Source organism: Caenorhabditis elegans, chromosome V (genome assembly GCF_000002985.6).
Source record: "Caenorhabditis elegans chromosome V".
Lineage (NCBI taxonomy): Eukaryota > Metazoa > Nematoda > Chromadorea > Rhabditida > Rhabditidae > Caenorhabditis > Caenorhabditis elegans.
Genome location: NC_003283.11, coordinates 1858139 through 2075710, shown reverse-complemented (window position 1 = coordinate 2075710; position 217572 = coordinate 1858139). Strand labels below are relative to the sequence as shown.

The following is a 217572-nucleotide window of genomic DNA, read 5'->3' as shown; positions in this document are numbered from 1 at the left end:
AAATCAAGATATTTTTGATAAATCTACCGTCGTCTCGTCTTTTTTTTTTGTATTTTCTAATTTTTTCGTTTTTTTTGATTTTGAAAAAAAAAATCTAAAATTTTCGTTTTCGTTTTTTTTGGACATAAATCTTTTTTTCAATAACTCCATGTCCTTCCTCTATCAAAAAATTCCTATTTATTTTTTTTTCAACTTCTCAGAAGAAATCGATGTACCATGAAAATTCCAATTTCTAAAGAAAATATTGGTGGCCGAATTTTCTATTTTTCTCGGCCACGCGTATTTCTTCTTCATTTTTAGGCGCCCTGTCCAATTATGACACAAATGGAAATTTTTCTCTCATTAAAATTTATGAATAAAAATTGCCATTTTTTCCATTGCTCTTCTTTCAAACATTTTTTTTTTTGGAAACATTTTTTCTTCTTCAAATTTTGTAATTTTTGCCCCAATAATACGGTACCCGGTCTCGACACGACAATTTTCATTTTAAATGTTCCTAAAATACTATCGAATTTTTTCGTTGTTTTTTTTTTGAAAAAAAAAACCAAAAAAGGTGCGCGCCTTTAAAGAGTACTGTGGAATTTTCATCGATTTTTTCTAATTTTTAGATTAAAATATTTTTAACTATAAAAATTGATAAATAATTCCAAAAAGTGAAATTACAGTACTTTTTAAAGGCGCACGTCTTTTTTGCATTCAAAACAAAAATTGTCGTGTCGAGACTAGTTTGTCACAAAAATGGCAAAATTTTGCGTCTGGATAATAAAACCGAAAAATTGGCGCGTTCAATTAGATGACTAACAACCTAAAAAATCTTCATGGTCAGGTAAAAAGTTCGTAATTCGATTTAATGATAGCATCCCATTATTCCTCCTCGCCAGTTTCATTGATTTTCGATTTCCTGCAGAAAACGACAAAAATAGAAGTTCACCCTGCCAAAATTTTCCCGTTAATCCCCACAAACTCATCATTTTTCGCGTTCGAAAACCGCGGAAAAAAAACTAAAAAGCTACTTTTTCTGTGACATTTCAACAAAAAAATTTCCCTTGTTTCTCCGCTTTTTTCGGGTTTTCTCTCGGTTTTTGTTTCCCATCTATTAGTTGGATTGGTTTTTGTGAAGAGCAACAATCCTTGCTCAAGCTCCGCCCCTTTTTTATTTGGCTGGCTCCAACCAAATCAAGGAGAAAACGTTGCATTTGGAACAATTTTTCTTAAAATAATTACTTTGTCCAGGCCTTTTTGTTTTTTTTGGTGACCTGGGAAAGCAGCAAAGAAAAATTGAAAAATGAGTGTGCAATTTGTCAAAATTTTGCAATTTTTGGGCGTTTTTTTTTTGGAATTTGCTGTAGGTTGAGAATATGGGAAACCTAAAAAAAGGTTTTTTTTGTTCAAATTTAACATTAGATCCAGAAAGGATTCCAGATACCCCTTTTTTTCAAAATTAACATTTTTTGCAAAAAAAAAGTTTTTTTTTTCCAAAAATCCAGATTTATCAACACAAAAAAAACAAAAATCTGTAAAAACTAGACATTTTTCATATGAATAAAGTAATATGTAGAAGTAGAAAAAACCCATTTTGAAATCGGTATGAAAACGCGCTCCATTGACAATTTAAAGTTTCCGCCCCCGAGCCATTGGTCTCGTTAGGTGTTTGGCGGCAAAAAATTTTCAGTTGTTTTTTTATAATTTATATTCAAAAATTGATTTTTTTCAAACTTTTTCCGCTTTTCAAATTCCACGGATTTCTGGCTTCCCTCATAAATTGAAATGGAAGAATTTGTCGAACTAGGCCATTTTGGCTGGCCATATCTGGAGTAGATTTACGGCGCGTTGCGTGTCGCGTCGCGGCTTGATGTTAGTTGTAAAACTAAAGGCATTTGTCCGTGTGGAGTACACGTCGTTCCGACGCGTTGTCCGGCAGCCCATTGTCAATGGAGCGCGAAAAATTCAATGAGGAAAGCCAGAACACCGTGAAATTCAAATTAATTTTTTAACCTTTTTTTGGTATTAAAACTATTAAAAACAACTGAAAACGTAACAAATATGCTTAAAAATGCCTGGCGCCAAATACCTATTATAGAAAAAATACGATCGCACAAAAATAAACAACGACGCAACGACACTCCTCTATTTTTAAGCCCCTCCCACGATTTCATTTGCACTGCGGCCGCCTCATTTCAGTGCAAATGAAATCGTGGGCGGGGCTTAAAAATAGCGGAGTGTCGTTGCGTCGTTGTTTATTTTTGTGCGATCGTATTTTTTCTATAATAACGAGACCCATGGTTCGGGGGCGGAGCGTTGAAAATTAGCCTTGGAGCGAATTTGCACACCGTTTTCTTTGTTCTGCGTTCCCATAAAAAGAGCACCGAAGAGGTCAAATAGTGCTTTTTTCGCGGCGAGACCCATCCGAATATTCTCCATGCGCACATGGTGTCAGGCTGTCCCATAACGGTTTGATCTACAAAAAATGGCGGGAATTTTTTCCCCAAAAAAAAAGTGAAGTCAGCACGTTCTTAACTATGCGAAATCAGTTGAGATCTCTGCGTGTCTACTCCCGCGTTTTTTGTAGATCAAGCCGAAATGAGACAACCTGACGCCACGTGCATGCGCCTTTAAGTACGCCTTTCAGAATCTTGTGAATCGCAACAAAAAAAGTTTTGTTAATTTTTTTTGCCCCTAAAACTTCCCCTCTCCCCTTTTCCAATTTCCTTTTTTCTCAACTTTTCAAAGAAAACCACATGTCTTTTCCATTAGTCACCTAGTTTTTTCTCTTTTCAAAATTCCAAAAAAAAAATTTTTTTCAAATTTTCAGGTCAATCAAACCTTCTGACGATGAGATGATGGGTGTCCTGGATCCACGTAGCATTTTTCTTTTCCTAGTATTTGCCACGTCAGCCACGTGGTGCCAGCATATTCACAACGACGATTATTTGACGAGGATAGAGGAGAAGCTGACGACTGATCGAGATTTTTATGATCAATGGATGGAGTTGATAACTTTACAGGTTTGATGATTAATTTGGGAAAATTTGAGGTCCTACCACGATTGAAATTGTATACAATTCGGTCCTTTTTGGTGCCATTACAGACGCGAAAAAGTGTCAAAAATACGGTACCCGATCTCGACACGACAAATGTTGTCAAAATAAAAACGGGGTGCGCCTTTAAAGAGTACAGTAATCTTGAAAATTTTATTTTTCATAGTTTTTCGATTTCAAAAAGTTTATTAATTTATTAAAAAAGCAAGTTGTGGAAAAAAACTATGAAAAGTCGATAAAAATTTCGAAACAACGAGAGTTTAAAATTACAGTACCCTTTAAAGGCGCACATCCTTTCGTATTTAACGCTCGTGGTGCCAGGATGTCCCATCACGGTTTGATCTACAAAAATGCGGGAATTTTTTGCCCAAAAAATGTGACGTCAGCACGTTCTTAACCATAGGAAATCAGTTAAGAACTTGCGTCTCCATTCTCCCGCATTTTTTTGCAGATCAACGTAGATCAAGCCGAAATGAGACACTTTGACACCACGTGTTGAACAAAAAATTGTCGTGTCGAGACCGGGCCTGGCAAAAAAATCTAAAAATGTTAACGAAAAAACGAAAATTTTCGATTTTCTGGAAAGCTCAGAAAATTAACAAAAACAATATTTTTTATTTTCCAATCATGTTTTTTGGCGATTTTCAACACTTATATTACAGGAACACAAAAGTCTAAGAATGCACACTGCGCAACATATTTGACGCGCAAAATATCTCGTAGCGAAAACTACAGTAATCCTTTAAATGACTACTGTAGCTAAAATCGGGCCCGTAAATCGATACAAACGCTACAGTATAAAATTTAAAGAATTACTGTAGTTTTCGTTACGAGATATTTTTGCGCGTCAAATATCTTGCGCAATACGCATTCTCAGAATTTTGTGCTACCGTACTATCGTTTGATGGCGCAGGAGTCGCCTCGCAAGCTGAAAAAAATTTCGCGCGTTGCAAGACCCTGAAACTTTGTAATTAATTTTTCTTCCAGAATTCTCAACTAGAAGAACAAGAAGAAGATTATCCATTAGACTACATAATGACGGACCTCGAAAAGTGCGGACCACGCAAATTCGCGATTCCGGCGATCAACGATGTGCACCATTTGCAGGCAAATTCGATAAAATATTACGCAGAGCTGGGACAACTCTCGTCGTATTGTCCCAGTAATTTTACGCTTTTGCAGAAAGGTTTGTGATTTCTGGACAAAATTATTATTGGGACGCAGAAAATGTTTATTTTGAAATCGCGCTCCACGGTCAACAGTTGGGTCTCGTTAGGTATTACGGGAACACAAAATTCTGAGAATGCGTATTGCACAACATATTTGACGCGCAAAATATCTCGTAGCGAAAACTACACTAATTTTTTTAATGACTACTGTAGCACTTTTGTCGATTTACGAGCTTGAATTTTGAAACAGTAGTCCTTTAAAGAATTACTGTAGTTTTCGTCACGAGATATTTTGCGCGTCAGATATGTTGCGCAATACGCATTTTCAGATTTTCTGTTCCCGTAATACATAACGAGACCTATGGTTCGGTTATGGATAATATTTTGGAGGCGAAATGACAGACACCCTTTTTTTCGAAAACCTGTAAAACTAGAAATTTTTATTATGAATGAAGTATTATGTAGACGCAGAAAAACCTCATTTTCAAAATCGTCATGAAAACGCGCTCCACTGACAATTTAAAGGCTCCGCCCCCGAGCCATGGGTCTCGTTTGGTGTTTGGTGGCAAAACTGTAAATTAAAGATTTTTCAACAAATTTTGCCAATTTTCAGAGTTTTTTCGTCTTTTTTGTTATATTTTCTGTTGTTCTAGACAAAAAATTAATAAAAACAACTAAAAAGGCGAAAAACCTTTGAAAATGGTGCCAGGCTGTCCCATTACGGTTTGATCTACAAAAAATGCGGGAATTTTTTGCCCAGGAAAATGTGACGTGAGCACGTTTTGCTGAGAACTCTGCGTCTCTTCTCCCGCATTTCTTGTAGATCGACGTAGATCAAGCCTAAATGAGACATTCTGACACCACGTGTTTTTGGCGAAAAAATTTGAATTTACTATTTTGCCGCCGAAATATTTACCTAGCGAGACCCAACTGTTCGGGGCGGAGCCGCGTTTCCACGACGATTATAATATTTTTGAAACCATATAAACAAAGAGCCTATACTTAAACCAAATCCCCACACCTGTCTAATCCCAGAGGCTCCACTGAGAGCACACTGCAAAATAGCTCAATTTACCCCGCCGGCTTTTAATTACCGGCTCATCTTCGAGCCCCCGGGGGGATTTTCGAACATTTCTAATGAATTCGTAAATTTCACATTTGCAGGAATTCTGGGACCATGCAACATTCGATCCTCGGAAATGTCTCTTCCATCTCTGCCCTCAATGCTCCAACTCCGTGGAGCACAACTTGACCAGATTGAGTCCGGGCAGCTGGATGAGTCGCTCGCCGACCAGGCAAGAGATATCGGGGAGAGAATCCGGAAAATTGAGGGATTCGAGAACGATTGGAAGATGATCGTGATCCTGGCCACTATTCAGGACGGAAAAGCTTCTGAAACAGGACAGACTGCTGTGGAAGTATTATCTGCAATTGAGGAGCTGTTGAAGCTGGTTCCAGAGAAGACATTTGTAGTAGTCCTACGATCATCTGGAAGCGGAATCTGGAGAGATGCAAGCCATCAGTCATTGGCTTGTAAAAGTCAGTTGGCTCAGTGGAAAGTTCATAATAAATTCAACTACAACTCGGTTTGGAATCAGGTTAGCATTTTATTATAACTTTTTAATTCTGAAAATTAAATTAATTTTTAAAAATTACATTTTCCAGGTCGAAACTATTGTCGAGAAGAACTACAGAAAACCCCAGTTCCATGTAGAAGTTCTTCCTCTTCTCAAGGACCCAGCACTAACCAATTTGCCTGATGGGTAACGTTCTAAATAAATTACAACAAAATTATTCAATTTTAAAAGTTTTCAGAGTAGATCTCAGTGCTCTTGGCTATGATTGTGCTCATTTCTCGGAACGAGGGCTCTCTCTGCTTCATCTTGCTATTTGGAACTCGCTGTTCACTCGAAATAAAGCGAGAGAATCGCAATTCCGCCCGACAGCGTCACAAGTTTTTTGTCCAGATCCTTCTTGCCCATTCTTCAGAACACCATCCAACTCCGACATGTGCATTTGGACTGGAACAATGGTGAAACAAATATCCTAGATAAAAATATTATATTAAAGAAAACAATTTCAGCCTGACGACGAGTTCTATTGGGTGGATTATTTGATTTTTATAGGAATTTGGGTCCTTCTCATGGTGCTCTTCGTGATCATATTTTATTGCATTTGCGTGACGAGAAGAGTTGCTTCAGAGAAGACACCAACGAAAGCGTTCGGAGCTAGCTTTAGCTCTATCAAATTTATTGATGAGGACGTTGTCTAGAAGCCAGGAATCTAATCTCTATCTAATCTCAAAAACGCGGGTCCCCAATCATTATTATGTGTCTGTGATTAATAAAAGTTTCTGATTTTAAAATACATTTTATGGAGGAAGCTGATAAAATACAAAAAAATTACCGGAGTGGGATGCGATGGAATACAAAAATAATTAAACTTTTACATATTTCAGACGATTGCTTAGGCAGCCTTCTCGTAGACGCGAGTGCACTTGACTCCGTTGCAGGTGCAAACGATGACGAGCTTTCCGTTCTCAATGTATCTCTCGATGCGCGAGTCCTTGCCACCTCCCTTTCCGGTCTCGATTTGGACGAGATGATCGTTCTCGATGGAGAAGACGCTCGACACCTGGAAACAGAATATATATTTAAGAACATTTTATGGCGAATAAAATTAACTAACATCACGACCGTCAGCGGTTTTCTCGTCAGAAGCGGTTCCGAGCTTCCACTTGAGGGTGTAGTTCTTGAAGGTCGAGTTGGAGTTCATGGTCCATTCGTCTCCGTTGACGGCGAACTCAAGAGCTGGCTTGGTCTTGGTGGCGATGGTTCTGATGGCCCATCCGACTCCGACCTCCTTGAGGTACTCGTCGAAGTTTTCCGAGGAAACGAAGTTCCACTTTCCAACAAGATCGGTTTGAATTGGCATGTTTCTCTGAAAAAAAGATTATATTAAAATGATTAGATGTACATAAAGAGATTATGTTATGAGAAGAGAAGAAAGAAAGTACCAATGCACAGTGCGCAGTCTTGAAGAAAGCAGAAAGCATAGTTTGGGATGGAAAACTAAATTGAACAAAACTAAAGTAAAACTGATCGATTGACTTTGAAAGAAACCTCCACGTGTCTAGCGACTATACGTAAACACAACAATAAGATAATCAACAAGTCACGTTTTATATCGAACAAAAACCTTAATTCTCGAATATTCTCGTAGAAAATTACATGGGACACGTTGCGAAAGAAGGACAAACGAGGTGTGCCGGACTGTCATGGTGGCGTGTGAGCGTAAAATGACCTCGTGTCCCTCGCAGAAATAGCATAGGTCCAGAGAAAAAAAGAGGGACGAAAAACGCGAGATGAGGGGCGCAGCGGCGGCCAGTGTTCGCGGCTCCTCTCACTGTTCTCCTATCTCTCGTGGCACATCTCGCAACAGGCATCGGACGCCCACAGTAAAAATGGGAAAACAATAATACGATGCAGCGGTGATTCAACAGAAAAATACTGTCTAAAAGCATTTGCAGAAAAAGAAAAATGAGAAAAAACGGAGACAGGAACATCAAGCAAGCCAGCCGGGGGAAACAACTTTGAATCTCAACGCTTCGAGGTGGAAATAAGAACTTCTGAAGTGAATTCGACGATTTAGAATTATTTTAGGAACAAAATGAGGTATAACTCGGCAATTTCCACCGACAGAAACCAACAGGGAGCTAAAATTTACGCTAAAAATATTTAATCAATTATTGGAAACGAGATCCAGCGAAAAAATTGCATGAAAACTCATAAAAATTGGCCAGAAATGACGAAAACAACCGAAAACCAAATGAAAAACACCGAAAATGGGCGCCACGTGGCGTGAGGGTCCCACCACGAAAGGCTAAAGGCGCATGAGAACTGCAAGAAGGTTACTGTAATTTTTTTGTTTTTTTTTGTTTTTTTTTCGATTTCTTTTTGAATTTTGCGCAAAATTGTCGAAATTTTGCCAATTTTTTCAGGTTTTTGAGTGAAAATCGATTAAAAATTGATTATATTTCAATGTAAACTGAAAATTGATCTTTTAAAATGCAAAAATCTATAAATTTCGAAGCTTCTTGCAGCAAAGTTTCGTAAAGAACGTGCTAATGCTAGCTAATGTTCTTTTCAGTATTCCCCAGACACCAGCCATATTTTTACAATTTAAATTGCAATTTCCTGCTCCCATAAAAATATATTCCGCTGAGACTTCGCCACAAATACGAAAATTTCGTATTTTGTGTGCTGTCTGCGACGGCTACAAACTACAATTGCGACGTGTTTGCGCTTGCCTTCACATTACATTCTCACTATTTCCTTCTCGTTTTCTGACAAGCAAAAAAAATCTGAATTTTTCCATTAATAGTTTTTCCCATTTCCGAATTTTTAGGAAAACTAAATTTTTGGCAATGCCTTCGGCACCAGTGAAACAAATTTTCCTTCTAATCCTCTCATATTGCCCCCATTTTATCGACTTGGCAGGACACAAACTACACATTTTCTCTGCCACACACTATTTCCCTCGCCGCTGCCGCCAAAGCTAGCCTGCGACTACATTCACCACACTCCTCTTATCATCATACATTTCCTTTTCTTTCCATCGATTTTCGCTTATTTCCTCTGTAATATTCGTCATTTTCAGATGATTACTGCAAAAATCGAAGAAACCGTGCCTTGTTCGCCGCCTAACATGGAGCCTCTCGACAACACAAGTCTTGAAGAAAGCCAGTTTCGGCCGGAGAAGAAGGAAAAGTCGACTTGTTCGATTTGTCGGGAGGATGGCGATGGATATCATTTTGGAGCAGAAGCCTGCAGAGCTTGCGCGGCCTTCTTCCGTCGTAGTGTTTCCCTCGACAAAACCTATCTTTGCCGGGGAAATAATGATTGTGAGATTACTGCGAGTGAGTTAAAATAATTATTAAAGGCCCAGTGGGGAAATTGCTCACGATAAAATAATTCAAAAAAATTTTCTATATTTTATATGATTTTTTTTTTGAAAATTGAAAAAACTCAGTTTTCCTCCTATTCGAATTTCCGCGCACTTGCTTGATTTTTATTAATTAATTTTTTTTTCTCATTAATTCACTGAGTTTCTTCGTTAATTGTGTATTTTTATCCGAAAAAGAGAGAAAAATGCAAATTGTTCATGAAAAAATCACTAAAAATGTGTAAAACCGTCGGAACTCATAATTTCACTGTTTTAAGCATTTTCAGTAATTTTTTCATGAACAATTTGCATTTTTCTCTCTTTTTCCGATTAAAATACACAATTAATGAAGAAAATCAGTTAAATAATGAGAAAAAATAAAATAAATTTTCCAATAGGGGGAAACTGAGATTTTTCCAATTTTCAAAAAAAAAAATCATATAAAACTTAGAAAATTTTTTGAATTTTTAAATCATGATATTCGGTCATTGTGACCCCATATGCATGTTTTAAAGCAATTTCCTCACTTTAAAAGTGTATTTTTACCCAGAATTCCCCTCAAATTATGCAATTTTTCCAGATATTCGATGCATGTGCCGCTCCTGTCGGTTCGCCAAGTGTCTAGAGGTGGGCATGAATCCCGCAGGAGTCCAACAGCGGCGTGACACTATTGGGAAGCGAGAAATCAAGCCAGATTCCACCGACCTCATGCAACTTTTGGGTTCTGTCGGAGATGGCTATCCTCCGACGACAAGTGCACAATCGGCACTTGTAGAAGACCTTCATCCGTCCTTCAACGATCGAATGCCGATTCTCATGAAAATGCGAGTCAACTATCGAAAAATGGACAATGCGCGGCTGGTGATACATCGAAAGGATGGGCAGAGCCTTTTTAAAGTAGGGGGTTCGATTGATTAAAGGCTTTAAAACACGCCTATGGGGTCACAATGAACGAAAATCATGATTAAAAAATTCAAAAAATTTTTCTGGATTTTATTTTTCTGGATTTGCGCTTGCACGTTTTAAATTTATTTATTTTATTTCTTATTATTATTTTCCACCGATTTTCAATGTTTTCGGTGTATTTTTGCTTGAATTTCAGAGAAAAGTCAAAATAAATGCAAATATTCGATTAAAAAGCACGCTTACAGGCGTAAAAACGAAAAAAAAATAACGCTTTTAAACGATTTCGAACCTGAATTAATTGATTTCACAGATTTGCGCTTGTAAATTAGCTTTTTAATCAAAAATTAGCATTTATTTTGATTTTCTCTTCAAATTTCAGACAAAAATATACAGAAAACATGAAAAATCGGTTAAAAATAAGAAAAAAATGATAATAATAAAATTTAAAAACGTGCAAGCGCGCTCCATCGAACAAATCCAATTGGCGGAAATTCAAATAGGAATTAGGGGAAAACTGTGATTTTTCCAATTTTCAAAAAATCATATAAAATTTAGACATTTTTTTTGAATTTTTTAAATCATGATATTCGGTCATTCTGACCCCATAGGCCTGTTTTAAAGGAATTTCCCCACAGAGCGGAGTCCACCTTCAATAAAATTGAATTTTTATTTAATTTTAGGAAAAAACGCCGAAAGCTGTGAACTACAAAGAAGCGTGCGCACAGAGCATTCGAGAAGTTTCCCTAGTTGCTGATTGGGTCGCGTGGTGTTTCGATGATTTTGTCACATTACCAATGGATCAGAAAGTATGGATAGACTCAAAAAATGCACAGAAAAACGAAATTTCGATGAAAATTGGCTAATTTTAGCTGAAAACTCCAATTTTTAAAAATTGAATTATCATCTTTTATTGCATATTTTGGTCATTGTTTCGTTGATAAGTTGCATTTCGGCTTAAAATGCCGCCAGTCAACTAAAAAACGTGAAATAAACGACCAAAAGATGCAGCGAAAGATCAAAATGAAGGATAAATTAATTTCCGACTGCTTCGAGCAAATTTCGAAAAAAAAGAAAGTTTTTTAGCAATTTTAGAAGTTTAATTAAGAAAATCGTGCACATTTTGAATCCAAAACTGGTATAATTTGTATAAAAATGGTTGGTTTCATCAGAAAATTATATTTATTTCTAGTGAAAAGCTTAAAAGCGGCAACTTTCAGACACTATCTGTAATCTTTTCAAGCTTTTCAACAAAAATCAATAATATTTTCAGGTGGAACGTACCTTTTTCCACATTTTTATATCAATATTAGCTCAAAAAAAAATTGAATTATCATATTAAAGGTGGACTACACCCTGTGGGGAAATTACTTTAAAACACGCCTATGGGGTCACAATGACCGAATATCATGATTAAAAAAAATGCAAAAAAAAATTCTAGATTTTATATGATTTTTTGAAAATTGAAAAAATCTCAGTTTTCCCCTAATTATATTTGAATTTTCGCCAATTGAACTCGTTCGTTGGAGCGCGCTTGCATTATTTTCCATAATTAATTTATTTCTTATCATTATTTCACTGATTTTCTTCATTCTTTTGGGGGTTTTTAATCGGAAAATAAAAGAAATAAACAAGAAAAATGCAAAACGTTCATTAAAAAGTAACTGGAAATGCTTAAAACTCTGAAATTATGCGATCCGACGATGACAAGCCTGAAATTAGTATTATTCAGAGTTTTAGGCATTTCCAGTTACTTTTTAATAAACTTTTTGCATTTTTCTTGTTTATTTCTTTTATTTTCCGATTAAAAACCCCCAAAAAAATGAAGAAAATCAGTGAAATAATGATAAGAAATAAATTAATTATGGAAAATAATGCAAGCGCGCTCCAACGAACGAGTTCAATTGGCGGAAATTCAAATATAATTAGGGGAAAATTGAGATGTTTCCAATTTTCAAAAAATCATATAAAATCTAGAAAATTTTTTTGAAGTTTTTTAATCATGATTTTCGGTCATTTTGACCCCAGAGGCGTGTTTTAAAGCAATTTCCCCACAGGGTGTAGTCCACCTTTAAAATAAGCACAGTCCTGCTATTTACCAACTTAAATAAATAAATTAATTTATCAGTAATTTTTTTCAGAAAGTCCTGTTCCGCAACTTCTACACGCCGTTCAGTGTTCTCGAAGGCGCGTTTCTTTGTCACATAAACGACACGTCGAACGCGTTGATATTGCCTTCTGGAGACTACATTGATACCAATAATTTGAAGAGTTTCTTCAACATTCCAGACGAGGAACAACCAATGACAGACGATGAAATTGAAAAGTAGGCTTTTTTGGATTATTTTATAAGAAGCGTTTATTTGATGTCAAAATGTTGATTTTCCGTCGAGTTACGGTAATTTCGAGTCTGTGGCCGAACTTTTTCAGTTAGTGGCCTAGAAATCCAAGTTAGGCCAAATATTGACAAATTTTCGTATAAATACTTGTTATTTTTCTCTTTTCTCAAAAATATTGAATTTTCGCCGAGGTACTGTTTGGTGGCCGAACTTTTTTCCGTTGGTGGCCTAGAAATTCGGTGATCTTTTTTAATTTTGAATTTCTATAAAAAGTAGAGAAAAAAATTCGAAATATTAATTTTCAGCTGAGTTATCGTTTGGTGGCCGAACTTTTTCACCCGGTGGACTGAAAACGTAAAAGCTCGGCCATGCACTTCCTGGTAGATCACAAGATCACAAGGCTCTATGACAAATCCGTTTTATTTTGCTCGAAAATATTAACTTTGAGCCAAGTTATTTAGCCGTGTAAAGTCGATGGCCTAGAAACACCCTGAGAAAATTCTAGGCCATCTGCTGAAAATCAATATTTGCGAAATTTTTGATTTTCAGCAGAGTTTTGATTGTTTTAAGTTGGTGGCCTAGGATTTTCCTAGGGGGATTTCTAGGTCATCAACTTCACAAAACTTCACACGGCTAAATAACTTGGCTCAAAGTTAATATTTTCAAGCAAAATAAAACAGATTTGTCATAGAGCCTTGTGATCTTGTGATCTACCAGGAATTTCTCGGCCACCAACTGCAAAAAGTTCGGCCACCAAACGCTTTTTGTTGTCGAGACACACGTTTCTCAAAATTCTACAGATTTTGCAGAATGTTCAAGCCGTCGTTCGAGCTGAATCGCCGAGGCCTGGTCCTTCCAATGATGGCCGAAAAGATTGACGTTTTCGAGTTCTTCGCTCTCTGCACTTTTGTATTCTGGGATTTCGGGCTCGACGAGCAAACCGACGATTGCATGATGATCGGAAAGAGTGTGAAGGATCGAGTTATGAAGGAGCTCGCGTTCTATTTGAGATGTGCAAAACGACTAGAAGAGCCGTCACTTCGTGTCGCCAGTCTTTTGACATTGTTACCTGCGCTTCAGGTAAATTTTGAAAAATTGCTGTATTTTTATGAAAAAAAAAGAATAAAAAATTCGATTTCTCGCAAAAAATAATTTTGTTTTCGAAAAAAAAATCGATATTTTGTTGGTTTCTTGCGAAAAAAAAAGTTTTCCATAAAGGTTTTTTAAGACAAAAAAATGTGTTATTCAGGGTTTTGGCAACAAATCTTTTTTTTTAAGAAAAAAAAAAGGTTTTTTCCTAAAAAACGAAAAAACCGATAGTTGAGGGAATTTTTTTAATAAATACTTTTTAGGAGAAAAAAAAACGAAAAAAAAATCTAAATGTTAAAGGTTTTTGGCAAAAGATCGAAAAAATCGATTTTTCAGGGATTTTGGTAAAAAAGCTTCTTTTTTTCAGAAAAAAACGATATTTTGTTGTTTTCTTGCGAAAAAAAATTTTCTAAAAAGGGTTTTTAAGAAAAAAAAGTTTTTTTCCTTAAAAAAACGAAAAAAAAACTAAATTTTAAATGTTAAAAAAAATAAATTTCCGCTTTTTAATAAAAAATGGAGAAATTCGCTATTATTTTTGGTTTTTGCGAAAAATGTTTTTTTTATTTTCGTTTTCAAAAAAAATTCAGGAAAATTTTTTTTCGGTAGTTTTAGGGCAATTTTGGTCCAGAAACGGTTTTTTAAATCCATTTTTTAAAAGGTTTTTGGCAAAAAAAAAATTTTTTCCTAAAAGAAACGAGGTTTCAGCAAGAATTTTTTATTAAATACTTTTTTTTAGCAAAAAAAATTCCGCTTTTTTTAGAAAAAAAATGGAGAAAATCGCTCCAAAAAAATTTAGAAATTTTTTTCTGTAGTTTTTGGCCAGTTTTGATCCAAAGAAAGAAGATTTCCATGTTCAAATCAATTTAATTTAATTTTTTCCAGAGATGCGTTCGTCGATTCCAAGAAGACATCGAGATAACCAACGTGTTCAATGTGTATGCGCCTCCCAAGGATTTTTATGATCTCGTTAATGGAAAATTCTGCTGACTTTCCGAATTTTGCACACATATCACCTTGAAATTCTGTGAAATTAGAATCGTGTATTATCGGTTGTTGTTTTTGTCTACTTTGCCCCCAATGTAGTTTTTAATTTTTTAAAAGATAAAATTTATTAAATATAATTCAAAATTAAAAAAAAAGCCCCTAATTCACTTCTTAAAAGCGATATGAGTTCCATCGCCAAGGTTGATTAGAGCAGAATAGGTACGGTCATCCTTGAAGATTTTGTCATTTGCCTGGTGGATCGCGACGGTGCTCGGCTCGGTTCTTCTCGCTGGATCGCACACGGATCCGTTCCAAAGACTCTGAATAATTCAAGAAATTTTAGAAAAAAAAATTTTTTTTTAATTCAGGCTCCACTACTTACATTGTCTACAAAAATGACACCTCCCTTGCGGAGCAGGGTGACAGCTCTATCGTAATAGTTACTGTAGTTCACCTTGTCGGCATCGATGAAGGCAAAATCAAAGGTTCCAGATTGTCCGTCGGCGATGAGCTTGTCTAGAATATTACAAGTGAAAACGCGCTCCACGGCACTAAGTCATGGGTCTCGTTGGGAATTTGGCGGCAAAATCAGCCATTTTTAGTTTAAAAAAAATGTTTTTAGGAGAAATTGAATTTTAAAAAATCGAAAAATTCTTGAAAACCGGGGTTTTTCTGCGGATTTCTGAAAAAATAGCAAAAAAAATTTTTTTTGCCAGAAACGCTGAAAATATCGATTTTTTGGTTTTTTTCTGAAAAAATGCAAAAAAAAAGTTGTTGCCATATTACGGGAACACAAAATTCCGAGAATGCCTACGGTACAACACATTTGACGCGCAAAATATCTCGCAGCGAAAACTACAGTAATTCTTAATGACTACTGTAGCCCTTGTGTCGATTTACAGGGGCTCGATTTTGAAATGAAAATCGAGCCCGTAAATCGACACACAAGCGCTACAGTTGTCATTTGAAGGATTACTGTAGTTTTCGCAACGAGATATTTTGCGCGTAAAATATGTTGTGCAGTACGCAGAATTATCAAATCATTGTGTTCTCGTAGTAATTGGAAAGGGTGTCAGGCTGTCCCATTACGGTTTGATCTACAAAAAATGCGGGAATTTTTTCACAACAAAAAGTGACGTCAGCACGTTCATGCGAAATCGCGAATATCGTAGATCAACGTAGATCAAACCGTTATGGAGCACTATGTCACCACGTGTTTTGAATAATTTTTTACATGTTTTCTAGTTTTTTTCTTTTAAAAAAAGCGAAAAATTGTTTTTTCACAAGAAATTCTTGAAGTATGTATTGAATTTTTTAAGTTTTTCTGCCGAAAAAATTGAGCAACTTACCAAGTCCATCCAACGCGGATCCTTCGATAGCACGAATCTTTTTGAAAGTCTTCTCGCATTTCGAGATGATCGGAACTCCGAACTTTTTATAATTAGTGTGATCAATGTCAAAAGTGAACACTTCTCCATCATCCGGAACAGCGAGAGCCCATGCCAAGGCAGATGCTCCGGTGTAGGTACCGACATCAATGACACGCCTGCCACCGAACGATCTGATGAAATTCTGTCCGAACGTGAGAACTTCCGGCGCTCCGAGCATCATAGACATTGGAGCATTGTCGAGTGTCTCCTTGAGGAGCTCAGCCTGGAGTGGCGATTGGATTGTGGTGTGCTGGAAAAAAAGAAAATAAAAATATTTTCATAAGCTACGCACTACACGGGTTTCTGGCCTTCCTCATTGAATTTTTCGCGCTCCATTGACAATCGCCTGCCGGACATGGGAAAGTCGTGTACTCCACACGGACAAATACGTTTAGTTTCGCAACTAAAATTGAGCCGCGACGCGACACGCAACGCGCCGTAAATCTACACCAGATGGCCAAGCCAAAATGGCCTAGTTCGGCAAACTCTTCCATTTCAATTTATGAGGGAAGCCAGAAATATGTGGGGTCCTAATAATAAATTTTTCTATGCAAAAATGCTGTAATTTTTCGCTAATTTTTCGTGGAAAATATGAAAATTTCATTGTTTTTTCGTTGATTTTTTCCTGTTTAATCAAAGTTTTATGAATTAGTAGTCTATCATGAAAAACATTGTGTAGAAAAATCAATAAAAGTTACAGTACCCTTTGAAGTCACACGCCTTTTTGCATTAAATACATAATTTCGTTTGGAGACCGGTAATCGTATGTTCGGGCCAAAAAACGCTAAATTTCGCAACTGGGCGAATAATGTGGTAAAAATATTAATTTTTTATTTTTTTGTTGTGAAAATCGAAAAAAGGAATAAAATTTTAAAAAATCATTTTGTAGTGGCGATTGGATTGTTGTGTGCTGAAAAAAAATATTTTCATAAGCTACGCACTACACGGGTTTCTGGCCTTCCTCCTTGAATTTTTCGCGCTCCATTGACAATCGCCTGCCGGACAACGCGTGGGAAAGTCGTGTACTCCACACGGACAAATACATTTAGTTTCGCAACTAAAATTGAGCCGCGACGCGACACGCAACGCGAAATTGAAATTGATTTTTGTGAAAACTTTTTCCACTTTTCAAATTCACATAAATTTTTAAGCGTTATTTCGGCAAAAAAAATTAAAAAAAAAACAACTGGAATGGTGAAAAACCTTTGTAATCACAATTTTGCCGCCCAAATACCTAACGAGACCCATGGTTCGGGGGCGAAGCTTCGAAAATTGGCATTAGGGCGAGTTTGCTCTGCGTCCCTATAAAAAACGAGCACCGGAGGAGGTAAAAAAGGGCATTTTTCGCGGTGAGACCCATCCGAATAACTCCATGCGCCTTTAAGTACGAGTTTTAGAATTATGTGAATTTGCAATATTGAAAAATCGAAAAAAAAATGTTTATTTTATTTTTCTTCTGAAACTTCAAGAAAATGCTTGAAAATTGGTAAAAAAATTTGAATTTACAATTTTGCCGCCCAAATTTTTACCTAGTGAGACCCAACTGTTGGAGGCGGAGCGCGTTTCCACGACGATTCACGGGGGGTTCTGGCCCACGGTGGTTCAGTTGCTAGATGGGTTCAAACGCGCTCCATCGAACAAACGTGCATAACTTGGCCAGGAAGTACAAAATCGAAAATTCATCACAAATAAAGATAGATAATTTCATTGCGGTCATTTCTTATATGCATCGCAAAATCGATTTTGTGATGGTTTTGGAGATAGTAGCCAATATAGGTTTCCAGACTGAGTATCATAAACCAACCCATCTAGTTTCTGTGCTACCGTGGGCCTTCCTCATTGAATTTTTCGCGCTCCATTGACAATCGCCCGCCGGACAACGCGTGGGAAAGTCGTGTACTCCACACGGACAAATACATTTAGTTTAACAACTAAACTCGAACCGCGACGCGACACGCAACGCGCCGTAAATCTACAACAGATATGGCCGAGCCAAAATGGCCTAGTTCGGCAAACTCTTCCATTTCAATTTATGAAGGAAACCAGAAATCCGTGACATTACAAACTACAAACTACAAACTACAAACCTCCGAGCAATACGCAATCACTGGATCCGAGCTCTTGTAGCTTTTTGCGACGTTGGACATTTTTTTTTTCGGAAAAAAAAACTGAAAATTAATTGGATTGGGGAGGCAAAAGAGGGAAGAATTTATACTATCAGATAGTCCGAGAGAACAAGAAAAAAACGATGACAAACATTGTGATTTCTGCGTCTCTTAGTGGGCGGAGCCTAAATTTCGCAATTTGGAAACGTCGTTTTTCTAGTTTCAGAAGAACAAAAAAAACATTATTTTTTTGAACTTTAGATTATTTGCGGAATACGAACTTTCTAGTGAACATGGAAAATAATAAAAATTGCAAAAATAGGTTGACTTTTATTACGTGGCCGCGGAGAGGGAAAAAGTTCGGCCACTAAAAAAACTTTTTTTTTTGAAAATCGGGGTTTTTCAAAATTCCCTTTTCAATTATGACGGGATCACAAAATTTTGAAAATGCGTATTGCGCAACATATTTGACGCGCAAAATATCTCATAGCGAAAACTACAGTAATTCTTTAAATGACTACTGTAGCGCTTGTGTCTTACGGGGGCTCGATTTTTTTTGAATTTCATTTCGAAAAAACAAATCTAGCCCGTAAATCCACACAAGCTCTACAGTAGTTATTCAAAGAATTACTGTAGTTTTCGCGACGAGATATTTTGCGTGTCAAATATGTTGCTTATTGTGCTCCCGTAATAAATTTTTAATTAGTTTTCATTTTGAAGTCAAAGTGCAAGCGCGCTCCAACGCTAAACGTTTTCGAGTTTTCGAGAATTTTTCGTCGTTTAAATAAAAGCGTTTGAATTCGTGGTTTTCCCGCCAATACCTAACGAGGCCCAACTTTTAGTGGCACGTGGTGTCAAAGTGTGTCGTTTCGGTTTGATCTACAAAAAATGCTGGAGAAGAGACGCAGACTTTTCAACTGATTTTGCATGGTTATGAGCGTGCTGACGTCACAGTTTTTTTGAGGAAAAATTCACGCATTTTTTGTAGATCAAACCGAAATGAGACCACCCCATAATTATAACATTTGGAAAAAATTGGCAAAATAATTATTTTTTGGATATTTTCCATGTTTGCGCGTGAAATTTGATGCAATACAAAATTTCGAGCTCCCAAGTGAATGCACCATATTTTACGCGCAAACTTGAGAGAACATCAGTTGCACGTGTGGTGTCAGCGTGTCTCATTTTGGCTTGATCTACGTTGATCTACAAAAAAATGGGGGGACAAGAAACGCAGATTTCTCAACTGATTTCGCATAGTTAAGAACGTGCTGACGTCACATTTCTTGAGCAAAAAATTCCCGCTTTTTTTGTAGATCAAACCGTAAGACAGCCTGGCAACACGTTTAGTTGCGAAATTTATGCTTCATCGAAGATCATACTTTCATAAAACACGATGCAAAAGCAAAAGGTGATAAGAAAATTCTTAAAGAAACTGATAACTACATATTGTCATGTTATTACGATTATCATCGCCAAATGGGAGAAGTAGAAGCTTCAGGAGCTCCAGGAGCAAACTATATACTCTACAAAACGGGGTATTACAACGAAAAGTTCAAAAATCTGCAAACATGTTTTGTGTTTGCGCCCCTTTCATACAAAGTTCTACATCACATAAAAGAAACAGAGAAAGGACAGAGAGACGCAGATAGAAGGAGATGGAAAACATATTTTGGCAAGGAAGGAAAATAATTGGTGGTCTAGAAGGGAAAACAGCTTGCGCGTAAAATATGATGTATTGGTGTCCGTGTTTGCAGAATTCAATCGACGACACGTGGTGTCAGAGTGTCTCAATTTGGCTTGATCTACTTAGATCTACAAAAAATGCGGCAGAGTTCTCAACTGATTTTGCATGCTTAAGAACGTGCTGACGTCACATATTTTTGGGCGAAAAATTCCCGCAATTTTTGTAGATCAAACCGTGATGGGACAGCCTGCGACGTGGATTGAAGGCATCAGGTTTTTCGCGCAAAATTGTTTTTTTTTTAATTTGAAAACGCGTTAAAAATACGGTACCCGGTCTCGACACGACAATTTTTGTGAAATATGAAAAACGTGTGCGCCTTTAAAGAGTACTGTAATTTGACTTTTGGAATCACAGATGTCTGGCTTCGCTCATGAATTGAAATGGAAGAATTTGTCGAACTAGGCCATTTTGACTCGGCCATATCTGGAGTAGATTTACGGCGCGTTGCGTGTCGCGTCGCGGCTCGATTTTAGTTGTAAAACTAAATGTATTTGTCCGTGTGGAGTACATGACTTCCCCACGCGTTGTTCGGCAGGCGATTGTCAATGGAGCGCGAAAAATTCAATGAGAAAGGCCAGAACCCCATGTGGAATTTTAATCGAGCTTCGATTAAAAAAATATATATTTACTGTACTCAATAGCAAATGAAAATTCCAAAAAATGAAATTACAGTACTCTTTAAAGGTGCACACCTTTTTGCACCGAACACATTTTTTTCGTGTCGAGACCGGTTACCGTATTTTTGGCGCAAAAACAAATTTGCGCGTAAAATGTGGTGCATTACTTCGATGAACCGCGTAGACCCAAATGCACTATATTTCACGCAAAATGTTTTTTCTCCGGGAAATTATCTCTCTGGTTATTACTGGAAAACCCTTCTGAAACTTGCTTAAACTGGAAAAAAAAAGATTTTTTATAATTTGGCAGTACAGTGCATTTTTTTTTTCCACTTCTACGACTTTAAAGGCGCGCGCATTTATACAAAATGGTCCCGTCATTGGTCTCGCCACGCGCTCAACAAATCAATGGGATGCGCGTGGCGAGACCATTGCGCGAAAATGCGCGCGCCTTTAAAGTCGTAGAAGTTGGAAAAAAAATGCACTGTATTTCCAAGGCCACTCCAGCAGATTACAGAATTTCCTGTGGTGCCAGACTGTCTCATTTCACTGTGATCTACGTAGATCTACAAAAAATGCGGGAGAAGAGACGCAGAGTTCTCAACTGATTTCGCATGGTTAAGAACGTGCTGACGTCACACTTTTTGGGTAAAAAATTCCCGCATATTTTGTAGATCAAACCGTATAGTGGGACAACCTGACACCACGTGGAATTTCAGCAACGCCTGAAAAAAACTTGGCCACCACTGTTTTTCTTCCAAAAGATCAACACCTTCTTCAAAAAAAAACTACAACATACATCGGAATCAACTACATCATTGTCATATTCGGGGCGACTCTTCATTAAATTTGATCAGTTTCAAAGCACTTTCTCTATCTAGTGGCGCTGAACTCTGAGACATCAGGACGTGAGAAACGCAGACATGGCAACGGCGGCGGAGACGCAGCAAAAAAGATCAACAATTCACGTAGTTCATTGAACAGATTTCGTATAAAAGGGATGGGGAGTGTTTTGGAGGGAAATTTATTTATTTTTTTGATTTTTGTGAACTTAGGCTCTAGGCCGTAGTTGGGAAAATATATTCGGATTTTCTCTAGTGCCCACTAGTACAAGTGCACCAAAACTTTTTTGTCGCTGAACTGATCAGTTACATATAAGTTGTGACAAGAAGACTTCGCCTATTGAGACGCAGGATTTTTTAGGATAGTGGAAATAGAGTATAAAATGTTTTGAAAAACCTTACTTTTGAGTTTTATTCCATTAAAATTTTACCAAAGTGTGCTACTGTATTTTCATTAGAGCGCGTTTCCACCGTATCATTTATCAGTAGAGCGCGTTTCCACATGGTTTTTCATTAGAGCGTGTTTCCACACGTGGAGTCAGAAAGTCCCATTTCGCTTTGATCTTCGAAAAATGCGGGAGATGAGACGCAGACATCTCATCTAATTTCGCATAAATTAAGAGCGTGCTGACGTCATAATTTTGCTGGGAAAAAATTCCCGCATTTTTTGTAGACCAAACTGTATTGAGACAGCCTGACACCACGTGTTTCCATAGTAGTTGAAAGTTATAAAAATGATTGAAGTACGTTCATAGAACGGGCATTAGCATAAACTGAAGTTGTAGATAAAATTTTTGCACCTGTTTTTGCTAACTTATTAAAATAATTGCTCTGTAAAATTCCCTCCAAACAGCTATTGAAACGTTCGAATAATTTTAATTTTTTAAATTTAAATTTCAGAAAATGTCTGTTGTCGCTAAGAGTTATCATAAGGATGCCGATCCAGTGGTGGCTTATTGCTCGGAGGTTTGTAGTTTGTAGTTTGTAGTTTATAGCTTATGAAAATATTTTTTCCAGCACACCGTCGTCCAAGCTCCTCTCCAAGTTGAGCTTCAAAATGAGACGCTCGCCAACGCTCCCCACGCTGGAATGCTAGGAGCTCCTGAAGTTCTTACATTTGGTCAGAACTTTATCAAAATGTTTGGTGGAAAGAGAGCGCTTGATGTTGGGACATTCACCGGAGCATCTGCATTAGCCTGGGCTCTCGCTGTTCCAGATGATGGAGAAGTTTATACGTTTGACATTGATCACACCAATTATCACAAGTTCGGAGTTCCAATCCTCTCCAAATGCGAGAAAACTTTCAAGAAGATCAAGCCAGTGGAAGGGCCGGGAGTAGAGAGTTTAGGTGAGGAATTATGGAAGCTTCTGGGTTAAGTGAGGAATTTCAGACAAACTGATTGCCGACGGACAATCCGGAACGTTTGATTTCGCATTCATCGACGCCGAGAAGACCAGCTACCCTGCATACTACGAGAAATGTGTTACCCTACTCCGCCCGGGTGGGGTCATTTTTGTGGATAACGTTAGTTTTTCCGGGAACTTCACGTTGTGTGTCTTATTTCGGTTTGATCTACGTAGATCTACAAAAAATGCGGGAGAAGAGACGCAGAGTTCTCAACTGCTTTCTCATGGTTATGAACGTGCCACGTGGGTGCTGGCTGTCCTTTTGCATAATTTTGAAGCAAACGCGCCTCATTGAGAATTCACGTTGGCGCCAACTCTCGCTATCCATTGGGCGTGAGAGACGCAGATATTACTTTTTTCTCTGGACGTGAAAAACGCAAAGAATAACCGTTTTGCCGTCTGTGTCTCTTCTTTCAACACGCTATTTTGGCTGTGGACGAGGAATTCTCCTCTTCCAGGATTTTCTAGGCCATTTTTCTCAAGTTTTCTCGTCCGCGAGAAAACATGAATTTTGAGACAGCCAGCGAGCACGTGACGTGCTGACGTCACATTTTTTGGACAAAAAAATCCCGCATATTTTGTAGATCAAACCGTAATGGGGCAACCTGGCACCACGTGGAACTTTGAAGCCTAAACATCAATTTTCAATTTCCAGAGCCTTCGCGGTGGCTCCGTAGCTGACGAGAAAAGACGAGAAGATCCAAATTGTCGTGCGATTCACGAAATGAATGACAAGATCTATCAAGACGATCGTACCTACTCGGCGCTTCTCAATCTTGGCGATGGAACTCATGTGGCTTTCAAGAAATAATTGAATATATCTAAAGAGAACTTTTTGAAATAAATAAAGCATTTTTGATCTACTATAATTTGTCCATAATATGATCCAAAAGGTGAACAGCTTTATTTACCTGCAGTCAGTTCAGAGGTGCCGTTCGGCAAATCGGCAAATTGCCGGTTTGACGATTTGCCGGAAATTTCAATTCCGGCAATTTGCCGATTTGCCGGTTGCCGGAAGTGTCCTTTGTTAATTTTTTTACAAGACAGAAACACTTAAAGGTGATGCAGTCGAATTTTTTTATTGCTTGGTTAGACTCAAAATTGTCAGAAAACACCGAATTTCTTAATGAAACTTTTTGAAAACTTCTCAAAAAAATTATGACGGCTCAAAAAATGGCCTGAAATCAGTTCATATTCGAAATTTGACCGACTTGCCAATGTCGCAGCGGCTTACACGATTTAATGGATTTTAAGCTAACACTATTTTTGATACAACTATGATTATGCCCAAAGTAGTGTTCAATTATCGGGAAGTTCATAAAACAATAAGAAATGAGAATAGTGTCTTCTGACAAGAGATACGTGTAATTTTGATCGAGATCAGTAGTTGTTCCAATGCTGTGACTTTCCTTTTCAACTATTCTCTGAGGTACTATAAAACGGAGTGAAAATCTCCATTTTCCTTTTCCATTTCAATTTCTTTATAAAAATGCGGCTATTTTGTATTTTATTATTGCCTGTACTAGTATTGCTGGTGCAAGTGACAAGGTAAATTTGAAAATTTTAGGAACTCATAGCCAGTATCTTATATAATTAGGCAAACCATTAATGGTCTACGGGAACACGTGGTGTCCGGCTGGTCCATGACGGTTTGATCTACAAAAAAAGCGGGAAGATATGTGATGTCATTTTTAACCATTCAAAATCAGTTGAGAAATCTGCGTCTAGACGCGCTCGTAGATCAAACCGAAATGGGACACTCTAACACCACGTCCGGGAATCTTTGTAGCTACACTTATTTTATCGGTAGAGCACATGTGCATTTTTGTGGTTCACTTTGAAAACTCTGGGCTACTTTTTGCATAGCCACAAAGATAACTCGGTTATCCTCTTCAAATAAATGAAGTAAAAGATCAAATTTTGACTCGGCCATCTCGGCCATCGATTTTCTTTCTTGGCCGCAGAGCCATTTCTTTCAAATATTTATTTCAGCGCCCAATTTGACGATTATGATCCACCACCTCCACCGCCCCCAAGACCTCCACCACCATGGCGACGGCCGCCACCACCGCCTCCCGGTCCACCACCGCCGGGACCTCCTCCACCATGGGGACGCCCGCCACCACCTCCGCCGCCTCCAGGACCACCACCACCGGGACCACCACCACCATGGGACAATTAATAACATAATTGCATAACTTTGATATTTTTAGGCACAATACAAAAGTTATATTTGCCTCAACAATGCTGTATTTTTTTCAGATTTTTTTTGAAAAATCAGAAATCCCTAGGTTTCAGAAAAATAAAAGCTTCATAGGAAGATCTGGCTAAAAAAATGGTTTCCGAAAATATTTCAATCTGAATTTGTTTGCAAAAACTCTAAAAAATTTTATATTCATAACAAAGATTTTTTCATACTACGTATGTAGTAAGAAATTGAAAAAAAAAACATTGCGATAATTTTTTAAACTTTCAGAAATGTTATGTAGGCAATTTTTTGACTTTCAACGCTATATTTTTTTTCTGAATTACTCAGTAAATAATAATTATTAGTACATTTTTGTTACCTACCAATAAACAGTTGATGTCACTTTGTGATTGATATAATTTTTTTTCAAAATTTTCTTCGATTTTCTCATGTACCGTACATAATTTCTCGTTTAAAACATTCCAAAGTTCAGTTCGGAAGTTGAGAGACTATTAAGCAAAATCATATTTTATCGAATTTTCCATACATCATTTCTCTATTGGCGCTGAACTTCGAGTCTCCTGCCAAGATCGGTTGCATTTGGAGAGACGCAGACTTCGAAAAATAGAGATAAGATACAGAGAAGATCAAAATATCACGTAATTGTTCAAAGAACTGTGGGTATAAAATGGTTGAGTAGATTTTCAAGAGCATCGCTTTTTCCAAAACTCCAAAAATGTCTATTGTTGCCAAGAGTTACGAGGAGAGCGCAGATCCAGTGGTGGCTTATTGCGCGGAGGTTTGTAGTTTGTAGTTTATAGTATGTAGTTTGTAGCTTATAAAAATATTTTTTCCAGCACACCGCTGTCCAAACCCCTCTCCAGGCAGAGCTCCAAAAGGAGACGCTCACCAACGCTCCACACTCTGGAATGCTAGGAGCTCCTGAAGTTCTTACATTTGGAGAGAACTTTATAAAATTCTTAGGTGCAAAGCGTGTACTTGATGTTGGAACATTCACCGGAGCATCTGCTTTAGCCTGGGCTCTCGCTGTCCCGGATGATGGAGAAGTTTTCACTTTTGACATCGACCATGCCAATTATCGCAAGTTCGGAGTTCCAATCCTATCAAAATGCGAGAAAACTTTCAAGAAGATCAAGCCAGTGGAAGGCCCAGGGGTTGAGAGTCTAGGTGAGGAATTCTGGAAGCTTCTGGGTTAAGTAAGGAATTTCAGACAAACTAATCGCCGACGGACAATCCGGAACCTTTGATTTTGCATTCATCGATGCTGATAAGGCGAATTATAGTAACTACTATGAGAAATGTGTTTCCCTACTCCGCAAGGGAGGTGTCATTTTTGTGGATAATGTAAATTTTTAGTTGTAGGGGAAACTCTGCGAAACATATTTTTTTAATTTCAGAGTCTCTGGGACGGAGCAGTTTGCGATCCTGCCAAGAGAACCGATCCACGTACCGCTGCGATTCACGAGATGAACGACAAGATCTATCAAGACGATCGTACCTACTCGGCGCTTCTCAATCTTGGCGATGGAATCCACATGGCTTTTAAGAAGTGAATGGATATTTAAATGAGAATTTTATTTTATTGTCAATGATGGAAAAGTTGAGAAAATGTTAAATTGTGAACGAATTTGTTTTCAAAATATTAAAATATAAAATGTGCATTTTTCAATATTTGACTTTTTACACACAATTTTTTATAACCTAACAAAAGAGATTTTCTGGTCATTAAAATATATTTTATTCTGAAGAGCATTAAGAAAACCTGAAAAGTGAAGTATAAGCTCAAGACAAAATTGTTCTGCTTACATCAATATACCTATAAAATTGTGATTTTCGAAAGATACATGACGAATCTACTACTTGATTACATTTTATTTTTGGCATGCAAAAATAGTAACGCTCACATCAAAAGCCACAAGTTTCTGGCACACCAAACAATAATATAATGATACAATACTGACACCACACTGGAAATTGCTGAAGGAAAAAATAAATCTAAGAAAATAAATAAATTTTCTGATTGAATAATGTTGTTTATTATTTATAGCATTTACGCCACAGCGATTAGACATGTTTGTCAGTTAACCTGATTTTTGTTGTCCGTGGATCTCCTCGATAAAACTTCAATCAAGTCCGATTTCTGGTTGTGATACTTTTTTTCGACACGGAAGTGTATTAGTTTTTGGGTCTTGAAGCGATTATTTAAACTAAATGATTTTTTTGTGTAAGTGATTGTAAATCTAGATTGTGGTAATAATAACCAAATGCTTTTTTGTTGTTGCAAATATGCAAGAATAGGAGTTCTTGCAATAAAACCCCCAAAGAAATTTTCTCGTAATCCACCTACTTATTTTCTCATAATTCACTTTTTTCGAGTGCCTCGCACGTATCATCATCATGCAAAGCGTTGGCTTTTTGTCCTAAATGACAGAATACAGTCCCAATATACCGAATATAACTGTAAAAAAATTTATAAAATGTTTCTAAATTTTTTATAATTTTTTTTAATTTTGAAAAAAAGAATAGAAAGGCCCGAATTACTTGAATTCCTGCTCAAATGAGTGACGTCATTTTTGACATTTTTGCTTTTTAAAAATCAAATTTGAAAAACAGAAAAACCTATTAATGTAACCGGGAAACTCAAAAAGGTCGAAAATCACTCCACTCATTAAAAAAATCATAAAAATTAGAAGAAATTTATAATTTTTCTACAGTTATATTCGGTATACTTAGACTGTACTCTGCCAAAAAAAATATATAAACATATAAAATTACGCCCAAATTTTAAATAATTTTTGAAAACCAAGAAACATATGGTGGAGGAAGTTATGTTGTTTTTATGAACTCATATATTTAAAAGCGAAGTAGCGCCAGTGGGAAAAATGTTAAAAACTCTTCCAATGGTTCCAAAATGATCAAATATCATAATAAAAATTTTCAAAAATTTTTAGAAAATTTTTTATATACTGTCAAAAAGTGACAATTACTCAGTTTTTGCCACTCATAATTTTGGAAGTCGACCAAAAAAAACATTTTTTTGTTTAAATTATTTGTATTGTTTAAATTATTTGTATTGAAACATTGTAGGGGTCGGAACATGCGACATTTCTTTGGATTTCCTCAAAAGCTCATATTTGCCAAAACTTTGACCGGAAAATTTGAAAAGTCTGACATTTTTTGAAGTATTTTATTATGATATTCGGTCGTTTTGGATCATTATAAGTGTTTTTAGACAATATCCCCACTGGCGCTACACCACCTTTAATTACTCGCATATTATTAAAATGTGTTTAGAATTATTACAAGATCAGTATAATCAAGTACATTACCAAAACTCTACTACAAATTAGTTTGGGCTGAAAAATCTTTAAAGCACAATTTGATTTAACAATATTGAACACAAACTCAGTCTAGCAGAAAACACATCTGAATTTTAGCAATGGCATCATCGCACCAAAAATCATCGCTCGATCTATGTTTTTAAGTTCGTTAGGAAATATGTCAGCTTTTGTGATACTTTGAAACATTACTCCGAGAGCACATTTTTGTGTTTGACTGAACATTTTATGAAGAACATTATGTCGGTAATGCACATACGGTGTCGGCCAAAAGTATACGCGTTTTTGATTTTCTGTGTTTTTCCAAACAGGAATAAAAAGTTAAACTAACAAAATGTTGCTCTCAATGTCGCCTATACAATGACGTATTTATTAATGTTGCACAATAACCTTGTCAATAGATACAGCGCCCGACATCTCGCGAGTCAATTTTTGATGGCTTTTCGTAAAACGCTTGCAGTTCAAGAACGAGACGTTTTCATGGAAAAAGTTTTAGTAATAAAATAAATTGCATTAATAAGTCTACTGTCTGCATATAATTACTTTGTTCCTAACTAGTAAGTAGCCTGTTATTCAGAAATTAACGTTGAAACTAGATTTTTTTGCACCAACGTTCAAAAAGTGGGATCCGTCTTCCAAAAATCATTTTTTAAACATGTATCTTAAGAAACCAATGTAGCAATAAAATTTAATTTATAATACATTTGAACTGAAAAACAATGTGGGAAAAATTTTTCCGCTGCAAGCGTTTTACGAAAAGTCATCAAAAATTGACTCGCGAGATGTCGGGCGCGGTATCTATTGGAATGGTTGTTGTGTGACATTGGAATATATATTATTCGTATACGTAACATTATTAGCAACATTTTGTTAGTAAAACTTTTTGCCGAAATATCTAGTTTCAGAGTTATACTCGTTTGAAAATTTTGAAAAATCACTGAAAAACACAAAACGCATAAACTTTTGGCCTTTTAATGGTGAATTTAGCCGACTTCTATTAGTGTTACACCCACCTGATAATCCTCTTATCAAGCTTCAGAAACTGTGTTATGATGTAGCGGCCGACACCTCATGGGATCACTTGTTTAATACCCTTCCCCCAGTAGAGCACTCTTGAATCTTCGACATTTTCCAATTCTAACCAATTCTAACCAAATTTGCAAAAAAGTTGATTCTAGCAACCTTTGGACTTTTTGTGTCTGCACCAAATTAATTGCAATCGTGTGATTCACGTAGTAAGCACACCCACCTGTCCCAATCACTCAAAAGCTTCTCCTTCCAGAGGGAGCTGTAATCAAATTGTGAGGGGGTCCTCGTGGCGGTTAGTCACATTGATGTTTCCTTTTTCTCGTAAAAATTATTAGAAATCACATTTCTAGAGTTTTTATGAAAACCTAATTTACTCGCTATTCAGGTGCACTTCTACTTTTTTTCTTCTTTTTTAAAAATATCATTCAAGTTTTCATTTCATTCATTTTCCATATTTCTAGATCTTTTGAATAGGATGTCCGATTCCAACGAGATCAAATTCTCTAACCAATACACTAAAGATTATGATAAGGTACGGTAATTTGATTGTTTTATTTAAATTTAAAAATTCGAATATTTCAGACATTTATCATACTTTACCTAGTTGAAGGCCTATTTATCATTCTTGCAAACCTATTTTTAACTATCAGATTATTTACAAATCGTCAGTTGAGGGCACAGAAAGAGTAAGATTTTAAATTTTGAAATAAATTTTTTGAGTCTAGTAACTTTAGGTGTACTCCTCGTGGACAAGGTTTTAGCTAAAATTTGCAATTTTTTTTATTTTTAACAGGCAAAACATAAAAAAAAAATCCACAAAAAAATTCAGAAAACTCTTCGAATTTCAGACAAAAATATCTGAAATTTTAAAACAAAACTAGATGTTTTTTTTTCTCTGTTTTTTTATTTTTATACAAAAGCACGCGGTTCTGACTTCCCTCATAAATTAAAATGGAAGAATTTGTCGAACTAGGCCATTTTGGCTCGGCCATATCTGGGGTAGATTTACGGCGCGTTGCGTGTCGCGTCGTGGCTCGAATTTAGTTATAAAACTAAATGTATTTGTCCGGGTGGAGTACACAGCTTTCCCACGAGTTGTCCGGCAGGTTATTGTCGATGGAGCGCGAAAAATTCAATGAGGAAGGCTAGAACCCCTTGCAAAAGTCTAAATAAAATTGCCTTTGAAAATTTGCATTAGAAAATCCAAAAACTCTTCCAAAATCTCAAATTTTCATGCAAAATCATTTGAAAATGCCTGGTTTTAGATATAAATTTGCTGGAATTCCAAAAATTTCTCAATTTACAAAAAATTCTGAAATTTACCAAAATTTTCAGCAAATTTTTTCTTACAATTAAAAAAAATTAATAATTTGAATTTCAGATTTGTAATAATTGGTGCTTGCTTATTTTTCGATGTAATATTCGGCATCACTTATTTTAGCGCTGGTGTTTATCGTGCAATTCTAGTTATTATTTATGATAGTAAGTCGTTGCACCTTTTCCAAATATTCCCCATTTCCAATTCATTCCAGGATTCCCACTCGTCTCCATGTGGGATTGTTTCATGACTGTACACAATCAATTCTTCATATTAATTGTAGTTATGGCTGGAATTACATTAGTTTTCACCGCAATCGATCGATTTATATGTGTATTTTTTCCATTTCGATATTTGAAACTTCACATTGAGTACGCGTATATGCTTATGTTTTTGCCATATCTCATTGTTATCCCGTTGTGGATTCCTGCTGCAATTGGTGCATATGATAATTATTCCGTGAAAAACGTAAGTTAAGAGCAGCTGACATTGAACGAGGATCGCGGAAAATATAGGATCAACACGAGTTGGAGGGCGCTGGTGCAAACTCATATTTTGTCCGCCGCAACTTAAGCCGGCCACTTTTTTGACTCTCCAACTCGGAAAAACGTTTTGACTCTATTTTTGAAATCTATTGCTTTTAGGACAATTTTCGGAAAACTGACAGACTATGGAATGTCTCATTTTTCGTCGGAACAGGGTTGTTGAGTTTTTTATAAAAATTCTTGAATTTTCTGGAATTTCGTATTTCTTGCACAGTATAAGCCTTAGCCTAAGCCGAAGACTAAGCCTAAGCCTGAGCCAAAGCCTAAACCTGAGCATAAACCAAAGCCTACGCCTAATCCTAAACCTAAGCCTAGACTCACGCCTAAGCCTAAACCTAAGCCTACGCCTAAGCATGAGCCTAAATTTACGCCCAAGCCTAAGCATCAGCCTAAGCCTAAGCCTAATCACAAGCCTAAGCCTAACCCATAAGAGTCATTGACTGCTCGATCATTTTGATCAACGCCTCATTTGGACATTAAAAAAATTCAAATTTTGGATATTTAAAAAAATTTTGGCGGGAATTCAAAATTTTAAATTTTCACAATTTTGGTAGAGTTTCTGAAAAGCCAACCCATACTATTTTCAGTTCACCATGAACTGTCTCATGAATCAATCGCTACCCTTGGACCTTTATACTCTCTATCGTACCATCCGTATCCTTACAACAATTGCCTGTATTTTCATATACCTTCCAATTTTCATCAAAATGTGCATCGTAAGTTCCCATAATTTTCCTATCCGCTCTAGAAGTTAACCGTACAGCGAACTCAGAGTATCTACAATCATACCAAGTTTGCGCCGGGCTCCACCAAAAACGGAAAGCGGTTGTTGAGCATGACGAAGACAGTGGCGATGATAACTGGCAGTACTATTTGTTTATTTACGGTGCCGGATTTGATTACCTATTTTTCGCCAATGATCAGTTCGAATGTTTTGTATTTAATGAATTTAAATAAGGTACGGATTTGCCAACATTTGAATTTTTAACGTTTAGGCGGGAAATATTAACTTTTTTTGTCGATTTAGGTAATTTCGTCAATTACAAGTAACTATTTTTATTAATTTTTGATCGACCAGGATATTTAAAAAAAATTTTCAAACAGAAAAATATTATTACAGGGCGTCGTAAACCTCTTCATCTTCCTCACAACTCAAAAAGTACTCAGAGACTTGATGTTTCCAGGCTCGGCGAGAAAGGTATGGGTATTGTCGCCCCGTTTCTCAGTTGTTTTATAAAACTTACAGACGTCAGCTATGCTCCCATCACGAACCACACGAACCAACCACACAATAGTCGTACATTGAATTTGCCCGTTTTTCAAGAAAAATAGTTAATATTTATAATTTCGACAAACCGTTTTTTAAAAATTATTTTACAAAATTCGTTTTCTTGTTTAAATAAAATTGTTCTGCGAATTACCAATATACGGGGGGAGCCTATCATGGATTCATATTGTATCGGGTCACGTTTCGACTGGCAAAAAAATAATCAATAATAGACCCCGCCCATATCTTGGCTGAAGGTCATAATTTCAAAGTTCATCCATTTTCAATGTGTTATCAACTCTTGATCTTCTGACAAAATCAAAAATTATAATATCTCATCAAAAAAAATTGTGACTAATTATTTAATGTGTCGGGTTCATAAAGTTCCCGGATTTTTTTGAGGATCGCCAGTGACTTTCAGATTAGTCTAATAGATCAATAACTGGGCGATGAGCTCTGTCTATGATTAATTAATACTCTTGAGAATTCAAAATGAAACTGAATAACAATTTCTGCCAAGTCTGCCAATCAGCCTGCCTTCTGAGGTTTTGTTGGAGCAGTGGCTACCTCTGGTGTAACTTCAACAGAAAATAGGAGCTGTAATATGAAATTTCTCTAAAAAAGTTTTCCAAAAAGATTAAGCGCGTTGTCAAATAAAAAAACTAAAATTTTCAAGTTTTTTAAAAACTCTTATGCGACCGTGTGTTCACGTGGTGTCAGAGTGTCTCATTTCGGATTGATCTATGTTGATCTACAAGAAAAGCGGGAGAAGAGACGCAGAGTTCTTAACTGATTTCGCATGGTTTAGAACGTGCTGTCGTCACAATTTTTGAGCAAAAAAATTACCGCATTTTTGTAGATCAAACCGTAATGGGACAATCTGGCACCACGTGTGTGTTGTATACAAAATAAAATGAACTTTTATAAAAGCAAAAATAAATAAAAATCGCTGAAACGTGTGAACATCCGTGATTTGGCCAAACCACGTGGATTACACTCCCCGAAGTTTCACAAATCACTTCTCGATTTTCTTTTCTTGGAAGTTGCTCCCAGGCAGCTCATTTCAAATCATTTCATGTGAGTTTTCTTGAATTTTTCGTCCATTAAATTTTAAATTTCAGAACAACATTTGCGATTAAATGGGTAACGATTGTTGTAAAACAAAATCCCCAAAATCAACAGAATCCGTTACTCTGTTATCACTTGTTGAAGGTGACGGACAAAGAATTGAAGCATCCTCTATTCAAAACTCGGTAAGGGATATACGAAATTCAGAAAATTTTCAGGGAAACTAAAAATTATTGATTTTTATTGCGAAAAGCTTAAAACAAAAGAGAAAAGTTTGAAGAAAATTGATAAAAATTGCATAGAAATTTTAATTTTCAGAACCTATCACAAAGTCTCTCCGAATCTGATGGGTTTATATGGTTTCTGAGTTTGTTCAACTAGTAAGTTAAAACATTGAAGATTTGAAAAGACAGTGAAAAACGGCAAGTTGAATAGAAAATTTAATTCCACCCAGAAAAGATAATTACTTTTTTTTCTAAATTAGTTTTAAAAGTATCTAGAAAGTTCTAGAAAAGTCCATAAACACTCAGTTAGGCCTAAAAGAATTTAGAAAGTTACAGAAAAAAAAACAATTTTTTTAGAGTACTCTATTAAATTTGAGGAAGTTACATAGTTTTCGAAAAACCAAAAAGATGTTTTTATCTAAACTAAAAGCACAGCAATTTCATAATTAGTATAACGCGCCTTGCGGGTTATTGATAAAAACCAAAGCTTATGATTTCCCAATAACAACAAGACATATAATATATTTCAGTTCTGATCCAAATCCTTTCGACTGTCCACTCCATCCCACTCATCCACTCATTCTAAGATCTACAACAGCATACTGAACCGCGTGGATGTAATCGACACGTAAGTGATTTACTAAGAAAAAAATTCAAATAGACAATTTTCAGACTGGCTCTTATGAAAACTTCTCGAAAGTTGAGAGAAGCTGTTCTGAAAAACAAAGAAGTCCACTTGAAACATCTGGCAGTTGTTCACCATAAAAACTATGTGACTATTCAATTCAATCCTAATCAATTCATCGACTATCGACAGGAACCAAATGGAGTTTTGGTTTTGTACACCAATTGGGGTTCTTACGGTTCTCCCAAAATGGACGAACGTTTTCACGCCAAGAATAAGACTAAAAAACAACGATTTGTGCCAGGAGAGCAATGTTTGGAGTTGGTTAAGGAAGACTTGAAGTTGATAATGGAACATCACAACGTCGTAATAGAACAATTCAAGCATGAAATTGTTGACGATGATAATGATGAGGACTTTCAAAACAAATGCATCAACGATATGAATGATGTTTTGAAGTTTGCTGACTGCCTGACTGTTTCTGAAATGAATATCACCGGACACCGGACAATCTCGGAACTCGCCGAACTCCTATCCATTATCCATAGTGTTCGGAAAATCAATTATACTCAAAAGTTGGATCCAGCCGATAACGGATATGAGAAACTCACTGAAATGACGCAATGGAAGGAACTTTTGGAGTTTGAGCAAACGAATGTAACCACAATTCCAATAGATAATTTTCTGCACTTGAACAAGTTTCACGTTCGTCTTGAGAGATTCTCATTGGAAGGTTTGCGTAAGATCAAGAAGGTGAGTTTCTTGATTAAAAAAAAATTGGATTCAAGATGGCACAGCTAGAAAGACGCAGTATGCGAATTTTTTACGATTGGTCTGTCACATAAGAGCGGTTATTTGGAACAGAGTTGTGCTACGTGTCTGTTTTTTGTGATATACCGAGATACATTTCAGTTACAAGTGAATTACTACGTCCGTCCAAGTCACTTGTGCACTGATCTACCTGTCCGCCAAGATTTGTTAATAATAATAATCTAACTGAATTTCCAGATTGCTGACGAGAATCCGAACTTTGAATCAGCTGAGATCAATGCCGAAAGATGCAAGGATAGGATTGGACTTGGTCAAATGTTCGACCCGACCTTTGTCTCGTATGGACTTTATGAGGGGACCCGAGGTGCTAAGTTCAATTACCAGACACCGGACGGTAGAAAATTTGCGATTACCATCGAAATCAAGAGATCGATTCATGATTGTTCTGTATATATGCGTAGAGATGAATATGGTGAATTCCGCTTCTATTTGCGTTACATTAACTCTTTGATATTTTACAGAATCAGTACTTCAAAAGAATGATGTTTTCAAGCGCTACGACTACAAGGATTACAAGGAAAATGGAGACGATTTCAACAAGTTGCCCGAAAATCCACCAGTGAGAGACAGCCGAAAGCCGAGTAAGATCCTTTATATTCAATTTGGTGCAAACAAGGAAAACTGTATTAATTGTCGCTCGTTCCTCTCGACAAGCTTGCCGGCTGGTCTGAAACAACAGGGATTTGAAAAATTGTTTCTTTAATCAGAGGTGCGCGGCAATTGCCGACCGGCAATTCTACAAAATGAGACGGTTGGGCATGTTCCCCCAATATTGTATCATTAAAATTTAATGATACAACATAGAAAAGTATTTGCTCTATCTAAAAACTACTTTTATTTGACTTGGAACAACCGAGAAAGTGTTCAGAAATCTTCTGAAAGTTGAAAATTTCCAAAAATGTTACCGCAATTTTCACCGGCTATTTTCAATTTTCGGACAATTTTTGAACACTTTCTCGGTATTTAAAAGTCAAATAAAAATTAATTATCAGATAGAGTAAATATTTTTTCTATATCATATAATTAAATTATAATGAAAAATATCGGGGGAACATGCCCAACCGTCTCAATTTGTAGAATTGCAGGTCGATTCTCTGCGTCTCATGCTGACAAAAAACACTATCCCGCACCTTGCTCGTTATTGTTAAAAAAAACAAAAACCTTTGATTTCCCAATGACAACATGACATAATAATATATTTCAGGCCTGATGCAAACCCTTTCGACTTACTGGACTTGACCACTCATTCTAAGATCTACAACAAGATCTTGAACCGCGTGGATTTTATCGACACGTAAGTGATTTACTAATAAAACCTTCAAATAGACATTTTTCAGGCTGGCTCTCATGAAAACTTCTCGAAAATTGAGAGAAGCTGTTCTGAAAAAGAAAGAGGTTAGCTTGAAGTGTCTGACGGTGGTTCATCAGAAAAAGTATGTGACTCTTCAATTTGATCGAAATCATTTTATCGACTATCGCCCGGAACCAAATGGAGTTACAGTTTTGTACAGCGTAAGAGTAATTTATGGAATATTTCGTGTCGAAAAGGAAATTTTCGTGCCAGGCAAGCAATATTTGGATCTGGTCAAGAAAGACTTGATGTTGGTAATGGAACGTCGTGATATCGTAACCGAACGATTCATACATGAAATTGTTGACGACGATAAGGATGAGGATTTTCGCAAGAAATGTATCAACGACATGGATGACATTTTGGAGGCTGCCGAGTTCATGACGGTTACTGAACTGAATATCAAAAACAGGACAATTTCTGAACTTGCCGATTTGTTACCAATTTTCCATATAATTCGGGAACTCCGTTATAGTCAAAAATTGGACCCAGAAGACAACGATTATTGGAACCTCGTCAGAATGAAGCCATGGAAGAAGCTGTGGGCGTTTGAGCAAACGAATACAGTCACTATTCCGATTTACCACTTTCTGCATTCGAAGAAGTTTACTGTTTGGTTCGCATACTTCTCACTGTTCCACTTGCGCATGGTTAAAAAAGTAAGATTTTTGAAGATGTATTTGGTGAAAAGCTGAATAATTTTTTTTTTGAAAAGTGAAAAAGAAAGTGAGCTCGATTTTTTGAGCCCCAAATTTTTTCCTAAAATGGGTCTCAGCCAGACATGTAGCAAAGGGGGTTTCGCTTACCACTATCTCTGCAAAACTGCCCGCCGAATTTTGTTCAATACGGATAACTAACTGAATTTCCAGATGGCTGACGAGAATGCCAACTTCAAATGGGCCTTGATCAGAGCTTATAAATGTGAGGATCCGATTGGACTCGCTAAAATATTCGACCCGACATTCGTCTCGTACGAAAACAAGAAACACGCCACTTTTGGTTACAATCCTATTGGCGGAGGATTCTATCGGATTCAGATCTATTTGAAACATAACAATTCGATTGAGTTGAAGTTCAAACGCCTCAGAAGAAAATAATTTGATGGAACTCGGGAATTTCTCTATTAATGATACAATGCCGCTTTATTTTATTTATGTATTTTCCAGCTTTCCGTTCTTTCTAAAATAAAGTTTGATGTTTATGACAACGAAACTATTAAAACCGCTCGAGCTCTGTCTACTTTTGCCTACATTTCGTTTCTTTTTATGATGTATATAATTCCTAGGCAAATGAGTTCGATAGAGATTCTCATTCGATATTCCTCAAAAAGTTTGCTTCTTTCAATCTTCACCTTGAGCAAATTTTTTTTGAAAGTGCTGAAAATAAGTTTTTTAAAATTTTCTGATGATTTTCAATAGTTTTTTTGCCCGAAAATGAACCAAAATTGCTATAACAAGAGGATTTTTGAAAAAAAAAACATTTAAAAGAAAAATAATTAATTTATGGTACATTTTCCAATTTGCATATCTATATTTTCCGCTGAAAACTCCAATTGCGGCGTTCTCGTCGATTTTTCCTGCCACGAAAACCCCAGGGGTACTGTAGTTTTCGCGGCGAGACCCAAAAGTGGGCGGGGCCTTGTTACCACCTTCACAACATGAAGATAATCCCTTATGTGACTGTGACGTAGTTGTTTGTTTGTTTTCCACCCCCTTTTCCCCTTACTTTGTAAAAAAATTTGTAAAAAAATTTGACCGTGGTAGAGCTGAACTCTTCCCTCCCCTTCTTCTCCATTACAATCTTCACAAAAAATCAATAATAGACCTCGCCCATGTCTTGCTTGAAGGTCATTATTTCAAAGTTCACAAATTTTTAATGTGTTATCAACTTTTGATCTTCTGGCGGAAGGAAAATCATATTATTACTTTCCTGCAAAAATGTGACTAATTATTTGATGTTTCGGGTTCATAAAAATCACAGGATTTTTAGAAGAGTCCCTAGTGACTTCTAAATTAGTCTAATAGATCAAAACCTGGCCGATGTCTATGATTTAATTAATAGAAATCAAAATGAAACTGAATAACAATTTCTGAAAATGACGAAGAGTACGTCGCCTCAATTCTTCAAATTTGTGGTTTAAAATGTTTTTAACTGGCCTAATTATTTGCATTTGAAGCTGTTAAATCTTTGAAGCAAACACCTAATTTTGGCGGAAAAATTCCAATTTTTTGGAGAAATTTTTGGAGGGAAATCAAAATTTTTTGAGAAAATTCAAATTTCTGAGATTGGTAGAAAATTCAATTTTTTCTCGAGAAAAATTTTAACGGGAAATTTAAATTTTCTAGCAATTTTTTTGTTGCGAAACGTGGCGTTGCGATTTTGGAACTTGAGCATTGGGCAACACCTAAATGTATATCTTAGGCAGGTATGAGGCAGGCGTACGTCAACCTGAGACAATAATCTACAAACTGTTATATTTCGAATTTTCAAAAATAGTAAACCCCAAAGGAACTCGTTGTAAAGAAACCACTGAATGTGCTGGATAACAACTGACGCTCAAAAAATAATATGTTGATCAGAAAAAATTATTTTTTAATTATAATTTTTGTGTCTATCCTTACACTTTCTGGCTATAGACTTTTGACATATTTACTTGCGCCTTGAATTTTCTTGTAATTTATTTTTTGCGCAAACCAACAAATTTTTGTATTGAGTAATGAACATTAGATTTCTTGTGAAATTGTATAAATCTTAAACATTTCTTGAAATACAACATCACAATTTCTCACGCTAAATAATTTTTATTCTAAGTACCTAGACATAACCATGGAATGTATTCAGTGAAATTATGCGAGTTTTGAAAATTTTGAGTATTTGAAAACATACCAGGTTAACACATCGTATCTGCTTCCTCTCCATGTGCACATAAAAAGCATTGCCTACCTCCTGCCTGCCTATTGTCAAGGTACACGGGAATTGTTTTTTCTTCTGCTGTTGAACTTTTGATGAACTGATAAAAATGAGAAATAAATTGATCAAGACCTGACTTTACGCCTAAACGCCGAAAATAGCTTATAGGCAGGTAGGCACGAGATAGGCATTGAAGAGATATCACGTTGGGGCGGCAGTTTTATTTTCCCGAAAATTCGGCAAATCGGACACATTGTCGGTTTGCCGATTTGCCGGAATTTTTGATTTCCGGCATTTTGTCGATTTGCCGATTTGCCGAATATTTATTTTCTGGAATTGTGTTTAGGAGGATTTCTTATAAGATGGAAACACTTAAAACTGTGCCCATTTGAAATTTTTTAAAGATATTTTCATAGATGTTGCTTACTTTTTAAAATAGATGTAGGAACATTTATAGATTGCGTACAATTTTGTCAATTAAAATTGAAATTCTGAAATTTTCAAAAAAATGTGCAAAACTCCAATTTGCCGAAAATTTTCGACAATTGCCGTTTTTCAGGCAATCTCGGCAAATCGACAAGTTGTCGGTTTGCCGATTTACCATAAATTTTAATTCCTACAATTTCCCGTTTGCCGATTTGCCGGAAAAAAAATCATTTGGCGCCCACCCCTGGATTGAATATGATGGCGTTTTAAATTTTTTTATAAGTTCCACAATTTTTTGCTTATTTCAAAAATGTTTTCAGAGAAAATGATCTCATCAGATTGCTCCAAAATGGCAGAATTTGCCACATCCAGAGCTCTACAAGCATCTCTTGGGTTAAACTTGATAATCGTCATATTTGCCATACCAAACATTGTCTACAGTATGGTTTTTATTGCAACAAAGCATGTATTTCACTTAAACACTCAACTTCAAATACTTGTTCCTCTTTTTGGTCTTTTGCTACATTCAATTGGAAGGTACGTTTTGGATAGTCAGGTAGGCCTGCCTACCGCAGTTCGTGCCGATTTACGCTGCTTCTTACATCCGCTAGCAATTTTCAACTTACTTTTTTGTTAGTTTAGACTCGGCCTACATTCAACTGATCTTGTTGCGTATTTCGGAAATTGGCAGGACCCATGTGAAATTATACCGAATTTTTATAGGTAAATTATTGATTGAAAATGCTAATTTTTTGAAATAAATTTCACAGGTGCCTCATACTTCGTGGATTCTATAATGTCGGCCTGGCATTGTCCTCAATGTGCTCCGTGGCGCTGGTTATCGAGAGGATTGTTGCCTTAAAGTACTCGATAACTTATGAGTATTGTGGACAATTTTTTGGAGTGCTTCTAGTGTTTTTGCAGGTAGTTACTAATTTTTTTTTTTGCAAATGTACATATGAATTTAGAGTGTCCTTCCCAAATTACCAAGTACATTGCCACAAATTCCTATTTGCAGATTTTTCTAGCCACATGCTACTTATTCAGCATGTACTTCCACGCAGCTTTCACACCTGGGGACCAGAAGCTATATTACTGTCAGACAATTGCTTCGTCAACTGGATCCGTGTGGTTTGTCATTGCTCCGTTGTATGCAGTTATGATTGGCCAAATTGCCTCAAGAATAGTTTTTGAACTTTTATTGAGGAAGAACAAGGTTAGGACAGGGGCTGAGGAATTTTCGTGCTCAAGGGTGTGCAACAAATTTGCCGAGCTCGGCAATTATTAGAAAAAAATATAAGCCAAATTTGCTGAGTTCGGCAAATTTTGAGGTTTGCCGGACACCCCTGCGTCGTATTTTCCCAAGAAACAACTTTTTAATTTTTGTTTTAAAACATTGAATAAAATTGTATGAGACAGGGGTGGGCGGCAAACGATTATTTTCCGGCAAATCGGCAAATTGCCAGTTAGCCAATTTTTCGGAGATTTCAATTCCGGCAATTTGTCGATTTGCCGGAACTTTTTTACTTCAGAAGTTCAATTTTAATCGGCGAAATTGTCCGCATCTTATAAATGTTTCTTCATCTATTTTGAAAAGTAAAAAAATTCTATTAAAATATTTTTTCAAAAAAAGGTGAAAAAATCAAAAAGGTACAGTCTTATAAAAAATCCATCTAAACGATTTCGGTCAAATTGATATCCGGCAAATTGGCAAAACGGAAAATTGCCGGAATAAATATTGCCGGCAAATTGCCAAACCGGTTATTTGCCGATTTGCCGATTTACCGAATTTGTGGTCCGAAAATTGCTGTTTTTTAATCTTTACCCCCAGGCCTTACGAAACTCGGTGAGCCTTTCCCTGTCCACTCGCTTCAACTTGGACCAAAGTATTCGTTCCCTTCGGGCTCTGAAACTTCTGGTCAACTGCAACACCTTGGTTTTTGCCACTTTATCAGTGGTCACAACAACTCTTCACTTCAATTCTTCGTCTTTGTCCAAGCCAAATTATATTGCGTTGGTGGAAGGTAATGAAAATCATGTTTTCAGCTCAAACTTATCACGTTTTCCAGCTGTCCACATTCTTCCTCTCTACGGTATCGCAGTTTCTGTCGGAGTCTATCAGATAACTCGTACCTGCCGAGCATTGTGCCGACAGCTGTTTTGATGGAATTATGGGAAAACCATATATTAGATCCTATCTTTTATAGGAACATTTTTGATTTGATCTACGAAACACAGTTTGATCTACAAAAATGCGGGAATATTTTTCCAGAAAAATTGTGACGTCAGCACGCTCTTAACCATGGGAAATCAAATGAAATGTCTCCGTCTCTTCTCCCGCATTTTTCGTAGATCAGAGCGAAATGGGCCTTTCTGACTTCACGCGTTGGAACTTTTTATCTGGAGAAATACATTGTTTTTTAGAATATTAAAGAAGTCGCGCAAAAACATGATCACATTTCCAAAATACGCATGGAAATGTTCTGAATAGTTTGAATCGGAAAACGAAATCTATTTTTTTTGGTTAAAAACAATGACTCACAGTTGATTGTTATTCTAGCATGTACTTTGTATTTACCGAAACACAGGCTTAACCGGAACTTTTGAATGGTTTTTTGGGCCAAAATTATTGAAAATTGCTGGAATTAGTGTGGAAAACTGGCAAACTTGAAAACAATCTCGTATATCCCGAAAAAAAAACAAAAAAACAAAAAATAATGAAATTGTAGATGCAACTAGAGCTTCAGATTTTATAAAGTGTAATATGACAAATTTTATTTATTTTCCTTTTACTATACTGTTGAGTTTTCATGTATAATAATTGAACAATAATTTTGAAAATTACTATTATTTTCATTCTCTCCCGGCGGTAGAATTCCTCTCTTTGCGCCCGCACATCAAAAAATTGACCCGACAAATTTTCTTTCAGCACCTCGTTCTCGGCGATACCTGAACCAAATTTTGTGCATTAATATTTTTTCGAAAGAGAAATATCTGGGCTCTCTAATGATGTAAATTAAAGTGTATGTTGTAGCTGAAATATTTCTGAAATTAGAGGGCAAAGTTACAGGTCATATGCAAGTTCGACTTTACCAAGGTTTAAAAAATAGAAATTCGATAGAGGTCCACACAAAACGCATGTATTCAGAAACAGCAAATATTTTTCTATCAGAAAATGAACTTAAAAAGTCAAAATCTTCAGGTTCCACTCTTAACAGGTGATTTGAATGACAACCGTCAAATTGAAAAATGTTTATCAACTTTGAACTGTTTTAGTTAATTCAGTTTTAGGGTAAAATTTTTGAGTTTTGATTGGATCTGTAGCTGAACTAATCCTTTTTAAGATTCCAAAAAGAAAATAAAATCCGTTGAGAATCAAGCAAGTTACGTGCGATTTAGTAAACCAACATCAATTTTCGTGCCTTTTTGCATTCGGCGCCGGACAAGAGGCGGGAGATGTGTCCCTACAGAGTGGTAGAGGACGAGTATATACAGTGCTGGCCAAAAAGATATCCACTTTTAGTTTTTTGATGATTTCGTTATTTTTTACGATGAGTATAACTCAAAAACTAAAAATGCTATCAAAAAATTTTTAACTGGGAAAGTATAGCCCGTGATCAGGTGTATATGTTTTTACATGTTTGAAAAAATCAATAAAATCGTGATAGGTAATAAAGCGGCCGACATCTCGTGAGCCCATTTTTGATGATGGTTACTAAAACGACTGTAACTCAAGAGCTATATTTTTAAAAGATGGTTTGTGAAAGTAATACGATGTTTATATATATTTTCACTGTTTTCACATATTAACGTTATCCTGAAACCTCGATTTTAAAAAAATATGCGAGCTGAAACTAGTGCCTCACAAGACACTGTTTAGACGGCATATTCAAAAATCAGGATTCTTGGATTGAAAAAATTTTTTTAAATCATTTTTGTGAAGAACTAATGTAGTTATGATATTTAAACTATATACTAACCAAAAAATAAAATTCAGAACAAATCATCCACTGTTTATGAGAAATGTTTTCGAAATTCCCCTACACAGTTCCTCTTTAAACTCTCCTATCTTTTTTCCTTGCGGATTTCTAAAAAAGTAACAATGTGCAAACAGTGAAAAATTATATAAACATCGTATTACTTTCACAAACCTTTCATTAAAAATATAGCTCATGAGTTACAGTCGTTTTAGTAACCATCATCAAAAATGGACTCACGAGATGTCGGCCGCTTTATTACTTGTCACAATTTTTTTGATTTTTTCAAACATGTAAAAACATATACACCTGATCACGGACTATACTTTCCCAGTTAAAAATGTTTTGATAGCATTTTTAGTTTTTGAGTTATACTCATCGGAAAAAATAACAAAATCGTCAAAAAACTAAAAGTGGATATCTTTTTGGCCAGCACTGTAAGGTTGGCAGGCAGCCACCATTCACCATCACTTTCCAAGTGTCTGTCTACTCATCGTTCAACAATGTCTGACGTCGCCGTTGCCGAGACTCCAGCTGTGAAGACCCCAACCAAGGCTCCAAAAGCCAACGCTACCAAGGTGCCAAAGGTTAAGACCGCTGCTGCTCATCCTCCATTCATCAATATGGTCACTGCCGCTATCAGCAGCCTCAAGGAGCGCAAGGGATCCTCGAAGATTGCTATCCTGAAATACATCACCGCCAACTACAAGCTCGGAGATCAAGTTAAAAAGGTATGTTTTTTTTAAAATTAAATAAAGATATTTCGAATCGAAATTTAATTGATTTTTGGATTAAAATAATTGAAATGTCCACATGGATAAAAGTCAAAATTATCGATTTTTCCCTTTGCCGACGTGGCATTCACTTTTTTAAAAAATTTTCTCGGACGTCACAGGGACAAAAGTTATCGATTTTCTCGCTAATTTTTAAGCCAGCATTCACTAAATTTATTTTTAAAAATAAAAATTTTATTCGAGATTAACTCCAACCTCCGATCTGCCCTCAAAAAGGGAGTTGCCAGCAAGGCCCTCGTCCAAACCGTCGGAACTGGAGCCACCGGGCGATTCCGTGTCGCTGAGAAGACTGCCGCCACCGCCAAGAAGCCAACGGTGAAAAAGGCCGCCACCGGGGAGAAGGTTAAGAAGACAGTTGTCAAGAAAACAGTCGCCAAGAAGACCGGAGACAAGGTGAAGAAGGCCAAGTCACCAAAGAAGATCGCCAAGCCAGCTGCCAAGAAGGCCACCAAGTCCCCATCCAAGAAAGTTGCTCCAAAGAAGGCTGCTGCCAAGCCAGCCAAAAAGACCGCTGCTCTAAAAGCCTAATACCATTGTGTGATTTATCAAATTTAATTCGATCTCACCATTTTAGTATACCTCCCTCTCTTGTAGGTGCCCCTAATACTGGTTTTTCTGCATTTAATAATTTGTTCGATTTTCACCAAAATACCTTCCAATAAATCAGTTAATAACACAGTGTTTTCTCTTTTAGAAGCTCGTTAAAACATAACGTTTATTTTCATTTAGAAAATAAAAATCAACTATCGAATGAGTGAAAATGTGCAAGGATCAGCACTATCCACAACTCGTCGTCGAAGATGCTGAGGGCTGCATCTCCCATCCATCCTTCTCCCGATCCTCGCCTTCACCAAGTCTCCCGGCATTCTTCACCATCACCAGCGCAGCGGCTCTTGTGTGACGGATGGTCACCACCGTCGTAGATCCCGGCTCCGTGTGCAGAACGTAGGTGCGACCTTCACCTCCAATGAGCACGAGATGGCTGGTGTTGGCGCCTGGAGCTGACATTTTTTCGCAATTCTTTTCAGAAATCTGTAAAAATCATTTTTGAATAAACATAGATGTTTCAAATTTTTTAAAATGGAAATTTTCGAGTTCAAATTGGAAAAGAAATAATGATAATAAATTAATAAAAAGACCATCAGTTTATGAGAATGCCTAATTTCAGGCGCGAGAGAGCAATGAGAGATTTCGGTGCCTTTGCTACGAGATATTCGCGCGCCAGAACGGTAGGCATTCTCATGATCTGCTGGTTTTTAATATTTTGAAAATGTTTTACGTTAAAGAGGGCGAGCAGTGGTTATTTCGGAGTGTCGTTGTCAATGCTGTAATTTTTGGGGTTTTTTGGTTTTTCAGACTGAAAAAAAAACAAAAAAAAATTTTGCCACGTGAAGAAGGGCAAGCCGGATTTGCCGGAAATCGGAAATTGTCAAAATTTTTCAGCAAAATGTGGTTTTGCAAGTTTTTGGAAATTTTAGAATTTCAATTTTAATTGGCAAAATTGTATGCATCCTATGAATGTTCCTACGTTTATTTTGAAAAGTAAGCGAATTTTTTGAAAATATCTTTTCAAAAAACTGGAAAAAAGTTTCAAAAAGACACAGTTTTAAGTGTTTTCGCCTTATAAAAATTCCCTCTAAAAACTTCCGGCATATTGATATCCCGCAAGAGGCAAATTGGCAAACCGGCAAATTACCGGAATTGAAAATTTCCGGCAAATCGGCAAACCGCCAATTCGCCGATTCGCCTAATTTGCCGCCGACCCATTTTAGTTTAGAAGCGAGAATACGATTTTAAATGTTTTTTGGCTTTTTTTTGCGCGCCCGCGCCCCAAAGTCTTTTTTGCTCTACACTCCCGGCTGGAGGCGCTGTAAAAATGTGAAAACATAATTAATACCTTTGAAGTAGATATACAATGCGTCAGATGATAGACTAGACATATGTATAACTGAAAAAAAGTTCAATTTCCGTTGCTTGTTTGTTTTTGGGGGTCTGGTCATAAGACAACTGAATGTTTTTATTGGCTATCAGACATCTTGAAATATTTTTGTGCCAAACGGTATTGCTACACGCAAAAATCATTATAAATGACTAATTTTTGGTTTTTTTTGGGTCTTTAGATTTTATTAGATTTTTTTAGAAAAACATTTTGAACTTTGAATGATCAGTCTTTTTTATATTATCACATCATAATAGGATATTTGACTAATAAAACAATGTTCCCTTTTTCTGATCAAAAGTACAAAACCAGCCAACCGAAAAATTGTATGCCGTCTATCTCCTAATCCTATGACTTTTTTACTTTCAGACACATTTTGTAGTAATAGTGAATTTGTTGGTTTCAGTTAAAAATGTTATTCGTAATTTTTTTAATTTAAAGTTAACTATTGAATTATTTTGCTAAATAATTTTCGAAGCGAGTTTCAGAAAATCCTTCAGAGGCTTTTGAAATCAAAGTGCAAACGTGCTCCACGGCGAAATTTAAACTCGCCGCACCAGGAAGTAGGGTCTCGTTAGGTATTGGCGACAAACGTAAATTTTTGATTGAAGTTTTTTTCTAACTTCATCCAGTATCAAACATTTTAAAATATCAGAGCGGAGCGTTTTTATTTGGTCATTTGGAGCACAGTCGCATATCATTTTCAACACGTGGTGCCAGAGTGTCTCACTTCGGTTTCATCTACGTAGATCTTCAAAAAATGCGGGAGAAGAGACGCAGAGTTCTCAACTGATTTCGCATGGTTTAGAACGTGTTGACGTCACATTTTTTGAGCAAAAAATTCCCGCATTTTTTGTAGATCAAATCGCAATAGGACAGCCTGGCACCACGTGTTTCAACAGGAAATTTCTTCTGAGTCCTAATAATAAATTTTGAAAGAAATAATGTGTACCGTTATAGGGTACGGTAATTTCTCGCTTAGAAAAATATTGATTTTTGATTTTTTTTTGTTATGAATATCGAGAAATTAAATAAAATGAAGAATATTTAATTTATTCAAAAATCGAAAAATCGGAAACCATAGAAATTAGATTTTCGAAAAAACAACCTAGAACAATAATTTTTTGATTTTTTCACCTAAAAATCTAAAAGCATAATCACTGGGTTTGACTAACTATGACACATCAGTTTTGAAAATTTTTGCTTTTTTTCTGCTTTACCCTTTTTGCGGTCAGAATCATATGACTCTCGCCCGATTTTGAGTCTTTTGGCACAATTTTTTTGATCTTCTTTTTTTTTGCTACATCATCAAATAATATAATTTGTATTTAGATTTAAGACAAATATTGTTCAATTCAATGACGACTGTAAACTCAACAGTTTGCGAAACAATGTTGACCTACTCTAAATCAGTTGAACTACGGCTATCCCTACTTATCAACTGGTTCATAATGCTTCCATCATTCCCGATAATTGGATACTCATTTTTTTATTGTTGGACTCGAAGGTTATTCCATAAAAATACGCAGTTGCAAGTTATTATTCATCTAGGAGGGCTACTCATTCATTGTTTTGGGAGGTAAGACTATTGTCTATCCCTTTGAAAAATAAAATTATAAGCAAGTTTTGGGTTTAAAAGTTTGGTTTTTAAATAAATTGAATTTTGGAAAAAAAACACTTTTTAACAAAATTTTCAGTTAAAGTTTTTGAATTTTTGCAAAATTCACAAAAATGTGAATTATTTAATCATTCGAGCATTATTGCAGGTTCGAGCCTTCCAAATACCGTTGCAATCTAAATTAAATTTAATTATAATGTTTAACTAAAATTAATTGAAATCCTAGGATTTTCATGTAGGCGTTAAAATTCTTGCCTGCCTGATTTTAAGGCGACCTCCGCCTGCCTCTCGAATAAACTGATAAAAATAGAAAGTCCGTGTAGAAAGTTTGAAATTTGAAAATTCACGTTAAACTGCATAAAATATGCCAAGGAGCCGGTGTGATGCGGGCAGGGTTCAGGTAGGCATCAGGTCCCGAAACCGTGCCTGCAAATACTGAGTTTTTACATTTTGCCTTAAAAAAAATAATTTCAGAAATTAAACAAAAATTTTGAAATCAATAAAAAAACAACGTTTAGCACTCTAGAAACTTCAAATACATATTTCTACAGACGATACTTCAAAAAAGTAACAATGACCAATTCTAGGTTCTCCCTGCACACGCTGGACCTTTTCAATTATTTTCACCCTCACACTGATGGCTGTGACATTCTTCCAAATTTCTATAGGTCTGCACAAAAAACCTCAAGCTCCTCGAATTTTCCCTTTTCAGATGTCTCATCTTACGATTTTTCTACAATTCGGGGCAGGCGCTTATTTCGATGACCCCGCTTTCAATAATCCTTGAGAGACTGATCGCGGTTGGTTACAATCGGGCTTATGAGAATTGCTCGATAAATTACGGGGTTCTACTGGGAGCACTTCAGATTGCCTTAGCGATTGCTTATCTTACAACAAGATATATTCATGCAGCGTTTCGTCCAGCTAGTTTCACTTTTTTCTATTGCCAGGTGAGCTACAAACTACAAACTACAAACTATAAATCAGGGGCTTGGCGGCAAATCGGCAAATTGCCGGTTTGTCGATTAGCCGAAAATTTAGATTTTCGGCAAATTGCAGGTTTGCCCGAACACCAATTTGTCGAAAAAACTTTTGAAATTTCCAAAAAAATGTGCAAAACCACAATTTGCGGAACATTTTCGGCAGTTGGCATTTTTCTGGCAAATTTGGCAAAGCTGCAATATGCCGACTAAAGAAGCAAAGCGGCAATATGCCGATTTGCCGGTAATTTTCAAATCCGGCAACTTGCCAATTTTCCGGTAATTTTAGACACCGGCAACTTGTCGATATGCCAATTGGCCGGCAATTTTCATTTCCGGCAATTTGCCAATTTGCCGATTAGCCAAAAATTTAGATTTTAGGAAAATTGCCAATTTGCCCTTGGCCGAATAGCAATTTGCCGAAAGAAATTTGGAGATTTTCAAAAAAAAATGTGCAGAACCACAATTTTCCAAAAATATTCGGCAATTGCCGTATTTGCGGCGAATTCGGCAAATCGGCAATTCGCAGGTTGGCTGGTTAGTTGGAAATTTTCTATTCCTGTAATTTGCCGGTTTGCCGAAAATTTCTATTCCGGCAATTTACCGATTTGTCGTTTTGCCGAAAATTTCTATTCCGGCAATTTTCCAATTTGACGATTTGCCGGAAAAAATCGTTTAAAGCCCACCCCTGCTAAAAACTATAAACTACACATGTTGAGCAATGCTTGAATTTTCAGACACTCGTATCAAGTACTATTTCAACCAACGAGACGTATATTCCATTGCTGTTAATAATTGTATCACATATAGTTTCTATTCTGATATTCAGATGTCTTGAAATAAAAAATAAGGTGAGTTTGAAAGCGTGGCCGCAAAAAAAGTTGATGGCCGAGTTTTGAGTTTTACGCGGCTAATTACCTAATGGATTCGAAAAAGTTTTTTCCAGAAGCTTCGAGAAGTGGTGGATATCAATTTGAGCACAAGATACACACTGGATCAGGGAAGACGATCTTTCATCGCCTTGAAATGTTTCATTAGTTACAACTGTTTGATGGTATCACTGATAACAGCGGGTCTGATGTTCCTTCATTTGGTTTCTTCGCATTTTTCAAAGCCAAATTATATGGCAATTATTGAAAGTGAGTTTTCAACGCTTTCTGTGAAGCAATGATTTTTGCTGAAATTCTAATAATAGCTATTTGTTTTTCTGCTCCAAATGACAGAAATCATTACCAATTTACCGAATGTATGTATATCACAGTAAAAAAAATTTAAAAAGAATTGAACTATAACATTTTCAAATTCCCGCGCAAATGAGAGATCTAGTTTTATGATTTGAAATTTAACACTTTCAAACATTTTTCCGTAAAGAATGCTTGCCACCTAAAACAGTCACCTAAAAGAAATTAGCTGAATCTTCTTTTTTTGCAAAAAACACATGGTGGCAGAGTGTCCCATTTCGGTTTGATCTATGATTATGAGCGTGCTGACATCACTTTTTTTGGCAAAAACTCCCGCATTTTTTGTAATTCAAACAGTAATAGGACAGCCTGACACCATGTGCCGAAAATCAAAAATTTTCCATCAATATAATTTTTTTTGGGAAAAAATATTTCAGTAAAATTACTTTGCGCGGGAATCCAAAAATAATATTCTCCCTTCTGAGTTTTTTTTTTGCAAATTGGAGAAAAAGGATAATTTAGACAAATTTATAATTTTTCACATTATAAATATTTGGTGTTAACAATAATTTTAAAGTTTCAAAATGCCTATGTTTTCAGTGACCCACGCAATTCCACTATACGGTATGATTGTCTGTATCGCTGTCTACTGGAAGTTACGGACCATCGATGGTGAGCAGCGGAGGAACATCACAATGGCTCTACGAGGACAGGCCGTGCATACTGATTTGTATTTTCAAATGTTTGAGAAACAGTTGAATTGAAATTGAAGAAATTAAAAAAGTCTTATAAATATATATTAACATCAATTTTTCCAAGAACGCCAATTAGAATTAGAATCATTAAATTTATCTTCTTTTTCCGGATCCTTCTTCTCCGCCTCCTTCTCCTCATCATCATACATCACGAACTTTCGTCGAGTTGTCGTCTGGTGGCGATCGTCCGGGTAGCCTGGTTTCTGTTCCGTTACGGGTTGTAGAGGGGGACGCTGAAATTATGCAAAAATCAATACTTTCTGGGTGTGCCCGCAAAGCGACAGACATCTAGTTGTTCTCAAGACCCTACAGATGTCGGCCGCTTGTGCTAGGTAAATATACTAGTAGCGGAATTGGGAATGTTACTGAAAATTGTAGCCCTAATTTCAATACTTACCGTAGTGTTTACAGAAAAACGAGAAAATCCCATAAACAGTGAGAAAATCCAGCTTGAAAATGATTCAAAGTTTGAACTGTCGCGCAATTTCGTGTCGATTGAAATGCTCTTTTTGAGATATTTCTGAATTGTCTTTTTGAAAAATTGAAAATATCTCAAAATGTTCTCAAACTAAAGATTTAGGCTCTTTTCTCTCCCATTTAACCGAATTTTCCCGTTTTTTCTTTCTAATAAATGTTAGTTTTTTTTAGTTATTTCTCCACAGTTCCTTTATTAACCCTCTGAGTACATATTCGATACCTGGTCTGGAAATTGGCGATGTTTTGTCGTCGACCGAGTCGTTGTCGTTGCCAATTTTTTCGTTGTCAACTTCTTTTTTGTCGTTTTCTTTGGCTTCTTTGTCGTTACCTTCTTCTTTTTTGTGGTCACCTTCTTTTTTGTAGCCCCCTTTTTTTTTCGGTGGTGGTCTTCTTGGCCGTCTTTTTGGTCGTTTTCTTCTGAGCCGCTGCTGCTAGCTAATCAATGATTTAAGTCTCTTATTATACTAATTTGAAGGAAACCTCACCATTTTTATTGCTCCGCTTGACACGTGGCGCTTCTAGGACGGATGAGTTGTTGGCACCTGAAAATTAATTTTTAGAAAAATTTCAATATAGATTTTTTTTCATTTTAACACTCATTTTGCTTATCTCAAAAGTTTAGTTCAAAATTTAAATTTATGATAACTCTGCCCATTTAGTGGTAATGATTAACGTAGCTCCGCTCATTTTTCGCAAATTAAAGTTAGAATAAATTTAAAAAAGTTAATTTTGAATTCAAGAGGAACCTGTCTTATTTCTATTACGCAAAATGATAGTTTGACGAATTTCAATTCGAACACCTTCAGAGTCAGCCGCCGTCGAGTTGAACAGATCGGTCATGTTGTCCGGTAGGCCGAACTCGGAATGCGCCTGGAATTTCAGTCCATGTTCGAGTTTGACGACGGTTATGTTGGATTCTGAAATTCATATTTGAAGTGAATAAATTTAATTTAAACTTTGGTAAATGGAATAATTATTTTCAAGGAACAAAAATGCCTCCCTGCCAACTTTGGATTTTATAAAAATTGTTAACTAAAAAAATTTTATACATAATTTTTGAACATAAAGTTGCTTAGAGGAGGAGTGAAAAATTTTGTAATTGATACTTTTTGGCAACTTTTTGAGAAGTATTATTATTATATTCGGCCATGGGGGCCATGGCTTTCAACCAAGCTACCTCTAACGTATTTAAATTAAAACTACACAGACCATAAATAACCTACAAAAAGATTGCTCCTGATTTTCTAAAACTCACAGAATACAATTCTCAAAACTTCAAAATGATTTCCACTAATTTAAATATTAGTTAACAATCAGAATAAAAGTAGTTTTCAATTAATAGTCTGGTTTCAAATAATTTGCAAAAAACTGTTTCGACACTTCCAACAATTATAGAAAAACCCACCCAACTCCATCTCCAGCGTATCATTTTGTGCTCCAATCGAATGTTTGGTCAGAACGACCAAAAAAAGACAAATCGCCGTAGCAATTTGTCGCATAGTTTCCCAACGGAAGTATGGTAAATGTGACGATCTTTTGTCAGATGTTTTTTCAATTTTTTCAACCCGCAATCCGATCGGATTTTGTTGTTTTAGCCATGTTGGCCAACGGATTAACCGGTCGTGTCTTGTGATTTTGATCGGCATTTTTGAGGTTTTATACCTCATGGATGATAAATAATGCGAGAGAATGAGGCTGATGTGTATGCATGCCTGCCTGACCGTGTCTGCCTTTCCTGGCTTCTTCGTGAATGATACACCAAGGATTCAAGTATTATATTCAGTTTTTATATTCAAAATGAAACGGTATTTGATACCTGATTATGAGATACAGTTATTGGAGAACCCTACAAAAACTACAAAATGAAAAAAATTCAAATTTTGTGCCAATTCGCCAGAATCAAAATGATCGAGATGACAATGGTAAAGACGAATATGAATACAGCAAGCGTCGCCAATCTGGAAAAATTTGAATTTTGTAGGATGTGCCTTTAAATATATGTGTCCTGTAATTGAAATCCTTATCTAGAATTATATTTGAATTATATTTTCTACTTAAAAAATGAACCCGAGAGTTTCTGCACCTTTAAATAATGATAACGGGTTTTAATCTTAAAATTCAAAAATAGCATTTAATACAATTTCAACTATTTTGAGGCATCATTAACTAAAAACCTGGACCTGCCTATGCGCCTGGCCTGCCTACGTAGGCACACTTGTAGGCACGAGGCAGGCCTAGCAGCCTTTTAAAAATCGAGAAAACAAAAACATACCGAGTCTGCATTTTGACGTACCATGATTTGCGGATCGTCGGTGGCGGCGTCAATGGATCCCCAAAGGATGGTCTAAAATTTTTTTTAAAATTATGTATTATTTACCTATTTATAATTTTTTTCTAAATTATGAACCTTAATTAACTTATTTTCTAAAACCTAGACCGGATAATTTCAAACCTCTGATAAATAATACGATCCAGACTAGTTGTGCGAGCTGAACTCATTCAGAAGTGTGAGGAGAAAATGTGCTCGCCGAGCTCAAAAATAGCACAAAAAAGCTTACGCATTCCATATGCAATAACAAGATTCTATTACCCCTCCCCCCTCTTCACCTCTTTTACCTCCTTTTGAGTGTACTTTTTCTCCTTTTTTTGCATTTTTTTCAGAGAAGTATTATCTTAATTGAGGGTTTGTAATTTATGCTCATTGATCACTTGACATTTTGTTCTTAGAAACTTAATTCGAAAAACAACTGAATAAAAATGCAAATCGAATTATCGGTTTCCGAGGATCTAGAAATCAGAAAAACCCGCGTGGAATTCTATTCCATGAAAATTGACTTAATTGCTTCTGTTCATCTTCTTTAAAAAATACACTATAAGCCATACCCTTATACGAAAGTTGGTACATAGTGAGGCCTCCAAAAACAGCGCCTGATTTTATAGAGAAGTGGCGTCATACAAATAACTTGTTAGAAAAACAACATAACATCACAGTTTTGTCTGATAAACTTGACCGAGTTCGTAACAAAAAATAAAAAAAATTCCCGGCCACCAATTTTTCAAAAATTAAAAAAACTCGGCCACCGATTTTTTTTCGGCCACTGATATTTAAACAATATGTGCTGAGAGAATGTGAACAAAAAGGCCACCAAATTTTCAAAAAAAAAAAAAACAAACCCGGCCACCAAGTTTTTTACACCAACCTTTAAATAATATGTGAGGAAAATTCAAATAGATTAAAAACTAGGCCACCGATTTTTTTGCGGCCATCGACATTTAACCAATATGTGCGGCTCAGATAGAGTTAAAAACTAGGCCACCAATTTTTCAAAAAATTAAGATAAAATCTCGACCATCAATTTTTTGCAGTTTCACCAATTATCTAAACAATAATTGGTGAAACTTAAGGTAGATTAAAAACCTCGGTCACCAATTTTTCAAAAATTAAAAAACTTGGCCACCAATTTTTTTGCGGCCACCGACATTTAAACAATACGTGCTGCTCAGATAAACTAAAAATCTAGGCCACCAATTTTTCAAAAAATTAAAATAAAAACTAGGTCACCAATTTTTCAAAAATTAAAAAACTAGGCCACCGATTTTTTTTGCGGCCACCGACATTTAAACAATACGTGCTGCTCATATAGACTGAAAAAATAAGCCACCAATTAAAAAAAAATTAAAATACAAACTCGGCCACCAACTTTTCTCCGATCTTTAAACGATATATGGCGAATATTCAGCTAGCTTAAAAACACGGCCACAGGGTGGAGCCAACTCACACCGGAGTGTTGTAGTTTAAAAAAAAATCAATTCAAGAAAAAATTCAAACCTTGTGGAAAGAAACGAATTTCCTGGGTTATTAATTGAAGAGTACATAATACTTTTTTCCCTCCAAAAAATCTCACTCAAATGCCGTTTTTCGAAATCTCATTATTTCAAGTGGGGGCGTGGCCTGAGAGCAAAAGAGTTGCAGAGTACAGCGACTTAGAAATGTAGAAAAGGTAATATTGGATTAGCTGGTGTGCATGAAGCACGTGTTCAAGATTATAATGAGCAGAAAAAAAAAGAAAGAAAAAAGTTGGTGGGGGACGTGCTATACGAAATTGAAATGAATGTCTAGGGTGATGATGAACTTTGGTTTTTTCAGCAAATTAAATTTAAGTACGGCTCGTGGAGCAACAAAAAATTTGAACTTGTGAAAAAAGTCTGCGTCAAGGTTTTGGAAGATTGAATTGAGCTTAAGTGGAGTGGATCAGAGCTAACAAATAATTTTCCACATTAATCATTTCAAATTTTGTGTACTTTTCTAAACAATTTAAAATCGACAAAATAAAGTGAGCAATTAATAATTTTCAAGATGACTGATTTTTATTAAAATACCAAAGCACAAACCATAAATTTTTAGGAAATGTCAGTAGACCTTGAAAAAAACAAGCATAAAATTTGAAAATAATGCTGTCTGGGAGAATTCACTGAATTTTTAGTTTGAGAGCGAAAATTGGGATATAAAAATGGTATAAGAAATTTGGCAGCAAAAAAAAATGTATGTGGCTGGCTGAGAAATAATTGGTGGCCGAGTTTTTGAAGATGATTTTGAAATTTGTTGAAATGTCTATAAATTTATTTTTAAAAAACAATTTCTTAACTAATAGTAAAAAATATTTTTAAAAACCTTTTACAACTGCATGAAGCCAATTTTTGAAGAAAAAAAAATCGGTGGCCGAATTTTTTTCTCTCGCGGCCACGTGTCAAAATTTTAAGAAGTGACCGAAAAATCCAAAATTCTAGTGTTCTACTTAATTAATATTTTATTTATTTGTTGACAATTGTCAAAAATAATATGAAAGAGATTTGTAAATATCTGATATTTGGCAAGAAAATTATTTATAAAAAATCGGTGGCCGAGCTTTCTCTAATTTGCGGCCACGTGTCAAAATCCGAATTTTTTCGGAAAAAAAACAACTTCAAAAAATCAATGGCCGAGTTTTTAAACAAATTATTTTCAGAATCATACTAACATTTTCCGCTTTGCTTTGCCAGATGTTAAGAAAATTAATTGAATCGGTGGCCTAGCTTTTTCTATCCGCGGCCACCCGTCAAAAAAAAACTCACATTGACCCAGAAATAGTGATATCAAAATCCAGACTGTCTTCGTCATCGCTCATGACTTGATTCAATTTTTTTTTTTCGAACTTTCCAATTTCCGTGCCAAATTCCTGTTCCAAAAATGAATCAGCACATTCTGTAAGAAATAAAGTTCACAAAATTGAGTAGTCTGGCAATGAAGAAAAAAGCTCCAAAAAGGCGCGAACAAAGAAACGAAGAGTGAACATTTTTCGTATGAAAATTTGGGAGGATATAAATCAAATTTATATCTCTCAGATCAAAATCGAGGATGAGTTTGCTGTGAGTTTTGAGTTGGAAAATTGCGGGGAAAATGATAGAACGGAACAAGGAAAACAAGTTTTTTTAAAGGAAAAAAACATATTTATTAGCTAAATTTGGAAAAAAAATCATAGATCACAAAAAATAACGTGAAAAAAATTTTATTTTCGAATATTTAGTTGAATAAACAGAAATTTGAAAAAAATCGTTATTCCTGGTCAGTAAGACCATTAAGAAGTCAGCTTGGAAAATAAGGCAAAAAAGAATAAAAGAACCTATGAAAAATTCACATTTTCTGGAAAATGGAGAATAGATTTTTTTTGACTTTCAGATTTTTTAATGAAAGGAAATTCGAAGGTGAAGTTGTTCGTAAATATGGATTTTGGTTCAAAATGGCCAAAATAGTCTGAAAATCAACAATAGTGCAAAAAATGAGAAAAATTTTGAAAGACTGAATAACAAAATTTTTAAATTTACGGGTTCTCATCAGGGATGTGCGGCAAATCTCAAAGTTTGCCGAGTTCGGCGAATTCGGCAAATTTGCCAGGCTGAGCAAACACCGAATAATGAGATAATTTTTGACACTTCCAACTTTTTTGAAAACCAATTTGTGGTATGCGCGGCGAATTTTAAAATTTACCGAGATCGGCAAATTCGGAAAATGCACTTTTTTAAATTTCGCGGTGCTCGGCAAATTCAGCAATTTGGTTTTTAAATTACATTTTAAAATTAGGAAAGTTTTCATATAAAGTTAAAAAAAAAGTAAGTTTAAAAAAAACACGAAAATGAAATAAAATATACGAATCGAAAAATGTTTCAAAAAAGTGCGAAAAAGCAATTAATCAAGTTTAAAAATGACCGAGAGGAAGTGTTGCTTCCTTCCCTCCTTTGAGCATTTTGTGCATTTTCATGTATGTTTGTGCTCATCAAAGTTGCTCAGCCTCCCCCCATCGAACTGACAACTCTTGGCGTTTCCGTCTATCTTTGGGGATTTCAGAGAAAGTCTCGTTTTTTTTGTTGCTTTCACTGTTTTCATGGGAATATGTATTCGAAATTTAGCTTTGCCTCTACACCGATAACTCATTCGACGGGTGTTTTTTGCTATTTTTGTGTAAAAAACACCTTGGAGGGTCGAAAGTCAGGCGGAAAGAAAATAGGAAATTAAAAACAAGGAAAAAACTGTTAAATTAAAAAAGTTCTAGGTACCATTCAAGAAAACTAAATCCTTCAATTTTTGACTGAGTCCAGGTGAATTAATTAAAATTTGGACATTAGTAAATTATAAAATGAAAAATTAATAATGTATTTCTTGCCAGAGTTCTTTTCAAAAATTTTAATTTATCTCGCAGAAGGTTTTTTTGAAACAATTACAACCCGAATTTTACGCCAAATTGTTCTGAAACAAATAGCATTTTAATTATCTCCCAAATTTATGCACATAAAAATGTTAAATATATTTTTAAAAATTATTGAATTTTGCTTCAAAATTCATGCTATTTGGCAGAGCGATATTCCTACATTTTTAAGATAAAAAATATTCAAATTTTAGCAAAAATCTAGAAAAATTAAGTTAAACTGTTAAAAAATATATAAATTTTGAACGCTCCCTAATTTATTAAAAAATAAAGTTTTCTGAAAAAATCCTATCACAAAATACAAAAAACATCAATGTTCACCAAATCGCATCACTCATCCCATTAGAATAAAATGACGGAAAAAAAATATGTAGATGTAGAGCACATTAAACCGCAAATAATCGGAAAATGAGCATAACCGGAACTTCTATTTCTGGTCTGAATAGGATGTATTCTAACTTGGAATAAGGAAAAGAAAACCGAAATTTCTTTTCAGAAGCTGGGTTTTTTAGAATCAAATAGCCCGTTTCAATGAAAAATTATAAATAAAAATTTTAAAAAATTATCTTCCTGAAAAAATCCAGATCTGTCAACTTGAATAGGTTTTATATACAATTTCGGAAGGCATATAATTCTTGATTACTGTAAAATTTGAAACCAAACTCAATGAATACATCAAGCATTGTGCCCGCCAGACTATCTTGAAGGCAGGCAGGCGTAGGTCTTTTTGAAGGCAGGCATCATTTTGCCTATTATTCTTAATCACTATTAAATTTAAAACCAGGCTCAATTAATACATCAAACATTAATCACCATACACCCTTTCCAAAAAACAACATCAGGTAAGACTAAATCCTCTAAAACCCCATGAAAATATGCAACAAATGATGTCATTTTGTTTTATTGCTACTAAATTCGGATATATAAAAAGGTTATATGAACTATTCAAAGCCAAATATTTCAAGTTTCTGAACTCTTAAATAAAATGTTGCTAAACTCCTTGCTATACACCACTGTTATTTTCGCGCTAGTTTGGGGATATCCTGGGCATCACACCGACCATCTTGAAGGTAAAATTTTAAATTTCTAATATTTTAAACTTGAACAATTTCCATTTTTAGGATTAGGAAATAACTATTTCTAAGCCTAAAAAGGGAAAGTGGGCATCCGGTTTTATTAAAATGGAAGTTTAATTAATTTTAAAAAATGAGGGGAAATAATACACAAGTACAAACACTTTTAATTGTAAGCCACGAATTTTTTCAGGCTGCCCTCTAAACTTGACCCATCTTCATGAGAACATGACTATGGAACATCCACCCAGAAATGAAACTAGAACTCGCCGTGGCCTGGACAATGATATCGAAAATGCTGGAGAATCTGCAGTGAATAGTGTTGAAAACGCCGGAAAAAGTGCTTGGGAGACCGCTGGCGAGTTAGGAGATTCTGGTAGGTTTTAACTGAAAAATCAAACAGTAAAATGGTATAATTGCAGGCGTGCACACAGTTGAAAATGCTGGAGCTTCTGTGAAAAATGGCGCTGAGAACTTATTCCACGAAGTTGAAGCCGCGATCTGATTACCAATTTTTGTAAATAAATTTATTAATTTTGTTTTGATGCGAATTTGGTTTAAATGTCACAATAAAAATAATCATTTTAATTCTAAATCATTTTTGAAAAGAATTCAAAAAAGTACCCAACTTTCAAAAAAGTAAAAAATCGAGTTTTCATTCTACTTTTACAATGTGCCTACACTAATACAATATCGTCATATAAATCCCAATTCATTATCTAATCTAAAAACAAAAACCCAAATTTCCTAGAACTACAGTAATCCTACACTTTTCCTACCGCGCAACTACAGTACTCCAAAAGTACCTAAAAAATTCCTCCAATTTTTTGAAAATTTTATATATGAAATTTGCTTCACATTGTTTAGAATATTTTCTTGAATGTTGGCAACTAGGTTTTATGAAAACTTGAATATCGGACTAAAAAGAAAAAAAAGTACATTTGAACTTTGAGCCAACATGCATAGACAAATACTACAGCTTAATTCTCCTCAATATTTTAAAAATCACATTTTTATCTAAACAAATGTACTAGCACAAAAGTCCGCATTCTGCGATATTTCTAAATTTTTAAGTAGAAAAATATTTAAATTTTAGCAAGAATCTAGTAAAATCTAATTGTTTATACCCGAACTTCACGAACCTAGCTGTAAAAAAGTACAAATTTTAAATGTTCTCATTATTTTAAAAATTAATTTTGTAGACATAAACACATCCTAGAACAAAAGTCAAAAAGATCAATGTTCTTCAAATCGCATCACTCATCCCATTAGAATAAAATGACAGAAAAAGAAAAAAAAAAGAGATCACATTAAACCGCAAATAAGCGGAAAATGAGCATACTTGGAACTTCTACATATTTCTGGTCTGAATGGGCTGTACTCTAGCTGGAAATGGAGAAAAAAACTTTATGTTTGCTGTAGAAACTGTAAAACAATTTGGGGTCCAGAAAGAATTTTTAAAAAGTTTCTAGAAAAATTCTGCAATACCAAAAGTGAGAAACCGAACTCGGGTAAAAAATGTTTCTACTAATTTATCAAGTTGTGAGTTTTAAAAATTGAAAAAAAAATTCCGGAATAAAACTTTTAAACAAACAATTTTGACTCACTATTAAAGTGAGCCCTTATAAAGCAATTTTGATCCGTTAAACCAGTTCTCAGACAACGAATAACTCCGGCTAATGGATTTGATTTGTGACGTTGAAATATTTGTATATCTGGAATTTAACGTTAAAGTATGAAAAGTTGTTATTTTTTTGAGAAAATTAAGGGAGCAAATTGGGGTTTGTTAATTATTTGGGAGGGATTTGTGAGCATTTAAATTTAGAACTCGGATATAAAACCTTTTCAAATTGCGTTTTTTTTTCAAGTTTTTTACAAAATGATTTGAAGAAACTGCGGAAAAAACAATGTAGTTTCCAAAAAATGCCAAAAAAAAACCCAGAGCCGGAATTAGTTTACGAACAAAATTTGCAGTCGGTAGTTAAATTCGTGTACGTAACGTATAATCGTTCAAAAAAGTAACACCACGGGTTTGAATTTTTGTAGTTATACCGTAAAATTGCTGTGCTTGACGATCCGTAGTTTGTAGCTTTGTAGATGCGTAGTCATTGAGATTTAAAGTCCATTGTATTTGGGATCACCTGCCACTATAACAGGTATTGCAGCCGGTTTTTGAGAACCTTATGGATGTTTGTGTGAATAGGTACTACATACTATGTCATGTACAGATAATATAAATTTGAAAACACAATATTTAAACAAATTCAGAAGCTGGAAATCACACAGAGTCTAGTACTATAACTTTAGAGTATTTCTACTTACAACAATAATGCCGTAATAATGAAATTTGCGGTAGGGCCCATATTTGGAAAGTTACACCAAAAATTAGTCATCATTAACCTTTTAATACAATAACAACATATGTTATTATTAATCCATCTAAATCCCACAAAAACACATCTTAAAATGATGTAGTTTTGTTTCATTGTTGCCGAATTCAGATCTATAAAAAGCTGTTCGGAACGTTCCAAAAAATAATTCGAAATTTCTAAATTTCAATTATGAATATTCTAATAAATTCCTTGCTATTTACCATTGCTATTTTAGCGGTGGTATGGGGATATCCTGGCCAACAAGCGGACCATGTTGAAGGTAATGTTTTTTTTTGATTAGGACAAAAATGCCCTAATCTTCTGTAAAATTTTAACTAATGAAAACATGCCCTAGATTTGACCAAGAACAGAAATGAACCAAGAGCCCGTCGTGACTTGGGTACAGAGACTGTTCGTGCTGACGGATCTGCAGCTTATAATGCTGAAAACGCCGGTGGCAAAGCGTGGGAACCTGCTATCCAGATAGGACAACCTGGTATTATAATTATAAGAAAAGTTGAGTCATCAACAAAAATTGAAAGCTTTCAGGCGTGAATGCAGTTGAAAATGCCGGAACTGCTGTTAGAAATGGAGCTGAGAATGCAGACCGCGGCGTGGAGACAACAGTCTGATTATCGATTGTTTTGTACATACATTTATTGATTTTATTTCATTACCAAACAATAAAAGTGATTACTTCAATGTCTAGAAAAGAGTTACAGTCCCAAGTACTTTTTCGCAATATCCACAGCTTGCTCATCTGTCGATATTGGCAGTTTGGACACCTCGCTGAGCAGTGTTGAGTAGAGTTCGGTGGAGCTGGAAAATGTCTATTTTTTGAAACTAAAAATATATAATACTAAAACTCACAAATATCTCTCAGCAAAACTATTCACAGTGGTCACAATCAATTTTCCAATGTTTTCCGGACGACATGCCAGCTCGACGGCAGCGACCACATTTGCTCCAGATGAGATTTCACCGAGAATCGCTTCCTCGTCGGCGAGCCGGCGAGCCATCTTCATAGCATCTTCAGACTTGACACGCAGGACTTCTGTGAAGAGGGAGCGATCCACGTTCCCTGGTATGAGACCAGCACCAATTCCTACAATTGAATTTAATGAAGGAAATAATCTAAAAATAATCCAGTGACAGTAAGAAATGAAGGCGACTCATACAGTACCCCCTCACAACTACTACAGTATACTTTCAAAGAAAATAAAACCATATTTTCTAAATTTATATAAAAGGAAACCTTTTTATAATAAAGAACGACAAAAACCAGAGGAGGCTGTTAATAGACTTCACGGCAGCCGCCGCGATAGGGTTTCCGGCGGTTGTCGTGACAACAGTAAGCCTACAAAGATTAAAATAATTTTTTTTCTAAAGCTATGACAATTCTACAGTACTCATACATTGCCCCTTCAGTATTCACTCAAAACACAAAACCAAAAAGTTTCAGTACTTCTAACATATTCCTACAGTACCCCTAGAGTACACCGACAATATTCATCCAACGCCCACTACCTTCAAACGACAAATACATGTTTTTCTGAGACTATAGTAATCCTACAGTACCCCTACAGTACTCCGACAAAATTGCAACAGTTCTACAACAGTACCTTGACTATATCCTCTAATCAACTATCTCCAATTCAATATTTTTCTACAAAAAAAACCCCCTGAAACGTACCATGAATCTTATGTGGACCTCTCGGGAATCCACTCAGCACCGAGCTCTCGAATGGCTCCACAGGGTACACTCCAATATTTTGCTTTTGAGCACGAAGATATCTTCCGACTCCGGTAACCGTCCCACCTGAGCCGACTCCAAAACACACCATATCCACTTTCCCTTGAGTTTGCTTCCAAATTTCTGGGCCTGTGGTACGGTAGTGCGCGGCTGGATTGGATGGGTTTGAGAACTGATCGAGGCAATATGCATCTGTGAAGCCAGAGAGTAAAATTCTGAAAATTTTTTTGTATGAAAGCTCTCATACCGAATTTTTTAGAATTGTCAAAATTTGAGGAAATTTTGGTTTTTTTTCCAAGTTTTGATGTGTGAACTTCAACAATGTTGGAACACAATTTTTTGCTTAAATTGTAGAAAGTTGTTTTATTCTTGGCGAACTTTCAAAATTAAATTTTCAATTTACTTGACACTATGATATTTGGCTTTTCAGATTCATAGAAATAAATGTAGACACCTTTAAGTGACGGAGAACCGGACCTTGTGATAAGGAATCTAATATAATTCCTACCGATAATGCCTAACGAAACCTAACTTTTATGGGGGGGGGGGGGGGGGGGGTATTTTTGTTAGCCGTTAGAGCGTGGTTGATATCAAAATATTAATCTTGCTTGCGTCGTAATTTCCGTACAATAGAAGTGAAATTTTTTACATTTTTTTCTGATTTTGAAAATTTCTGAAAAAAAGTCCCTACATACCGAAAAATATGGTGAATGAATGCATCAATGCACTTATCTCTGATAAAGGTGAAAACAAGTACATGCAAAGTTGATCTATGCTATAATTTCATTCAAACGGTATTTTGATAAATTTCAGTCGGGATGGGTAGGATACACTTGAAAAATTTCACTAGATGGGGGAGATTGATGGGGGTAGAATAAAATAATATGACAAGTGGGAAAGAAAATCCAGAGAAAAATGAAAAGTTATTAGGTGTCGAGTTCAAATTCTTCGTCGAGTCCAAAGAGAGTGCGAATGTCTGAGTTGGTGAGCTTGTTCATTCCACGAGTTGCCGATCCTTCCAACACTGAAGCTGCCAACGCGAGCTTCTTCTCCTGGAGGCTCATGACGCGTTGCTCAATGGTTTCCTTCACGATGAGTCTGCAAATTTTTTTGTGAAATTTCAAAATAAAAATAAACAGTAAAAATGTTTTTAGAAATTTCTAGCAATTCAAGAAATAAAATAGATTGTATGAGCGAAACTTTGAACTTCAAAAGATATTACCGATGAATATGGACTTCCTTCTTCTGTCCCATTCGATAAATGCGATCACACGCCTGCTGCTCTAGTGCAGGATTCCAGTGCAAATCGACCATAATCAGATGATTCCCGCCAATCAAATTGAGCCCCACACCTCCGGCCGTCAATGAGAGGAGCATATCCTGGGCTCCGCCCTTTTCTTGGTTGAAGCTGTCTACTCGTTCTTGCCGATCTTTTATGGCTACCTCTCCGGTGATAGATGTGTACCCGTGGCCTCCTTCTTGAATGTCTTTGCACGAGACGCAGAACAGAAGTCCATTGGGAGACAATGACACTGAAAATATCGACTTTTTGGTATTGATAGGGTTTCAGGGTTTCACTCACACTTTCTCCTTGCTCTTCATAACATCGCCAACAATTTCGAGCGGTTTGGCCATCTTGCAACTGATGAAATCGGGTTCGAAGATTTGCGTAGGCAATTGTTTCGGCTCATCATCATCCTCGCTATCGGCTGGCATTGTCACTTCCATACGGTTCCTGATATCTTCTATATCTGTATCCTCATCACTGCCTCCGTTAATCTCGAATGCTTCCAATTTCATGTCCAGTTTGGTGATATGGAAGTGCACACACGCTTGGCGAAGGCGCATGAGCAGCACCAAAACATACACTCCACAATTCGTGTTATCCGTCAAGTCCCGTGTCCGAATGAGAACGGATTTGCGTATTTATCATCATATCCTCTTTGTTGTCGGTTGATTTCTGAGTCTCCAAAGATTTCCTCGACAAGCTTACGAGCTGCTTCCATCATCATTGCAAATCCTTTAGCTTCCTGACCGACCATCTCCAACTTGTGGATCACAATATTCTTCTCCATCAAGTGGACTATTTTCTTTCGTCTCATATTATTGTGAATCGGTGTGCCCGAGAGACACCAGCGTGAAAATGCTGAGATCTTGCAGGCTGCCTCTGAGCATTGGGCGTTTCGATTTTTGATGATATGCGCCTCGTCGAGGATCACATAAGACCAAGCGATGCGAGCAAGTGGAGAGGAGTTTTTGTCAGCTTTGGGACAGACACGGGGCCGAAGCTTGCTGCAGGGATTGTGCTCGTCTTCTGGAAAAAATAATTAAATTTCAGTGAAAATTTTTTTTAGATAATATAGCTTCAAAAATGCTGCTCTGCAATTCGAAAACAGGTTTTAAATTAGGCGGGCTCAGAATTCTCACCCAAATCATAATCCAACTCGATGTGCTTCTTAAGATCTTTCGGATTAATGTGTCTCCTGTTTCCATGGTATACTAGAACAGAAAGTAGATCTTGTTTAAGTCTTCTAGCAATTTCAGCTTCCCAGTGATGAACCAAAGATTCCGGTGCAATCTGATGGATACAATTCTGTTTCCTTCGCAGCTTTCCACTTCTCCTTGCCCACTGCATCGTCTCCCGCATCTTTCCGTGTTTTTCTCGCCGCCTTCTGATGCACAATCAATGAAATCATTGATAGGGTCTTGCCAAGACCCATATCACCACCGAGAATTCCACCGGAATGTGGTTGACTCTCTCGCCAAAGGAGCCAGCAAAGTCCTGCTTTCTGATGGGGCATGAGATCGACAAGGAAGCCGTCGGGCGTCTCCGTGAGGTCGGTTTCAGCTGGGATCGTGTGAGTTGCGCTGAAAAATGCTTGTGTTTATTGATAGTTAATATATATTATTTCAATTTTCACAAGTCTTTCGCTCGTTGATCGCGGGCTCAATTTTTTCTTACAATTAGAAATGAATTAAAAAGTTTACGAACTCGGCAAGCTGTTGCGTCAGTTTGTTAAAAGTCTCATTGATTTTGAGCTTTTTCTTCTCCGTCATCGGCCCGCGAATCGGTTTAGTCCAGCTGTTCGTCAGCATCGCAGCGAAATCCTGCGGGATTGGCACGACCACGTTTTTTGGCTGTGATGGCGGTGAAATGGCCGTTGCCACGATCTCATCTTCCACCATTTGTTCAGTGATCGTACGATCCATGTTCTCGAGTCTTCGCCGCTTTGTCATCGGAGACACCGGTTGGTTTTCCAGAGTCATCGGACTTCTTGATTGACCGATAATTTCCGATGAGACGGTGCGACGAATTTCCTGAAAAGCAATCATTTTATTGCGAAATTCTATTTATTTCATTCAAATTCAAACAAACCTTGGAATATTCGTTTTTTGATGGGTCCGAGACGTTCATCGCAATTTGTATAGTGGGCAACCGTCCACCTTGCAAAACTTATTGAAGAATAAATCTTTTCTGAGAATTGGAGAGAAAAACTACGTGTCACGGGAATCGAAAATATCTGTTTTCAAACACGTGGTTTTCTGTCATGTTGTAAAAAACGTGAAAAATTCACAGAATTCTATAATTTGTAGAACTACACGTTTTCGACAATTTTTCCTGAATTGGTTACACGGAGCGGCGTTTGGAACGTGGCCGAGGAAATTTCTACAGTAGTCCCATTTGGCTGACTAGTCGCGACTGAATATTCAACGCGAAGAAGTTTTGTACACTATTGCGTACTTTGCGTACGCGCATTTAATTTGACGACAATTCGTCAATTATCCCACGAGCTCGATCGAGCTTTTTCGAACGAATATCGAGAAATATCCATTTATTTTTCAAATATTTGATATAGAATATCAATTTAAAATATAAAAAAGAAGAAAATTAACATTTATCATGGTTATTCATAGAAAATATGGTAATTTCTCATAATTTGATAAATTTAATCGAAAAAATTGCTGAACACGGATTTTCACCATCCATAAACACAATTTCGACTCAATTTCCATCGTAATCCTTTCAAATATTGCAGTTTCCGGAAATTTTGATGTTCTGGTAGAAAAGTTGAATGATTTTTTCGAAGTTTAGAGATCGGAAAAAGTGTAAAATTTATTTCTCAAACTTAAAAAAAACAATGTGAACACGATTTAAAAATTATCTGGTTTTTGACGAGCTCCAAATAATCGTTCCTTGATCCAACTTTGTCGATGAAGTTTTCCACATGTGCTTTCCAAGTTTCTGAATAATTTCAGTAGCTGAAAATATGTTCAATATTGATAATATTTCTTAAAATCTAAAAAAAAAATCAAAAACAGGCTGAAAAATGCTGAAACAAAACACCCAAAAACGAAAAAAATAACGATGAATGACAACTTTTACGTGAATGATTAAATGCGAATTTAATTTTGGAACATGTTTTTTTTGAATTTTTGTTGAAAAATCCACACCGTGCAGCATAATTAATCTTAAATAACAATTAAACAGAAAAATATTCATTATATTATCATAAATATTTTATTTCATTCGAATAAATCACCCCACCCATATGTACTTTTATTCTGGATAGATAAGACAGTATCATTTTAGAAAAGAATGCTCTGTGCAATCATTGCAGTCACTTGATAAGGATCAAAGTTTGACGACGGACGACGATCCTCCAAATATCCCATTCTCTCTGCAGCCACCTGTCTCGGAATACGGATTGAGCATCCACGATTGGAGACTCCCCAGGAGAATTTGTCAGCCGAGCTTGTCTCATGACGTCCTGTCTAACGTGGTCTTCTCCACCATGCTGATCGTACACCTTCATCGCCTCCAAATGTGTCCGTTTGAGTCCTGCCATGGCGGCTTCAATCGCAGCGATTCCACCTGGAGCACGCATTTCGGCGGTGGAGAAGTTGGTGTGGCATCCGGCTCCGGTCCATTCTCCCATGGTGACCTTTGGTTTGGGATGTTCCCTTACCCTTTTGTTTTTTTTAAACAATTTTTTTTCGAATATTAAAAAGAATGCATGATCTGATTGCTACAAAATAAGTTGTTAGTAGGTATATAAATTTTCTGGGCCCTATTACTAAACAGATTTTTTCGCAAATAATTTTAGTCCATCTCGCACGGGCACCTTCTGACGGATTCCTAGTCAGGATGTCCCATAGCATTTGGACGGTCGACTTTTCAACTTTTTGCTCTTTTGTTCTCAATTTTGAAATGTGAGTATAAAATTGTAGATACAGAAGTTTTTTGGTATGTTGCATCAGAGACTCTTCGTGCCGGAGAATCTGCAGCGAATACTGCAGAAAACGCCGGTAGCAGTGCGTGGGAACCTGCGAGTAAAATAGGACAACTTGGTACTAATTATACAACAGTTGAGCCATCAACAAAAAATGAAAGCTTTCAGGCGTGAATGCAGTTAAAAAATGCAGGAACTGCTGTTAGAAATGGAGCTGAGAATGCATACCGAGGCGTGGAGACAACAGCCTGATTATCGATTTTTTGTACATAAATTTATTGGTTTTATTTCATTACCAAACAATAAAAGTGATCACTTCAATGTCTAGAAAAGAGTTACAGTCCCAAGTACTTTTTCGCAATTTCCACAGCTTGCTCATCTGTCGATATTGGCAGTTTGGACACCTCGCTGAGCAGTGTTGAGTAGAGTTCGGTGGAGCTGGAAAATGTCTATTTTTTGAAACTAAAAATATATAATACTAAAACTCACAAATATCTCTCAGCAAAACTATTCACAGTGGTCACAATCAATTTTCCAATGTTTTCCGGACGACGTGCCAGTTCGACGGCAGCGACCACATTCGCTCCAGATGAGATTCCACCGAGAATCGCTTCCTCGTCGGCGAGCCGGCGAGCCATTTTCATAGCATCTTCAGATTTGACACGAAAGACTTCAGTGAAGAGGGAGCGATCCACGTTCCCGGGAATCAATCCGGCGCCGATTCCTACAATTGGATTTAATGTAGGAAATACTCTAAAAATAATCCAGGGACTGTAAGAAATGAAGGCGACTCCTACAGTACCCCTAAAGAACTACTACAGTATACTTTCAAAGGAAATAAAACCATATTTTCTAAAACTACAGTAAGCCTACAAAGATTAAAATAATTTTTTTTCTAAAGCTATGACAATTCTACAGTACTCATACATTGCCCCTACAGTATTCACTCAAAAGACAAAACCAAAAAGTTTCAGCCCTTCTAACATATTCCTACAGTACCCCTAGAGTACACCGACAATATTCATCCACTAACACCAACGTACCCCTACAGTACTCCGGCAGAATTACTACAGTTCTAGAACAGTACCCTGACTATATTCTCCAATCAACTACCTCCAATTTAATATTTTTCTAGAAAAACAAAAAACCCCTTAAACATACCATGAATCTTATGTGGACCTCTCGGGAATCCACTCAGCACCGAGCTCTCGAATGGCTCCACAGGGTACACTCCAATATTTTGCTTTTGAGCACGAAGATATCTTCCGACTCCGGTAACCGTCCCACCTGAGCCGACTCCGAAGCAAACCATATCCACTTTCCCTTGAGTTTGCTTCCAAATTTCTGGACCCGTGGTACGGTAGTGAGCGGCTGGATTGGAGGGGTTTGAGAACTGATCGAGGCAATATGCATCGGGAAGTTTGCTGACGAGCATCTCGATTTTCTTCACAATCCCTGGATGACCTTCGGCAGGATCCGAAAGAATCACTTCGGCTCCGTAGGCTCGGAGCATGGCCCGACGCTCGATGCTCATGGCGGTGGTCATCACCAAAATCACTTTGTATCTGAATAAGATGTGTGAATATTCATGCCTGCCTGCCTGGTTATGCCTGCCTGCCTTACCTAGTCAGGTGACTTTAAAGGCAGGCATGCAGGCATATTTTAAAATCTGTCCAGCTGATTTCTTACCCCCGAATTCTTCCAATATGAGCCAATGCGATCCCCAAGTTTCCGCTGGTACCCTCCACGAGAACCGTCTTCCCCGGAACAATTTTCCCGGCTTTCTCAGCGTCGTCCACCATCGTTTTAGCGATACGGTCCTTCACTGAGCACGATGGATTCAGATATTCGATTTTGACGGCTGAAAAGAAAAAATAAATAAATTTGTGGAATTTTGAAATTTCCCTACCAATTCTGGCATCCAATCCCTTGGTGATATTTCTCAAAAGTACCAGCGGAGTGTTTCCAACGGTATCTCCACTATCATGAACCATCAATTCGCGTGACATTTTCTGAAAAGTACAGGGATGCTTTGCCTTGGAATAAAATTAAAAATACCTTTAGTTTTACTTTGCAATGAATCCGAAGAATGAACTTATTATTACAGAAATTGAGAAATAATTAGAAACTAAACAAATCGTGTAACTTTTTTGCACGTGGAGCATTTTCATAGATACATACGTGTACAATTTATTATTATTATTTTGCGTAAAGTACATACATTTTTCACGTGTATCTTTTTTTTGTTTATAGAAGAAGGTTTTCAAGTACACGGTAAGGCGTCTTTGGTAGGTAGGCACGTGTCCGCCAACATGTTGCCTTTTTTTAAATTCTGTCGTTGAGTGAAAAGCTTGGGGCTTGCACACTTGACATCCTTGATCACGTACTGTCTGGCTATGAGATTTAACCATCTAGAAGGAAGGCTGGCGTAGGCCACAGGTTGGCAGGCGTTGGTCTCTTTGCAGGCAAGTAGGCAGGTGTAGGTCACCTTGAAGGCAGGTAGGCAGGCGATGACCACCTGGAAGGCAGGTAGGCAAGCATAGGTAAAGAGCGACAAAATCACATAAGGGTCTACACCGTAGTACGGCATTTGTTCCAAGCTCTTTCTTATCTCTTGCCATCACAAAACACAAGTTTTATATCGAGACTTGAACTTTATAGAATAGATAAAAGCACATTAAATACGTTTCCTACGCTCGTAGCTTCCTATAAAAGCCTAAAAAGTGATCATTTGTTAACTTTTCTCAGTTGACTTCAAATGCTACTTCAACTATTTCTTTCTCTTTTTCTTGCTTCTTATGCAAAAAGTGCGTGTTTTGACGGTCGAGATAAGGAAATCAAAGGGTTATGCTTCACGTTCGTGCCCCAACAGATGACATTCAATGATGCTCGTAATTGGTGTCATCATCAGAATCCAGTCACTTCTTCTTTTTTGGCATATGTTCCTGATCAGTATACCAGCAATTTTTTGGCCTGTGAGTTGGTAATATTATTGGAGTTGCAATGAAGTTAAATGATAAAATGAGCCTTACTCGAAGTTTTAACCTTCAAAAAAAGACTGCCAAAGTAGTCATAATAGTATTTGGACAAATGTTGATGTGATTATTGGAACACGGGGTTCTGTCCTTCTTCATTGCATTATTCGCGCTCCATTGACAATCGCCCGTCGGACAACGCGTGGGAAAGTCGTGTACTCCACACGAACAAATACATTTAGTTTTAAAACTAAAATCGAGCCGCGACGCGACACGCTATGCGCCGTAAATCTACGCCAGATATGGCCGAGCTAAAATGACCTAGTTCTGCACCTGAGAAAGTTGACCACTACATGTGTACATTTTGTAATTTAAAGAATTTAAAGATGATGCTCGAACGGCTTTTGAAACAAAGAACGGAAATTTTTGGATTGGGCTAAGCCGAAACAGGTCTTCAAGTCCATTTGTTTGGGATAACGGGCGTCCAGTGACCTACACAAACCTCGGCACTCAACTCGGTCAAAATAATTTGGCTCAAAGTGTGGTGAACACAAAATGGAATGCATTTGGAGAGAACGACAAGAACTTCTTTGTGTGCAGTTATGATCCTGCTGCTCCACCAACTTTTTCACCTCCAGTTATTACTTCGACTCGAGAACCTAGAACAGGTAAGTCAAAAAAAAAAACTATTTTTGGATTTATCAACTTTAAAACCAATGGCCGATATTCAAAATTTTCGGCGAGCGGCGAATTTGGCGAATTTTCAGAGAATTTCCGGCATTCTAGATTTTGCTGCTAGTTTCTTTTAAGTCTGAATAATTGTTTCAACAGCAAAAACAGTGGATAATTTTTAAAGCAAAAAAAAAGAACCCCTTATTTGTCAGCTCACTAAATTTAAATTTCCAAGCATGCCTGTTCAGAAGACAGTTTCTGCAAACGAACCGACCGAGTGACACTACTTTTTGCATTTTCAAATGATTTCAATTCGCAAACTGTGAGACAATCGTGGGACAGAAAAACTTTGAACTTGGCCCAGTATTCCGGATACGCAATTGCAAGATTTGATGTTCGTGTGGCAGAAAGCATTGCTTATTTCACGGATTATAGGTAGTCATATTTATCAAAAAAATGTTTCATCCTAAAATTTAGAAGCGCCACGGCATATTTGCACTCTCATCTTCCTGATCCAAGATTGGGATTCGGCGACAAAACGACAGGGAGTGATTCTCTGCAAGTTATTGAGGTATTTTACAGAAGCTTCACCAAACAATATACTTTACCACGTTCAAGAAATTCTACAACAATAACGATATTCCCACTTGCGGATCGATTATCTTGATCCTTTCTAAACGTCATCCGAATAATGCGGACATCTCAAAAACAGTATCACTTGTGAGACAACATCATGGAATAATTCATGCGGTTTGTTCAGTTGCACCGTCAGGCGGAACCCAATCAAAAGCGATGTATAATTTAACATCCAAAACGAATGGAGTGTGTAATATTGGAGAAGACGGGGACTTTGATGAAGTGGGTAGTGATATAATATTGATATTTTACGTTCAAATCAAATACTAAAATAAGTTGCTAACTTTTTGGCTTTGCCAAAATAATTGGGCTCTGCTCCGGAAATAGTTCCAGTAGCTGACATCAAGCGGGTCAGTTTTTGATAAGAATTTCTGAGTGACCCACAACTTAAAACCTTCCTTTTTCTCATGAAACAGAGTTTGATTCAAAAATGACAAAATCGGCAAACCGGAAACTGCCGAAAACTTTTGGTAAATTGTGGTTTTGTACATTTTTTTTAGGAAAGCTCAGAATTTCAATTTTAATCGGCAAAGTTGTACGCATCTCATGAATGTTTCCCTGTAACGGCAAATAGACATATTGCCGGAAATTAAAAATTCCGGCAAAACGTCAAACAGGCATTTTGCCGATTTGAAGAATGGTAATTGGTAATTTTCGCCCACCCTTGGCTTATTCTCGTCTGACTTATGACGTTTTTCTGAATCTGATTTCTTGCATTATGAGAAAATTTTGTCAATTCTGACTCTCGTAATCTATCTTTAATTTTTTGTATAATTTCTGACTCATTCAACTTTGTTTCACGAAACCACCAAGTTTAACAATGTGTGGGTTATTTGAAAATTCTAGTAAAAAAAAAGAATGTCAGCTGCTGTAACTTTTTTCCGGAATGCGACTCCATTTTTGATACAGTATACAGTACACATATAAGACAAATGGGAACTTTTATGCGCTGCGCTGTAAAGTGGCAAATATTCAAAAAATACTTCCCCACCTTTCGTGTTCAGTGGAGCTCCGGTCAGATTTGATTTTTCCAGCTAATGGATTATATTCCTATTTATGATGCTCCGTATCCAATTTACTGTGCCAACCCGGTTCTCTCCGGTCAAAACATAACGGAGCTGCCACAAATGAACATTCCGTTTTCAAATGAATATTGGGTGGCTTTAACAATTCAAGATCACGGTAGGTTCTTGTTCTTTTACTTTGTATTACAGTGTTTAATCTTTCAGCTCCCATTGATTCCATTCGGTCACTTCATTTTTTCATAACAAAAACAAACGACAAGTACAGCATCATTGACTGGCAGGTTTACCCGGCGGTAATCGATATGACGTTCATATGTATTTCATTAATATCATAAGATTTAGAGTTTTAATGGAATTCTTACCGGTAATGGGTTTACTTTAAGCCCGGTGACTTACAGTATGGAACTACAATATGACTACACAAATGAAGCTGAAGAAGCCACTCAATTCAGAGTGTACAGTATAAGGTAGTGCTTGAAAAATCCGTTTATCGGATTAAATTGTAATGAAAATAAATTTTGAAAATTTTTTTCAATTGTGACTAATCTCCTCGTTTGAATTACCGCGATTTTCTCTCTCAAATGCCGGTATTCTGATTGAAACATAAGTTATTTTGAAGAAGACCTTCTAAATAGCCTCTATAAAAAATTTAGCGGCAAAGGAGCACTTTAAGCTGCAAAAAAAGTCGCTCTGAAATTGCTGTCAGAGCATTTTTCACAACGTATGAGCCCCGTAAAACTGCTCCAAATGTGGAGTTTTGCAACTTTTAATGATTTCTAGGATATTAAGGAGCCGGCTAACAATCGGAAATTATTTTTGAAATTTTTGATTTTTATGAAAAATCTGAAATTTTTTCACCCGAAAAAGAGATTTTGCAGATTTTTTTGCAAAAAAAAAACATTTTGAAAAGCTTCCAGAATACTATTCTATTTTGAAGTAGTCTAAAAATCATGAAAATTATCATTTCGAGCAGATTTACGGGCCTCTAAAGTATTGAAAAAAAATGAACTGGCAGCAATTTCAGATCGACTTTTTTTCTAGTTCAAAGTGCTCCTCTGCCGTTAAAATTTTTGTAGGGGCCTATTAAGAAGGTCTTCTGTCAAATGACATAGATTTCATCCATAATAAGACCAATCAAAAAAAATATTGGAAATACAATTACTGTTATTTCAGTCCTCCTCAAGATTGGCTTCCATACTGTGATTAAATCCGGCATTTCAACCTTGGCTGATTGGACTAGTTGACTCCGATTTGAACAAATTCCAATAAAAATTATTTTCTCTCGACATTATTTTATGCTGCATTTAGTACTGCTCGTCAAAATAAAATTTAATTTTTGCAAACTTTCAACAAAAAATCAGAAAAAAATGGCGAGTTTCAGCCAGAAAAAAATCGGAAAAAAGGCCGCGGCCGAGCGAAAACCTAGCCCATGTGTTGTACTCCTCTCGGAGAAACACGTGGTATCGGGCTATTTCATTTCTGCTTGATCTACATAGATCTACGAGAATTGCGGGAATCTAGACGCAGGCTTCTCAACTGATTTTGTATGGTTAAGAACGTGTTTTTTTGAAGAAAAATTTTCCACATTTTTTTGTCGATCAAACCGCCGTGGGACAGCCTCAACGTTTGTGGGTTTTTAAAAGTATTTTTTCTTTAATCCAGTTCCACGGAAAAAAAGTCACAAAATCGCACACCGTATCCCTGCGTTTTCTCCAAGATCTCCCTCTCATGTTTTGTCATCACAAAAAACATGTTTTAAATCGAGACTTGAACTTTGTAGACTATAAAAAATCACATTAAATATGTTCCCTACGCTCATAGTTTTTCATATAAAAGGTCTAAAAAGATAGCATTTGTGACCAATTTTTTGTTGATGATAGGGTTGTTAACACGTGATCATTGAACGAAATGATATTTACTTTTTTTTCGCCATTTCGGTTCTTTTCGTGTTGTTTGCCCAAGAATGTTCTTAACTTTTTGTCTGAGAAGTTATTTCAGATGTTTTGAGCAGGAATTTTTCTTTTAAAAAATAATTGTTTCTTTAAACTAGACAAAAACAAGACTGATAAGAATTTTAATTTCAATATTTGATTTTTGATCTTTGTCAATTCAATGAATTTGAAACGTTTTTTTTAAATGTTTTTTCAAAATTGTTTTTAAAATCTATTGTTTCTAGAAAATGTCACTGCATCGAATCGTCGAAGCCCAACGCGCCTATTTTAACACCGGAGCCACAAAACCAGCAGAGTTTAGAAAGGAGCAGCTCCTTCAATTGAAAAAGCTGATCGAAGAGAATAGAGCGGCTTTGACTGAGGTTGTCTGGAAGGATTTGAGAAGAGTAAGTCACTTTTATCTAATAAAAACTGTTCCAAATTTTTTTGCGAAATTGTAACGGTAGCGTAGGTATATACGAAACTGGCAAAATCTGATCTAAAAATGAATTTCAGCGCCATGAAGTCACTGAGCCCATGGAGCTTGGCGGAAGCCTCGAGGAAATTGCCTACTACCTAAAAAACCTTGACGATTGGATGAAGCCAACATATGTTGAGCCAACTGTTGCAACTCTCCCTACTGATAAACCCTACATTGTCAAGGATCCAAAAGGAGTCGTACTTGTAATTTCGCCATGGAACTACCCAGTATCCATGGTTCTATTGCCCATGATTCCATCAATTGCCGCTGGAAATACCATTGTGATCAAGCCATCTGAGTTGTCTGAAAATACTGCGATTCTGTTCGAAAAGCTTATTCCAAAATATTTCGATCCAAAGTATGTTACAATTGTCAATGGAGGAATTCCGGAAACCACTGAACTTCTGAAAGAACGATTTGATCATATTATCTACACAGGATGTCCACCGGTTGCTAAAATTATTATGGCTGCTGCAGCAAAACATTTGACCCCGGTTACTTTGGAGCTCGGAGGAAAATGGTAAGCTGAAATTTTAGTCAAAGTTTGGAAAATTTTATTCAAAAATTTTCTGTTTCAGCCCTGTCGTGGTCGAAGATGACGCGGACATTGAGATCTCCGCGCAGAGAATCGCCAGAGGCAAGTGGTTGAATTGTGGGCAGACCTGTCTCGCGCCGGATTACATTTTGGTTAGCAGTGCCACAAAACCAAAGGTTTGTTACTTTTTCTCGTCGGCATCAGGTTTTCATTGATATGATAAGAGATGAACCAAATGATAAATAAATAAATATACCACCCAAGTTGATAAGAATCACAAACCATAATGTGCCTATAACCCATTAAAGGTAAGCATTAAAGGTAATAAAAGTAGCGCGAGTAGGGAAAGTGTAAAAAACTACTCCAAAAGTGCCAAAATGTCCAATTATCATAATAAAACTTTTCAAAATGTTTTTGAAAATTTTTATTTACTGTCAAAAAGTGACAATTACTAAGTTTTTGCCGCTCATTATTTTGGAAGTCGACCAAAAAAATTTTTTTAAATGAAATCTTGGCGCCAATGTATGAAAATTGAGCTGAATTAAATTTATTTAACTTGATATTAATAAATGTAGATTTTTTCATTTAAAATGGGTAAACTTTTATTTCAACTTCCTTGATGAATTTTCAATGAAGCCATAAATTCCTGTTGAACGACAAAAATATTTTACTACCAAATTAAATAGAAATAGACAAGAAATATTGTGTTAGTTGACCATTTTTCATAATCCAAAAAAATGAAAAAAATTTACAAAACTTACAAGATACATAGAAAATATTAGCAGAACATATCGAAAATGTTCTCCCCATTGTTATTAAAGGTGGAGCAGCGCCAGTGGGGATTGTGTCTGAATACACTTTTAATGATCTAAAACGGCCGAATATCATAATAAAACACTCCAAAAAACTTTAGAATTTCCATAATTTCCTGACAAAATTTTGGAAAAATGCCAAAATTTTGAAAAATATTAGCTTTTAAGGAAATCCAAAGCATGTCGAATATTTCGTCCCCAACAATGTTTTAATACAAATAATTAAAACAAAATTACAGTATAAACACTCATAGGAAAAACTTTTTTTTGGTCGACTTCCAAAATTATGAGTGGCAAAAACTGAGTGATTGCCAATTTTTGACAGAAAATAACAAATTTTCAATATTCAGTCATTTTGGAACCATAGAAATAGTTTTTAACACTTAAGTGCACTTGTAATTTTTTGCCATTTTTTTTGGCTTATGAAAAATGGGCAACTGACCAAATATTTCTCATCCATTTCTAATTGATTTTGTAGTCAAATTTTTTTGTAATTTAACAGGAATTTATTACTTTATTGAAAATTCATCAAGGAAGCAATTGGATTGATGTAAATTTATTTAACTTGATATCAATAAAATTAGCTAAAGTACAAGTACAAAGCTTAAAAAGTGGAGTTCTGAAATCTCGAATTTTTTTTCAAATGACTCCAAATTTGCCCCTGAATCCGGATATCTATGTAAAAAATTTCAAAAAAATTTTCCTAATTTTATATGTGAGCTTGAATCGCGATTTTCATTTCCGTCTCAATGAGATTTTCCAAATGCGCGCCGAAATAAATTATCATTGGAGCGCATTTGCCTCATTTAATTTTCTCTATATATTTCTACATTTTTCAAATTTTTGGAAATAATAATATGTATATGGAAAAAATCGAATGAGGCAAACGTGCTTCAATGATCATTTATTTCGGCGCGCATTTGAAAAATCTCATGGGGGGACGCAAATGAAAATTGCGATTTTAAGCTCAAATATATAATTAGGAAAATTTTGTTTGCATTTTTTCCTTTACAATTAGATATTCGGATTCAGGGGCAAATTTGGAGTCTTTTGAAAATATTTCCCAGATTTCGGTACTCCACCTTTAAAGTTAAAAAAAAAATCTGAACCTTTTTGCATTTCTAGATGATCCAATTTGACTTGTTCTTTCTGCCTTTAATTAATTTAAATTACTTTTATATAATTTTCAGTTCGTCGCTGCGATCCAAAAATGCTTAAAAGAGTTCTACGGCGGAAATGCCAAGGAGAGCAAAGACTACTCCAGAGTCATCAATCAGAGACATTTTGAGTGAGTTTTTTTTCTTTAATTCCTCCAAAAATCAATCAATTCAATTTTCTAGCCGCATATCCGCACTTCTGGATGAATCGAAGGGAGTCGTGCTTGCTGGAAATGAAGAATCCCGTGATCGCTCGGATCGTTTCATTCCACCAACAGTCCTTGACGTCGAAAAAACAGATCCATTTATGCATGATGAAATTTTTGGGCCAGTTCTGCCAATTATCACTGTCAAAAACCTCTGCGAATCCATTGATTTTATAAATAAAGGCGAGAAACCATTGGCTGCCTACATTTTCACCAAGGATGAAGCCAAAGTTCAGAGATTCCTAAATGAAACTACAAGTGGTGGTGTAACTGTTAATGACGTCATTATGCATGTTGCTGGTAAGCTCTCTAGTGAAAAATAAAGTATAAAAATAACTCTGACTTTCAGTTATAACCCTGCCATTCGGAGGAGTCGGAGTATCCGGAATGGGACGGTACCGTGGAAAGTTCGGATTCGACACCTTCACCCATGAGAAATCGGTCCTTCAAAGAGTTTTTGCTTAAAAGTTTAGTGATGTATGAATAATTCAAATTTTATAAGACTTAGATGCAAATAAAGCGTATTGTTAACTTTTTTCAGTAGGCGAACGTCTCGCTAGGCAATTTTTTGTTGTTGATTTTTTTCTCAGATTTTAAAAAGCATTTTGAAATTGCAAAATTTAGCAAAATTCCAATTAGAAGGAAATCTTTATTTTTAAAATTTTATATTTGAGTTCCTACGCAAAATTTCCGACTTTTTCCGTGAAGAAAACATGGTCACCTGCACAAAAATTTGCTGAAACTCCAAAATTAGCTCAATTGATCAAATAACTGTATTTTAAGTCTCTTTTATTTCGAGGAAAAATGACTGTTTGACAAACCAGATATCAATGGAAATGTACATTAAAAAAAACAAATAAGATTAGCCAAAAAGCTTGTCTATTCATTTGCACGGAACATGAAAAATACTCTACATAGCCACTTTTATTTGATTGAAAAAATCATAAAAAATGTAGAAACCATCTATAATTTTTTACAGTCATTTTCCTGTATATTGATACTTTTTCCGGTAATTTTTTGCAAAAAAAACCCGCAGGCGCTACTCCACTTTAAAGTTTTGTAAATTTTGAATATGAAATTAACAAGGGAAGTCGAAAAACTGAACCCCGGACTTTGACATGCCATAGTATTTTTTTGATAAAAGAGTGAAAAAAATGATCTCTCCAAAAAATTTAGCTGCCACGGTCCAGGTTTAGCAAAGTTATGACGTTTTGAAAGTGCAGAAAAAAAATCACTCAGCAAATCACTCACAGCAAAAAAAACTCGAATTTTCAAAAAAAAATTGTTTTCTAAAAATTGATAAAAACTATTGCAACTTATCCAAAAATGTGAAAAACATATATTATGCACATTTTTTCTTCCCACGGACAAAAAACCACATTGCTTGATCTACATATCTTGAGCAAAATTCCAAAAAGTACTTTTCCTTGTATTAGGTCAGTCAATAAGTTTTGTCGTTTTTTCTCATCTTTGATTTTTTCTTAGATATTTTTTTGTGATTATATAGAAGACTGTTAGTAATGATAAGCCCAACAATATCAGCCATATCGGACTACTCCCAGGTATTTTAAATCTCAGAACTGTGATGACGAAAAAAAAATTTTTTTTTCGATTTTTTTTATTTTTTGGCGAAATGAAAAACTTTTTATGCCCTGATGTATTAGACAGTTAGTTGAATAAAAATCTGCAGTTAACGCCGCATGCGTAGCTTTTTGGTGGCGCTACACTCATTAAAATGACCAAAAATGCTTGCAAAAATGATTTTTTTTAACTTTTAGTGGCGGTAACTTCAGAAACGTGAATGATACCAAAAAATAATCAATTGTAAAATTATTTTGCATATCAAGAGCTACATTTTATCAGTTTACTACTTTTTTCTATCTTCACCCGCTGCTAAGTTACAGTCAGTTGAAACAAACCAAGTCCAACTTTTAATAAACACCCTTTTTCCAGATTTTTGCCGGTAACTCCAAAACCAGTTGTTTTCCAAGATTTTTGTCAACAGATAAAACAATCTCCTTTTAATTTTACACATTTTCGTAGTTGAAAGTTTTGTTATATCTTAAGTGTTGGCAAAGATATGAGACAATTAAGCGAGCTCGTCCAATTTTATAAAAATTTTCAAAAATCATCGTGAAAAAATTTCGTTAAAAAAATTTTCAGAGGAAAAGGCCTAAACATTTTTGAAAATGAATAAGTTACTTTTAACTAAAACTTTGCATATACTTTCATTTATCAGCTTTACTTTAGTGGAGAGAAAAATAGAACTTTGGAGTATTTTTCCATTTTTAAAAAACTACGCATATTTTTTTCTTTGATGAGTAATATTCTTGCATAAACCTTATGTATAACAAAATTTTCAACTACAAAAATGTGAAAAATAAAAATTTAATTATTTCAGCTCTTGACAAAAGTTTTGTCAAACAAGTAGTTTTAGAGTTACAGGCGAAAATCTGGAAAAAGGGTGTTTATTGAAACTTGGACTTAGCTTGTTTCAACTGACTGTAACTTAGCAGCGGGCACAGATAGGAAATAGTGGTAAACTGATAAAATGTAGTAATTGATGTGCTTATTAATGTTGTAATTGATTACTTTTTTGTATCTTGCACGTTCCGGAAGTTAGCGCCCTTCAAACTTTAAAAAGTCATTTTTGCAAGCATTTTTGGCCATTTTAAGGAGTGTAGCGCCACCAAAAAGATACGCATGGGGCGTCAACTGCAGATTTTTATTCAACTGACTGTCTAATACATCAGGGCATATAAAGTTTTTCATTTCGCCGAAAAATAAAAAAAAATCGAAAAAAAAATTTTTTTTTCGTCATCACAGTTCTGAGATTTAAAATATCTGGGAGTAGTCCGATATGGCTGATATTGTTGGGCTTATCATTACTAACAGTCTTCTATATAACCACAAAAAAATATCTAAGAAAAAATCAAAGATGAGAAAAAGCGACAAAACTTATTGACTGACCTAATAGGTTAATTTATGGGTTTTCTTGAGAGTTATGAGCTAAGACTTGCATGGCATATGTTTTTCGCTGTTTTGAATCATTTACAGATATTTTTTCCACTTTTCAGAAGAAAAAATTTTTTTTTGAAATTTTTGAAATTTTTTTAAAAAGGTGGTCTAGCCACTTTCAAAACGTCATAACTTTGCTGAACCTGGACCGGGGCAGCTAAATTTCTTGGAGAGATCATCATTTTCACTCTTTTATCGAAAAATTACTATGGCATGTCAAAGTCCGGGGTTCAGTTTTTCGACTTCCCTTGTAAGCATTGAATTTAGAGGGGAATCCTTAAAATTTCTGATCCAAATCCATGAGTTAGCCATTTCAGATCCTTGACTAACCATCACTTCCTGACTTTTTTTCCTGCTCACTTACCACCAGTTCCCCTGTCTCCACCAGAGCACATCACCGATCGCGACATGATTGTACACACAGGTAGCTCTCAAGAGAGCTTACCCGCGATTTGCCAGGATACTCTCCCAAATCTCTCTCATGTTTCCATGATCTTTTTGCGCAGTTTGCGGGATGAGAAAAGAAAGCTAACATACACTGTACGCCCACCGAAACTCGAGATCCGCCTCCCCACTACCACTTGTTGGAATTCATTGGGGTGGGCAAACTTTGAAGACACTATGTAACACTTGCTCTTCTTCCCCTTGCTTCCAATTTATGTTTCATTTCCTAACTTTTGATTTTTTACATTTTTTCAGGGGTTTTTTTTACAACCAATTCACCAATCAACATGTCTGACGAGGAATAGTGAGTTGAAATTTAAAAAATGTTATATTTCAAGTTTTAAAATTCCAGCTCCGAGTACGAGGATGAGGAGGTAGAAGAGGAGGAAGTCGAGGAGGTCGAGGAGGCTGAAGCCGAAGAGGAGGAGGACACCGAGCAGCAAGAGGAAGAAAGGTTCAAGCGAGCTTCTGTCGACACCACGGCAACCGGTGGTCCAGCAACACCGGCTGCTTCTTCGCACGCTCCTGTCTCTTTCGAGTACTTCTTTTTTTCAATTCTTTCCTATCTTATAGTAAAAACTACTAGGCTTTTCTTATCCAAGACCGCCGTGATCTCTCTAATCAAATCACTAGTACTGTTGAGTGGAAAAACTTTTGAAAAGCCTGCGTCTCCGCGCTCGGCCACACTATTTTCTTCGCACTCAAGCACATACACTTACGGCATCACTGTTTGCACTTTTTTCTTTCTTTTCACAATTCCATTATCCATGCAATATTGGAGTGGGTTAGAGGGTCAGATATTTGGAAATAGTTTACTTTTAAATGAGCAACCGACGAATCGAAGTATCCGATGAGAACACATCTGTATTTTTGTATAAAGTAGGAGCAGCCGACATATTACGGGACCAAAATATCATTAAAATCATGTGAAGTCGGGCATGCACTTTTGTTGACCTTCGAGATGTCGGCTGCAAAGTTTTACTGACTGTCATTATGAAGTATGAGCTGCCGACATTATACGGGATCCGGCAATTTGTAGAAGGCAGCTGGCAAACCTCGGGTTTCTCAATTGTCGGCTGCACACTTTCAATGGCTAGTGTAGGAATAAGAGCAGCCGACATATAACGGAAATCGAGATCTCAATGAGAGAGAGATCTCAATATCCGGAACATTTTATTTTTTCAAAGCCTCATTAAAAAACAATTTGCCCTGAAAAATGTCGGTTGCTATCCTAAATTGAAAAAAATTAATTAATGCCAAATATCTAACCCTATAAAATCACTGAGACACTACTAAATCATCACATTCTGAAAAAATAAATTACCCTAACAATATGCATTTTTCAGCGGAGAAGCTCTAAATGAAGGTGAGAAGGCTATGCTCGCCGCCAAGAGACGTCACGAGAACGACGAACAGGCCAAGTTGGAAGACTACGAGAAGGCTCGTCGCTCCGAACGTGAAAAGGAAGAGGAAGAGTTGGAGAAGCTGAAGGAGAAGCAAGCTCAGCGTAAGCTCGCCAGAGAGCAAGAAGAGCGTGAAGCTGCCGAGCGCAAGCGTCTCGACGAGGAACGTAGACAGAAGGAGGAGCAGGAGCGTCGTGCTCGTGCCGAAGAGGAGAAGAAGAGGAAGGAAGAGGAGAAGCTGAAGAAGGCTCAGATGATGGGTGGAGGATTCCCAGGACAACAGGGTGGAAGAAACTTTGTCATCCAGAAGAAGGAAGAGTCCGCCGGAGTTGGAGATCGTTTCGGAAACATCGTGCAGGCCAAACAAGAGATGGGAATGACCAAAGAACAACAGGAAGAGGCTAAGTCGGTCGCCATGGCCGGTATTCGTAAGTCGATCGCCGAGGCTTCCACCATTCTTCCAAATGATATGAAGGCCAAGATCAAGGAGCTTCATCAAAGAATCTGCAAGTTGGAGGCTCAGAAGTACGATTTGGAGAAGAGACACGAGAGACAGGAGTACGATGTAAGTAGTCTTAGTCTTAGGCTTCGGCTTATGTTTAGGCTTGGCATAGTCTAGGCTTAGGAATAGGGTTAGGATTAGGCATATGCTTGGGCTTAGGCTTGGCGTAAGTGGCGAGCGGTAGCTAGGCTTATTAGGCTTAGGCTTAGGCTATGACTTAGGCCAAAACTTACTGATTGGCTTACTAGGGAACCATCAGAAGGTGCCCATCGGACTTGCATATGAAACCTATGCCATTCGATAGCCTATGTCTTAAAACGGTTACTCGTGAATTTTTAGCTGCGAATCTCCAGAACCAAGTTCACGGCGAGCTCTCAAAGATCCTAAAATAGCACTATAATGAAGCATTGAATGGCCAATATTCCTAATTTACTTTGGTAGCTCATATCTCCGTGGATAATTTTTTTAGAGAAAAGTCATCAACTGATAAGTTGTTGATCTTTTAGTAAAGAACAAATTTGTAGTTGAAAGTTTTCCACCAAAAAAATTCTGTTTCAGATAGAAGCGCGTGAAGTGCGGCAACTGTTGTTACTATTTTATTGCTGCTATTATAATGTTTTTATCTGATACAAAAAATTGTTGGTAAAAACTTTCAACTACAAACTTGTTCTTTACAAAAAGATCAACAACTTATCAGTTGATGACTTTTCTGTAAAAAATTTATCCGCCGAGATATGAGCTACTAAAGATAATTAAGAAAATTTCTTCTTTAGATCGTTACAGTGCTTCGTTACAGTGCTATTTTAGGATCTTTGAGAGCTCGCCGTGAGCTTGGTTCTGGAGATTCGCAGCTAAAAATTCACGAGTAACCGTTTTAAGACATGGGCTATCGAATGGCATAGGTCTTATATGTAAGTCCGATGGGCACCTTCTGATGGTTCCCTAGATAGGCTGCAGCATAGGCAGATTCTTTAACAATTTAACCACTGAAAATACGGAAAGTTTGCAAATTTCAGCTGAAAGAATTGAATGAGCGTTCCCGTCAAGTGGCCCGTGCCAACAACGCCAAGAACGGACAAGTCAGCGGAGACGACACCGGAGGAAGACATCCAGTATGTTCATTAGGATTTTTGGCATTAATAGACAAATTATAATAACTAACAAAATTATTTTCAGCCAAAGGTCCAAATCTCTTCCAAATACGACAGACAAATCGACAGAAGAAACTTCAAGGAGCGCCGTCAGGTTTATGAGAACGTAAGTTAAAACATTTGTTTGAAAATTGAATTGGGGGCTGGTTTTTATCTGAGAATTTACAAAACCCTGATTTTGGAATACCAAAAAAATAGAAAAATTAGAAAATTTAAAATTGGTTAGGTATGTTATATTCCTAATTTTTTGTATTTTCAGCTTACCTAGTTTAATTCAAAATTATTCGATTTGTTACCATGTTTTTTAATTTCCAGAAAATCGCATTCCCATGCTTCCCAGGAGTTGCCCCACCACCGGCATTGTACGAGAAGGTGATCAAGAAAATGGACTACGAGATTCAGCAAGAGCTTGAAGCCGCCGAGGAAGAGGAAGACTATTAAGTCGATAATACCAATAAAAAAACCAAAAAAAAAAATCATTTATCCAAGTAGTTTTTATCTTTTTTTTTTTGCAAATACGTTTAATTGTTGTTCAATTTTTCTCTGAAACTTTCAGAAAAATCCAAAAAAAAACCCTCTCACTTTATGTTCCCATCAAACTTTTCCCAATGTCTAAAGTTAAAAATAAAGTTGAAGCGGAAATATTCTGTTATCATTTCAGTTACTGACCTCAATTAATAAAAGCGGAAAGGCGGGCGAGAACGTGGCACTAGAATGTTATCACTGAAATTGAAATAGTTCTTGTTCTGATGATGATGTTTGTGGCTATTTCGGGTGGCTTCCTGAGGAAAAGATCAAATAAGACCGAAATTATATAATTCGACACTTACAAAAAAACCCATTTTATGAGATTATTTTTTTCTGAAAAATTATATTTTTTTCAATGTTTAAATTTTTGAGAAAATCAATTTATTAATTCACCGCTTCGGAATGTTTGGAATTTTTAGGGGTGTCTTCCCGCTTATTAGCCTAGACCTACCTACCTACATGTCCGGCCATCACCTACTCGTTGCCTGCCAAAGCTTTCTGTATTTACTTTATTAGTAAAGCCTCCAATCTTAATTTTCAAACTCCTTCTTTAATGTAAGTAATATATTTTTTGAAAAATAGTTTCACATAATGATATGTAGAGGAAATATGACAATATTGTATTGCTATTCTATTTCTAAAATTTAGAAAATGTATCATACTTTTTGGAATTTTTGAACTTATTAAATAATATTAAAATTGAATTCAACACTCTTTGGTCGATTTATGAAGTGTGCTTAACTGAAAATTTCGTTTAACATGATACTGGGTTTTACAATTAAGCCGTTAAGTACTTACTGAAAATTTACGTATTCCAACTATTAGGAATATTTTTTTGCATATAAAAATAAGGAATTTTGCATCAGAATATTATTATTGAGATGTTTATTATACTTTTTTAATTTGAATTTTTAATTGTAATTAAAAAAAAGTGTTCCAAAAGCCCAATAAATATTTGATTTCCTGTCGAACTTATTTGAAATTAAAATAAAAAGTTTTTTTTTAATTGAAAAGTATCGAGCACTCGAAGAACATAGCAAACGATAAGACAACAAAAATGCGCGGCGCCGAATAAAGACCTGCCTACGTGCCTGCCTTCCGCCTATTTTGTAATTAATTTAAAAAGCATAAAATTGATATTAAGTTTAAAGGTTAAACTGTAGTCACTTCGAATACCGCGTATAAATATTAAAAAATTTATAAAATTGTTTAAACGGTAATAATAAAAACATAATTTTTTTTAAAAATTCTATTTGTCTAGATAAGAGTTACACCGGAAGGAGGAGAAAACAGTAAAAATTATGACCGAGACAAATAAATAAAATGACAAATTGGATCGGTTCATTTTTTAAATATTTTTTTTTTTGCAAAACTATTTTGAATGGCTGATTCATTTTGAACGGCCGATTTTTCTAAACTACTGTAACCCTACCGTATGCCTGTAGTACCCCTACAGTACCCTACAGTACCATTACAGTACCTTAGCATCAACTCCCAACCGATTACCTCTTCAAAAACAAATAAATTTAAAAAAACACTCGGCGGGGGTCGAACCAAGGGAAGCGTTCTGCGCGATAGGCAACGCTACTAACCACTTGGCCATGAAAAAAGGGGGAATATGCAATTTTCGATTTCACACTAAAGAGCCCACTTCTATAGCTTAACTTGGTCGTAGAATTTTTTCAAAATACTTATTGAAAAGAGATCCTCGAGTTGTATAAACTCCTGAAAAATCATAACATAATCTCGAATACTCGAATTTTAATTCAATTTAAACCACCCGAAAATGACGAAAATGAACGATTTTTGGACTATACCTTGAAAATCTCGGCTCAATAAGCTCTTATCGAAAAGCGGTAAAATACGTAACGTGAGGAACTTCTTTTTTAAGAGGTTTAAAAAAAGAGCTCAAAATTTCATCCATCCAGCGCCGAGCTACATGCGATAATCCATGGGACACTTTTAAATTAACAAAAAAACGAAGGTTTGCGCGACAACTCGATGTCCGAAAAATTTCAAAAACGGCTACCCGTGGCACATACGGGTATTTTGAGAAAAAATGCAGAGAAACCGCAAAAATTTTAAAGCAACTACATCTATTTGCATTGGAATATATATATATATATATGTAGTCGTTTGTTTTTTTTATTTAAAAAAATTGATAAAAAATTTTAGAACGTTTTCTGAAACTTTTACAGTTACACAAATTGCACTGTATTTTTACTGGGCTAAATAAAATCCAAATATTCGGATTAAAAATCAAATAAATTGGAATTATTTCTTATCTACTGGAATTTAAAATGCCATAAAGTTTAAATGATTATTCCGTTAATTCGATAAATTACACACGCGAAATTTACAAGCACCTCTCTGTACAACATTATCAACGTGCTGCCACAGGCGTCAATGGTAGAAAATTGAATTTGCCAACCAGAAAAAGGAATTGATAACAGGCCTCTTTTGTGTGCATATAATATTTTTATGAGCCGCTATTTGATTTTCAGTCTATCTACAAGTCTCTGTTCCGGTTATTGATTGATTTAATAAAGATTTCAGAGGACCTGGAGTAACTGAATCAAACCACAAATGTCAGAATTTGAAGAAGTTGAACTAAAACAAATGTAAGTCTAGTCATAATAATGATTGTCGTTTATCAGTTTATGATATCAACAATTTTAATCCGCTTTGAGTTAAAACTGCAAAATAAGAGACCCATCCCACCAAAAAACCATACGGTCTTTGCCATGTTTCGACCGTCGTCGCTAATTAGATCGCACTCGCTTCTTCCTATTCCACATAAATTATGGAGAATCACACGCATTTCTCGGAAAGCGTGAAACTCCCGACGAAAACCGCTCGCGCGGATACTGTATTTTCTGAAAGTAATGATGAATATGGCAGACGACCTACATATGCCAAAAAGCGAAAAGAGAAGAAGGATGTGGTGTTCTACACAAATTTCGAAGAGGTTCTGCAGAAGATCGGCGCGTTCGGACCTTATCAGATTTTTTGTTTCATCGTGATTTTGTATGCGTCGATTGAGTGGGCTGGTGAGTTTATTTTTATATTTTGTTGTAGTTTTGGAAAATGTATGATTTTTGAGATTTTTATAAAGTTGGCTGACTTTTTGCGCACTTTTCTAGCGCTGGTTTCCGACGTTCTCCACTTTTTTAAATGTTTTTCGATAGGTGGAAATCTAGAAAGTTACCGAAAATTGCCGGTTACTAATATTTCTGAAAATTTGTGTCAATTTTTGCAAATGGCGGCATATTCGAATTTTAAAAAAATTGTTGAGCAATTCAGTTTTCTTGAAAATACAATTAATTTTTTTCGGTTGAGTTCAAATTTATGGTAGCAAAAAAAATTAACTATGATGTTTGGGCCACTTCTCAAAATCTCTACATTTTCCAAAATTTGGCAACTTACCAAAGGTGACCACTGGGGAAAGTTATGAAAAATCTAAACATTTTTTTTGGTTCTTATTATGAAATTAAGTTATGATAGACATAAGAGTTGGGCGGCATGCGAACATTTTCCGAAAGTGCTGAATTTAAATTTTTTTTGGCAATTTGATGATTTGATAATTATCGAGTTCCATATATTTGAAATAAAAACATTAGAAATGAGCATTAATTTCTACTGTAAGAATTTTGGGAAACATTGAAAAATTCGGCAATCGAACCTTTCGACAATTGCTGAGTTTTAAAATTTTTGATAATTCGAGATATTTGGCATTTTCCGAGCATTTTTATTGCCATCACCCTATATTCATTTTTCCAGGAAATTCAACCTTCATGCACTTGCTCGGATCCTTCGAGCCTGACTGGAACTGCACACTTGCCAATAATCAAACTGTGATAAGTACGCTGACTTTTTTAAAGATTATTAAGAATAATTTCGTTTCCAGTTACTGCCCCAACTCACGACGACACGTGTAATTTTATCAAACAAAATTGCACGAATTTGGCGCCAGTTGTGAGTTTTTCAGCGATAAAGTGTAGTTTGCAGTTTTTTTTTCAGAAACAAAATCTCGAGTTTTTCTCAATTGTTGGACAATTTCAATTGATTTGTGATGACAGTGACAAAGTCGAGTATATCGAAGTTATTATGGCTGGATCTTCAGTAAGATTTTTTTTGAAAAGTAAAAATATATTCGGTAATTCATATAGGAATAATATTACTTTCAATTTAAAATTTCGTGATATATATAAGCTCAAAATTGTAGTTGAAAAAGTCGCAATGTCCCATGTAACTTTGCTCATCGGTTCACATTTGAGTCCGTTTTGTGCAACTTTTCAGTCCAGGGGTGTGCGGCAAATTTGGCAAATTTGCCGAACTCGTCATACTCGGTAAATCGCAATAGTTTTTAGAGCTAATTTTATAGAGCTGAGAATAAAAAATTAAAGAAACACGATGCTATGTTTTTTTATTAAGGTTCCGATTAAAATCATGTGGACAAAATATTTGTTTAAAAGTTTTCAAGTATGCGGCAAATTTCAAAATTTACCGAGCTCGGCAAATTCAGCAAGTCCGTACTTTTGAAATTTACCGTGCTCGGATAATTTGTCAAATTCGGCGAATTTGCCGTGCATCCCTGTTTCAAACCCTTTAATTGTAAATAAAATATATTCCTGGAATTACACATTATTGTCTGAATATCTAAATAAATTTCCAAAGAAAAAAATATGGGATGTCGAAAAAAACTTGATATCTTCCAGAATTTCTACAGAATCTCCTATATTTTCAGTTAATTGGAAGTATCATTGGTGGCCATATGGGTGACCATTTTGGACGTCAAACCATCTTTTTCACCGGCGAACTTCTCATTATTATCACCTCGATGATGTGCACCGCCGCACAATCTTGGATAGCATTCTCTGTAATCCAAGGTGTCAACTGTTTCTTGTACGGTGTCATTGAAACGACTTCCCTCACAATGATGGTCGAATTCACTTCCAACAAGTTCCGAGTGATCATGGTGAATGCCTTCCAATGGCCCATCGCCTACATGACAATCGCACTGATCGCATGGCTGACACAAGGATGGCAGGTGTACTTCGTGTTCCTTAACTTGGTCTCATCGCCATTGGCTATTGGTTTTATGTTGTTCTTGGAATCGCCGAGATGGTTGATCGCAAGAAATGATCTCAGCGAAGCATGTGAGGTTTTGAATGACATTGCTCATCAGAGATGGAATAACACGAAGGCTAGATTTACGACGAAGGATATTTCTGCGATTCATAAGCAGGAGAAGCAAGGATTCTATTGGTTTTATCACTTGTTCAGGTGAGTTAGAAAAATTCTGAGTTTGATTTCGGACCGAGATCTTCCCGTAATTCTGGGTGGCGATAGTGTCATTTTAAGATTTCGTATGTGGTAGGCCCGAAGGCCTACGTACCTGCCTTCTGCATTGAAAGTAAATTCTGATGTGTTGTAAAGAGTTTTACATGAAGTCAAAGTTTATTGAAAAAAAAATCAAAAGAAAAAAAGACTTCCATGGTAGGAAGGCAACTCACCATACCTACCTACCGTCAGCCGCCTGCCTGCCTATTTTACATTAGTTAAATAACTTCGAAAACAGTAGGCTCTATAGGCAGGCGGGCGTTTCGAATTTAAAATTTTTCAGAATTTAGCTTTATGGCTTTTTCAGAAAATTTTGGTTTTTAAAAAAATAATGGTTAAATTTTAGATTTCAATTTGCAAAGTTTCAAAGTTGCAACCTTTTTTTAATTTGAAAAATAATAAAAAATCTAATTAAAGATTTTGAAAATTTAGCACAAAACGCCTCGCCAAGCAGTCATGCCTTCAAATCATCTCCGTCCTGACCTACGCTATGGTTTCAAATACTTATCTTTTCACGGTTGCCGGGCTTCATGGTAACACTTTTCTTTTTCGAGAACTTTTTTTCAAAATTAAAAGTTTTCCAGATTCTCCGATTATCTCTACACTTATCGATGGAGTTCTTCGGTTATTCATCCCAATCATCATTGTAATTTTTGACCTGATGGTTCCAAGTTTCGGAAGAAAAATTCAATTCCTCGGATCTCTGGTTATTGAGGGAATCCTCTTCGGAGTAGTAATTGCGTTGGTGGCCACGGGAACCTGTACCTATGACTCAAAGGCTGTGAATATTCTGGTTATCGTTACCACTATGATCAATGACTGTATTTTCTGGATTAATATTGTGCAGATTACCACTCAAAGATACCCGACTGTGATTAGATGTGTTGCTTTCGGATTTTTGCACTCATTCAGGTCAGTTACTAAACTTTTCAATACTCTGAAAACAATATAATTTCAGGCACATCGGAGCGATCATTGGATTCCTGATCCTAAAGCCACTTCTCACTTCCACCTGGCCTGTTGGAGCATTTGTGATTCCTGAAGCAATGATAGTTCTGACCATTCTAGTCGGTTTCTTCTTCCAGCCTGAGACCAAAGGAAAGGCGTTGATGGATCAAATGGTGGAGGCTAACTATGGACGACTGGAAAACGAATTGCCAAGAGCTTTGATGAGGTAAGATTATGAAGAGATTTTCGAAATTCGGAGATCGGAGATTTGTAAAGTTTTCTTTGTTTTATAATGTAACTCATAATTTTTAACATTTTCTGACTTGATTCTGCAAGGTTGCTTTGATTTTTCAGACTTGCCGCTGGTCACCGTGTAGATCAAAGTGAGACGCGTCAACAGCACCGAAAAGATATGGAATCCGCCAAAGCTGCAGAGCTCATGGGAAAGAAGGTGTCGAGTCCGTGGGTTTTCAAGGAAAAGGACAGTGGGCCAAATGTGAAGGAAGACTGATTTGAGGACGGATAGGAAGCAAGTATTTATCAAATTTCTACTTTCTTTTAATTATAGTTTCTCTTATTTTTTGGAAAGTCTATATAAAAATTATGTAAATAATAACTCATCGAATTTTTATGCAATATGCACTTCAATATACACGTCGTCAAATAAACAGAATTTGGGGGAAATTGAGATTTTCGTAATGGGGCTGGCAAGGTGGATACTAAGCATTGAAATTAATCCAAACCAATGGTTCTTGTGAGCAAATTGAGCCGCTTCACAACATTTTCAAAAACTGTTGGTTTTCCTTCGGGAAGTAGATCATCGCATCCGGTTTTTCCATATGGTGGTACCTGGAAAATTAATCAGAAATGATGCACAACTTTTTTCAGGATAAGATGGTTTTATTTAAAATAACTTAAAGCTTCTTACACATTTCTAAGAATTAAAATTCAAAATCTCATTTAAAAACAGTTGTTGAAAATCTTTGACTAAAATTTTTAGACATAAAATTTTTCCGTAAAACAATTAATAATTTTTTAATAGAGTTTCCGGTTTTCCAAAAAAAAAAAAACAAATTTTAAAAACTATTTCAAAGCCCAAGTTGTGAGTTTTTAAAATTCAATTTAAAATTTAATTAATTTATTACGACAGTAAGATATCGTGAGGTAAATTAAAATTTTTAAGGTAATTTTTCGCTAAAAAAATCTAAAATTCCATACATTCTCAAAAAATGACACACAGCTGGCAAAAAAAAAGTCGCAACATTAACTTTATCTACGTCACATCTATTTTGACACCTGATCAGGACATATGTGTGCCTGGTTGCAAGAGGAGGAGAGGTTGAACTCTTACAAAGTGCAAAATGTCAAAACGTGTGATAAGATCTTACCACTAGGTTGAACGCCTACGTGCCTACATCATGTCTGGTTGCCTACGCGCCTATAATGTGTCTGCCTACTTACATGCCTACCTCATTTATATCTTCTTAATTTCGAAATCATTCCTGCATACCTTCGTGGATAGCTGATGCCTGCTTGCTAAAGTTCCTACCTAACGCCTACCTAATGCCTGGTTACCTATGTACGCGCTTATATAAAACCTGCTAGCATGCCTACCAAATGCCTAATTACAGCATAAACTCGGTTGTTTCGGTATTAAATTTACGCTTTCCTTTTTTTCAAAAATTGTCGTTAATTTCAAAATGTTTCGTACTAAACAAAAACCTAATAAACCTTTTAAAAAATAACTCTCCCTTACCTTGACTCCAAAATAATGTCGATGATCCCAGGTGTACGTATCAGATTGATCAACAAAAAACTTGATTCTATCCGAGCATCCAAAATCTTCATTCTTCGGAGCCCCTAGGCACTCGACATAATGTGCTCCAGCGCTCATCTCGTCCGGATACCAAATCTCCGTTCCATGATGATAATAATCCTGGTGCTCTGCGTGACACGGCTTTGCTCCACCTTCGTGCTCCGAGATGAATGTCTGATTCTTGTGACACGCTGGCATATGTGGAACGATGTCTCGTCGGAAGACCACTCGATAAGTGTTCGGGAGAATCGCGTCAAAGTTGCGAGCGAATTGCACATTTCCGACACGTGGCTGGCCGAAGGTGTAGACTTTAATTTGAGAGCCAGATCGGAAGCCTTGTTTTGCGGTACGGGCGGCTGCGAGAGAAGCAAGAGCTCCACCGAGGGAGTGACCGGTGAAGGTGATATCGAAGTTCTGGAATTTTTTTTGTAAAATAGAGAAAATCAATAATCCAAAATGACCGAATATCATAATAAAATATTCCAAAAAATTTTAGATTTTTCATAATTTCTGGTCGAAGTTTTGGCAAATTGCCGAAATTCGGAAAAATATGAGTTTTTGAGGAAATCCAAAGCTTCATCGCATGTTCCGACCCCTACAATGTTCTAATCCAAATAATTAAAACAAATTAACAGTATAAAAATTGTAGAAAAAAAAATTTTTTTTGGTCGACTTCCAAAATTATGAGTGGCAAAAACGGAGTAATTGTCACTTTTTGACAGTAAATAAAAAATTTGCAAAAATTGTTTGAAACGTTTTATTGTGATATTAGGTCATTTTGGGACCAAAGGAGTGGTTTTTAACGATTTCTCCACTGGCGCTACTCCACCTTTAATAAATTCTGAAAACCGGCGATTTTGGCAATTAACGATTTTTGAAATATTCGGCAATCGACAATATTGACTATTGCCGGTTTTCAAAATATCTACTTGCAATTTCGAATCATGAAAATTTGTCCGAATTTCCGAATATACGAGAGCACATAATTAAATAGAACTAATTGAAATGCGAAATAATTTTTTAAAAAAACTGACCGCCCATCTTGGATTCGTAATGACTTTCTCAATTTCCGGCCAAAGTACCAAATGCGCATTTAGGAAATATCTATTGACTTCTCCCATGTCAAAGAAATCAATTCCGGTTCCGACGGACTGCCATCCTTCTAGGAATAGTTGAGACTGAAAATTAAAAAAACTGTTGTAAGTTTTTCAAAATTCACATACCTTAGATCGTGTTCCTCGGAACACCACAATAATTCGTCGTGCATTTTCGGAGACGACTGGAAAAATTATTTAGATAAAGTCCCAAAGAAAGTTTTTCGCAAAAACGTTATTCCTATCTGCCTGGAGGGTTAGTCAAAGTTCAAAAATTGGCAGGAACGTAGGTATTAATAAAAAATGTGCAATAGTGCACCTACCTGTAAACGACGCACAGGTACTATCCAAGTGATCGCAACTCTTTTGCTCGATATTTTCAATATGAAAATTTTCTCCGTTCCCGAAGGCTCTGAAATTATTTTGTTTCGTTTCTTTTATAGTTTATTTTTAAACTCTGTCTCAAAAGTAACCTCGACAAAAATTGAAATTTTTACCCCTGGACCGTACCTTTTTAACAAAATTTCTGAAAGGTTCTATAACATGCCGCATTCTCAAAAATGTTCCTATATTTTTCCAAAAGCTTCTTGGATTTTTTCTAGTAATTTCCAGAAATTTCGGATTAATTTAGAAACGTTCCAGACGTTTATGAAATTTTTCGATTTTTTCTTAAGTTTTTAAAAATTGAAAAATGTAATTTCCCGCCAAAATGGAGGTGATGACGCAGTTAAGAATATATGATTTAAATTTATAAAAAGCTATAATATGTCTAAATTCACTAGTGGCCGAGTAAAAAACCTACTTGTTAATACAAGAAACATGTCGTTCCCCATACGCTGCTGCTGCCAGTTTTACAAGTCTTCTGGCTTCTGCATCGTCGTAACCGGTCTGTTTCCCAAGTGGAATTGATACCGAAAGGAGCGGTAAGAGGAGAAGGAGCAAAGATCGCATCCTAGAAAAAAAAATGGTTAGGTAATGGTTGTTTTGGGTGTATTTAATATAAGAATTGACACATGTGCAAAATTGTGCGCTTGAGGTCAATACACCATATATTTTGGCGCGCTGGTATTTTTTTTAACTAGAAAAATCAATTTAACTAATTTAATGTTTGAATTTGGAACCAGTCAATTTTAAAACACACAAATCTAGTTAATTTGCCCTCGGATATATCTATTAGAAATTTTTGAAACACTTGTAATTATGCCTGAAAATCATATGTTCTATTATAGCTAAAAAATCTTGAATATTTATTGCAATTTGATTGTTAATTTCAGAAAAAAATAAAAACATCGGAAAAAGTAATTCTCCGGTCAGAAAAATGTATTTAACGTTTTGAAAAATAAGAACGTTTCAATGAAAATGCTCGCAGAGCAGATATTTCGCGCTCCTATATATTTATTCAAAAATGTTTATAAGCAGAAAAACATTTTTGAATAAATATATAGGAGCGCGAAAAACAAGATCAAATAAATGAGGAAGTGAGTCATCATCACTAAAAATCGACTAACAATTAGAAATCGGAGGAGGAGAAACTGGTTGGTGTTGATCTTTTATCAAAACATTGACAAAGAAAAGTTCGTGATTTTCGAAATAGCCTGCGGCTTTGATTTTCGTACATTGTAGTTCGTGACAGTTAATCTGTGGGGAATTGGTGTTTTGCATAAATTTACAAAAAAATCAGAACAATGAACGTTCGCAAAATCATGTGTTTTATATAGTTTTACTCAAATTTTAATATTAAAAATGCAACTTCAAATTGTAAGAAAAAAGTGAAAAATCTCACGGGGTTCTGGCCTTCCTCATTGAATTTTTCGCGCTCCATTGGCAATCGCCTGCCGGACAACGCGTGGAAAAGTCGTTTACTCCACACGGACAAATACATTTAGTTTTACAACTAAAAACGAGCCGCGACGCGACACGCAACGCGCTGTAAATCTACCCCAGATATGGCTGAGCCAAAATGGCCTAGTTCGGCAAACTCTTTCATTTTAATTTATGATGAAAGCCAGAAATCTGAAATCTTTAAATCTAAACCGTTAAATCTTAATGCAAAAATACAACAAGCCAAGATTTGGTCGGAGTCGGTTGAGATTTTAACTTTTTATGTATGTTGCTTACGTGCCTACCTAATTATTTAAACTTTGCGATCGCATGTAAATGTACAAGTATTGTGACATTAGGTAACAGTAAGCAGGCAGACAGACAGGCAAATGTACATACTATATGGATAGTATACATAAGAATGAAAAAAAACCTAGATTATTCAAACTTAATTTTTAATAAGGAATATAGACTATATTCAAAGGCGCATGCTTTTTTCGAGACCGAAAGTAATGTTGCCGAACTTCAAAAGTGAAATTATTCACCTTTTTGACGTTTCTTTCAAACAAAATATCAAATAAAAAATCTAATACTCTGCCTTGATATTAAGCATTTAGAAACAGTACGAAAATCCATGAATATTCTAATTCGAAAACACACACACAAAAAACCTGTAAAAATGACTGTAAAAAGGTGAAAAAACATGCCTAAAATGCATGTATACCAACACATTTTTGTGTATGCGTGTCTTTCTTGACGAGAACCCGGAGAGAAGATGGGAAACCGGTTGTTGTGTCACCTTGGATGAGAACGACGATTTTTTTCGATGTGGGGGATTGGGACACACACACAAATGGTTGAGTGGACACAAATGGTCATTGAATCGAATCGAGTCAAGGATCGTTTAGGGTACTTCAATGAATCAGGAAGGTCACTTGAAAAGTGCTAAAACTTATTACCAGCAATTTTCGGATTGCTGATACAAGAATATGTTGACAGTAATCCTAAAGTACTCCTACCTTTCCTGAAAATTCAAAAAATGAATTAATGCGTATCAAAAATCTTCCAGAGGACAAACCATGGTTTTCTGAGTAATTCAATAGAAGTTAACTTACTATTAGTAATTTGGATAGACGATGTAATAATATATGTATGTATCTTTTCCCCAACCCCAATCAAAATGGTTGTTGATGCTCCAGAAAACTTTTATTCGAGTTGAAATGCGGAAAATACTAGATTTTCCAGAAAACACAGTTTTTTTGATAAAAATAATCAGACAACGAGTTCACAATTCTGACGAGTTCAATCTCTCTGAATCTGGAATCCACGTTTTTGCCAGTGGATAGTGAAGGAAGAATTGCCGATTTGATAGGAAAACGATCCAAATGATTGTGCAGATTGGGAAACATTGAAGGCATTCATAAATTGGTTTTTATCATATTTCACATCTTCGAAAGAGCAGTTATCCATATTCTTGGATTTCACGAGAACGATCTGAAAACTTGTATAGAAAAATTGGAAACTCTAAAGAAAACTCACATCTCTGATGCTCAGAATATCGGCTTCGGATAAAAATGATTTCGAACAGTTGAAACTCATTGAGGTAAAGTGAGCAACGTGTCTGACGATCTTAGAAAACTTGGCAACGGTAGAAAACCCCAAGGAGAGAGTTTTCGCTTTTTTCCACTGTTCCAAACAGACAATGCTCCAAATTGACTTGTCTCGATACAGATCAAACTTGATACTCATTATGGCATCTTGTTATCGACTAAATAATCATATTTCTCCTCATAGTCAGTACTATCAAATGTCACTAGAGTGAAGTCCTCTCCTCTGTTGTGGTAACGCCACTGGTTTTCGTTCACGAATATTACGAATTCACCAAAATACACATAAACATCCTTGATATTTGTAATTTTGTCAATTGTGGCCTGGAAGCTGCGGGGAACTGCTTGTGGCGAGAACCTGTAAAGAGCATTGTGTTCACAAAAAACTGGAAAATATAACGGGGGCGGTAATGTGAGTGACTCAATAGCATTTTTCTTTAAATAATACAAATAAATTTTAATAAATTTTTTAAATTAATCTGATATTTATACTGAGAAACACTTATAACAAAAGCATCTAAGACACATAAATAGGTGTAATAAAAATACCCAGGTGCTTTATGCCTGCCTACGTGCCTACACATCTACCTCGGTCTATGCGACCACCTCATACCTAACTAATCTCCTACTCTAGTGCCTACCCTGAAGAAAATCACAAACCGGTCAATCGAGTCCAATGTCAGTGTCCCATCGGCAAGCCCATCGAACCAGTAGAGGAAATGATTGTATTCCATAAATTCCTTCCCAAATATATCACACAAACTGCTGTATCCATCCAACGAATCGTTTCCTCGAAGATGTTCCATGAGAATGCTACCTCTGAGAGCTCGCGGATCAGAGAGGATCTGCTGAGCTTCTGGTGCGATTCTGAAATTACAATTGACATTTTTTCACGAAGAATAAGAGTTTATCTAATATATTGGACAGGAAAAACCTATGCCTACCTACACGCCTACCTTATGTCTTCCAGTGCGCTCAAAAACCTGCCTTAAAATCTACATGCCTATAACATGCCCTCGCTATGCCTCCCAATGCACCTGCATTCTTACCTTGCACCTACACGCCTAAATCACACCTAATCCACCTATATGCCTACTTACATGCCTACACTCCTACAACATGCCTATCTAAGCGACTAGATTCCTAGCTCATTCCCTGCAAAGCGCCTACATGCCTATCTCTTCCAAAATGCCTACCTTATACCTTCCCATGCGTTTGCATGCCTACTTACATGTCTTACAAAGCCTGCCTGGCTATTCGCCTATTTCATGCCTGCCTACCTAGCTCCGGCGTCCAAAAAACCGGACGGCGGACTTATAGAGGCGTACATTGCAAAAGTGGGCGACAATTCACAATTTTATTTGCCACGCGGCAAAATTAGCAGAACCATTCAGTAAAATAGAAAAAACTTACTCCTGAACAGACTCCATACTGCTAGAACTGTCAGTTCTTGTGCTTCGATTCTCGGAACTCTCAATTGTGCTCTCACTTCTCAGAACTCTTAGTTCTTGTGCTGCTCCGGGAGCTTGAAGATCCACTCATCTCACTATGATTGCTCATTTTGCTCATTTCGTCACTCGTTGCCAACGAAATCATCATGCAACGTATAAATATTGAGAAATGTTCAAATTTAGACTGATATGGGCGGTGAGAGTTTTTTTTCGGCACATGAAAAATTTTCTGGTGGAACACGTGGAATGTGGAACACGTGAAACATTTTCGAATTTCCAAAATTTTTAAATTTAAAAAAAATTGTTTTCTCGCAAGAAATTTGAAATTTCACGCGGAATTTGAATTTTTTAAATGAAATTTTAAAATTGATGCGATTTTTTGACTGAAAAGGCGTTTTGTTCAAAATTTTTGAAATAATATTTCTCTAGAATTCTTTTATATATTCTTTAAAAAATCAATTTTTTTCTTAAAAATTCGAATATTTTTTGGAAGAATAAATTATCGATTTTCCAATTTCTGAGAAAAAAGTGTTTCAGAAATTCAAAATTTGTGCGGTTACTGTAGTTGTATGTAGCTCAAATAATTTGATTTTTTACTGGAGAAAAAAATCGATTCAAATTATGTTTCCTACCAAAAATTTGTTGACGATTTTTTTTTGAAAAATCAAAAATCAAAAACAATCGTTTTTTTTTGTGTGGTTCTGTACCTAAAATTTGAATTTTTTACGAACTTTCTAACATTTTGAGAAGGAAATTATATTAAAAAATGATTGAATTTTTCTGGAATTGTGAGAGATTTTTAATTCTTTAGAAATTAATTAAAAATTAATGACAAATTGGACTATTTTAGATGTTAAAAACTTTGTTAAAACGGGTAATTTATGAAAAAATTCAAAAAAAAAAGTTAAAAATTGCAGAAAAAAGTGAAAAACATAGGTAATAAAAACTATGTTCTCTAAGGAATACTGTACAAAAACCGATTCACTGAAAAAATTATTCGAAATAAAACTTTATTCAAAATTATATACATTACAAGCAAGGCGGTGCACCCCTAGACGCCAAAAATAAAACCCTCTACACTTTTGAAATTAAAACTTTTTTGGAGGTGCACTTGAACATTTACAGCGCTTCAACTTCCTTGTACATCTTTGCAATTTGGGGTGCAAAGTAGTCTTCCAAAATCTTTCTGCGATTTTTAAGGGTTGAAGTTATCAAGCCATTTTCTTCGGTAAATTCCTGAAAATTGGACAATTTTTGTGTTGAATTGCTGGTAGGCGCGTAGGCAAAATAAGGTATTTAACAGTACCTGCAATGTCAAATGCACATTTCTGATAAGCTCAATTGTTTGAAGTCCATTCTGCTTTGCATATTTATTCAACTCTGCAATAACTGCATTTTTCACTTCCTTATTCTCCATTATCATCTCGATGCTCTCTTTTCCGTCCAACGCCTTCACCAGCGGAAGTTGCTTGAATCGTGGCAAGTCTAGAACCACAATTCCAACTAAAAACGATCGTTCAGTTTTTCCGGTGACATATATTTGAGTGATAAGCGGGGAATTTGCGTAGATTGCTTCGATTTGAATTGGCGATACAAAATCTCCTTGGCTGAGCTTGAACATCTCGTTTTTGCGATCTATGATTTGGAGGCCGCCGGTTGGAAGCCATTTTCCGATATCTCCAGTGTGGAGCCAACCTGAAAGAATTTTTACCATAATACTTTTTAGTACGCTAATTTTTCCAGTTATGCCTCAATTGCCGGTTGCAGCAAGCTTTAGCATACGGAAATTTTGACGATGCAGCTCTGCAAATCCTTGAGAAACAGGCTCGGAACAGGGGGAAACAGGAACAGGGTAACCATATTTCCCGATTGCCGAAAATTCCCAAAACCGGCAATTGCAGAAATTGCCGAAAATTTAAATTTGATCCTTTTTGCAAATTTCCAAAACCTGGGAAATATTTTTAAATTACTTCAAATTTTCCTCTGGTTCCGAATCTCTATATGAAAAAATTCAAAAAAATTTCCCTGATTTTATATTTGAGCTTGAAATCGCGATTTTTAATTGCGTACCCATGAGATTTTTCAAATACGCGCCCAATTAAATTCTCCTTGGAGCGCATTTGCTCCATTCGATTTTCTCCATCAATTTTTATTTCTTTCAGTTTTGAGCTATTTTCATTCATTTTTGTTCTAATAAAATGTTCAATATTTTTCGAAAAAAAAAACACCATAAAATACGACAAAAATGAATGAAAATTGCTGAAAACTGAAAGAAATAAAAATTGATGGAGAAAATCGAATGGAGAAAATCGAATGGAGCAAATGCGCTCCAAGGATAATTTATTTCGGCGCGCATTTGAAAAGTTCATGGGGACGCAAATGAGAATCGCGATTTCAAGCTCAAATATAAAATCAGGAAAATTTTTTTGAATTTTTCCACATAGATATTCGGAATCAGGGGAAAATTTGGAGTAATTTAAAAATATTTCCCAGATTTTGGTACCCCATTTTTAAGAGCCTAAGCATGAATTTTACTTTTTTTAAAAATTTATTTCCATGTAAAAATTAGGCCGATAATGTCCGGCAATCGGCAATTTCAGCAATTTTGACAATTGCCGGAACTACCGATTACTAAAATATTTCCAAAACCGATAACTGCCGAAATTTGCCAATTGACGCGCACCCCTGGATTCTACAATAGTATCATAATCCGTCGATCGCGGCCTCGCTATTGTCGGCTGCCAAACAAGAAAAGAATAGAGCTCACCTTCCGAATCGATGGTTTTTGCGGTTAATTCAGGATCTTGAAAGTATCCAGTCATCATCGCATTTCCACGGAAGCACACCTCTCCTTCATCATTCATTGAAAAATAATTCTTCTCCGGAACATCCACCAGCTTAACCTGAGCCCAAGGAGCCGGCCCACCAACATTTCCATAAGTAGTGTCCCATGGAAGAGTCAGTGTACCGGCTGCACTACATTCCGTCTGTCCATAACCCTCTACAAGGGGACACCCATAGGCATATCTGGTGAACGTTTTGACCTCTTTTGTGATTGGAGCCCCACCAGAAGTGAGAACCTTGAGCTTCCCGCCGAGCATCAGTTTTAGCTGAAATTGAGTGTCAAGGTTTAGAGTTGTTTTAAGAGTTTGTAAAAATCGGTACCTTCTTGAAAACGATTTTGTCAAAGAAAGTGTCATAACGGAGCACACCGCGCTGGAGCTGACGAGCCTTGGTCTGAAGTTAATTTTTTATTAGAAGTATATTACTACAAAACATTTAGGATCCAGAGAGAAATTTTTTGATTTGAAAATTTTGAGATAATAACTTCTTGAAATTATACAAAAAATACATAAAATGCATGGAAAAATTTTCAGAATTTTCAAAATTGGTTTTTTTTTATTTTCGAGACTATGGAGTTTTTAGGTAACATATTTTTGCTCAATTCTTGAAACTATTTTTGAAATTTCGGAAAATCTATGTATTTGAAATATGGAAGTTTCTGGTGAAAACTTGAAATTTTTGTCCTGTTTGTAATATTTGTTTAAAGTTGAAGTCAAAATTTCGAAATATTGATATATTTTTAACAAGCCAAATTTTGAAAATGGGCTTAAAAATTTTTGACCTTTTTTGATACTTGTAAAATTTTATTGTGCCTGTAATGTTAAAAAACGTCTGCAGTTTCCAAAAAAACGTATTGAGACGTTAAAATATTGAGGTTTGTTAAAATTGAATTAAACATTCTTGAGAAGATTCCTATAAAATTTAAAAATTACATTTTTTTTTCTTGGAAATTTTTTCACAGTAAAACTGTATTTATTATTTTTAATATAAAAGTTTTTATAATAGACTATTATTATAAAACCTACTATAGAATTAATTTGTCTGAAAACTTAAATAGTTTGCATTTATCTTTGTTTGAAAAAATCATTTTCCTTTTTCAAAGTTCCCCACAAAAATCATATTCTCTCACCTTTTTCGCATAATCAAATAGCTTCCTCGCAATGAATCCCTTCTTCGCCACCCCATCGTGCACAGCTTCATAGAGCTTATTCAAGAGCCGTGGCACCAACGAAACAATCGTTGGCTCCAACTTCTGAATCTGCGGAATGAGTGTGGCAGTGTTACCATCATAAATTCCAATTTTCCCTCCAAAGTATATAGTCAACGTTTGAATCAAATGCTCATAGATGTGAGCTAAGGATAGAAAACTGAAGTAAGTGTCTTCCAGTCCAAACTTCCATTTATAGGCTATTGTCCAGGAGGTGAAGATTCCGGAGACTGACGTCACGAGGCTTCCATGTGACATTTCAACACCTTTAGGACGTCCTGTAGTACCACTGGTATGGCAAATCACATAGGTTGTCTCGGGTTTTGGTTTCACTGGATTTCTCTTATTCCTTTTCCCGATCTCCTTGAATTCATCCAAGCTCATCACTTCCACGTCATCATGCTTCTGAAGGGTAGTCGTCTTGTCAAGAATAATTAAGGTCTTCAACGAACGAAGACGATCTCCGAGTTTCGACGACAGGAACCCTTCGGCGCGCTTTGCGTTTTCGCAGAAAATGATTTCCAGCTTGCAGTTGTCGATGATGTCGCTGAAAAATCAAAGTATTGTACACAACAATATTATCGAGATTTTAAATTTCCGCAAAAAAACGTCGACCAATCAACGACGGTGGCCACGCCCCTTGCGCGTCGCAGACTGGTCCGTACTTTGCTTGTTTGAATTCGAAATAGCGCCTTATTACGTTTAATTGGAAATTAGTAATTTTTTCCAGTTTTATAAAAACGTTGGAATTTTAAATACTAAAAATTGATTTTTTTTTTCATAATTTTTTTTGTCTATATTTTTAGAGAAAAGTCAACTTTTATATCTCAAAAACTTCAATTTTTTTGAAAAAATGTTTGGATTACGAATTTCATCAAATTTTCTTTATTCTTGTAAGTACGAAATTTGTTGCAGAACAGAACAGATTCAATCGAAAAGCGCTAGAAATAGCGGACATCTGCCGGGTTTCACTGCATGTGTCGTTTAGCGCCACCCGGCCAATGTCAGATGCTGCAAAAACTACGTTTTTGTAGGATAAGGGACCTGGTTCTTGCAACCAAATTTTTGAAAACTTTCTTGAAACTGTTTTTTTAATGAAAGTTTATATTTTCCGTGCTACAATTTAAATTCAAAAAAGTACTTGTACACGTGGTGCCAGACTGTCCCATCACGGTTTGATCTACAAAAAATGCGGTAATTTCTTGCACAAAAATATGTGACGTCAGCACGTTCTTAACCATACGAAATCAGTTGAGAACTATGCGTCTCTTCTCCCGCATTTTTTGTAGATCTACGTAGATCAAGCCGAAATGAGACATTCTGACACCGCGTGCTTCTGCACATATTGCGTTTTTATAGGTACACGCAAAAAAAAACTTACCACAAAGTCTCCAATTTCGATTGATGATAAAGTGGTACTGTAGTCAGGTCAAACCCGCTAATTCCATGCATCGTGTGCATATATTTTCTCGAGTGAATTCCAGCGATTCCAATCAATTTGTTAGTGGATTGATTCTTTTGCATAATTGCCACAATGCCTGATCCAATTATTGTGGCTTCTTCAACAGCTTCGCGATAAGTGGTATACACATGTCTGCCGTTCACACTTTCTCCGAATAGCGGAGCATTTGGGTTGAGCTGGGCACTTCGAGTAAGCACATCCCACACGGTTTTGGTGATTCCGTCTGGGCACCCGGTTATTGGTTCTGGAATTGAGATTTGGTTGATTTTGAAAAAGTTGGTGAACAAATTTTTCTAGCTTATAATTTTTTTAAAAATTTTACTCTACTTTAAAAATCGTCTTTTCCAAATTGTCTAAAAACTCACTTGGGACCTGTACACTTTCTCGAATCCTTTCCGGTCCATCAACTAGCCGAGAAAATAATTCCGGGTGGGTTAGCATCTTTTTCTGAACCATTTTTATTTGCTCTCTGTAATTTGGAAATTTATATATATTTTTTTAGTGTGTTTAGAAAAATCATAGTAAGGAAAATAAAACTCATGAGATGTCATGAAGAGCTAAATGACAAGAAGAGCCAAAATTTGCAGATTTCCAGCAAAAAATGTGGCTTGAGACATATGTAATTTTCAGAATTTAAATTAATTTTTGGGCTTTGAATTGGAAGGGTACCCGAATTCTACAGCGCTAAAAAATATGTTTACTTTCCAGTTAAATTCCAAAAAAAAAATTCTAAACATAAAAAGAGTTTTTAAAAATTTCGCCAGTAGAAAACAAAATTTTAAAAATAGATCAAAAAGTTATGAGTATATTCAACCATTTTTCTGCTGACTGACTCCTTTTTCAATAAAAAAAATTGTCACACTAAATAAATTAGCAGCCACAAGAAAAAGAAAAGAACAATTAAATCGCCATTCAATTTACGGCTACAATTTCGCTACAGCTTTCAAACTGAGATCCCCATCAAAAGTTTCCACGGAACAGGGGAAGAGAACACGACGAACGTGGAGAATTTCAAAAAGCAAAGTGAAACGAGGAATAGTGAGGGATGACCTCATTTCAATTGAAACGTCTCCGCCACGCGGATCGTGTTTCTCTTGCGGGAGGTTAGGGTGTCTGGATCCGTTTTCCGATGCGGCCAGTGTTAGATTTTTAAGGGATTAGGCTTTCGAGGTGTGAGGTTACTTTATTGGAAGGACGGAAACATTAAAAAGCTTCAACCTGGACACTGAATATTTTCTTGGCAATAAATTTTGAATTGGCAATAATTAATTAAAAATAATTAAAAATGTCGTACTTCCTTCATTAGTATTGCACCCCAACTATTCAAAAATTGCCAATTAACAAAATTTTCGACATTTATTGTATTGTGTAGTCGATTTTTTTAAAATATCTTCAGTATCAACCGAGATATAGGAGTGGGCGGCAAATGGCAAATCAGCAGTTTTCCAAAAATAAAAATTTCCGGAAAATTGTTGTTTTGCGCATTTTTTTTGGAAATTTTAGAACTTGAATTTTAATCGGCAAAATTGTACGCATCCTAAGAATGTTTCTACATAAATTTTGAAAAGAAAGCGAATTCTATGAAAATATCTAAAGAAAACGGGATAAATCTTCAAAAAAGCACGGTTTTTTAGGATTCCGTCTCCTTAAAAAATCCCTCCAAAATATCCGGCAAATAGAAATCCGGCAAACGACAAATCGGCAACTTGCCGATAATGAAAATTTCCGGCAATTGGAAATCCGGCAATTTGCCTATTTGCCGAATTTGAAGAAAAAATTGCCGAACAGCAATTCCGCCCACAACCTCATATAGCCTATGAAAGTGAAGTAGTGGGGTGCAAAAATACGATATGATGTTTTTTTTTTAATTTTTGATTTATGATTTACTGGAATACTTACATAAAATGTACCTATAGAAATTTTGATTTATAAAAATGTTTGAAAATTAATTTTTTCAGATCAACTCTTTCGACACAAAATTCAAGGAGCCAAAAAATTTTTGTATCACATGAGAAAATAATCTATTCAAATATTGTTAATAACTTGCCAAAAATTATTTTCCATAAAGTATACTTAATCAACAAAATTTGCATGCTACATGCTAATAAACACAGTGTTCATTAATTTGCATCTGGTTACGATAGCTATAAAATCACCAGGCAAACGGAAAATGTTGCAAATTGTGGATGTCAAATGTTTTGAAAACGGCAATGTCACCAAATTACTCTTTTTCAAATTTTCGGCAAGTTTGGTAACTTCCGAAGTTGAAAATTTTCATTAAACGGCAATATGGCGTCTTTAAAATTTCGGCAAATTTTGGTTTTGCAATTTTTGTTAAAAATTTTCAAAATTTTCAGTTTAGAAAATTACATGCATTTTATAAATTTTCCTGAAAAAATGTTAAAAGATAGACAGTTTTGCTTATAAAAAAGCCTTAAAAAGTTATGACACATCGACATTCGGCAAATTCGGCAAATGTGGAATGTTGCCCAAAATTCAAATTTTCAGCAAATCCGTTTTTCAATTTTTTGTGCATTTTCGGCACCACAAAACGAATTGAAACAAAAAACTCAAAACTTCGAAACAAACTAGCAGGAACTCTAAGTATTTATAGATGAACATTGAGGGGCGTGAAAGTGGCGAAAAATCCTCTAACCGGGATTACGGTAGATCAGACTGTCTGTCACATTTTTTTTCGCATTGTTTACACACTTATTTTAGCATGAAAGGGGTGCCCTACCTGATTGGCAGGGCACCCCGGTCTGTGGTTGGAACAGAAATGATAGTAGTGGGTGTTGTATTTGTGAGTGTGATAGAATAACAGGAATGAAAAGTGATAAGCGATCATGTAGTTTGGTAATTTTGTATCGGGTTGATCACGTTGATGATACCTGACTGTTCCAAAGCGATGCAAAAACATATAAGGGTAAAGGAGAAGGATCACACATCGGACGGGTTGCATTACTTTTATATTTGTGAAATCCGTTGAAGAAGTGCAACTTTTTTGCAGGGTTCTAGAGAGTATGTATATATTTTAATATGAAACAAAAAATTTACACAATTTTAAACACTTGCCTAGCCTGTCAAAAGCGGATCAGATCTAGAAAAAAAAAGGATTTTTTTTGCTAAAATAATGTGTTCTGTTTAAAATAAAATGGTACGTTTCTGGAAGCACCAACAATGAACAAATTATTGGATTTTTTTTAATTTTAATGTTTGAATAATGCGTCAACAAAACTTTGAAACGCTTTGTTGAACTTTTACAGTACTCCCACAGTACTTACAGTACCACTACCGTACTCCTACCATACTCCTATTTTTTTGGCAGTAGTCTTATCACTTTCGATACGCTTCTACAGAATATGTCCGAAACTATAAAAGCCAAAATTTTCTTCAAAAAGCCCTGAAAAGTTTCAAAATTGTGCCAAAGTATTACTAACAAAGTATTACTAATTGTAAGAAATTTGAGAAGAAAATAGTAATTTACAATTTTTTCAAATGAAATAAATTTTAATCTACCTAACCATAATGCACTTTTACCTTCATAATTCCTTATCAAAAAATTATTTTGTTTTTCGAAACAAAAACTGTCAATAGCATGTCATTTGACTTTGAAACAAAATGGTTTTTTTCAACATTCTTGATGTTCCAAATTTTACTCAAAAAATATAAGTTTTCAGGAAAAGTGCAGGCAACAGATAAAAAACTTGCGAAACTTTAAAACAAAATCCAACAAAAAAAATGAAGAAAATCTGATCTTTCTTGCTCTATTTATAGAATATCAATTATCTTATTTTATCTAGAGCTAATCCATTTGTTTATACGGTTTTTTTTTTAATTTTGGAAAAGTAAGTGCAAGATAAGATAAGACCGCTTTTTGATATCTTATCGATGTTCAAAGTTTGGAAAGTTAATTACAAAAAATCGAACTGGTCAAATGAGGAAATGTACTTTATAAAAAGGGCATTGCCTTCTTATCTACCAAGAAAAGAGTGGCATGCGGTGTTCTTATATCTTTTTTTGGTTCTGCCTGAATATAGAAAATTATTACAAGAGTGCAGAAAAGATTACTGTAGAAGTACTGTAGGTAAACAATAAAGATTTAAATTATGTTCTGGGTTACGGTAGGTCAAGAAGACTAGTACTCTTTCAGTATTTGGTACTGGATAGTTATTGTAGGAGTAATGTATGAATACTGGAAGGTTATTGCTAGAGTACTATAGGTGTCCCATAAAAATACTGTTCGTAAAGTAAGAGTACTGAAGGCTTAAAATTAAAGTACATATGTAGGTTTACAAAATTTTACTGTTAGAGTAATGTGTGGGTTACGGTAGTGATACTGTAACTAGTGAACAGACTGTATGAGTACTGTAATGTTACGGTAGAAGTACTATAGGCCTAAAATTTTGATAATGTATGAGCACTGTAAGCCATAGATGGACTGTAGGTGTGTTGTGAGGTTCTAGAATGTTCTAGTGCAGTAAGAGTACTTCGGAGTACTGTAGAATTGTAATTTTCAATAATATGTAAAGTTATTTTTTCAAAACAAAATTAAAAAACTATTTGAAATCTCAATTTCTCTTCAATTTACTTGTTTTCCTGTGAGTACATAGATCATGTCATAAATTCACATCGGAATGTTTGGGTGCTACTGTATTCCTTTTTTCAAATCTGTCATAATCCATCGAGATAAACCATATTTGTTTTGTTCGTTTTAATCCGCGAATGTGTTTCGATTTTTTGTTGTTTTTCTTTTGTTTCAATTTCACTTTCAAATTTTTTACAATAGATCTTCAATTTTTGGAACACACGGAACACTAGATAGAAAAGGGGCCGATAGTGATTTTCAGCAATCAAGCTTCAATTCGCGATGTGTTTAAAGGCACACAAAGCTCAAAGTAGTGTGATACCTAAAACCTTCATATAGAATAGTTCTAGATAACTATGCTATTCGCTAGACAAAGCTATTGTATGCACTATTTTAATTGTTTTTCCAACCGGAAATTAGATGCATTCCTATCTAGCTTCGAGCAACAGTTTTTGGCATAGAATCAGTTTTGACTAACAATACTGCATAGCCGAGAACAATAATGTACATTCACTGGACGAATCACTATTTTCCCAAAATTTTTGGCATTTTGTCATTTGTCGCCAATCCGATTTTCATGTATCTGATAGTGACTGAGCAAAAATCAAATTCAATCGGAAAATATCGATTTTTGATTTTTTTCTTTGCCATTTTTGATATGAGCTACTCAACAGTTGAGTTGCTAGCTCCAGTGGTTCGTTTGCGTTTTGGAATCTTTTCAGTTTTTGAAGATAATCTTCAGGGAATTCATGGCACCGGAGCAGCTTTTGTTGTGTGCTTAACGGATGGCCCATTCTATGGAATTAAGGTGATTTTTGTATTTTGAACTTGGTTAGGAGAAGAGGGCAGCCGACATCGATCGTGGTTCGCGATGAAACACTCTTAGTTTGTCTTTGTCGCAAAACTAGATTGAGGTCGGCTGCAGAAATAATGCAAAAACTTTGTAGTTTGAACCTGTATTCTGTAGTTTTGTGGGATTGTAAAAGTACTGTTGGGCTACTGTTGTTTCGGAAAAATTTGGTTTTAACTTTGTGATACGTTTTAACTTTGTGATACTGGTTATAGTTATTCTGAAACTTCGAGCTACTTCTTCCAGAACCTTCATCTTGCCCAACTTGCTGTATCCATCCGATGTGGCTGTATATCTCTTTCCTACGGTATTCTGATAATTCATTTCATTTATAGATACATAACATTGTTTTTGTAAGCTATACGTAATTCGCCTTCTCCTTCTGATCTACTTCCATTTTCAGCCCAAAACTTGTTGCCAGTATCTTTCAGTCAACTGGATGTATTTGCATTTTCTTGTTTTTCATCACTCATGGAATTGTTTGGGCAGGAGTTTGCGAACTTTTTCTCTATGGGGACAATGAAATGAGAGACTACATCCGGGATGCATTCCAAAAAGACTACGGAGTTGATTCCTATGATATTGCGTTTCTGGGAGCAATTTACATGGTAACTTAAAAACCAACATTTTTGTGGGAAAACCAATCAATCAGCGAATTGAGAGGCGAGGTCAACCTTGCTGATTGGTAGGACTCTTTTCCGCCCGAAAATTAGACCAAAAATCAGGATTTACACTTCAGGAAGCCAGCGACCAAGTGGTGGAACGTAGTTGGGCAGGAATTCTGATTCTGACCGGAATATCAACGTATGCCGTCTCATTGTACATTGCACTTGGGTACAAGGTAATGATTAATTTTTATAATATAAAAAAGAAAATTGTAATCAAAAATATTTAAGTTTTTATCAACTTATTGACTAAGCGCCCATAGAAAAATAAACACAAATGTATTACGGAGATCAATACTGATTTTTCTCAAATTGTGGGTGCTTATGTTCTCAACTATGTATAATTTTTAATGTTTACTTTTATGTAAGAATTGTTTTAAAAAAATTTAAAAAATCGACATGAAACAAAAAAAAAGTTACGAAATTTTACGCTGAATTTACTGACACCCCCTAATAGTATGAACGAAATTACAAAACATAACTTATTACAACCGAAAGAAAATAGTACCGGCGCAAAGAATGTAGATAATAAAAGAAACACAGACATTTGTGTCGATTTACGGAATTTTCCTTTTCACAAATGCTCGGTAAATGGACACAAATCGGCTCTTCCCGCGCCCCTCCCTTTGGTTCCTGGTTTTCCTGTGTCTATGTGTCTGTGCCTGTTTCAAAATTTCCATGTTCCAAAATCTCTATGTGTTTCAACATTTCAAAATCAGATAATGAAAAAACTACGCGACAACCCAGCGATGTCAGTGACAACTAAAAACATGCACAAACAACTGTTCCGTGCTCTGTCCGTCCAAACGATCATCCCAATTTGCATCAGCTTCTCCCCGTGCTTGGTAGCCTGGTATGGACCGGTGCTAGGATTTGATCTCGGAATGTGGAACAACTACTTGGGAGTTATCGCCTTATCCGCTTTTCCATTTATGGACCCTGTTGCCATAATCCTTCTTCTTCCCGCTTACCGGAATCGTGTTTTTGGAGTTGTGCCAAAAGCCCCAGTAATCGTGCCCACATTGGTTACCAGGTCATCGCATCGGTGGACAACAACTGCTAATGTTTTGGCGCATTGAATTTTTCAATTTAATATTTTGTGACTGTATCATTTGAATTGCTTTTTCATTTATTTTCCCATGAAGAAGATGGTGTACTGCATGAGAAAGTTTGATACAATGAAATGAATATTTGAGTTTGAATGTTTGAATGTATTATAGGGGGTGTTGTAGTGGTTACGGTAGAAGTATTATAGGGTTACTCTATGACTATTGTAGTTTTGGAAAAATTATATTTGTTTTGTTTTTGAGCGGTACCAACTCCCTGACACTCTTCTCGATGCGGCAAATACCAAATAGCCGGTTGGCGATCATTTTTGTGTTTGGCAACTTTGACTCATGCTGGATGCAATAATTTAAAGGTTCGGCAACTCCTGCAATTTTTAAACATTTTCGGGAAATTCGGCAACTGAAGACGTGGATATTAAACACATTTCTGTTCTGAAAAACGCATTCAGATCGACTGGGAAATGCAAACAACTTGCTATAAATGAAAAAAGTCACCACATTTTTCTCAAAACACTCTTAGATAAATGATCAACAAAATTTTATGTTTGAGAAATGCTGGAATGATGCCAAACCAAACAAACCTAGCGGCACCTGCTGGGCCGTAAATGGCTTCCGTAAATTTGAACCGCCATGTACGTACCAAGTAATGTGTTAATTTTGTACGTTTGTTAGAGTAAATGATCGGTATAAAAACTATGAGAAGGGGTACGATCTCTCAATTAAAAAAATTATGGTTGTGAACATCTTCCACAAAAATCGTAATGAGAACCATAAAATATGGTGTTTATTACGTTCTGAAAATTTGGAATGTTAAAAAAAATCAGCAGTGACAAAACCTCGTATTATATTTTTAGGTTTTTTTAAAAATTATTATTTCATGAAAAAGCAAATGATTTCAATAAGCAATTATTTTATATTACAAAAAATATTCCTAATTTAATTTGATTTTTGACCAATTATTCTGTTGAAATGTGTCACGACGCCTAATTTCTTTTTTTTTGATAATTTGATAAGGTTGTTGATTTAAAAAAAAGATGAAAGGAATAGTCATTGTAATGAGCATTTTTCCGAGACCTTCGACATTCATCATCTGTGTGAGATCTTACTCTTCGCTCTTCCGACATGACTCAGAACTCAAAAATCACATTTTGAGTGTAGCTTGCGCCATGTGTCCTCCAGCGTCATATGTCATGCTGTGGCCACGCCTACAAGACAATATTGTGTAGTTTGTTAAAATGAGTTTTCTCGGAAATCTCCTAATTTCTACTACATCTCACTTTTTGGCAACATTTTGTTTGTAACAAGATATAAAAAGAAGATAGAAATTGTCTTGAGGAATTGCTCCGCTTTTGTAATTTGCCACTCCCGTACCAGAGGTCTTTAAATACCTCTTCCTGAGCTGCTGCTTACTATCAGAAGCAGAATGATTGCCCTGATTTTTATATTTCTGTTAACTGCACCCGCTTTTTTCTGCGAAAGAGTGGAGTTACGGTCACCTCGCTACACAAACTTCGGAAACTGGCATCCATGGTCAAGATGCCGTGATGGCGAGTTTGCCTACGGTATTCAGGTCAAGGTGGAGGGAGATCAACGAGGTGGTGATGATACTGGTCTTAACGCCGTTTGTCTTTTCTGCCGTCCACTAGGATCTGGTGAGCTTAACATTAAAATCATTAAATTCTTTTTTAACGATATATTTTCAGACGAAATCAGCAGAGAAAATTGGATAAATAGCGGAGAAGGCCTGTGGGGTGTATGGGGAGCTAGAAAATACTGCCAGAATACAAATGTGCTCATTGGATTCGAATTACGATCTGAGCCGGACCAAAGGGGGAAAGATGATGTCGCTGCGGACAACTTTGCCGGGTATTGTGGAGAACCACTCGGCCCTAGAACCAAAGACGTGTGGGTCGCAGGAGACACTCCAGGATGGGGAGAATGGACGGGTGCTCAATTGTGTCCAGAAAGATACGCAGTTTGCGGAATACAAAGTCAAATTGAAGGAGATCAACGCGGCGGTGATGATACCGCTCTTAACAATGTGAACGTAGAGTGTTGCAAAATTACCGTGGCAGCTTGCAACCCTGGATACTCTCTTGTGCGAATTGCACACTATGATAATAGTCAAAGTTTATTAATTATAGTAGTGTTATGGTAAAACGACAGAAAATATTTCAGGCCCAGGAACTGTTGCCCACGAGGTACTACGCAGAATTTCGATCACTAAGACAACTGGATCGACCACAACGCTTTCGAATTCTGAGAAAAATACAGTTTCTGGTTGTAGGTTAACTCTTATATACTTTCAAACATATAACTGTGTCAGCTTTTTCATTGATCGGAACTGTTTTCAGCTATTGGGGCAAGCATGGCTTATACCGATGGTCAGTTCACTGGAATTGTCAATACTGAACTTACGAAAAGCTCTGAAAAAATGACAACTAGCCAACTGCAAACGATGGTTCAGGATGCTATTACCAATGAACGAAGTGTTAGTTTAAAATATTTGATTGAAAACCTAATTTAAAGTTCCTGAGCTCTCTTTCAAAGATATAAAGTTACATATATTTCAGGAGAAAGTAACTTTCACAATCCCGGCTTGGCAAAACATTGTCATCGACCAATTGGTGATCACATGTGGCGAATATCGTATTGCCACTGCAAAAACTATTACAAGATCGATTCATTGAAAAAAAACAATAACATAAATACAGATAAATTTTTAATAAATGTGTACGTCCAAATTATTTTATTGTAATTAATAAATATCTCAATCAAGAAAATTTTGTAATGCTTCAGGTCCTGGATTTAGAGGTGGAGGGCCTCAAGCATACCTCACGTGTTAATTTTAGCAGGAGATCGTGTAATTCAGATGGAGAATTGAGATTTTTTCACACTTTTACATATTTTAGAGCCCGCCGTTAGCTTGGTTCTGGAGTTTTGCAGCTAAAAAAAATATACCTCATCTGCTGATAATAAGCTTACATTAGATACTAACGCTTGAGTCTGTGAGCTTTGGTGTTTCCAAAATCCAAATTGCGGGGAATTCGTGAAACTACTTTTAGATTTTTCAGCTTCAGATACAAGTCCTTGTGAAATATCTGAAAAATTTTGTATTTCATATTTTTGTTTTTCGCAATGCCAAGAGCCCTACGTAGCGTGATAACTACAGAAACTATCAGTATAACATTTCTGTCTCATACCCAGAAAAGCTAGACAGAATTATTGTATGCACAATTCGTATCATTTTTTTCAATCGGAAATCGGATGCATGTCTATAAAGCGTCGAAAAGCGGTTTTGTTTTTGGCATTAATTTATGGGCGTCTGTGTGATGCTCTCTCTATCTTTTTATAAATTGTAAGTTTTTGAAACACAAATTTTGTGAATAAAAAATGTTTAAATTTCAGACTATAACTACCCACTCCTTCATTTAAAGGTTATTTGGTGAGCGGCCAAAATATCGATTTTTTCGGATTTTGGTAAGTTTTTCATATTCAAAACAAGCAAACATTTAGCATTTTGAAGCTTTAAAAAAATCTCGAAAAAAATTGAAAATTTGTGTGTTCTTTGGAAATTTGGTGAGTCGACCATTATTGTCTTGAAACTTCAGAACACATTCAAGTACAACAAAATATTGATTCACTATGACATTTTTGACTCAATCGGGCTGGAAATATTTTTTGCGCTAATTTAACAAAACTTGATTGATTTAGATGTTAAGGAAAGTGTTTGAATCTTGGTGCTAAGTCGATGAAAAGTAAAAAACGTCAAAAAATTATTTGCAGACTTATTTCCAGACCACATACAGTATTTCCTCTATTAGTCTTGCAGTCTCTATTAGTCGTGCACCCCTATTAGTCTTGCACCCCTACGGGCCAATCGAAAATTAGTCTTGCAGCCTCTATTAGTATTGCATGCAAGACTAATAGAGGAAATACGGTAATAGTCTTGCACCCCTATTCTTGCCAGACCATCAGTATTTTGTGAAAACTTCAAAATTTTCGTCATTTTTCAGCTAAATTAAATTTTAAAATGTTCAAATAATTGATAAAACAATAGAAAAGTATGTATTCTGCACGATTTATAATGTTTCAAGTCAAATTTTTGACAATAAATTGTCAATTTTACAAAGCTATCGGATCTTCGAAAATTAGTCTTGCAGCCTCTAATAGTCTTGCAGTCTCTATTAGTCTTGCACCCCTACAGGTAAATTGAAAATTAGTCTTGCATGCAAGACTAATAGAGGAAATACGGTATGTAGATTTGGCATTTCTGCATTCATTATTATAATTCAGATAATGAAAAAACTGCGTGACACCCCAGCAATGTCAGTTACCATCAAAAACGTGCACAAACAACTATGCCGAGCCCACTCCGTTCAACGTAGTTGTACGGGAATTCTAATTCTGACAGGAATATCAACGTATGCTATCACATTGTATATTGTACTAAGATACAAGGTAATGACTAATTTAAAAAAAATAAAGACATTATATTCATTCCTGCTTGTTTCCCTCTTGTTCTTAAAACGCCAAATAAAACATTGAAAAACTGAGAAACAATTTCAGAAAAAAAAGTAAAAATATCGTATTTTTTGTGCAGGTCGCTTGTTGACATTGATTCACTATAACACTTTTTGACTCAAACAGGTTGGAATTAATTTTTTGCGACTCTCAAAAAATCAGGGGAAAATCTTCGAATCTTAAAACTGCCTAGAAAAAAACATTTTAGCGTTTGGAAAATTTGACAAGTGCTGGTTGCAAATAATTTACTATTAGAGGTTCAGAAAATCCGGCAATTCTTGAAATTATTCGGTAAGTTTGGCAACTGAAAACGCGGCTATGTAAATAAAAAGTCACTATATTTTACTCGATAACATTATGAAAAAAAACGTTCAACGAAAATTTATGGTCGAGAAATATCGGAAAGATGCCAAATTTTTTACAGCCGAGCGGCACCTGCAGGGTCGTAAATGATTCTCGTAAATATAAATGTACATATGTAGTACCAAGTATTGTGTTAACTGTGGCATATAATGTTGGATTTATACGTCTATTGGAGTGAATAATCGGTATAAGAATTATGATAAGGGTAAGGGGTACGATCTCTAGGTAAAACTTGAAAAAAAAATGATATTGCAACAACACAGGCGTACATATGTAGGTAGTTGGTGTTAATACACATCACTACTCGGAAACCATTCCGTGATGATGATGATGCTCGTGTGAGTCTGAATCATGATGATGTGCGTAGGTCACTGAATTTTTAAAAATTAGTTTTATTGAGTGTGGTAATAAAAAAAGTAGGAAACTTGATGAACCGCTTTTGCTCTAATTGCCCAATTATCGACTCACCAATAGCAATGAGTAAAACCACAAAAAGTAGGAGAAGTTTTTGCTGATTTGCCATGATATTAATTTCTTTTTTGAGACATCCTACACAGTGAATCCATTATTTATACTTATTGTCGCAGTACATGATTTCGTTAAATAAGACTTGTTTTTTTTTCAGGTCAAAGAACGTAAATCCATTGTTAAAAAACAATCCACTCACTTGACCAGAAGTTGTTTTTAGTTATCTCTGCATTTTATATCAGTTTTTTAAACAAGTTTTTTGTGGCCATCTGTTAAATTTATTTTAGGAAAAAGCGGGATTTGTGATTTTAAAAAATCCCATAGAAAATTATTTATTACGTTACTATTCGCATTAAAAGAAGATTCCCATAAATAGTGACATTTCGAGTGTAAAAAATACAAAAAATGAAAAAGAAAAAACAATATCTGTCTCATCCGGAATAAAAAAATAATGAAACGCAATTTCAAAAACTCATAAAACTCATATAAGCCAGTTTTTAATTTTTTCGAACTTGCGAACTACTAAAGTGCGGGAAAGATAATCTTTTATCTGACAAAGAGAAATGAGATACAAGGTAAAATATAATGAAGCCCAATTTCACAGGCCCTCTCCTTTACATGTTAGCGCAAGCACAGCGGCTCACAGCAGTATTGCGTCGACCTGAATTTTTTTCCGATTTCACCAACTTACACCAGTAGTGCTCAACTTTACCCACTTCTGTGAATGGTAGTTGATAACTGGGCAAAGCTTGTCGAGAATTGACAAGGAACTGTCAGAATTACATATATAATTAATAACTTTCCTACCGGAAATTCGACGCCCTCCTAGCGGTGTATTGCTTTTATATATTTATATATTTATATATTGATGACATCTCATCAGTTTTGGTCATATTTTATACAAGAAAAAAATGTACATCCACTGGACGCATTACTATTTGCCAAAAATGTTTGGCATTTTGTCATTTGTCGTCAATCCAATTTTCATGTATCTGATAGTAACTGAACAAAAATCATCTTCAATCGGAAAATATCGATTTTTGATGTTTTTCTTTGCCATTTTCGATATGAGCTACTCAACAGTTGAGCTGCTTGTTCCAGTGGTACGTTTGAGATTGGAGATGTTTCAATTTTTGAAGAATATGGTTAATTCCTTTAACTTCAATCACGGGTAGTTTATGTTTAAAAATGTTTTTAGGGAGTTCATGGTACCCGAGCTGCGTTTGTAATATGCTTAACAGACGGTCCGTTATATGGAATTCAGGTAAGATGTGATATTTTTGTTAATCCCAAAATTTTTTGAACCTCAAAGTTATGATAAATTCGCACAGAAAATGAAGGAATATTAAACGACAACTTACATATATTTTTTTTGGAATTTGGAAAACTATTCTAAATTCTTTGCAAAATTAATTCAAACATAAAAAATTAAAAGTATCTGCAGGGTGACATTTAATTATGAGCTATAGCGCTATTTGATCAATAAAATTTCATGTGTTAATAGTACTGTTTATTGTTTATTGTTGATTTGGAAAAATTCCATTTTTAACTGTGTGGTACAACCTACAGTTATTCTCAAACTTTGAGCTGTTTCTTTCAGAATCTCCACATTGCCCAACTCGCTGTATCCATTCGATGTGGATGTGTTTCTCTTTCCTACGGTATTCTGATAATTCACTTCATTTATAGATACATAACATTGTTTTTGTAAGCTATGCGGAAATTGTCTTCTCATTCTGATAAATATCCATTTTCAGCCCACAACTTGTTGACAGTATCTTTCAGCCAACTGGATGTATTTGCATTTTCTTGTTCTTCATCACTCATGGAATTGTTTGGGCAGGAATTTGCGAACTTTTTCTCTATGAAGACGATGAAATGAAAGACTATATCAGGGATGCATTCCAAAAAGACTACGGAGTTGATTCTTATGATATTGCGTTTTTGGGAGCAATTTACATGGTAACTAAAACCCCAAACTTTTCTGGGATAGCCAACCAATCAGCGAGTTGAGAGGCGTGGTCAACCTCGCTGATTGGAAGCCCAGAAAATTTACACAAAGTCTAGATTTGTACTTCAGGGCGCCAGCAAACAAGTAATGGAACGAAGTTGGGCAGGAATTCTTATTCTGTCCGGAGTTTCAATGTATGCCGTCTCATTGTATATAGTACTTGGGTATAAGGTAATCACTACTTCTCAGCTTGGTCGGCAGCTGATATTAAAATTCGTCGACCTATTAGAAGTAAGCAAGGGGTGTGGCAAACCTCTGTGATTGATCGTTGTGATTCTCATACAACTTTTCGTCGAAAGTTCGATTGGCTGAACAATCTGGTTACTGGAGATGAGAAGTGGGTGCTCTATGTTAACCATTCCAGAAAACGTCAATGGCTTCCGATCGGTGAGAAAGGAATACCGACGCCAAAGCCTGATCTTCACCGAGTTGCAGAAAAGACCAACGGAAAATATGAAAAACTATATTTTCTTCACGATAATGCTAGGCCTCATGTCGCCAAGAAGACTTTCCAAAAGCTGCAAGATCTTGGTTGGACTGTTTTACCGCATCCACCATATTCTCCAGATCTTGCACCAACCGACTACCATTTGTTCTTGTCTCTCAGTGACTACATGCGCGACAAGCAATTCGACGACGAAGAGCATCTCAAAACTGAACTCTCCACTTTCTTCTCATCGCGTTCGCCGGATTTCTTCTCCCGTGGCATCATGATGTTACCTAGTAAATGGCAACAAGTGGTGGACACTAATGGTGAATACTTGTGTGAATAGTACTACTTGTCGCTTGAGAGAAATAAATTTTTTTCAAAAAAAAAATAGTACAAAAACTTATGGGACAACCTGATATATAGAAAAATATTTGCTTTACTTGAAAATAACTTTTATTTGATTTTTAAATACCGGGAAAGTGCTCAAAAATTGTCCGAATATTGAAAATTGCCGTCAATTTTTCGGCAATTTTCACCGGCAATTTTCAACTTTCAGACAATTTTTGAACACTTTCTCGGTAGTTCCGAGTCAAATTAAAGTTATTTTCAAATAAAGCAAATATTTTTCTATATTGTATCATTAAATTTTAATGAAAAATATCGGGGAAACATGCCCAACCGTATCATTTTGTGGAATTGCCTTTTGGCAATTGCCGCGCACCCCTGATTTTAAGTAGATAATGTTTCGTGTTAACCTCTATGTTTTAGATAATGAAAAAACTGCGTGACACCCCAGCGATGTCAGTTACAACCAAAAACATGCATAAACAATTGTTCCGTGCTCTGTCCGTTCAAACAATCATCCCCATTTGCATCAGCTTCTCCCCTTGCTTGGCAGCCTGGTATGGGCCGGTGCTAGGATTTGATTTCGGAATGTGGAACAACTACTTGGGAGTTATTGCCCTATCCGCCTTCCCATTTATGGATCCTGTTGCTGTTATCCTCCTGCTTCCCGTCTACCGAAAACGTGTTTTTGGCATCTTTCCAAAATCTCCATCTATTGCTCCCAAGACTGTGTCAACACCAACTGCTGCCGTTTTGGCGCAACAGCATTTATGAAGACTATCTAGCCAGATGATGCTACGTAACCGTAATTAGTTTTTTAAAACAAAACTTATATAATATTTGGGTGTGTTTTCATTTCATTGCCAATAGTCTATTGTTAAGGTTAATGCAGCATTCGCAATTCAAAAAACGCATCTAACTGGAAGTATTCGAAAAATCCCATATAAATTTATTTATTCCGTTACTATTTGCATTTAAAGAAGATTCCCATAGTTGTATTTCGAATTTAAAAAATACAAAAAAAAAACACAAAAAAGAAAGAAAAAAACAACTTTCGTTGTAATGGTATTTGCTCCAAATTACTCAACTTCAAAAGCTCATATCTCAGCTAGTTTTCAATTTTTTCAAGTTTGTCAACTACTAAAGAATAGTAAAAGATAAGACGTATAACTTTTTTGTTGACAACTTTCTTATAAATCTAAAGTGAAATGAGATATAAATTTTTGAATTTGGGTGTTCAAAAAAAAATTAAGGGAGTGGGGAAGTGGGGAGGAGAGGATAGTTAAAACCCGATGCTCAATTATTGTTTCAAGAAAAAAATTATTTCCGAGATAATTATTTATAAATATATACAATTTTCATATTTTTCGTATATACCTACCAACTTTGTGAAAAAAAAATTTCTGCGGAAAGTTTAAAATTTTTTGAAATTTAGAGAAATTATGAAGGGAAAGAGAGATTTGACCGGTTACGTGGAACATTTTTGGAAATGTTCCGAATTATTTGTTGTGAGAAGAAACACCAATTACAATATAAAATTCAAAAAAGAAAACAAAGTTATCCGTTGAATCCCTCGAGAAGATATTTTAGACAAAACTGGAAGAATTTCCTATAGAGCATTTCTGCTTTTTCGTTGAATCGGTCCTGTAGAATGTGGCTGACCATTTGGATGAATGGCTCCTCCATATTTTGGAACATTGTTCCGTCCATTCCGGAGACCTGGAAAATTTGGAATTACAAAAAAAAATTGAAAAATTCACTACAGATGTTTTACTTTCAATGACAGAAAATCATTTAAAAATGGAATAGAACTCTAAAAAATTTTTTTTAATGTTTTTGTGATATTTCGCAAACAAAAAATTCCAAATGGCTGCTCACGCCACTCCCGCTACTTTGGAGATTTACGGCCAAATTGAATTTTTATTTTGTTGCAAAACTGAAAAAAAAAATTTTAATTAAGAAAATGTGTGGGTGGAGTAGCGCCAGTGGGAAAGTGTTAAAAACTACTCCTAGGGTATCAAAGTGACCGAATATCATAATAAAACTTTTCAAACAATTTTGAAACATATTAATTTACTCTCAAAAAGTGACAATTGCTCAATTTTTGCCAATCCTAATTTTGGAAGCCGACCAAAAAACATTTTTTATCTTCCTACATTTTTATAGTTTAATTTTGTTCAAATTATTCGTATTAAAACATTGTAAGTGTCGGAACATGCGACATTGCTGTGAATTTCCTCAAAAGCTCATATTTTTCAAAATTTTGGCATTTTGCCAAAACTTTGACCGGAAATTAGGACAAATCTAAAAAATTTTTTGGAGTGTTTTATTATGAATTTTGATCGTTTTGGATTATTATAAGTGCACTGATGCTACTCCACCTTTAAACCTTTAATTTTTAATGAGGTGTAACAAAATTTGATAAAATTTGGCAAATTCCTTGTGTTTTCAAAGTCTAATGAAATTTAATGGTGACGCTTTTTTTGAAAAATCTAGAATTATATTACAGGTTTGTCTGCGTTATTTTTAAAAAATAATCTTAAAAAATAAGTTATAGAAAAATCACAAAAAAATGTTTTAAATTTTTTTTTCAAAACTTTTTGCTTGGCTTTTTTTAACTTGTCACTTATGCATGAAATATACAAATTACCAAAGGATTCAAGCAAAATGCCTACAAAAAATTGTTTGAATAAAAAAAGTCAAAATTTCCAAAAAATAAATTCTACTGAAAATTTAAAGTGATATTTCATTGTTTAGACCTTTCAAAATATACGCACTATTGGTCAAGTAAAAACCTAAATTATTTTAAGATTCAAAATTAATTCTATAGCGTTACCTTTTGTCGGTGCATTTTCCCCACCGCCTGTAACCTATCGCACGCCGTCTGCACATCTCCCGGCTTCTCCTCGACCGCAGTTATGACGTCATCAAACACCTGAAAATTGAATTTGTACTCGATATTTCGATTGTATTTTGATTGTCAGTGTAGTCATATTTCATATTTGAACCCAAACCTTTATTCATTCAAAGTGTTGAAAGATCATTTGCAGGAAAAATTTATTATGGTGTTTACGAAAAATTCGCACATTTTTTCCTCCCAAGAAAAGTAATGGAAACATATGATTTATTAGAAAACCTCATGACTAGAATGAATAAATTAACAGAACTAAATTAAGAAATGAAAATATAACTAAATAGAAAAACTAATTCAAGCAAGGAGAACTTCGCGAATTTTGAGAGGATTTTCTAGTAACAAAAGTGTGAAATTCCAGACAAAAAAGTGATATCATACTGATATTAATACACGTGGTGTCAAAGTTTCCCATTTTGGTTTGATCTTCGAAAAATGCGGGAGAAGAGACGCAGATTGTACATCTGTTTTCGCATGGTTAAGAGTGTGCTGACGTCACATTTTCCAGGGGGGGGGGGGGGAAATTCCCGCATTTTTTGTAGATCAAACCTTGATGAAACACTCTAACACCACGTGATATTAGTGTGATTGTATAAACAAATTTTTTGTTCTTATTGCTTTGAGTTTTGTGAAACATCAATTCAAACGTTTTTTTAGAAATTACCAAGATAAGCACAAAAACTCAATTTTTATCGGGCAAAAAAAACACATATTTGAAAAAAAAAGAGTGCACCTTTAAAAGTACTGTAACTTCTAACTATCGTACCAGCGGAATTTTCAGCAATTTTTTTTTCAAAAAATCAATTCTTCAAAAACGCACACTTTTTTGCATTCAACAAAAAATTTGTTTTTTGTCTAAAATTTTAAGTGGTAGAGCGCATTTTTTTATATTTATAAACGCAATTAAAAATTAAAAATTTGCACTTTTCAAGAAAATCGAAAAAAAATAATGTGAGCGTTATAATATTAATTTTGAAAAAAAAATGTTTTGAAAGTTAACTTCATCAATTCTACTTGCAGGAACAAATACCATAATCATAACAATATTCATATTAAATTTAACAAAAAATCAATATATGGGCGGAGGTTAGTTGTGGCAAATTTTTGTAATTTCAAAATTTCAACCAAACTAAAGTGATGTGACTTTTCGAGTTATGATAAATTTTTAGTACTTCTCGGAGTAGAACACATTAAAACAATAACCCCATAAGTCAAATGGTCTATTTTCCACCTGTCTGACCTCAAAAGTATCTGGCCTTTTCTAAACCTCCAGGTGAATTAATTTTTTTCCCTCTAGTGAGCACATAGCTCAAATCAGAAATTTTTCCAATACAAACCTTCAAATACTGCGCCGCAATCGCTTCAAACCCGGGATCACTGCAGTTCATGTCGACCGTCTGCGCGTTCACATTTTTCAGCTTCAGATACAAGTCCTTGTTTTGCGGGAAGTCGTTGAGATATCTGAAATAACTTTTTGTATTTCCATATATTTTTGTTTTTTACAATTGGATATCTGTTGTCGTCGGCAATTTTTTTTATTTTTAAAATTAGGGTAACATGTGATTGTCCTTCTCTGACGTCATTTAGGTGGAAAGTGCGGGGATTAGAGGTTTGTTAAGGTATTATTGAAGATTTTTGCTCATATTTCTTAATCCTTGAATGGCAAACAAAGGTGCTCTATGAGGCAGGAGCCGTCAAAGGTTCGCGAAAAGTAACACTTCAGAACTTGAAAAAGTAGCGCCTGTAGGTTGCTGCTAAAAATTACTAAAAACAGCCTCAAAGTTCCAATCATGATTTTTTTTTAAATTTTGCAACACAACAAGTTAGAAAATCCCACTTTTTCAAGAATCCATTTCAATGCATATTTGAAAAAATGTTTCCTTAAAATTTTTACAGTGAAACTCGGTGTTGAGAGTTTTTGAAATTTTATTTTGGAAGTCTTTTGAAAAAATGGATAGAAGAAAACAATTTTATAATTTGAAAATGAATAAAAATTCTATATTCCGACTTTTGCAGCTTATTGGTTCCATTAAAACATTATCAATCGGCGAAATAATTTTTTATTTTCATACAATTATGCCGTTAAGTATTCACTAGAGAAATCAGTTTTAGGCGGATCAAAGTTGCACTTTTTGAATAATCAGCTATTGGCGTTATCCTGCTAATTGTGAATAATAATGCAGATCGCTTCAAAACACAATTCACAAATTTCTTATTTATAATAATGAATAATTTACTATCAAAAGTACAACTTTATTGGATTAGTCATAGATATCAGAAGAAAAGTGATAGGAAAAATGGAAATCACAAGTCTCCCTCGTTAGTGACAGAATAAAATGTTTAGAGAGTTGGTGATAATTCAAAAAGCCTAAACTTTTGATCTTCTCATCAAAAAAAAAGTTCAGAACTTTTGAACTAGAATTTCTATAGTTTCGTAGTTAACAATTTATTGATATATTTAATAAATTCAAAATCACCCCAAAAATGAGCTATCAAAATTAATAAGAAATCGGCAAAACGGCAAATCGGCAAATCGGCAAATTGCCGGAATTTAAAATTAAAAAAAAATTTCGACAAATTCTGGTTTTGCACTTATTATTTTTGGAAATTTCAAAACTTTAATTTCAAATGGCAAAATTGTACGCATCCTAAGAATTTTCCTACATCTATTTTGAAAAATAAGCAAATGCTATGAAAATATCTAAAGAAAACGGGAAAAAATTTCAAAAAGGCACAGTTTTAAGTGCTTCGGTCTTATAAAAAACCCCTCTAAAAATTTTCGGCAAATCTAATATCCAAACCGGCAAATTGCCGGATTTGAAAATTTCCGACAAATCGGCAAACCGACAAGATGCTGATTTGTCAAAGTTGTTGACAAACCAATTTGCCGGACGGCAATTGCCGCCCACCCTTGCCCCAAACTTTTCAAAACATGCTCTTGATTCATAGACCGGAAAAATATATTCTGCTCAAAGTTAATCATTCTAGACAGTCTGGTGTGGGACACGAATGAGTAAGCTTCAAAATAAGTAATCTTCTGCAGGACGGAAATGAATAAAAAAAGTTTGGCCAAATCGGAAATGATCGAAAGTTCGAGTGTACTTTTGGAGACTCAAAGGATACTGATGTATGAATAAGAACTTTTTTTGGCAATTCAAAAAAACCAATAAGTAGGCGGGGCTTATTATTGATTTTTTTTTCCAATTTTTCGGCTGTCTCACGTGGTGCCAGGCTTTCCCATCACGGTTTGATCTACAAAAATGCGGGAATTTTTTGCCCAAAAAAATGTGACGCCAGCACGTTCTTAATTCTTAATTAACCATACAAAATCAGTTGAGAACTCTGCGTCTCTTTTCCCGCATTTTCTATAGATCTACGTAGGTCAATCTGAGACACTCTGACTCCACGTTATTTCTTGATTTCAATTTTGCCGAAATTTGTTAACAATTAACTTTAAAATTTTCCGGTAAAAAATACAGCTCCGTCTATTTCTTGGACCTTAACTAAATTTTCATATGTTTCACTCGTTGCATATCAATACTATATAAACTGAAAACCAAGATATGGGCGGAGTTAATAATTGATTTTTAAGCTCCGCCCTTTTGTGCTTCAATGTTTGCAATTAATTTGAGTTTTGAAATTAGTAAAATGCATGAAATAAAAAGAATTACAGAAGCAACCTAAATACTTACTTGGCAAGCATAAATTTTCCACAATCCTTCTCACTCCGCCTAACCGTCTTCCAATAGTTTTTCATAGTGAATAACTCTCGAAAGTTGGGGTACGGCAACCTGGTATCAAGAGTCGGAGTTTCGGCGGCCGGCTGTGCCGGTTCGGGAGGTTTCGGCTTCTCAACGGGCGGTTTCGATGCTCCACTTCCCATAAGGAATAATTAATAGTTACGAATCGGAGCGCGAAGGGGGGGGTATGAATATAAGGATGATTCTTTTTTACTCTTTTTCACTCGAGTCGGCGCGCGGGCTCTCGAATTCGCACGCAGCTCACATGGAGGAGTAGAAAGCGCGGGTAAACGAGAGAAACAGAAACCGCGGAAGGTATTGAGAATCCGCCCCTTTTCTGAGCTCTCTTTCTCTTTCTAGCAGCCCCCGAGCCGACAAAATCACTTGATTACGTAGTAGGTAAAAATGAGGTGAACCAGAGAGAGAGTTTGAGGATTTGCGTGAGACTTAGATATTGTTCATTTCTTACCGCACAAATCACCTAGGGAACCAACCGGGCTCTCGAATCCAGAGCTCTCTGTGTAGGGTTTTTTGTTGGATTTTTTTTATATTTTGTCGTTTGTTGTCGTCAGTGCTCAATGGGATTTTTGATGGGTTTTGTGCTGCTCTACTATTTATGTATTTGAATTTAAACCTACAAAAAAGGCTCCGAAAATTGGGGTTTCAGTGTGACGGGAATTAAGTTTAACATTTTTTGTTGATACGTGGTTTGTTTTGCCTTAATTGAATCGGTAAAAAAATTTTAAATAAATTTAAAAAAAAGATTTTTCAATAAGGTTTATTTCAAATTCAAATTCATTTGTTACAGTTTTCCGGCAAAGTTTCCTTGATTTTTCTCCGTTTTTTTAAAGGTGGAGTAGCGTCTGTGGGTTTTTTACCCTAATTGACAGAATACAGCCCCAATATACCGAATGTAACATTTTAAAAAATTTTTAAAAAATTTTCTAAATTTTTTATGACTTGTTTAATTTTGAAAAATTGAAAAAAGGGCCGAATTAGATTTGAACTCCCGCGCAAATGAGTGACGTCATTTTTGACATTTTTGCGTTTTATAGCAAAACTAATCGGTTTTCTTTATTTTTTCTTTGTTTTATCGTTTGAAACATAATTTGCCAATTTGTCAGGCATATTTCCGTAGAGAAAAGTTGTGATTAATTTTGAATAATCGATTTTTAGGTCAATTTCCGAGTTCAAACTATCAAGTTTTTTTACGGAAAAATGTCTGAAAAATTGGCAAATTATGTTTCAAAATATAAAACAAAGAAAAAATAGAGAAAAACCAATTAGTTTGGCCGTAAAACGCAAAAATGTCAAAAATGACGTCACTCATTTGCGCGGCAATTCAAATTTAATTCGGTCCTTTTTATTTTTTGAAAAAAAAAATCATTAAAAAAATTTAGCTCATGTTTTGAACAAGATAGAATTTTCAGTATACCCAAAAAAATAAATTTTCAAAATTGCCAACTTGGTCCCAAATATCCAGAGTTAAAAAATTGAAACATCAACTATTGGTATCTGATCTATCTACAAAAATGTTCATCAGAAGCATTCTAATTCATTATGATTCTGATTTTGAAAAAATGTAAGAAAATAAAATTTTTGAATTGTAAATAACGTATGTTCTAGCAAAACAAGTGTCAGAAGAAAAATAGAAAAGTTTGGCTGAGAACAGAATAAACAAAATTAAATTGAATAGAATAACTGAAAATGTTGAATTGCCATGTAAAAATTAATTCAGTTGTTTTTTATAAGTTAAAATTTTGAAAAAAAAAACGGAAAAGTTGTAAACATTTTCAGACTATATTCTATCAAGATCATTAAATCAAGTTTCAGTGTTTTCCCACGTGATGAATTTTGATACTATTCAATTTAGTTATTTTCCAACATCATCAAATACTCTAAAATCCCCCAATGGTTCCAGGACTGCACCCATTGATCGCATGTCATGACAAATTCCCACGCAACCCCCCACACCTTTTGTGACATCAGAAGTGATTTGTGTAGGCAATTTATTTTTTGCATAGACATTATCAAAAAATCAAAGCTAGCATTGTTCATTGCTCGAGCACACCGATTCTTATTACTAGATGAAAAGTGCAATGAGTTGCAAATTTGACAATAAAGCGGGATGTGCAATAGAGCGTACTTGCACGAGAAAATAAATAACTTCATAATATGCATTTGCTCTAAAATGCACTGCGGCGTTGATTTCTAAAAAATCAATTGTAATCATCTTAAATTCAAGTAGTAGAATTCAAGTATTCAAATAGATTCAATTAGAAAATTTGGCGTTATCATTAATAAAAAAAATTTGTAGGAAAATATTCTTGAAAGTTTCAGGCCAGCGCTTTTGACAAGAGAAATCCACTGCCAAATATTTTGCCAATAGTTACTGACAAAGTTGAAAAAAAAATCGTTTTGACAAGTTTCTGATTTTTTAAAAACTATTTCAAGAAAATTTGGTTGCAGAAACACTTTTGGATTGGATATTTTTAGATTAAAAATATATACTTTCTAATTTAAAAAAAACTCACTTGCTGAACATGTACGTAGAAGCTTCCACACGTTTTCGATCTACCGATTTCCACCAATTTTTGAGAGTGAAGAAGTCTCTGAAAAAAATTATTTTGTTATTTAAAATTTAAAAAAAAACAAGAAAATAGTGACGCAGTTTAAGTGTTGGTAGAAATGCCAGAAGTCAGCTGTTATACAATTTTCACCTGCTTTGATTTTTTTTTTGAACGTTCATGACCTCACGAAATTTAAATTTTTTTGAAAAATTATTTCCATAAATCTACATAATTCTGTAATCTTTTAAATGCAGATATTTATTCATTTCTCTAAATATTTTAGATAGGACAAGTCTTGTTCTTGTAAATTTACACAGCCCCGTAAATCCGCGTGGCCCCGTAAATCCACACAGTCTCGTAAATCAAAAATTCCCCGTAAACCTACATCAACCCTTTACAAACCTGTATGAATCAATTCCAATCCTCTTGTCCAACGGTTTCACGGCTTCTGGTTCAGGCAATGGCAAGTTTTTGTCCTTGTTCTTACGCAGCTTTTTGAACACCGCCATTCTGGAGATAAAATAATTTTTAAGATAGTTTTTGAGTGAAAAATTGATTTTAGAATACGTTTTTTATGTCTCCTTTCAAGAAAAAAATAAAACTGATAGGAAATGAAAAAGGGCGAGGAGAAAAAAAAGGTGATCAGTTCGTCAAAGAAACCAGTTTCAATAATAATATTTTGATTTTATTTCGGTTTTTTTTGATCATTGAGTTACTATAGGATTATTTGATTCCACAAATAGTGACAAAAGTTGCCACAAAAAATATTTTAAGAAATTCAAAGAAGTGTGTTCCAACATACAAAGAAAAAATGTCCAATCAATAAATGGGGGGAGTCTATTTTACGGCTCTATGCGAAACATATTAAAATACAAAAAAAAACAAGAAATCACAAGCCGCGGGCTTCATAACTTTAAGAGTGAATAGGTGTTTTAATGGAAATTCGTCTAATTTTTGAAGACGAAATTTTTAATGGTATATACCATTAAAAAAGCTCCAGAAAAAATTAAAGGTGGAGTAGCGCCAGTGAGGAAAATGTTAAAAACTACTTTTTTTGTGCCAAAGTAACCGAATATCATAATGAAACTTTTCAAGATTTTTTTGAAAATTTTTTATTTACCGTCAAAAAGTGACGATTACTTAGTTTTTGCCACTCATAATTTTGGAAGTCGACCAAAAAAAAATTTTTTTTTTCGATATTTTTAATACTGTAATTTTGTTTTAATTATGTAATAAAACATTGTAGGCGTCGGAACATGCGATACTGCTCTGGATTTCCTTCTAGAATGGAAATAAATATTTTAGCTAAAGTTTTTTCATATGCCTTAAAATTAATACTCAACAAAGAACTGCAAGCAAGATTTCAAAAAGGGTTTTTGCAAAAACGGAAAGTTTCAAATTGGTTTCCCAAGGGGAATTCAATAAGGAACTTTTCCAACAAAAAAAGTATAGAAGCTCGCAGCAAAAAAATATAATCAAATCAGAAATACCAAAAAGTTGTCATGTAGTTTGAAAAGTTTGGTGTTGTTTTGTAAAAGTATGAAAGTTAGTATATACATATATAGATATATCTAGTTAGTCGCTTCTTCAAGGTTGTGGCCACGCTGCTCAATCGCGGTTCGCGGCGGAGGAATAGGGAAGAAATGGCGCCGAAAAAGTGCGCGCGGATTTGTTAGAAATTGAGAAAAAGAGATGAATATGTAGGAAGGCGAAGAAGAAGAAGAGAGAGAATGGGAAATAGAGTGAGAATAACTAGGAAGAGATGAGGAAAGAAGAGGAAGAAGAAAGGCGACGTGGAGAAGAGAGCAGCGAGCATGCTGTTTTGGACACGACGACGTCCCCCCCCCCCCTAGTTGTGGCAAAATAGCTGGAAAAAAGAAGACGAGCGCCCGCGAGCGAGCGCGCGGATTTCAAAAAGACCATGTGAATGTTGGAGGAAGCGTGCATGTTTTTTGCGTGGGGGCGGATATCGGAGGACACCCCTGAGAGTTGAGAAGAAACAGATCTGAAACGAGAAGTAAATAGGTTCCTTTTACTTGGAAACGGAATATTTACAGGTGGAGTGGGGGTTTAGGAAACTGCTAGAAAACACGAGGAACCGAACCATTTTACGCTTGAAAATCAAGCAGAAAAGCTTTCAGGTACAAATCAGAGGTGAGCGGCGAATCTCAAAATTTGCCGAGCTCGGCAAATTCGGCAAATCTCCTTTTTTCAAATTTGCCGTGATCGGCAAATTTGGAAAATTTGCCGCACACCCCTGGTACAAATCTTGCAAAAAAACTATTGAAAAATTTTTTTTTCCAAAAGTTTGCAAATAAAATGTCACTTGTCCCATGACATTCTATTTGCAGAATTAAACTGTAGTAACAGTAACAATATAAATGTACAGACAGCACATCGACAAATCCGCAAATTGCTGGAATTGAAAGTTTCTGGCAAATCGCCAAACCGGCAAAATGCTGATTTACCGAATTTTCCGGCAAATAAGCAATTGCCAAAAATTTTTTGGAAATTTCGGAATTTCAATTATAATCGGCAAAATTGCACGCGTCCTATAAATTTTCCTACATCTATTTAGAAAAGTAAGAAAATTATATGAAAATATCTAGAAAAAACGGGCAAAAAATTTTCCGAAAGGCACAGTTTTAAGTGTTTCCGTCTTATAAAAAATCCCTCTAAAAACTTTTGGCAAACTGATGTTCGGCAAACGGCAAATCGGTAATTTGCCAAAAATCAAAAATTCCGGCAAATCGACAGATTGGAAATTTTCAAAACTGCCGAATTTGCCGTAGAGTTTTTTTTTTAACTTTGTTCAGCGCGAAATCAAAAATCAAAAATCCGAAATAGTACGATAAATTTGTCACAAAAAACACCAAAAAACGGAAAGTGGGCCCGCCTAATCTGGGACCTTCCTTATGATTATATTCTTGGCAAATTTAACTTTTCAGGACCAATTTTTTTTTTTGGAAAATTAAATTTTGAATTTCGCGCCAAAACATTTGGTGCCATCATTAGTGACAGGACCGCCTAAAAAATGGGTATTTTTTGGCAGATGCACATACAATGGTGAAATGTAAAAATATGTTTAGTTTTCAAAGAAAACATTTAAATTGAACATTTTTTCGATAGCTGAAAACGAAAATTTCGAGGAAACTTTTTTTGAATCATACTGATTGCGAGCAAACCTAGAGAAAATTCAAACAGTTTTTGACACTTAAAAAAATTAGAATAAAATAATTTAATACTTTTTTTTTTGGAAAATTAACGAAAACTAAAAATGATTTCAGTCTTGTCTTGATTTCATGAATAAATAAATTTTTGTGAAATAAATCAGCTTTTTTCTGAAAAGCATCATCTGAAAATTTTACATATCTCTCAGAGTTCAAAGCTTACATTTTCAGAGTATTCTCACAATTTCTATATTTGTTCACGGTCACACCTCGTAGTGAAAAAAGAAAATAGAGCAGTCACGCTTTTTAATAATGACAAGAACCCATTCAAAAAATTTATGTGGTAGAAGCTAGGTGATCCTTACTATTATTAGTAACTAATCCTAAAAATTAATAAATTTATGTGTCATTAATATGATCCTCTAGAGATAATTGTTTTGAGAATTAGGTAGTTTTTGACAATTGGATCAAGCTTATACAAAGTTAGTTAGTATATGAAATTTTTATTATGGGAAAATGTCATAGTAAATTTTTTTTTAATGTTGGCAATTTTCCAAAAATTTATTTCAATTCAAAGTTTCACAAAATATCCAAATTTTGTTGAAATTTGGTGCTTTATCAAAATATTGACAAAATTCCTACAACCTATACCCCACATTAAGAAAAAAGTCCGATGAGTCCCGAAAATTGTCGGCTGCTTTTTCAACGACCTATCAGCTATGCTTGACCTACATACTACGTTGCAGAAAAAATCAAACTTTTGGAACAAAAAAAGGAAGATGAAATCATAATTGGAGGCAAAAGTGAGAGAAAGAAAAGAAGATTGTTTATAAATGGGGAAGGGGAGAAGCTCAATTTCAAACGTCATGAAAAATGAAAAGCGTCGTACTTGATGAAGAGGAAAACTAGAGAATAGTTGGAATTTTAATTTGTAAGCTGTTGTGTTTTTCGTTTGGAAATTGATATCGAAAAAAAAACATTTTACACAAAAATTTTTAAAATTTATTAATATTGAGAAAAAATTGTTCGGTTTGGTTTGATTTATTAGTAAGAATATAAACTTGAAAATAAAAAATAAAATGGGATTATATCCAAGAAAAGGGTGGAGTAATCATGAAAAAGATTGCAAAGTCGAAAAAAATATGATGTACATAACTCTACATCAGTAAAAGATTAAACTTGAATTATATATTATAAGTGTCAGACCAATCAGCGATACGGCCCAATTCCAAACCAATCAGCGCCTTTAAACTCCGCACTCATTCTCTGATTGGTTGACAAATGGGCGGAGCAAGCCGCTGATTGGTGGTGCAGTTTTCATTTTGGAAGAAGTTTGGAATGGAATTTTGGATTTTTTTTCTCAATTTCAAACTATTTTGTAGCAAAACCCCAAGTCACGCTTCTCAATCAAAAAATTTTTAAAAATATATTTTATGAAAATAGAACAATTGCCTAATTCATTCGCGAAAAAAATGCCGAAAATTGCAAGTTTTTGTGCATCGGAGGGCCCGGCTGCCTCAACAATGCCCATCCACTTCACTAATCTGCCCACACTTTTTTTTCTCTTCTCCCCCTATTTCTACATCTTCAGATTCATCTTCACTCTTCAACAGAGTTGGAGTATAAGAAGAGAGAAAGAGTGCTCAACAAGCAAAAAAAAACACTATTTCTCATAAAGTGAGCATGCGCCGACACAAGGGGGGACCACTGGAGATTTAGAGAGAAATATGCAAAATCATCAACATTGCTGCTTTTTTCTGTTCTTCTTAAAATTCTAGTTTTAGTACTATGGAACTTGCTATAAATCATGTAAATTCGGGTCTTTGTGAAATATAAAAAAATATTTAGCACCTAGAAAAAGTAGTGCCTCATGCCTGCCTGCCTACTCCCGGAAAATTGCCGATTTGCCGGAAATTTTAATTCTCGGAAAATTGCCGATTTGCCGGAAATTTTCATTTTCGGAATATTGCCGATTTGCCGGAAATTTTTATTCTCGGAAAATTGCCGATTTGCCGGAAATTTTCATTTTCGGAAAATTGCCGATTTGCCCGAAATTTTCATTTTCAGAAAATTGCCGATTTGCCCGAAATTTTCATTTTCGGAAAATTGCCGATTTGCCGGAAACTTTCATTTTCGGAAAATTGCCGATTTGCCAGAAATTTTCATTTTCGGAAAATTGCCGATTTGCCGCATATTTTGTGCCGCATATTTATAATTTTTGCCCGTTTTTTCTAGATATTTTCATAGAATTTGCTTACTTTTCAAAATAAATGTAGGAACGTTTATAGGATGCGCACAACTTTGTCGATTAAAATTGAAATTATGTAAAACCACAATTTGCCAAATAATTTTGGCTATTGCCATTTTTCCGGCAAATTCGGCAAATTGGCAATTTGCCGGTTTGCCTATTTGCCGAGTTGACCCTGAAACATACAATTGTCCCGTTAGAACTAAAACCCGCAGCACCACTTTAGATCAAAAAAAGAACTGATGGCTAATTTTTGTTCTCTAAAAGAATAGCGTTACCTATTTCTGCTATCTCATTTAAAAGCCTGAAAACAAAGGCGAAAAGGATGAAAAATAATTGTATCTAACCGAGCGGAAACTGATGGAAGAGCTGCTCTGCACACAATGCCTAAAAAGACTTCTGACCAACCACTAATTAGTATCCACAAAACAGGAAAGTTGTTTCATACCAACAAAAAAAAAGAGTAAAACTTCAAGACATGTGTACGTGGAAATATGTATATTGAGGAGGGGGAACTTGACATCATCATCACTAGTCATAAATTTGGGGAAAACTTGGAAAAAAGGACGGAAGTACATGGGAAAAAAATTGATGTTTTGTTTGAGAGTGTTTCTCTATGGTTACGTGGGAAGAAAATTATGCGTCCGGATTTTACAAAAAATTTTTAAATGTAAAAAAGTAGAGAAACATATTACTGGTCCAGAGAATGTAGATAGTTGAAGAGACCCAAGGGGCGGGGCGCGGGAAGAGCCGTTTTGTGTCGATTTACGGAGCTTTAATGAAGAGGAAAGATTCGTAAAACGACACAAAACGGATCTGTCTGTGTATCTTCAACTATCTACACTCTCTGAACCGGTAATATTCTAAAACCTTACAGGCCACTGGACCATCGCCGGTCTCAATCAATGCCCGCTGCACAGATTGGTCAGAAAGTCAAACTGAAAACTACAAACTACAACCTACAAGCTACAAACTACAAGCTACAAACTATGAACAAGTCACATTGGAAAAATAAATTTCTTACTTTGGTTGAAAATTCGAACAGTTAAATTTAAAAAAAAATTTTTACTAATTTTTTCATTTTAAAATCCCCTTGCTTTTTGATTTTCTATTAAATCGATTCACATATGTATTTTCATTTTCGGAAAATTGCCGATTTGCCGGAAATTGTAATTTGCGGAAAATTGCCGATTTGCCGGAAATTATAATTTTCGGAAAATTGCCATTTTGCCGAAAATTTTCATTTTCGGAAAATTGGAAAATTGGAAAATTGGAAGACACGCATTTTGTCATTCTTTGTGAAAAAATGCGCAGCCGACGTCAATCGAGACCCGCTAATTTTTCAATTTTCAAACGATTTATTTTTCAAATTCGATTTGTATTATTTTGTTTATTCGTCCATCTGTTTTATATTTAGACGGCCGATGATATAAAAGTTTCTCAGATTGAGCTAATTTTGTTAGTAGGGGCGTAGGCGATATTTTTAGATTTGTGCCTACATAAAAAATGAGGAGCAAAACAGAAAGAAAGAGAGAATACTGCAAAAAAACACGGGGAACTTCACAACATCTGAATTATGACGCTATTCCCTACGGCCGACAGATTGCGGGTCGAAACGTTTTTCAAGGTACACCCGGGAAACGTCGGCTGCTAATATTATTAACTAAGTTTCTAAACTTACCCGAAACATCCCGGCATTTAGAAGACCTGCTCAAATATAGAAAATCTAGGAATATTCGAAAAAAATCTAAATGGCTCTCTTTCACTATGGCGGCCAACACTACGGACGCCCACCTAGATTTCAAAAACGTTCTTCTCTAGTCCCACCCCGTTTATTTTTTTTTCCTCTCTCTCTCTCTTTACTGCTTGCTTTTTTTCCGATTCGGAAGAAGAACCGGTAGAGCACACGCGGCGGCGGAGGCAAAAAGAGCAGGTTTACGAGCGATATAAGGCACTGGTGAGGAGAATATAAAATTTTTATATTCCATCTTCCATCCGGCCGCACAACAGAGAGCGCGCTACTGCTCTGCTACCCGGATCTCTATATCAATTCATATTGAGAGATGAAAAGGAAGAAATTGTTATGATGTTTTGATGAAATTATGAGAGATAAGGATGCGGGGGGATGAATGTTTTAATAAGACGCCTTTAGTGTAGGACGGCAAATTTGTCGAATTTGCCTAATTCGCCGTGGCTTGAAAAATGGCCTAAAATCAGTTAAAATTTGAAATTTGACCAATTTGTCAATGTCGCAGCTGCTGGAAACAATTTTTGATTTATCAAGTATGACGGCCACGGCAATTTTGCCGAATTTGACGAGTTTGCCGAGCTTGGCAAATTTGTAGAATTTGCCGTGCTCGGCAAATATTTAAAAAGTCGATTTGCGGAATTTGCCGAGCTCGGAAAAATTTTAAAATTTGCCGCACACCCCCTGGTGTAGGAGTGCGCGGCAATTTCTAAAGTTTTGAAATTTCGATAATTTCAGAATTGCTGAAAATATTGATTTTATAAATTCTGTAAAATTAGAGTTTTTTGCAGGTTTTTCTGAAATTTTTTCTATTGAAAATGAAACCGTTCGCAACCTTGCGCCAATTGAAAAGATCCCTATGAAAGTTGACCCGCAGTTTGCTAACTAGAAAACTTCGATTTGAAGCTTTATGCGAACCATTCTTTCAGTCAAAAGTTATATGAAAGATGCTTTAGAAATGTTTTTCCAAAGTCGTCCAAAAAAAATTTTTTTACAGATAAAACGCAAAATCTAAAAACATACATAAGTCTAACTGAAATTCCAAAAAAAAAAATTTCATATTGTTCATTTTATTTTCTGAAAAAATTTTCCTGAAAATTGTATTTTTCTGAAAGTAAGACAATTTTTAAATTTCTCACTGAAATTAGCAATAATATTTTCAGTTGAAAAATAATCAAGCACTTGCAACTGTACTAAAACAATAAATTTGGAATTTCGCAAATCTCAAAACTTCTAACAATATAACAATTTCTCCCATCAGTATTGAGAAATTCCCAAAACCAATAACTTTTAGGAATAAAATGTGAAAATAAATAGAATAGTTTACTAAGGCGAGCGTATTGCAAACTCTGAAATTAGCATAATACTAGGAATATTGAGATGGCCGGGAAAGAGAAGGAAGACGTTTGGGCAACATTTTTGGAGATTGTACGTTTTGCCAGTAATGTTGTGGGAGCAGCCGACTTTTTTCGGGTTAGCTGTTTGTAAGAACAAAGTAGCAAAAAACGACCAATTTCTATTAGTACAAGAAAAACTATGAAACTGGAATAAGCTGAGATATGTACGGAGTCTGTTTTTGGAAATAATTTAATCAATAAAGAAATATGACAATGTACATAAGAGAAAGAATAGAAACTAGGAAAAAAAACAAATCGGCAAATCGTAAAAATGCCGGAATCGAAATTTTCGGCAAATCGGCGAATTGCCGGAATAGAAATTTTCTGCAAATCGGGAAAATGCCGGAATTGAAATTTTCGGCAAATCGGGAAAATGCCGGAATTGAAAATTTCCGGCAAATCGGCAAATTGCCAGAATTGAAAATTTCCGACAAATCGTCTAATTGCCTGAATTTAAAATTTCCAGCAAATCAGCAAACTGCCGGAATTGAAAATTTCAGGCAAACCGGCAAATTGTCGGAATTAAAAATTTTTGGGCAAATTGGCAATCTGCCGGAATTAAAATTACCGGCAAATCGGCGAATTGCTGGAATTGAAAATTTTCGGCAAATTGGCAAACCAGTAAACTACCGATATTCCAAATTTGCCGGAAAAGCGGCAATTGCCAAAAATGTTTTCCAACTGTGGTTTTGTACTTTTTTTTTTGAAATTACAGAAGTTCAATTTTTTCGGCAAAGTTATGCGTATTCTATGAATGTTTCTGCATTTATTTTAAAAAGTAAGAAATGGGAAAAAATATCAAGAAGGCACAGTTTTAAGCGTTTCTGTTTTATAAAAAATCCTTCTAAATACTTCCGGAATATTGATATTCGGCAAACGGTAAATCGGCAATTTGCCGAAAATGAAAATATCGGGCAAATGGACGAACCGGCGAATTGCCAATTTGAGGAATTCGTCGACAAAAAATGTGCCTAACTGCTATAGCCGCCCACCGCTCGGCAAATTTTCCGTTATTTTCCAACTCCTTTTATACTACTCTTTCTCCGAAAAATTCGTCAATAATTAGTGTATAAAAATGCAAACAAATAAAATTTGCGCACCCACTTCCTTTTTCTACTAATTTAAATTTTTGTAAAAGGATGCAAAAGTTCAAGCCAATTAGGAGTTTCAAAGTACGCACAAACAAAAAAAAACACATTTTGAGATAAGAGAAAAATTAGTGCCCAATATGTCAAGTTGCAAAAAAAAAGAGTAGTGATGGTGTAGTAGGAAAGTAAAAACTAGCAAGTTGGGGAGGGAGAGTTGGGCAAAAAGGGGAAAAGGAATATGTCAATTAGATGTCGTTTTCGTTGTGACTATTGTGAGTGAAAAGAAGACGGAGAAGAGGAGTAAGGGGAGCTGGCGCATGCAAAATATGGGCACATACTCACACACACACAAACTGAGCAGAAACCCCCGGGAAGACGAGTGTATCTGTTTGTCGGTGACACTTGTAGTCAGTATTTTTTTTAGAATGATGCTGACGCATGACGGGGGGATTACAAATTGGAGCGTGTAGGTGAGTTGGGTACAATTGTGTTTCTAAATTTGTTGCAAGTGGCAAGAAAGCGCACGTGGGTTGCATAATTTATGATTTCTGACAAGAAAGCTAGAGATTGTTTAGATCTCTGATACATGGCAAGTAGCATTGGGCTCATCGGGAGAATCGACCCACAACATGTCGGGTGCGCAAAATGAGTTCAACCCATGTTGTTTGAGCCGCCTCCAAAGATCCGCAAGATGTCGGGTGCATAAAACTTCACTGACAACTATAAGAACGTTCCAAAACATTAACGACAATTTTCGAAACTTTAAAATCAGGCCCGCGAGATGTCAGGTGCAAAATCAACGTGCAGAGTATAAAAATGAAAACTTCCATTAGTGGCCGACAAATTTTGGTACCTGCCGCCGATCGAAAAAAAACTCAAGGCCCGCGAGGTGTCGGGTGCGCTAGGCTTAGAACGCGGGTCGCCCATTTTAAGGGAGTCGGACTTTTTTTTCAAATTTCTTAGTTTTTGTGTCCTCACAATAGTAATAATAATAAAATTATTATTGAGGATAATATGAAAAGCGGCGAATACAGGAACACCATTGAGCAACCGCTTGCCTCCTAGAGTGAGGAGGAAAACAACAGAGCAAGCGGGAAGAAGGTAGGTCACGGTATACCGGCAGAGGCCGCATAGATCAAACTATAGATAAAACATTTGGTGTGCACATAACATAAAAATTCTAATGAAACACTTGTTCAGCTGACAAATTGGGATCGACCAATTTTGATAGATTTAATACGCCTGAAGTTTTTTCCAGTTTTTGAAAATGTATTAGAACCGCGAGATGTCGGGCTCAACAGAAGCCCAACTGCAACTGAGTAGGCAGATAGACTATAATGCATGACCCGCGAGATGTCGGGTGCGGAAACGTTGACTGGTTTTGAAAAGAAGTTGCTGACAGGAGCCGTGTGAGCCCAGAATGTAACGAGTAATGTTTGCACACACACAACTTTTGACGCAGCAGCCGACACCTCCAGGGCCAAATGCTATCATTTTTGAAAATCTCCCAAAATGTACTTGTAATCTCTTTTTCCAGAACAAAAAAATTTGTGTATAGCTAAAAGTTTAGTCCAAACTAAAATTTGATGTTTTTTTGGATTTTGAGACTGGCCAATTACAATAAAAATAATTAATTTCTACCAAAAAATTTAAAATTTGCGCCTCTGATATTTACAACTCTCACGTACAGAGGCTCAAAATTGAAAGCATATCACAAAATGTATATAGCTGCGCAATGATAAAATCTCTCGCTAATTAGACTATTGACGTCGACTCAAAAATTTCAGGCTTTAGTAAAAACATGTTATTTGTTAAAAGTTTGATTTTTTGAACAAAATGTCTATGCTTAATTACTTAAACAAAAATGACTGAAAGTGAGTAATGCGATTTTTTAAAACAACTGATCAAGTTTTAAAAACCAACAAAAATGATGTCACTTTGGAGTGTCATTTTCAGATGATCGTTTAGAATTATTTTAGCGTTTTTTTTTTGATAATCTAATTTGTAAAGAATTAATTAAAACATTAGGCGACCTAGGAAGGTCCTCGAGAAAAAAGTTTAACAAAAAAGCGACAAGTGGATTAGAGGTCAAAGTTTTTTTTTTGGGGGGGGGGGGGGGGGGCGGGGTTTGGTATCGCTGGATTTTTTTTTTGAAAATAGATGAAGCTGTGAAATAATTTTTTTATATTACAAAGTATTAAACATATTAAAATCTATAGATCTTTAAATTTCTAACAAAAATCCTCGTTTGGCTGAAGTTTAACAAAACCGACCATCTCAAAAATTCAGAAAAAGACGCGCTCACACCAACAGAACAAAGCAAGAAATATTCTGAAATAGACAACTACTAGTTACGGCTAGAGGTATGTTTTGAAGCGGAGAGAAAAATGAGAAAATAATTTTGGAGTAGCAGTTGAATCATAGTGGAGCAAGTCAACTTAGGCATAGGATGCGGTGGAGCTATTTTTGAAAAATTAAATTTCCCAACCATTTGAAAAAAATTTAAGTCTGAATTTTGCAAGATTTTTTTTTGAAATAATTTAAAATTAAAAATCCCACAAAATTTTTAATTTCGAATTTCCACCAAAATATTTGTTCAAGTAACTTTTTTTATTATTTTTGAACTAAATACATTTATTTTAATATTATAGTGATTTGAATTTCGGACTAGAATATTTTAAAGATATTTTATTTTAATTTCCCGGCAAACAGAAAACAAAGTGAAATGACCACCTTGTGTATTGAGGCTTTGTGATCTTTTCCTTCATCTGCAGAAACCCTTTTCTCACACCTATCTGCTCCACGAGCCAATCTTTTTTCTTCTCTTATTGACAAACAAACGAGCATCCAATTGACAATAAGCCGGAGAAAAATAAAAAAAGGATGTGGTGTGATCTCTCATCTCACTGATAAAATGTGTTATATTGGTATTGCACTTGAATTTATTTATACAAGAATAAGAATTGAGGTGTGAAGTGGTAAGTGGAATTATCAATTTGATCAAACTATAGAAATAGGTTCACAATTTTGGAATCGGGGATAGTTTTTTAGAAATTGGAAAAAAAATTACGTTTGGCAATTTTGGCAAGTTCGGCAAAATCTGTTTTATCAAATTTTCGACAGCCGATAATTTTGGCCACTGCCGGTTTTTGAATTGATGTCGATTTTCACACCTTGTTTCGCCTAGTTTTCCAGTAACTAGCAATTTTGACAATTCCCAAAAATGTAAATATTCAAGTTTCGCGCGCTTGGAGATTTGAAGTTTATAGAACCACATATAAAACAAAAAAAAATTAGATTCAACTAGACTTATACAGCATGAGACTTAGTCTATAACAACTTCAAGCTTCCAACTGTACATTCTTTGAGCTCCCGAAAAGCCAGAAAACGTTCAGAATAGCTTTGTGACCTATCATGACAATCCATCTATTTTTTCATGCATTTATAAAAGCGAAAGACACAAAAAAAATGGAGGGAAATAAGGAACAATGAGTCAGTCAGTAGACTGGAAGAAAATGTAAGAAGCGAAGAGGACAGGAGGAAATATGAATCAAATCCATAGCTTATTTTTTGTCTGTAACATTACTTTGAAATAAAATTTTTTAAGTTTCCGAAAGCATAAGAACAGTCAAATTGTTCTTTGAATCAAAGGAAGTAGGTTTTTTATGTAGGCACAATACCGTTTGTCTACCTAGAGCCTACGCAGGTTATCGGAAAGAAACTAGCTGAAACTTTAAAATTGGGCTAAAAATCGTCATTTAAAAAACCTTTTTTGCCGAAAACTGTCTCAAGCATTTACAAATTATGTTTCAATTTATAAAATTGAAAAAACTGAAAGAAAAAACCTATAAATATTACCTTAAAATCCAAAAATTTCAAAAATGACCTCATTCATTTGCGCGGAATTTCAAAAATAATTCAGCTTTTTTTTAAAATTAACCGTGGTGTAGTCGAATTGTTTATTGCTTTTTTAGACTTAAAATATTCTGAAAACACCGAATTTTAAAATGAAACTTCTTGAAAACTTCTCAAAAAAAGTTATGACGGCTCAAAAAATGGCCTAAAATTGGTTAAAATTTTAAATTTGATTTGTCAGCGGCTGGAAACAATTTTTTTTGAAATCACCGTCAAATTTTGAGTACAAAATGTAATTACCTTGCGTTTTTAGCTTCATTTAGGTATTTTAAAATCGATGGACAGCTAGATTTTTAAATTTTTTAAAACCAAATCTCGCCGTCCATCGACTTTAAAAAAGCTTGAAAAGTCGGTCAAATTTAAAATTTTAACTAATTTTAGGCCATTTTTTGAGCCGTCATAACTTTTTTTTAGAAGTTTTCATGAAGTTTCATTATGAAATTCGGTGTTTTCAGGCAATGTCTAAAAAAAATTTTGAAGTCTAAAAAAAATTTTGAAAAAATTTTATAAATTGTATGTATTGCAGAGCGGCTTCAAAATTTATGTGAAAACAATAAAAACAACGACTAAACTTTCACCCGTAACAATCAATTATAGACCCAATGCAGTCGGCTTAACACATTTTTCAACAATTTGGCTCCTAATGAGTTAGGGTAGGATGTGTTGGAGAATGGTCCGAATTTCATGAGATTCGCAATGTTATTCTTCTCCCAAGACTGCATATCAACATCGCGATAGTGTCTGAATTGGATACTTTTTTTTTAAATTTTGGAGGTTAAAATTGGCTCACCGTATGTATCCTATCGACGAGTCTAAGAACCATTCTCGATATCCAGGGTAGAACTTTACAACTTCGTGGACCAGCATTCTGATTGCCTGAAAATAATTTTTAGTTACAATACTGCTGTACAAGAACACAAAAAATTGATAATTAGAGATCAGTTTAATGTGAAAACCACAAAAAAACCAAATAATGGGTGAGAACCAGGGAGGCCGGCAAACGACAAATTGCCGGAATTAAAAAATTCCGGCAAATCTGCACATCGGCAAATTGCCGGAATTCAAATTTCCGGCAAATCGGCAAACTGCCGGAATTGAAAACTTCCCGCAAGTTGGCAGATTGCCGGAATTGAAAACTTTCGGCCATTCGGCAAATTGGTAAATCGGAAAATTGCCCGAATTAAAAATTTCCGGCAAATCTGCACATCGGCAAATTGCCAGAATTGAAAACTTCCGACAAATCATCAAATTGTCGGAAGTGAAAACTTGCGGCCATTCGGCAAAATGCCAGAATTGAAAACTTCCGGCAAATCGGCAAATTGCCGGAATTGAAAACTTCCGGCAAATCGGCAAGTTATCGATTTGACGAATTTGCCGGAAAAGCGGCAATTCCCGAAAATTTTCGGCAAAATGCAGTTTTGTACATTTATTTTTTTTGGATATTTCAGAATTTTAATTTTAATCGGCCAAATTGTACGCATCCTATAAATGTTCCTACATCTATTTTCTAGATAAAAAATTCTAAAGAAAACGGGAAAACGTTTTCAAAATGACACAGTTTCAAGTGCTTCCATCTCATAAAAAATCCCTCTAAAAGTTTCCGGCAAATCGACGAAATGCTGGAAATAAAAATTTCCGGCAAATCGGCAAACCGGCAATTTGCCGATTTTCCGAATTTGTCGACAAACTAGTTTGCCGAACTGCAATTGCCACGCACCCCTCTTTTGAATTTGAAGCTCTAAACTTTCCAAAAAAATTCAAAAGAGGTAACCCTGCCCATATCTTGGCTATTCTGTTTTTTGCGCGGGGATTTTCTTCTACCTGGCAAATTTTCAAAAAATCTCAACTGTCCTTTACGCCCTCACTAACTTTCTCATTGTGCACAATATCCTTAGCCCAGCAGCTGACTTGATCCTTACAAACTGGATGCCCTTTCATCGCAGCACTCGTGGTCTCGTGCCACGCCCGTGTTGGCATTTTTTCGATAATCTGAGCGTCGCTTGTGAATTTTGGTGGAATTTGCTCCCGCTTCATAATCCAACGTTGTGGAAATGCAATGGAGCCAATGGATTCGTCGGTGACGTTTCTGAAAAGAAAGGTAGTTGTGGAGATTTTGCTTTAATTTGATAAATTAGTTAGAAAAGGAAATGGATTTTTATGCAATTTTTCAATTATCTTTATATACTTTTTTTTTAACTTTGCATGAAATTGATTATTCAGCAACCACCACTTTTTTAAGGTTTGACGCCAAATTAAACAGGTTTTCTTGGTTTTTATTTTTTAATATTACGCCGTTAAAAGTTATTTTAAATTTTTTGCAGTAAAAAAATATGATATAAAAATTATACACACTAGTAGATCAAAACACTACCTCAAAAACCCATTAATAGTCATTCGATCATCAGTCATTATCAGTCTCTCATCAATGTCCGCATAAATAGACCATTTCGAATATGTTCGGCTTCTCAATAAGCAGTCCTGAAAACTTCTGTTTTTTTTAATATGACTGTAGGAAAAAAAGGTTTTAGGCATTTATGCTATTACTACTACTCAGGGGTGGGCGGTTAACGATTTTTTTCCGGCAAATTGGCAAATTGGAAAAATGCCGGAAATAAAATTTTTTTTGGCAAATTCGGCAAATCGGCAAATTGCGGGATATGAAATGTCCGGCAAATCGGTAACTTTCCAGAACTGAAATTTCCGGCAAATTGGCAAACCGGCAAAACGGGAAAAAATTTCAAAAAAGACACAGTTTTTTCCGACTTTTAAAATTCTCCTTAGAAACTTCCAGAAATTTATGTTCGGCTAACGGCAAATAGAAAATTTGCTGACAATCAAAAATTCTGGCAAATTGGCAAACCGGCAAATTTAATAAAAGTGATCAAAAAAATTGTGTTCGGCACTTTGGTGTTCGGTAAACAGCAAATCGGCAATTTGCCGAAAATCAAAATTTCCGGCAAATTGCCGGAATTGAAAATTAAATATGCCGATCTGCCGAATTTGTCGACAAAAAATTTGTCGTCCACCCCAGCTATACAATTTTCAGGTTAAATTTTTTGAAACAAAATTTTGTAAGCATGGGTAATAGACACAAAAGTTCTACCCAAATTTGAGAAATAAGGAGGCAAGTCGGTACGTTAAAGATACTGCCTACCAACTGAAGACTCACCGCCACAGCCATCATCTGTTGAGCAATAACATCGCTATTTGTTGCGGGAACCTCGATAATCTCCACCTCACCACTTGCCACGTAGCTCTTCACAAGCTTCATGTCATATTCACCAATTTCACGAATATAAATAAAAAACTTATTGACTCCTTGTAGTTTGTAATGCTCAACGAGCTCTGCAAAATGAAGCCATTTGGGCTCTTTCCCGTAAATTGGGGCGAGGCAGAAAGAGACATTGTGCTGATATTCTGAAAAAAATCCACAAACACCTAGTTTGTTTTCAGAAGACTTTTTAAAGGCCTCACCCTTAAACTTCCGGTGAATCAATTTCGCCGAGTTCTCCGTACTAATTGGCTCATTCTTGCTATTTGTAATGCCAAGCATTGTGGCATTGCTCCTCCGACTACAGTACACTACGAAAAACGGATAAACTCGTGACTCGACGGGCTCTGCGACTTCTTTTCCATCGACACCAATATATCGACAATAAGCTACAGATCTGTAACTTTAAAAGTGAAACGAGAACTGTGCCTACCTGATGCCTGCCTATTTACACTTTCGCTTAAAACTCAGAGTATTTTGCTTACGTATTAGTGTAGTTTTAGGCAGCTTGCCTGGTAGGAACAATTGTAGGTAGGTACTTCTGCGCCTTTATAAAATTTACCCAATTTGTTTCGGAACTGAAATAGTTGCCGAAAAATGATCCTTGTACGAGTAGGCAGCCATTATTTGAAATTTTAAACCCTGGAAAAATCTTATTATTTCAATCGGACAAAAAATGTTTCTAGAAACGTACCCCTGCGCTAGAAAATCCATTTACAGAACCGGAGAGTTTTCTAAAATATGCCAATGCAGGCTCTCCATTCACTACTTCATCTTCTGCGGTATCTTGAACTTCCTCTTTTGAAGGTGAAAGTGCATTTGGGACTGTTTCAGTACTATCTCTTTCTTGCGTAGTAATCACTGCGCTTTTTGAAGTTGTAGGTCTTTTTGTGGAAAGAGTGGAGGCTTCGGGAAACGGGAGTTGTATGTAAACTGAAAGTTTGAGGTTTATATCACCAATATGGAAGTTGTTTAAAACTACTCATATGGTGCTAAAATGCACAAATATTTTGGGAAAAAAACCTGTTTTTCAAATATTTTTATTTACAGTTAAAAATAAATAATTACTCACTAGTCAGTATTCACCTATCATATTTTTGAAAGTCAATCAAAAACGTATCTTTCTACGAGTTTTATATTTTTATTAACTTTTCTCTTTAGATTTCTCAGACAGTTCAAACTTTCCAGACATGTTGGCAATTTTCGAAAATCTAATAATCCACAAAACATACCTTTCTCATATTGATCCTGATCATCAAAACTGTTTCTAGAAAAAATGTACACAAATAAAATACAAAAAAGAACAAATACTCCTAACGACGCATTGTTACTGGGCATTTAGTAAGTGATGTCAAAAATCAATTTATGCACAATGGAACAGGGGGTGAGTCGATAGCCGTACATTTAAAGTTTTTGGTGATAAGAAGGGCGTTTTAGTTAAACTGATAAGAATGGTAGTCTCCAAATATTAACATGTACAAATACCAAATATAGCATGCTTCTTGGTATCAAAAGTTTAAACGAGGAATTTTTTGGTTTGTTTTTATGATGTAGTAGATAAGAGCTTAATTACAATGCCTAAATTTTGTGAGCCCAAACTTGAGCCTAAGCCTATTCCAAAGACTAAGGTTAGGCCGAAGCCTACGCCTGAGCCTGCGCCTAGGCCTGAGCCTGCGCCTAAGCCGAAGCCTAAGCCTAAGCCTACGTTGGTATCGTTTTAAGTGGACGAAAAAAAAATTCTACAATTTTCATATTTTTCTTACGATTCAGTAATTTTTATTTAAACAGTGTATAGGAGTTCAAGCATGCGACGCTGATTTAAATTTCTCGAAAAAATATTTTTAAAATTTGCCAATTATCGGAATATTGACTGAATTTTTTTAATCTTTTAAAGGTGGACTATGCTCAGTGGGGAAATTGCTTTAAAACACGCCTATGGGGTCACAATGACCGAATATCATGATAAAAAAATTCAAAAAAATTTCTCTGATTTTATATGATTTTTTGAGAATTGGAAAAATCTCAGTTTTCATCGAATTATTTTTGAATTTCCGCCAATTGGATTTGTTCGATTGAGCGCGCTTGCATTATTTTTCTTAATTAATTTTATTTATTCTCGTTATTTGACTGATTTTCTTCATTTTCTATGTTTTTTCATTGGAAAATGAAAGAAATAAACAAGACAAATGCAAAATGTTTGTGTAAAAAATAATTAAAAATTCGTAAAACTGTAAAATATACTAATTTCAAGCTTGTTGCCGTCGAAACTCAAAATATGCTAGTTTTGTGCATTTTCAGTTACTTTTTAACAAACATTTTGCATTTGTCTTGTTTATTTCTTTCATTTTCCAATGAAAAAACATAGAAAATGAAGAAAATCAGTCAAATAACGAGAATAAATAAAATTAATTAAGAAAAATAATGCAAGCGCGCTCAATCGAACAAATCCAATTGGCGGAAATTCAAAAATAATTCGATGAAAACTGAGATTTTTCCAATTCTCAAAAAATCATATAAAATCAGAGAAATTTTTTTGAATTTTTTTATCATGATATTCGGTCATTGTGACCCCATAGGCGTGTTTTAAAGCAATTTTCCCACTGAGCGTAGTCCACCTTTAAAATGTACATAAACATTGCTTGAAATTTTATTTTGATCCTCTACTCTCAAATCCTATTCGGAACAAGTGAAGCTTCATCATCCTTCAGGGGCATTCACTTTGTTTTCTCTGTCTTCTAGGGAGAGATTGGTATCTATGTATGTATCTGGCAGAAAAAATTGGAACAACTCAGAAAACAAGCATTGACAATTGTTTTTTTTTGTTAAGTTTTTGTTACCTTTGTGCATAGTTCAAAAAAAATAATTTACTTACAGAAAATTTTGCTTTTTTTTTTAAATCTACCACAAAACAAATCCAAGGCTTCAGTCGCTCCTCAGTTTTCAACGGCATTATCTGCTTGACTTTCCCGTTCCGTAAATGCAAAGATCTGTATCTATAGGTGAGGATGGGCAAAAAGTGGTGGCTTGTAAGTGAGAAGAGAGAATTGAAATTTTCCGATTTTTCAACAAATGGACAGCATGCGAACCTCGCAGCAGAGAAAAGTGTTAATTGTAATTTTTGTGCTATTTTTCACGTGGTTATTCTATTTGCAAAGGACTCGATTGAAAGCTGACACTGAAGATTCGTATATTGTTGAAGGGCAAGGTTCTAGGTGAGTTATACTTTTTACTTCAACATTTAATTCAAAATATGTGTTTTTGTCTTCTTGAAAAGCCCTTAAAAATTCACCACTTTCTCTGAAATTCCAGCAGAATAGTACCTCGGCAATGCCATGTGCAATATTGGAATCAAAAGACAACGCATTCTCTACCCCATCAAGAGGAATTCGAGGAATGGAGGACTAGAAGAATCGGGTCACATGTACGTTTTTTCATAAGATGTATTTTTACAGTAATCTCGAACTTATTCTCAACAGTATTATAGTGAGCTATCGCAGAACTCTCTTCATGTCGGCTGCGCATTTAACTTATGATTTCAAATTTTCAGAACAACATCATCGACGCCGAGCCACGTCTCCTATCAGCGTTCGTGTATCCTGATCAAATTTCGATTGTAACCACTGCGTTTCACACTTATGGGTAGGGCAAAACTTTTCATTCATTTATAGTCATACTTAGGACATACCTTTTTTCCAGAAAACGAGCCGTATGCATTTACTATGACTGCAACCGTCGAGAAATTCCATCTTCAAGATTTGCCTCGCGTGTAATTCCATTAACAGTTGTAAGCTGCCCGAGGAGGCATGGCGCGGAGTACATGAGCGTCAGTTTTAATAAGGACGAGGAGATTCCGGAACCGATTAAGCTGACGTTCAGAGCTTATGAACGTGAGTATATTTTTTCTGAGAAGTTGAGCCCAAAAGCCTATTACAGAACCAGTCCACGAGTTGTCAGTCTGCGTGGGCCCTCTCTACGGGTCTGAGAGCAAGTGGTTGGAAGTGGTCGAGTACGTGGAGCATTATCGATTATTGGTTAGTTATTCTCAAGAAGGAACAATAAAATTTTGTTGAATCAGGGAACTTCAATGTTCTATTTTGCGCTATTCAATATGAACGAATATGACAGAAAAATAATTGACGACTACGAGCGAATGGGGTTGGCAGAATCGACAAAGTTCACAATGGAATATGTAAAGTTGGGATGGATGTTTCATTTATTGCAGACTCATGTAAGTTTCATGGAAATTTGTTGGAGCTAGGCTGTGGCTAAAGTTAGCTTGAGCTTAACCACCATTGATTTTGTTACAGGAATGCCATCATCGGAGCAGGTTCCATTCGAAATGGGTCATCAACATGGACATCGACGAACGTGTCATATATACCGGGCCGAATAATTTCATACATTTCTTTAGGTACACCTATTTTTTAGATACTCACTTTTATACCTAATTTCTCATTTAGGTCGATCCCCTCAAATTTTTCTGAGATCAGCTTAAGCTCAAATCGAGTGCTCAAAACTCATGAGTTACCTGAAAGGTTTAAAAATGAAAATGAACTTCGTGCCGAGATGATGTTCTTGAAGTACAACCAGACCACTGAGATCAGCTGGTACAATTTGAAAGGAATAATTCGTCCAGAAATGGTTGCTCTCTTGTTCTATCATTGGTCATGCAGGCAGTTTGATGAGACACATGTAATGTCAGTGCCGAAGAGATTTGCTTATGTCAGGTATGATGAAGATAGTCTTGGAGGGCCTGTGCCTGCGGCTGGTTGCCTACATGCCTGCCTATTTTATATTGTGCATTTTAGCTTGAACTAAAAAAGTTCTGACAGTTTTCTGACAGACATGTTATATTTAGACCAGAGGAGTGCGGCAAATCTCAAAATTTGCCGAGCGCGGCAAATTCGGTAAATCTCTTTTTCCAATATTTGCCGAGCTCGGCAGATTTGGCAAATTTGCCGCACACCCCTGATTTAGACATATATGTATTTATATATTTTTTTTAGACTAGATACATGATTTTAAAGCTGTTTATAAAAAACGAACGTTCTGTAAGTTTTTTATTGTTTTTCTTCAAAAAAATCTGAAAATGGTCAGGTTTTCCTCGTCAGTAAGTATAGTGTTCTTTAGGCATCAGATAGGCATAGGCAGGCAGGCATTTTAAAAAGTTTTACTAGTTTTCCCTCAAGTTTCCAATTTTCAGACACTACCGAAGTGTGGACAACAACAAATTGAACAGCAACTGGAGGACCTTTTACAAAGGAGACCTAACCGAAACACGACTAGCTGAGCCATTTGAAAAGCAACTCATTGAAGCGGTCACGAAACGTGTCAAATACGTGTATGAGCAACGAATGATCCGCTGCGAAGAAATACCGCCGTGGATATTTGATCGGTTTGAGAGGCGGTTACTAGATTGTAAATTTAGAAATGAAACTCAACCCATTGAGAGTACTGGTAATTGATGTAATGTGTAGGAATATGTTTTTGAATAAAAATCTTTAATCTTTTAATTTTGGACAATGACAGAATTTAAAAAATTGGAAAGCTGGGTTTTCAAATTCACTGCGAAACATTTGTATGTGTTCCGAATATTCGGAGATCTTTAGATACGGCAGGGTGAAAATGAAAATAAAAATGAATTCACATGCTAAAGTGAGTCTGATCATTGTTCTAAAACTTAGCAATTTTTTAAGCCGCCGACATCTTACGGGTCAATTTTTGAACTTCAAATGGTTGCTAAAGTAAATCTTTATTATTTTTCCCATTTCAATCAGACTGAACAATAAAACTTGTTTCGATTTTTTTTATTTCTTTATTAGAATCGAAATTGTCTGAAAAAAACGAATTTCATCATAAAACGCCTTGAAAATTTCTCATTAAAAAGTTATGGCGGCTCAAAAAATGGCCTAAAATTAGTTAAAATTTGAAACTTGGCGGACTTGTCAATGCCGCAAGAAAAGTAACTTTTTTTGATATCACCGTCTAATTTTAAAAATATAAATTAACTATGTTTGATTTTAAACTCGATTTCAGTACATTGAAAGTCGATGTTTGGTAACTTTTAACAGTTGGGCAAATTTCAAACTGCAACTAATTTTAGGTCACTTTTTTGAGCCGACATAAATTTTTTTTTAAAATTTTTCAAGAAGTTTCATTTTGAAGTTTGGTGTCACAAGATAATTTTTAGTCTAAAAAGCAAGTTAAAAAATTCGACCACACCACCTTTCGTTTTTTTCAAATTAAATTAATATTGAGTATCTGGACGACTTGCGACCCACTTCTTAATTGCTGGAATCGCGTACACCTTCTTCCGAAGAGCGGCCAATTTTGGTTGCTCCGATGCATTGAACAGCTTGTTCTTTTCTAGTGTAGTAACATTTTCAACCACAACGAGATCGGCGAATGTGAGCTTGTCGCCAACCAAAAATCCCGACTTGCTCTTCCCAAGGATCTTGTTGATGCTCTTAAAGTACGCATCTCTTCCTGGAACAAAAGTTTCCTTCGCGAGCTTGGCAATTTCATCAGGTTTCTTTCCAGCCATTTCAGCCAGAATGAGGTCTCGGAACGGAACCATAAAGTCCTTGACTTGATCGCAAATCGCGTCGACCCAGGCCTTCTCCTCCGGGGTTTGTCCAGCGTAGCCGAACTTGTTTCCAAGGTAACGGATTATAGCATGGGACTGTGGGATTTCCAATCCGTCTACTGTGAGGAATGGGACTTTTCCGAATGGGGTCTCTGAAATACGGCTGGGACTTGTAAAAATGATATTTTATTTGGAAATATTGGAATTATTTTTTTTTGAACGAGAAAATTTCAATTTTATTTTAGCCGGAATTAGATTTTTCCTAGATTCCCCAGAAACTCACTGTCTTTAAGTTTTTCCCATGTCCCGTCTCCATGAGTCATTCGGTAGTCCTCAAATGGAACACCTGCCAGTTGGAAAAGAATACGAGCTGGCTCGCCAATTCCGCGAACGTTGAAGTAGGTCAGCTTGTAGGTAGGCATGGCTGAAAATGTAGACTTAGTGGAGTAACTCTAACGTTTGAAAACGAAAGTACTGCAAAAATAACAAAATTGAAAATTGAGTGCGGGAGCCCTTTTATATGTGAAACTTTGTGCTCTTTGGTGTTCAAATTCTCTGTTTGTCATCTTTTTAGAGCCGTGTATTTTGTGACAAAACGTGGTTTGGAGCCTCGTAGCTATGGAGATCAGTATGAGAAAATCTTCATAATAGTTCGAGCCACGATTTGTCACAGAACTTCATGGAAATGATGACAATGTAGAAATGAGCCAAGATGAATGAAACAAACTTCAGGAAAACAATTTCAAAATCGAATTGGATTTTTGTTCACTTTAAAAAAATGAAAATTGTTATCCGAATGCTAGAATGCGCGCAGAATCACCGTTAAGGTAACGTTCATTTAAAAAAAAATGAGAAAAAGGAAATTTTTTTGAATTCTCAAAGAAAATGTGCTGCATATTGTTCAAAAGTTTTTTTTCAAAAAAAAAAGAAATGCGTTGAAATATTTGTTAAAGAATTTATAGAAACGTATTAAAAAAAACAAGTTATTTTGAAAATAAAATGTCATCGGAGCACTAAATTTCCGGGGCAAATGTTTCAAAGACTGCTGTGTAAATTCGGGTTCCTCCGGTAACTGGACCATCATTTGACGGAATACCAGTGTATTTTTCCCCGAATTGTTTCAGGAATTCTTCATCTGGGTCCTCCGTGGATTGGACAGCTTGCTGGACATCTTGAAGCTTTGGAGCATCGGAAGATGGGCTCTGTAAAATGAATGCAAATTTGGAAGATCCCAGAAATTACTATTATTTCTCTGTGACTTTTTTTTTGGTTTTTTTAGAAGTCTTCTGTTAATTTGGGCTATTCTAAATCTGGTTAAGCTACACAAAAAATGTTAATTGATAGGCAAGGTAACATTCAAATAATATGCTCTAATCAGGCACAGAGGCCTGAACAGTGCCTGACATACCAACAAGAAGCTTTGTTGAACAGGAGCGGCACTGGAGTAGGCGAGAATTGCGAGCAGAAGAACAGAAGAAAGGATGACACGATTCATTTTTCTCTGTAAGTTGAATTCGAACTGATATATTTATGCTCGCTGAGCAACAATTTATAGTAGAAATGGCAACGCACTGTTTGCTGTTTTTTGTTTTGGGCACAGTTAACTTTATCTTTTTGGCTTACAACAAAAACAATTTTTATTGACTACATAGGAAATACTATGAGGTAATAATATTCAATTGTGTTTCCGGTGTCATATTCAGGCCACGTTTTTAAGCCACGTTGACTATATTGTTTTGAAAAACAGGTCCTCACTCTTACGTGAGTACTGCACAGAGATACCTTAAAAATTTGACTTGACATTTTTTTTTAAGCTCCTTTTTTCAAACAAGTAAAAATGAATCAAATAATTCTTTCATGTGTACTCCTATTAGCTATTCTCGGCATTTCCTATGCTTCTCTTGCGCAGATGAAAGTAAAGGTAAATGGGTTCACATAATCCGTAGGCATAATCAGGCATAAAGTAGGCAGATAGGCATTCGGCTGCCTAGTAGATTTAAGAGCCTAAACATGAATTTTGCTGAACAATGTTATTTTCAAGCTCAAAGTGATCTAATTCTTGGCAGATTAAACGTTTTCACATGGTGCCAGGCTGTCCCACTACGGTTTGATCTACAAATAATGCGGTAATTTTTTGCCCAAAAAAATGTGACGTCAGCACGTTCTTAGCCATGCAAAATCAGTTGAAAACGCGTCTCTTCTCCCGCATTTTTTGAAGATCGGCGTAGATCAAGCCAAAATGAGACACTCTGACACCACGTGCGTTTTCTGTTAAAAAATGACTAACCGAATCCTAAAAAAAAAGAGAAATCCTTTAATTTCCGAATTATAATTAGATTTGCAAGGTTTTTCGCAAAGTAGGCATTCGAGTGCCTACCTAGAAGGCTTACATAAATTAAACTGTTTTAGGAAGGAGCTCGAGTGAAAATCCAAGTTTTTCGAGCATCGAAAGGCGTGAAAATTGTTAAACACACAGAAAGAATCATCCGTTATGACGGAAAACGTTTAGTTGACGGAGCAGGGCTTGAAATCGATTCGAGCAATTATGAATATGAGCACGGTGATCTATTTATCAAGAAATTCGGTAAAGCTGATGAAGGGCTCTATTCCCCTTACCCAGCTAACTTGGAGATAAAGAATGAAGGAAATGGAAGTTTCTCGGGTGTCCCAGTCCCTGCTATTCGTTACACCATTGATGCAAAAGCTAATGTTGGCAAATAATTTTCGTATGTTCCTCATGTATAAATTGTTTCAATGAATGATTTTTAAAAATTGAAATAAAACTTTTGTCCGCATGAATACTTGAACTCAATGCAAAGGTTTTCTGAAAAGTTTGTGAAAATAGTGAATATATCAAATTATTATTCACAAAATTATGACTTTTTTAAAAATTTTTTCGATAAATTGTTTCTTAAACCAATTTCAGCATGCTCAAAACCTACAATTAATGGTCGGGACCAAGGGTGTCAGTTTTTCGATTTTTCAGAATATGGGTCTCATCACAATGGATCTCGCCACGATGTCGATTCTCCAGATTAGGGCTCCCATGCGGCGTCGCTCAAACGCCTCAAACGCCGCACCCATCGCCTCATCCAAATCTTTAAAGCGATGCGCGGAACCCAAAAAGTGTCGGACGGGAACCAAATTTGCACCAAATGGTGACAGACCCTATCGCACTATTTGGTGCAAACTTGGCTCCCGTCCGACACTTTTTGGGTTCCGCGCATCGCTTTAAAGATTTGGATGAGGCGATGGGTGCGGCGTTTGCGGCGTTTGAGCGACGCCGCATGGGAGCCCTACTCCAGATATTTTCTGAATTTCCAAGAAGGTTCTAGAATGTTCTAGAATTTTTTTTCGATATTGTATTCAAAAACACTCCACCAACCTCTCCTCTTTAAACAACGAAAATTTATTTTTCCACAGACTACAGTAATCCTAATTCTACAGTACCGTACTTTTCCTTGATGTTGATGGCACATTGTGAATTTGCACTGTATTAATCATTTAAATCCGTTAATTTTGATTTTGTTATCTGAATAATAATAAATTTAAAAGGAAAGTGAGCTTTATGAATACATAAAATTAAAGAAAAATAAAACAAAAAAAAGAAATGTTCTACAGTGCACATTAAAGGTGCAGAGCGCAACATTATCTCTGGGTCTCGAATGGAAAATCTTAAAATCGATTTTCATGCATTTTCCATTTAGTACATCAACTTCCAGTGAATCTATATTAATTTTCGCTTTTTTTAATATTAAAAACCAATCAAATCACGTGTTGAATGCACATTTATGGCCCCTGTGTAGCACAGCTATGAAGTGAAAAAATTCTCACAGCAAACGCGCTCCTCCGCACTTCTCTGCTTTCTCTATTTCTCTCACTCTCGCCCTTTCATTTTTATTCTTATTCTCCGCAAACTTGCTGAATTTCGTTAAGACTTTCGAGAATTTTTTCTGTGCACCTTTAATGTGTACTGTAGGAAATTTATTTATTTTGCTTTTTCTTTAATTTTATGTATTCATAAATCTCACTTTCCTTATAAATTTATAGTTTTTCAGGTAATAAAATTGAATTAACGGATTAAAAGTATTAATACAGTGCCAATCCACAATGTTCTATCAACATCAAGGTTTGAAATTCAAAAATACCGCGTAAAAACCAACAAAAAATCAATATTTTACAGAGAAAACAGTCGAAAACCGAGGAAATCGACTTCTAGCATCCAGGATCTTCTAATAAAACCAACGATTTGTGATTAAGGAAGTCTGGATTACAATATCGGCGCCGGTATCACTCAGAAAAATCGATTTTTTCGCGGAAATGTACGGACAATTTTTTTTTAACCCTGCTGAAAACCGGATTAAAATCAAAATTTCTAAATTTTTTTTTAAATGTTCAATTTTAAAGAGCTTCTCGAGTTTTTCATAAAAATGCAAATGAAAATCGGTGAAAAACGGAAATTTTCGATTTTTTCAAACACCTGTCAAAACAATTGAGTTTTCGAAAAATGTGCCAGAAAATGTAATTTTTTAGAAACATTTTTTCTAAATTTATAATCCTCTAATATTTTTCAGCTTCACACAGTGAACAGCGGAACGAGAATGTGCACGGATGACGCTACAAAAAAGACGAAAAAATGTCACAATAGCTCGGCGTTTTACATTGTAAGGGAAAAGGAAGCTCTCCGTAAGTTTTTTGAGAAAAAAACTGAAAATCTGCTTATTTTCAAGAAAAAAATTTTGAATTAATTTTTTTTTTTTAAATGAATATTTCGGAAAAACTGCAATTTTTACACTAAAAAATTCAAAAAATAAACATTTCGAGCTATTTTTAAGTTAAATAGTTTAACATTTCAATTGAACACTGAAATTCTCTAAAATTCTTTTCTGGAAAATGCTGGAGCTTTTTTTTTCAGAAAAAGCAGAAAGTTGTCATTTTTAAATCCTAAAATCTCTAAAATTCTATATATTTTTGCAGCTAGTGTCCCTATCAAAAGAAGAAAATCTTCTGAAGAAAATGGAAATATTCAGATGAAAACTTGCTCGAAAAAAGCACAATTTAATGAGTGATGGGCTTATGAGGTATGCTTTCAGTGAAAATTTTGGGAAATACAATCTTACAGAAATAATCAAAAATTTGATTTTTTTTTCATTTTTTGCTTTTTTCCGAGAAAATTTTTTTTTTAATTTCATTGAAGAAAAAAACGAAAACAGTTTTTTTGAGAAAACTATTAGGCTGAACCGGAAGTCTTTGTGACTTTTTCAATCGTTTATTTCTCGAAGCAAAAGAAACTTCAGGATAAATTTCATTTGTTATCATTATCATCAATATACTGCCAACGTGTTGGCAACTTATGAATGCCCTGCTTAAAAAACCCTTCCAGGCGCGAGTCGAAATAATGCTTGAGTGCCATTTCGAAACTTCCATGGGTATTGAAGGTTCTCCCTCCGAGGACACAAGTCACATCTGAAAACGACTAGTATTCAGATGGAGCAGTGTCTTGAGAATACGGAGGGTAAAGGAGAACCATCCATCCACGCCGAGACCAGTTCCTGCAATACTTGTTTCAAGTCGTAGGGACAAGAGTTGTTTTGTTGAAAATTGAGTTGCTTGTCCATCAGGGGTGAACGATTGAAGACTTTCTTCAGGTTCCGTGGTTAGAGAATGTAGAGGCCCCCAGTAATTATTTTGCTATCAGGTAGCAGTTCCCAGTAGATGGGGCCGTACACTCCTCACCACATTGAGGTCATGACTTTTTTGGGGTGATAGTCGGGTTTAGCGGCATCCTGTGGGGTCTCTCCTTCTTCAATCCATTGGGCATGCCTGTGGTTGTTATTGTAGAGGACCCACTTCTCGTCTCCAGTGAAAAGTGGGTCCAACCATTAATCGCCCCCGTGGAGAATGAGGAGGGAAAGGGAATCATCCATTCAAAAATCAAGGTTGGCTTGGGTCAAGGTGTGTGGTATGAATCCACCCCTAATTTTCTTTATTCCGGGAGCTGCCAAGCCCTGTACGATGTTGGTTTGATAAGACCCAAGTGCGGTTGACAGTTCACGGGTGGTTTGGAAAGGATTCGTTTTCACGGCTTTCTTCAACGAATCCAAATCCAATTTATGGGGTCTCATGGTCCTCAAGAGAAAAGTCGTTCTTGTCGAAGCGGTGGAACCAATTGTGTATGATATTATAGTGATGGGCATGTGTATGATAAACATTCTCAAGGAGACTCTCGAAATCCTTCATCGTGGTATGAAAGAGGAAGAAGTACATCAAACTATGTCGGATGTGGATGTCACTATTTACATATATCGTTCGCTAACTGAACTCAGGTCAGAGGGATGGGAATGGGTTGTTTTTTAAAATGAAGTTCCTTTACTCGTTGTTATACCCTAGCAACAAGGGAACACCAAAGTGCAACTGCGGCGAGCGGTGGATAAGCAAACCCAGTCACAAAGACTTCCGGTTCAACCTAATATTTTTAAAAAAGTCGAAAATTTTTGTTTTTCGTTTTAAAGGAAAATTGAAAAAAAAAAGATTTTTCTAGATATGGAAAAAAATTGGGAATTTTTCTGAAAAAAATCAGAAAAATATTTCAAAATATTTTTATTTTTCAAAAAAATCTAAAATTAAAACAAAAATTAGAAAATTAATTTAAAAACAAATATTTTCGTTTTGCTTTCAAAAATAATCAAAAATACGAAAAAAAAATATTGAAAATTTTCGATTTTTGAATTTTTGAATATCTCATTAAAATTCCAAAAATAAAAAAAAAACAGTTCAAAAAAATTGAATCGTCTGGAAAAATCGGAAAAAAATGTTAAAGTTTAATTTAATAAAATAAATTTCAAAATGTTTCGGTTTTTCAAAAATTCGAAAGTCTTACAAAAATTCAGAAAATTAATTTAAAATAAAACATTTTTCGTTTTGCTTTCAGAAATAATCTAAAGTGCGATAAAAAAGTCTCTAAAAATTCCGAAAATATTTTTAAAAAATTAGAAATAGTAAAAATTGAAAGTGCACGAAAATTGGAAAAAAATGTTGAAAATTTTTTTTTAGCTAAATTTCAAAATATTTCGGTTTTTCAAAAATAAAAAAATATATTAAAAAATTAGAAAATTAATTTTAAAAAAACATTTTCGTTTTTCTTTCAGAAATAATCGAAATGCGAAAAAAAAGTTTCAATTCCAAAAATAGAAAAAAAGTCGTCTGGAAAAATCGGAAGAAATTTTAAAAAAATATTCTCAAAAATAACGGAACTGTTTTTTTTTTTGATTCTTGGTTATCTCTGAAAACCCGAAAATAAAAAAGTCGAAAATCAAAAAAAAAAAAGAAAATTAATTTAAAAAATACATTTTTCGTAATATATAAAAAATATTTAAAATACTGACAATTTGAAAAAAAAATTTGAAAATTGAATTTTCAGATGCTCGAGCACTACGATTGCATTATCCTTGGAAGGCGCAGTCTGGAGGAGTTTTCAAACAAATTTGAACAGGTTCGGAAATTGGAAAATTGTCTCGAAAAAATAGGGGGAAAAATGTTGGAGTTTAATTTTAAAAAATACATTCCAAATTGTTCCGGTTTTTCACAAATAATTGTAATTTATGGTTTTCCCTGAGAACTCTAAAAAAAATTAAAAATATTAAAAAAAAAATTTAGAAATTTAATTTTAAAAAACATTTTTCGTTTTGCTTTTAAAAATAATCGAAAATACGAAAAGAAAATGTCTCTGAAAAATACCAAAAATATAAAAAAAATTAAAAAATACTAAAAAATTTGAAAGTGCACAAAAATTGGAAAATAATTTTTAAAAATTAAAAAATTAATTTTAAAAAAATAAAGTCGAAAATCATAAGTAAATTTAGAAAATTAATTTTAAAAAACATTTTCGTTTTGCTTCCAGAAATAATCGAAAATACAAAAAAAGTTGAAATTTTTAGAATTGCAAAAAGCGGGTCCCACCACGAAAATGTCAAGCTACAGTAACCCCATTTTCGTCGCGAGACCCAAAATTTCCAAAGTTAGTGGAACCTAGTGATGATTATACTCATTTCAAAGCTCTCAATAAGCCGAATTCAGATTTTTCGATAATTTTTTTGAAATTTCGTTGCTTTTCGTTGCGGGACCCAAAATTTGTAGAATTTCAAAAATTTCAAAAATATAAATTCAAATTTTGCAGTAATTTTTTTCTAATTTTTCTAATGTACTTTCACTGAACAATTAATTAAAATTTCAGATTTAAAAAAATTAAAAAATCAGAAAAATTGGAAAATAAAAAAAAAGAAATTTTTTTTTTTGAAATTTAAAAAATTTCAAAATTTTCACTCTATCAATTTTCAGAGATCGGAGCTGCTCAACAACAGAAGAAATCAATCGAGAAATGGATTTGGAGCATATGAAGAAGACGAAAAATAAATAAATATGAAAAATAAATATTTTTTATTTTCTTTCTAATCAGGAGAAAAAAATGGGGGAAAAAATTTTAAATAGAGTATGACAGGAATGAATTAAAAAAGAAATCACAGAAAGTTGAATTAAGCGAGTAATTTTTCGCAGCAGAGTCGTGAAGATCCCATCAGTCCTTGAACAAGTCGCTATTTGGATAGATGTCCTGCATTGAAGTGGCTGTGGCACATGCTCCAAAGGTTTGCACCATCTTCTGAAAAAATTAAAATTTTTGAATTCAGATTCTCACAAACATCACGATCAGCAACGGACGTCGCAAGTTCCTTCAAATCCTGAGCCAGACTTGCAACGTCTTCGTGTGGTGGGCTGGTGGGATCCAGAACTGAAAATAAAAATTTTCCTAATCTTTTTGAAAAAAAATTAGCAACTCACCATTCGTGGCTTGACTGAAGTAAATGATCGTGAGCAATACTCCGTGGCTCTTGACTTTCATTTTCTGACGATTCATCTTGAACACCAGCTGGTCCTCTTTGGTTTCCTTCACAAGCAAGTTCCCGAAGTTTGGATCGTTTTGAAAGACCCCGGCTTCATTTGCAAGCATCGTCGACAAGACGAATTGACGTAGGATGCTCGTCGCTACGTCCGCCGTCAGGTAACCCTGGCCGAACTGTGTTCCGGCATGCTCCATCACCAGAACAAGCATGTGATCCATGTCATCGTCAGGCAGCAACTCTTTTAATCGGGAAGTTTAGTGACGACAGCCGACGTCTTGAGAGGCGAAAAATTGGGTGTCTTCTTGGCGACAGGAGTGAGGCGGCCATAGGCTTGAATTTCGGCCTGGGCTTGAAGATTGACACTATCCGTCTGTAGAGGATAGAGCTTTGCCACTAACTCTTTCCCGTCCAACGTGCATCTGTACGCCACTCCCGCGTTACCAGCATCAAGCCTGCCTCCCATCGTTATTCCCATCGCTTTCCACGTCATCACATTCTTCCTTTCCGTGTGGGCAAGGAGGTACCCGAACAAATCCTGATCTGTAAAAAATGGAGTTATAGACTTATGAGTATTCTAGAATTACGGTGGGGTTACTGTAGTTAAAGAAAACTGATTTTTTTTGGGTCTCGAAAAGAAAGTTAGTGTTCTGGGGGTACTGTAGTTATAATGGTGTGGTTAAAAAAAATACATTTCTTGGTTGCACCTGGGCTGCAATGTGATGTCTTCTTGGCCTGTGAATTGTTTAAATGATTTCAAAAATAAAATAACATTTTGATCGAATCCCACCACGAAAATGCCGAGCTACAGTAACTCCCATTTTCGTGGCGAGACCCGAAAATTCAAATTTTCGGATAATAATTTTTGGAAGGAAATTCAAATTTTTTGCTGAATAATGGCTCGAACCACGAAATGGCTCGAACCACGAAATGGCCAAGCTACAGTAACCCCATTTTCGTGGCGAGACCCAAAATTTGGAGAATTTTAAAAATTGACCAAACCTAGTCATGATTATACTTGTTTGAAAGTTCTCGATGAGCTGAATTCAGATTTTGTAATAATAGTTTTTTTAATTTCGTCACTTTTCGTGACGGGACCCAATTTATTCGAAAATTCAAATTATCGGATAACAATTTTTAGCAGAAAATTTAAATTTTCGAGTTGAATTCGTATAAACTCATGAAATTGCAAAAATTGGCTCCCACCACGAAAATGGTAAACTACAGTAACCCCATTTTCGTGGCGAGACCCATAATTTCCAAAGTTACTGGAACATAGTCATGATTGTACGTATTTCAAAGCTCTCAATGAGCTGAATTCGGAATTTTTAAAAATTCTATTCAATTTCGTCACTTTTCGTGGCGGGATTCAAATTTTCAATAAAATATTTTGGCAGAAAATCGAAATTCGGCAAACATATATCGACCCGAGCCAAACGTTTTATTTTCACTGAATTTCACCAAATTTATCAGAATTTTGTGCAACAACTGAAGACTATGTTAATTTTTCACATAAATGGTTGGTGAAAAACAGAGAAAATAAAACTGTGCAGCCAAGAGTAGTATTTAAATCTAATAAATTCTGAAAACTCACCATGATGATGCAAAGAGTACGATGAAAACAACCAAAAAAAGTGAAATCCAACAAAAAAAAAGTGAAATCAGACGAAGAAAGATCCAAAAAGCAATCCAACGACGAATACTCTTTTCAATAAGAGTGAGAAATGAAATAATTTGCTCAACGTGTCAAAATGTTTTTTTTTAATTTTTTAGAAATTTCAATTTTAAAAATCGTGAACTTTTTTTTCAAAAGAATAAATATCTCACGGTACGTCGTTTTTTTTTTGTCTTTTATTAAATTTTTATGGTTAGCTCCTGATGAACAACTGTTTTCAGGTTCCACAAAAGAAGAGGAAGACTATATTGATTTCTATATCATTACTTATATATTAAAACTGTAGTACTGTAGTAGTACTGTAGAGGTACTGTAGGAGTACGGTAGGATTACTGTAGTTTTGGAAAAATTGGCTTTTCGTCTTTTGATGTGATATTGCTTTGGGGTTAGTGGCGGGATATAGTCGGGGTACTGTAGTAGTACTGTAGAAGTACTGTAGGAGTACGGTAGGATTACTGTAGTTTTGGAAAAATTGGCGGAAGCGAACTGAAGGCGCATCGTAGTTAATGGAACGTAGTCATGATTATACTTGCATATTTCAAAGCTCCTAACAAACTGAATTCATATTTTGTAGTAATTTATTTTGAATTTTGTTGCTTTTCGTGGTGGGACCCAAAATTCGGAGAATTTTAAAAATTGGCAAAACATAGTCATGATTATACTTATTTGAAAGCTCTCAATGAGCTGAATTCAGATTTTTTATTAATTTTCCAAAACATTTCAATTTTTCAGATCTCCGCAATCTTGTTTTCGTCTGTGTTCGTCAATAAGTAGAAAATTTGAATTTCTGACCGAAATTTTTTATTCAGAAAATTTGATAATCCCACCAATAATTTTGTTATTTAAAGATAAACGAAATTTTTATAAATATTCAAATTTAAATTCAACCATTGAAAACCCCTACAAAAATAGGATGATTCAAAAAAGTAATTGTGAAAAAGAATGGATGATCTGCTATAAAGTTTACTGGTTGCTCCATTCTTGCAGACATCGGAACTGCTTTCATCATCGTCACGGCAGCGGCAGTGGTACCTTCCTCGTTCACCTGGAAACCTTATTTAATATTTGAATAGATAGTGAATACACCCGACCTCTATGATCGCTTTGTGAACTCCCTCCGAAATTTTTAAATTTTCAGCTAACCCGGATAAGTCCGCAGAGTCAGAGAAAATATCAGTGATTCCCAAGGTCTGCAAATGGGACTTTAAGTTCAGATCCTTCTCGATTGTGAATTTCGGAAGTTGAGTCTAAAAATTTTTTTAAATTGTTTAAAGGACCTTTTCTACCCACATTCATAAAGGTTCGTTTCTTTGTTTTCAGCAAGTCATTGAACCTCTTCTCATTCAATTTCTTCAGAGCTTCTTTCAACGAGTTTCTAAGTTTCGGAAGGAATACTGAGAACTGATAGCGTTGATCTGAATAGGCCACGTGAAGAACATCAAAGACATCATCTGAAGAGAATGAACGGTCGTTCATGAATTCCTTCATAAACTTTATCTTCTTTTTCTCTCCGGTGTGCAAAGTGAAGTCCTGTTCGCTGACAGACATTCCATCGAATTTGTCATCCCAATCTGCCTTGAAGTAAATTGAGTTGATCAACAGAGCAATTGCATCTTTGATCGAGTCCTGGGTAGCAATGTTTTTGATTTTTCCGTTAGTTGCGGTGTTGACAAATGAGTTGATTTCCTGAACAGCAGCTGGGGTAGTCAGGTCTAAGGATTTTGCATCAGCGCCATAATTTTTGAGTGCGGTTGATAGGAATGTAGGATTCACGGTGAATCCTTTTCTGAAAAGTATTTTCAATAAATTGAGTTTAGTTCTTTAAAACGTATTATATGTGGCAATTTTTTTTGTTGACAAATTCAGCAAATTGCCGCTTTGCCAATTTGCCGGTTTGCAGATTTGCCGGGAAATGTTTATGAGATGGAAATACCTAAAACTGTGCCGTTTTGAAATTTTTTTCCGTGTTTTTTTAAAGATATTTTCATAGAATTTGCTTACTTTTCAAAATAGATGTAAGGGCATTTAATTGAAATTCTTAAAATTCCAAAAAAAAAATGTGCAAAACCTCAAAAAAAAAAGTTTGGAGTAGCCGTCTCTCAATTGCCGAAACTTTTCGGCAATTGCCGTTTTTCCGTCAAGTTTTGACAAATCGACAATTTGCCGGTTTGCCGAAAAACCGGCAAAAAACATCCACTTTTAAAGAAAAGTCGTCTCCAGGAGGACCCCGACTCACAAGACTTTCTTGTAATTTTTCGTCTAAAATTTCAATTTTCAAAAATCAACTTACTTCAAGTAAACCTTGTTTGCCAAATAAACCTCAACTCCTTTTGTTCCATTCTTCACCTCTTTGGAGACAAACGAAAAATGCTCCACAAGCTGTTCGTCAGTGGCACCACTTAGCAACGTATTCCTGATCTGATCTCGTGAAGATCCCCGGACTCCAGTGTGGACCAAAGACAGGACTAGGGCAATTGAAAGAGGTGAAAATACTAGGGACTCATTGTGCACAGGCAAAGTGTTCAAAAAGTTCAGAGCAAACCGACGCTCTGCCACGTCAAACATTTAGTTGAAAAATGTGTATTTTTTGAAGAAAAGTGAGGAGTAGGAAATTATGAGGATGTCAGGAGCTTGGAGCATGTTTGTTGAGCTATGTTGATGAAGATAGATCTAACTTTTGTTGTGTTGTAATAGATTTTCTGGGTTTGTAGTGTTTGTTTTCAAAGCAAATATTGTTTCAAGAGTAGCACGATAACGAAAAAAATACTATACAATTTTGCATATATTTTATATGTTTCCTCACCATGTACCCATGGCTATGGAAACAGTACTGAAGTCATCACTAATTTTGCATTGATGTCAAAAATATTATTTAGCTTTTCAGTAAAAAAATATAGACAAAAACTTGATTGAAATGATTTATGAAACATTAAATAAAAATTCAGTTAAAATGGTACTGGCGATGAAGGAAACTCTGGTTGTTTAGAGTTTCCAGCGACATATGGCGGATCAAAAGTGCTGGCGAAGGCGTTGTAGTTACCGGGATACTGTGGAGCATCCGATCCTAGAGGGTACTGAGAGGATCCTAGATACTGTGGCTCATCTGAAGTGCTGGCAAAGGCATTGTAGTTACCGGGATACCGTGGAGCAGATGATCCTTGAGGGTACTGGGAGGATCCTGGATACTGTGGAGCATCGGAAGTGCTGGCAAAGGCATTGTAGTTACCGGGATACCGTGGAGCAGATGATCCTTGAGGGTACTGGGAGGATCCTGGATACTGTGGAGCATCGGAAGTGCTGGCAAAGGCATTGTAGTTACCAGGATACCGTGGAGCAGATGATCCTTGAGGGTACTGGGAGGATCCTGGATACTGTGGCTCATCTGAAGTGCTGGCAAAGGCATTGTAGTTACCGGGATACCGTGGAGCAGATGATCCTTGAGGGTACTGGGAGGATCCTGGATACTGTGGAGCATCGGAAGTGCTGGCAAAGGCATTGTAGTTACCAGGATACCGTGGAGCAGATGATCCTTGAGGGTACTGAGAAGATCCTAGGTATTGTGGAGCAGATGACGACCCATATCCATAGCCTCGAGGGGACTGAGAAGATCCTCGATATTGTGGAGCATCTGATCCTAGAGGGTACTGAGAGGATCCTGGATATTGTGGACGATCGCTAGAGAGCCTCGGAGCAACGGATGACTGTATGTTTTAAAATTTTCAATGGAAATTTTCTAGATTTGACTTACCCTACTAGGATAGGCTTCAACACAGCCGATGACTGCCAGCAAAAGAAGAGATGAGATGAAGACACGACCCATTTTCTGAAAATCAAAACTTTAATATAAAACAAAAATTGAAAGTGGAGTGATTTTTGTGGTTGCGAGGAAGCAATTTATAGTCTGATAATTTGTTTTTAAAAACAATTAAGTCAACGTGGCGCTGTTGTGTTTTGTGAATAATACAACTTTGTTTAAACTTTAATATTTGTCAAAATATAATTTTTGGGTTGTTTATTACCTTTACATCATAGGCATTTTGTCCAAACAACACATTTTTTTGTTGGCATTTCCGGCGATTCACAGATAGGATTAAAACGGCCAGGTATGAATGAAAAATAGTAACGGTGACCATGAGAAAATGAAACAAAAGTTCATGTTTATATTTTCCTCTTTTTTAAAGTGATACAATATATTGTACTTAAATGGAATATTAGAAATTTACTGAAATATTCAACATGCAACAAAAGTAATATCATAGGAAATGCTGTAACGTAGTAAAGGAAAATTAAAGTACTCTTAACAAATAAAAAAAAAACTGGAAACCCCCGTTAACACTCATACAATTTTAAAAAATCGACGGGTTTAAATTTGGCGCGCAATTAATTTTGAGTGTTTCAAATTGTTTAATATTTTTGCAAGTTTTACAAAAAACTATTAAAAGAGAAATTATAGTTAACCAACATTTTAAATAGAGTTTTCTGACGGATTACCTTTGTTTCAAACTATATGTTTTTGTTTAAATTACAATAGAGCCTGAGACTAGACCTAAGACTAAGCCTGAACCTATACCTATGCCTAGGCCTGAGCCCAAACCTAAGCCTAAGCCTAAGTCTAGGCCTAAAATATAGTCTATACTCTTATTAACAAATTATCTTGAAATCTGCAAAAAAAATTGTTAATTTTGATTAAATTCTTTATTAGCTATCAAATAATGATACACATTAACCAAATAAACTAATTCAATAAAATAAATAGAAATATTCAAAAAAAAAAAATGATTATTCACACGATATGCGTTCCATTCGTCATCATCTCGGGGTTAGTGTGAGCAAAACCGAGATGAAAATAATAAATAGTGCCAAGAAGAATAAGTGGTGAATAATAATACTAGAACAACGACTACACAAATATATCAATACCAGGGTCTTGTAATTCTGAAAATTGCAAGATCAGTTAAAGGAACAGGTGCCTATGCGTGTCAAGGCAATCGCACCGCTTCCTGGAGCTCTCGATGGGCTTTGCACTCTTGCCACGTGGTTTTCCGGTCGATTTTTGGGTTATTGCAGCGTGGGTGTAGATTCGTTGCATGTCATGGAACTTGTCGTTTATTGGAACACTGTTGCGGATTTTTGAGTCTAAATTTTCATTTCAGATTTTTTTATTTAAAGGTGATGTACCGAAATCAGGGAAATTTTTTCAAGTGACTCCAAATTTTCCCCTGATTCGGAATATTTATGTGAAAAAATTCAAAAAAATTTCCCTGATTTTATATTTGAGCTTGAAATCGCGATTTTAGTATGCGTCCCCATGAGATTTTTAAAATTAGCACCGAAACAAATTATCGTTGGAGCGCGTTTGCCTCATTCAATTTTCTGAAAATTAACAAATGAATATCGCGATTTCAAGCTCAAATATAAAATCAGAAACAATTTTTTTGATTTTTTTCACTTAGATATTCGGAATCAGGGGAAAATTTGGAGTCATATAAAAATATTTCCCAGATTTCGGTACTCCACTTTTAATTATTCCTACCAAATTTATTCAACTTCATAGAACCACTGGGCTTCATTTCACTATTCGTCTCAGAAAGTCGTTCCCGCTCCTCCAAATATATGATCTTAAGCTGCTCGGAAAGAGCATCTGAAAAATAAATTAAGCTGAATCGTCCGTCATTAAAATACTCTACCATATAGAAACCGTTCCCAGGCGTAGAAAGTTGTGAATTTGAAATTGCGAACGTCTAGGTTGTGCATTTTGCAAAAATTCGAGATTAGGGAACGGACGAGAACTTTTTCTTGCACCTGGAAATTTGAAAGGATCAGAATTTTGAAAAAAAATAAATTGTTTTTACGAGTTTCTAGAGGGGTCACGCGGCCTATTTTGAAATGAAGTGTTTGCCAAATTAGGTCATTTTGGCTCGGCCATATCTGGGGTAGATTTACGGCGCGTTGCGTGTCGCGTCGCGGCTCGATTTTAGTTGTAAAACTGATGTATTTGTTCGTGTGGAGTACACGACTTCCCCACGCGTTGTCTGCCAGGCGATTGTCAATGGAGCGCGAAAAATGCAATGAGGAAGGCCAGAACCCCGTGAGGGGTGATAATACAGATTAGTAAGAATATTAAGAGAAATTGGAATAAATGCCAAGATATGGGTGGAGCCTATTATTGATTTCGTCTAGAATTTTATTTTGCGCTTTCACGAATCTGAGAGATACGCCACAAAGCGTACGTACCTGCTGCCTGCCTACGAGCCTGCCTGGTGCCTTCCTGCATATTTGCATGCCTTATGCCTCATACGTGTCTGCCTACGCGCCTACAGCATGCTTGCCTCACAAAGCGTACATAACTGTTTCGTGCCTGCCTACGAGCCTGCCTGATGCCTTCATGCATGTCTGATTCATCTGCATGCGCCACGTGCTCGCTGGCTGTCTCAAAATTCATGTTTTCTCGCGGACGAGAAAACTTGAGAAAAATGGCCTAGAAAATCCTGGAAGAGGAGAATTCCTCGTCCACAGCCAAAATAGCGTGTGAAAGAAGAGACGCAGACGGCAAAACGGTTATTCTTTGCGTTGTTCACGTCCAGAGAAAAAAGTAGTATCTGCGTCTCTCACGCCCAATGGATAGCGAGAGTTGGCGCCAACGTGAATTCTCAATGAGGCGCGTTTGCTTCAAAATTATGCAAAAGGACAGCCAGCGACCACGTGCATACGTGCCTACTCGACGCGTGCCTCATGCCTACACCATGCCTTTCGAGTGCCTGCCTACGTGCCTACTATTGTACATCCTGATTTTTTTCCAAAATCCTAGCAAAAGCTGAACAACACCAGAACATACACATGACTTTCAGTTATAATAATTTACAACAACATTTAAAAAATTTTAAACCACGAAACGCGCGACATACACACACAGACGCTCTACTATATCGGTCACCTGTTCCGTGCCGGGATGGTAGTAGTTGCGAAAAAGCGCCCTCGCATTCTTTCTTGCAATCAGTACCTTTCCATACTGAATTTGCATTCGTTTTAAATGGGTCAACTCCTGGAAAATCGCCCGTTCGTGAATATATCGACGATTTGTAGGCGTTGAGGCTGGAATTGTTTGGTTTAAAATGAATAGTTTTGGCAAGGTGATTACCGGTCTCCTTGTCATTCGGCTTCTTTTCCTCTTCATCATCGCTAGGCCGCCCGTCTCCATCATCGTAGATATCCACGTCACCCGTGTCACTGCCAACTTCGGGTTCCCTTCGAACACGCATCACCACATTGCCGCGGGATTTTGAGGCTGATTTCTGGAAGTAAAACAGTGATTATTTCAAAAGTGGCCCCAAAATAGGAAAATAAATATTGCTTTTCCTGTGATATGCCCACAAAAAAGTTTTCCGGGAAAAATTATTTTTTGGAGGGGAATTTTTAAAAAACGGTTTTAGCGGGAATTTCGCATTTTATGAGAAAAATATTTTGACAGAACACGGATTTCTGGCTTCCCTCATAAATTGAAATGAAAGAGTTTGCCGAACTAGGCCATTTTGGCTCGGTCATATAATTGGGGTAGATTTACGGCGCGTTGCGTGTCGCGTCGCGGCTCGATTTTAGTTGTAAAACTGAATGTATTTGTCTGTGTGGAGTACACGACTTTCCAACGCGTTGTCCGGCGGGAATTTCAAATTTCCTGAGGATTTAACTTTGGCGGGAATTTCGAATAAATCTTTTTCTGTGAAAAATTATTTTTTGGCGGAAAATTCAAATTTTCTGGGGAAAGCAAATTTTAGCGGGAATTAAAAAAATCGGTTTTAGCGGAATCTTCGAATTTCAAATTTTTTGAGACAAACATTTCGGCGGGAAATTCAAATTTTCGGAGAATACAATTTTGGCTAGAATTTCAAATTTTCTGGGGAAAACAATTTTTGGCGGGAAATTCAAATTTCAAATTTTCTGAGAACATTTTTTGGCATGGGCAATTCTTCAAAAAATTCAAATTCCCACCTTTTTCTTATTACTTCCAGATTCTATCCGCACTTCTTTCCTCGTTTTCTTTGCAGCAGCTAATGGTACGGTAGCCTTTGTCTCCTGTACAGTAACCTTTCTTTCCACGTCTTCGTCATCACTTTTATCTTCCTCCGAATCATTATCAGTTGAGGTGCTGGACTCGGACAAATCGGAGATTGGCGGTAGGTTCTGAACAAAAACCAGGTGATTTCCAATTGAAGGATGCACTAGAACTTACCTCAAACTCGTCGTCAACATCTAAAATGTCTAGATGATCTTCGGCATCATCATCTACGAATTTCTGCCCGTTTTCAATGGATTCTTTCAGTGCCTCCAGCTCCTTTTTAGGGATCGATGGGATTTCTGTCAAGTTTGTCACAGAAGTTGACTTGGAGTACTTTCGTTTTGGAGCGTTTGAATCGGCAGATTTTATGCTTCGTTGCTGGAAATTTACAGTAGGGATTAGGGAAGTGTAGAGAAGTTCAGAGAACTCCAACTAAGAATTTCACGTCGGAAATCAGCCGGCTTCCGTTTTGTCATCCTCGGCATTTGGCTCCAGCTTCTTGCCCAAGTTTGGCCCAAAAATATTAACTTGGACAAAAGCCGGGCAAAACTTTGGCAAAATTTGGATTCAGGCGACATCAAAGTTTAACCCAAGTTTCACCCAACTCTTTCCAAACTTTGGTCCAAATTGTTCTTGTTTCGTTTCAAACTTGAGTAGAAGTTTGGCAAGAGTTGGGTGAAACTTGGGTTAAACTTTGGTGCAGCCTGAATCCAAGTTTTGCCAAAGTTTTGCCCGACTTTTGCCCAAGTTAAAATTTCCTTGGCAAGAAGCTAGAGCCAAAAGCCTACGCAAGCTAAACTTCTCCAACCTTCAAATCCAAAAAATCCCTACCGACGTATTGACTCCGACATCAGCGATTTCCTTCTTCCTCTCGGTTTCCACAATTCCGTCGCTAGTCGACGGTCTTCTTTGTTTCTTCTGTTCAGCTTTTAACTCATTTCGTTTGCGTCTAGCCTCCGCAACCATCGCCTCAAAGTTGGTCTTCCAATTTTCAATGTACTCTGGCGAGAACTCTTTGCTGGATTTTGCTCTGCATAGTTTTGTCAGGTACTCCACGACGACTACGTGGTTTTGTTTTGTGGCCAGGTCAAGTGGAGTGAAAATTTCTTTCTGGAATTGAATTTTAAAAGTGGTGTTTGAAGTTATCAGACTCCAAACTGCCAAAATTTCATGATTAAACTTCTTGAAAATTTCTCAAAAAAAAAGTTTTGACTTGAAATCAGTTGAAATATAAAATTTGACCGACTTTTCAATCTTGCAGCTGCTGGAAACTAACTTTCTTGAAATCACCGTCTAACTAGGGAACCGTCAGAAGGTGCCCATCGGACTTGCATATGAGACCTATGCCATTCGATAGTGCATGTCTTAAAACGGTTACTCGTGAATTTTTAGCGGCAAAACTCCAGAACCAAGCTCACGGCGAGCTCTCAAAGATCCTGAAATAGCACTTTAACGAAGCATTGAAGGGCAAAATTTCCAATTTCACTTTGGTAGCTCATATCTCCGCGGGTAAATTTTTTACAGAAAAGTCATCAACTGAAAAGTTGTTGATATTGTTGTAAAGAACAAGTTTGTAGTTTAAAGTTTTTTACCAAAACTGTTTTGTTTGAGATAAGAGCGCGTGAAATGCGACAACTGTTGCTGTTATTTTTATGCTGTTATGTCTATTCTAACGCTTTTACCTCAAACAAAAAAATTTTGGTAAAAAACTTTCAACTACAAACTTGTTTTTTACAACAATATCAACAACTTTTTAGTTGATGACTTTTCTATAAAAAATTTATCTGCCGAGATATGAGCTACCAACGTGAAATTGGAAAATTGCTTCGTTAGATCGTTAAAATTCAACCACACAGTGCTATTTTAGGATCTTTGAGAGCCCGCCGTGAGCTTGGTTCTGGAGTTTTGCCGCTAAAAATTCACGAGTAACCGTTTTAAGACATGCACTATCGAATGGCATAGGTCTCATATGCAAGTCCGATGGGCACCTTCTGACGGTTCCCTAGTAAGTATGGGTATAACATTTAATTTTTAAAAGGTTATTTATTACATAGAGTGTATATAGTTGAAGAAACACAGACATCCCGGAACCCAAGGGGCGGGGCGCGGGAAGAGATCGATTTACGAAATTTTCCTCGTTGTCATCATTTCGTAATTTGACACAAGTCGTCTCTTCCCGCGCCCCGCCCCTTTATCTACACTCTCTGTACCGGTAATATCTTGAGTTTTCAACTAGATTCAGGTAGATTTGAGGTCGATGGATCACCATAAGTTACCAAATTTTATCAAAGCTCAAATTTTGGCAACTTATCGGTGTTGCAGCGGTTGGAACTTAATTTTTATTTGATTATCACCCTTTGATCCTTATCTTGGTAATTTATCCCGCGGAAATTCGTTGATTGAGACAACTTTTAGGCCGATAGGCATCCAAAGTAGTCTCAATCAACGTATTTCCGCGAGATAAATTTCCAAAATAAGGGTTAAAGGGTGATAATTTCAGAAAAACTAAAATCCAGCGGTTGTGACAAAGAAAAGTGCGCGAAATTTCAGATTTTACAAAGTATTCACTAAGTGTCTGCTGAATAGAATGCGAAGATCCCTTGATGAGGCTCAACCTGTCGAGCAGGCCGGATTCCGACGATCTTTCTCAACGATCGATCACATCCACTCGCTCCAAAGACTTCTTGAAGTCGGCAGGGAATACCAGATCCCTCACACTTGTCTTCATAGATTTCAAGAAGGCATTTGACAGTGTTGAACACCAGGCAATCTGGAAGAGTCTCGACGAGCAAGGTGCAGATGAAGCCTATATTGATCTACTGAAAGAGTGTTATAAAAATTGTACCACAAATTTTACCCCATTCCTAAGGCCAATCACAGTACCTGTGACCAAAGGAGTTCGACAAGGAGACCCCATCTCTCCGAATCTCTTCTCCGCTTGCCTCGAACACGTTTTCCGAAAGCTTTCCTGTATTGAATTTAAAGGAGAAGCTGAGGATTACAATACGATCCCTGGAATGAGAGTGAATGGCAAAAATCTAACGAACCTTAGATTTGCTGACGATATTGTGCTCATCGCCAATCATCCGAACACTGCCAGCAAAATGCTCCAAGAACTCGTACAAAAATGCTCTGAAGTTGGTCTCGAGATCAATACTGGGAAGACGAAAGTCTTACGAAATCGATTCGCTGACCCCAGTAAAGTCTACTTCGGTAACCCCTCCTCCACCACCCAGCTCGACGACGTCGACGAGTACATCTACCTCGGCCGTCAAATCAACGCTCAAAACAACTTGATGCCGGAAATCCACCGAAGACGGCGAGCAGCCTGGGCTGCATTCAATGGAATCAAGAACACCACCGACTCCATCACCGACAAGAAGATTCGTGCGAATCTATTCGATTCAATCGTCCTTCCCGCTCTCACCTATGGTTCAGAAGCCTGGACATTCACCAAAGCTCTATCCGAACGAGTAAGAATCACACATGCCTCCCTAGAAAGACGGCTTGTTGGGATAACACTCACCCAACAACGAGAGCGAGATCTCCATCGCGAAGACATTCGTAAGATGTCTCTAGTCAGGGACCCGCTCAATTTCGTGAAAAAGAGGAAGCTAGGATGGGCTGGACACGTTGCGAGAAGGAAAGACGGAAGATGGACCACGTTAATGACAGAATGGCGCCCATATGGATGGAAAAGGCCTGTTGGAAGGCCGCCGATGCGATGGACTGATTCGCTGCGAAAAGAGATCACCACTCGTGACGCAGACGGAGAAGTCATCACCCCATGGTCCACTATAGCCAAGGACCGAAAAGAATGGCTTGCTGTGATCCGCAGGAATACCACGAATTCCTGAAGAACGGATCGTCTAAGTATCCTAAGTAAGTAAGTAATGTTTTGTGAAGTCTCATTATGAAATTCTGTGGTTTTAGACCAGGTTTAGTCTATAAATAGCGAAATACCCACAAACTCTAGTCCCCCTTTAAAAATGTAAACAACCCTTAAATGTACATAAATCGAGTTGAAAAGGCGAGATAATTAATTTATATGCCCAAAAGTAGACTGTGATTTCAAAAAAGTTAGCTTCCAGACGCTGCGACATTGACAAGTTGGTCAAATTTCAAATTTTAATGTGGTTTGGGATATTTTTTTTTTGAGCCACCATAACGTTTTTTTTAGAAGTTTTCAAAAAATTCATTATAAAATTCGAAATTTTCAGACAATTTCGAGTCTCGACAAAAATATTTGTACAATTAAAAAATATTTAGCATACCTCTCTACTGCACAGCGGATCCACAAAACATTTTTTAGTACACAATAAAATAACCATTTCCAGGTTTCCTACAGACGCTGCCAGGTGGATAGCAGTTCTTCCGTTATGATTCGGAATATCCAAGACAGATTCATCGACCGCCAGAAGCCACTCAACAACATCTTTGCTCCCGGCTTGAACTGCTTCATGAAACGGAAGATCCCCTCTATAATTCTGAATATCGAAGGATGCGTTGAACTGTTTCAGAAGTTTCAGCATTCTCATTTGCCCTTTCGATGCAGCACTGTGAGCCGCTGTGGCAAGCCTTTGATCTTGATGATTCGGATTTGCGTTGTTTTGAAGAAGCTTCAGCGCTGATTCATAGTGCCCAAAGGAAATTGCATAGAAAAGAGCTGTGTGACCAGCTCTGTCGATTTCATCGATAAATGGCTTATTCACATGCTTCAGAGCAAACTCGATAACTTCATGATATCCATGACTAGCTGCACAATGGAGAATTGTCAAGTGCTCCTTATCCCTGCACAATAAATCGCCTCCAGAATTGTACAGGGCTTTGATAGCTTCCAGATTTCCATTGCTGGAGCACCAGTGGATAGGAGTACGGTCATCTGCGTCGATGGCATTCGGATCGGCGCCATGTTTCAGAAGGGTTATGAGTATGGCTTGGGAGACTTCTGGGGCGATGTCCTCGGAGCAAGTGGCGTAGTGAAGTGGTGTGCAGCGTTGCTGAAAAATTGTGCATTTTGGAAAAAATTGGATTTTTTCCGATGAGTTTTGGTAGAAAATTTTGAAAAATCTATTAAGTTTTGAAGTGTTTAATTTTTATATTCTGTCATTTTGGACTATATATATAGTACTTGTTGAGTCCAAATTGGCACTAGAATATATAAAAGACCACTTCCATTTTTCTGTCAACAAACTCGGCAAATCGGCGAATTGCCGGTTTGCCGATTTGCCGTAAATTTTTAATTTCCGCAGTTTGCCGATTTGCTGAAAGTCTTCATTTTCCGCAAATTGCCGATTTGCCGTTTGCCGGATACCAATTTGCCGGAACTTTTAAGAGGGAATTTTATAAAACGGAAAGAGAAAAATAAAAATGTTATTTTCAAAATAGATGTAGGAACATTCATAGGTTGCGTACAATTTTGCCGATTAAATTTGAAATTCTGAAATTTCCAAAAAAAAATAGTGCAAAATCACAAAAAAATTTTTTGCCAAAAACTTTTTTTCGGGAAATAGACAATTTGTCGATTTTCCGTAAATATAAATTTCGGCAATTTGCAGATTTGCCGGAAATTTTCAATTTCGGCAAATAAGCAATTTACCGATTTGCCGGAAATATTAAATCCTGCAATTTGCCGGTTTCGGATTTGCCGGAAATTTCCAATGACGGCAACTTGCCGATTTGCCGTTTGCCGGATATTTTATAAGACGGAGAGAAATTGCTTTATGTTCAAAATAGATGTAGGAACATTCATAGGATGCGAACAATTTTGCCGATTAAAATTGAACTTTTGAAATTTCCAAAATAGTGCAGAACCACAATTCGCCAAAAAATTTCGTCAATTGCCGTTTTTTTCCGGCAAATTCGGCGAATAGACAATTTGCCGTTTTGCCGGAAATATCAAATCCTGCAATTTGCCGGTTTCCGATTTGCCGGAAATTTTAAATTCCGGCAACTTGCCGATTAGCCCATTTGACAGAAATTTTCAATTCCGGCAACTCACCGATTTGCCGGAAAAAATCGTTTTCCGCACACCCCTAACTTACATATTGATCCTTTGCATTAACTTCGACGTTCTTGTTGATTGCCCAGTTCAATGAGTCTAGCTGAAATTGTTTCCGCATTTTCAGTCCTGCAAACTTTTTCCCTAACCTGACCACATACAACTGCCCAATGCAAAGCATTTCTTCCCTGTTCATCATGGCATTCTGCGTCTGCACCAGTGTTGGCTAGGAAATCTGCATTTTCTATTTTCCCGGCCATCAAAGCGCAGAGTAGAGGCGTCTGGCTGAAAATTTTGAAAATATTCTTGAATTCTAGCTATTTGGATTACCCAGTCGCATCTTTAACATCCAATAGTGACCTGTCTGCAAGAAATACTAGTTTCAAAGTTTTCAAGTCTCCGCTGGCAGCTGCATAGTGAATCGCCACTTTTTTCTCTTCATTTGGTTGGCTTGCTTCTTCCTGGAAAAATCAGGAATATTTGGTTCTAAAAAATATAACTTTTGAGTTTGATTTTTTTTTATTTAAAAGAGGTCCACAAAATTTTTCGAAATTTATTTACGGAAAAAAATCTGAAAAAATTTAGCCCGGTTTAATTTTTTAAAAAAGTTAATGATTGTAAACTGGAGTTATACCAGTTTTTCCTTTTTTTTAAATTTTTTTAGTGATTTTTTTAAAAAACAAATAGTAGATCACTTTTTTCGCCGAAATATCTACATAAATAATTGAACTTTTAAGACTAATATTTATATGATGAAGGGGGTTAAAGATTTTATTTCAGGTCAGTTTTAATATTTAAAAATTTACACAACGTATTTTCAAAGGTTTTTTGAAAAAAATGTACACTTTAAAAAGTAGTTTGTATTCAAAAAAATTTCAAAAGGTTTTTTGAAAAAAAAATCTGCACATTTTCAGCTTGGCCAAAATTTTTATGACCTTTTTCTTACAAGATATCTAATTTCCTAATTATTACTTAATTTATACCTAATTATTTGTACACCTAATTTGTCTACCTGCGAATAATGTAGGTGTTTCAAAAAAAAATTTCTTTTAAAAAAAATTCCAAAACTTTTAGACCTTAAAGGTGAAGTTGCGCCAGTGGGAAAAGTGTTAAAAACCACTTCTTTTGTCCCAAAATGACCGAATACCATATTAAAACTTTTTCAAAATTGTTTTCAATTTTTTATTTACTGTCAAAAAGTGGAAATTACTCAGTTTTTGCCACTCATAAAATTTGGAAGTCGACCAAAAAAAATTGTTTTTTCTACATTTTTTTATACTGTAATTTTGTTTTAATAATTTGTATTAAAACATTGTAAGGGTCGAAACATGCGACATTTTTTTTGGATTTCCTCAAAAGCTCATATTTTTCAAAATTTTGGCAATCTACCTAAAGGAAATTTTGAAAAATCTAAAATGTTTTGGAGTGTTTTATGATGATATTTGGTCGTTTTGGATCATTATAAATGTATTGAGACAAAATGCCCACTGGCGCTACTCCACTTTTAAAACGTTAAAACTATCAACTTCCGAACTAAAAACTTACTGGATGCTCCTCTAGAATCTTCTGAATCACAGATGTTTCTCTCTCATCGTCTAATGCTTCGATCAGCGTGTGGGACATTCAGCAATATCTCTAAATATGGAACAATAAGCGGATTAGTGCGAGCATATAATAAAATAATAGAAAAGAACACAGAGAACACTGCTCGCGGAGCAACACCAAAAACGTACTACAAAGGACACAATTGAGGTAGTCGGGATATAATAGGAAGGGCGCCCTTTTCTCTTTCTTTCGTTACCCTGACAACAGCAAATACGAGGAAAAAGGAGGAAGGCAAAAACTAAAGTTTTTCGAAAAGAGACTCCTGAGAGCCTCCTCCGCCTCGTACTGGATGTTTTCAGTGCGTGTAATGGGATTGCGTGTCAAATTATAAATATATATATCTAAGTATGTGTTACGTAAATATTACATGGATGTGGCTTCTCATGATAAGGCAGAAAAATGAGCTTATTGGGAAGTGAGAGAGCAACGGATATAGTAGATTAGAAGATTATTTTAAAAATCTATTTGAAAATTATATGGGACAACGTAGGAACACTCGGTGGAAGGCTCATAGTGAAGTTTTAGCAAGGTATTGCTGAGGATAAACTTCCAGATTCCAGAGGATAAGCTATCTTAAAAATATTGACCAAAAACTTTACAATTACTGGTTGCCAGAACGTCCGTATTCAGTGGGAGCAATGGTTGATTCATATTTATTTTGGAAATCCAAATATTTTATTACAATGGTAAGAAAATCAGGATGTGGTAAAAAATTCCTGAAGTTATCTTTCAGATTGTGTACCGACTAACTTGGACAGATTTCGGTTTGATTGATACTTACTTACTTACTTAGTCGATCCGTTCTTCGCCTGCGGCGCGGATCACAGCTTTCCAAGCTTTTCGGTCCTTTGCTTGGGTGGACCATAGTTGTATGACTTGTCCGAAAGCGTCTCGCGTAGTGACTTCTTTTCTTAAAGAGTCATTCCATCTCATCGGTGGGCGTCCAACGGGTCGTTTCTCGTCTCGGGGGCACCAATCGTTCATCAGAGTTGTCCATCGGCCATCCGTTCGTCTCGCCACGTGTCCAGCCCATCCAAGTTTCCTCTTTTTTACGTGTATTAGTGGATCTCTGAGTTTTCACTTTTCTCGAACTTCTTTGCGATGAATGTTTCGTTCGCGTTGTTCTGTCAGGGTGAGTCCAACTAACTTTCGTTCGAGGGCTGCATGGGTTACTCTGACTCTTTCCGCTAGCTCTTTTGTGAAGGTCCAAGCTTCAGAGCCGTATGTCAGGGCTGGGAGAACAGTAGAATCGAAGAGATTTGCACGGAGGCGTGGGCAGGTGATCTGGTCCGTGGTGCTTTTGATGTTGGTAAAAGCTGCCCACGCAGCTCTTCTTCTTCTATGAAGCTCAGGTAACAAGTTGTTACCGTCGTTTATTTGGCGCCCGAGGTAGATGTATTCGTTGACATCATCAATGATGATGTTGGTGGTGTTTGGGCCTCGGATCTCAACTTTCCTCTTATAGGCAAACCTGTTCCGAAGGACTTTGGTTTTCCCTGTGTTGATTTCCTGAAACAGTTCATATGCATTTTGAAACAGTGCTCAGTCGTGTGACTTTGTTTTAAAAAACATGAACTCTATCATTTATTTAAAAAAATACTGTGTTTCTTACATTAAAAAATTATTTTCGCATGTAAACGGGTCGAGCTCCTTACACCATCGAAACTTTTTCAGGTACTGTACATTGTAATTTGGTTCCATTGTGGTAGTCGCGGCAACTTTCGGACCATATCAATCACATCAGTTGAATACATATTACGGGAACACAAAATTCTGAGAATGCGTATTGTGCAACATATTTGACGCGCAAAATATCACGTAGCGAAAATTACAGTAATCCTTTCAATGACTACTGTATTGCTTGCGTCGATGTACGGGCTCGGTTTTTTAAATGAATAAATTTAATGAAAAAAATGAGAAAATCACACGAAGAAACGAAGGAAAATGGAATATCGATGTCACTTTTCGAAAAAAAAATAATTTCAAAAAGTGAGCCCATAAATCGACACAAGCGCTAAAACACGTGATGTCAGGTTGTCCCATAACGGTTTGATCTACAAAAATGCGAGAATTTTTCCCCCAAAAAATGTGACGTCAGCACGTTCTTAACCATGCGAAATCAGTTGAGAAGTCTGCGTCTAAATTCCCGCATTTTTGGTAGATCACCAAAAAACATGGGACATTCTGACACCACGTGCTACAGTAATCATTTGAAGAATTATTGTAGTTTTCGCTACGAGATATTTTGCGCATTCTCATCATATTGTGTTTCTGTAATATTGGTCTGTTATATTTGGGATATTTAGAACAAATATCCGATCCAGTCTTTCGACTAAATTTTGTTTTACATCACAATTATTAAAAAGAAAAAGTAATTTGCGATTGCTTGAGTTATTTGATTTTTAAAAATAGAATTCAACAGGAACTCCCTTGCATGAATATATCTCTTTCATTTTCCGCATTTAAAAAGAAACACAACACATGTGTTTATCATGATACACACACTTCTTGCTTAGAAGAGGGCGAGAAAAAAGTGTGTAAAATTAGTTGATCTCTTCAATTTTCTGTATATTTATTTATTTTTTCATCATTTTTCGTGATTTTTTTCTATTTCCAGGCAAAACCTCTTTTAAAATAGTCCACTTTGCAGAGTACTTTGTTCAATTCCACTGAGGATGTACGGTGTGCGACGCACAATTGCGTACTTGTACGCAATCATCCTCGGCGGCGCCAGTTTCGAATTGAAACCAGTTTTTTCTTCGAATTTTCCCAATTTTTCGATTAAAACCCTTGTTTTTCAATGTTTTCCAATGATTTTCTTCATAAAAACTTCGAAAAATAATTAAATAATTCATAAATTATAGTTGTTTTTGTTTTTCAGCAGCTTTCCGCCAGCTTCAAGCCTCCAAAGGAGCAGTTTTCAGTGGAAAGCACGGTTCGTCGTTGACATTCAGTACTTTTTTGCTATCTTCTTCACATATATATATCTTCATTTGAACGAGAAAAATCGAGAGAAATTGAGAGAAACGCAGGCATTTTTTTCACTTTCATTCGATTCTTGAATGAATGAAACATCATCAGCGGCGGCGGGGAGGGGGTAAAGATGAAAAAAATAGAGAAAATAAAACCACTTGTTATTAACTTGTGAAGACCGGTGGTAGTTTTTTTTGTGCCTGCAAAAAAATGAATTTTGAAATCACAAAATGACTCATAAAATGTTTTTTTTGGATATTTCGAAATTCTTCTCTAAACAACTGACCACGGGAAATTCCTCTAGATTTCGAAAAAATCACATACAGTTTTTAAATCTCTTCTTATTTCAAAATTCTGCAGGGAAAGCCGTGTTTCGAAATAAATAATTGGTATATTTCGTACTGGCCTCCATAATTTTTGAACTTCCAAAAAAACGCGAGATTTTAAATTTTTTTTTGACAAATATTAGTCGTTTTTTCGACATGAAACATATTTTATAGCTGTCTATCGTTGATTTGAATCGAATTTGATTTAGATAAAATAGCTTCCGTCACAGAAGACTTAAAAATTATGAATTTGGGGTTAAAGCAATGGTGATTTTGGTTTAAAGGTGGACTAGAAAAATCACAATTTTCACCTAATTCCTATTTGAATTTCCGCCAATTGAATGTGTTCGATGGAGCGCGCTTGCCTTATTTTTGTTAATTAATTTTATTTATTCTCGTTATTTGACTGATTTTCTTCATTTTCTATGTTTTTCCTCGGAAAATGATAGAAATAAATAGGACAAATGCCAACTGTTTGTTAAAAAGTAATTGAAAATAGGTAAAACTGTGATATTCTGAGTTCCGACGACAACAAGCCTGAAATTAGTATATTTCACAGTTTTACCTATTTTCAATTACTTTTTAACAATCATTTTGCATTTGTCTTGTTTATTTCTTCCATTTTCCGAGGAAAAAACATAGAAAATGAAGAAAATCAGTCAAATAACGATAATAAATAAAATTAATTTATAAAAATAATTCAAGCGCGCTCCATCGAACAAATCCAATTGGCGGAAATTCAAAAATGATTAGGTGAAAACTGTGATCTTTCCAATTTTCAAAAAATCATATAAAATCTAAAAAATCTTTTTTGAATTTTTTTATCATGATATTCGGTCATTGTAGCCACATAGGCATGTTTTAAAGAAATTTCCCCACTGAGCGTAGTCCACCTTTTACCAAACGAAATCAGTTAGGAACTCTGTGTCTAAATTCCCGCAATTTTCGTAGATCTACGTAGATCAAACCGAAATGAGACACTCTGACACGACGTGAGTTTTGAGTTCTGACTGACGGTCACTCTTCAATTTTCCGTGAACCTAAACCCTTTTGGAAAAATCTCCTCTTCCTCCGGTCTCTCCCACATTCGTCATTCAATACACGGTGCAACCAACATCTGCATACCATTTTTTCCTCACTCCACACACACACACACACACACATTGTCCTCCTGATATTTGGTTGGCGCGCGAGTAGTAACCTTTTCTCTCCCCACACCTCTCTGTCTTCTCTTTCGAACCCCAAATGCACACACCATCCCAGCAGTGACCTAACACATTACATCACACCAATTCGAAATTCGAATTTGAACGTTTCGAAATGTGACAAGTGGGGAATTACCACTGACCACAATGAGAACGAGAGAGACGCAATTTTTCTTCTTTTTTTTGTTGAATTCGCAAAGTTTGATTCGGTTTTTTTTCTAGATCTCAAAGTTTAGGCTGATGAGTCAGTAGTGCCTTACATTTTTCATTAGTTTCATCGTTTGACTCTCTTGGATGAGAAATTTAGAGAATTCGGTTTTAAATTGTGCGGATTTCGAATTTTAGAACTTGGACTTTTTTTAAAAATCGAGCATTTTCTGGTTTTCGAAAAGTTTTTGCTATAATTTTGAAAACTACAAACTTTCGGAAAAATACGAAAACTTTTTCGGTTTTTTTCCAGTCCTCTTCGTATTTTTCAGTTTTTCGTTATTTTTTAATATTGAGCTTTTTATTTAAAAGTTCGTAATTTTATATGAAGAATTAGAAGAAATTCAACTTTAGCCGAACCACCACGTTTTAAAGCTGTTTTCAGCAAGAAGTTTTTTTTTCCGGAAATCGACAAATTGCCGGAATTGAAGTTTCCTTCAAATAGGAAAATTTTCCGGGATTGAAAATTTTCGGCAAACCGGCAAATTTTCCGGAATTGAATATTTTCGGCAAACCGGCAAATTGCTGATTATACGAATTTGCCGGAAAAAACGCCAATTTGCCAAAAATAAAAATTTCCGGTAAATCAGCAAACCGGCAAATTGCTCGAATTAAAAATTTACGGCAAATCGGCAAACCGGCAAATTTCCGGAATTTAAAACACAACCGTGCACATTCTGAACATCATCATTTTAAATCCTCCGATGATCTCTGATGGGTCTTCTCTGAAATACGTCAGTTTTCTCGAAAGTTTTCTCACGCTTCTAACCTCAAAAGCCTTCTTGGCTCAAAAAAAAACATTAGGCTCAATGAGCACATCTCAACAAAAAGAGCTCATGCTCTATTCTCTGCCATCAGTCAGCTGTCTCCGTGTGTGCTGTGTTTCACTTGTCATGTTCTAGTCTTTCATCAGTGCATCCTGTGAGACGATGAGCAGATGACAAATCGGTTCCGGTTGTTTTATGTGGTTTTTTTAAAGGATTTTCCATTTTTTAGAAAAATTTAAATTCTCGAAAATTGTTTATTTTTCGTTGAATTTTTTATCCAGTTGAAACAACCCGCCCATTTCGGAGGCGTTGCTGTACTCCACCCCTTTCTTGGGTCTCGAAACGATATCTCTCAGATGGACTCGATTTTTCTGTAAAATTACGGAAAAAATCAAATTTTCGAAAGTTCTGCTATATTTTGGTTATATTTTGATAACACAAATATACTAGATACGAATATTTTTTCCAGTCGTACAACAATGATTATAATAATAGTAGAAGCATCGAAAAGTGAACAAGAAGAAGAAACATTTTTTTTATTTATTTGTAATACCAAAAGCCTGAAGCTACAGTGCAAACATTATTTCGTTATTGTCCATCTCCCTCTTCTCCACGTCGTCTTCTTTTTGTGTCTGAATCACTATACAAAACGAGCAAGCAGGAACACATCAAAACTTCAGCTGCATTTTCCTCGTTTTTTTTTGGCGAACAATTGTTGTCGAGATTATCGAGCTCAAAAGCTCAAACTTCAAGTCGTTAGAATTATAAATGGACTGGCAAAGTCTGCGATTTCATAATCTTTGGAGGATTTGGTGCTCGGATTTCGTTTGGATTTTTGAATAAAGAGGATTTTTCCTAAATCGATTTTTTTTCGTCAGCCGTGAATTTTGAATTATTTTCCGAGTTTTTCCCCCTTAAAGGTGGAGTAGGTAGTAGCCAGTGGAGAAATTGCTTTATAACATGCCTATGGTACCACAATAACCGAATATCACAGTAAAAAATTCAAAAAAATTTTGTCTTATTTTATATAATTTTTTGAAAATAGAAAAATCTCAGTTTTCCCCTAATTCCTATTTGAATTTCCGCCAATTGCATTTGTTCGATGGAGCGCACTTGCATTATTGTTGTTAATTTATTTTATTTTTTCTCATTATTTCACTGATTTTCTTCATTATTTGTATATTTTTATTGGAAAAAGAGACGGAAATGCAAGATAAATGCAAACTGTTCATTAAAAAATCACTTAAAATGCGTAAAACTGTGAAATATGCGAATTTCAGGCTCAGTTTTACCCATTTTCAGTGATTTTTAATGAAAAAAATTGCATTTATCTTGCATTTCAGTCTCTTTTTCCGATAAAAATACACAAATAATGAAGAAAATCAGTGAAATAACGAGAAAAAATAAAATAAATAAATAACTATGATGAAAGTGCGCTCCATCGAACAAATCCAATTGGCGGAAACTCAAATAGGAATTAGGGGAAAACTAAGATTTTTCCAATTTTCAAAAAAAAATCATATAAAATTTAGAAAATTTTTTTGAATTTGTTTTACTATGATATTCGGTTATTGTGGTATCATATGCATGTTATAAAACAATTTCCCCACTGGCGCAATTCCACCTTTAAAAAATAATTCCCAAACCTTCAGTTGTCGTTATTCAATTCTCAGTCCGTAAAAAGTACACTCACAAGGCTGAAACTTTAATCAAGATTTCTCGAGATTTTAGGTGACCCAACTTCTCCATCCTCATACACTTTTTTGGCACTTGGCACCAAATATTCTCCGGGGGGAACTCTCGCTCAATCTTTGCCATTTTCCTGTCTTTCTCTATCCGCCCGCCCGCCGTCATTTTTTTTTCTTTTTCAATTTTCGATTTTCTCCCAACAAAATTGCCCTGGCAAAGGGAAAAGGAGTTTCGGATTTCCCCCTTTTTGGCTTGAATTTCGCCAATTTTCTCGCCCATTTGTGGTCGTCGAGAGAAGTTTTCCAGCGTTTTGTTTTCGAGGAAGTATCGAGAAGTGAAAAGAAAATTAGAATGCACTGCTGCTGTCGGCGCCTCAAAAAAGAAAAAGAGGACGGCAAAAATCTCTGTCGAGTTCCTTTTGCCAACATACTTCGTTTTTTTCTTTCTTCGTTCGTCTACTGAGATCAGAAAAATGGCTCCTGGAGCCCATTCGCTCTCCCTCAGTTCACCCTCTGAGATCAGACACGGCTTTTAGGCCATACGTCTCATTTCGGCTTGATCTACGTAGATCTACAAAAAATGCGGGAGAAGAGACGCAGAGATATCATCTGATTTCGTAAGGAGGACTAACGGCTAGAACGATTTTGAACGTATAGACCCAAAATGAGCTCAAATGAACGAATTTCATAATGAAACTTCTCAAAAAAAAATTTCAAAAATTTTTTCATGCCGGTTTAAACGTTCGAAAAAAATTACACTGATTTTAGCTAAAATCCCGAATTTTGGCCATTTTTCCGTGTCACATCTGTCTGAAGTTGACTTTTTTTGGAATTATCATCCTTTATTGTATATTTTGGAGGGTTTATCTCATTCTATTTCGTCGATTAAGGCACATTTAAAGCCGATAGGTAATCAAAAATCATAAAAATTGATTACCTATTGGATTTAAATGTACCTTTATCAACGAAATAGAATGAGATAAACCCTCCAAAATATGCAATAAAGGATGATAATTCCAAAAAAGTCAACTACAGACAGATGTGACACGGAAAAGTGAACAAAATTCGAGATTTTAGCTGAAATCTGTGTTATTTTTTCGAAATTTTGAACCGGCATAAAAATTTTTTGAAATTTTTTTTGAGAAGTTTCATTACGAAATTCGTTCATTTGAGCCCATTTTGGGTCTATACGAGTGTGCTGACGTCATATTTTTCTGGGAGAAAAATTCCCGCATTTTTTGTAGATCAAGGCCATTTGAGTTGTTTCTCACACTTTCAGAGTGAGAGAAAGATGATATCTTTGTTTTTCGCTACAATAGGCGCGAAGTAGGCGAAGAAGAACGAAAAAAAAAAACAAGGAAAAAACAGGAAAATGCTCGACAGCCAGAGACTCAGTGAGCAGGGATTTTCCCTTCGTGCACACACACACACACATGCACACAACAACTCAAAAATGGCAAGTAAGGGTGAGATGATGTGTGTGTGTGTGGGGGTGTCACGGAGCACTTTTTACATTGCAACAAAGTTTCGATTTCGTCGCTCGCTTTTCTCTTTCGGCTCCGAATTTGCTCTTTTTACTCCCTTGTTTTGGGAAAAAGGCATATCAGAAGAAATCACAGGGAAAGAGATTATTCGTTTTTCAATCTAGATGTTGTTTTTCTACTTTTTTGTTCCGGATTAGAGTTTTGCTGTTTTTCGCTTCTAGTCTTGCTCGGAGGAGTCTGGGAACGCCTGTCGTGTGGCCGCGAACGGAGAAACTCGGCCACCGATTTTTTTTCCTTTTTTTCCATTCACAAGTGTTCCTACTCCTCTATTTCTAGAGAATTTGAAGTGACATCAAAAAATTGGTGGCCGAGTTTTTTTTTTCTGAAAGATCTGCAACCGCGGTTTGAAGGAACACGCCGTTTATCTGAGTTGGTCTCGCAACGATCTCCGTGGTAGAATGTGAATCTCCAAAAAAGTCATCACTTTTCTGGAAGCTTTCAAAAGCCCCAGGTCTGCCGGTTTTTCTGGAAAAAAACCAAAAATTTTTTAATTTCCGACACACCGGCAAATTGCCGGATTTGAAATTTCCGGCAAATCGGCAAATTGTCAGAATTGAAATTTTCGGCAAACCGGCGAATTGCCGGAATTGAAATTTTCCTGCAATCCGGCGAAATGCCGGAATAGAAAATTTCCTGCAAATTGGCAATCCGGCAAATTGGTGGACTTGAAAATTTCCGGAAAATCGGCAAACTGGCGGAATTGAAAATTTCCTGCAAACCGGCAAATTGCCGGAATTGAAAATTTTTGGCAAACCGGCATATTGCCGAATTAGAAAATTTCCGGCAAACCGGAAAAATGCTGAAAATGAAAATTTCCGGCAAATTGGCGGACTTGAACATTTCAGGAAAATCGGCAAATTGGCCAACTTGAAAATTTCCGAAAAATCGGTAGATTGCCAAAAATTAAAATTTCCGGCAAACCAGTTAATTGCCGGAATTGAAAATTTCCGGCAAACCAGCAATTTGCCGGTTTTGCCGAACGGCAGTTGTCCGTAAACCGTAATCCAAATATTACATTCTGAATGAGAAATACCGATTTTGAAGTGCTTTCAAAAAAATTTTTCGATTTTGCCAAAAACGAAAATTTACGGTTTTCCAATTTTTCTGTTTTGCTCAAAAAAAAATCGAAAAAAAATTTCGGCGACAACCCCTGACGACCACTATTGTTGAGAGCGTGGCAAGACCCAATTAGAAGTAATGTGTGTTCCTTTAAAGAAGGAGTATCCTGAATGGGGAAATTGTTTTAAAATGTAGTATTCGTGCTCAAACTTACGAATATAACAACAGAAAAACGGGAAAAATCCGTTAACATTGAGCAAATCGCCACTAAAATCGACAAAAGCGGATGAAAGCGGATTAATTTCAAATTCCCGCGTGAATGAATCCTAGGCCGCCACTTGATTCCTAGGCCATATTCGTTCAACAAAAAATTGATTTAAATGTTATTTTTCAAACTTTAAATAATTTTTCTCTCTCAAAAAGTTTAAGAAAACTGAGAAGAAGGAATTGTATTAAGTACTTATTAAAAATACAATACACGACAGAATTAAAATGCGGACAATCCTCCTGGCCTAGAATTTTCCTAGTCAAATTATAAAGATTTTTCGCCGATTTTTCTGACTTAAAATGCTCAATGTTAACGGATTTTTCCCGTTTTTCTTTTGTTATATTCGTATGTTTGAGCATGAATACTACATTTTAAAACAATTTCCCTATTCAGGATACTCCTTCTTTAACGCGTCGTTCAACATTTCCCTGCATATCCCGTCCTACTACAATTATACAGAAAATAACTCATCAGACATGAGGCTTGGCTTGTTTTTCGCATCATCTTCCCGTCCCAAGGGACCGTTTTGTGGTGTTCCTCGATTCGCTAATCACGCTTGTGTGTGTGTGCTTCATCTCTTTGATTTTTCATCATTTACGGGAGACTTCGAAGCAAGGGTGTCGATTTTACGATTTTTGAAAAAAAAAATCGAAAAACGGTGAGAATTCGAAAAAAAACTACGAGAATCTTGATAGTTTCTAAAGATTTTTTTCTCTTCCATCGTCAACAACAGCAAATCATCGAGTTTTCATAACTCTTTTTTTGTCGAAAATTGCTCTCTTTTTGCTCTTGTGTGCCCTCATCGAGAATGCATGAGGCTCAGCAGTTCTGCTCTGACGGATCAGAAGAGAAATGTATCTGTTGTAGTACAACAATACAATTTATCGAGAGATCTAATGTGTAAATTGTTATGGTTACATGGAAAACCTTGAGGCGTCTTCTGTCTCTGTGAGATTTTATCTCTTCTGACACGCCGCTGCCACCACCCCGCCAAAAATAAAAGAAAAAACTGGCGTTTGATTTTCGAAAGGAAATTGGGAGGAATTTGGAGCAAGACAAGACAATTTAGCCGAATCTAATTGTTCTTGTCTCTGCCAGAAATTCGCATGTCAATCGGATTGAGGAAAAAAAAGAAAAGACCACGGAAGATTTTTTTCTTCCATTTCTTGAATAATTCCTTCCATCCCGCCGCCGGCTTATTAAAAATGAACAATAAGTTCAAATTCAAATTTCAGTTCAAATTTATGTTCTCCACACACTCTTGCTTCTTCGCACGAAAAATGGCTCTTTGGCATGGCCGGCTCTTTTTCGTTCGATTTTCCGTCGACATTTTTGTGCCGTTAAACGGTTTGGTTTTGATGGAATAAGCTCAGAATAGCCCCAAACAGGGGTGGGCGGCAAACGATTTTTCTGGCAAATCGGCAAATGCCGGAATTTAAATCTCCGAGAAATCGGCAAACCGGCAAATTGCCGGAATTGAAAATTTCCGGCAAATAGGCAAATCAGCAAGTTGTGGGAATTGAAAATTTCCGGTCAACATTTTCTTGACTTTAGAATTTATTTTACCTTCTTATTACACGAACACAAACTTCTGAGAATGCGTATTGCGCAACATATGTGACGCGCAAAATATCTCGTAGCCAAAACTACAGTAATTCTTTAAATGACTACTGTAGCACTTGTGTCGATTTACGGGATCGCTTTTTGAAAATATTTTCTTTTCGAATTTTGACACCGATATTCAATTTTCATCCGCTTTTTCGTATTCTTTTAAGATTTTTGTGCTTATTTTCAATATTTTATCCATTAATAAATGATATTAATTGAAAAACGACAAATATTGGCTTCATTTTGATGAGGAAACTCTTATAAACATTATTCTACATTCTTTTCCGTCTATTGCAGGTTTTTTCCAGATGAAACCCGACAGGAAATAATTTTAAAAATACGTTTGTAGACGTTTCCTCATCAAAATGAAGCTAATATTTGACGTTTTTCAATTAAAATCATTTATTAATGGATAAAATATTGAAAATAAGCACAAAAATTATAAAAGACTACGAAAAAGCGGTGGAAAATCGGTGTCAAAATTCGAAAAAAAATATTTTCAAAAAGCGAGCCCGTAAATCGACATAAGCGCTACAGTAGTCATTTAGATAGTTACTGTAGTTTTCGCTACGAGATATTTTGCGCGTCAAATATGTTGCGCAAAACGTATTCTCAGCATTTTTGCGTTTATGTAATAAATGTTTGGGGTTTTTCCCATTTCAAACCACCAAGTTCAGTTCTACACAGTTTTGCAGTTTCTGTCTTCTCTCCGTCTTGTTACTATTTGCTTTTTGTATATATATATATATATGTTTGTATGCTTTTTCCATTTTTTTTTCCTTCCCGCTCTCCGCTGATATTTCTCTGCGTCCCCACGCCGTTTTTCACCGTTTTTTTTTGGCGCTTTTAGTATCGAGGAGCCTCCGTTATCACTGAATTATCAGTTTTTGGGCAGTCAGAAAATGAGAAAAACAGTAGAGAATATTGCTGTTGATTTCTTTTTTGTTGAATTATTTTTCATTTTTTATTAAAAGAAAAGCGATTTTAATTTAATTTTTACGTATTTTCAAAATTAAAAATTATAAAGAAAAAATTCAATGAAAATTTATTTTGAAATTAAATAATAGAAAAACTGTGTTTCGAAAAAATAATTTACCGTACTCCTTCAAGACGCACAACACTTTCCGGCACATGGGTCTCGCCGCGCGCTCTCCTGTTTCTTTTTGAATACGCCGGTGAGCCTTTAAGCATACTGTAGAAAAATATTTCTAATTTTTTCTCCTAAAAAATTGCCTCTCTCTCTTTTTGGAGGGAATTTAGCGGAAATTAAAAAATCGCGTCTTTTTTGCTTTAATTGATAGACCCTATTGACCGAATATACTTGTAAAAAAATAGAATAAAAAATTCTAAACTTATAAGGATATTTTAAATTTTTCAAAAATCAAAGAAACGACCGAATTAAATTTGAATTCCCGCGCAAGTGAGTGACGTCATTTTTGATATTTTCGCGTTTTCTGGCTAAATTTGATGGAATATAGTCCCTAATGACCGAATATATAATAATAAAAAATTCGCGTTTTTTCGGCCCAATTTACAGTTTTTTCTCGATTTTTTCTTTTAAATTCGATTTAAAACATCATTTGCCAATATTTGAAACAATTTTCAACAACCCGACAGAATTCGGCTGAAATTTTAAAATTAGCCAAAAAATCGGCAATTTAATATTTCTTTATAAATTTTTTTTCTGTTTCGAATATTGGCAAATGATGTTTTAAATCAAATTTAAAAGAAAAAATCGAGAAAAAACTGTAAATTTAGCCGAAAAACGCGAATTTTTTATAGTTATATTCGGTCATTAGGGACTATTTTCCATAAATTTTTGGTTTCTTCATTCTCGCGGTTTTTTTTTCCTTCTGAATTTTTTGAAATGAAAACCCCATTTCACACTGCTTCACCATTTCACCGTTTTCCAAATAATTTTTATTTCAGAATCCACGTCGTCATTAGTCTTCTGCACCGTACAGAAGAGCCAATCAAGAATGTGTGGCACAACGGTACTTGCCGCCACGACACTGGCAGTGATATTAGCACTGTGTAAGCCTTTTTACTTTGTTGTTTTTCACGCGGCGGTGGTTTTTTGTGGTGGTGAGCCATATGATAAGAGGACGGACACAATGCACAAAAAAAGCCTATAAGAAAAGAACAACGTTCTGTATATTTGCACTGAGTCACACACACACACACACACGGTTATACAAGCTAGGCGCAACTTTTTATTATTATCCAAACGTGAAATTTTGCGATTTTTGGGCCTAAAAGCGGTACCAGATCATTTTTTTCGTTCAGGGAAAAAACGAACAATTTTCCGATTTTCCTGAAAATCGAAAAAAAAACAAGTTTATATTGATGAAAAAACTTAAGAAAACATATAAATGTCTTCTAAAATGAAGAAATATGACAGAAATTTTAAGGATTTTTTTTCTTCGAAAAATCGAAGTCTCACAGAGCGGTTTTTACTACGTGGCCGTAAAATAAGAAATCTCGGCCACCTTCATAGCATGGATACGGAACATTTTCTCAAAAATCGCCATTGTGGAACTATAGAACCCTCTATCGAGAACATTCTCGTCAAGTTTCAGAAACATCCCACGTCAAAAATCCCAGATAAATCATTGGCCTAGTTTTTGATTTTTCTAGGCCACGTAGTAAAAGCCGCTCTGTGGTCTGTCGAAATATCTGAAAAACGAGATTTTTTCAAATTTCGAAAAAATTTACGATTTTGGTTTTTAAAGACTTTAATATTAATATATAGACTTTAATATGAGCATTGGATTTTTTCGATAATATTTCGTTTCCCGATTTTCGAATAAAAAAATATATTTTTTTCCATAAAAATAGTAATTCCAAAAAATTTTTTTTTCAAAATTTATTATTATTCAGTCGCGAAATTTCGCACTTTTTCACGCCAAAACTACGGTACCCGGTCTCGACACGACAAAAAATTGTTAAATACAAAAATATGTGCGCCTTTAAAGAGTACTGTAATGTTAAACTTTCGTCGCTGTGGGCTCTTTTCTCGATTTTTAATAGTTTCTCGATAAAAAATATATAATTTTATCGAGAAACTATTAAAAATCGAGAAAAAAGCCCACAGCAACGAAAGTTTAACATTACAGTACTTTTTAAAGGCGCACACCTTTTCTTGAATTTAATAAAAAACTTTCGTGTCGAGACCGGGTACCGTCTTTTTGGGACAAAATTCGAAAATTATTTTTAAAAAATTATTTTAATTAAAAAATTTTCAGATGCGCCCAGCGACGCTGCCACCAGCCAAAAATACACTGCGATGGGAAACCTGCAGACAGTGATTCACGGAGAATCGCTATTCTCCACCGACATTGATGAGAACCGAAAAACGACTGGAGTTTTGTGGTTCGTACCACGGAGGGACAAATTTTCGAAATTTTGAAAATTTGGCAGTTATCGAGTTCAAAAGATATTTTTTTTACACTTCTGAGCATTGGATTTTTTCGATAATATTTCGTTTCCAGATTTTCGATTGAAAAATATATTTTTTTCCATAAAAAATAGTAATTCCAAAAAATTATTTTTTCAAAAAAAAACACTTTTGCCATTCTCCACATAAAACGCGTTTTCCGACTTTCAAAAAATTGAACTTCTCGAAAAAAAAACTTTGTCGATTTTTCCAAAAATAAAAAAAAACAATTTTAATATTTTTTTTTTCAAAAAAAAAGTATTCTTTCGATTTGAAGGTGGGGTACCGAAATCTGGGAAATATTTTTAAACGAGTCCAAATTTTCCCCTGATTCCGAATATCTAATTGAAAAAATTCAAAAAAATTTCCCTGGTTTTATATTTGAGCTTGAAATCGTGAATTTCATTTGCGTACCCATAAGAATTTTGAAATACGCGCCCAAATAAATTCTCCTTGAAGCGCATTTGCCCCATTCGATTTTCTCCATCAATTTTCATTTCTTTCAGGTTTCAGCTATTTTCATTCATTTTTGGTCTAATAAAATGTTCAATTGACACGAAAAAATATATTTTTCGAAAAAACCCATAAAATACGACAAAAATGAATGAAAATAGCTGAAAAACTGAAAAAAAGTGAAAATATGGAGAAAATCGAATGGGACAAATGCGCTCCAAGGATAATTTATTTGGGCGCGTCTTTGAAAATTCTCATGGCTATGCAAATGAAAATCGCGATTTCAAGCTCAAATATAAAATCAGGGAAATTTTTTTGAATTTTTTCACTTAGATATTCGGAATCAAGGGAAAATTTGGAGTAATTTAAAAATATTTCCCAGATTTCGGTACCCCACCTTAAAAAAAGTTTCCAAATAGCCGTCTCAAGTTTTTCAGGTGTCAAGTACGCGAAGGCACAATTCACTACAAGCCAACGTGGGCTCGATTCGTTCGAATTCGCGATCAAAAGCAGTTCCGAGCCGACATTGGACTTGACGACGATAAAGCGTATTTGCATTTTGGACAGTCGAAGGCCGACGCGTCGGGAAAATATCGTTGTGAGATTAAGGTGCCCGACAATTCGATTATCATTGGAAACATGTTCGCTTATTGTGGGTTTTTTTTTCTGGAAAATTTTTTTTTTAATTTAAAATCTTTTTTTTTCAGCTCATCCAGTTGTGAAGAACAATGAGACGTGGGAATTGAAAAAATCGGAATCCGAGCCGTTTACTGTGGTGGTGAGTCTGAAAATGCAAATTTTCGGGTCTTGCAACGCGCAAACAATAAGTCTTACTGTATTTTGTGTCGATTTACGGGACGCGCAGAAGAATGACTTTTTTTCAAATTTCGACGTGGAAACGCGCTCCACGGCCAATTAAAAAAATTGCAAAAAATCGAAAAACGAAAATTTTTTTTTTGATGTTTCGGTTTTTGAAAAACCAATCGAATTTTTGGAAATTCGAAAAATCTAAAATTTTTCGATTTACCCCAAAAACATCGAAAAATGACTTAACGTTATTACAGGAACACTTTATTTTGCCCGTAATTTGAAAAAAAAACATAAAAAATTACCCGGTGGCCGAGATTTCTATTTTCTAGACCATTTTTTCAAAAAATCAAGAATTTTTGAAAAATTCCTAACTTTAGAGGTTATTCCACTTTTCTATTTCATAAACACAAAAATTCTGATAATGCGTACACAACATATTTGACGCGCAAAATATCTCGTAGCGAAAACTACTGTAATCCTTTAAATGAGTACTGTGGCGTTTGTGTCGATTTAAGGGCTCGATTTTTCGAAATTAATTTCGTTTCGAATGGTGATATTCAGTTTTCCGTGGTTTTTTTCATATAAATAAAGGAAAACTGACAATTCACAATTCGAAACGAAATTAATTTCGAAAAATCGAGCCCGTAAATCGACATAAGCGCTACAATAGTCATTTAAGGGATTACTGTAGTTTTCGCTACGAGATATTTTGCGCTTCAAATATAATGTGCAATACGCATTTTCGAAATAATCGGTGTTTATGAAATAGAAAAGTAGAATAAACTCTAAAGTTACGAATTTTTCAAAAAATTCTCGATTTTTTGAAAAAAAAAATGGCCTAGAAACTAGAAATCTCGGCCACCGGGTAATTTTCTAGGTTTTTTTTTTCAAATTTCGCTCCAAGTAGATAGATTTTTCATACTTTTTCGTGAAAAATGCATGGAAAATTGCCAAGCGATGTTCCAATTCAAATTTCAAATTAAAAAAAAAACAAGAAAAACCTATAAAATTAGTCAAAACGCGGGCGGGAATTTAAATTATTTCTGCAAAAAATTTCAAAAAAAAAAACTAAATATTTTCAGGGCCCAGCCGTCTACGCGCCTCTCGACTCGGCCGCCCGTATCCAATGCCCCATCGTCGGCTACCCGGAGCCCCAAATTGTCTGGTATAAGGACAAGTTCCCGCTGGAGATTGAGGGCCGCGTCAAATTCACGGCCGGCGTGTTGAGCATCGAAGGAGCCCAAGAAGAGGACGCCGGTGTGTACCGTTGCGAGGCAACAAACCAGTTCCCTGTGCAAATCGACGGACCCGAGCAACATTTCGCCGTGAAACTCGATCAGGAGTTGCGAATCGGAGGTACTGATGGAGCCCTCTGATGTTTTGCTGGACGAAAAATACAGAAAAAAGGATTTTTTTTGAAATAGGACAAAAATGTTTTAGAAATTGATTTTCCGATTTTAGATATTTAAACTTTTATCGTTTTTCCGTCGAAAAAAAACACGGAATTCTGGCCTCCCTCATAAATCGAAATGGCAGAGTTTGCCGAACTAGGCCATTTTGAGTCCGCGAGATTTTGTGTAGTCCATGTGGAGTACACTACACTTTTCCACGCGTTGTCCGGCAGGCGATTGCCAATGGAGCGCGAAAATTCAATGAGAAAGGCCAGAACCCCGTGAAAAAATTATTCGAGAAAAAATTTAAATTTAAAGGTGGACTACGGTCAGTGGGGAAATTGCTTTAAAACACGCCTATGAGGTCACAATGACCGAATATAATAGTTAAAATATTCAAAAAAAATTTCTAGATTTTATATGATTTTTTGAAAAATGGAAAAATCACAATTTCACCTAATTTTTTTTGAATTTCCGCCAATTGGATTCGTTTGGTGGAGCGCGCTTGCACGTTTTTAAATTTATTTATTTTATTTATTGTTATTTTCCACCAATTTTTAATGTTTTCGTTGTATTTTTGCTTGAATTTTAGAGAAAAAGTCAAAATAAATGCAAATTTTCGATTAAAAAGCACGCTTACAGGCGTAAAAATGAAAAAAAGTAACGTTTTTAAACGATTTCAAACCTGAATTAATTAATTTCATAGATTTACGCCTGCAGGCGTGCTTTTTAATCGAAAATTTGCAATTATTTTGACTTTTTCTCTAAAATTCAAGCAAAAATACACCAAAAACATTGAAAATCGGTGGAAATTAACAAAAAATAAAATAAATAAATTTAAAAACGTGCAAGCGCGCTCCATCGAACAAATCCAATTGGCGTTAATTCAAATAGGAATTAGGGGGAAAACTAAGATTTTTCCAATTTTCAAAAAAACCTTATAAAATTTAGAAAAATTTTTTGAATTTTTTTATCGTGATATTTGGCCATTGTGGTACCATAGGCGTGTTTTAAAGCAATTTCTCCACTGGCGCTATAAAAATTTTAGAAAAAAAAAAAATTTTTTTTTCAACAATAGCTTCAATTTTTGGTCCCGTTTTCTTATTTATAGATAGAAGAAAATTATACTCTGTTTTTTTTTCTGGTTTTTCGATTTTTCGACTAACTCTGAAAAAAAATCCGAAAATAAGAAAACTGTTCCTCCAAAAACCAACTTTCGCACAATTTGCAGATACCCTTTAAAAAAATAATTTTATTTCGGAAAATTGATGATTTATGGTTTTTCATTTGAAAAAAAAATTTAAATTCAAAAAAAAAGTAAAAATAATTTTGAAAAGCCAACAATTTTTCGTTATTTCAGTTAAAAAATTTGAAAAAAAGTATTTTTTTGAAAATTGTCAATTTCTCAATTTGTTTCTTGTTTTTTAATTAAAGAAAAATTTAATTTTTTTAATTGCAAAAAAAATTCATTCGAAACTTTTTTCAAAAAACCTAAAAATTAAATAAATTTTTGTTGAAAATCGACAATTTCCCGATTTTCATTTGAAAAAATTTTAAATTGCAAAAATATTGGAAAAAACTTTTTTTTCAGCTAAACAATTTTAGAAAAAAATTTTTTTTTTTTTGAAAAATTGACAATTTCTCGATTTTCTTTTCTTGTTTTTCACAAAAAAAATGTTTTTTTTTCCTAAAAATCAATTTTTCAGATTCCTACGGATGGATGCTGCCACTTGCGATCATTCTCATCATCCTGCTCCTGCTCTTCCTCGTCATCTTCACGTGCCAGCGATGTGCCAAGTACAAGGCTGATCAGTATAACGTGGCGGATCGTGAGCGAGCTCTTCACAACGATCAAGTGCCGTTGAAGAATAGCGTCTAATTTCTTTCATCTCGGGTTTCAGAATGTCCCATGTCGTTTTGATCTCCGAAAATCGCGGGAATTTAGGAAATATTAATTTCTGTGAAAAAAGTTCCCGCATTTTTTTGTTGATCAAACCACCGTTGTGGGACATCCTGTCACCACTTTTTGTTTCGTAATTTTTTCATAATTTTGTAATGCTCAAAAGCTCCACCAATTACCCCCCGATATCCCTCACTGCCACCCACACTTATATGTTCCTTTAATCTTTTTTCGAGGCACCACGGTGTCAAGATCCTGTGGGATTCTGTGATCTACCATTTTTACGATGCTCCGATATTACGCTTGTCGTGCGCGTTGTTTATCGTTTTCCAGAAATTTTTCTTTCAAAAAAAAGGACAAAAAAAAAATTCTCAACACGCTAAACAACGCGCGCGATGCGTATAATCGGAGCATTGTTGCCTCGATTTTCAGAGATCTCGTTCTCATAGATCTTGAATCCGTGGTGACTCCTCAAAATTCAAGAAATTTCACTTTTCTCCCCGATTTATATGTAAAAGTAGGTGTTTTTGCGACATTTTATATGCATCTTAATCCCCACCCACCACCCCCCAACTTTGAAGCCGGTATCCACCCCCATCACCTAACTTCTCCGCTTTTTCTGCTTTTTCCGGTAAGGTTTGACCTTCTTTCTAATGGTTCTTTTTTTTTGAAATACTGAAATTAAAATTTTTTCAAAGTGCACTTATTCAAACAGAAAATTCAAAACGAAAACGACGGGGAGCGGTAGAGAAAACAAGCGGGTGGTGGACAATAAATCGGTGGGAAAAAGAAAAATTGAGAAAAAATTTAAAGTTTTTTGCAAGAAGCTATGATGAGAACGTTTGAGAGAGAGAGAGAGACGGGGGATCATAACAAAAGGTTTAATGAAAATGATAGAAAACAAACAAAAATTATGAAGAAAATTAAAAAAAAATTGCGCAAAATTTGAATATTTGAATACAGCAAAAGAAAGCAGCGAATGCACAGAGGGGCACATTGATCTCCTTATTGCCCGGGAAGTCCTGGCATTGCTCCTCCAGATGGTGTACGAACATTCTTCACCGTTTGATCGATCGAAAGAACGAGGCACGCGGCTTCGGTGGCAGCTGTGATGGCGTTCCTCTTCACGATGCTCGGCTCCCAGACACATGCGACAAGATTATCTCCGACGGCTTCACGATGGATGTCGATTCCGGCCCATTTCTCGCCTTGAGCATGACGATGTCTCAGCTTGTTCAGCACGTCGAGAGCATCGAGTCCGGCGTTTTGGCAAAGCTGGCGTGGGATGATCTGAAAAATTTCGGAAATTAGCTTTTTTTTTGGGTGTTTTTGGTGAAAAAAATGGATTTTTTGGTTTCTTCGACTCAAAAATACAAAGAATTTTTTCTTTAAAAAATGTTATGTTTTAGTTGGTTTATTACTTACAGCTTGAAATCTGCCTTAACTAACCTAAAAAACGGGAGAAAAACGACGAAAACCTGCAATTTTCGGGGTTTTGACTAAAAATAGCCAGGTTTTCAAGATTTTGAACTTTCAAAATTCCTTCATTTCGGCACATTTTAAGTTAAGCTCAAAATAGGTCTGAAAGTTAACAGAAATTGTTTAAAATCTTGAAAAAAGGTCAGTTTTCGCAAAAATCATATATTTTGCCAACTTTTCCGTATCAAAACGGCTGAAAATTTACTTTTATGCGATTAAATTGCATATTCTGGTCGTTTTTTCTTCGTTTAAGGCAAATTTAGAGTCAATAGGCAGCCTTACAGCTTGAGGGCTGCCTAAGCCAACAAAAAACTGAAGAAAAACGATAAAAACCTGCAATAAAGATCGATAATCGAATAAAATTTAATTTCCAGCAACTGGAAAACGGAAAAGTTGGAGAAATTAAAGATTTTAGCAAAAAAATCCAGTTTTTCGAGATTTTGAACTGTCTCATCACGAAAATCGTTCATTTCTGCATATTTATACTAGCACCAGTTTCTTCAATATCTACCTCGAAAGCCTGTCCATAAGCCATCCAGAAAGCTTGATCCTTGCCCTCAATACCCTTCGAATGCTCACGAATCAATCGGCTCAACTCCATCTCGATGGCACCTCCTCCGGCGACGATCGAATCGTTCTTCTTGGCACGACGAACAATCATGATAGCGTCGTGAAGAGATCGTTCGGTCTCGGCGATGAACTGCTCGGCTCCACCGCGAAGAAGAAGCGTACATGCCTGAGCTTTTGAGCAGTCCTCGAAGAAGTTGTAACGCTCGCTTCCGACTTGTTGCTCGTAGAATTTTCCGCACTTTCCGAGGACAGAGTCGTCGATTTGAGAGACTGTGGTGAGAACGCTTCCTCCGCATGCGGACATCAAGCGATCAAGATCGTCCTGTGGAATTCGTCCAGCACAGAACATGTCACGATCGGCGAACCATTGGGTAGCAACATCTCCGATTGGAAGTTTCGAGAGAACCACGTTGGCGCCGGAATCGTGAATCTTCTGAAGCTTATCGTAAAGAATATTCCACTCAGCGTCAACGACAGCTTGGAAGTCGGAAACGTTGGTCAGACGCATCTCAGCGTTCTCTTTCTCTGCCTTGAGCTCCAGCTCAATGTTAAGAAGAGCCACTTTGACATTGGAGTACTTCTTTGGCTGCATTTCGAAGCCAGCATAACTGAACGCTTTTTGGAAGGCAACTCCTTTGATGAGACGGGATTCCTGAAATTTTTAAAATTAAATTAAAAATAAATATTAATTAATTAAAATAGAGGTATTTCGCCTTTCCACTGAAAATATGCGGATTTTTCAGCTTAACAAATGTTTTTCCTGCATTTTACTAACAAAGCTTTTGGTAAACAGTGAAAATCGAGTTTAAAATGACTAGAATGAACATTTTTCGTCCAATGGTTGAGGAATGATTTTAAATTGAAAAAAAAATCAACGGGATTTTTCATATTTTCTAAATATTGTCCTATTAAAAATCGGTTTTAAACCATTTGTGACTTAACATTAGGGTCAAAATGGTTTAAAATCGATTTTTAATGGAAAAATATTTAAAAAATAAGAAAAATCCCGTTGATTTTTTCAATTTCTAACCATTCCTCAACCAGTGGACGAAAAAAGTTCATTTTAGTCATTTTAAATTCGATTTTCACTGTTTAAAAAAGCTGCTTTGTTAGTAAAATGCAGAGAAAAACATTTTTAAGCTGAAAAATCTGCAATTTTCAGTGGAAAGACAAAACACCGCGTGATAGACGACTTTTCGATTCACTAACGTGCAAATTTCCTCCGTTGACCTTCTTGATTCCGATCATGTTCAATGGAAGATGAGCATCCAACGTGTTCACAGCATCGACAATCATATTGGCGAAGAAAAGCCGTTCTTGACTGACGAGCTTGCTGCTCAACGTGGTTGCAGCACACTTCACAAGCATCTCACGGAGCTCCGTCTCGCCATTAATTTTGATTTCCAAATCAGCCAAGTTCTTCAGCGTCTTCTCGCAAGCTTTTCCGATGGCGCGAATGAGAAGTTGTGGATGGACACCGTCCTCGATGAATGGCTTCATTTGCTTCAGAATTTCGGCGGCCAAAACGACGACAGACGTGGTTCCGTCTCCGACTTCAGCGTCTTGAGAACGAGCGATATCAACCATTGTGGAGGCGGCCGGGAAGACAATATCCAAAAGCTTCAGAATTGTGGCTCCATCGTTGGAGATCGTCGTGGCTCCCTTGCTATCGACGATGAGCTTGTCGAGGCCACGTGGACCCAAGGTGGTACGGATACTGTCGGCGACAACCTGAAAAATACAGCATTTTAGGCATTTTTGACTAAATTTTAGAATTTTAGAAGCTAACTTGACAAGCGTTGATGTTGGAAATGATCTGACCCTTTCCCTGCTTGTTCTCAGTTCCGTCCTTGAGCAGGATAATTGGTGGGCGCATCATCTTGCTCTGAATTTGAATTATTAATTTTTAAAGCACGAGTATAATATTTTGAAATATTAAGAGCGATTAAAACGAGGGCAGAGAAGACAAAATTCGAAGATTTTGATGTTAAAATGTGTAGAAAGTCTAGAAGTATTATATTAATGAAGAAAATCTGGAAAATTCACAAAGATCCAGATGAAAATCGAGAAATAGTCCGACGAAAATATTCCTTCTCGAAACAATTCCCAGGAGCGGCGCGTGCTTGCGTCGCGGCTCGCGGCCACGGCCACCAGCCACAAATGCGCTCCATTGAGAATATTGCAAAGCAGAGCTCTCAGAAGCTCCATAATCGTCGAGTAGACACTTCGGTGAGGAAGGGGAGAAGTAGAAAAGCAGGAAAAGGAAAATGTCAATACTTGGAAGCATGGGAAATATGTGTGGTGAAAATGCAAATGTAACGCGTGTTGTCTCGGAGGTTCAGAGAAAAAGTGAGGGCTCACAGAGCTCTCGAGGAATAGTCTTTCACTTTTGCTTTCTTTTATTTTATTTTTATTCGCTTTTTTCTGCAAATGCCGGAGCTCACATTCCAAACTGGGCTCCTGGAGCACAAGGACCAAGTTCACAAGTTCCTGGTGGAGCATTTTAGAGTAATGGAGCCCATCACAACTTCATTGAGCTGCTCGGAAGAAGATGTCGCCGAGTTTTTCGTTGATTTGACGATGAGCGGGTTGGAAGATGAGAAAAGTTCAATTCTGGTTTTTGATGGGGAAGTAGGTTTTTGTTTTTTGTTTTTCAGATTTAATCTAGCTTCCCGCAAATTCTAGAAAAAAAAGTGTTCAGGAAATCGTGGCAGTTTGCCTGAATGCCGTCAAAGAATGCTCTTTTGTTTCCGAATCGACCCCATTCAATCCACACTGGGATTTTAACGCAGAAATCACAAATGGCCAGTACAAACACGAAAATGCCAACAAGTTGGTGGCATTCGTGCAGGTTTTGGAGCAAGACTTGTCGTTTTTGACTGGAAATCCGAAAAAAGTCTTCAAAATCGATGTGCTGTGCGTGTCGAAGGCTTGTCAAGGGTAGGAAGCAATTTTCTTCTTTTTTTTTCTTGTTCTCCTAGGGAATTGTGCTCAATTTAGGAAGGGAATCGGAAGACAGCTCGTCGAGAAGAGTCTGGAAAATGCTGTGAAGGAAGATTGCGAGTACGTGGCAACCGTTGCAACTGCTGTGGCTTCTCAGAATATTTTCAGCAAGGATAGTAGTTTCTTATTCAATAAAATTTCCGCTTTTTACGAAAAAAATAGAGCGAAAAGTCAGAAAACCTATAAAAAATACAGTACCCGTGTTTAAAGGCACACACACCACATCGGAAGCGTGGCGAGACCTTTGACCACGTGGCAAGACCAATTGAGGCACCACGAAATCTAGAACCGGTGGGATATCGGATCTGGCCCGTTTCTTTGCGTTGGCACTTGAATCCGTGGTGCCTCGATGAATTTTCGATCTAAAAGCTTCAAAAACTAATAAAATTCCAGTGTGGTCTCACAACACTTCGCGAAATGCCATTTTCCTGTTTTCGAAACAATGGCGACGTGGTTTTCGAGAACCTCGTCGACGGTGGAGTCAGCGGGAAACTAATGGGGAAGAAGCTAGAAAAACATGCAAATGAGGAGGAAGAGGACGACCTTCGATAGCGATAGCAACTCAAATTAAAGAAACATATATTTATAAAGGACCAAAGCAGCTAGGATCTCAACTTCAGATACTCAAAACCAATAATTAAAGTACACGTAATGAAATTGACACTTAATAAGCAAGACCTAGGCTATGAATAAAATATTATACATGTATTTATGAAATCAATTGTGTCAGAAATAGAATATTATACAGAGCGTGAGAAATCAGAAATCAGAATTCAAAAATTGGAATCGGCTTGATTTTGCTCATTAGAGCATCGATTCGCTCGAAGCCCTGCTTGATTTCCTCCCGGCGAGCGAGCGCTTCCTCTTCCTCTTTTCGCATTTTCGCCAGAAATTCATCCTTCTCTCTCTTGATCTTGTTGAGACTCTCCAGCTTTTCTTCCTGGAAATATAATATTGTATTTTTATTTTTAAAAATCATATTTAAATAATTTGAAACTCTCACCAGCATCCCGCGCTCATCCTCCAGCTGCTGGTTCTCCTTTTGTGCAGTATTCACGTTTCCGGCATCCTGGGTTTTGTCGAGAAAACTTCCGTGAAGTCTCGCAACGATATCATTTGGCGATTCTTCTTTACGCAGAGTCATGTCCAGGGTCTCGAGGCGAAGAGGCAGAGCGGACGAGATGAAGCTGTCCTTGGCGATTTCAATAGCTGACTTGAGCTTAGTTTCGCGGGATTTGAAAACCGCTTCCATGTCGTCGATATTCCGCGCCAGCTGTGCATCGTATTGGCTCATCTGAAAATGAAAATTTTAGATTTAAATGTAAAGTTAAAAATCGATAATACTACCTCTTTGATGTCGGTGGCCAACTTTTTCATGTAACCCGACATCTCCTGCGGAATCTTTGCCATCAGAAGCTCCAGTTGCGTCGAGTCATCAGCCTTGCGATCCTCGTTCGTAGTGTCTTTGCTGGTGAAGAACAGACGCTTCCCAGGCGTTGGCATCGACTTTCTCGAGGATCTTCTGCGTGGAGTCGTCGATTTTTCGCAAGGAGTTACGCCACGTGTCGGCGTTGCTCGCTGGGGCGACGGAACGATGGTTCCATCAACTTCCATCGGCTCAACGTCGTCGTCATCTTCGTGTTCCGAAACACTGAAAGTTTCTGGGCAACCTTGTGTTTCGTCTGGAACCTTCAAAGTAGGGCCACTAGCGCACGCGTCTGCAGCCAGAAAGGTGCCGTCTTTATTTCTGTCGGTGACTTCCGAAACATCGTGCTCGAGGGCAAAAACTGGCGGCCCTGCACGTGGCACCTCTCGAGCCACTTTCTTCTTTGGAACTGCTGATGATGAGCCGACGGGTGATGCGAAGAGCGCGGCTCTGACCGAGAATGTGGTGTCGTTTGATTTTTGAGACATTCTGAAATGAATTAGTGATTAAAAATGAGAAAATAACGTTGAAAACAAAGAAATGGCTTATTTTAATATGAAAATCCAACTTTTTTGATCTAAAATTGATAGAAAACGGGTTTTTCTATTTGAAAATAAAACTCATTTTTGTTAAAAAGCTTGCAGTTTGCCGAAAAATGCCGTAAAACATTATTTTCAGATAGACAAACCCGTTTTCTGCATTTTTATTTCAATTTTAGACAATTTTCGCTTAAAAAAGTTGGATTTTCATGTTGAAATAAGCCAGTTTCGTGTATTTTCCGGAAAAAACTGCCGCAAATGAAATGGAAATAAGAGAAAATCGCAAATTTTGGGCCCAAAATCCACCGAATGAAGGGGTCACGTTCAAAATTCGCGGGGTTAATTTGCCGCGCCAACCCCGTCACTGACGCATTTCTCGTCGCTTGCGCGTTTGCGGTGCAAAATTTTTAATCTTTATTTTCCTTATTTCCAGGCGTTTTTGAAGAGTTTTTCATGGTTTTCAGGCGTATTTTATTGATTTTTTATTGTTCTTATTAGTTTTTAAAGCTTTTTTACCGTGAAATGTATCTTTTTTGCGATTATTGTGCGTAAAATGGCCTTAAAATCGAATTTTCCAATATTTTTTTGCAGTTTCCAGAAAATGGCTCGAGAACGGAAAGCCAGGAAATCAAATGTGGCGGCAGTTACATCTCCTGCAACTCCTGAGAAAATCGAGTCCCCTGTAGTAAATGGGCATTCGCATATTAACGGTTCGCTTCGAAATGGGAAAAAACTGAGTGAATCGGAGAAAGAGGCCAACAAACCGCTCGGAGATCGTGAAAAAGAGCCAGCCACGTAGGATTATTGGTGGATTTTCGATAATATTCAATTATTTCCGATTTTCAGGCCAACTTCTGAACTCAAAAAGGGAAAAACGAGTGGTAGCGGCGGTGGATCACAATGTGTTCTGCTTACTCAGGGAATAATGGCTAATGATAGTGCAAAAATCGACTCAGTCATTAGAAATTTGAATTCTGAAATTATTCACGCTACCCTCCGTGATCTCCAGCCGATGCAGGTCTTGCCATTGCTCAAAATCATCGAATCTCGCTTGAAAACGAGGAATGCTGCAGAGTAAATCGAATTTTTAGTACTAATTCCTCCTAATTTATTGATTTTCCAGCATTCGTCCAACCATCCGATGGGCTCAAATCGCCTTCTCAATTCACATGCCTTATCTCAGCTCACTTCCGAATTTGGAGAAGGAAATTGGCGGTTTAATCGGCTGGCTGCGCTCAAGAGTCGGTCATCATCGAGATTTGTTGGCTCTTCACGGAAAAATATCCACAATCGCTGATCTTATCAAGAGACGAACTAATAATGTGGTTATTGTGCAGCAGCCGTTGGTTGTGTTCAATAATGGTAATATTTTGAGCGGATTTTCGCGGAAAATTACGCGCAAGATATTTTCCAGCGGAAAAGCCTGTGTTTCCCACGTTTTTCAGTGAAAATTCACTTGGTTTATCTGAAAATAGCATTGTTTTTAGTGGAAAAAGTGGAAAAAAACGCAGAAAAATGCAACTTTCAGGCAATTTTTGGGCATTTTCTCCAATATTTCTGCTGAAAAGTGTGTTATTTTCATATAAACCGAGAGAATGCGGCAAAATAGAATTTTTTGTAGATAAGCTCGGAAAATGAATTTTTGCAGGTTTTTTATAAAAAAACATTAAAAATCAGATTTTTCCGCGGTTTTTAGTATATAATAAGGTGAATATTCCTGTTCTCAATTATTTTCGGAAAATTCTACAAAAAGCCTGTACTTCCCAAATTTTTCAATAAAATCAGTCTCAAAACATAGAAATTCACTTGTTTTTACTGAAAATAACATTATTTTTAGTGGAAAAATTGGAAAAAGAGCAGAAAAATTGCCTGAAAGTTGCCGATGACCGATTTTTCGGCAACTTTCGGACAGTTTTTAGGCATTTTCAGCTACAAAAGATGATATTTTCAGTTAAACCAAGAGAATTTATATATCTTTTGTAGAATTTTCCGAAAAAAATTTAATTTTCAAAATGGCCGAGGTCTTATGAAGAATTTAAACCTATTTTTCCCCAATTTCCAGATCTTGATTCGGATTCTGAAGATTTTGACACAATTGGCTCGGATGATGACGGTGAGAGCAGCGAAGACGATTGGTGGGAGGATAATGAGCTGAAAGAGGATGAAGAAGAGAATCAGGATGACGATGACGAGGACGATAATGATTCGGATGATAGTGAAATGGACGCAGATAGTGCCGAAAGTGGCGGATCTGGATCTGAGGTTCGATTTTTTCCACTGAATAAGACACCACGGATTCAAGATTTGGTGGAATTCCGGATTTGGCACTGTGCCAACGAATAAAACGCAACTTTTCTCAAAGAAATACGCTAAACAACTCGTGACGCGTAATACCGGAGCATCGTTGTCACGTTTTTTTTCGAAAAAACTGCGGCAGTTGGCACGATGCGAGATCCGGAATTCCACCTGATCTTGAATCCGTGATTCCTAAAGTCAATTTTATGGGAATTATATTTAAAAAAAAATAGACATTGTGATATGGAAATAGTGGAAATACAGTGAATTTCGCTTCAAAAAATCTTAAATAGTTTTAAATTTAAAAAAACGGAAAAATAACGAGAATTTTCAATTTTGACTGAAATTCCTCCAAAATTTCGAACAATTTTGATTAAAAAACGATAATTGCCTCTTTGGAAACCGGAAATTGGAGTTATGAACTGGAAATTCGAACAAAATTTCGCTAAATATGTAGAAAATAATAAGTTCAACGTTTTTAGCAATTTTCAGAAATATCAATAAATTTAACCATTCTATTACGGGAACACAAAACTCCGAGAATGCGTATCGAACAACATATTTGACGCCCAAAATATCTCGTAGCGAAAACTACGGTAATCCTTTAAATGACTACTGTAGCGCTTGTGTCGATTTACGGGCTCGCTTTTTGTAAACTTTTTTTTTTCGAATTTTGACACCGATATTCAATTTTCCATCGTCTTTTTTCCTATTCTTTTTTCATTTTTGTGCTTATTTTTAATATTTTATCCAGTAAAAAATTATTTTAATTGAAAAACGTCCAATATTGGCTTCATTTTTATAGGGAAACTTCTACAAACGTATTTTTACATTATTTCCTGTTTATTGCCGGGTTTCAACTGGAAAAAAGCCTGCAATAGACGGAAAATAATGTAAAATACGTTTGTAGAAGTTTCCTCATCAAAATGAAGCTTATATTTGACGGTTTCAATTAAAATCATTTATTAATGGATAACATATTAAAATTAAGCACAAAAATGAAAAAAAGAATACGAAAAAGCGGAGGAAAATTGAATATCGATGTCAAAATTCGAAAATAAAACATTTTCAAAAGACGAGCCCGTAAATCGACACAAGCGCTACAGTAGTCATTTAAAGGATTACTGTAGTTTTCGCTACGAGATATTTTGCGCGTCAAATATGTATTTTCATTATTTTGTGGCACCGTAATATTCCAATGAAAAATAGTTCCCCACTCCCCGCCGTCTCTCTAATATCATAATATCATTAAACCTGTCAAATATCTCTTGGAAAATGGTGAATCTAATCTGCGCCTGAATCAGTACAGAAAATCCATTTTTATTAAGTTTTCTAGGGTGTAATTTCAGTTTTTGTGATGTTGTTGGGCAGCCAGAAGTCTCAGGGCGCGCGCGTACGCAATATCTCATCACATTGTATAATGAGAACCAGATTTTTGTTTGTGAACAGAAGCTATTACCTATTTTTGGATAAAGAATACATCTGGAAAGTAGTGATTTGAAAGAAACAAAAATTTAATATAAACTTTTTTTATTTAAATTTTGTGCTCTAGAATATCCGAAATAGCCTGAAATTCAGAAATATCACAAAATAAAAAGCGAAAAAAAAATGATGAAGAAATAACGAAAAACCCCTTAAAAACGTGAAAACTGCAAGACCAATCAGCGATTTGTACTCCGCCCACCTTTGAACCAATCAGCCGAAGTGGGCGGAGTTCGACGGTGGTTAATTGTTTTTCGGTGAAAATTTAGACAAAATCGAATTAATTTTCATTTAAAAAATTGGATTTTCATTATTTTTTTTTTCAAAAATAAAAAATAATTTAAAAAAACGGAAAACGAAAAATTTTGATTTTTTGTTTTTTTCAGAGAAATAATTGAAAAATCAAACAGTTTAGGTGTTTTTCCAGTAAAAAAATAATTTTTAAAAAAATCAGAAAACGAAAATTGTTAGGTTTTTTTTTCAGAAAATTGAAAATTTGAAAATTTTTAGGTTTTTTTCAGAAAAAAAACTTTTAAAAATCGAAAAATGGAATTTTCCGCTTTTTTCAGTGAAAATCGAAAAAATTAACTTTTTTTGTTTTTTCAAAAAAGTGAAAAAAAAAACCAAAATTTATCAACTTTTATCAGTACATTTGAAAAATTTCGATTTTTCGGTTTTTTCAAAGAAAATCAAAAAAAAAAAGCGAGAAAAATAAAAGAAATGTACGGAAAAATCTCATTTTATCAAAATATGTTGATTTTAATGAGAAAGATTTTTTTCCAAAAAAAAAAAACAAATATTGCCTTTTTTAAATATCAAATTGAAAAAATCTGTAAAATCACAAATTTTCGGTGTAGAAAATCCAAATTTTTTCCAGAACGACGAAGATATGGAGGTCGGATAAATCGTCGGTTGCCTTCGCCTTCGCCTACATCAATTCTCTCTTCTGTTGTTTTTTCTCCGTTCTTTCCACTGATTTCCCCCCCGTCTACAAAATCACTGAATAAGAGTTGCAGTTACTCTGTCCCTGTTCCTAACTGCACAGTTTTTTTATTGTTGTTGTTGTGTGTTGTTAGCCTTTTTATTTTTTTTTTTCAAAAAATTGTCCTCTTCCCATCCAAATTTTAACATTTTCCTTGCTTTTTTCCTCATTGTTATCATCATCGTTTTTTTTTGTTCCTTCCAGGTAAATTTGAGTATTGTTGAATTATTTTTTTTGGATTTTTTTTTCAGAGATGTCGAAAATCGAAATTTTTTTGTCGGAAAATTCAACAAATTTCGATTTCAAAAAAACTTTAAAAATTCTCGTTTTTCTTTTGAAATCAGAAAAAATAGATTTTCGATTTTTTTTTAATCGAAAAAAATGGATTTTTGAAAACGAAAAATTTCGAATTTCGATTTCTATAGGATAGGAAAACATCTTTTTCATTTTTTTTTTTGAAATTGAAAGTATTTCGATTTTTTATGAAAAAATTTAATATTTTTTGAAATCGGAAAAATTCGAATTTTTGAAGTCAAAAAATGTTAGATTTTCGATTTTTATGAGATCGGAAAAAATTAGATTTTTTTAAAATCGAAACAAACTTCAATTTTGAGATCGAACAAAATTTACGATTTTTTGAAATTGAAAAATTAGATTTTTTTTTTTGAAATCATAAAATGAATCTAAAAAATCGAAAAATTGAGATTTTTTATGTAATCGAAAATTTACGATTTTTGAATTCAAAAATCGATTTTTTTTCGAATTTTTGAAGTCAGAAAGTTTCGTTTTCTATTGGATCGGAAAAATTCAATTTTTATTTAATCGAAAAATTTGGATTTTTTTTGAAATAAAAAAAATTTTCAAATCGAAAAAATTCGAATTTTTTTGAATTCGAAAATTTTGAATTGAAAAAATCAATTCAAAATCTTTTTGAAATCAAAAAAATAAATTTTTTTAATCTAAAAATTTTTTGATTTCAAAAAATTAGATTTTTTTTAAATTAAAAAAATCGAATTCTTTGAAATCAAAAAACCAAAAAAAAATAAAATAAAATTCCCAAAAAAAGCTTCACCCTCCAAATTCCACCCTCCAAATGTCGCGCAACTTCACCAAAGAAAAAAAAACTTAAAATTCATCTTGAGAGCATAAAAAAGTGCCAAAAATTTTGGTGGTGGCGCTACTTCATTTTCGCCTGCGTCTCTCACCTTTCTCACGTTATTTCGCCTGCCCCCTGTAAGCCTCTCTTTTGAAGTAATTGAATTGGGGGCTCTTCGCCTTCTTCGGGTGCCCCAATTCCCCCCCCCCCCATTCAAAAAAACTCTTCATACATACAAAATTTGTTGGGAAGTAGGAAAAAAAATTGAAAAAAAAAGTTTTTTTTAGTTTTTTCCCCAAAAAGAAAATTTAGTTTTACAACTTTTAGCAATTTTTCACAGGGTTCTGGCCTTCCTCATTGAATTTTTCGCGCTCCATTGACAATTGCCAGCTCGGAAAGTCGTGTACTCCACACGGACAAATACATTTAGAACTAAAATCGAGCCGCGACGCGACACGCAACGCGCCGTAAATCTACCCCAGATATGGCCGAGCCAAAATGGCCTAGTTCGGCAAACTCTTCCATTTCAATTTATGAGGAAAGCCAGAATTCCGTGTCTTAAGCAAATTTTATGTGAGAAATTTCGCGAATTTTTCAATGTTTTCGATGTGAAATCGAAACAATTTCACGGCTTATCAGCTGCGGCAGCGAATTTGGAGAAAATGTGTTTCCAGGACAGATTGGGCGCCCGCACTTGTCTCCGAAAAATGAACAACCTAATTCGGTTTTTTTCTTTTTTTTTTTGGTCGTCATCATTTTAAATACTAAATGCAATTGTCCCAATTTGTCGTTTGGGTTTCATGGCCGCGGAATAGAAAAATGTCGGCCATCAATTTATTTGCGAATTTAAAAAAAACGAAGTGTCCAAAAGGAATTTTTTTGTCTCCGATTTTTTGAAAGAAAACCCCATTTTGTATGGCCTAGTTTTGTGGCCAATTTGTCTTTTTTAAAAGCATATAGACAACCATCATGGATTTCTGGCTTCTCTCATAAATTGAAATGGAAGAGTTTGCCGAACTAGGCCATTTTGTATCGGCCATATCTGGGGTAGATTTACGGCGCGTTGTGTGTCGCGTCGCGGCTCGGTTTTAGTTGTAAAACTAATGTATTTGTTCGTGTGGAGTACACGACTTTCCCACGCGTCGTCCGGCGAGTGATTGTCAATGGAGCAACGAGGAAGGCCAGAACCCCTTGATATCACGCAAGGACGTACAGGTGGCCGCGGAATAGGTAAACTAGGCCATCAGTTTCTGTGTCGCAGCCGAGCCGCAAACCAGTCAGCCTGAAAAAAAAATTGGTGGCCTAGTTTTCCCATTTTCTTGACAGTGGCCGAGAGACTATTGGTGGCTGACTTTTCATTTTTTCTAAGAAAGCGTCCAAGAAAATATTGATAGCCGAGTTTTCACTCGAAAAAATAGTGGTGGCCGAGTTTTCACTCGAAAAACTATTGGTGGCCTAGTTTTCCCTTTTTCTAGGAAAGCGGCCGAGAAAATATTTATGGCCTAGTTTTCCCATTTTCTGCACATGTGGCTGAGCTTACAATTTTCTACTAAAGCGGCCTAGTTTTCCCTAGAGAAAATGTTGGTGGCCTAGTTTTCCCATTTTCTGGGCAATGGCCTTGTTTTCCCTCGATAAAGATTAAATGACCGAGTTTTTTGTTGTTTTCTGAATAAGTTTTTTCTGGATAAACTATTGGTAGCTTACTATTAGTTTGCCCATTTTCTGGGCAGTGGCCAAGTTTTCCTTTTTTCTCGGAAAGCGGCCAAAAAAATATTGGTGGCCGAGTTTTCCAATTTTCTGTACAAGTGGCCGATAAAATATTGTTGGCCTAGTTTTCCTAGAGAACATGTTGGTGACCCTTCCTTTCTCCTACGAAACCTTTTCCTACGACTTTTTTCCTACGAAAGCAGCCAAGAAAATATTGGTGGCCTAGTTTTCCCATCCTCTGTGCAAGTCGCCAAAAATTATTGGTGGCAGAGTTTTCCAACTTTCTATACAATCGCCGAGAAAATATTAGTGGCCGATTTTTTCTATTTTTTTCGGAACAAGTGGTCGAAAAAATCTTGGTGGCCTAGTTTTCCAATTTTCAGGACAAGTAGCCTAGAAAATATTGGTGGCCGAGTTTTCCCTTTTTCAGGACAAATGGCCTAGAAAACATTGGTGGCCGAGTTTTCCAATTTTCTGAACAAGTGGCCGATAAAATAGTGGTGGCCGAGTAGTCAAAAATTTTTAAGGATAAAATTCAGACCGATATCCCCTTCCACCACTTCCCCGTTATACAACAATTCGGCCCTCCCCGGTAGTCATCCATCACATTAGGTACAATTAAATTCGGAAATATATTTGACTGTGCGTGTCGCTTGGGGTGATGTCCACTACTCGTTTCACCGTCCATTCTCCTATTTTCCATTCTTACTTTCACTCCTACTGCCCCACTAATTTTTTCCAGGTCAATTTGTAGGAAATTCACTTTTTTTTCGAAATAGCCCTAGCTCAGACGTGGCCGTGAAATGGGAAAATTCGGCCACCGATAGTAAAGTCAAGTTTTGAAAAAAAATCCAGGCACTAGTTATGAAAATAATTCTGAAATTGGCCCAATTTCATGAAAAGAAAAATAGTTTTTTTCCAGTGTATAGAGAATTACAGCTAATATTTTGGAATATTTTCCAGGTCGTCAAATTTTGGGTCTCGAAGCGAAAAAAATTTGGATAATTACCGAAGAAATAAATTTCGCTTTGGGACCCATTTCTTTTCGCTGCGGGACCCAATTTTGTTGCGAGACCCAGCTTCGTTGCGAGACCCAAATTTGCTCGTTGCGGGACCTAATATAGGAAACCCGTTTTTAATTGCGGAACCTGCAGGATCCAGCTGGAAAACCCATTTTCGCTACAAGCTCCACTTTTTTTTAAAGGGACCACGTGGTGTCAGGCTGTCCCATTACGGTTTGATCTACAAAAAATGCGGGAATTTTTTGCGCAAAAATATGTGACGTCAGCACGTTTTTAACCATACGGAATCAGTTTAGAACTCTGCGTCTCTTCTCCGCGCATTTTTGTAGATCTACGTAGATCAAGCCGAAATGAGGCACTCTGACACCACGCGAGGGACCTTAAAACGGTTTTCGCTGAAAGGCCCATTTTCGTTGCGGGACCCAGTTTAACTGGAACCCTGATTTTCGCTTCGAGACCCATTACGTGATACCTAAAAACTATATTCGTTGCGGGACACATTTTCGCAGGGTTCATCGTTCGTGGCGAAACTTTAATAAAAAACCCATTTTCGTTGCGAGACCCATTTTCGCTATTAAACTTCGTTAAAGGGACCTGAAATACTGTTTTCGTTGTAGGACCCAGCTTCCCTACAGTACCCATTTTCTTTCGCTGTGAGACCCTCAATTCCAGGGCATCTTGTAATCGGTGGCATCTCTAATATTCAATAAAATATCTAGATGTTTCTAGATTTCAAGATTAACATCACCCGAAACTTTAGCGCGCGCGCACATTTCTCATTTATTTTAAAATTGGCAATAGCTTCTTCTCAAGTCTCCCCAATTCGAAAATCAAATCGTTTTACCATAATTTGCGTATTTTCTTTCTTTCTGTCAAAAGCTTCCCACCTTCAAAAACTTTGTTTCCCATATCCATTTTCTACTCTCCCTGTCTGCTTCTTCTTTTGATGCTTCACCTTCCCCCTTTCCATCATCTCAAAAACCACAAAACCGGTCAGTAATCCATTCTTCTTTTCGTCCATTTTCAATTCGTCGGCCTTTCTAAAATCCACACCAAAATTGGCGCCGCCTCTCCGCCTCTCATTTTTCGGAGATATTGGATTTATCGAATTGCTAATTGTTTAATTTCCGCTTTTCTGGACACTTTTTTACTTGGATTTTAAATTTTTTGGGGGTTCTCCCTTGCTTGAATGTAGGACCTACTATGCTTTTTTTATTTAAAAAAATATTTAAAATTTTTGAAAAAAATTCCAAAAAATTTTTTTTTTGAAAATGTTTTTTTGACTATTTATTGCGATTTTTTAGGTGAAAAAACTCAGAATTTCAAATTTTTTTCACAATATGAACACACGTTTTGCCAGAGTGTCCCATCTTTGGTTTGATCCACAAGAATCGCGGGAATATAGACGCAGACTTCTCAACTGATTTTGCATATGCTGACGTCATTTTTGTGGAAAAAATTCCCGAATTTTTTGTAGATCAAACCGTAATGGGACAGGCACCATGCCACCACGTGTGATATTTTTTTTTAATTAGGAAAATTATGACAAAAATTCTGAAAAAACCCCCCATTTTTTTCTAGATTTTCGGAAAAAATTCCATGCAAATTCCTGAACAACCATGATGTGGGCGGAGCCTATTTTGAGATTTCTGAATTAAAAAAAAATTCGCATAGATCTGAAATATTCTACGGTTAGCACAAGTTTCAGATCTGTGTGAAAGTTTAGAAAAATTTCAGAAAAAAAAATCGTAAAATAGGCTCCGCCCACATCTTGGATATTTGGTTATTTTCATTTAAAAAAAGTTTTCCATAATTTCAAAATTATGTTTTACAAAAACTTTCTCTAAAATATTCAATTTTAAATTTCCAAAAAAAAATCGAAAACATTTTTTTTTCAAATTTTTGAAAAATAAAGAGAAATGGACCAAGAAATGGGCGGGGTCTATTTTGAAATTGTTATGATTTTTTAAAATATTAAAAATTAAAAATTCTGAAAATTTTCTTCCAACCCCTGACATAGGCTCCGCCCCCTTCTCCCAAGAAAAGCGACCTTCTTCGCCTCGCTCCCACTTTCCAAAAATATCGGATTTCATAAATTTTTAGGACTAAATTTTTATATTTCCGATTTGAATTTTTCCCGGTCTTTTTTTTGTTTTATATGTTAGCTGACCAAATTTCTTCAACAAAAAGTTTTCAAAAAAGTTTTCAAAAAAAAGTTCGGCGCCCTTAAAAACGAGGAACAAACTTCTTTTTTTTTCAGTAAATTTCAATTTCAAATTTCAATATTTCAGTGACATTCGTCGGGTTTAAGTATAGCCGTCAAAATGCATATGATTTATGTGTAAAGCTTGAAATTTTCACTTTTTCCGTTTGGTTTCACTTTTTTCGATAATTACGAATAGGTGAATGATTGACTAAAAAACATCAATTTCAAATAATT

The 217572-nt window shown here is 35.8% G+C and overlaps 43 protein-coding genes, 1 long non-coding RNA gene, 11 other non-coding genes and 6 pseudogenes across 99 annotated transcripts; 32 read left to right on the top strand and 29 right to left on the bottom strand.

Annotated features, from left to right (window-relative positions):
- Window positions 1-2803: 2803 nt before the first annotated feature.
- On the top strand, window positions 2804-6573 carry Y40B10A.9 (the record flags this gene model as incomplete). Of its 2 annotated transcripts, NM_071162.6 has the most annotated exons (6): window positions 2804-3005; window positions 4026-4224; window positions 5372-5805; window positions 5873-5970; window positions 6023-6239; window positions 6291-6573. In NM_071162.6, 6 exons carry the CDS (start codon window positions 2841-2843, stop codon window positions 6477-6479), a joined length of 1302 nt encoding a protein of 433 aa, NP_503563.1. The 2 variants fall into 2 exon arrangements, with proteins under 2 accessions (NP_503563.1, NP_001300247.1); NM_001313318.3 differs by lacking the exons at window positions 2804-3005; window positions 4026-4224 and having other exon boundaries at window positions 5407-5805; window positions 6291-6479.
- Window positions 6569-7262, bottom strand: lbp-9 (the record flags this gene model as incomplete). Of its 2 annotated transcripts, NM_001038422.7 has the most annotated exons (3): window positions 6571-6841; window positions 6896-7147; window positions 7224-7262. In NM_001038422.7, the coding sequence occupies 3 exons, from the start codon at window positions 7260-7262 to the stop codon at window positions 6674-6676; spliced, it is 459 nt and encodes a 152-aa protein (NP_001033511.1). In that variant the 3' UTR covers window positions 6571-6673. The 2 variants fall into 2 exon arrangements, with proteins under 2 accessions (NP_001033512.1, NP_001033511.1); NM_001038423.6 differs by lacking the exon at window positions 7224-7262 and having other exon boundaries at window positions 6569-6841.
- A 1598-nt stretch (window positions 7263-8860) lies between these two features.
- On the top strand, window positions 8861-14605 carry nhr-86 (Nuclear hormone receptor family member nhr-86). Of its 2 annotated transcripts, none has more exons than NM_001380613.1 (6): window positions 8861-9125; window positions 9732-10048; window positions 10738-10863; window positions 12196-12380; window positions 13203-13473; window positions 14365-14605. In NM_001380613.1, exons 1-6 carry the CDS (start codon window positions 8915-8917, stop codon window positions 14467-14469), a joined length of 1215 nt encoding a protein of 404 aa, NP_001368574.1. In that variant the 5' UTR covers window positions 8861-8914; the 3' UTR covers window positions 14470-14605. The 2 variants fall into 2 exon arrangements, with proteins under 2 accessions (NP_001368574.1, NP_503561.2); NM_071160.9 differs by having other exon boundaries at window positions 8867-9125; window positions 13194-13473; window positions 14365-14578.
- On the bottom strand, window positions 14575-18174 carry comt-3 (Catechol O-methyltransferase domain-containing protein 1; the record flags this gene model as incomplete). Of its 2 annotated transcripts, NM_071159.7 has the most annotated exons (4): window positions 14575-14786; window positions 14849-14982; window positions 15816-16146; window positions 17984-18174. In NM_071159.7, the coding sequence occupies 4 exons, from the start codon at window positions 18041-18043 to the stop codon at window positions 14631-14633; spliced, it is 681 nt and encodes a 226-aa protein (NP_503560.2). The 2 variants fall into 2 exon arrangements, with proteins under 2 accessions (NP_503560.2, NP_001300240.1); NM_001313311.3 differs by lacking the exon at window positions 17984-18174 and having other exon boundaries at window positions 14631-14786; window positions 15816-16083.
- A 3927-nt stretch (window positions 18175-22101) lies between these two features.
- Window positions 22102-23485, top strand: comt-5 (O-methyltransferase). The gene is made up of 4 exons (NM_071158.6): window positions 22102-22173; window positions 22225-22555; window positions 22599-22732; window positions 23270-23485. Exons 1-4 carry the CDS (start codon window positions 22111-22113, stop codon window positions 23423-23425), a joined length of 684 nt encoding a protein of 227 aa, NP_503559.2. The 5' UTR covers window positions 22102-22110; the 3' UTR covers window positions 23426-23485.
- Window positions 23486-24103: 618 nt separating this feature from the next.
- Window positions 24104-24796, top strand: Y40B10A.11 (Basic proline-rich protein; the record flags this gene model as incomplete). The annotated part of the gene is made up of 2 exons (NM_001313310.1): window positions 24104-24162; window positions 24607-24796. The coding sequence occupies 2 exons, from the start codon at window positions 24104-24106 to the stop codon at window positions 24794-24796; spliced, it is 249 nt and encodes an 82-aa protein (NP_001300239.1).
- A 729-nt stretch (window positions 24797-25525) lies between these two features.
- Window positions 25526-26494, top strand: comt-4 (O-methyltransferase). The gene is made up of 4 exons (NM_071157.2): window positions 25526-25601; window positions 25660-25990; window positions 26034-26167; window positions 26221-26494. The coding sequence occupies exons 1-4, from the start codon at window positions 25539-25541 to the stop codon at window positions 26374-26376; spliced, it is 684 nt and encodes a 227-aa protein (NP_503558.1). The 5' UTR covers window positions 25526-25538; the 3' UTR covers window positions 26377-26494.
- Y40B10A.10 lies at window positions 25579-25726 on the bottom strand. Its single transcript, NR_068628.1, has one exon. It is a non-coding gene; the product is annotated as an Unclassified non-coding RNA Y40B10A.10 (non-coding RNA).
- Window positions 26495-29654: 3160 nt separating the features above from the next.
- Y40B10A.5 (G-protein coupled receptors family 1 profile domain-containing protein) lies at window positions 29655-32471 on the top strand (the record flags this gene model as incomplete). Of its 4 annotated transcripts, none has more annotated exons than NM_001313313.3 (8): window positions 29655-29722; window positions 29773-29876; window positions 30572-30672; window positions 30723-30976; window positions 31641-31769; window positions 31826-32011; window positions 32174-32251; window positions 32307-32471. In NM_001313313.3, the coding sequence occupies 8 exons, from the start codon at window positions 29666-29668 to the stop codon at window positions 32346-32348; spliced, it is 951 nt and encodes a 316-aa protein (NP_001300242.1). The 4 variants fall into 4 exon arrangements, with proteins under 4 accessions (NP_001300242.1, NP_001368573.1, NP_001368572.1 ...); NM_001380611.1 differs by having other exon boundaries at window positions 29666-29722; window positions 31817-32011; window positions 32300-32471; NM_001380610.1 differs by having other exon boundaries at window positions 29666-29722; window positions 32300-32359.
- An 880-nt stretch (window positions 32472-33351) lies between these two features.
- Window positions 33352-37518, top strand: Y40B10A.4 (annotated as a pseudogene). The gene is made up of 10 exons: window positions 33352-33397; window positions 33442-33573; window positions 33707-33768; window positions 34143-34240; window positions 34285-34990; window positions 35246-35480; window positions 35530-35649; window positions 36273-36362; window positions 36406-37078; window positions 37289-37518. Coding segments are annotated over exons 1-10 (2392 nt in total).
- Window positions 37519-40065: 2547 nt separating this feature from the next.
- Window positions 40066-41919, top strand: srab-23 (G protein-coupled receptor; the record flags this gene model as incomplete). 2 transcript variants are annotated; one of them, NM_071154.2, is made up of 6 exons in its annotated part: window positions 40066-40292; window positions 40398-40478; window positions 40526-40679; window positions 40774-40971; window positions 41587-41779; window positions 41825-41919. In NM_071154.2, 6 exons carry the CDS (start codon window positions 40066-40068, stop codon window positions 41917-41919), a joined length of 948 nt encoding a protein of 315 aa, NP_503555.2. The 2 variants fall into 2 exon arrangements, with proteins under 2 accessions (NP_503555.2, NP_001300241.1); NM_001313312.1 differs by having other exon boundaries at window positions 40081-40292.
- Window positions 41920-44156: 2237 nt separating this feature from the next.
- Window positions 44157-45204, top strand: hil-6 (Putative histone H1.6). The gene is made up of 2 exons (NM_071153.4): window positions 44157-44463; window positions 44710-45204. The coding sequence occupies exons 1-2, from the start codon at window positions 44236-44238 to the stop codon at window positions 45052-45054; spliced, it is 573 nt and encodes a 190-aa protein (NP_503554.1). The 5' UTR covers window positions 44157-44235; the 3' UTR covers window positions 45055-45204.
- Window positions 45205-45303: 99 nt separating this feature from the next.
- On the bottom strand, window positions 45304-45534 carry F59A7.12 (DUF4357 domain-containing protein; the record flags this gene model as incomplete). Its single annotated transcript, NM_001038403.3, has 1 exon — window positions 45304-45534. The coding sequence occupies one exon, from the start codon at window positions 45532-45534 to the stop codon at window positions 45304-45306; it is 231 nt and encodes a 76-aa protein (NP_001033492.1).
- Window positions 45535-47823: 2289 nt separating this feature from the next.
- On the top strand, window positions 47824-51008 carry srab-13 (Serpentine Receptor, class AB (Class A-like); the record flags this gene model as incomplete). Its single annotated transcript, NM_071152.3, has 6 exons — window positions 47824-48044; window positions 48671-48751; window positions 48796-49033; window positions 49801-49914; window positions 50010-50202; window positions 50845-51008. The coding sequence occupies 6 exons, from the start codon at window positions 47824-47826 to the stop codon at window positions 51006-51008; spliced, it is 1011 nt and encodes a 336-aa protein (NP_503553.2).
- Window positions 51009-51015: 7 nt separating this feature from the next.
- Window positions 51016-53037, bottom strand: F59A7.5 (uncharacterized protein). Of its 4 annotated transcripts, none has more exons than NM_001313194.3 (6): window positions 52882-52993; window positions 52277-52393; window positions 51962-52018; window positions 51697-51911; window positions 51397-51519; window positions 51016-51232 (listed from the first exon to the last, which is right to left on the bottom strand). In NM_001313194.3, the coding sequence occupies exons 1-6, from the start codon at window positions 52973-52975 to the stop codon at window positions 51050-51052; spliced, it is 789 nt and encodes a 262-aa protein (NP_001300123.1). In that variant the 5' UTR covers window positions 52976-52993; the 3' UTR covers window positions 51016-51049. The 4 variants fall into 4 exon arrangements, with proteins under 4 accessions (NP_001300123.1, NP_001024001.1, NP_001024002.2 ...); NM_001313193.2 differs by having other exon boundaries at window positions 51024-51232; window positions 52223-52393; window positions 52882-52981; NM_001028830.2 differs by lacking the exon at window positions 51397-51519 and having other exon boundaries at window positions 51017-51232; window positions 52223-52393; window positions 52882-52992.
- A 206-nt stretch (window positions 53038-53243) lies between these two features.
- Window positions 53244-56722, bottom strand: F59A7.14 (ORF3). The gene is made up of 3 exons (NM_001313192.3): window positions 56589-56722; window positions 53749-53820; window positions 53244-53434 (listed from the first exon to the last, which is right to left on the bottom strand). Exons 1-3 carry the CDS (start codon window positions 56639-56641, stop codon window positions 53350-53352), a joined length of 210 nt encoding a protein of 69 aa, NP_001300121.1. The 5' UTR covers window positions 56642-56722; the 3' UTR covers window positions 53244-53349.
- 21ur-15339 lies at window positions 54883-54903 on the top strand. Its single transcript, NR_068627.1, has one exon.
- A 2460-nt stretch (window positions 56723-59182) lies between the features above and the next one.
- Window positions 59183-59875, top strand: F59A7.2 (Late embryogenesis abundant protein D-29-like). Its single transcript, NM_071149.6, has 3 exons — window positions 59183-59286; window positions 59483-59665; window positions 59712-59875. Exons 1-3 carry the CDS (start codon window positions 59202-59204, stop codon window positions 59792-59794), a joined length of 351 nt encoding a protein of 116 aa, NP_503550.1. The 5' UTR covers window positions 59183-59201; the 3' UTR covers window positions 59795-59875.
- Window positions 59876-61786: 1911 nt separating this feature from the next.
- F59A7.11 (putative secreted effector) lies at window positions 61787-62359 on the top strand. Its single transcript, NM_001038402.2, has 3 exons — window positions 61787-61941; window positions 62017-62157; window positions 62211-62359. Exons 1-3 carry the CDS (start codon window positions 61851-61853, stop codon window positions 62291-62293), a joined length of 315 nt encoding a protein of 104 aa, NP_001033491.1. The 5' UTR covers window positions 61787-61850; the 3' UTR covers window positions 62294-62359.
- On the bottom strand, window positions 62313-63634 carry F59A7.7 (Tryptophan synthase beta chain-like PALP domain-containing protein). The gene is made up of 3 exons (NM_071148.3): window positions 63355-63634; window positions 62532-62766; window positions 62313-62480 (listed from the first exon to the last, which is right to left on the bottom strand). Exons 1-3 carry the CDS (start codon window positions 63503-63505, stop codon window positions 62378-62380), a joined length of 489 nt encoding a protein of 162 aa, NP_503549.1. The 5' UTR covers window positions 63506-63634; the 3' UTR covers window positions 62313-62377.
- Window positions 63635-64090: 456 nt separating this feature from the next.
- On the bottom strand, window positions 64091-67102 carry F59A7.8 (annotated as a pseudogene). Its single transcript has 6 exons — window positions 66791-67102; window positions 66407-66732; window positions 65842-66282; window positions 64997-65728; window positions 64637-64946; window positions 64091-64512 (listed from the first exon to the last, which is right to left on the bottom strand). Coding segments are annotated over exons 1-6 (2543 nt in total).
- Window positions 67103-68001: 899 nt separating this feature from the next.
- On the bottom strand, window positions 68002-68351 carry F59A7.10 (annotated as a pseudogene). The gene is made up of 2 exons: window positions 68193-68351; window positions 68002-68172 (listed from the first exon to the last, which is right to left on the bottom strand). Coding segments are annotated over exons 1-2 (330 nt in total).
- A 554-nt stretch (window positions 68352-68905) lies between these two features.
- cysl-4 (Cysteine synthase) lies at window positions 68906-70752 on the bottom strand. Its single transcript, NM_071146.2, has 6 exons — window positions 70704-70752; window positions 70555-70657; window positions 70335-70506; window positions 69807-70210; window positions 69135-69369; window positions 68906-69083 (listed from the first exon to the last, which is right to left on the bottom strand). The coding sequence occupies exons 2-6, from the start codon at window positions 70652-70654 to the stop codon at window positions 68981-68983; spliced, it is 1014 nt and encodes a 337-aa protein (NP_503547.1). The 5' UTR covers window positions 70655-70657; window positions 70704-70752; the 3' UTR covers window positions 68906-68980.
- A 629-nt stretch (window positions 70753-71381) lies between these two features.
- clec-206 (C-type lectin domain-containing protein) lies at window positions 71382-75293 on the top strand. Its single transcript, NM_071145.6, has 9 exons — window positions 71382-71620; window positions 72007-72288; window positions 72541-72727; window positions 72770-72863; window positions 72911-73150; window positions 73963-74110; window positions 74158-74246; window positions 74296-74420; window positions 75127-75293. The coding sequence occupies exons 1-9, from the start codon at window positions 71404-71406 to the stop codon at window positions 75158-75160; spliced, it is 1416 nt and encodes a 471-aa protein (NP_503546.3). The 5' UTR covers window positions 71382-71403; the 3' UTR covers window positions 75161-75293.
- Window positions 75294-76129: 836 nt separating this feature from the next.
- Window positions 76130-79611, top strand: alh-5 (Aldehyde dehydrogenase). The gene is made up of 6 exons (NM_071144.8): window positions 76130-76291; window positions 76401-76885; window positions 76944-77076; window positions 78903-79000; window positions 79053-79375; window positions 79425-79611. The coding sequence occupies exons 1-6, from the start codon at window positions 76133-76135 to the stop codon at window positions 79538-79540; spliced, it is 1314 nt and encodes a 437-aa protein (NP_503545.1). The 5' UTR covers window positions 76130-76132; the 3' UTR covers window positions 79541-79611.
- A 3181-nt stretch (window positions 79612-82792) lies between these two features.
- tnt-4 (Troponin T, skeletal muscle) lies at window positions 82793-86240 on the top strand. Of its 2 annotated transcripts, none has more exons than NM_071143.6 (6): window positions 82793-82841; window positions 82890-82991; window positions 83884-84505; window positions 85459-85554; window positions 85619-85699; window positions 85909-86240. In NM_071143.6, exons 1-6 carry the CDS (start codon window positions 82825-82827, stop codon window positions 86032-86034), a joined length of 1044 nt encoding a protein of 347 aa, NP_503544.2. In that variant the 5' UTR covers window positions 82793-82824; the 3' UTR covers window positions 86035-86240. The 2 variants fall into 2 exon arrangements, with proteins under 2 accessions (NP_503544.2, NP_001263832.1); NM_001276903.3 differs by having other exon boundaries at window positions 82798-82841; window positions 82890-83075; window positions 85909-86236.
- A 1032-nt stretch (window positions 86241-87272) lies between these two features.
- On the bottom strand, window positions 87273-87293 carry 21ur-15031. The gene has a single exon (NR_068626.1).
- Window positions 87294-88665: 1372 nt separating this feature from the next.
- T08B1.1 (Major facilitator superfamily (MFS) profile domain-containing protein) lies at window positions 88666-93098 on the top strand (the record flags this gene model as incomplete). Of its 3 annotated transcripts, NM_071142.8 has the most annotated exons (10): window positions 88666-88742; window positions 89023-89171; window positions 89902-89982; window positions 90029-90096; window positions 90142-90243; window positions 90869-91407; window positions 91897-91997; window positions 92049-92376; window positions 92423-92638; window positions 92767-93098. In NM_071142.8, the coding sequence occupies 10 exons, from the start codon at window positions 88708-88710 to the stop codon at window positions 92921-92923; spliced, it is 1776 nt and encodes a 591-aa protein (NP_503543.1). The 3 variants fall into 3 exon arrangements, with proteins under 3 accessions (NP_503543.1, NP_001300188.1, NP_001368567.1); NM_001313259.2 differs by lacking the exon at window positions 88666-88742 and having other exon boundaries at window positions 88852-89171; window positions 92767-93080; NM_001380609.1 differs by lacking the exons at window positions 88666-88742; window positions 89023-89171; window positions 89902-89982; window positions 90029-90096 and having other exon boundaries at window positions 90229-90243; window positions 92767-92923.
- Window positions 92970-96443, bottom strand: T08B1.4 (Fungal lipase-type domain-containing protein). 3 transcript variants are annotated; one of them, NM_001383282.2, is made up of 6 exons: window positions 96125-96443; window positions 95646-95734; window positions 95452-95507; window positions 95263-95406; window positions 94169-94642; window positions 92970-93261 (listed from the first exon to the last, which is right to left on the bottom strand). In NM_001383282.2, exons 1-6 carry the CDS (start codon window positions 96271-96273, stop codon window positions 93145-93147), a joined length of 1029 nt encoding a protein of 342 aa, NP_001370763.1. In that variant the 5' UTR covers window positions 96274-96443; the 3' UTR covers window positions 92970-93144. The 3 variants fall into 3 exon arrangements, 1 of the variants encoding a protein (NP_001370763.1); NR_132523.1 differs by lacking the exon at window positions 96125-96443 and having other exon boundaries at window positions 93060-93261; window positions 95646-95735; NR_132522.1 differs by having other exon boundaries at window positions 93145-93261; window positions 94169-95406; window positions 96125-96273.
- A 245-nt stretch (window positions 96444-96688) lies between these two features.
- On the top strand, window positions 96689-96810 carry T08B1.8. The gene has a single exon (NR_068625.1). It is a non-coding gene; the product is annotated as an Unclassified non-coding RNA T08B1.8 (non-coding RNA).
- A 1520-nt stretch (window positions 96811-98330) lies between these two features.
- On the bottom strand, window positions 98331-100362 carry fbxa-201 (Mos1 transposase HTH domain-containing protein). Its single transcript, NM_071140.6, has 4 exons — window positions 100164-100362; window positions 99411-99617; window positions 98683-99108; window positions 98331-98637 (listed from the first exon to the last, which is right to left on the bottom strand). The coding sequence occupies exons 1-3, from the start codon at window positions 100178-100180 to the stop codon at window positions 98892-98894; spliced, it is 441 nt and encodes a 146-aa protein (NP_503541.2). The 5' UTR covers window positions 100181-100362; the 3' UTR covers window positions 98331-98637; window positions 98683-98891.
- Window positions 100363-101196: 834 nt separating this feature from the next.
- Window positions 101197-106183, bottom strand: acs-3 (Long-chain-fatty-acid--CoA ligase). Its single transcript, NM_071139.7, has 7 exons — window positions 106080-106183; window positions 105634-105958; window positions 104175-104799; window positions 103367-103438; window positions 102969-103311; window positions 101508-101896; window positions 101197-101437 (listed from the first exon to the last, which is right to left on the bottom strand). Exons 1-7 carry the CDS (start codon window positions 106168-106170, stop codon window positions 101321-101323), a joined length of 1962 nt encoding a protein of 653 aa, NP_503540.1. The 5' UTR covers window positions 106171-106183; the 3' UTR covers window positions 101197-101320.
- A 4621-nt stretch (window positions 106184-110804) lies between these two features.
- srj-15 (Serpentine Receptor, class J) lies at window positions 110805-112896 on the top strand (the record flags this gene model as incomplete). 2 transcript variants are annotated; one of them, NM_001313319.1, is made up of 6 exons in its annotated part: window positions 110805-110996; window positions 111045-111110; window positions 111399-111505; window positions 111556-111760; window positions 111892-111993; window positions 112537-112896. In NM_001313319.1, the coding sequence occupies 6 exons, from the start codon at window positions 110805-110807 to the stop codon at window positions 112894-112896; spliced, it is 1032 nt and encodes a 343-aa protein (NP_001300248.1). The 2 variants fall into 2 exon arrangements, with proteins under 2 accessions (NP_001300248.1, NP_503539.2); NM_071138.2 differs by having other exon boundaries at window positions 110805-111110.
- Window positions 112628-112736, bottom strand: Y40B10B.3. Its single transcript, NR_068624.1, has one exon. It is a non-coding gene; the product is annotated as an Unclassified non-coding RNA Y40B10B.3 (non-coding RNA).
- Window positions 112897-114157: 1261 nt separating the features above from the next.
- On the top strand, window positions 114158-115666 carry Y40B10B.1 (Vitelline membrane outer layer protein 1). Its single transcript, NM_071137.2, has 5 exons — window positions 114158-114536; window positions 114588-115013; window positions 115063-115167; window positions 115239-115375; window positions 115458-115666. The coding sequence occupies exons 1-5, from the start codon at window positions 114308-114310 to the stop codon at window positions 115572-115574; spliced, it is 1014 nt and encodes a 337-aa protein (NP_503538.1). The 5' UTR covers window positions 114158-114307; the 3' UTR covers window positions 115575-115666.
- Window positions 115667-117780: 2114 nt separating this feature from the next.
- fipr-25 (FIP (Fungus-Induced Protein) Related) lies at window positions 117781-118301 on the bottom strand (the record flags this gene model as incomplete). 2 transcript variants are annotated; one of them, NM_001038413.5, is made up of 2 exons in its annotated part: window positions 117781-118142; window positions 118240-118301. In NM_001038413.5, 2 exons carry the CDS (start codon window positions 118292-118294, stop codon window positions 118072-118074), a joined length of 126 nt encoding a protein of 41 aa, NP_001033502.1. The 2 variants fall into 2 exon arrangements, with proteins under 2 accessions (NP_001033502.1, NP_001300187.1); NM_001313258.1 differs by having other exon boundaries at window positions 118072-118115; window positions 118240-118294.
- Window positions 118302-119150: 849 nt separating this feature from the next.
- Window positions 119151-121799, top strand: srj-16 (annotated as a pseudogene). Its single transcript has 6 exons — window positions 119151-119342; window positions 119438-119503; window positions 119840-119946; window positions 119997-120201; window positions 120320-120421; window positions 121449-121799. Coding segments are annotated over exons 1-6 (1023 nt in total).
- On the top strand, window positions 120481-121023 carry T06A1.6 (annotated as a pseudogene). Its single transcript has one exon. A coding segment is annotated over exon 1 (543 nt).
- On the bottom strand, window positions 121540-121657 carry T06A1.9. Its single transcript, NR_068623.1, has one exon. It is a non-coding gene; the product is annotated as an Unclassified non-coding RNA T06A1.9 (non-coding RNA).
- A 169-nt stretch (window positions 121800-121968) lies between the features above and the next one.
- On the bottom strand, window positions 121969-130756 carry glb-25 (Globin domain-containing protein; the record flags this gene model as incomplete). Of its 3 annotated transcripts, NM_071134.6 has the most annotated exons (5): window positions 121969-122744; window positions 123862-123960; window positions 125274-125397; window positions 130211-130288; window positions 130649-130756. In NM_071134.6, the coding sequence occupies 5 exons, from the start codon at window positions 130753-130755 to the stop codon at window positions 122583-122585; spliced, it is 570 nt and encodes a 189-aa protein (NP_503535.2). The 3 variants fall into 3 exon arrangements, with proteins under 3 accessions (NP_503535.2, NP_001300185.1, NP_001300186.1); NM_001313256.3 differs by lacking the exon at window positions 130649-130756 and having other exon boundaries at window positions 122583-122744; window positions 130211-130221; NM_001313257.3 differs by lacking the exons at window positions 130211-130288; window positions 130649-130756 and adding an exon at window positions 127629-127819 and having other exon boundaries at window positions 122583-122744.
- A 6841-nt stretch (window positions 130757-137597) lies between these two features.
- On the bottom strand, window positions 137598-137655 carry T06A1.8. The gene has a single exon (NR_068621.1). It is a non-coding gene; the product is annotated as an Unclassified non-coding RNA T06A1.8 (non-coding RNA).
- On the top strand, window positions 137598-137655 carry T06A1.10. Its single transcript, NR_068622.1, has one exon. It is a non-coding gene; the product is annotated as an Unclassified non-coding RNA T06A1.10 (non-coding RNA).
- Window positions 137656-144297: 6642 nt separating this feature from the next.
- On the bottom strand, window positions 144298-148488 carry gtnt-42 (Glycosyltransferase family 92 protein). The gene is made up of 9 exons (NM_071133.5): window positions 148315-148488; window positions 147777-148015; window positions 147645-147724; window positions 147286-147479; window positions 146981-147228; window positions 146183-146289; window positions 145681-145897; window positions 144602-144687; window positions 144298-144552 (listed from the first exon to the last, which is right to left on the bottom strand). The coding sequence occupies exons 1-9, from the start codon at window positions 148418-148420 to the stop codon at window positions 144399-144401; spliced, it is 1431 nt and encodes a 476-aa protein (NP_503534.1). The 5' UTR covers window positions 148421-148488; the 3' UTR covers window positions 144298-144398.
- Window positions 148489-150123: 1635 nt separating this feature from the next.
- gtnt-41 (Glycosyltransferase family 92 protein) lies at window positions 150124-152595 on the top strand. Its single transcript, NM_071132.7, has 9 exons — window positions 150124-150294; window positions 150392-150503; window positions 150630-150721; window positions 150779-150969; window positions 151016-151113; window positions 151158-151310; window positions 151390-151493; window positions 151543-151809; window positions 152286-152595. The coding sequence occupies exons 1-9, from the start codon at window positions 150152-150154 to the stop codon at window positions 152545-152547; spliced, it is 1422 nt and encodes a 473-aa protein (NP_503533.3). The 5' UTR covers window positions 150124-150151; the 3' UTR covers window positions 152548-152595.
- A 734-nt stretch (window positions 152596-153329) lies between these two features.
- On the bottom strand, window positions 153330-154090 carry gst-37 (glutathione transferase; the record flags this gene model as incomplete). Its single annotated transcript, NM_071131.1, has 2 exons — window positions 153330-153820; window positions 153952-154090. 2 exons carry the CDS (start codon window positions 154088-154090, stop codon window positions 153330-153332), a joined length of 630 nt encoding a protein of 209 aa, NP_503532.1.
- Window positions 154091-154609: 519 nt separating this feature from the next.
- Window positions 154610-157202, bottom strand: Y32G9A.2 (the record flags this gene model as incomplete). 4 transcript variants are annotated; one of them, NM_001380608.1, is made up of 3 exons in its annotated part: window positions 154610-154870; window positions 155077-155169; window positions 157119-157202. In NM_001380608.1, the coding sequence occupies 2 exons, from the start codon at window positions 155161-155163 to the stop codon at window positions 154682-154684; spliced, it is 276 nt and encodes a 91-aa protein (NP_001368569.1). The 4 variants fall into 4 exon arrangements, with proteins under 4 accessions (NP_001368569.1, NP_001368570.1, NP_001300222.1 ...); NM_001380607.1 differs by having other exon boundaries at window positions 154682-154870; window positions 157119-157172; NM_001313293.3 differs by having other exon boundaries at window positions 154682-154870; window positions 157124-157147.
- Window positions 155506-156389, top strand: Y32G9A.12 (TransThyretin-Related family domain; the record flags this gene model as incomplete). The annotated part of the gene is made up of 2 exons (NM_001038419.1): window positions 155506-155589; window positions 156078-156389. The coding sequence occupies 2 exons, from the start codon at window positions 155506-155508 to the stop codon at window positions 156387-156389; spliced, it is 396 nt and encodes a 131-aa protein (NP_001033508.1).
- A 522-nt stretch (window positions 157203-157724) lies between the features above and the next one.
- Y32G9A.13 lies at window positions 157725-162084 on the top strand (annotated as a pseudogene). The gene is made up of 6 exons: window positions 157725-157797; window positions 157852-157990; window positions 158243-158354; window positions 158646-158749; window positions 161089-161160; window positions 162006-162084. Coding segments are annotated over exons 1-6 (579 nt in total).
- A 7-nt stretch (window positions 162085-162091) lies between these two features.
- Y32G9A.3 (Protein kinase domain-containing protein) lies at window positions 162092-164309 on the bottom strand (the record flags this gene model as incomplete). Of its 3 annotated transcripts, none has more annotated exons than NM_071128.2 (4): window positions 162092-162324; window positions 162365-162453; window positions 162504-163105; window positions 164157-164278. In NM_071128.2, the coding sequence occupies 3 exons, from the start codon at window positions 162757-162759 to the stop codon at window positions 162241-162243; spliced, it is 429 nt and encodes a 142-aa protein (NP_503529.1). The 3 variants fall into 3 exon arrangements, 2 of the variants coding, with proteins under 2 accessions (NP_503529.1, NP_001300223.1); NR_132521.1 differs by having other exon boundaries at window positions 162139-162324; window positions 164157-164309; NM_001313294.1 differs by lacking the exon at window positions 164157-164278 and having other exon boundaries at window positions 162241-162321; window positions 162504-162759.
- A 709-nt stretch (window positions 164310-165018) lies between these two features.
- On the bottom strand, window positions 165019-166869 carry srp-3 (Serpin domain-containing protein). The gene is made up of 4 exons (NM_071127.5): window positions 166528-166869; window positions 165528-166023; window positions 165329-165484; window positions 165019-165282 (listed from the first exon to the last, which is right to left on the bottom strand). The coding sequence occupies exons 1-4, from the start codon at window positions 166800-166802 to the stop codon at window positions 165121-165123; spliced, it is 1089 nt and encodes a 362-aa protein (NP_503528.2). The 5' UTR covers window positions 166803-166869; the 3' UTR covers window positions 165019-165120.
- A 185-nt stretch (window positions 166870-167054) lies between these two features.
- 21ur-11702 lies at window positions 167055-167075 on the top strand. Its single transcript, NR_068620.1, has one exon.
- Window positions 167076-167142: 67 nt separating this feature from the next.
- Y32G9A.5 (Prion-like-(Q/N-rich)-domain-bearing protein) lies at window positions 167143-168061 on the bottom strand. Its single transcript, NM_071126.2, has 2 exons — window positions 167986-168061; window positions 167143-167938 (listed from the first exon to the last, which is right to left on the bottom strand). The coding sequence occupies exons 1-2, from the start codon at window positions 168055-168057 to the stop codon at window positions 167183-167185; spliced, it is 828 nt and encodes a 275-aa protein (NP_503527.1). The 5' UTR covers window positions 168058-168061; the 3' UTR covers window positions 167143-167182.
- An 852-nt stretch (window positions 168062-168913) lies between these two features.
- nphp-2 (ANK_REP_REGION domain-containing protein) lies at window positions 168914-179928 on the bottom strand (the record flags this gene model as incomplete). Of its 8 annotated transcripts, none has more annotated exons than NM_071124.3 (14): window positions 168914-169172; window positions 169232-169373; window positions 169771-169878; window positions 169925-170039; window positions 171238-171329; window positions 171376-171529; window positions 172224-172415; window positions 172465-172668; window positions 173122-173400; window positions 176565-177290; window positions 178335-178394; window positions 178441-178576; window positions 178622-178752; window positions 179837-179927. In NM_071124.3, the coding sequence occupies 14 exons, from the start codon at window positions 179912-179914 to the stop codon at window positions 169151-169153; spliced, it is 2439 nt and encodes an 812-aa protein (NP_503525.2). The 8 variants fall into 8 exon arrangements, 6 of the variants coding, with proteins under 6 accessions (NP_503525.2, NP_001300226.1, NP_001300228.1 ...); NM_001313297.2 differs by having other exon boundaries at window positions 168920-169172; window positions 171172-171329; window positions 179837-179928; NM_001313299.1 differs by lacking the exons at window positions 176565-177290; window positions 178335-178394; window positions 178441-178576; window positions 178622-178752; window positions 179837-179927 and having other exon boundaries at window positions 169151-169172; window positions 171172-171329; window positions 173122-173256.
- Window positions 179929-185712: 5784 nt separating this feature from the next.
- Window positions 185713-185801, top strand: Y32G9A.15. The gene has a single exon (NR_102010.1). It is a non-coding gene; the product is annotated as a small nucleolar RNA Y32G9A.15 (small nucleolar RNA).
- A 7669-nt stretch (window positions 185802-193470) lies between these two features.
- On the top strand, window positions 193471-200225 carry zig-11 (Ig-like domain-containing protein; the record flags this gene model as incomplete). Of its 2 annotated transcripts, NM_071122.8 has the most annotated exons (6): window positions 193471-193575; window positions 194787-194913; window positions 195868-196082; window positions 196138-196208; window positions 197323-197596; window positions 199338-200225. In NM_071122.8, the coding sequence occupies 6 exons, from the start codon at window positions 193521-193523 to the stop codon at window positions 199508-199510; spliced, it is 915 nt and encodes a 304-aa protein (NP_503523.2). The 2 variants fall into 2 exon arrangements, with proteins under 2 accessions (NP_503523.2, NP_001300229.1); NM_001313300.3 differs by lacking the exons at window positions 193471-193575; window positions 194787-194913 and having other exon boundaries at window positions 196070-196082; window positions 199338-199510.
- On the bottom strand, window positions 200206-203465 carry cct-7 (T-complex protein 1 subunit eta; the record flags this gene model as incomplete). 2 transcript variants are annotated; one of them, NM_071121.7, is made up of 4 exons in its annotated part: window positions 200206-200821; window positions 201522-202232; window positions 202790-203311; window positions 203370-203465. In NM_071121.7, the coding sequence occupies 4 exons, from the start codon at window positions 203457-203459 to the stop codon at window positions 200537-200539; spliced, it is 1608 nt and encodes a 535-aa protein (NP_503522.1). In that variant the 3' UTR covers window positions 200206-200536. The 2 variants fall into 2 exon arrangements, with proteins under 2 accessions (NP_503522.1, NP_872179.1); NM_182379.5 differs by lacking the exon at window positions 200206-200821 and having other exon boundaries at window positions 201208-202232; window positions 203370-203459.
- A 170-nt stretch (window positions 203466-203635) lies between these two features.
- Window positions 203636-203731, bottom strand: T10B5.13. The gene has a single exon (NR_068619.1). It is a non-coding gene; the product is annotated as an Unclassified non-coding RNA T10B5.13 (non-coding RNA).
- Window positions 203732-203903: 172 nt separating this feature from the next.
- Window positions 203904-205291, top strand: T10B5.4 (the record flags this gene model as incomplete). Of its 4 annotated transcripts, none has more annotated exons than NM_001313263.2 (4): window positions 203922-204211; window positions 204282-204520; window positions 204581-204695; window positions 204977-205290. In NM_001313263.2, 4 exons carry the CDS (start codon window positions 204011-204013, stop codon window positions 205133-205135), a joined length of 714 nt encoding a protein of 237 aa, NP_001300192.1. The 4 variants fall into 4 exon arrangements, with proteins under 4 accessions (NP_001300193.1, NP_001300192.1, NP_001300195.1 ...); NM_001313266.4 differs by having other exon boundaries at window positions 203935-204211; window positions 204581-204643; window positions 204977-205291; NM_001313264.3 differs by having other exon boundaries at window positions 203904-204211; window positions 204581-205286.
- Window positions 205153-206498, bottom strand: knl-3 (Kinetochore NuLl). Its single transcript, NM_071119.9, has 3 exons — window positions 205931-206498; window positions 205587-205877; window positions 205153-205523 (listed from the first exon to the last, which is right to left on the bottom strand). Exons 1-3 carry the CDS (start codon window positions 206495-206497, stop codon window positions 205350-205352), a joined length of 1032 nt encoding a protein of 343 aa, NP_503520.1. The 5' UTR covers window position 206498; the 3' UTR covers window positions 205153-205349.
- Window positions 206499-207139: 641 nt separating this feature from the next.
- T10B5.3 lies at window positions 207140-211533 on the top strand (the record flags this gene model as incomplete). 2 transcript variants are annotated; one of them, NM_071118.5, is made up of 5 exons in its annotated part: window positions 207140-207343; window positions 207395-207622; window positions 207672-207910; window positions 208611-208810; window positions 211203-211533. In NM_071118.5, 5 exons carry the CDS (start codon window positions 207150-207152, stop codon window positions 211227-211229), a joined length of 888 nt encoding a protein of 295 aa, NP_503519.2. The 2 variants fall into 2 exon arrangements, with proteins under 2 accessions (NP_503519.2, NP_001300191.1); NM_001313262.3 differs by lacking the exons at window positions 207140-207343; window positions 207395-207622; window positions 207672-207910 and having other exon boundaries at window positions 208710-208810; window positions 211203-211332.
- Window positions 211534-211720: 187 nt separating this feature from the next.
- Window positions 211721-211836, top strand: linc-137. Its single transcript, NR_102009.1, has one exon. It is a non-coding gene; the product is annotated as a long non-coding RNA linc-137 (long non-coding RNA).
- Window positions 211837-217572: the final 5736 nt, after the last annotated feature.

Excerpts from the sequence above, each read along its gene's own strand:
- nhr-86 (NM_071160.9), top strand. The coding sequence starts at position 8,915 with ATGGAGCCTCTCGACAACACAAGTCTTGAAGAAAGCCAGTTTCGGCCG. Across the intron at positions 9,126-9,731 it reads TGATTGTGAGATTACTGCGA|ATATTCGATGCATGTGCCGC; the intron begins GTGAGTTAAAAT and ends CAATTTTTCCAG. Across the intron at positions 12,381-13,193 it reads ACAGACGATGAAATTGAAAA|ATTTTGCAGAATGTTCAAGC; the intron begins GTAGGCTTTTTT and ends AAAATTCTACAG.
- comt-5 (NM_071158.6), top strand. The coding sequence starts at position 22,111 with ATGTCTGTTGTCGCTAAGAGTTATCATAAGGATGCCGATCCAGTGGTG. Across the intron at positions 22,556-22,598 it reads GCCGGGAGTAGAGAGTTTAG|ACAAACTGATTGCCGACGGA; the intron begins GTGAGGAATTAT and ends GAGGAATTTCAG. Across the intron at positions 22,733-23,269 it reads GGGTCATTTTTGTGGATAAC|AGCCTTCGCGGTGGCTCCGT; the intron begins GTTAGTTTTTCC and ends TTCAATTTCCAG.
- comt-4 (NM_071157.2), top strand. The coding sequence starts at position 25,539 with ATGTCTATTGTTGCCAAGAGTTACGAGGAGAGCGCAGATCCAGTGGTG. Across the intron at positions 25,602-25,659 it reads TGGTGGCTTATTGCGCGGAG|CACACCGCTGTCCAAACCCC; the intron begins GTTTGTAGTTTG and ends TATTTTTTCCAG. Across the intron at positions 26,168-26,220 it reads GTGTCATTTTTGTGGATAAT|AGTCTCTGGGACGGAGCAGT; the intron begins GTAAATTTTTAG and ends TTTTAATTTCAG.
- hil-6 (NM_071153.4), top strand. The coding sequence starts at position 44,236 with ATGTCTGACGTCGCCGTTGCCGAGACTCCAGCTGTGAAGACCCCAACC. Across the intron at positions 44,464-44,709 it reads TCGGAGATCAAGTTAAAAAG|ATTAACTCCAACCTCCGATC; the intron begins GTATGTTTTTTT and ends ATTTTATTCGAG.
- F59A7.5 (NM_001313193.2), bottom strand. The coding sequence starts at position 52,975 with ATGCGACAAATTGCTACGGCGATTTGTCTTTTTTTGGTCGTTCTGACC. Across the intron at positions 52,394-52,881 it reads TACGCTGGAGATGGAGTTGG|AATCCAACATAACCGTCGTC; the intron begins GTGGGTTTTTCT and ends TATGAATTTCAG. Across the intron at positions 51,912-51,961 it reads CAAGCGGAGCAATAAAAATG|CTAGCAGCAGCGGCTCAGAA; the intron begins GTGAGGTTTCCT and ends ATCATTGATTAG.
- F59A7.14 (NM_001313192.3), bottom strand. The coding sequence starts at position 56,641 with ATGAGCGATGACGAAGACAGTCTGGATTTTGATATCACTATTTCTGGG. Across the intron at positions 53,821-56,588 it reads ATCACTATTTCTGGGTCAAT|ACCATCCTTTGGGGATCCAT; the intron begins GTGAGTTTTTTT and ends AAAAAATTTTAG. Across the intron at positions 53,435-53,748 it reads TACGTCAAAATGCAGACTCG|ATTGGCGACGCTTGCTGTAT; the intron begins GTATGTTTTTGT and ends AAATTTTTCCAG.
- F59A7.2 (NM_071149.6), top strand. The coding sequence starts at position 59,202 with ATGTTGCTAAACTCCTTGCTATACACCACTGTTATTTTCGCGCTAGTT. Across the intron at positions 59,287-59,482 it reads TCACACCGACCATCTTGAAG|GCTGCCCTCTAAACTTGACC; the intron begins GTAAAATTTTAA and ends GAATTTTTTCAG. Across the intron at positions 59,666-59,711 it reads TGGCGAGTTAGGAGATTCTG|GCGTGCACACAGTTGAAAAT; the intron begins GTAGGTTTTAAC and ends GTATAATTGCAG.
- F59A7.11 (NM_001038402.2), top strand. The coding sequence starts at position 61,851 with ATGAATATTCTAATAAATTCCTTGCTATTTACCATTGCTATTTTAGCG. Across the intron at positions 61,942-62,016 it reads ACAAGCGGACCATGTTGAAG|ATTTGACCAAGAACAGAAAT; the intron begins GTAATGTTTTTT and ends AACATGCCCTAG. Across the intron at positions 62,158-62,210 it reads TATCCAGATAGGACAACCTG|GCGTGAATGCAGTTGAAAAT; the intron begins GTATTATAATTA and ends GAAAGCTTTCAG.
- F59A7.7 (NM_071148.3), bottom strand. The coding sequence starts at position 63,505 with ATGGTGTGTTTTGGAGTCGGCTCAGGTGGGACGGTTACCGGAGTCGGA. Across the intron at positions 62,767-63,354 it reads AGGTCCACATAAGATTCATG|GAATTGGTGCTGGTCTCATA; the intron begins GTACGTTTCAGG and ends ATTCAATTGTAG. Across the intron at positions 62,481-62,531 it reads AGTTTTGCTGAGAGATATTT|CTCCACCGAACTCTACTCAA; the intron begins GTGAGTTTTAGT and ends GACATTTTCCAG.
- cysl-4 (NM_071146.2), bottom strand. The coding sequence starts at position 70,654 with ATGTCACGCGAATTGATGGTTCATGATAGTGGAGATACCGTTGGAAAC. Across the intron at positions 70,507-70,554 it reads GGGATTGGATGCCAGAATTG|CCGTCAAAATCGAATATCTG; the intron begins GTAGGGAAATTT and ends TTTTCTTTTCAG. Across the intron at positions 69,084-69,134 it reads AGTTTTGCTGAGAGATATTT|CTCCACCGAACTCTACTCAA; the intron begins GTGAGTTTTAGT and ends GACATTTTCCAG.
- clec-206 (NM_071145.6), top strand. The coding sequence starts at position 71,404 with ATGCTACTTCAACTATTTCTTTCTCTTTTTCTTGCTTCTTATGCAAAA. Across the intron at positions 72,289-72,540 it reads GACTCGAGAACCTAGAACAG|AAGACAGTTTCTGCAAACGA; the intron begins GTAAGTCAAAAA and ends ATGCCTGTTCAG. Across the intron at positions 72,728-72,769 it reads GCTTATTTCACGGATTATAG|AAGCGCCACGGCATATTTGC; the intron begins GTAGTCATATTT and ends CCTAAAATTTAG.
- alh-5 (NM_071144.8), top strand. The coding sequence starts at position 76,133 with ATGTCACTGCATCGAATCGTCGAAGCCCAACGCGCCTATTTTAACACC. Across the intron at positions 77,077-78,902 it reads GCAGTGCCACAAAACCAAAG|TTCGTCGCTGCGATCCAAAA; the intron begins GTTTGTTACTTT and ends TATAATTTTCAG. Across the intron at positions 79,001-79,052 it reads ATCAATCAGAGACATTTTGA|CCGCATATCCGCACTTCTGG; the intron begins GTGAGTTTTTTT and ends TCAATTTTCTAG.
- tnt-4 (NM_001276903.3), top strand. Across the intron at positions 83,076-83,883 it reads CACGCTCCTGTCTCTTTCGA|CGGAGAAGCTCTAAATGAAG; the intron begins GTACTTCTTTTT and ends TGCATTTTTCAG. Across the intron at positions 85,700-85,908 it reads GCCGTCAGGTTTATGAGAAC|AAAATCGCATTCCCATGCTT; the intron begins GTAAGTTAAAAC and ends TTTAATTTCCAG.
- T08B1.4 (NM_001383282.2), bottom strand. The coding sequence starts at position 96,273 with ATGCGATCTTTGCTCCTTCTCCTCTTACCGCTCCTTTCGGTATCAATT. Across the intron at positions 94,643-95,262 it reads TTACGAATCCAAGATGGGCG|AACTTCGATATCACCTTCAC; the intron begins GTCAGTTTTTTT and ends AAAAAATTCCAG. Across the intron at positions 93,262-94,168 it reads GACATTATTTTGGAGTCAAG|GTACCACCATATGGAAAAAC; the intron begins GTAAGGGAGAGT and ends TTAATTTTCCAG.
- fbxa-201 (NM_071140.6), bottom strand. Across the intron at positions 99,109-99,410 it reads ACATTGGACTCGATTGACCG|GTTCTCGCCACAAGCAGTTC; the intron begins GTTTGTGATTTT and ends TGCTCTTTACAG.
- acs-3 (NM_071139.7), bottom strand. The coding sequence starts at position 106,170 with ATGGTTCAGAAAAAGATGCTAACCCACCCGGAATTATTTTCTCGGCTA. Across the intron at positions 101,897-102,968 it reads AAAAACCATCGATTCGGAAG|GTTGGCTCCACACTGGAGAT; the intron begins GTGAGCTCTATT and ends AAATTCTTTCAG. Across the intron at positions 101,438-101,507 it reads ATGTGCATTTGACATTGCAG|GAATTTACCGAAGAAAATGG; the intron begins GTACTGTTAAAT and ends TCCAATTTTCAG.
- Y40B10B.1 (NM_071137.2), top strand. The coding sequence starts at position 114,308 with ATGATTGCCCTGATTTTTATATTTCTGTTAACTGCACCCGCTTTTTTC. Across the intron at positions 114,537-114,587 it reads CTGCCGTCCACTAGGATCTG|ACGAAATCAGCAGAGAAAAT; the intron begins GTGAGCTTAACA and ends ATATATTTTCAG. Across the intron at positions 115,014-115,062 it reads ACACTATGATAATAGTCAAA|GCCCAGGAACTGTTGCCCAC; the intron begins GTTTATTAATTA and ends AAAATATTTCAG.
- gtnt-42 (NM_071133.5), bottom strand. The coding sequence starts at position 148,420 with ATGCCCAGTAACAATGCGTCGTTAGGAGTATTTGTTCTTTTTTGTATT. Across the intron at positions 147,725-147,776 it reads ATGGATTTTCTAGCGCAGGG|GGTTTAAAATTTCAAATAAT; the intron begins GTACGTTTCTAG and ends AGATTTTTCCAG. Across the intron at positions 144,688-145,680 it reads ATATTGTGCACAATGAGAAA|GCAATCAGAATGCTGGTCCA; the intron begins GTTAGTGAGGGC and ends AATTATTTTCAG.
- gtnt-41 (NM_071132.7), top strand. The coding sequence starts at position 150,152 with ATGGACAGCATGCGAACCTCGCAGCAGAGAAAAGTGTTAATTGTAATT. Across the intron at positions 150,295-150,391 it reads GTTGAAGGGCAAGGTTCTAG|CAGAATAGTACCTCGGCAAT; the intron begins GTGAGTTATACT and ends CTGAAATTCCAG. Across the intron at positions 151,311-151,389 it reads TTCATTTATTGCAGACTCAT|GAATGCCATCATCGGAGCAG; the intron begins GTAAGTTTCATG and ends ATTTTGTTACAG.
- srp-3 (NM_071127.5), bottom strand. The coding sequence starts at position 166,802 with ATGTTTGACGTGGCAGAGCGTCGGTTTGCTCTGAACTTTTTGAACACT. Across the intron at positions 166,024-166,527 it reads GCAAACAAGGTTTACTTGAA|AAAAGGATTCACCGTGAATC; the intron begins GTAAGTTGATTT and ends AATACTTTTCAG. Across the intron at positions 165,283-165,328 it reads TTCACAAAGCGATCATAGAG|GTGAACGAGGAAGGTACCAC; the intron begins GTCGGGTGTATT and ends TAAGGTTTCCAG.
- Y32G9A.5 (NM_071126.2), bottom strand. The coding sequence starts at position 168,057 with ATGGGTCGTGTCTTCATCTCATCTCTTCTTTTGCTGGCAGTCATCGGC. Across the intron at positions 167,939-167,985 it reads TTGAAGCCTATCCTAGTAGG|TCATCCGTTGCTCCGAGGCT; the intron begins GTAAGTCAAATC and ends TAAAACATACAG.
- knl-3 (NM_071119.9), bottom strand. The coding sequence starts at position 206,497 with ATGTCTCAAAAATCAAACGACACCACATTCTCGGTCAGAGCCGCGCTC. Across the intron at positions 205,878-205,930 it reads TGGCCACCGACATCAAAGAG|ATGAGCCAATACGATGCACA; the intron begins GTAGTATTATCG and ends TTTCATTTTCAG. Across the intron at positions 205,524-205,586 it reads AGGATGAGCGCGGGATGCTG|GAAGAAAAGCTGGAGAGTCT; the intron begins GTGAGAGTTTCA and ends TTATATTTCCAG.